At 42.8% G+C, this 286,661-nt stretch overlaps 11 protein-coding genes and 1 pseudogene across 16 annotated transcripts; 1 reads left to right on the top strand and 11 right to left on the bottom strand.

The window, feature by feature from the left end:
* Positions 1-40,789: 40,789 nt before the first annotated feature.
* LOC131192843 (zinc finger protein 420-like) lies at positions 40,790-75,173 on the top strand. Its single transcript, XM_058172394.1, has 9 exons — positions 40,790-40,902; positions 43,667-44,230; positions 44,386-44,506; positions 45,293-45,375; positions 48,241-48,370; positions 51,123-52,561; positions 66,214-66,217; positions 68,387-68,398; positions 72,627-75,173. The coding sequence occupies exons 2-9, from the start codon at positions 43,820-43,822 to the stop codon at positions 74,144-74,146; spliced, it is 3,720 nt and encodes a 1,239-aa protein (XP_058028377.1). The 5' UTR covers positions 40,790-40,902; positions 43,667-43,819; the 3' UTR covers positions 74,147-75,173.
* Positions 75,174-78,442: 3,269 nt separating this feature from the next.
* LOC131189494 (zinc finger protein 836-like) lies at positions 78,443-106,434 on the bottom strand. Its single transcript, XM_058165594.1, has 12 exons — positions 106,292-106,434; positions 104,197-104,800; positions 102,701-102,815; positions 102,509-102,576; positions 100,680-100,809; positions 96,873-98,227; positions 94,298-94,650; positions 86,699-87,170; positions 85,728-85,842; positions 85,529-85,623; positions 82,976-83,105; positions 78,443-82,272 (listed from the first exon to the last, which is right to left on the bottom strand). Exons 2-12 carry the CDS (start codon positions 104,761-104,763, stop codon positions 80,459-80,461), a joined length of 5,214 nt encoding a protein of 1,737 aa, XP_058021577.1. The 5' UTR covers positions 104,764-104,800; positions 106,292-106,434; the 3' UTR covers positions 78,443-80,458.
* A 487-nt stretch (positions 106,435-106,921) lies between these two features.
* LOC131192825 (zinc finger and SCAN domain-containing protein 16-like) lies at positions 106,922-108,845 on the bottom strand. Of its 2 annotated transcripts, none has more exons than XM_058172375.1 (2): positions 108,287-108,845; positions 106,922-106,983 (listed from the first exon to the last, which is right to left on the bottom strand). In XM_058172375.1, the coding sequence occupies exons 1-2, from the start codon at positions 108,812-108,814 to the stop codon at positions 106,957-106,959; spliced, it is 555 nt and encodes a 184-aa protein (XP_058028358.1). In that variant the 5' UTR covers positions 108,815-108,845; the 3' UTR covers positions 106,922-106,956. The 2 variants fall into 2 exon arrangements, with proteins under 2 accessions (XP_058028358.1, XP_058028359.1); XM_058172376.1 differs by having other exon boundaries at positions 106,967-107,023.
* A 7,709-nt stretch (positions 108,846-116,554) lies between these two features.
* LOC131192721 (zinc finger protein 566-like) lies at positions 116,555-124,382 on the bottom strand. The gene is made up of 5 exons (XM_058172149.1): positions 123,146-124,382; positions 122,562-122,673; positions 122,389-122,429; positions 119,755-119,884; positions 116,555-118,147 (listed from the first exon to the last, which is right to left on the bottom strand). Exons 1-5 carry the CDS (start codon positions 123,683-123,685, stop codon positions 116,919-116,921), a joined length of 2,052 nt encoding a protein of 683 aa, XP_058028132.1. The 5' UTR covers positions 123,686-124,382; the 3' UTR covers positions 116,555-116,918.
* Positions 124,042-139,811, bottom strand: LOC131189491 (zinc finger protein 160-like). The gene is made up of 5 exons (XM_058165583.1): positions 139,382-139,811; positions 138,768-139,004; positions 129,807-129,938; positions 124,338-124,567; positions 124,042-124,206 (listed from the first exon to the last, which is right to left on the bottom strand). The coding sequence occupies exons 1-5, from the start codon at positions 139,809-139,811 to the stop codon at positions 124,042-124,044; spliced, it is 1,194 nt and encodes a 397-aa protein (XP_058021566.1).
* A 6,016-nt stretch (positions 139,812-145,827) lies between these two features.
* LOC131192652 (zinc finger protein 493-like) lies at positions 145,828-158,335 on the bottom strand (annotated as a pseudogene).
* Positions 158,336-164,039: 5,704 nt separating this feature from the next.
* LOC131192672 (zinc finger protein 595-like) lies at positions 164,040-184,144 on the bottom strand. 3 transcript variants are annotated; one of them, XM_058172042.1, is made up of 5 exons: positions 183,471-184,144; positions 183,091-183,205; positions 182,898-182,971; positions 181,987-182,116; positions 164,040-169,024 (listed from the first exon to the last, which is right to left on the bottom strand). In XM_058172042.1, the coding sequence occupies exons 1-5, from the start codon at positions 183,888-183,890 to the stop codon at positions 167,124-167,126; spliced, it is 2,640 nt and encodes an 879-aa protein (XP_058028025.1). In that variant the 5' UTR covers positions 183,891-184,144; the 3' UTR covers positions 164,040-167,123. The 3 variants fall into 3 exon arrangements, with proteins under 3 accessions (XP_058028025.1, XP_058028027.1, XP_058028028.1); XM_058172044.1 differs by lacking the exon at positions 164,040-169,024 and adding an exon at positions 173,317-176,627; XM_058172045.1 differs by lacking the exon at positions 164,040-169,024 and adding an exon at positions 173,317-176,585.
* A 5,467-nt stretch (positions 184,145-189,611) lies between these two features.
* On the bottom strand, positions 189,612-195,244 carry LOC131192714 (zinc finger protein 436-like). Its single transcript, XM_058172134.1, has 6 exons — positions 194,959-195,244; positions 194,209-194,806; positions 193,848-193,962; positions 193,661-193,728; positions 192,754-192,883; positions 189,612-192,321 (listed from the first exon to the last, which is right to left on the bottom strand). The coding sequence occupies exons 2-6, from the start codon at positions 194,695-194,697 to the stop codon at positions 191,021-191,023; spliced, it is 2,103 nt and encodes a 700-aa protein (XP_058028117.1). The 5' UTR covers positions 194,698-194,806; positions 194,959-195,244; the 3' UTR covers positions 189,612-191,020.
* Positions 195,245-197,748: 2,504 nt separating this feature from the next.
* LOC131192726 (zinc finger protein 160-like) lies at positions 197,749-212,377 on the bottom strand. Of its 3 annotated transcripts, XM_058172164.1 has the most exons (6): positions 212,025-212,377; positions 210,850-210,964; positions 210,325-210,413; positions 208,897-209,026; positions 206,659-206,702; positions 201,835-202,027 (listed from the first exon to the last, which is right to left on the bottom strand). In XM_058172164.1, exons 1-6 carry the CDS (start codon positions 212,328-212,330, stop codon positions 201,980-201,982), a joined length of 732 nt encoding a protein of 243 aa, XP_058028147.1. In that variant the 5' UTR covers positions 212,331-212,377; the 3' UTR covers positions 201,835-201,979. The 3 variants fall into 3 exon arrangements, with proteins under 3 accessions (XP_058028146.1, XP_058028145.1, XP_058028147.1); XM_058172163.1 differs by lacking the exon at positions 206,659-206,702 and having other exon boundaries at positions 197,749-202,027; XM_058172162.1 differs by lacking the exons at positions 206,659-206,702; positions 208,897-209,026; positions 210,325-210,413; positions 210,850-210,964; positions 212,025-212,377 and adding an exon at positions 205,440-206,652 and having other exon boundaries at positions 197,749-202,027.
* Positions 212,378-215,795: 3,418 nt separating this feature from the next.
* Positions 215,796-239,740, bottom strand: LOC131189487 (zinc finger protein 91-like). The gene is made up of 12 exons (XM_058165576.1): positions 239,568-239,740; positions 237,154-237,749; positions 236,785-236,899; positions 236,568-236,650; positions 233,473-233,599; positions 230,898-232,095; positions 228,083-228,225; positions 225,812-226,296; positions 225,495-225,609; positions 225,285-225,367; positions 223,509-223,635; positions 215,796-220,728 (listed from the first exon to the last, which is right to left on the bottom strand). Exons 2-12 carry the CDS (start codon positions 237,679-237,681, stop codon positions 219,428-219,430), a joined length of 4,305 nt encoding a protein of 1,434 aa, XP_058021559.1. The 5' UTR covers positions 237,682-237,749; positions 239,568-239,740; the 3' UTR covers positions 215,796-219,427.
* Positions 239,741-242,350: 2,610 nt separating this feature from the next.
* Positions 242,351-257,268, bottom strand: LOC131192678 (zinc finger protein 331-like). The gene is made up of 8 exons (XM_058172057.1): positions 257,062-257,268; positions 253,939-254,032; positions 251,764-252,196; positions 250,111-250,225; positions 249,246-249,446; positions 248,799-248,866; positions 247,282-247,414; positions 242,351-244,775 (listed from the first exon to the last, which is right to left on the bottom strand). The coding sequence occupies exons 1-8, from the start codon at positions 257,117-257,119 to the stop codon at positions 243,379-243,381; spliced, it is 2,499 nt and encodes an 832-aa protein (XP_058028040.1). The 5' UTR covers positions 257,120-257,268; the 3' UTR covers positions 242,351-243,378.
* Positions 257,269-259,368: 2,100 nt separating this feature from the next.
* On the bottom strand, positions 259,369-286,372 carry LOC131192847 (zinc finger protein 420-like). The gene is made up of 8 exons (XM_058172398.1): positions 286,305-286,372; positions 283,208-283,791; positions 282,857-282,962; positions 282,624-282,691; positions 281,969-282,098; positions 277,024-278,523; positions 261,785-261,789; positions 259,369-260,620 (listed from the first exon to the last, which is right to left on the bottom strand). Exons 2-8 carry the CDS (start codon positions 283,622-283,624, stop codon positions 259,742-259,744), a joined length of 3,105 nt encoding a protein of 1,034 aa, XP_058028381.1. The 5' UTR covers positions 283,625-283,791; positions 286,305-286,372; the 3' UTR covers positions 259,369-259,741.
* Between the last annotated feature and the right edge of the window lie 289 nt (positions 286,373-286,661).

Raw genomic sequence — 286,661 nt, 5'->3', positions numbered from 1 at the left:
TGGTTATGGATTGGGATCCACAGTTGGGAGGAGGCCTAAACATTTACTCGAGCAAGACTTGAGCAGCTGGACACAATGTTAAATAGGGAACATTTAAGCAAAATGAACTGATTTGCATTTACAGTGCTCTAGAGGTAGAAGACATAGCACGTCTATTATCTGCATGACTATTTTATTAGAAAAGAGAAAGAGTAGTATCTTACACCCCAGATTAGACAAGTGGTTACATTCAATCTTGGTAGTGTTCTGAATTTTCTATTATTTATCTTGATATGGCTTAAGGGTTAAGAACAATTGAGTATTCTAATATGTTTGTGAGAACTAGACTGGATGTGTTAAAAGCTTACATTTTGGACTTGATCTGATCTAAACATAATTCCCAATTCTTCATTGCTTCTCCAGATCAGTTATGGAATTGTTTCGGAGGCTTTGAGTGATAAAAGTCAAATGCCTTTTTTCCATCAGATGCTCCCCAAAGAAGGGATCCAGTACCCAGGAATTGTAAAACTCCTCCTCCATTTCAGATGGATTTTGATTGGTCTCTTTTCAACAGACACAGAGGAGGGAGAGAATTTCATGAGAACTTTCACTCCTATGCTTGTGAGAAATGGAATTTGTGTTGTTATCTCACAACAGTTCTCAATGACTAGACATACAGAACCTCTCAGACGTGCCATTTCTAAGTGGAAACAAGTCAATGTCTTTGTTCACTTCATAGAATTTGTTTCCATTTGGGATCGTTTTCGCCACATCCATTTAACAATTGAAGGTTTGTCAGGACCCATTGAAGGGAAAGTCTGGATCACCACAATTGTGTCTCAAGTGACATTCAGAAAGCATAGACTTTTCAAATATATCCATAGCATTTGGACCTTTGCATTTCAAAAAAGAGAATGGCCAAATGATGACGCCTTTCAACCCAATCTTTTTAAGGATTCCAAATTTGAAGACCAGTCTTTTCGCTGTTCTTTTTCAAAGCATGTCCTTTCTGTCAAGGGCCGGAGACGATGCATCCAGATAGCACCACTGGACATGCAAGAGAAAAAGAATAGAATCGAGATAAAAAATGAGCACCGTTTTTATAGTGTTGTTAAGACTCTTGTGCATGTCTTGAATCTTGCATATTCCTCAATATCTAGGAGGAGAAAAAGGGAGAAGAAAGAGAGATTGGGGGTTGCAAGGCTAGAGCCATGGCAGGTATGGGGTCTTGGGAGAGCAGCGGATAGCGGCGGCCATTTTAGGGTTGGGGTTACTGTCCCGGACTGGCTTTTTGAGATCCCCAGCCGTGAGCAAATGCTGGCGGCAGTGTGGTGGGCCGTTCGGGCCGGAGTCTTGGAGGGCTCGAATATCAGCTGTTTCTCCCCCTCCCAGCTGACTTCTTGGGTATGTTTAGCCTTGGCCGCGACTTCCATCAGCGGCAGGATTTTGGAACCGCATTCTTTACCAACAGAGGGACAGCGGATGGCGGCGACCATTTCGGGGCGGGGCAGTCGTCCCGGGCAGGCCTTAGTTCGATCCCCTGGCCGCTTACAAGGTTGGCGGCAGGGTGGTGGGCCACTCGGGCTGGACTTTTGGAGGGCCCGAAGATCGGCTGTTTCTCCCCCCCCCCCCCAGTTGACTTTTCTGTCAGGTCTGGCCTTCGCTGAAATGTTCCTCAGCGGCATGATTTTGTGCCGCATTTTTCATCAGCGGCACATTGGCGGAGCGTCCTCAACTTCTATCTGCGGCACGCTGGAACATGAATCTAACATGGATCCAGCGCTATTAATGGCGGCCTCTGGAACGGCGGTGATTTTGGCGGCAATTGCGGTACTGGCGGCACTAGAGCGTGCGGTATTCCATCAGACCACGGAGCGGCAGGAACCCCTTTCCCAGGATGGAGAAATGCCAAGTTTCCGAGGGCCACTAGTTCATCTTAGTGGTCGGCAACCGAGGAGGATATTATTATAGGGAATATTTAAGGGTTGGGAGGGTAAGGTCAGGTAATGGGGGTAGCCCGTCGGGGGGGGGTTTAAAGAGGGGGAGGGTATTGCCAGTCCCAGTGCATGCTCACGGCACTATTTTATTGGGTCCGAAGACAGGGGGGGAGGGGGATGATCAGAGTGGAGTGTGCTATTCCATCTGTACGGTGAGTGGGAGAGGCAGATATGGTGGAGGCAAGGGGTCGTATCGTTCTCTGGGAGCACGTGCTCGATGTTTTAAAGTGATCACGTGCTCTGGCCCCTTAGTCCTTACTCGTTCCCCGGATGGTCAGGATCCTCAGAGCTTGGGTCTTAGGCTGATGCTCTGCAATGCCTGTTCCGTGGTTAATAAGGCTCCCTTGATTCATGATCTTATCCAGAGGGAGTCCGCGGACTTTATGGGCATTACGGAGACCTGGTTGGGCACAGAGGGGGGTGTTCCCCTGGTTGAGTTGTGCCCACCAGGTTTCCGTGCATTTCATCAGCCGAGGGCCCAAGGTAGGGGTGGGGGGGTGGCGGTTGTGATTAAGGAAAGCCTAGAGCCGAGGGAGTCCACTGTGTCTCAGATAGCTGGTTGTGAATCCCTCCTTGTGAAGTGGGGCCATAGGAATCAGATGGGTCTGTTGATCACGTACCTGGCTCCTTGCTGCGTGACTACAGCCCTACCTGAGCTGCTGGAGATGCTTGCCGAGGTGGCAGTTGAGATTCCCAGACTCTTGGTCATGGGAGATTTCAACTTGCCATCGGCCGGCTTGTCGTCGACGGCAGCGCAGGAGTTCCTGGCTTCCATGACAGCCATGGACCTGATTCAAGTAACTGATGGCCCTACACACACGGGGGGAGGCACACTAGACTTGATTTTTATCTCTGGACAGTGGATTAATGATCTAGAATTAGGAGATTTAGTGACAGAACCGGTGTCATGGTCAGATCATTTTCTCCTTCGCCTAGACTTTTGGACCGCCGCTCACCACCGCAGGGAGACAAAGCCAATGCGTTGGTTCCGTCCCAGGCACCTGATGGACCCGGAGAGGTTCCAGACGGAGCTTGGGCCGTTTCCTGAGGATCTTGCCCACGGCACGACTGAAGAACTAGTTGCGGCCTGGGAACGGGCCGCAGCTGGGGCTTTGGACCGTGTCGTGCCTTTGCGGCCTCTGACCCGGCGTAGATCTCACTTGGCTCCATGGTTCTCTGAGGAGCTGAGGGAGATGAAACGCCGGAGAAGACGCCTAGAGAGCACCTGGAGGTCTAGCCGTTCCGAGGCTGATCGGACACTAGTGAGGTCTTTACTAAGACCTATCTAGTGGCAATGAGGGACGCTTTACGTCTTCCTCCTCATTGCATCGGCAGATAACCACCCCAGCCGCCCTGTTCGGGTGACCCGCTCCTCCTTCGTCAGGAGGGGCGGGATGACCCCACAGGGACGGGCTGAGGAGTTTAACGGTTATCTATACGATAAAATCGTTCAGCTTCGGGATAGTTTAGACCAAAATTGCGATGATCCAGATGGGATGGAGGAGGCACGTCTTGTTGAGGTAGTTTGGGATGAGTTTGAGTCTGTGGCTCTCGAGGACGTGGACAGGTTGCTGGGAAGGTTACATGCAACCACATGTTTACTGGACCCGTGTTCTTCCTGGCTGGTGCTGGCTACTCAGGAAGTGACACGAGGCTGGCTCCAGGGAATTATAAATGCTTCATTGGGGTTTTTCCCGCTGCATTAAAAGAGGCGGTGGTGAGACCCCTCCTCAAGAAGCCTTCCCTGGACCCAGCTATTTTGGGTAACTATCGTCCAGTCTCCAATCTTCGCTTTGTGGCGAAGGTTGTAGAGAGTGTGTTTGCATGGCAGCTTCCCCAGTACCTGGATGAAGCCGTCTATCTAGACCCATTCCAGTCCGGCTTCCGGTCCAGTCACAGCACGGAGACAGCTTTGGTCGCGTTGGTGGATGACCTCTGGAGGGCCAGGGAAAGGGGGTGTTCCTCTGCCCTGGTCCTATTAGATCTCTCAGCGGCTTTCGATACCATCGACCATGGTATCCTGCTGCGCCGGTTGGAGGGGTTGGGAGTGGGAGGCACCGTTTATCGGTGGTTCTCCTCCTATCTCTCCGACCGGTCGCAGACGGTGTTGACAGGGGGGCAGAGGTCGACCGCGAGGCGCCTCACTTGTGGGGTGCCTCAGGGGTCGATTCTCTCGCCCCTCCTGTTCAACATCTATATGAAGCCGCTGGGGGAGATCATCAGTGGTTTTGGGGTGAGTTATCATCTGTACACTGATGATACTCAGCTGTACTTTTCCACCCGGACCACCCCAACGAAGCTGTCGAAGTGCTGTCCCGGTGTCTGGAAGCCGTACGGGTCTGGATGGGGAGAAACAGACTCAAGGGCAATCCCTCCAAGACGGAGTGGCTGTGGATGGCGGCACTGTTCAGCCAGCTGCAGCCGCAGCTGACTGTGCGATTATTGGCCCCAGAGGAGAGGTGCGCAACTTGGGTGTCCTCTCCTGGATGCGGCTGTCGTTGAAGATCATTTGGCGGCCGCTCCAGGAGGGCCTTCACCAGGTTCGCCTGGTGCGCCAGTTGCGCCTTCCTTGATGGGATGCCTTATGCACGGTCACTCATGCTCTGTTACCTCCCGCCTGGATTATTGCAATGCTCTCTACATGGGGCTCCTTGAGATGCACCCGAGGCTGCAGTTGTCCAGAATGCAGCTGCGCGGGTGATAGGGAGTCTCGTGCTCCCATGTGACACCTCTCCTGCGCAGACTGCACTGGCTTCCTGTTGCCTTCGGGTGCATTTCAAGGTTTTGGTTACCACCTTTAAAGCGCCCATGGCTTGGGACCCGGTACTTACGGGACCGCCTGCCTCCCACCGACCAGACGCTCACAGAGAGGGCCTTCTCAGGTGCCGTCTGCCAGACAATGTCGGCTGGCCCCCAGAGAAGATCCTTCTCTGACTCTTTGGAATGAACTTCCCCTGGTTTACATGCCTGATCTTCGGACCTTTCGCCATGAACTGAAAACACTTATTTATTCAAGCGGGACTGGCCTAAGATTTTAGTTAAAATTTTATTGGGTTATTTATATTTTAATATTTTATTTTAAATCTGGCCACTTTATAATATGTTTGTTTTAATTTCTTTTTTATTTTATGTACCGCCCTGAGTCCTTAGGGAGAAGCGTATAAAAATTAAATAAAATAAAATAAAATAAATAATAAATACCATTCAGACCATAGGTGCATGCCAAGAAGAGTTTTTTGGGATTTTTAAATAGGTTTTTAAGAGGGGTCTTTATGAGGGGAGGGATACGACGGGTGGGGGAATAACTCCGGGGAGGGGATTTAGCCCCATGCTTGTTCCATGCCATTGTACCCATCTGGTCCGGGCGGAGGGGATGGGTTCGTTCCAGGAGTGGAGAATCGCTCCATCTGTACGGTAAGTGGGAGAGGCAGATATGGCGGGCGGGCCATATCAAGTGTTGGGAGCACGTGCTCGCTGTCTCAAAACGATCACGTGCTCCAGCCCCTCAGTCTTTACCCATTCCCCGGGTGGCCATGGTCCTCAGAGCCTTGGTCTCCAATTGATGTTATGTAATGCCCGGTCCGTGGTCAATAAGGTCCCCCTGATTGGTGATCTTATTCAGGGTGCCGCGGATATTATCATTACGGAGACCTGGTTGGGCAATGAAGGGTGTACCCTGGTTGAGATGTGCCCACCAGGTTTCCGTGCATTCCATCAGCCGAGAGCCAGGCCACTGTACCTCAGATGGTGTGAATCCTCTTGTGAAGTGGGGCCATCGGGATCAGATGGGCTTGTTGATCACGTACCTGGATCCTTGCTGCGTGACCACAGCCTACCCGAGTTGTTGGAGGTGCTTGCGGGGTGGCGGTTGAGACCCCAGACTGATAGTCATGGGGACTTTAACCTGCCATCTGGGCTCGTCATCGACAGTAGCTCGGGAGTTCTTAACCTCCATGACGGCCTTGGACCTGATTCAGGTAATTGGGGTGGCACACTGGACTGATTTATATCTCTGGTCAGTGGCGAGATCTGGACTTAAAGGAAATAGTCAGAACCTTTGTGTCATGGTCAGATCATTTTCCTTCGCCTGACTTCTGACCACTACCCACCAAGCAGGGAGACGGAACCAATGCGTTGGTTCCATCCCAGGCGCCTGATGGACCCAGAGGTTCCTGACGGAGCTTGGGCCGTTTCGAGAATCTGGCCCACACACGACTGAAGAACTAGTCGGCCTGGGAACAGGCTGCGAGCTTTGGACCGTTGTGCCTTTGTGCCTCTGACCGGCGCCGGTCTCAACCAGCTCCTTGGTTTTCCGAGGAGCTGAGGAGATGAAATGCCGGAGAAGACGCCTAGAGAGTGCCTGGAGGTCCAGCTGCTCAGAGCTGATCACACTAGTTAGATCCTATTCTAGGACCTACCTAGTGGTTGGATGATTGAGGCGGTCTTGTGGAGGTTATATGGGATGAATTTGATCCTGTGACTCCGAGGACAAAGGTTGCAGATTGAATACCACCATGTTTACTGGACCCGTGCCTTCCTGGCTGGTGCTGGCCTCCCGGGAAGTGACACGAGGCTGGCTCCAGGGATTACTAACGCTTCTTTGTTGGAGGGGTTTTCCTGCTGCCTTGAAGGAGGCAGTGGTGAGACCCCTCCTCAAGAAGCCTTCCTGGACCCAGCTGTTTTAGGTAACTATCGTCAGTCTCCAACCTTTACTGCGAAGGTTGTAGAGAGTGCTGTGGCATCAGCTGACTGGAGGCTGTCTATCTAAAGGAGGGAGTCCGGCTTGGGTGTTCGCACTGGATGCACGGCTTTGGTTAGAAGATCATTTGGAGGGCCAGGAGGGCCTTTCACCAGGTTCGCCTGGTGTGCCAGTTGCCCTTCCTGATCGGGATGCCCTATGCACAGTCCTCATGCTTGTTACCTCCCGCCTGGATTATTGCAATGCTTTACATGGGGCTCCTCCTTGAGATGCACTCGGAGGCTTCAGTTGGTCCAGAATGCAGGGGGCAGAGGTGATAGAGGAGTCTCACGTGGGCTCCCATGTGACACCTCTCTCGCAGACTTCTGTTCCTGTTGCCTTCGGGTGCATCATCAGGTTCTGGTTATACCTTTAAAGCGCCCATGGCTTGGGACCTGGGTACTCACGGGACCGCCTTCTGTTACCCCAATGCCTCCCACCGATCCGTGCTGTCAGTGTCTGGAGAGGGCCTTCTCAGGGTCTGGATGCCAGACAATGTCGCTCAATCGGCCCCAGGAAGATCCTTCTGTGGGGCTACTTTGGTAGCCAGCTTCCCCTGGTTTACGTAAATACCTGACCTTGGCCTTCCGCGAACTGACAATTGGGCGTTCTCCTGGATGAGCGGCTGTCTTTCTTAAATTGTTTAGAAATTTTAAACTTCTCTCTGGTTTTAATTGGGGTTTAGATTCTTAACTATTTTAAGTCACTCACACTGTATAATAAGATTTTTTATTTTAACTGTACATTGTTTCTTTTATGGCTCTCCCTGAGTCCTTCGGAGAAGGGCTACAGTTAATAAAAATAAAAATAAAAAAAACCTAGTTCCTGTTTAGAAAAAAATCCTATGCCGATGTAGGGGAACCATTGCTCTTCAAAAAACCAACAGGTTTGGCCAAGTGGAGGCCAGATTTAGTTCACAAGATTATGTTCCAAAGAGCAGGCACTTTGACAATTATATTTTGATATTGTTGGCATGCTAAATCTAGGAGGCTTAGGGGATTTTTAACAAACTGTTTTAATCGTTTTTTAAGGGGGAGTTTTAATGGAATTTTAAGGGGGGGAGGGAAATTGATGGGTTTGGGTTGGGGGGGATGGGTGGGGGATGGGTTGGGGTGTTCGCGGCGGTGATTTAACAGGTCCAAAGGTGGCAGGGGAGGGTTTCGTTCCAGCTTATCAGGGTCGAGTTATCAATACGGTAAGTGGGAGAGGCATATATGATGGAATGGGGGGGGGCACATCAGGTTTCAGGGGTTCGCTCTCGCTGTTTAAGAGCAATTCTGGCCCCCAGTTTTTAATTTTATTTTAACTGTACATTGTTTCTTTTTATTTGGCTGATGTTATGTAATGCTAGGTCCGTGGGGAGAAGCTGATTTTTATCTAATAAATAAATAAATAAATAAATAAATAAATTATGGAAACCTGGTTGGGCACCGAAGGGGGGGTTCCCCTAGTGGAGATGTGCCCACCAGGTTTCTGAGCATTCCATCAGCCGAGGGCCCAGGGTAGGGGTGGGGGGGTGGCGGTTATTATTAAGGAGAGTCTTGAGCCGAGGGAGACCACTGTGCCTCAGATAGCTGGGTGTGAATCCCTCTACGTGAAGTGGGGTCGTAGGACTCAGGTGGGCTTGCTGATCACGTACCTGGCTCTTTGCTGCATGACAACAGCCCTGCCCGAGCTGTTGGAGTTGCTGGCCGGGTTGGCAGTTGAAACCCCTAGACTGTTGGTCATGGGGGATTTCAATCTGCCATCAACCGGCGCGGCATCCTCGGCGGCTCAGGAGTTCATGGCTTCCATGATGGCCATGGACCTGATTCAATTAATTGACAGCCCTACCCACGTCGGGGGAGACACCCTAGACTTGATTTTTATCTCTGGCCATTGGTTGAATGATCTGATTTTAAATGATTTAGTTGTTGAACCTCTGTCATGGTCAGATCATTTTCTCCTTCATCTGGACTTTCTGACCACTACCCACCACCGCAGGGAGACGGAACCAATGCGTTGGTTCCATCCCAGGCGCCTGATAGACCCAGAGAGGTTCCTGACAGAGCTTGGGCCGTTTCCCGAGAATCTGGCCCACGACACGACTGAAGAACTAGTCGCGGCCTGGGAACAGGCCGCGGCTAGAGCTTTGGACCTTGTTGTGCCTTTGCAGCCTCTGATCTGGCGTCGGTCTCAACCAGCTCCTTGGTTTTCCGAGGAGCTGAGGGAGATGAAACGCTGGAGAAGACGCCTAGAGAGTGTCTGGAGATCCAGCCGTTCTGAGGCTGACCGGACACTAGTTAGGTCCTATAGCAGGACCTACCTAGTGGCATTGAGGGATGCGAAACATTCCTACGTTTCCTCCCTCATTGCGTCGGCAGATAACCGCCCGGCCGCCCTGTTTTGGGTGACCCGCTCTCTTCTTCAACAGGAGAGGTGGGAGGACCCCTTACAAGGGCGAGCCGAGGAGTTTAATGGTTATTTATACGATAAAATCGTTCAGCTTCGGGACGGATTGGATCAAAATTGGGTAGATCCAGGTGAGAGTTCCGAGACCTGTCTTGTTGAGGTGGTTTGGGATAATTTTGACCCTGTGACTCCCGAGGACATGGACAGGTTGCTGGGTAGGTTGAATGCCACCACATGTTTACTGGATCCGTGCCCCTCCTGGCTGGTGCTGGCCACGCAGGAGGTGACACGAGGCTGGCTCCAGGGGATTACGAATGCTTCTTTGTGGGAGGGGGTCTTTCCCGCTGCCTTGAAAGAGGCGATGGTGAGACCTCTCCTCAAGAAGCCTTCCCTGGACCCAGCTGTTTTAGGAAATTACTGCCTAGTCTCCAATCTTCGCTTTACGGCGAAGGTTGTAGAGAGTGCGGTGGCATGTCAGCTACCCCAGTACCTGGATGAAACTGTCTATCCAGACCCGTTCCAGTCCGGCTTTCGGCCCGGATACAGTACGGAGACGGCTTTGGTCGCGTTGGTGGATGATCTCTGGAAGGCCAGGGATAAGGGTTATTCCTCTGCCCTGGTCCTATTAGACCTCTCAGCGGCTTTTGATAACCATTGACCATGGTATCCTGCTGCGCCGATTGGAGGGGTTGGGAGTGGGAGGCACCATTTATCAGTGGTTCTCCTCCTACCTCTTTGACCGGATGCAGACGGTGTTGCCAGGGGGGCAGAGATCGACTCTGAGGTGCCTCATGTGTGGAGTGCCGCAGGGATCGATTCTCTCATCCCTCCTGTTCAACATCTATATGAAGCCGTTGGGTGTGATCATCAGTGGTTTTGGGGTGAGATACCAACTGTATGCTGATGACACGCAGCTGTACTTTTCCACCCCAGGCCACCCCAGCGAAGCTATTGAAGTACTGTCCCGGTGTTTGGAAGCCGTACGGGTCTGGATGGGGAGGAACAGGCTCAAACTTAATCCCTCCAAGACGGAGTGGCTGTGGATGCCAGTACCCCGGTACAGTCAGCTGCAGATGAGTCGTTGGCCCCGATGGAGAGGGTGCGCAACTTGGGCGTGCTCCTGGATGGGCGGTTGTCTTTTGAAGAACATTTGACGACCGTCTCCAGGAGAGCTTTCTATCAGGTTCACCTGATCCACCAGTTGCGTCCCTTCCTGGACCGGGATGCCCTATGCATGGTCACTCATGCTCTCGTTACCTCTCGCTTGGACTACTGCAATGCTCTCTACATGGGGCTCCCCTTGAAGAGCACACAGAGACTCCAGCTACTCCAGAATGCGGCTGCGCGGGTTATTGAGGGAGCGGTTCGGAGCTCCCATGTAACACCTATCCTGCGCAGACTGCACTGGCTACCTGTTGTCTTCCGGGTGCGCTACAAGGTATTGGTTACCACCTTCAAAGCGCTCCATGGCTTAGGACCGGGATATTTACGGGACCATCTACTGCCGTCTTCTACCTCCCAGCGACCAGTGCATTCCCACAGAGAGGGACTCCTTAGGGTGCCGTCAGCCAAACAATGTCGATTGGCGGCCCCCAGGGGGAGGGCTTTCTCTGTGTGGGCTCCTACCCTGTGGAAGGAGCTTCCCCCTGGACTTCGACAATTACCTGACCTTAGGACCTTTCGCCGCAAACTTAAAACCTATTTATTTCGCATGGCTGGATTGGCTTGATCATTAAAATTTTAATTTAATTTAATGGGTTTTAAATTTCTGTAATTTTATAGGGTGTAATTTGTATTTTAAATTTTTTGGCCAATTGAGTAAGTTTTTTAAGGGTTGTTCTTAATATTGTATGTGTTTGTGGTTGTATTTTATTTGGTTGTTCACCGCCCTGAGTCCTTCGGGAGAAGGGCGGTATACAAATTAAAATATTATTATTACTATTACTATTATTATTATTATTATTATTATTATTATTATTATTATTATTATTATTATTATTATTATTATTATTATTATTATTATTATTATTATTATTATTATTATTATTATTATTATTATTATTATTATTATTATTATTATATTAAACACTGCTATTATTGAATTATTTAAAATGTATACATTGTAAATAAATTTTTGAACTTATGGGACTAATGGCTACTCAGTGTTTGTATTCAGCCGTAGTGGTGCACTGGTTACAATGCAAGTATTGCTGGCTAACTCATTGCTCACTGCCAAGAGTTTGATCCTGACCAGCTCAAGGTTGATTCAGCCTTTCATCCTTCAAAGGTTGATAAAACAGGAATGCAGATTGTTGGGGGAAATATGCTCATTCTATAAACCACTTACAAAGAACTGTAAAAGCACTGTGAAGTGGAATATAAGCCTAAGTGCTAATGCTATTCAGACAAATAGTGAAGAGGGGACTGAACATCTCTTATTCACTAGCTCAGCTTTAAAATTACTCCTCTTTTTAGAATGTTTCAAGTTGCTTTCAAAATTCCTGGATGTTTCAATTCTAGTTCCATCCCTTTCTGGAGAAGAATGAGTTTTGCAATTTTTCCTGGGAGAAACTGTACTTGGACCAAAGTGGAAATGTAGCAGCAGATCTGGATATCATAAGTTGGTTGCTTTTCCTCAAGGAGGATTCCATCAAAGAGAATCTGGGGAGTTTTGAAAGACAGAAGCTTATTATCAACCAAGATGCTCTTTCACGGCTAAAGTTGCTCAACAAGGTGGTTGAAAATATTGGTAACTTTTCTCTCTCTATGGTTGCTGTTAACATCCTCTGAAAGAGCAGCCTCAGGTATTTTTAAAGAGCTCATATCTGAGCAGAGTTATTCATGTCTCTGTTCCACCCCACTGAGATAGGCCTCCTCCTGCTAGGAAGGTAATCCAAGGTGTTCAGTCAAAATGGAACCATAGTGACTTGTCCGATATGAGATAATGCCTTAATCTAGAAAAATGAAAATGACTTTGACCCCGCCAAAAAAAACTTTCTTAACTCAAAGTAATGAGACAATGAGGGTCAATTTGTAATGAAATGGTATTTAGATCTGATCCTTGGCTTGTAATCCATCTAAATTTGAATTTTATTTTTCTGTTTAGTCTCTGCCTCAGTCCAAATGTGTGGATAATTGTCACCCTGGATTTGTAAAACGGGCTCGGAAAGAAGAACCAATTTGCTGCTATGATTGTATTCCTTGTCCGGAGGGGACCATCTCCACACAGGAAGGTGAGTGACACCAGAGGAAAGGGCTTTGGATTCAACCAGAACATTTTATCAAAGTGCATGTTAAAAGACACACGTGAACTTGACTGTTTTATTCTTCGTTGCTATTTTCAACATGTCCAATTTATTCTATAATGAGAGAAATAAGATCTTGAAGAATAAGGCAGGAAGGGATAGAAGAATGTAGTGGATGGGGCAGGATGAATTCTGCTATAGGAAGTATCTTTTCTACTTGTCAGCTTGGAAGTTTCCTTCTATGTTTACCATCTAAATTCTTTGAAACTTGAGGATTGGTTTCAGGTCAATGGGTTTTGCTCATCCAAACCAATTTTATCTTAAAGGCCAAAAGATATCTCAGTCAGTCAGTCAGTCAATATTTATTAAGATCATTATAATGAAGTGAATAATGAAATATAATAATGAAACCCATTATAATGGGTTTGTCAAAAACAGATCATGCCAGACTAATCTTATTGCATTCTTTGACAAAATGACAAAATTAGTAGACCAGAGGAATGCTGTCGATATAATTTACTTGGACTTCAGTAAAGCATTTGATAAAGTAGACCATAACCTACTACTAGATAAAGTAGAAAAATGTGGGTTAGACAGCACCACCACCAGATGGATTCGTAACTGGCTGACCAACCGCGCTCAACGTGTAGTCCTCAATGGAACTACATCCACATGGAGGGAAGTATGCAGTGGAGTACCCCAAGGCTCTGTTTTAGGCCCAGTACTCTTCAACATCTTCATCAATAACTTGGACGAGGGGATAGATGGGGAACTCATCAAATTTGCAGATGACACCAAGCTGGCAGGAATAGCCAACACTCCAGAAGATAGGCTCAAGTTACAGAAAGATCTTGACAGACTTGAACATTGGGCGCTATCTAACAAAATTAAATTCAACAGTGAAAAAAGTAAGGTTCTACATTTAGGCAAAAAAAAACAAAATGTACCGGTACCGTATATGTGGTACCTTGCTCAATAGTAGTACCTGTGAGAGGGATCTTGGAGTCCTAGTGAATAACCATCTAGATATGAGCCAGCCGTGTGCAGCAGCTGCCAAAAAAGGCAACATAATTCTGGGCTGCATAAACAGAAGGATAGAATCAAGATCATGTGAAGTGTTAGTGCCACTTTATAATGCCTTGGTAAGGCCACACTTGGAATATTGCATCCAGTTTTGGTCGCCACGATGTAAAAAAGATGTTGAGACTCTAGAAAGAGTGCAGAGAAGAGCAACAAAGATGATTAGGGGACTGGAGGCTAAAACATATGAAGAACGGTTGCAGGAACTGGGTATGTCTAGTTTAATAAAAAGAAGGACTAGGGGAGACATGATAGCTGTGTTCCAATATCTCAGGGGTTGCCACAAAGAAGAGGGAGTCGGGCTGTTCTCCAAAGCATCTGAGGGTAGAACAAGAAGCAATGGGTGGAAACTGATCAAAGAAAGAAGCAACTTAGAACTAAGGAGAAATTTCCTGACAGTTAGAACAATTAATAAGTGGAACGACTTGCCTGCAGAAGTTGTGAATTCTCCAACACTGGAAATTTTTAAGAAAATGTTGGATAACCATCTGACTGAGATGGTGTAGGGTTCCTGCCTAGGCAGGGGGTTGGACTAGAAGGCCTCCAAGGTCACTTCCAACTCTGTTGTTATGTTATGTTATGTTAAGTGATTACAACATTATATAGCCTCAGTGAAGGGTAGTTGTGCTCTCAATTATTTCTCTTTTGGGTTTTATTTATTGTTGTTGATATTTTGATAGTCATATATATTGTGTTTTTTTAACTGGACTGTAAGCTGCCTACATTTGGTTTAAGATGGGCAACCAGAAATTTTAAAAAATCTTTCTATGTCTATATATATATTTCAATTTACTGAAATATACTGAAATTACTATGGCTTTCTTGTCTCTCAGTATCAGCTGTCATCCAAAGAAGGTCTTTCTTGGAATGTGATTGGAGAGACTATAAAAATAATATTACTTACTGTTTTCTCAGATATTGAAAAATGCACCAAGTGCCCAGATGATAAATATCCAACTGAGGACAGAATCCAATGTATCCCCAAAAGAATAACCTTCATGTCCTATGAGGAACATCTGGGCATCATCTTGGTCTCCTCTGCTGTACTCCTGTTTCTAACAACAGGCCTTGTTTTAGTCATATTCCTTAAATACCAAGAAACTCCCATTGTCAAAGCTAACAACCGTGACCTGTCCTACATCCTCCTGATCTCCCTCCTGCTTTGCTTCTTGTCCTCCTTTTTCTTCATTGGCCGACCAAGGAAAGCCACCTGCCTTCTCCGACAAACAATGTTCACCATCATCTTCTCAGCAGCTGTGGCGTGTGTGCTAGCCAAAACAATCATGGTAGTGCTGGCCTTCCTGGCCACGAAACCAGGGAATAGGGTGAGGAGATGGTTGGGGAAGAGCTTGGCCAACTCCATCATCCTTTCTGGTTCTGCTGGAAACATTGTAATCTGTGCAATCTGGCTGGGAGTTTCTCCTCCATTTCCCGATTTTGATCTGCACTCCCAATCAGGAGTGATCATCCTTCAGTGCAATGAAGGCTCTGTGACCATGTTTTATGTTGTTCTCTGTTACATGGGTTTCCTTGCTGCCATTTGCTTCACAGTGGCTTTCCTGGCCAGGAACCTGCCTGGGGCCTTCAACGAAGCCAAACTGATCACCTTCAGCATGCTGGTCTTCTGCAGCGTCTGGATCTCCTTCCTGCCCACCTACTTGAGCACCAAAGGGAAATACATGGTGGCCGTGCAGGTTTTCTCCATCTTGGCTTCTGGGGCTGGCCTGCTGGGCTGCATCTTCTTCCCCAAGTGCTACATTATCATCCTGAGACCAGATCTAAATACTAAGGAACATTTAATGATAAAAGTCAGTATCTGATCATGAAGTAGTTTCTTAGGCTCATAATAATTATTTATTGATTGCAGTGATTTTTGAGTTTGTATGCTTGTTTTGACAATTAAGGTTATTTAAAATCAGAAGAAATAAACATACAAAGAATGTAAGACTAACTTAAGATAATTATCCAAGTGTAAAATAAATTAATTAATAATTTAAATTGTTATGAAACTAGGGAAGGAGAAGATAAGAAATGAGATTTTATTATTCTATACGATTGACTGACTGAATAAATAAACAGACATATGTTTGAAACAAGTTCATCAGTCAGTCGGTGGTATCCTCTTCAGTCCATTTAAAAAGAAAGAATGTCATATCTTTTCCACTTTGTAAAATCTTTATTGTTTGTAATCTTTTGTAATATACAACAAAGAGGTGATTTTAGAGTCGTTTTTGGATAACTTTCCCCAGCTGAAACTGGCTAAAGTCTAAAACTCTTTGGCCAGGTATTTAGAGCCATTAATTAACTGAGTCCCTGACATGCCAGGAATGAGCTCATCCTCCATTGAGCTGATCTCTGAGAAAGAATATGGAGAGTTGTCCAAGGGAGACATCATACAGCTCGCTGTTTGCTTAGTAAACAAAGACACTTCAAAGTATAAAGGTCTTGTGTCTTACGTGAATACTGAAGGGCAAGTATAAAGGGAAAAAAGTCTATCCCCAAAACGTATTTCATATTTACCCAATGATACAGTTGGCCAATTATCTATTTCCAGACCCTTTGTCTCAAATATCACCCCAAAGTTGATATTTCTAGGGCAAATGAAATTTCACTATCGGATGAGCAATTTTAAGATCCCTTCCAATTTGTGATTAATATATGGAGATCTAATAGAAAAGTAAATTACAAACAGATCCTATTCCTAACATTAAGCAGGGTTCACGGTTACAGATTTCTTCCTTAACATTAGAAGACAGGCAGTATTAGAATTAAGCATCATCAACCTAAATGTCAGGGTTCCAAGTAACACCCCCAACGAACGAAGTTTCCGAAGCTTGAATGTCCTCCAAATTCTGTTTTATTATCCATTTCATATTGGCAAACCTGGGAAAACCCGATTCTGAAAGTTTCCAGGTTTTCCCCACCCAAAGGAAAGTTCAAGTCCCTTCCCCCTGCACCCACATGTCCATCACATGATCCAATCAGGCACCATCCAAAACTGGAGACACCTCCCAGTCACCTCATTTCAGCTGAAGGGCAAGGTGGCCTTGACTTTCTGAGAAAAGAATGTTATTTTGACTACATATCACCCATACTCTATGCCAGAGGTCTCCAAACTTTTGGACCTCAGGGACCACCAAGTTCATAATTTTAAATCCCGTGGACACTAATAAGAATCCAGTGTGCCGCTTGCTTAAGTGCCTGGAGTCCCCGTGATGGGATGTGTTCCTTCAGGCACTTTCCCTCCTCTCTCATTCTCTCGCTCTCTCCCCTCTCTCTTTCTCTCTTTCTCTCTCTCTCCCCCTCTCTTTCTCTCTCTCCCACTCATTCTCTCTCATTCCTTCTCTGATTCCCTCTCTGCCTCTTTCTTTTTCTCTCTCTTTCATTCTCTGTCCCTTTCTTTTTCATTCTCTCTTTCTCTCTCTGTCATTCTCTCTGATTGTCTCTTTTTTCTCTGTCTCTTATCCTGTCCCTTTCTCTCTCATTCTCTTTCTCTCTCATTCTCTCTCTCATTTTCTCTCTGTCTCTTTCTTTCTTTCCCTCTCTCTCATTCTCTCTCTTTCATTCTGTCCCTTTCTCTCTTTTTCTCTTCCATTCTGTCTCTCGCTCTCTCTCATTCTGTCTCTTTCTTTCTTTCTCTCTCTCTCTCTCTCTCTCTCTCATTCTCTCTCTGTCTGTTTCTCTCTCTCTTTCATTCTCTCTTTTTCATTCTCTCTCTGATTCTCTCTTTCTGTCATTCTCTTTCTTTCTCTCTCTCATCTCATGGGCCAGCCAGTGTCCTGGGGCTGAGAGGAAGTCAAGCATCTCCCTGAGAAACTGAGGTGCGCGGAGCAACAACTAGGGCTGGAAGAAACAGCCACAAGATTCAGCAAGAGATAAAGCATATTCGCTCTGGAATATGGAGCGAATTTCCATCCCTGACCCTGCCCTTGCCAGGCAAGGAGTGACTGGGAAGGGAGATCAAAGGTCGGGGACAGGCACTGGTGGGTTCAGCCAACAGGAAGCCTCAGCAGAGGGAAGAAACAGCCCAGGGTTCCCGCCACCCATTGCTTCACCCCGCCTGCATCACCATCACCCCTTGCACCATTACCTCATACTGGCCAGTGAGGGCTGCACTACAAAGTTGTAAGTTGCATGAACCTCCCTCTACAGCAGAGATTGACAGCCCCACCATGAGCTGCCTGGCCAGTTCCATATTCCAGAGCTCTAGTCACAGGACTGGCCATTGCTCATCCCGGAGCTACTCTTCCACCTGGGTGCACCGCGGACCACCAACATTTTCTTCTTGGTGACCACTGCTCTATGCAATCCCCCCTCCCATTTTCCCACAGTAGAAAATTTGGCAGGCCTGAAGGCCCAAATTTAAAAGGTGGCTTCCAGGTCTGACACTAAGGTGGAACCAAACTCTATAGTTCTGGGTGCCCTTCCCCAGGAGTCTCTGGAGACAAGAGAGTACATTGAAGGACAACACCTAATTTCCTGAGTGTTGAACTATCTTTCTTCAGCATCACTTCCTAGACATGTCCAGAAAGGAAGGACCACAACTACTTCAGACTAGTGCCCTCTAGGGATATATCTATAATTTTTCACTATGCTTTTCTCCAGTTTCTCCTCTGCACATGGAGGCCCAGAATAGTTCAGGATCCCCAGAGGAGATGTTGCTTCTTACAGTAATTATTAAAATCCTGGTCTGTGAGATCTCTCCTGATATTTCTCCAGTGATCGCCTTTGATGTAAACATCAGACTGAAGCAACTTGAAAGGGATCTTACATGAGAAAAGGATAAATGTCTCAGGTCACACTCTGTGTGGCACAAATTTTGGGACATTCAGGGACTGCGCTTCTCGAATGTACCTTTTCTTTCTCTCCTTTCCAGGTGAAGTTCTGTTTATCACTCTCTCAGTCAAGAAAGTCGCTCTCATTTCCATCTTTGAATGCTGCTTTGAATTCTTTGAATGCTCTTGCTCTTCCTTAGAAACAGGAAGGTTGTTGATTCAGCCCCATGAATTATGGACCTCTTCCTTCTGCTGTTGCTGATGTCCCAGCCAGTCTCTGGGAAGCTAAGAATGAAGTGCCTGCTGACTTTGGAGGAACATGAGGGAAGAAAACTACAGAGCTATTACAGGACTGGAGACCACCTCATTAGTATAGTCTCCATTGCCACGATAATATCCCATATAACGCTGTCTTTCAACACAGCTCCTTATACTCAAGCTCATTCGTAAGTCATTCAGTGTGATGGAGTTGCATTCCTTCCATTTGCAGTCCTAACACGTCTCTCTTACGTCTTATTTTAAGAGACCCAAATCCAAAGTCAGGGCAAACCCACTCCCCAAAGTATAAATTATTTTCCCCTCTCGTACAATTCTGATTTAATCACAACTAGCTTATTGAAAAGTTTGTAGTTTTCTCTGCTCAACCTTTCTTTTTATAACCATTCACTGATATTCAATGCCTGACCCTAGTTTGGAATAGAGAATGGCTGGTTTTTAGAACTGCTTTTCTGGATCATTTATAAGTCCTCTTTGCTGATGATTCTATTTTAATGATTGAATGATTTTGAATCTTGGTCATTGCACAAATTAAAAATGAGCACTATTACAAATAATGATATATTTTAAATATTAAATCTCCATCCCACCTTCTCAACACTCATAACAATTAAATGGTGATGGGTGACTATAAATTTATTCTTATGTTGGACACTTTTGGCTTAAGACTGAATGGGCTTGTGGAGAGAGAGAGGAATAAATGAAAATATATTTTGTTGTTGTTGTTAGAGATGATGTTACCATGATCATTTTTCTACAATAGTTCATTTATTGATCCAGCAAGAATCTTACGCTTCATTTTTGCCATTCAACAAGTCAACAAGAAATCTCAGCTTTTGTACAATCTCACACTCGGCTACAACATCCATGACAATTATATGAACACCCTTGGCACTTCAGATGCCTTGCTGGACATGCTCTCAACTGGAGAAGCCAATATTCCCAACTACAGTTGTGGAAAGAAGGACAACCTCATGGCTGTTCTTGATGGATCTCTTGATGACATCTCCATTCAGATGTCAACATTAGTAGGCACCTACAAAGTCCCACAGGTTTGTTCTTATGTTTCTCTGTCTGGCAAAGTGAGCAGGTTGTTGGTGGGTGGGTAATAGATTCAATCATATCTTCTCTATGGAATACACGAGCTGCTTTTCCCCTTGGCCATTGTCCTGGTTAGGGATTGGGATCCACAGTGGGGAGGAGGCCTAAACATTTAATCGAGCAAGACTTGAGCAGCTGGACACATGGTTAAATATGGAACATTTAAGCAAAATGAACTGATTTGCATTTACAATGCTCTAGAGATAGAAGACATAGCACGTCTATTATCTGAATCTTGCTAATATTCTGCATTTTGTATTCTTTGTCTTGATCTGAGTATAACTCATAAAATCATCTGCTACAATGTCCTTCCGGTCAAAGGCTACTTCAGCTTCAATTTCAACAATACACGAGCACGCAACAGATTTAAACTTAAAGTGAACCGCTCCAATCTTGATTGTAGAAAATATGACTTCAGTAACAGAGTTGTTAATGCCTGGAATGCACTACCAGACTCTGTGGTCTCTTCCCAAAATCCCCAAAGCTTTAAACAAAGACTGTCTACTGTTGATCTCACCCCATTCCTAAGAGGTCTGTAAGGGGCGTGCATAAGAGCATAAACGTGCCTACCATTCCTGTCCTAATGTTCCCTTTGATTGTCTCCAATTCGTATGGTTATTTCATGCTTATACATATATACTGTTGTGTTTGACAAATAAATAAATAAATAAAAATAAAAATAAAAGGGTTAATAACAATAAACTATACTAATATGTCTGTGAGAACTACACTGGATGTGTTATAAGCTTACATTTGACTTGATCTGATCTAAGCAAAATACACCATTCTTCATTGCTTCACCAGATCAGTTATGGAATTGTTTCAGATGCTCTGAGTGATAAAAGTCAAATGCCGTTTTTCCATCAGATGCTCCCCAAAGAAGGGATTCAGTATCCTGGAATTGTCCAACTCCTCGTCCATTTCAGATGGACTTTGGTTGGTCTCTTTTCAACAGACACAGAGGAGGGAGAGAATTTCATGAGAACTTTCACTCCTATGCTTGTGAGAAATGGAATTTGTGTCATTATCTCGCAACACTTCTCAATGACTAGACATACAGAACCTCTCAGACGTGCAATTTCTAAGTGGAAACAAGTCAATGTCTTTGTTCACTTCATACAATTTGTTTCCCTTGTAAATAGAGTTCGACACATCCATTTAACAATTGAAGGTTTGTCAGGACCCATTGAAGGGAAAGTCTGGATCACCACAATTGTGGATAAAGCGACATTCAGAAGGCATAGACTTTTCAAATATATCCATAGCATTTGGGCCTTTGCTTTTCAGGAAAGAATATGGCCAAAAGAAGATGCCTTTCATCCCATTCTTTTTAAGGATTCCAAATTTGAAGACCAGTCTTTTCGCTGTTCTTTCTCAAAGCATGTCCTTTCTGTCAAGGGCCGGAGACGATGCACCCAGATAGCACCACTGGACATGCAGGAGAAAAAGAACAGAATTCAGATAAAAAATGATCACCGTTTTTATAGTGTTGTTAAGACTCTGGTCCATGTCTTGAATCTTGCATATTCTTCAATATCTAGGAGGAGAAAAATGAAGAAGAAAGAGAGATTGGGAGCTGCAAGGCTAGAGCCCTGGCAGGTATGGGGTCCTGACAAGGATCCATCAAAGCTAGTTCCTATTTAGAAAAAAATCCAATGCTGATGTAGGGGAACCATTGTTCTACAAAAAACCAACAGATTTGGCCAAGCTGTGGCCAGATTTAGTCCACAAGATTATGTTCCAAAGAGAAGGCACTGTGAAAATTATATTTTGATATTAAACACTGCTATTATTAAATTATTTAAAATTTATAGATTGTAAATAAATTCCTGGGAGCATTTAGCCCAACCCCTCTTCACTGCAGGAATCCAGTTAAAGCCTTTCAGACTGATGGCTACTCAGTCTTTGCATTTAGCTGTGACATTTACATTAACCCTAACCCTAACCCTAACCCTAATTCAACCCTAACCCTAACTCACTGCTCACTGCCAGGAGTTCGATCCTGACCAGGCTCAAGATTGACTCAACCTTCCATCTTTCCAAGATTGGTAAAATGGGGACACAGATTGTTGGGGGCAATATGCTGATTCTATAAACCACTTAGCGCTGTAAAAGCACTGTGGAGTGGCATATAAGTCTAAGTGCTATTGCTATTTAGGCAAATAATAAAGTGGAGACTGAAGATCTCTTATTCACTAGCTCAGCTTTAAAATTGTTTCTCCTTTTAGGATGTTTCAAGTTGCTTTCAAAATTCCTTGATGTTTCAATTCTAGTTCCATCCCTTTCTAGAGAAGAATGAGTTTTGCAATTTTTCCTGGGAGAAATTGTACTTGGACCAAAGTGGGAATGTAGCAGCAGATCTGGATATCATAAGTTGGTTGCTTTTCCCCAAGAAGGATTCCATCAAAGAGCAACTGGGGAGTTTTGAAAGACAGAAGCTTATTATCAACCAAGATGCTCTTTCACGGCTAAAGTTGCTCAACAAGGTGGTTGAAAATATTGATAACTTTTCTCTCTCTATAGTTGGTGTTAGTATCCCCTGAAAGAGCAGTCTCAGATATTTTTAAAGAGCCCATATCTGACCAGAATTATTCATCCCTCTGTTTCACCTCACTGGGATAGGCCTCCTGCTCCTAGAAACAAACAACCTACTCTCTAATAAACAATTTGATTTCAGAAAAAAATTATCATGTAACTTACAACTTCTCCACTGTAAAAGCATATGGACTACTAATCTTGATCAAGGCAAAGCAATAGATGCAATCTACATAGACTTCTGCAAAGCTTTTCACTCAGTAGTACATGATAAACTTTATTTATTTATTTATTTAATCAAATTTATATACCGCCCTATCTCCCGAAGGACTCAGGGCGGTTTACAGCCTGATAAAAACACAAGAATAAATACAAGATAAAAAACAATATTTAAAAAACTTATTGAATTAGGCCAGATTTAAAATTATAATTAAAATAGTAAAAAAAAACCATTTAAAAGCTAAATTTAAAAATTAAAACTCTAGGCCAGTTCTGCACGGATAAATAGATGTGTCTTAAGCTCACGGCGGAAGGTTCAAAGGTCAGGAAGTTGGCAGAGTCCTGGGGGAAGTTCATTCTAGAGGGTGGGAGCCCCCACAGAGAAGGCCCTTCCCCTGGGTGTCGCCAGTCGGCACTGCCTGACAGACGGCACCCTAAGGAGTCCCTCTCTGTGAGAGCGTACAGGTCGGTGGGAGGCAATCGGTGGCAGTAGACGGTCCCGTAAATAATCTGGCCCTATGCCATGGAGCGCTTTAAAGATAGTAACCAAAACCTTGAAGCGCACCCGAAAGACCAAAGGTAGCCACTGCAGCCTGCGCAGGAGTGGTGTCAAATGGGAGCCATGAGGGGCTCCCTCTATCACCCGCGCAGCTGCATTCTGAACTAACTGGAACCTCCGGATGCTCTTCAAGGGGAGCCCCATGTAGAGAACATTGCAGTAATCCAAGCGAGATGTCACGAGCGCATGAGTGACTGTGCATAGGGCATCCCAGTCTAGGAAGGGGCGCAACTGGCGGACCAGGCGAACCTGGTAAAAAGCTCTCCTGGAGACGGCCGTCAAATGGTCTTCAAAAGACAGCCATCCATCCAGGAGAACACCCAAGTTGCGCACCCTTTCCATTGAGGCCAATAACTCGCCCCCAACAGTCAGCCGCGGCTGCAGCTGACTATACCGGGGTGCCGGCATCCACAGCCACTCCATCTTGGAGGGATTGAGCTTGAGCCTGTTTCTCCCCATCCAGACCCATACGGCTTCCAGACACCGGGACAGCACTTCGATAGCTTCGTTGGGGTGGCTCGGGGTGGAAAAGTACAGCTGAGTATCATCAGCGTACAGTTGATACCTCGCCCCAAAACCACTGATGATCTCACCCAGCGGCTTCATATAGATGTTGAACAGGAGAGGCGAGAGAATTAACCCCTGCGACACCCCACAAGTGAGGTGCCTCGGGGTCGATCTCTGCCCCCCTGCCAACATCGTCTGCAACCGGTCAGAGAGATAGGAGGAGAACCACCGATAAACGGTGCCTCCTACTCTCAATCCCTCCAACCGGTGCAGCAGGATACCATGGTCGATGGTATCAAAAGCCGCTGAGAGGTCTAATAGGACCAGGGCAGAGGAATAACCCCTATCCCTGGCCCTCCAGAGATCATCAACCAACGTGACCAAAGCCGTCTCCGTGCTGTATCTGGGCCGATAGCTGGACTGGAACGGGTCTAGATAGACAGTTTCATCCAGGTACCGGGGTAATTGACATGCCACCACACTCTCTACAACCTTCACCACAAAGCGAAGGTTGGAGACCGGACGATAATTTCCTAAAACAGCCGGGTCCAGGGAAGGCTTCTTGAGGAGGGGTCTCACTATCGCCTCTTTCAAGGCGGCAGGGACAACCCCTTCCAGCAAAGAAGCATTTATAGTCCCCCAGAGCCAGCCTCGTGTCACCTCCTGTGTGGCCAGCACCAACCAGGAGGGGCACTTCTCCTAAAACTAAAATCCTACGGCATTTCAGGACCTCTTCACAATTGGATAAATGCCTTCCTGTCAAACAGACAAGAAGTGGTCAAAATTGGCAACGCTATATCAAATCCTGTTCCTGTCAAAAGTGGTGTTCCCCAAGGCAGCGTCCTTGGACCAACGCTCTTCATACTATACATAAATGATCTCTGTGATCTTATCTCAAGTTATTGTGTTCTGTTTGCTGACGATGTCTGTCGTGTCCCACTCCTCCGCTGACGGCCGGGTCGGGGAAGTCCATATCAGGCGTGCCCCTGCAGCTCTGTCAAAGTCCTAGCAAAGTTCTCAAGGCAGGCAGGAGACCAGGAAGTGACTTCAGCAATTCAAGGTAGACTTTGCCTGACTCAGAGAATGCCAGAAAGCAGATCCTTTATATAGACCATGGGGTGTGGCTCCATGACTCAGCACTTATCCAGGCCTGCCCCTCCCTTCCTTCTGCTGACGCCGCCTATCAATTCTCCTGAAGCGAGGATCTCTCCAGGCTCCAGCTGTTGGTAATTGACATTCCTCAGGCTCACATGCTGTGGGGGAGGGGGAGGGGTCTAGTTTCTCCGTTTGCCTGGGCATGGAGCCAGGGCTGGGGGCTGGAGGCACTTCAGGCCCTTTGTCTTGTTCGGCCTGTCTGGGCATGGTGCCAGGGCTGGGGCCTGGAGGCATGCCAAGACATTCCTCAGCGTTCGGAAGGAGATAAGAGGGGCCCGGCTGCGGGGAAAGCGAGCGAGATACAACAATGTCAAACTATTTAACACCACCAACAATACAGCTACCCTTCAAAAAGACCTTGATTTTGTATCCGATTGGTCTAAGACTTGGCAACTCCAAATCTCAACCAGCAAATGTTCAGTCTTACATTTTGGAAAAAAGAACCCTAACACTAAGTACAAGCTTGATGGACATTACCTTACAGACAACCCCCACCCTGTTAAAGACCTTGGAGTTTACATATCAAATGATCTAAGTGCCAAAGCCCACTGCAACTACAAAAAAGGCTCTAAGAGTTGTAAACCTAATTTTGCGTAGCTTCTTTTCCAAAAACTCTACACTACTAACCAGAGCATACAAAACATTTGCTAGACCTATTCTTGAATACAGCTCACCTGTCTGGAACCCTCAGACATCACCCATCTCTGATATTAATACAATTGAATGTGTCCAGAAATATTTTACAAGAAGAGTTCTCCACTCCTCTGAAAGCAACAAAATACCTTATACCACCAGATTTGAAATCCTGGAATTAGAAAACTTAGAACTCCGCCGACTCCAACAAGACCTGTGTTTAACACACAGAATCATCTATTGCAATGTCCTTCCTGTTAAAGACTACTTCAACTTCAATTGCAACAATACATAAGCAAACAATAGATTTAAGCTTAATGTTAACCGCTCCAATCTTGATTGCAGAAAATATGGTTTTTGTAACAGAGTTGTCAATGCTTGGAACACACTGCCTGACTCTGTGGTCTCTTCTCAAACTCCCAAAAGCTTTAACCAAAAACTGTCTACCATTGACCTCACCCTATTCCTAAGAGGACTATAAGGGGCATGCATAAGAGCACAAAAGTGCCTATCGTTCCTGTCCTAAAGTTTCCTTTTATTATATCAAATTAATACAATTATTACATACTTTTGCTCATATATATGCTTATATGATATTTTGCTGATTTATGTTGATGCTTGTGTATACTGTTGTAACAAAATAATTTTTTTTAAAAAAAGGTCATCCAAGGTGTTCAGTCAAAATGAAACCGCAATGACTTGTCCGATATGAGATAATGCCTTAATCTAGAAAAATGATAGACTGAAAATGACTTTGACCCTCCACCACAAAAAAACTTTCTTAACTCGAAATAATGAGAGAATGTGGGTCAATTTGTAATGAAACGGTACTTAGATTTGATCCTTGGCTTGTAATCCATCTAAATTTGAATTTTGTTTTTCTGCTTAGTCTCTGCCTCAGTCCAAATGTGTGGACAATTGTCACCCTGGATTTGTAAAACGGGCTCGGAAAGAAGAACCAATTTGCTGCTATGATTGTATTCCTTGTCCAGAGGGGACCATCTCCACACAGGAAGGTGAGTGACACCAGAGGAAAGGGCTTTGGATTCAACCAGAACATTTTATTAAAGTACATCTTAAAAGACACACGTGAACTTGACTGTTTTATTCTTCCTTGCTATTTTCAACATGTCCAATTTATTCCATAATGAGAGGAATAAGATCTTGAAGAATAAGGCAGGAAGGGATAGAAGAACGTAGTGGATGGGGCAAGTTGAATTCTGCTAAAGGAAGTATCTTTTCTACTTGTCAGCTTGGAAGTTTCCTTCTATGTTTACCATCTAAATTCTTTGAAACTTGAGGATTGGTTTCAGGTCAATGGGTTTTGCTCATCCAAACCAATTTTATCTTACAGGCCAAAAGATATCTCAGTCAGTCAGTCAGTCAATATTTATTAAGATCATTATAATGAAGTGATTACAACAAGTTATATAGCCTCAGTGAAAGATGGTTGTGGCCTCAATTATTTCTCTTGTGGGTTTTATTTATTGTTGTTGATATTTTGATAGTCATATATATTGTGTTTTTTTAACTGGACTGTAAGCTGCCTACATTTGGTTTAAGATGGGCAACCAGAAATTTTAAAAAATCTTTCTATGTCTATATCTATATTTCAATTTACTGAAATATACTGAAATTACTATGGCTTTCTTGTCTCTCAGCTGTCATCCAAAGAAGGTTTTCCTGGAATGTGATTGGAGAGACTATAAAAATAATATTACTTACTGTTTTCTCAGATACAGAAAAATGCACCAAATGCCCAGATGATAAATATCCAACTGAGGACAGAATCCAATGTATCCCCAAAAGAATAACCTTCCTGTCCTATGAGGAACATCTGGGCATCATCCTGGTCTCCTTTGCTGTACTCTTGTTTCTAACAACAGGCCTTGTTTTAGTCATATTCCTTAAATACCAAGAAACTCCCATTGTCAAAGCAAACAATCGTCATCTGTCCTACATCCTCCTGGTTTCCCTCTTGCTTTGCTTCTTGTCCTCCTTTTTCTTCATTGGCCGACCAAGGAAAGCCACCTGCCTTCTCCGACAAACAATGTTCACCATCATCTTCTCAGCAGCTGTGTCGTGTGTGCTAGCCAAAACAATCATGGTAGTGCTGGCCTTCCTGGCCACAAAACCAGGGAACAGGGTGAGGAGATGGTTGGGGAAGAGCTTGGCCAACTCCATCATCCTTTCTGGTTCTGCTGGAAACATTGTAATTTGTGCAATCTGGCTGGGAGTTTCTCCTCCATTTCCCGATTTTGATCTGCACTCCCAATCAGGAGTGATCATCCTTCAGTGCAATGAAGGCTCTGTGACCATGTTTTATGTTGTTCTCTGCTACATGGGTTTCCTTGCTGCCATTTGCTTCACAGTGGCTTTCCTGGCCAGGAACCTGCCTGGGGCCTTCAACGAAGCCAAACTGATCACCTTCAGCATGCTGGTCTTCTGCAGCGTCTGGATCTCCTTCCTGCCCACCTACTTGAGCACCAAAGGGAAATACATGGTGGCCGTGCAGGTTTTCTCCATCTTGGCTTCTGGTGCTGGCCTGCTGGGCTGCATCTTCTTCCCCAAGTGCTACATTATCATCCTGAGACCAGATCTAAATACTAAGGAACATTTAATGATAAAAGTTGGTATCTGATCATGAAGTAGTTTCTTAGGATCCTAACAATTATTTATTGCAGTGATTTTTGAGTTTGTATGCTTGTTTTGACAATTAAGGTTATTTAAAATCAAAAGAAATAAGCATACAAAGAATGTTAGACTAACTTAAGATAATCATCCAAGTGTAAAATAAATAAATTAATAATTTAAATTGTCATGAAACTAGGGAAGGAAAAGATAAGAAATGAGATTTATTATCGTATACAACTGACTAACTGAATAGACATATGTTTGAAACAAGTTTGCTAATCAGTCGGTGGGATCCTCTTCAGTCCATTTAAAAAGAAAGAACATCATATCTTTTCCACTTTGTAAAATCTTTATTTTTTGTAATCTTTTGTAATATACAACAAAGAGGTGATTTTAGAGTCATTTTTGGATAACTTTCCCCAGCTGAAACTGGGGAAAGTCTAAAACTCTTTTGGCCAGGTGTTCAGAGCCATTAATTAACTGAGTCCCTGACATGCCAGGAATGAGCTCATCCTCCCTTGAGCTGATCTCTGAGAAAGAATATGGAGAATTGTCCAAGGGAGACATCATACAGCTCGCTGTTTGCTTAATAAACAAAGACGCTTCAAAATACAAAGGCTCTCATGTCTTACTTGAATACTGAAGGGCAAGTATAAAGGAAAAAAAGGCTATCCCCATAACGTATTCCATTTTTACCCAATGATACAGTTGGCCAATTATCTATTTCCAGACCCTTTGTCTCAAATATCACCCCAAAGTTGATATTTCTAGAGCAAATGAAATTTCACTATCGGATGAGCAATTTTAAGATCACTTCCAATTTGTGATTAATATATGGAGATCTAATAGAAAAGTAAATTGCAAACAGATCCTATTCTTAACATTAGGCAGGGTTCACGGTTACTAATTTCTTCCTTAACATTAGAAGACAGGCAGTATTAGCATTAAGTGTCTTCAGTCTAAGTGTTAGGGTTCCAAGTAACACCTCCAATGAAAGAAGACACCGAAGCTTTAATTTCCTCAAAGTTCCATTTTATTAGAGATTTCATATTGGTACATCTGGGAAAACCCAAATCTGAAAGTTTCCAGGTTTTCCCCACTCAAAAGAAAGTTAAAATCCCTTTGCCCTGCACCCACATGTTCATCACATGATCCAATCAGGCACCATCCAAAACTGGAGATGCCTCATCTCAGCTGCAGGGCAAGGTGGCCTTGACTTTCTGAGAAAAGAATGTTATTTTGATTACATATCACTTACTTTGATTACATATCGACAACTCTGAGTGTGTAAAATGGAAGAACGTGCAGGTTTCCTATAATTTTCCTGAAACATGAGCTAAAAAGAGTTGAACTTTGCATTAATTTCCCTGGTTGATTCAGTTGACTCATGAGACATTTGGCCAGTCACTGTCACTCATTACAAGTTGTCTCACAGATCATGTTTGGCAAATCAGAAATATGCATTGTCTTGAACTCCTGAAAAACAGGAAACAAATCTAACAAATAAATACGTTTTTGGTTTTTTTTATTCAAAAAGTTTTACAAAATTTTTTTTCCCCTTTCCCCCCCTCCTCCCCCCTCCCTTCGCAACCCCCCTCCCCCCCCGACTTCCCGGAACGAGCACAAGGTATAGTTGAAAATAAAACAAACATATGCTAAAAAATTTTCGTCCCAACTTAATTATACCCCTACAATTATCAATTCCTAACTTCCCCCAAAAGCAATCAAAAATAATACATCATAATCATTCAAAAACAGTCTGATAACTCTTAGTCTGATATCTACATTGAATATAGTCAATCCATTTTTTCCATTCCTTTAAGTATCTTTCTTGCGTATTAGGGGCTCAGCGAAGAGGTGGAGCCACCCGGAAGTCACAAATAAATACGTTTTTGAATAGTTTGCTTTGTTTATAGCTAGTGTTAAGTTCGGGCAATGAAGGGGCAGGAGACGATACAAGTGACAACAGCTCTTTGGTTTATTGTGATCCCAGCAAAAACCAACAGGCAAAACCCCTCTTTAAATAGTATTTTGGCTGAGGCATCAGCCAATCAGCAACGTGCATTTTCCCGCCCAAATTTCCCTCCTAAAATTCAAATACATTACACTCCTCCCCTCCCAGAACACATTGTACCATATTTACATAGTTTTTTGCATAACATTTGCATGTTATTTTTCCACGTAGTCACACAGGTAGACAGGACGTCTCCTAACTCTTTCTGACCTGCACAATTCATTCCCTGGGAGTGAGTCGAGCTGGTCGGAGGGACTGTTTGTTCCTCCCAGCTCCTCCTCTGGGCCCTCCGGCCCTGGATTATTGGCAGAGTCGTCCCTGCTGTCCTCTGGAGGAGCCGGTTGGCGTCGCTGGACTTCTTCAGGCTCAGCTAAGTCCTCCAAACGCCTCGGGGTTGAGTTAGCTGTTGGTTCAAATATTGGGTAGTCAGGGTCTGGCTGTTTGGTTTCTGGATTGTTTTGTATTCTTTTTCGTAATTGATCTATGTGTCGTCTCCACACTCGGCCATCCCCCATGTCCACTATGTATGACTTTGGGCCTGTCACTCCTACAATTGTTCCCTTTAGCCACGCTGGGCCCTCACTATAGTTATGTGCCCATACCGGGTCACCTGTTGACATTTTTCTGGTTTTTCCCTTTGTGCTTTGGTACCCATCAAGGGAGTATGTTGGGTTTAACCGATCTAGGGGGCACCGGAGTCTTCTACCCATTAATAACTCCGATGGGCTGCGGCCAGTGGTCACACAGGGAGTTCTATGTTGGACTGCCAGGAAGGTATCAATTTTGGATTGCCAATCTCCTGGGCTAATTATAGATAGCGCTTCCTTGGCACTGCGTACAAAACGTTCTGCAAGTCCGTTCGTCACCAGGTGGAAAGGCGCCGAGAGGACATGTCGGATGCCCTCTTCTGCCAAGTACCCCTCAAACTGGGTGGCCGTGAATTGTGGGCCATTATCAGATACTAGAGTGTTGGGCAACCCGTGTGTCACAAATAGATGTCTCAATACTGTGATTACAGCTTCCGCTGTTGTGGTTTTCATGAGTAAAATTTCTAACCACTTCGAGTAGGCATCTACCACAATTAAGAAGGTCTGCCCATGGAACGGCCCGGCAAAATCTATATGTATCCTGGACCAAGGACCCTGGGGTTTCTCCCAATCTCTTATGGGGGCTGTTGGGGGTAGTGGTCTTGATTCTTGACATGCTTGGCATTTCCCTACCCGGTCGCTAATGTCTTTATCCATTTGTGGCCACCACACATAACTTCTCGCTAGGCTTTTCATCCTTACAATCCCCGGGTGGCCCACATGCAATAGTTCCAACACATGCCCTCGTAATTTCTCTGGAATAACAACTCTATCCCCCCGTAACAGACAACCCCCTTGTACTGACAGTTCCGAACGCTTTTTTGTAAACTCTTTGAAACGATCCCCCAGTGCAGTGGGCCATCCCCTCTGCACCCAACCGATCACAGTTCTTTTTTTGTTTGTTTGTTTACATTTATATCCCGCCCTTCTCCGAAGACTCAGGGCGGCTTACAGTGTATAAGGCAATAGTCTCATTCTATTTGTATATTTTTTACAAAGTCAACTTATTGCCCCCACAACAATCTAGGTCCTCATTTTACCTACCTTATAAAGGATGGAAGGCTGAGTCAACCTTGGGCCGGGCTTATGACAATGTCTTTGTAAGATGCCCTAGTCACTTCCGTAGATGTGACTGGGCCAGAGTCCAAAGAGTCAATTAACAAGACGGGCATCCCTGGGGTCGGGTCTTCAATAGTCTCTGGCAACGGGCATCTACTTAAAGCGTCCGCATGTCCCAAATCCTTGCCCGGTCGGTGAGACAGTTTGTACGAATATGCTGCCAGGAAAATAGTCCAGCGGGTCAGCCTGGGTGATAATGCAACCGGTGTTGGACAGTCCCCCGCCAAGAGTCCCAATAAAGGTCTGTGGTCTGTGATTATTTCAAATCGCCGCCCAAACAGGTACTTGTGAAATTTTTTAACCCCAGAAACTATAGCCAGGGCTTCCCGGTCTAGTTGGCTATAGTTCCTTTCCGCTGCGGACATCGTGCAGGAAAAATATGCGATAGGGGCTTCTGAACCGTTCGATAACCTGTGGCTGAGGACAGCCCTTACCCCGTAGGGTGATGCATCACAAACTAGTACTAATGGCAACGTCCCATTGTACTGAATTAGAAGGCTATCGCTGGACAAGAGATTCTTAACGCCTTCAAATGCTTTAGCCTTAACCCTGCCCCAAGTCCAAACAGATTTTTTCGCTAGCAGTTTATGTAGCGGTTCGGCTACCGTTGCCTTATTTTTTAAAAAATACCGCGTAGAAGTTTGCAAGCCCCAAAAATGCTTGTAATTCTGTTTTGCTTTTTGGGGTTGGAGCCTTTCTAATGGCTCGCACTTTGCTCTCAATTGGGTGGATGCCTTCCTTATCTATCCGGTAACCCAAGAATTCTACAGATTCAACTCCCATCTGGCATTTGTTGAGTTTAACCTTAAGCCCCGCAGACCTGAAAATGCCCAAAACCTTCCGCAATTTGACCTCTAATTCTTCCAGGTTTTCTGCTGATACCAGTACATCGTCGAAATATGGAACTACTCCCGGTAGACCTTGTAGGAGGATATATGGTTTCTCTTTTCAAAAAAGTTTTATTTTGACATTCTTATCCAATAACATATCCAATAACATATTTAATGTACCATCATATACAATTAATCGGGTCTGCCCCACCCCCTTCCTTTTCCTTTTACTCTCCTTCTCTACCTTCTTCTACTTTCCATAACCATCCTCCCCCTCTCTTATCTACATCCTCTCCTCTTTCCTCCCTACTCCTTTCTTCTCCCTCTTCCCCTCTTCCTTCCTTTCCTCCTCCTCCTCTTCTCTTTCCTCCTTCTCTCTTCTACTCCTTCTTTCCCTTCATTCTAAAGTAGTAGCCAGGCAGGTCCGATCTTACATTAATTATACATCTTCAATCATCTTTGTACATTAACTATCAATCCATTTTCTGCCCCCTCCCCCCCCCCTTCCCCTCCTCCCCCACCCCCAGGACTTCCGAGAACCGAGTACAGGGTATAAAACTAACAACAAAAATTAAAATCTAGCACAAATCATAATCCATAGTCATTCCTTAAAACCTCCACTCCCCTTCCAAAGACAAAGAAGATACTTTTCTTCCACTCCATTATATATCAGACCATTCCACTCCTAGAGTTCTCAGAAGTTTCCGATTGAGTTAGTGTTTATTCTTGAATAAAGTACATAGTTTTTAATATCCAACCTTCATCAATCAATATCAAAACAACGTTCCATCTTCCAATATTCACCAAGGGTTCTTCTAAAATGTCTTTGTTCCCTAAGCAGTCTCTCAAAAATAGTTCATATTTCCAACTTAGTTTCTTTAATTTTTCTGTCCAACCTTCCGGGTAAGCAATAGTCCATCTTTTCACATCTTTAACATTTATATATACAACAAATAATATTACAAATATCCAAAGTATCAATTGTAATAATTAAAATCTTCACTTTACCTTACTTATATCAAATAACATTGTTAAAATTACACCTATAACTTATCCAAAATATATCTATTATAACAATTACATTCTAATTAACATTACATCCATCTCTTAAATATAATATTTAATCCAAATTCCTAAATTTTACTATCTATCCTCCAAAATTAAACAATATTCCATCTTCCTATTCCTTTATACCTTTAATATATCATACAGTACCCCTAAAATTACACATTTATATCCACAATAAATCATTTACAAAATTAACCATAATCATATGTAATAAAGTTAAACATTCTCCTCCTTCTTCTATCTTACACATTTTCACCATCTATTCACCATTCAACTTAACATCTGTTAACAAAGAATTCCCAATCTTTAATACATTAGTATAAAAATCTCGTGCTTTACAAATTGTGTTGAGAAAATACTTTCTTCCTTTATAATTCAGTGTTAAACCTACTGGAACCTCCCATCTAAAATATATCTGATGTTTCTTAATTTCCTTCATCATTATTATATCTTGTCCTAATATTTGAAATTTATTTTTATAAAATGCTCGCAAAATTCCATACCTAATCCTCTTATTTGTAAAATAAATAACCACATCTCTCGGTAAACACTTCTGCCTTGCCCACCAGGAATTAACACGATAAATTTTTTCAATATTAACTTCAAAATCTTCTGGTTCCATTCCCTCTATCTGGGCAAAGGCCTGAATAAAAATCTCTTTCAAATTTTCCTCTTTAGATTCTCTTAAGCCCCTTACCCTTATAGCATATTCCATTAATTTATATTGTAATATAACCCTTTCTTCCTCTGCCTTATCAGCCTTAACCTGAATATCATCTATTTTATTTTCTAAATTCAAATTAATTTGAACTTCATCTATTTTCCTTTGCAAATCTAAATTAATTTGGTTAAATTCATTCAGTCTTTCTTCTGTCTGTGTACTAGATAACAATAATGGAGTAATTGATTCCTTTAATTTTTTCATCTCCTTACTCTGCTCTTCCACCAAATCTTTAAAATCCAGTATTTCTTTCTCCATTTCATTAAATTTTTGATCTATTTCTGAAAGATGAGCCTCCATAAGCTCCTGTAAAAAATTCCTTAGACTTTCTTTAATATCCTCTCTCAATTTCCGTACCTGAAGTGAAGATATTTCCAATATTTTAGAAGTGGTTAAATCTCTTTGCTTAAAAGCCATTTTTAAACTTAGTAATATCAAGAAGAAGAAAAAAAGGGGGGGGGGAATAAAAAGAAAAAAAAAACCCAATAAATTTTTCTTCTTAAACACTGTAAGAAAAAGATAATAAAAAAAAAGAATAGATTTTTTAAAAAAAGAATTCCATTTAGAAAAAAAAAATCTTGTTATTTTCTTCTTAGAGGTTCCACGCCAGCAATTGTAATCAGCATTTCCTTAGCTTTCACTTTCAAAACACAAAACGCCATCTTTCTTCATCTCCACTCTTCAAATAACTTCTCTGTCAGGGAGTTAAAATCATCTTACAAACGAATGCCAGCCCTCCTGCTTTCGATTCTTTCCGTGTTGACAATTTATCAGTAATCCTCTTCAGTCACGGAGATGGACGCTGCGTTTTGCTCTGCTTTTGCAGAGGCGTTCTGGATTCTGGAGCTTTTTGAACTATAGAAGGAGCGTCCCCATCAAACCACGAGAAATCATTCTGGGGCTTTTCTTGGGGGCTCTACTTCAGTTCAAATGCTCATCTCCCCCTCCTTGCCCGAGAGCAGAGATTTACGAGCTGTTGACAGTAGATTAACGCTGTCTAAACAGCTCTCACAGAATCACAAAGAACGGGCGGACTGAGGTTGTCCATTATGGAGCGCCACAAGATATATGGTTTCTGAGGTTTTCACTTTTTGTATGTAGGTCTTTTTGTTTGTTTGTAAAATTGAATGTCTTATACATTTATAAGTCTATTGATCTTCAGGCTCAGCTTTGTGCTCTGGGAAATGTTCATAGATATAAAAATGAATGTTTAGGTATTTTTATTTCAAATGAATGTTAGAATGATATCAAATTACAGGAATGGCAAATTAATAACTTGTATGGATTGAAAAACCAAGAATAAAATTAAAAATAATGCAGGATACAAGGGAAAGGGGGGGTCTTAAAATGCCTAACTTGAAATTGTATTATGAAGCAGTTGTTTTATCATTAATTACTGATTGGATTAATTTAACTGAGGAAAGAGTTTTGAATATAGAAGGGTATGGTTTGTTTCTTTGTATGGAAAAGGGGGAATTACAATTAAAATCTAGAGAAAAGATGGGGGAAGAAGGGAAAAATTATACATGGTTCCAATATGGACAATTACAAGCTAGATGGATATTAGATCAAAAAATAGGTGTTAAGCAAACTGAGGATAATTTGTTAAAACAAATGAGAGATCAAGGCCAACAGCATATTAAGAGGTTGTATAATGTATTAGTAGAAATAGACTCAGAGTCCGAACTAGTTAAGGATTGTATGATTAAGTGGGCACAAAATTTTCAGCAACCAATAATGTTGGAAACTTGGGAAAGAATTTGGGTGAGGAATGTTAAATTTACACAAGCGCAAAATATGAGAGAAAATTTTTATAAGATGTTTTATAGATGGCATTTAGACCCCAAAAAGTTGTCATGTATGTATCCTAATGTACAGGCTAAATGTTGGAGATGCGATTGTGAAGATGCCACTTATTACCATATATGGTGGACTTGTAAAAAGTTAAAGCATTTTGGATTAAAGTATGGTGGATCATGCAGAATATTTTGAAAAGAAGATTAAGTTTACTCCAGTTCTTTCTACTAGGAATAATTATGGATTGTACAGCTATAGAGACTAAATTGATTTTGAACTTAATAACAGCAAGACTTTTGATTGCTCAATATTGGAAGAAAGAAGAATTACCTACAATTGAAGAATGGACACTCAAAGTATCAAATCTGGCAGAGATGGCAAAATCTCCGCTTACTTGAAAGACTAGAAAATATATTTTAGAATGGAAAATGTGGATTGATTATATTCAAAATAAGTATCAGATAAAAAATATCGAATAGCATATGAGTAAATTTAGGAAATATTTTGTATTAGATATATTTTGAAGGAGAGGGAATTGAGAGTGTGACTAAGTGTGGTGTGACTAGAGATTATAATTTAGGAATTATTTTGGATTATGATTGTTAGTTTTGATACCCTGCATTTTGTTCTGGGAAGTCGGGGTGGGGGTGGGGGTAAGGGGAGGGAATTGGGGGTTTGGTAGAGATGGAGTGATGGTTAATGTACAGGGATTATTGAAGATGTATAAATATAATTAATGTAGGGTCGGGTCTGCCCAGTTACCATTTTAGAACGGTGGGGAGGGAGAAAAGAGAGAGTAGGAGGTAGGAAAGAGGAGAAGAGGAAGGAAGAGGGGTAGAAGAGGGAGAAGGAAGGTGTAGGGTGGAGGGAGGAGAGGATGTAGATAAGAGAAGGAGAGGAAGGTCTGGAAAGTAGAAGAAGGTAGAAGAGGGAAGAGTGTTAAAAAGGGGGGTGGTGACTGGGCAAGCCCGACTAATTGTATATAACTGTACATTGGATGAATTATTTGATATGATTGTAAAAATAAAACTTTTTATAAAAAAAAAGAAAAAAAAAGAATAGGTCTGGCAAATGTTTTGTATGCTCTAGTTAGTAGTGTAGAGTTTTTGGAAAAGAAGCTGCGTAAAATTAGGTTTACAACTCTTAGAGCCTTTTTTGCTATGTAGTTGTAGTGGGCTTTGGCATTAAGGTCATTTGATATGAGAACACCAAGATCTTTGACAGGGTGGGGGTCATCAGTAAGGTAATGACCATCAAGTTTGTACTTGATGTTAGGGTTCTTTTTTCCAATATGTAAGACTGAGCATTTACTGGTTGATATTTGGAGTTGCCAAATTTTAGACCAATCGGAAATTAAATCGAGGTCTTCTTCAAGAGTAGAAGTATTATTAGTGGTATTAAATAGTTTGACATCGTCAGCAAAGAGAACACAATAACTTGAGATGAGGTCGCAGAGATCATTTATGTATAGTATGAAGAGCGTTGGTCCAAGAACACTACCTTGGGGAACGCCACTTTTGACAGGAACAGGATTAGATATAGCGTTGTCAATTTTGACCACTTGTTGTCTGTTTGACAGGAAGGCATTAATCCAATTGTGAAGAGGTCCCGAAATGCCGTAGGATTTTAGTTTGAGGAGTAGTTTGTCATGTACTACTGAATCAAAAGCTTTGCAGAAGTCTATGTAGATTGCATCTATTGCTTTTCCTTGATCAAGGTTGGTAGTCCATTGCCTGTTCACCGTCCTGCATCCTTCGGGAGAAGGGCGGTATAAAAATTAAATTATTATTATTATTATTATTATTATTATTATTATTATTATTATTATTATTATTATTATTATTATTATTATTATTATTATTATTATATGTTTTTGCAGTGGATAAGTTGTAAATTACAAGACAATTTTTTCTGAAACCAAATTGTTTATTAGAGAGAAGGTTGTTTGTTTCAAGATGGAGTGTAATGGATTGGTTTATGATAGATTCCATTACTTTGCATGAGACACAACATAGAGAATAGGACTGTAATTTTCAACTAGGCTTGGATCTCCTTTTTTGAAGATAGGGATGACTGTGGCCAGAGACCAGAGTTTTGGAAGGGAACTAGTTTTGAAGGCTTTATTAAAGATTATGCTTAGGGGTTCAGCTATATTAATTGAAAGTTTTTTTAAAAAGTATGCACATAGTCCCATCTGGTCCAATAGATAATGATGGTTTCAGGTTGCGAAGGGCTTTTTCAACATTATCTTCTGTGAAGTCTATATGTGTTAGGTCGTTGTTATCTTCTGTGAAGTCTATATGTGTTAAGTCGTTGTTAACATTTTTGGTACGATTGAGGAATGTTGAATATGAGCCATCACTGTTTACAAAGACTGAGCCAAAGAATTTTCACGGCCCTCTTCTTGATTCGTGCAGTATACAGGTCCTCAATGAAAGGCAGGTTGGTAGCAATTATTTTTTCTGCAGTTCTAATTATCCTCTGAAGTCTGTGTTTTTCTTGTTGGGTTGCAGAACCGAACCAGACAGTTATAGAGGTGCAAATGACAGACTCAATAACTCCTCTGTAGAACTGAATCAGCAGCTCCTTGGGCAGTTTGAGCTTACTGAGTTGGCGCAGAAAGAACATTCTTTGTTGTCCTTTTTTAATGATGTTTTTGATGTTAGCTGTCCATTTTAGATCTTGCGATATGATAGAACCTAGAAATTTGAAGGTTTCTACTGTTGATACTGTGTTGTCAAGTATTGTGAGAGGTGGAAGTATGGAAGGGTTTCTCCTAAAGTCTACCACCATTTCTACGGTTTTGAGTGTGTTCAGTTCCAGATTGTTTTGGTTGCACCACAAGGCTAGTCGTTCGACCTCTCATCTATATGCGGATTCGTCATTGTCTCGAATGAGACCAATCACTGTTGTGTCATCTGCGAACTTCAGTAGCTTAACAGATGGATCGTTGGAGATGCAGTCATTGGTATACAGAGAGAAGAGAAGTGGGGAGAGCACACAGCCTTGGGGGGCCCCTGTGCTAATTGTACAGGTATCTGAAGTGATCCCGCTTAGCTTTACCTGCTGCTTCCTGTTTGTTAGGAAGCTTGTGATCCACTTACAAGTCTGTTCCGGTACCTGTAACTGGTTTAGCTTAGTTAGAAGAGTGTCTGGAATGATGGTATTGAATGCTGAACTAAAGTCTATAAAAAGGACCCTTGCATAGGTCTTTGGAGACTCAAGAAAATTAGGATGTAGTGCAGAGCCATATTAACAGCATCATCTGTTGATCTATTTGCTCGGTATGCAAATTGCAAGGGGTCTAACAGCGGATCCGTGATGGTTTTCAAGTAGGAAAGCACTAGCCTTTCAAAGGATTTCATGACTACAGATGTTAAAGCAACTGGTCTGTAGTTATTCAGTTCCTTGATGGTGGGCTTCTTCGGTACTGGGATGATGGTACAGCATTTGAAGCAAGAAGGAACATAGCACATCTCTAGTGATTTATTGAAAATATGGGTGAAGATGGGGGCCGATTGGTCAGCACAGACTTTTAAGCAAGAAGGGGTTATCTTGTCTGGGCCTGGAGCTTTTCTAAGTTACAACAGCACTGAAAAGAGTGACTTATGACTGTTGCAACATCCCTATGGTCATGTGATCCAAATTCAGAGGTTTGGCAACTGACTCATATTTATGACAGTTGCCGTGCCCCGAGGTCGTGTGATTACCTTTTGCAACCAGACAAGCAAAGTCAATGGGAAAGCCAGATTCACTTAACCATGTCACTAACTTAACTGCAGTGATTCACTTAACAACTGTGGTAAGAAAGGTCGTAAAGTGAGGCAAAACTCACTCTCACTTAGTGACAGAAATTTTGGGCTCAATCGTGGTCATAAATCAAGTACTAACTGTATCTTGTTATGCTCAAAATGTGAGCTAATCTAAAGAGGATAAACCCATTTTAGCTAGTGCAACACTACTACAAAACCCAACTGAGATGGTTGTAAATGGAAGAAACAGTTGTAGAGTTACTTTTTCAGCACTTTTTTGTGAAAAGGGCAACCGATAAGCAGGATTACTGTAAAAAAAGAAAGAGGGAAAAAGAATCTTCATGATGCTGAATTAAAAGAAGCAAGATTTAAGTCATATATTTTGCAGACAGTTCTTTCTTTTTATGCTGAGAAAGTGCTAGGAAGCGAAGCATACCACTATGGCACATAAGTGTGCATGAACTGTGACATATCTGAGGTAAAACTTTTGAAGTTGGGTCACTTGGGAGTCCTTTTCCCATTTCAAGGCTCTTTTCTTGAAATATTTGTTCGCCCTGGAGGGAATTTTAGCCTTCGTGGCCCTTCACGCGATTCTCCCTGTCACCGTCACCGTCACCAACACCATCTTGTTCCCCACTTGGCGCCACGAGGGCTCCTCAATAATCTGCTTTTTTAATCTGGGTCCATCCTTCTCTTTGACAAGATCCCCAAACGAAAGGGTTTTATGCATGAAAGAAAGAGTCTTTGAGGGTTCATGTTTATGATTTATTATTTCAATTCCTTCAGTCGGTCAATATATGTCCTAAGTCTCCACAGACCAGCATGGAGAAAGCAATCTACGTTTTATGAGGTAAAAAAAGCAAGTCCCTTTCTCCACTCCACCACGCCCCGTCTCGCGCGCTCTTAAGCACCGCCTGCATTCTGCACAGAGCCCACCAGGGGGCTCACTCTGCCCTCGTTATAAGGGCTGGCAGCCTCCCAGCGTCATACGGGAAACTGAGCATGCGCCTGCCCGTTTTGCACGGGAGAAGGGAAGATTCCTTTCTCCTATGGGTTTTCTGGGGAGGGAAGGATAAGAATGACGTCAGCGGACGTCCGGGCCTCTTTAGGATCCTGCATTCCTTCGCCTTGGAAGCTTGCACGGGAGCTTCCCCGCTTTGCAAGGAGAGCAATCCAGACGTGACTCAGCAGTGAGTTGGGGGGGGGAATCTTCCCGTGCAAAGGCATACAGGTGAAAACCTGCAAAGTCTTCATCCAGAGTCGGAGTCTTGGGAAGTGGGGAGGGGGAGCCCAAGGTCCCATGTTGCACTGCCGCTCCTTTGCATGCAAGGCAAGGCAGGGGGAGGAGGGAGGGTGAGAATCAACGCTCCAGATTATCTATGGTCCTCCCCAAGAATAAATTCAGGATCCCACCCAAAAAAAGGAAGGCAATCAAGGGAGTCATTTTTCCTCTATTTCCTGGGGAAAAACATTGCAGGGAGGGGAAGAGAGAGATTGCAAAATTCCAGCTGGAAATTCTATGACTAACTCATAGAATCATCTGTTGCAACGTCCTTCCTGTTGCAGGCTACTTCAGCTTCAATCACAACAATACACGAGCACACAATAAATTTAAGCTTAATGTGAACCGCTCCAATCTTGATTGCAGAAAATATGACTTCAGAAACTAGAGTTGTTAATGCCTGGAATGCACTACTTGACTCTGTGGTCTCTTCCCAAAATCCCCAAAGCTTCAACCAAAAACTATCTACTATTGACCTCACCCCATTCCTAAGAGGTCTGTAAGGGGCGTGCATAAGAGCACCAACGTGCCCACCATTCCTGTCCTAATGTTCCCTTTGATTGTATCCAATTTCATATAGTTATTACATACTTATGATTATATATATATGCTTATATATTGTATAGTTATTTCATGCTTATGCTTATATACAATGTTGTGACAAATAAACTAAATAAAAGGGAGGAATCTTTGCAGGAAAGCAGCTGCGGATGTGGCTGGGGTTGCATTGCATGAATTCACCTGTGGTGGTTTGTCGTCCTGTGTTTTGGTTTTAGTTGCATGATTTTTACCTGGGTATGTGTGTGTGAGAGAGAGAGAGAGAGAATGTCAATGTGTTCACGTAAAAAAAAGAAAGCTTCCTATCATCCTGGATCCAAAGAGGAAGACTTCCTAAAATTTCCCAACCTTGGCGACTTGACGACGTGTGGACTCCAACTCTCAGAATTCCCCAGTCAACATAGACGGGAGGGGAATTCTGGGAGATGAAGTCCACACGTCGTCAAGTCGCCAAGATTGAGAACACCATCCTCAATCTTCTTGTGGTGTTCCAAGGGTTTGATGAAGGTTGATCCTGAAGGTCTGTAGAAATTCTCAGTCATCCAGGTCATGGTTGTCCCAAAGGTGGTTTTTCGGGAGGCAACTGGACTTTCTTGTTTTTTCTTTTGACGACGTTTCGCTTCTCATCCAAGAAGCTTCTTCAGCTCTGACTCCTTCCGTTCCCCACTATCCTGTCAAGAGCTGAAGAAGCTTCTTGGATGAGAAGCGAAACGTCTTCAAAAGAAAAAGCAAGAAAGTCCAGTTGCCTCCTGAAAATGCACCGTTTGATCCTCAAGGTTTTGCATTCTGCTCTCCTCCCCAATCATCAGACAGAAGTGTCTGTGTAATGTGAGCTGCACTTTTTTATTCAAATATGAGTAAGAATCATTTCTTCTTTGACAGCGTTAGCTATCTGTAACCCTAAAATTTAGATGAATGACCTGGGAACCTGTTTTGCTTTTTTATTATCATCGATCAATCAGAGGGGCCTCTGTGGCTCAGGCTGCTAATGCAGTCTGTTATTAACAGCAGCTGCCTGCAATTACTGCAGGTTCTAGTCCCACCAGGCCCAAGGTTGACTCAGCCTTCCATCCTTTATAAGGTAGGTAAAATGAGGACCCAGATTGTTGGAGGCAATAAGTTGACTTTGTATATAAATATACAAATAGAATGAAGACTATTGCTAACATAGTGTAAGCCGCCCTGAGTCTTCGGAGAAGGGTGGGATATAAATGCAAAAAAAAAAAAGAATAGAGCTGGAAGGGACCTTGGAGGTCTTCTAGTCTAGCCCCCCGCTCAAGCAGGAGACCCTGTATCATTTCACACAGTGGCTGTCCAGTCTTTTCTTAAAACCTCCAGTGATGTAGCTCCCACAACTTCTGAAGGCAAACTGTTCTACTGCTTAATTGTCCTCACTTGTTAGGAAGTTTCTCTTTAATTCCAGGTTGCTTCCTTCCTTGATTAGTTTCCATCCGTTGTTTCTTGTCTTGCCTTCTGGTGCTTTGGAAAATAAGTTGACCCCCCCCCCTCTTCTTTGTGGTAGCCCCTCAAGTACTGGAATACTGCTATCATGTCATTCCTAATCCTTCTTTTCTCCTTTTCTTATTATGATTATTATTACCAGATTTTTCAGACTATAAGATGCACCGGAGTATAAGACACACCTTAGTTTTTGGGGAGGAAAATAAGAAAAAAGCTGATCGGAGGGTGGATCGGCCTCCCGGAATACCCCCAATCAGCTGTTCCCAGAGGTGAATTTTAGCAACAGGTTCCTTGGTTGTGAGCTCTGTGCCTTACTGTTTCAGAGGCTTTTTTTTCTGTCGTTTCAGAGGCTTTTTTTCAGAAGCTCCCTTTTGGAGGCTTTTTTTCTGAAGCTCCCTTTTAGTTTCAGAGGCTTTTTTCAGCCTCTGAAAACCCCGTTTGAGAGGCTGGGTGAGGCAACATTCAGAGTATAAGACGCACTCAGGTTTTCACCGTCTTTTTTTGGCGGGAAAGGTGTGTTTTATACTCCAAAAAATACGGTAGTCTGTTGTTTTGCTGGTACACTGAGAGCTTCTGCAATGAAGAAAAAATTCCTTATGTGTCTAATCATACTTGGCCAAATAAAGTATTCTATTCCATTTCTCCTCATACAGGTACCAAAATAACGTGTGAGCAAAGAGGGGGTGAAGAAGCTGTTGAGCCTTCTCCAGGGCTTCCGCACAATGTAGTTCCCTGGAATGAAAAGACCCTTGGAGAACCGCAAGACTACTTAGCTACATTTGAAGTTGTGCTAGAGGATAGAGAAAATGGAGGAATATCTGGCGTTTGATGCAGCTGAAAAAGGCCCTCTAGATGCTCCTTCTTGGACCTATAGGGATATTTGGGCAAAAACTGAGCAGAAGGTCCTAGAGGAGGACACTATCAGTTCAGAGGTCCAGCACAGGCTCTTCGGGAGTATCCAGTACCAAGATTCTAAGGGGCCCCGGGAAATTTGCAACCACCTTCACCACCTATGCCGTCAATGGCTACAACCAGAAAGACACACTAAAGCTCAGATGTTGGATCTGGTGATCCTGGAACAGCTCCTTGCCATCCTGCCCCCAGAAATTGAGAGTTGGATTCGGGAGTGTGGAGCAGAGACCAGTTCTCAGGCGGTGGCCCTGGCTGAAGGTTTCCTCCTGGGCCAGGTGGAAGAGCAGAAGAAGACAGAGATGCAGGTGAGAGACCTTCTTTTTTGAGACACGAAAGGGGAGTTAATATTACAAACAGTGTTTAAGTCCTTAAATATCTCCTCAACATAATATGAAGAGATGCCTAACAGTGGTTCTTGTGCTGCTTGCTCCTTTCTTTCTACCTGCTACTTCTCTTCCAGAAGTCATTCTTGGACATGGTCCCTGACGATTCCAAGAGAATGCAAGATCCATCAAATTCCTCTCCAAAGCATCTTTCTAGGAAATTCTCCAAGGAAATTCAACATGAGGACACTTCGCCGGGTAAGAATGTATTCCATCCAAGCGATGTGAAACTCCACAGAAAGATTGCAAGTACCTCTCATTGTCTGAATCTTCTTGTCGTGTCCCACCCCCACTCCGACGAACGAGTCAAGGAAGTCCATAACAAACTTGGCAACGAAGCCTCTGCAGCTTGCCAAGTTCCTTCGAGGAACTTTTATCAGGGCAGGCAGGAGTTTATCAGGGCAGGCAGGAGTCCAAGTTGTGACTTCAGCGATAGAGTCCAATATCAGCAAACTAGATAAGACTTTGCTTGACTCAAGGTTGGAATGCCAAAAGCAGGTCCTTTATATAGGCTGTGGGGTGTGGCTCCATGACTCAGCATTTATCCAGGCCTGCCCCACCCTTCCTTCTGCTGGCGTCGCCTCTCAGATCTCCGGAAGCGAGGGTCCTCCCACGCTGAATTGTCTTCAGCTGGATCTGCTGTCAGTGTCTGGGAAAGGGAGGGGTCAGAGGGAGTAGGCCCGGGTAATTCTACCACCTGGCTGGCTTCCTGCTCTGAAGGCTGTGCCAAAGGAACACATGCTGTATGAATGAGGTTTATTGAGCTTCTCCTTTCACTCCTTGAATCCTCTCCGGGCATGGGGCCAGGGCTGGGGGCTATGACAGGCCGTTCATCTTCATTATCAGACTCGGAGTCTGATAAAAGGCCCGGTTGGAGACGGGAGGGGCCCGGTTGAAGAGAGGAGGGAGGACGAGTCACAACACTTCTCATCCATTATTTAACTTTTAAGAACTCTTCTTCCATCATTTTTGTCTCCTTTGCAGAAGATAGAACAGTTCCACTGATATTTCTAGGATCCCCTCCTTGTACCGGTGGAGCTGAAAAAGTAACCGAACCAGCTGTTCAGGTAGGAGGAGGCACTTCAGAGAAGCTACTAAGAGCTGTTTTGAGGCCACCTGATACGTTGTGGGGTTGACGTATAATATTGTTGCTTCTACGCAATATGGAAAGAAGAAATGTGAATTCAGTACTTGACCAGTTACTCTCATCTTAGCTTAGCTGTCTGCTTGTCATAGTTCAATTGCCCAATTTTCTGTTGGGAAGCATGTCATCTACGTACTGACAGCATTCCACCAAACTCCTAGATCCCTATATCATCCCTTTATGCTGCCTGCGGAATTCTGAGAGTTGAAGTCCACACGACTTAAAGTTAAGCTCTGCTCTAGATGCTACCAAGGCAGTTTCAAGTTTTACAGAAAAATTTTTTCCCCTTTCCCCCACCTCCCCTCCCCCCTCCCTTCACAACCCCTCCCCGACTTCCCGGAGCAGGCACAAGGTATAGTTAAAAATAAAACAAACATATGCTAAAAAAATTTCGTCCCAACTTAATTATACCCCTACAATCATCAATTCCTAACTTCCCCCGAAAACAATAAAAAATAATACATCATAATCATTCAAAAACAGTCTGATAACTCTTAGTCTGATATCTACTTTGAATATAGTCAATCCATTTTTCCCATTCCTTTAAGTATCTTTCTTGCGTATTGTCTTTCAAAAAGGCTGATATCTTCGCCATCTCAGCCAAATTGGCAACTTTCAATATCCATTCTTCTATTGTAGGTACTTCTTTTTTCTTCCAGTATTGTCCTATTAGTAATCTTGCTGCTGTTATTAAATTTAAAATCAATTTAGTCTCAATTACTGTACAGTCCTTAATGAAATTCTTCATTTAATGTCTTTGATCTTGCACATTAATGGTTTTACATTGCTTTAATTTGGCTCCAAAATTTTTTGTGATAGTTTCTTTGTTCTGTTCTTACAGTATTTCCATCATTTCTGTACAGTTTATTCTATTTTCTGCTAGCTTTGGCGGCACAAATCACTTGATATTATATTGTAAAAGAGCAGTGTGGTAGCCTAGTGGTAAAGACACTTGCCTCCCACTTGTAAGGTTAAGAGTTCAATCCTAGATAGCAGCAGTTGTTTCTCTGTAAGGACACAAAGAAAAATATCTGCTGTGAACTCCATGTAGGGGTCAGAAAGGGGATCTGGCCAGTAAACACTCACTTCTACTCCAAATTAAATGTCTACGGTCATAAGAAAAAATAGAGTAGAAATGCTTGTTTATGACCATAATGGAGATTGATTTGATTTTTGATCTGCTATATAAAGGAGTGCTCTGAAGATGTTTTTTTCCTCAAAACCTAATCAGGATAGAGACTTTAGAATAAGTGTAAGAGCACCATATTCCTTTATTTTTCATTTGGTTTAAGCACATCTTTCCATTTGTCATCACCTAAAATGTCACACAGAAATCTTGCCGCGCATCCTTCAGTAACTCAAATTGTTGTAAACGGCCTCAGTGCATTTGAGATGGTTGTCTGCATAAATCAAAATAGTAAACAATCAGGAAAAGTGGAGCCAGTGAGAGGTGGTCAGTCTGGACTTGGGGGGGATCCAGAATAATATAATTATTTTTTCCCTGAAAGGTCACTGAAATTAGTTTTGTGTTTGGAAAAAATAGAATAGAATAGAATAGAATTTTTTATTGGCCAAGTGTGCATATGCTCTCAGTGTATATAAAAGAAAAGATACGTTCATCAAGGTACAACATTTACAACACAAATGTTGGTCAATATATCAATATAAATCATAAGGATTGCCAGCAACAAGTTATAGCCATACAGTCATAAGTGGAAAGAGATTGGTGATGGGAACGATGAGAAGATTAATAGTAGTGCAGATTTAGTAAATAATTTGACAGTGTTGAGGGAATTGTTTGTTTAGCAGAGTGATGGCCTTTGGCCTTTGTGTCTAGTTGTTCTGGTGTGCAGTGCTCTATAGCGTCGTTTTGAGGGTAGGAGTTGAAACAGTTTATGTCCTGGATGTGAGGGATCTGTAAATATTTTCACGGCCCTCTTCTTGATTCGTGCAGTATACAGGTCCTCAATGGAAGGCAGGTTGGTAGCAATTATTTTTTCTGCAGTTCTAATTATCCTCTGAAGTCTGTGTTTTTCTTGTTGGGTTGCAGAACCGAACCAGACAGTTATAGAGGTGCAATTGATTATCAATTGTGTTGTAAATGTTGTACCTTGATGAACGTATCTTTTCTTTTATGTACACTGAGAGCATATGCACCAAGACAAATTCCTTGTGTGTCCAATCACACTTGGCCAATAAAATTCTATTCTATTCTATTCTATTCTAAATGACAGACTCAATAATTCCTCTGTGGAACTGAATCAGCAGCTCCTTGGGCAGTTTGAGCTTACTGAGTTGGCGCAGAAAGAACATTCTTTGTTGTCCTTTTTGATGATGTTTTTGATGTTAGCTGTCCATTTTAGATCTTGCGATATGATAGAACCTAGAAATTTAAAGGTTTCTACTGTTGATACTGTGTTGTCTAGTATTGTGAGAGGTGGAAGTAGAAAAGCAGAACAGTTTTTTCTAACCATCCAAACCACAAATCAAATGCACTTTTTTTCCATGTTATACAAAAAACCAGGAATTTCCAGCCAACCATAAACATAGGGTTGTTTTTTTTACTCTAATTAAGCAAGTTAATTTAGCCGTCTTTACAAGTCCCATCATCTTCACCACAATAGCTTTTCATGCTACCCATACCATTTTCGCATACAATATTTTGCATCCTTCAGAAAAACCTACGTGCAGATCTCCACTTTAAAAAAATTGGTCGCCTAAAGGAGAGAACTAGCAGGTAATTCCTTGAACTGTTGGTTAATATGTCTCTGGTTTTTTCCGTGTTCAGGAGAGTCTTGTGTCGTTTGAGGAGGTGGCGGTGTATTTCTCTGAGGAGGAATGGTCTGAGCTGGATCCACACCAAAAAGCCCTCCACAGAGAAGTCATGCAGGAAAATTCCCAGAATGTGGCCTCTTTGGGTAAGGACCGACCTCTGCTGGGCCCTTAGAGAAGATATTTTGTGATGGGATGAAATTGGCTATTTCTGGTTAGAAGGCACTCCTACTTCTAGAGACTCTGGAAAGAGTGCACAAAAGAGCAACATAGATGACTGGGGACTGGAAGCGAAAACATATAAAGAACGGTTGCTGGAACTGGGCATGCCTAGTTTAATGAAAAGAAGGAATGGGTGTGATATGATAGCAGTGTTCCAATATCTCAGGGGTTGCCACAAAGAAGAGGGAGTCAAGCTGTTCTCCAAAGCACTTGAAGGCAGGAGAAGAAACAGTGGATGGAAACTAATCAAGGAGAGAAGCAGAACCTAGAACTAAGGAGAAATTTCCTGACAATTAGGACAATTAAACAGTGGAACAACTTGCCTCCGAAAGTTGTGAATGCTCCAACATTGGAAGTTTTTAAGAAGAAATTGGACAACCATTTGTCTGAAATGGTATAGGGTTTCTTGCCAGAGCAGAGGGTTGGACTAGAAGATCTCCAAGGTCCCTTCCAACTCTATTATTCTATTAGAAAGAAATGAGGTCAGTAGCTTAGGTTAGAGCAGGGGTCTGCAAACTTGGCTCTTTTAAGACTTGTGGACTTTAACTCTGGGAGTTGAAGTCCATAAGTCTTAAAAGAGCCAGGTTTGAAGACCCCTGGGTTAGAGTTATGGTTATGGCTACATCAATGTTTCTCAACCATGGCAATTTTAAGATGTATGGACTTCAATTCCCAAAATTTCCTTCAATTCTCGGAATTGTAGTCTAACATCTTAAAATTGCCACAGGTGAAAAAGATTGGTTTGGATGATGATGATGTAAGACTGTCCAGATAGAGCCCAAGGGAGGGGTCAAATGCATCATTAGTCTTGAGCCCCTTCGCACCCACAAGCCCTCCTTGAATTCCATTCACTCTTGTCTACCACTTATTTGTGTCCGCTATTAGTAGTACAGATTAATGTCGAACATGGGAAAATCAGGGAATCCAGGCCGTTCAAATGAATAAACCTTTATATTTAACCTTTAGCTGCTCTAAATGTTTAACCTCAATCTGTCCTGTAGAACAGGGGTCTCCAACCTTGGGAACTTTAAGACTTGTGGACTTCAATGCCTAGAGCAAAGCTGGCTGAGGAACTCTGGGAGTTGGAGTCCACAAGTCTTAAAGTTGCTAAGGTTGGAGACCCCTGCTGGCGAATATAGGAAGTCCTTGACTTACAACCAGTGGCTTAACTACCATTCAAAGTTACAAGGGCCTTCCCCAGAGCTACCTATGACCTGTTTTCAAGTTTATGATAGCTACACCCCCCCTCCCTTAGATTGCACTTGGACACTTTAAAACCATTTATAGACATTTGCAACATCCTGCAGTCACATGACTGCAAGTTGTGATGTTATTTTGCCTGTTCCAGTATTTACTGGAATAGGCGTTTATTTCCAGTAGGTTTCTGGCAAAAAAAAACATCCATGGGGGGGTGGGGGTGGGAATGGATTTGCTTAACAATCATCCTGTTCTCTTACAACTGTTGCAAAAACCGCTGGGGGGAAAAATGGGATGCAGTCATGTGATACCTCGACTTAAACTGCAGCAATTTACAGATATAACTCGAGAACTACCAGTAGTATTCTCCCAGAGAACTGGATGGTTGCGATCCTTCCTTCTTTCCAAAAGACTTTGAAGATCTAGCATCCACTTGGGCATTGCTTCAGATTTGTTTTGAACCAATCGTTCTAATATTTTTATATATGTTTAATTTTTTTTTCTTTCTGTAACCATGTCCGTGTGGTGAGAGAAGATTGAACAGCAAGTGACAGATAGTCCAGGAACAGAAGCAAAGGATAAGTCACCCTTACTTAGCCCTGCCATCTGCTTTCTGGATACCCATGATTCCTCAATCTTCCATATGAACTCTGCTGAGAACTGATTTGTTGTTGTTGTTTTTAGTTGCGAAGTCGTGTCCGACCCATCGCGACCCCATGGACAACATTCCTCCAGGCCTTCCTGTCCTCTACCATCCTCTGGAGTCCATTTAAACTCATGCCTACTGCTTCAGTGACTCCATCCAGCCACCTCGTTCTCTGTCATCCCCTTCTTTTTTTGCCCTCAATCTTTCCCAGCATTAGGCTCTTCTCCAGTGAGTCCTTCTTTCTCATTAGGTGGACAAAGGATTTGAGTTTCATCTTCAGGATCTGGCCTTCTAGAGAGCAGTCAGGGATAAGGGAGGAGAATTGATTAATGAAGGAAAAAAATGTGTAACAACACTGATATGATTTTGGTTAAGATCAATGGAACCATGGAGTTTTTGGTTGCTTTCTCAGCTTGGTGGTTTGGTTGCAGATGTTTCATTTTCCCACTAGGTAGCAACATCACAACTAGTTACCTAGTCAGGTAATAAAACATCTGCAACCAAACTGCTAAGCTCAGGGTGCACCCAGGGCTCCACAATTCAACCCTGTACTACATAGATTCCTTCTATTAAAATCAGTGGATCCTTTGAAGAATTCTATCTCTTATAAAAAAGAAATCATGCATTTCCACATTGTACATTTTCACTTATGAATTTGATCTGTATCAAAAATCGGAGTTCAGTAAATTTTAGGCTATCGTTTAGGTTGATGAACATGACCGAAGTTCAGAATGCTGTTTATGTCAACCTTCCATTTAGATGTTTAGAATCACTTATTCCTTGATCTTTATTTCTTTGTATTTCACCACATCTTACTTTTGTTTTCTTGTAAGGAGCCAATGAGCAGCGGAACGAGACTTGTGAGAAAATGCTCCAGACAGTTTGGCCTGGGAAGGGAGCAGAAAAAATGGCTGATCAGAAGGAAACAGAATGTTGCCAAAGGAATTTATCACAAATTGGAAATCAGGAAAGCTTAGTTTCCCAGCCTTTTTGGAGTATAAATGATTTTACTGCACAACAGAATCAAACCGGAATAAAAAATGAAGAGTATTTTGAGAACAGAGTGAAAACATTTGAAGAGAAATCAAATATAAAGAACTATTACCAAACTCATTCTGTAGAACAATATGGATACAAGGAGGGTGAAAAAGGTCACAGTGGGACCCTTATTCTTCCCCTACCTGGAAAGGAAAGTATGGGAAATAAACCCTATAAGTGCACAGAATGTGGAAAGAATTTCAAATGGAATTGTCTGCTTATTTCCCACAAACGGATCCACACAGGTGACAAACCATACAAATGCACGGAGTGTGGAAAAAGCTTCAACAAGAACTGTTTCCTTATATATCATAAAAGGATCCATACAGGAGAGAAACCCTACAAATGCACGGAGTGTGAGAAGGCCTTCAGTCGCAGGAGCACCCTTACTCTCCATAAGAAGATCCATACAGGAGAGGAAGGCTATAACTGCACAGAGTGTAAAATGATGTTCAGAAAGAGAAGCCAGCTTATTTCCCATAAAAGGATCCATACTGGGGAGAAACCATATAAATGCATAGAGTGTGGAAAAAGCTTCCAGCTAATTAAGTCCCTTACTTCCCATAAGAAGATCCACACAGGAGAGAAAACCTATAAATACACAGAGTGTGTAAAAAACTTTAGTCAAAGCAGTCAACTGATCTCCCATAAAAGGATTTACTCAGGGGAGAAACCGTATATATGTACAGAGTGTGGAAAGAGCTTCACTAAGCGGAGTCGTCTTGTTTGCCATAAAATAATTCACACGGGGGAGAAACCATTCCAATGCATGGAGTGCGGAAAAAGTTTCAGCCAGAACAGTTACCTTCGGTCCCATAAAAGGATCCATACAGGAGAGAAACCCTATAAATGCACGGAGTGTGAAAAGACCTTCAGTTGGAACTGTGACCTCATTTCCCATAAAAGGATCCACACAGGTGAGAAACCGTACAAATGCACAGATTGTGGGAAAAGCTTCAGCAAGAACAGTTCCCTTACATCCCATAAAAGGATCCATACGGGAGAGAAACCCTATAAATGCACCGAGTGTGAAAAGACCTTTAGTCGGAGCAGCAACCTTATTTCTCATAAAAGGATCCACACCGGAGAAAAACCCTATAAATGCATGGAGTGTGGGAAGAGCTTTAGCGAAAACAGGTCCCTTAAAATTCACATGAGGATCCATTCAGGAGAGAAGCCTTATAAATGCACCGAGCATGGAAACGCTTTTAGTCAAAGCTCTACACTAATTTCTGTCCCACAGAGTACAGAAAACTACATATGTTTTGAATATGGAAACAGTTTCTGGTGGAATAGTCATCTTGCATCCGATAAAAAAATCCACACAGGGGAGAAATCATATCAGTGTGGGGAATATGGGAGAATATTTCAACAAAGCAGCTCACTTATTTCCCACCAAAGTATCCACGCTGGAGAAATGTTTGGAATGTGGAAAGAATTTCAGGGGGAGCATTCAGCTTACTTTCCATAAAAGGATCCATTCTGGCATGCTGTACAAGAGCCTGGAGTGTAGAAAGAGCTGCAGTCAAGGAAGTAACCTCTTTTCTCATAAAACAACCCACATGGGAAAAGCGATATAACTGTCTGGAATGCTGAAAGACCTTCCGTGAAAACGGGACCCTTGCGTGTGGGATGAGCTTCGTGAATAGTAGTAATCTTAGTTCAGATACACGATCCACAAAAACTGTATAAGTGCATGAAGTGTGGAGAGAGATTCTGCCAGGAAATCACATAAAAAGATCCACTTGAGTACTAATCCATAGAAGTACTAGGTATATTTGCTTCATTTGTACATGCTCAAATCTTACAAACCTTGGAGGGTTTGTGCCTTAAATTTTTCCAATGCACAGGTGAATAAAGATTAAAGGGTTGAGTATGTTGGTATTTCAAATAATCAAGCAGGAAAAAAAGAGATATTTGGAAATCCATGGGGCCCAACATAAATAAAATAACATAAAATCAAGAAAAGCAGTCCTTCACTCCTAAATGATCGAGGAGTTTCTTCTGAACAAATAGACAATAAACTTGATATTGGCCACTGATTTTCAATATTTCTATAAAAGAAGGAAGCTTATGTCAGTTTTGCAGATAGGATGGGATGGGATAAGGTAACCTTTGTCACTTTTTTTGTGTGAGCACACTGGCACATTAAAAAATGAAATGCTGATGTCCATTCTCAAAAGAAAATTAAATATATAACCACACACGTGTACACACATATACATATGGTACATACACACACACACACACACACACACAAATGTATATTAATCACAGTCCATTTTGAATACATAGCAGAAAAATAGTCTTGAGAGTTAACAAGATTGGTACTATATGGTGGGAGGTCCCTATAGGATGGGTGTCCAACTTTGGCAACTTTAAGACTTGTGGACTTCAACTCACAGAATTTATCAGCCAGCATGGCTAAGAGTTAAAGTCTACAGGTCTTAAAATTTCCAAGATTGGACACTCTTGCTGTAAGACGAATAGTATTTGCAAAAGAATCTGGATAGATCAATGTTTCTCAGCCTTGACAACTTCAAAATATGTGGACTTCAACTCCCAGAATTGGTAACACTGGAATACACTAATAGGTTTCCCATAAAGTTGATCAGTAACCTCTTTTTCTTTCCTTTTCTCCTTTTTCTCTTCCTCTTTTTTTCCTTTGCTTTTCAACAAGACTTTCCTTTTGCATTCTTTGTTGCGCCAGCTAGAGCTAAATTTCACATTGAGTCAGACTGCTTTGAGCAGTTTCCATTCCAACTAAAAGTTGCCTTTGAAGATAACTCAGAAACTACTTCAGAGAGACTGTTTAACAGAATAGCAGAGTTGGAAGGGAGGTCTTTTAGTCCGACCCCCTGCTCAGGTAGAAAACCCTATACCATTTTAGACAAATGTGGTCCAATCTCTTCTTTAAAACTTTCTCAACCTTGGCTGCTTTAACATGTGGGAACAATTCCCAGCCAGCCCAGAATTCTGGGAGTTGTAGTTCACACACCTTAAAATGGCCAAGTTTGAGAAACACTTTGGCTAGATTGTTAGTACGTGAAACCAGCTTTTCTTGAATGATGAGGTTCGGGTAATGCTACATCAGGCCTGTCAAACTAGCAGCCCATGGGCTAGATACATCAAGTACAGGCCACACCCACCCCAGCTCTGCAAAGGCAAAAAACATGTCGGTGATGCAATCAAGTTTGACAACCCTGGTCTACAGGCTGTCCGGATTGATTTAAGGTGTAGTTTATTACCTATTGCCAATTCAAAATGATCTAAAATATGTCAGCCCACCTGTTAGGCCATTAAGAAAGGGCCTAGTTTGGGTATATGGGCAGAAAATGCATTTACAGTGGTGACCGTAACACTGGAACGTGAGTCCTTGGTGCTCTCAGAGTTTGGTTGTTATATTGCATCTCTCCTTGATTAGTTTCCATCCATTGCTTCTTGTCTTTCCTTTAGGTGAGTTGGAGAATAGGTTGACACACCTGCTTCTTTGTGTCAGTCCTCAAATATTGGAACTCTGCCATCATGTCACCCCTAGTCCTTTCCACACTAGACATACCCAATTCCTGCAACCATTGTATGTCTTAGCCTTAAATCCCCTAATACCTTCGTTGCTCTTCTCTACGCTCTTTAGAGTCTCAAAATCCTTTTTAGATTGTGGCAACCAATAACTGGATGCAATATTCCAAGTGCAGTATTACCAGGGCATTAGAAAGCAGTACAAACACTTCATGTGATCTTGATTCTATGCCTTGGTTTATACAATCAAGGGTTGTATTAGGTTTTTTGGCAACTGCCACACACCTGGCTCATATTTAAGTGATTGTCCACTAGGATTCCAGGATCCTTCTCAGGGTTACTGCTTTTGAGTCCGGTACCACCTATGCAATTGGTTTTTCATGCCTTGTTATTTCAATTTATCAATATATGTCTCCACAGACCAACACGGAGAAACCAAATTACGTATTATGAGGGAAAAGCTAGTCCCTTTCCTCCCTGCTCATTGAAGGACTGCCTGCATTCTGCAGAAAGACCGCCAGGGGGCTCCCTCTGCACCTACTGGAAGGTCTCGCAGCTTCCCAACTTCAGCGGGGAACTGAGCCTGCGCTCACCCGTTTTGCCCGAGAGGGAAGAAACTGAGCATGCGCCCTTCCGTTTTACCGGGAGAGATGAGATTCCCTTCTCCTGGGGTGGAGAAGGGGAGGAGTGACGTCACCCAAAGTCCTTCCTTCCTTTGTTTTTATCCCTAGATAGTGCTAGGAAATGAAGTGTGCTGCCATGGCAAATAAATTCTGCAAAAATTCTGACATTTCTGAGGTAAAACTTTTGGAGTCGAGTTGCTTGGAGTCCCGTTTCCCGTTTCCAGGCTCTTTTCTAGAAACATTCGTTCGCCGCTGTGGGAATTTTAGCCTTCCTGGCCCTTCTCCCTGTCACGGCCACCATCTTGTCCCCATGACGGCTCCTCAATAATCCGCCTTTTCAATCTGGGTCCATCCTTGTCTTTGACAAGATCCCCGAGTGAAGCGGGTTTGTGCGTGAAAAAAGGAGCCTTTGGTTGGTCCATATTTATGATCATTTCAGTTCCTTCCGTCGGTCGATATATGTTTTAATTCTCCACAGAGCAACATGGGAAAACCCAAGTTAACGTCTTATGAGGCGAAAGAGAATCCTCCTTGCCACTCCTTAACCGCCCCCGCCTCGTGCTCTTAGGCACCGCCTGCATTCTACAGAGGGAGCCCGCCCCTACTGAAAGGGCTGGCAGCCTCCCAGCTTCAGGGAGCAACTGAGCATGCGCCTGCCTGATTTGTAAAGGGAAAGGGAAAATTCTGAAGATTCTCCTGGTGCAAAAGGAAAAGAATGACATCACCGGAAGTGCGGCCTCTCTAGGATCTCCCAAGCCGAGTTGAAGGGGGGGGGGTGAGAATCAAAGCTCCAGACCAGTCGTGTTGCACCCCTCCCCCAGCTGGAAGGGACCTTGTAGATTTATTTATTTATTTTATTTATTTATTTAATTTTGTCATAACAATATACACAAGCATCACACAAAAAGATTATATAATATATAAACATATATGTACACTGAGAGCATATGCACCAAGACAAATTCCTTGTGTGTCCAATCACACTTAGCCAATAAAATTCTATTCTATTCTATTGTATTCTATATATATGGGGAGAAACAAGGAAGTATAAGCAGTGGTGGGATTCAGCCAGTTCGCACCACTTCGGGAGAACCGGTTGTTAACTTTCTGAGCAGTTTGGCAAACTGGTTGTTGGAAGAAATCATTAGGGCAGAGAACCAGTTGTTCAATTACTTGAATCCCACCATTGAGTATAAGAATATATATATATATATATATATATATATATATATATATATATATATATATATATATATATATATATATATATATATATATATAGGTCTTTAGTTATTCGGGTTTTCTCCGCGTAAAATTGGAAGTGTCTTGGCGGCGTTTCGAAGTCTCATTCGTCATCTTCAGGCTTCAACCGTGCTTCTGGGAGCAATGTGTGATTGCAGCTGTTTCTTCCTTTTAACTGCTAGTGGGGTTTGAACTGATTGGGTGGGAGCTTGGCTGTGCTCTGATTGGATGTGGGTTTTTGTGCTCTGATTGGCTGGGGTGTGTCCTGTTTGGGTGGGGGCTTGGTTGTGCTCAAATTAGTCTGAGTTGCAGGGGATCTGAGCTGGTGAGCTGCACTGCTGCTGTTTGGCTTCGTGTTCGTGGTGGTGCTACATCTTCATAGTGGGTGTCAGTCTGCTGCATGTATGGATTGGAGGGGTTTGAAATGGCTAATGTTGCAGCTGCGGTCTGGCTTCTGGTCCTTGGTCGTGCTTCCTGATCAGTGTGGGTTTGGGTGTGCTTCTGGGTGGATGTGTGGTGGTGACATCCTGTGTGGACCTCGTGAGTGTGGGTCTGGTGTCATTCCTCGTGTTAGGGACACGTTTGTCAATAAGGGCAGGTTTCCAAATGGCTGGTAGGCGGAGGTATCATCTCGTTTGTTCATGCTGTGTGGGCGTTTTCTATCTCGATGGCTTCTCTGATTATTCTGTTGTTAAAGTGTTCAGTTTTGGCGATAGTTCTGGTCTTTTTAAAGTCAATATCGTGTCCTGTGACTTTAAAGTGTTGGACCAGGGAAGAAGTTGGTTCCTCTTTTTTGAATGAGTTCTTGTGTTCTTCAATGCGCACTTATTCTTCTGTTGGTTTGTCCAATGTATGTGGTGGGGCAGGCGGTGCATGGGATTTCATATACTCCTTGATTTTCTAACTCAATTTTGTCTTTGGGGTTTCTTAGGATGGTGGATATTTTTTGGTTTGTGCAGAATGTTGTCTTGATGTTATGTTTGTGGAGGATCTTGCTGATTCTGTCTGTGGTGCCTTTTATATATGGGAGGAGGGCTGTGCCATTTTCTTGCTCTCTGTCTTGGGTTTTAGTGGGGGGTTCTTTTTGGATTAGTTTGGTAATCTTATTTCTCTGGAATCCATTGGATGTTAGTACGTTTGTGAGAGTGTGTAGTTCGGTTTTTAGGTGTTGTTCGTCAGCTAAGCATTTTGTTCTAGAGATGAGTGTCTGCCCTTATTGACAAACGTGTCCCTAGCACGAGGAATGACACCAGACCCACACTCACGAGGTCCACACAGGATGTCACCACCACACATCCACCCAGAAAGCACACCCAAACCCACACTGATCAGGAAGCACGACCAAGGACCAGAAGCCAGACCGCAGCTGCAACATTAGCCATTTCAAACCCCTCCAATCCATACATGCAGCAGACTGACACCCAGTACGAAGATGTAGCACGACCACGAACACGAAGCCAAACAGCAGCAGTGCAGCTCACCAGCTCAGATCCCCCTGCAACTCAGACTAATTTGAGCACAACCAAGCCCCCACCCAAACAGGACACACCCCAGCCAATCAGAGCACAAAACCCACATCCAATCAGAGCACAGCCAAGCTCCCACCCAATCAGTTCAAACCCCATTAGCAGTTAAAAGGAAGAAACAGCTGCAATCACACATTGCTCCCAGAAGCACGGTTGAAGCCTGAAGATGAGAATGAGACTTTGTTCGAAACGTCGCCAAGACACTTCCAATTTTACGGGAGAAAACCCGAATAACCAAAGACGTACATACAAACACCCGCGAAAACCTCAGAAAACATATATATATATATATATATATATATATATATATATATATATATATATATATATATATATATATATATATATATATATATATATATATATATATATATATATATATATATATATATATATATATATATATATATATATATATATAAAGAACAATAGGACAGGAACGGTAGGCACTCTTGTGCTCCTTATGCACGCCCCTTACAGACCTGGTGAGGTCAATAGTAGATAGTTTTTTGTTAAAGCTTTAGGGATTTTGGGAAGAGACCACAGAGTCAGGTAGTGTATTCCAGGCATTAACAACTCCGTTACTGAAGTCATATTTTCTGCAATCAAGATTGTAGCGGTTAACATTAAGCTTAAATCTATTGTGTGCTCGTGTATTGTTGCAATTGAAGCTGAAGTAGTCTTCGATAGGAAGGACATTGTAATAGATGATTCTATGAGTTAAACTCAGGTCATATCGAAGGCGGCGTAGTTCTAAATTTTTTAAACCCAGGATTTCAAGTCTGGTGGGATAAGGTATTTTGTTGTTTTCAGAGGAGTGAAGAACTCTTCTTGTAAAATATTTCTGGACACGTTCTATTGTATTGATGTCAGAAATGTGGTATGGGTTCCAGACAGGCGAGCTGTATTCAAGGATTGGCCTACAAATGTTTTATATGCTCTGGTTAGTAGTGTAGTGTTTTTGGAGAAGAAGCTACGCAAGATTAGGTTTACAACTTTTAAGGCCTTTTTTGCAATGTAGTTACAGTGGGCTTTGGCACTTAGATCATTTGATATGAAAACTCCAAGGTCTTTAACAGGGTGGGGGTCATCAGTAAGGCAATGCCCATCAACCTTTAACTTAGTGTTTAGGTTCTTTTTTCCAATATGTAAGACTGAGCATTTGCTGGTTGAGATTTGGATTTGCCAAGTTTTAGACCATTCAGATAAAAAGTCAACGTCTTTTTGGAGGATAGCTGTATTGTTGGTAGTGTTAAATAGTTTGACATCGTCAGCAAAGAGAACACAATTACTTGTAATACGGTCACAGAGATCATTAATGTATAATATGAAGAGTGTTGGTCTTTTTTTTTGGTCTACTCAGGAACTCAAACCATGTGATTCCTGTCCACCATTAAACTATCTTTCCAAGCAGTCTCCATGTTTTTATTGTCTTTTTCCCTTGGAACTGAGCCCAGAAGGATATTTCTTCCAACACTAGCTTGGTAACGAAACGTTCCGAAAGCAACCCGTGAGCTTGGAGAATGAACCTCCATCCTCAAATGCCAGTGTCTTCATCCCCTTAAAACAGGGGTCTCCAACCTTGGTCCCTTTAAGACTTGTGGACTTCAACTCCCAGAGTTCCTCAGCCAGCTTTGCTGGCTGAGGGATTCTGGGAATTGACGTCCACAAGTCTTAAAGGGACCAAGGTTGGAGACCCTTGCCTTAAAATGCGGTACAAATCAGAAAGTCTTTCCCCAGGAATGGGGTTAAGAGGCTTCCACACACACACCAGATCTCTTCCTTCTTGGCCATTCTGGGCCTTTTCTAGGTGAGTCTGGGTTTTGCTTCCCGCCCCTCAGGCATGAAAAGGGGCGGCAGTGCAACATGGGCCCCAGGCTACCCCCTTCCAGGACTCAGAAGATGGAATTTAGGATTTGGATTTTGCCTATCTGCGTTCCTATCCCAACACAAAGCTGCCCATTCAGACAAGCAGCGGCATGCCTGGCAGAGCCCTGTTGCCTGGCTTGAGCATGGAAAAAGGGTGGCAGGGGAACATGGGAACACGGGATTGCCCCACTCCCATCTTCTAGGGCAGGGGTCTGCAAACTTGGCTCCTTTTAAGACTTGTGAACTTCAACTCCCAGAGTTCCTCAGCCAAAAGCTGGCTGAGGAACTCTGGGAGTTGAAGTCCACAAGTCTTAAAGGAGCCAAGTTTGCAGACCTCTCTTCTAGGGGACTGAAGTCCCCAATCAGAAAGGCTCCCATTCAGCGACGGCCTTTTCGACTGACGTCATTTCCTGCCATCGTCCACTCGCAGGTCGCCCCGCGCATGCTCCGTCCCCTTCTGAAGCTCGGAGCGACGTCATCCAAAGCGTTGGCCACTCTAGGGAGTCTCCCCTCGCTCGTTTTAACCTCTTTTGTTCCGCCTGGGAGTTCTGCGGGGAAAGTTTTGCGAGGACGGAGGTTGCAGGCGGGAGGCGAGTTCGGTGAGTTGCTTTTCTCGCGTGGAGGGGATCCCGTGGAGCTCGAGAGACGTATGGAGGGAGGCGTGCAATCTCTCCCTCCAAAGTCCTGGGGAAGAGGGAGAGGGATGCGGCGGGAGGGAGAAGCCCGAGGTCCCATGTTCCCCTGCCGCCCCTTTTGCATGCGTGGGAAAAGCCTAGGTGGGGAGAGAAGGCGCTTGCATGGCAGAAATCCAGCAGGAAGACTGTTCGAGCAAAATGCAGGGGAGAAGCAAGGTAGCCAGAATGGAAGGATGGGATAGAAATAGGAGAGAGTCTAGAAAAGATATTTTCTAGACTAGAAAAGAGAATAAAGGATAGAATGGAATCTAGGTTAGGAATAGAATGGAATCCATAAAAAGAGACTAGACTAGAGAATAGATTAGAAAAGAGAATAGAGACTAAAATAAAATAGGATAGGAATAGGGTTGAACTAGAATAGAAATCTAGCAAAGAGAACAGAATGGGATAGGGATAGAATAGAATAGACTCTAGAAAAGAGACTAGGGAATAGAAAAGAGAATAGAAAATAAAATAGAATGGACTAGAGCAGTGGTTCCCAACCAGTGTGCCGCGGCACTAAGGGGTGCCGTGAGATCTTTTGAGGGTGCCGGGAACTTTTGAGCTACGGAGATTTTAAATATCTATTTCCTTATAAGGGTGCCGGGAACTTTTGAAAGGCTTTCCAAGGGTGCCTCAAACAAGAAAAGGTTGTGCCTCAAACAAGAAAAGGTTGGGAACCACTGGACTAGAGAATAGGATAAAATAGAGAATAGGCTAGGAATAGAATAGAATCTAGAAAACAGAATGGAAAAGAGAATAGAAAATAAAATGGAATGTAATAGAGAATAGAATAAAATAGGGAATAGGATAGGAATAGAATAGAATCTAGAAAACAGAATAGAAAAGAGAATAGAAAATAAAATAGAATGGAATAGAGAATAGAATAAAATAGAGAATAGGATAGGAATAGAATAGACTCTAGAAAACAGAATAGAAAATAAAATGGAATGGAATAGAGAATAGGATAGGAATAGAATAGAATCTAGAAGAGAGGAGAGAGGAGAGTTGGAAAGGACCTTGTGTGTCTTCTAGCCCATCCCCCTACTCAAGCAGGAGAACCTATATCAGTTAAATGTCTAGTGCAGGGGTAGTCAACGTTTTTATACCTACCGCCCACTTTTGTATCTGTTAGTAGTAAAATTTTCTAACCTCCCACCAGTTCCACAGTAATGCGCCATGTATCGTTGTCTGCGCATGCCTCTCGCGCATTGTGGATTGGGTTAGGGGGGGCGCCAGCTACCAGCTCTGCTTGTCCGCTGCAGCTGGGTGGTGTGGGGGGAGATGCGCGAGCTATTCTGGGACGAGGCTCTTTTGTTTGCGGTCGCACTATAGCGCAATTTAGTTTCACTTACATAACGTGAACTAAACTTATGCGCGGGCAATACAAATAGTATATTTTCAGAAATTTAAATTGTTACGGGGAATTTTATGAAAACCTAGTGAAAATGTTTTCAAATAATGCTATGAAATTTTTTTTAAAAGTCAATTAAATAAAAAAAAAAGGAAAGTGCTTCAGTATCGGACAAATTCCCTACCGCCCACCATGAAAGCTGGAACGCCCACTAGTGGGCGGTAGGAACCAGGTTGACTACCACTGGTCTAGTGTCTCTTCTTAAAAAAAACCAGTGATGGAGCACCCATGATTTCTGAAGGCAAGCTGTTCCGCTGGTCAATTGTCCTCATTCTTACTCTGATTCATTTGAGTGAAGATTCCAGTGCCTCATGTGGTACTAATCAATCCATCCATCAGAATCAAGCTGGAAGGGGACCGTGGAGGTCTTCTAGTCCGACCTTTTGCTCAGGCAGGAGACTACACCATTTCAAACAAGTAGCTGTCCAGTCTCTTCTTAAAAACTTCCAGTGATGAAAAGTACCCATAAGTTCTAAAGGCAAGCTGTTCCACTGGTTAATTATCCTCAGTGTTAGGAAGTTTCTAGAAGTTTCTCCTTAATTCCAAGAGCATCAGCGCAGTCCATTTGGCTTAGCAACCACTTCACTTAATGGCCAAAGTTACAACCCTCTAAGCAGTTTACAGTGTCACCATATTGCCCCCAACAATCTAGGTCCTCATTTTACCGACCCCGGAAGGATGGAAAGCTGAGTCAACCTTGAGCCTCATGAAATTCGAAACTGCCAAATTATGCAGTCCCTATGCCAGCTCAAAAGAATCCTTAGTCGGACATTTTAAAAGATTAAAATGTCACTTGTTACGTTCCCTGTGCTTTTCCGTTGCAGGTATATAGGCCCGAAGCATCTTGTCTCCTTGCCTAGACACAAAAATATCTCACAAACAGGGAGCGTGAAGAGATCTGTGGCCCCATTTAAAGCTGTGTTGGAGAACAAAGGAAGAATGGAGAGGCCACATTTAGCAAGTGAGGCAAGTGGAAAAGAACTTTCCACTATTCAGGTTGAGATCTGTGACAAGATCTGGCCAAGCACTGGGCAGAAGATCCTGGAAGAGGAAACCATCCGCTGTTCAGAAGTTCAGCCCTGGAATTTCAGGAGCTTCCAATACCAGGAGGCTGAGGGTCCCCGCGGACTTTGCAACCGATTCCACCAGCTTTGCCATGAATGGTTGCAGCCAGAAAGGAACACAAAGGCGCAGATGCTGGACTTGGTGATCTTAAAGCATTTCCTGGCCCTCCTGCCCCCTGAAATGGAAAGGTGGGTTCAGGAGTGTGGAGCAAAAACCAGCTCCCAGGCAGTGGCTCTGGCTGAAGGCTTCCTCATGAGCCAGGCGGAAGAAAAGCAGCAGAAAAATCTTCAGGTAGACACCTTCATTTTGAGGTCTTAGAATGGTTCCAGATAGAAGAAACAATATATAATAGTATAGTTTATATACGATAGTTTAAGAGATTAACAGAGTTGGAAGGGACCTTGTAGGTCATCTAGTCCAACCCCCAAAAGCAGGAGACCCTATACCATTTTCATTCTCTTCTTGAAAGCCTCTAGTGATGAAGCGGCCACAACTTCTGAAAGCAAGCTGCTCCATTGGTTGATTGTTCTCGCTGTCAGAAAATTCCTCCTTATATCTAGGTCAAATCTCTCCTTGATCAGTTTCCATACTGAAACATGCTTCGGAACGGGATAAGCACATGTATCGTCTGAGAGAAATAATTTAATAAATAGTCAAAGGGCAGACTCCATGTTCCACTAGGCCTTTTTCTGCCATTAGTTCTCTAGGTTTCAATAGTAGGGTGTCAACCATCCCAATATGGTAGCCAGCGAAAGAAACTCCTGTGACATTTATTTTTCCTCCAAGAGTACAATCTATTGAAAAATCAGAAGTGGAAAAGCCAGTTCTAACATTTCGCGCGCAAAAGCGTAAGACAGATTCCCCTTTTTTTCCCCTGGTCCTCCCATAGACTTAGACTTAGAATAACTTTATTGTCACTTTATTGTCACACGGTCCTTTGCCCACCAATCAGTTGAACCTGGGTTGTTTTGAGAACAATCGGTTTGCCTCGGATATTCTCAGAGTTGGTGACCTTGGTGTCAGGCATGGAAGCCGTCTTGGGCATTGGATCTTCAGACCTGCAACATTTAGTGCTGTGGGAAACTGGGAAGGGGGGATTGTATGGAGCTAGAGAGATATATAGTTATAATAACATTCCTTTCTCTGAGAGTCAAGGACATTCCGCCCTGTACTTGGAGGGGTGTGACTGGGAGGCATCTCCAGTTTGAACGGTGCCTTAATTGGACCACGTGAAAAACATGTGGGTGCTGGGGCAGGGACTTGGACTTTCTTTTGGGTGGGGAAAACCTGGAAGCTTTCAGATTCAGGTTTTCCCATGTTGGAAGAAATATCCTGGGTTCGGTTCCAAGTGGGGAAAAAGACACTGGAAACATGGAGATTGCTTGGAAAGATGGTTTAATGGTGGACAGGAATCACATGGTTTGAGTTCCTGAACAGAAAAGGCGATCACTTGCTTCAAGATGTTGGGTGAAGAACTAAAGAGGGGCCGAGATGCTGAGTGCCTGAGTTTATACTCTCTGTGGGGCCCCACCTTGGTGTTTCCTATTCCTGTATAAGAAATGTATCCTGATTGGTTGTCAGACTCCTTCGTGGTCTAGGGGTCTTAGCTAACTCTGTAGGTTGTCTCTCAAGCTTGCTTGAGCCTTACCATGTGCTGAGTTTCTGTTGTTGGATGGATCCTATTGTGTTGCAGATGATGGTCCATTGACAAAGGTGGGAGGGGGATGAGTTTCTGCCTCTGGCCCATTGTCAAAGGTGGGGGGAAGCAGGAAGCTGCAGGGAATTGCTTTGTCTTTAAAACATGTTTCTCTATTTCTCATCCAGGGAAATATAATATTCTGCCTTTTTAATGTTTCCTAAAATATTTCATTCTTCTAGGAGATGGGTGGGTGCTAACATCCAGATATGCCAATTTGACATCTCTAATAAAATGGAACTTTGAGGAACTTATTTTATTTATTTATTTATTTATTTATTTATTTTTTCTTTCTTTCTTTCTTTCTTTCTTTCTTTCTTTCTTTCTTTCTTTCTTTCTTTCTTTCTTTCTTTCTTTCTTTCTTTCTTTCTTTCTTTCTTTGATTTCTATACCGCCCTTCTCCCAAAGGACTCAGGGCGGTTTCCAGCCAGATAAAACACAGTTATACATATAATATAAAATTTAAAAAATATATTAAAAAATTAATTCAATTTGGCCGAATTTAAAACTTAAAGACAAAAATAAAACTATGATAAACCCCTATTAAAATTACTAATTATTTCAAGCCAGCCCTGCGCGGTAGAATAAATACGTCTTCAAACTTCAAGCCTCGGAGTCTTCTTTCATTGGGGGTGTTCAGTGGTGGGATTCCTCCGGTTCAGACCGGTTCAGGAGAACCGTTTGCTCCGACTTTCAGCCGTGAGCAAACCGATTCTCTCTCTCTTTGAAGTGGGCCTGCACGCCCTGCATTATGCTCACCTATATTTCTGCTTCCGAAGCCCAGCTGATCGGGGTGGCAGAGTGGATTGCCGCTCCTCAGCTATTTTCCTTGCTCTCAGCAATGCAGAAGTTCAATTTTCTTCAAAGTGTGCACGTGCCCGCAGTGCGTGTCTGGTGTGCGCTCAGCGAACCGGTTGTCAAAACGGTAGGATCCCACCACTAGGGTTGTTACTTGGAACCCCGACATTAACCCAGGGGTGAAACATAAAAATTTTCCCTACCGGTTCTGTGGGCATGGCTTAATTGGTGGGCGTGGCTTGGTGGTCAGGTGACTGAATGGGCTTGGCCAATAATAAATAATAAAAATAATAAAGTATACAAAACTTGGGAGCGCACCCGTCTACCTTCTTTAAAAATAGAGGCACCGGTCTACCAATTGCCTTTTTTGGGGAGGCACCGGTCTACCTTCTTTAAAAATAGAGGCACCGGTCTACTAGCCACCTAAAGCGCTGATCAGCTGTAGTGCAGCCCTTTGAAGCACCGTGGCAGTCTTTTAAGGCCATTTGCAGCTATATCACCACCGAGAGCTTCAGGGACAGAGAAGAGGAACAATGCAGCGTGGGCGGGGGGGGAGGGATTTTTGCTACCGGTTCTTCGAACTACCCACTCCCATCACAACCGGATTGCGCGATCCAGTCTGAACCGGGAGCATTTCACCCCTGCATTAACCCGAATTGACATTTGGGGATGGAACTCTCCGGCTTCCAAGTGGCACACTTGCATTCCAGAGTTTTCCTCCCAAGCTACCCTTACATTCCAAAGCCTTCCCTCCCCCCTCCCATTATTGTATGGTTGCAAGCAGGTTGCGTGGCAAGTCAACCATGGCATGGGGATTTCTGGCATTTTAACATTAAGAACACATTTGTTTCCCTTCTACTGTAAACTGCCACAAAAACTTCAGCTGATGGATTTTTCAAAAATAAAATAAATAAACTTGTAGCAGATCGTTCAGTTCCTTCCATATGGGGCAGGTGTTCCCTTCTTAGTTTCCACCTCCACTGATGGATATAAGGAACTGCAGCATTGTGGATTGAGAACTTATCCATTACTTCATCTCTGTTGGTCCATTCATCCTCTTCTCTTTTCTTTATTCCTTCCTTGCAGGAGGAGTCCCCCTCAGCTGCCATCCCTGAAGATCCGGATAGAGAAGATCCTTCTGAGAAGCTGCTTTTCAGCCACTTGTCCGAAGAAGATCCCTATCAGGGCAGCTCAGGAGGTAAACCCGTGATGGCGAACCTATGGCATGCGTGCCACAGGTGGCACGCCTAGTCATATCAGCGGGCATGCCGGCTCAGCTCCAGCGCGCATGCGCACGCCAGTCAGTTGATTTTCGGACCTTCTGGGCCCACCAGAAGTAGGGAAACAGGCTGTTTCCTGCCTGCAGGGGGTGGGGAAGGCCCATTTTTTTTTCTCACCTGGCTCCAGATCCTCTCTATGCATCTAGGGAGGGCAAAAACAGCCTTCCCCAGGCCCTCTGGAGGCCCAAAACGGCCCGTTTCCCAACTTCCAGTTGGACAAGAAGTGATGTTTTTTGCTGTCCCCAGCTTCCAGAGACTCCTAGAGCGGCTCTGGAGGCTGGGGACAGCAAAAAACGTCACTTCCTGTCCAACCGGAAATTGGGAAACGGGCCGTTTCAGGCCTACGGAGGGCTTCCGAGGGGGTGGGGAAGGCTGTTTTCGCCTTCCCCAGAGAGGACCTGGAGCCAGGTGAGAAAGAAAAACGGGCCTACCTGGCCATCACATGCCAGAAGTTTGGAGGGGGGAGGGTTGCATGCGCAGGGCGGGGCACATAGAATTATGGGTGTGGGCGCACGCATGCACGAATTTTCCCCCCACCCACCCCATCCTGGCACACGATGGTAAAAAGGTTAGCCATCACTGTTCTAAGCCAAGAGTCCTCAAACTTGGCAGCTTTAAGACTTGTGGACTTCAACTCCCAGAATTCAGCTATGCTGGCTGGAGAATTCTGGGAGTTGATGTCCACAAGTCTTAAAGCTGCCAAGTTTGAAGACCTCTGTTGTAAGCAGTGTGAATGTTCTGTCTCCCCTTGGATAGAATATCTTTCCGCATTTTATTTGTTTGGGGTTTTTTTTAATTATTCTTTTTTCGCTGTTGTCTCCTTCACAGGGAACAGAACCATCTCATTTGTATTCGTACCGCCATCTTGTTCTGGTGAAACTGAAGGCTTGGCTGAAGCTCCAGCTCAGGTAACAGAACAAATTTCAGAAAATGCAGGGAACCATATTCCAAAGGTGCTTTTCCAAAAGGTAACTGGACTTTCTTGGGTTTTTTTTTTTTCTTCTTGAAACCATTTCGCTTCTCATCCAAGAAGCTTCTTCGGTTCAGAACTGAACACAACATCACGTTTCCAAATCGATAAATAACATTTGCATTTTTTAAAAAAACCGTCATTTGAAATCTAGTTTGAGGAGGGTGACTAGATGGCTCAGTGGCTAAGACATTGAGCTTCTTGATCAGAAATTTGGGTAATTCGGCGGTTCGAATCCCTAATACAGGTCTCCTGCATGAGCAGTGGGTTGGACTAGATGACCTCCAAGGTGCCTTCCAACTGTTACTGTTGAGGGGGGAAAAAGAACTTCTGGTTTGAAGAACAGTGTAAAGTAAACCTGCAATTTAATATTTCTTTAGGAGATAGGCTTCATAGTAAATGGGATAAAAACATTGTATGAGACTTTAGAAAAGGATCCATTGAAGCTAATCAGATAGAAGAAGAATCTTGGGCTTGGAAGTTCGTACCACAAATATATTCCCTATAACAGTGTCGGCAAACTTTGGCGGTCCTGCGTGCCGGCCTGCGGGCCAGAAGTAGCACACAAACCTGTCCCGTAACAAATGTGCGGCCTCGCCAGCTCCTCTTCCTCAAAGTCCTGTGCTCCAATGCGCGCCAGTCAGCTGGCCGTCATGCGGGATAGTGGTGTACCCCGGAAGAGTGGCGGTCCATTGCGCATGCGCGAGCCGGCAGCCAGAAGGTCAGGTGTTGGCCTGCACATGTGTGCCAGAATGCCGCTCTTCTGGGGTCCACTGCTCCCATGCATGTGACAGCCAGCTGACGGGCGCGCATTGGAGCACAGGAAAACAGAAGAGGAGCCATCGAGGTCGTGCATTCAGCACAGGATGGAACGCCGCTCTTCTTGGGTCTGCCGTTCCTGCATGCGACGTCAGCTGGCTGTCACGCGCATGGGAGCAGTGGACCCCGGAAGAGTGGCGGTCCATCACACATGCGCAAGCCGGCACCCAGAAGGTCAAGTGCTGGCCTGCACGTATGCCAGATTGCCACTCTTCTGGGGTCCACCGCTCCCACAAGCGTGACAGCCAGCTGATAGGCGCGCATTGGAGCATAGTAAAACGGAAAAGGAGCCGGCAAGGTCATGCATTCGTCGCAGAACGGGTTCGTGTGCCACTTCCAGCATGCGTGCCATGGGTTCGCTGACACTGTCCTATAATCTGAAGAGCAGAAATTGTTCATCCTCAGGTTAATGGCCTTCACACAGATCCTAATATGAATTCTCCAGCACATTTGGGATGCTGTCCAGTCAGTGTAGAGATACAGTGGACATTAGCTAACATCCAATCTGGGTCGATCATCAGAATCAGAGGTTTCTTCTTCCGAGCTTTCGGATTTGTGCTGAAGCCCACCCTCAGTGAACTTCTCTCTACCGGAATGTTCTGGTAGAGTTCCCTGAGAATGGGGTACCAGCACAAATCAGAAAACTCGGAAGACAAAACCTCTGGTCCCGGTGACCGATTGAGATTGGATCCTGCAACATTAGCCTGGGAAACATACATTCACCTTCATTCATATTAGCTAACACGTTAGGAAGGACAGTGGTAGGTTGCTACCGGTTCGGGCAAACCAGTAGCAGTAGTGGCAGGAGGCTCCTCCCACCTGCTTGGACATCATCAAATATACTCTGCGCATGGGAGCGAACTGGTAGCAAAGGTAAGTGAAACCCACCACTGGAAGGACACCTCCCCCCATTACAGTTGTGTGTTTAAGGTCCAATTGCCAATTGATTCAGAAGTTAACTATTTTACTGAATGGGAAATTCCATCATGTAAGTTAAACTTGTCCCAGCTGTGCCTTTTGGTGAAAACCTATGAACTTGGCCCATTTTCCTATATAAGGTTTTACATCGGGGTAGTCAACCTTTTTATACCTACCGCCCACTTTTGTATCTCTGTTAGTAAAATTTTCTAACTGTCCACCGATTCCACAATAATGTGCCATGTATCGTCGTTTGCGCATGCCTCTTGCTCATCGTGGATTGGGTTGGGGGGACAGCTACCAGCTCTGCTTGTCTGTTACAGCTGGGTGGTGTGGGGAAAGATGCGCAAGCTATTCTGGGACGAGGCTTTTTTGTTTGCGGTTGCACTATAGCGCCATTTAGTTTCACTTACCTAACATGAACTAAACTTATGCGCGGGCGATACAAATAGTATATTTTCAGAAATTTAAATTGTCACGGGGAATTTTATGAAAATCTAATGAAAATGTTTTTAAATAATGCTATGAAAAAAAATTTAAAAGTCAATTAAAATTTTTTAAAAAAGGAAAGTGCTTCAGTATCGGACAAAACCCCTATCGCCCACCATGAAAGCTGGAATGCCCATTAGTGGGTGGTAAGGACCAGGTTGACTACCACTGTTTTACATCCTCATCCTTCACTTATTGCCCCTTACGTGATTTTTGAACTTCTAAATCCATCGTTGTCGGTTAATAGGGAAATTTGTTTCCTTGTTCAGGGTCCTGTGTCCTTTGAGGAAGTAGCGGTGTATTTTTCTGAGGAGGAGTGGTCTCAGATGGATGCCCACCAAAAAGCCCTCCACAAGGAAGTCATGCGGGAGAATTCTCAGAACGTGGCCTCTTTGGGTAAGAGTCCCCTGCTTGGCCTGCAAACATTTACAAGGTAGTCCGATTCAGCCCAACATTTATCTCCAACCAAATCTCATCTCCTGTATAAAGGAAGGAATTAATCCTACCTTCTGCCTCAAAACAAGGGAAGAAATTCACAGCTACTTCCTTAAATCCATCATGTTGTTACCTGTTATCTCATACTTCAGATGTTCCTGTCAGGAAATTATTATTTGACTAACTAGTTGGCCAGGCATTATATAAACTAACTATGTATGTTTGCAGTAAGAAAGGCATGATATTGCTTTAAGGCTGTGCTGCATCATGCAAGCATCCTGATTGGTTGAGCTCTGTAGCCAATGTATAAAAGGACTACTAAATTATGGCTTGTGGGGAATCTACAGGGACGCTACAGCATTGTAACCCAATGACATGCTGCAACTGTATATTTGAGCTTTATGATCGTTGCTTGATCATGGCTAGTTACTGATTCCTCAAGATACTGACTGTTGTGAATTGAACTGTGTTTTGCCAAATTGAAAGAAGACCTTGTTTGTTGTGCAAGTCTACGTTGGTAAGAAGACTTCATAACATCCCTGACTGGGTTTATATGTGTATGACCTGGAATTGTTTTTGGACTATGACTTTGTCTTTTCCCTAAAAGTAAAGGAATATCAAACCCCAGTTTGTCTGCAAGTGACTGTTATTGTATACAACCAGTCTCAGTCGTTTTCACGCGTAGGGTACTCTGCTCAACAGTCCATAATCTTGGTTGTGAACCCAGATTACCTTTAACAGTTCCCCTTCAAAGAAAATAAATAAATATATATATATATATATATTTGTTTTCTGAGGTTTTCGCGGGTGTTTGTATATAGGTCTTTGGTTATTCGGGTTTTCTCCCACGTAAAATTGGAAATGTCTTGGCGACGTTTCGACGAAGTCTCATTCGTCATCTTCAGGCTTCAGCTTTGTGCTTCTGGGAGCAATGACGAATGAGACTTCGTCAAAACGTCGCCAAGACACTTCCAATTTTACGCGGGAGAAAACCTGAATAACCAAAGACCTACACATACATACATACATACATACATATATATATAGGTCTTTGGTTGTTCGGGTTTTCTCCCGTGTAAAATTGGAAGTGTCTTGGCGACGTTTCGACGAAGTCTCATTCGTCATCTTCAGGCTTCAGCTTCGTGCTTCCAGAAGTGTATATATATATATATATATACACTTCTGTATATATATATATATACAGAAGTGTGTATATATATATATACACTTCCTCAGCGATTCATTTTAGATTATGGACCCAGTGATCTGAACTCTGACATTCAGCAGTGACTTCTTGTGTAGGACAAGGAGCTGCCTGCTTGTCCTAGGAACCACGTAAAATAGAAATGATTTACTTGAATTGGTTTGCTGTTTAATAGAAATTGACTTTTGAAGGGGTTCTTTAAATAGAAACTACATCTACATATTGACCATTGACCAATTTTATATTCCTGAATTTGTAATAATCCCATCAGATGTCCACAATGAATAAAGGTTGCATCAATGGGTTAGTTCTTATTGTAATAAGTCAACAAAATCTGGGGGGGGGGATTTATTTATATTTGATTTGATTCTTTTTCTTTCCCCTGGCTTCGTCCAATTTTTCTTCTCTCTTTTCTTCTCAAGGAGCTCCTGGGCAGGAGAACGACGGTTGCAAGGAACCATTTCAAGAGACCAATCAGAAAAAAGAAGAAAGACTTATAAAAAAGAAAAAACAGCCAAAAAAACAGGAGAGTAAAAAAATCAATCCTCACTGTGTTGGCGATCAAGATGCCCTTCAACAACAACCTTGGAAAGGAAGGAAAAAAGAAAAAAAGACGTTAGGGAAAAAAAGAGAAGGATTCAAAGACACATCAGTTGTAAATAAAAACAGCAGAACTTATACTAAAGGAGAAGGCTCTGAATTGTTGGACAATGGAAAATATAAGAAAAGAACCGTTTCTTTAGCTGAAAGAAGAAGAGCAGGGGAAAAGCCATATGAATGCCTGGAGTGTGGGAAACTCTTCAAATGGAGCGGTTATCTTACATCCCACAGAAGGATGCACGCAGGGGAGAAACCATACCAGTGCTTGGAGTGTGGGAAGAGCTTTGGTCAAAAAAGCCATCTTACTTCTCACAAAAGAACCCATAGTGGGGAAAAACCTTATAAATGCACCGAGTGCGGAAAGGACTTTTCCCAGAGTAGTCACCTTCATTATCATAGAAGGATCCACAACGGGGAGAAACCTTATGAATGCACGGAATGTGGTAAGACTTTCCGGAGACGATGTGACCTTAAATGCCATATAAGGATCCACACAGGAGAGAAGCCATACAAATGTCTGGAGTGCGGAAAGAGATTCAGTCAGAATTGTTCCCTTAGGTCTCATCAAAGGATCCACACAGAAGAGAAATCGTATAAATGCCCAGTGTGTGAAAAAAGCTTCCGATGGAAACATTGTCTGGTTTCCCATAAAAGGATCCACACAGGAGAGAAACCGTATCAATGCAGGGAGTGCAGAAAGAGCTTCAATTCGAGCAGCACTCTTGCTATCCACATGAGGATTCACTCGAACGAAAAAAGGCATAAGTGCACGCAGTGCGGAGTGAGTTTCAGTCAGAGGGCTTACCTAGTTTCTCATAAAAGGAGCCACAAGGGAGAGAAACCATACACGTGTGTGGAATGTGGGAAAGGGTTCCAGAAAAGCAGCTCCCTTGTATACCACAAAAGAATCCACATAGGAGAGAAAACGTATGAATGTATAGTGTGCGGGATGAAGTTCCCTGAAACGGGATCGCTTGTGCGCCACGAAAAGACGCACCACGGGGAGAAACCGTATAAATGCATGGAGTGCGGAAAGAGCTTTAACCACAGCGCTGCCCTTACGTGTCATAACAGAACTCACACTGGGGAAAAACCATTCAAGTGTACGGAGTGCGGAAAGAGGTTCGCTCAAAGTGGTCACCTCATTTCCCATAAAAGGGTTCATACGGGGGAAAAACCGTATAAATGCCTGGAATGTGGGAAAAGCTTCACTCAGCTTTCTTATCACAAAAGAGTCCATAAGACAGAGAAACCATATCAATGTACGGAGTGCGGGAAACGTTTTAAATGGAATAGTTCTCTTACTTCTCATAAAAGAACTCACACGGGGGAAAAGCCATATAAATGCGTCGAGTGTGGGAAAAGCTTTATCACGAGTGGGAAGCTTACTTTCCATAAAAGGAGCCATTCAGAAGAGAAACCCCATAAATGTACGGAATGTAGAAAGAGTTTTAGTCAGGCATGCGACCTAATTTCCCATGAAAAGATCCACTTAATACCAAAGCCATTTAAATGTACGGAATGCGGAAAGTGTTTTCGTTGCAGCAGTGCGCTTCGTTATCACAACAGGACCCACACTGGGGAGGAACCTTACAAATGCAAGGTGTGTGGGAAGACATTCAAAACAAGCAGTAACCTTACTTCACATAAAAGAAGGATCCACTTGAAAAAAAAGTAAGTGCCTGGAGTAGGGGAAAAGCTTTAGTTAAGAGGTTTGACCTAATTTCTCATCAATGAATCCACCCCAAAAAGTCCTATATAAGTGGAACGGAGAAGTAATTTGAATTGAGTGCCAAGAATTCATACGAAGGAATATTGTCCTAAAATACAGAGACGTCCTGTTGTCAGAGTCCAGCAGGGGGCTGGACTAGAAGACCTCCAAGGTCCCATTCCAGCTCTGTTCTGATTCTGATTTAAGTCCTTTGCTAGCCATAATGTGATGGACAGAAGAAAATCATGTGTGAAAGATTAGAGAATCTTCAGTCCTAACACGGAATGGACTTTTTCAGCGAACACTCATTTATATTGTTACTTCAGATTCCAACTGCAAAAGGATTATTTTTCCATGAGAGAGCTAGGGGTGGGATGTTTTAATGTTTCTTTGGCAGTTTATTAATGTAACTGATATTCATGGTCCTTTTATAGGAATTAAAGTTTATTTTTTTGCTTTAGTTTACAGACACTGGGTTTAATACTGTATGCCGCTCACAGCTGTCATAGAAATAAATAACTTTGCTAAAATGTTTGCTTGGATGTTCTATACCATGGGTGTCAAATTCTCCATGTCATGTGACATATCACAATGTTTTTCCCCTTGGTGGAGCTGGAGTGGCTGTGGCCTGCATGTGACGCTCCCAGCCCACGAGCCGCCAGTTTGACACCCGTTCTATACGAATGAGGCTACACTGCACATTAATGCAAAGAGGAAGAATTAAGTCAATGATACTCAGGGTATAGAAATAGGTCTGAAAAGAAGAATGCTACTTATATTAAAATACATTTCAAGAAGAATGTTATACCGTGTTTTCCTGAAAATAAGACCCTCTTATATTTTTTTGAACGCTGAAATAAGCGCTTGGCTTTATTGCCATGCACTCAAAAGCCCGATTGGGCTTATTATCAGGGGATGTCTTATTTTGTGGGAAACGGTATCTGGGATAAAAGATGTAGGTCACGTCTAGATGGCAGCAATAAATTAGGATATATTTTTTTTTAATCTTGTGCTAATGTGTCAAGAGTTTAGTATCCCAAATCTGGGAGTTCTAATTTAACCTCAAAGACTACTGAGCAGCAAGCAAGGATCCTGACTGGATGTTGGCCTCTTTATAAGGCAGTGGTAGTCAACCTGGTCCCTACCGCCCACTAGTGGGCGTTGCAGCTTTCATGGTGGGCGGTAGGGGTTTTGTCCGGTACTGAAGTACTTTCCTTTTTTAAAATTTAATTGACTTTTTAAAAAATTCTCATAGCATTATTTAAAAACATTTTCATTAGGTTTTCATAAAATTCCCCGTGACAATTTAAATTTCTGAAAATAAACTATTTGTATCGCCCGCGCATGTTCAGTTCACGTTACGTAAGTGAAACTAAATGGTGCTATAGTGTGACCGCAAACAAAAGAGCCTCGTCCCAGAATAGCTCGCGCATCTCCCCCCACACCACCCAGCTGTAACAGACAAGCAGAGCTGGTAGCTGGCACCCCCCCCCAACCTCAATCCACGATGCGTGAGAGGCATGCGCAGATGACGCTACACAGCGCAGTATTGTAGAACCAGTGGGCGGTTAGAAAATTTTACTAATAGAGATACAAAAGTGGGCGGTAGGTATAAAAAGGTTGACTACCCATTATAAGGTCTCATTTTAACTCATTGATGGTAACTCTTAAAACCGTGGGTATTCAAAAGTTCTTCAATGCAGAACAGAGTGCAGGATGGTTCAAGTTGCACCTCATCTTCCAAAGAATAAAGCAGTTGCCGTGAGAAGAAATCATCGATAAGCAATATGGATTGCTATCCGTATAAGGAGGATTGGGGGGATGTGCTAACTGCCTTCCAGTATTTGAGGGGCTGTCACAGAGAAGAGGGGACTGACTTATTCACCGTAACGCCTGAGGGCAGGACAAGAAGTAATGGGTGGGAAGCTCATTAAAGACAACCTAGAAGTAAGAAATTTCCCGACAATGACAATACTTAATGAAACAGCTTGTTTCCTGGAATTGTGGATTCTCCATCGCTACAGGTTTTCAAAAAACAAACTGGACATCTGTTTGACGGGGATGATATAAGGCAGGCAGGGGTGTCAAACTCGATTTCATTGAGGGCCACATTGGGGTTGTGCTTCACCTGGGTGGGGCGGAGTGGGTATGGCCAGCTCAATGTCATTTATTTATTTATTTATTTTATTTTATTTTATTTATATACCGCTATTCTCCCGAAGGACTCAGGGCGGTTTACAACCAGGGTAAAAAAACAACTCAGAAAAGTTAAAAAACATATAAAAACTACTTAAATTAAAAACTGAAGGAATATAAGACTATAATAAAACCCCAACAAAAACTTCATTAAGCCTGCCCTGCACAATAAAATAGAAAGGTCTTTAGATCGCGGCGAAAGGTCCGGAGATCAGGCAGTTGACGTATCCTCGGAGGCAGCTCATTCCAGAGGGCAGGAGCCCCCATAGAGAAGGCTCTCCCCCTGGGGGTCGCCAGTCTACATTGTTTGACCGATGGCACCCTGAGGAGACCCTCTCTATGGGAGCGCACGGGTCGATGGGAAGCTATTGGTAGCAGCAGGCAGTCTTGTAAATAACCCGGTCCTATGCCATGGAGCGCTTTAAAGGTGATAACCAACACCTTGAATTGCACCCGGTTGTCCTTTGAAGATCATGTGATGACCGTATCCAGGAGAGCTTTTTATCAGGTTTCCCTGATCCGCCAGTTGCGCCCCTTCCTTGACCGGGATACCTTATGCACGGTCACTCATGCTCTAGTTACCCCTCGCTTGGATTACTGCAATGCTCTCTACATGGGGCTCCCCTTGAAGAGTACCCGGAGGCTCCAGTTGGTTCAGAATGCGGCTGCGCGGGTGATAGAGGGAGCCCCTCGTGGCTCCCATGTGACACCACTCCTGCGCAGACTGCACTGGCTACCTGTGGTCTTCCGGGTGCACTTCAAGGTGCTGATTACTATCTTTAAAGCGCTTCATGGCTTAGGACCGGGTTACTTACGGGACCGCCTACTGTTACCTTATGCCTCTCACCGACCCGTGCGCTCCCACAGAGAGGGACTCCTTAGGGTGCCGTCCGCCAGACAATATCGGCTGGCGGCCCCCAGAAGTAGGGCCTTCTCTGTGGGGGCCCCCACCCTTTGGAATGAACTTCCCCCAGGACTTCGCCAACTCCCGGACCTTCGAACCTTCCGCCGTGAGCTGAAGACATACTTGTTCATCCGCGCAGGTCTGGCATAGGATTATAGTTTTTATTGGTTTTTAATTGATTGGGTTTTACTCTTAATTTTTAATATGGGCCAAATTGAATTAGTTTTTTAAATTGTATTTTATTCTGTATTTATTTTGTTTGGTGTTTTAGCTGGCTGTAAACTGCCCTGAGTCCTTTGGGAGAAGGGCGGTATAAAAATTTGATTAATAAATAAATAAATAAATAAATTTCGCTGGGGGTGTTCCTTGGAACCCTGACAGTTATTTTAAATTGTAAAATGCACACAAGTGAATACACAAAACATAATTTACACTATGTAAACTTAATTATAACACTTATAGTTTAAAGGACGAAATTCAATCATCGCTTGATTTAATGAATTCTTTTTTCCAGGGCTATAAGAATGCTAAAAATAAGGGGAAACAGTTAAGAGACCGACTTAGAATGCTATAAATATTGTTACTAGAGATTTCCCTATTTTGTAGTCTACCTTCAGGAGTCTTTGAATTTCTGAAAAATAAACCTCTTCCTTTCAAGTAGCATCTTTTCTTATGGAGCTTGAAATCCGGATCAGATTTACTTCTACAGCTTCAACTTAAGAGCCTCTGAAAAAATTTGTCCCCCATCCTAAATCCTCCAAATATTTTCATGCATTAGTAATTTTTGATGCAACCAAAGAGAAAAGGGGCTTAATACATGCCTGGAAAATAATCACATCACTGATATTTAATTTTATTTAAATAGATTTTTTTTCTTAGCTCTCATCACAGCACAGAAAGGCAAAATGGATCTTAATGCTTGAAAAATCTTTTGCACATGAATTTTGGGGACTTCTTGTCATTCTGGCTCCTTTTGGGACAGAATTCTTCCTCCTAAAGCTCTTTCTTCACTCTACATTGATACCTATGTTATTATTCTCTCACAGGCATCTAATCTTAACACATAATAACAGCCACAAGAATATCCTATGCACAGAACTGGAAAAATGAGACTATACCATCGGAGGAGGAAGTGGTAAGGAAAATTCTGGACTGTGCTGAGATAAAATAGAATTCTTTATTAGCCAAGTGTGATTGGACACACAAGGAATTTGTCTTTGGTGCATATGCTCTCAGTGTACATAAAAGATACATTCATCGAGAACCATAAGCTACAACACTTAATGATAGTCGTAGGGTACAAATAAGCAATGAAATCATATTAGGAAACAGTCAATATAAATTGTAAGGATACCAGGTTACAGTCATAAGTGGAAGAAGATGGGGGATGGGAACAATGAGAAGATTAATAATAGTGCAGATGTAGTAAATAGTGTGACCGTGTTGAGGGAATTATTTGTTTAGCAGAGTGATGGTGTTTCAAAAAAAAAACCTGTCCTTGTGTCTAGTTGTCCTGGTGTGCAGTGGTCTATAGCGTCATTTTGAGGGTAGGAGTTGAAACAGTTTATGTCCCGGATGCGAGGGGTCTGTAAATATTTTCACAGCCCTCTTTTTGATTCGTGCAGTATACAGGTCCTCAATGGAAGGCAGGTTGATAGTAATCGTTTTTTTAATTTTTTGGTATCTTCACATCTCACAAGAAGCTCCTATTCTCATTGTGTTTGATCAGGAAGAACTGGAGCAGTTTTCTGAAGTAGTTATTCTTAATTTCATATTATTTTGCCTTAAATGTCTTCCTTTTTGCTTGATCATTTGCAGTGTCAGCACACTGGAGTGGTTTTCAGTCTCCTGAATATTCCTAACTTGAGACAGGAAGGAAGGAAGGAAGGAAGGAAGGAAGGAAGGAAGGAAGGAAGGAAGGAAGGAAGGAAGGAAGGAAGGAAGGAAGGAAGGAAGGAAGGAAGGAAGGAATCAAAGCACATACCCTTTTAACTGTCACTTTTAATTCAATATCAAGATACTCTGGGACAATTCAATTTCACTTTCCATCTCTTTCCATTTACTTTGATGGAATTTGAGTTCCTTTTGGATTATAATATTGTTTCAGATCCCAGTATATCTCTGTTGCACCATTTCTTTTTGTGATGACACAGAAGTGTAAGGGCCTCTGATAAAATGTGAGTGTATTCAAGAGGAAAGGAAGTGGAAAATAATTGTAAAAAGATGAGACAAAAGAAGGAAAGTTTACACTATGGGAAGTTACTGAATTTCTACTTGCTTGTTTGCCATATTGGAAGAAAGACTAATAAACCTTTGTCTTAAAAAGATTCAGCTGCTTTTCCCACCTGGGGAAGAAACGCCTGTTAAATATCTGCCTCTTCATATCCCTCCCAGAACCAAGATCAGGTGGGAAGAACAAATGATTGGGTAACAAGAAGCTCACTTGTAAAAAAAAAATACCACAATAAATTTCTTCATAAATTTACATAGTCCAGAATCTGAAATACCTATAATGGCCATTTTCTTGGAATCGACACACAACTGGAAGCTACAATAAAGGCAAACTTAAGACAAAACGATCTTCTCTTATTGACATGTACAATTCTCGACCACGTAAAATGACAGTTGAACCTCAAAAATGCCATATTTAAAACATATTTATGACGGTTTGCAGTGTCCTGGGGTCACACGATCCCCTTTTGCAGCCTTCTGACAAGCAAAGTCAATGGGGAAACCAGATTCTCTTTAACAACCATGTTAATAATTTAACGACTGCCGTGATTCGCCGAACAAATGTGATAAGAAAAGTCGTAAAATGGGGTAAAACTCACTGTGGCGAATTTCTCACTTCGCAACATAAACAATTGGGCTCAATTGTGGTCATAAGTTGAGGACTATCTGCATGCTGAAGAAAATACTGGGGGGGGGGGAACGAGATCCAAATTGCTTCAGAAATTTTACCTCATAACTCAGAACCATTTTTTTCTATTGGTAAATTCATCCCTCTCAGGCTGTCAGTTGTGAGGGTCAGTAAAATCTTTCTTTCCTAGTTCAGCATACATAAAAAGGAAATCCATAGAATTAACCAATTAAATCTAAAGTTTACATGGATTCTCATCAAACGGATATGAAAAACTAGGTCATTTCTCCCCTTGGAGCTCTTTACACACTTCGCACATTTATACGGCTTCTCCATTGTGTGGAATCCTTTTATGTCTCATAAGGGACCGATTTTCCGAGAAGCCCTTTCCGCACTCCGTGCATTTATATGGTTTCTCCCCTGTGTGAATCCTTTTATGGCAAGCAAGAGCGCTAATTGCGCTAAAACTCTTTCCACATTCTACACACTGATGTGGCTTCTCCCCAGTGTGGATCCTTTTATGGGAAACAAGGTAACGCTTCTGAAGAAAGGCCTTTCCACACACCGTGCACTTAAAGGGCTTCTCCCCTGTGTGGATCTTTTTATGGGAACTAAAGGAACTGCTTTGACCGAAGCTCTTTCCACACTCCATGCATTTATATGGTTTTTCCCCTGTGTGTTTTCTTTGGTGGGAAATGAGATAACGGCTCTGAGTAAAAAATTTTCCACACTCCGTGCATTTATAGGGCTTCTCCCCGCTGTGGATCCTTATGTGGTAAGTAAGAGAGCAAATTGTGGTAAAACTCTTTTCACATTCCACACATTTATGTGGCTTCTCTCCTGTGTGGATCCTGTTATGGCAAGTAAGATGACTTTTCTGAGCAAAAGATTTTCCACACTCTCTGCATTTATATGGCTTCTCCCCTGTGTGGACTCTTTTATGACAAGTAAGAGAACTGGTCAGGTTAAAGCTCTTTCCACACTCCATGCATTTATATGGTTTTTCCCCTGTGTGTTTTCTTTGGTGGGAAATGAGATAACGGCTCTGAGTAAAAAATTTTCCACACTCCGTGCATTTATAGGGCTTCTCCCCGCTGTGGATCCTTATGTGGTAAGTAAGAGAGCAAATTGTGGTAAAACTCTTTTCACATTCCACACATTTATGTGGCTTCTCTCCTGTGTGGATCCTGTTATGGCAAGTAAGATGACTTTTCTGAGCAAAAGATTTTCCACACTCTCTGCATTTATATGGCTTCTCCCCTGTGTGGACTCTTTTATGACAAGTAAGAGAACTGGTCAGGTTAAAGCTCTTTCCACACTCCATACATTTATATGGTTTTTCCCCTGTGTGTTTCCTTAGGTGGGAAAGGAGATAACGGCTCTGAGTAAATTTTTTCCCACACTCCATGCATTTATAGGGCTTCGCCCCGCTGTGGATCCTTGTGTGGCAAGTAAGAGAACTAATTGTGGTAAAACTCTTTCCACATTTCACACATTTATGTGGCTTCTCTCCTGTGTGGATTCGTTTATGGGAAGTACATCGCTTCTTGAAGTCCCTTCTATATTCTGTGCGTTTATATGGCTTCTCCCCGGTGTGGATCCAGTTACGTGTCGCAAGTTGAGTACTTTTAGTAAAGCTCTTTCTATGTGCCAGATATTTAGAGGGCTTTTCCCTTGTGTGGCTTCTTTTATGGAAAATAAGTTGACTGCTTCTTGAGAAGCCCTTTCCACATTCCAAACATTTATATGGCTTCTCTTCTGTGTGGATTATTTTATGAGTTATGGGGGCCCTGTTTTTGTGAGAAAAAGGCAAAGTCCAATTGTAATTCTTTCCATTGTTTCTGCATATATAATCCTCTTTGGTTTGTGTTGGGTACTGTTCATTTACATCGGATTTGCGTTTGAATACTTTCACATTTTTCCCAGTATATTTGTCTTTTTTTTTTCCTTGTTGTGCATGGAAGTCTTGATTCTGCCTGTCAGTGGAAGATGAGCTTTTCCGATTCCAATTACATGATAGGTTTCTCTCATGCTTTTTTAGTTTCATTTGAATCGCAGGCTTCTCCATTCCATCTCCAGGACTGAAGATATGGAATGGTTCACTGGAATCTGTATTCTCCTGCACATGATTGCCTTCAAAGGAAAAGAGAAATGAAAACGATAGCAAAGTTAGAGGGGGGGAAAGATCACAAAATTAACAAACAATAGAAAATTTGAACATTAAAAAAAAAAAAGGCACACAGGTCTTCTTAGATTCAGAGAAGGTATCTGAGAATTTGAATTGGACTTCCGTGATTAAAAATTTGGAAGATTTTGAAAAGAATTTTATTAAAAAGCTGAAATCAATCTATACTTTGCAAAATAGCCAAATAATTGGAGATTTAACAATCCTTGTGAGACACACAAAGGGACAAGACAAGTATTCCCTTTGCTTCCCTGTTATGAGTATATGCTGAGGATTTGGTGGTGAATTTTGGAAGATCCTTTGGAGAACAGAAATAACTACAATGGAGGAATCGAGGTGAAGATGACAGAATTCAGAGAGATTGCTAAATTATGTAAAGGAGAAAAATATGATGTCATCTTAGCAAGAGAGGCTGAAACATAATTGTATTTATAATTGCTGTTAAGAAGATAAGAATCCACTTCATTATATTTTCTTTTTTTCTTTCTTCTTACTTTCTACTTATACATGTATAATTTTATTCCTCTTCAAAACATGTGCTGGTTTTACTCTCATAAATTTCTTTAATAGTAATTTAAAAAACAGCCCATGGCACCTAACTAACAAACTTGTCTTCCCAAACTCTCTGATCGGGGAGGAGTAAATTCTTACCGAGAGAGGCCACGTTCCTATAATTTTCCACCATGACTTCCCAATGCAGCGCTTTTTGGTCAGAATCCAGCTGAGACCATTCCTCCTCAGAGAAATGCACAGCCACGTCCTCGAAGGAAAAAAGCCGCTCCTGAACAAGAGGGAGGAAAAAGCAGAACAGACCCAGGAGGATTTACAAAATTTAAATGTTTAAATATTCCCAAGCAAAGATATACACTAAGCTAAATCGCTCTGCTTGGTAGGATTTCAAAATTTTAGATTGGACAGAGCCAAAAGTCTTTGACTGAAGAAATAGTTTGGGCAGGTTTTATTGAACTTCACTGATTCTACAATGCTTTCTGTGCCATTCATGAAAGTAATCTACTGGATTGATTGATTGATCGATATATCTGTCTGTCTATCTGTCTGTCTGTCTATCCATCTATCCCGGGGTGAAATGCTCCCGGTTCGGACCAGATCACCTGATCCGGTAGCGATGGTGGCAGGTGGTTCGGAGAACCGGTAGCAAAAAATCTCTCCCCCCTCATGCCCGGCTGAGCTGCGCGATCATCAGAGTTTTTTTGGTTTTTTTTTACTTTTAAAAGCATTTTTTCTTTGGCTGAAAAAATGCTTTTAAAAGTAAAAAAAAAGCCTCTGATGATCGCATGGCTCAGCTGGGATTGTCAGATCCTTTTAAAAGCATTTTTATCAACCTCTTTGGCTGAAAAGGTTGTAAAAAATGCTTTTAAAAGGCTCTGACGATCCCAGCTGAGTTGCCTGATCATCAGAGGCTTTTTTTTTTCTTTTAAAGGCAAAAAAAATGCTTTTTAAAAAAAAGCAAAAGCCTCTGACGATCAGGCAACTCAGCTGGGATCGTCAGAGCCTTTTAAAAGCATTTTTTTACAACCTCTTCGGCCGAAGAGGTTGTAGAAAAAATGCTTTTAAAAGTAAAAAAACGCCCACCCAGTCACATTACCCACCACCACCAAGCTATGCCCACAGAACCGCTAGTAACAAATTTTACGTTTCACCACTGATCTATCCCCAAAAGACTTTCAGCATAAAATTAATGGGCATTGGAATCCCCACCTCCTGTGGCTTCAACCCTTTCTGTGTTTCCAGAAGTAAAAGGGGAAGGGACATTTTTTCCAGCACAATAACAGAGTTGGACGGGACCTTGGAAGTCTTCTAGTCCAATCCCTGCTCAAGCACGGAAAATTCTATAACATTTCAGACAGATGGTTGTCCAATCTCTTCTTTAAAAAACTTCAGTGTTGGAGCATTCACAACTTCTGGAGGGAAGTTGATCCACTGATTAATTGTTCTATCTGTCAGGAAATTTCTCCTTAGTTCTAGGTTGCTTCTCTCCTTGATTAGTTTCCACCCTTTGCTTCTCGTCTTGCCCTCAAATGCTTTGGAGAATAGCTTGACCCCCTGTTCTTTGTGGCAACCCCTGAGATATTAGAACACTGCTATCATGTCACCCCTAAAGCTTCCTTTCATTAAACTAGACCAGTGGTCTGCAACCTTAAACACTCGAAGAGCCATTTGGATGCGTTTCCCACGGAAAAGAAAACACCGGGAGCCACAAAACCTGGGTGGGCATGGCCAACTCCACATCACTCACTTCCACCAATCAGATGACTCCCTCTCTGTATCTCTCTATGTCTCTCTCTCTCTCCCTCTCTGTCTCTGCCCCAGCTGCTTCTCCATCACCTGCTGTCGCTCTTTTCAGGAGTGACTGGGAAGGGAGAGCGAGGGGCAGGCCCAGCCAGTGGTGGGATCACCTGACAGGGAGCTATAGCAGAGGCCCAAAGAGCCGCATGCGGCTCTGGAGCCGCAGGTTGCTGACACCTGAGCTAGACACACCCAATTGCTGCAACCGCTCTTGCTCTTCATATATTTTAGTTTCCAGTCCCTAATCATCAAATCCAGGCACAAATCAGAGGATTACAAATTATTTTGCATACTAAATGTCCCTTGATTAAGTGCTCTTTCAGAAGCATTTTTTAATTACTGGTGGTTTTAACAATGGCAGTGCGCCAATGGCAGTACTTAGTTATCTTTCATTAGCCTTGCACAATTCCCAGTCAAAACGTTATAAAAGGTTTAACAATTCCAACTACTGTGACAATGTTATTCCCATTCTCTTGAATGAGTTTTTAAAAATCTAGTGATTGTATATATATATATATATATTTAATTTACATTTATATCCCGCCCTTCTCCGAAGACTCAGGGCGGCTTACAGTGTATAAGGCAATAGTCTCATTCTATTTGTATATTTACAAAGTCAACTTATTAATATATAACTTATATTAATAGTAGGAAAAGTAACAAGCAAATGGAGAGTTAAGTACTGATCGTAAAAATATCTATTAAGAATTTTGAGGTAATATTACAACCAATTTGACTCCAACAATGTACTTCAGAGAAGTTAAGATAACCGAGAGCATTTTGAACCTTCTATTGGCCGTTCTATGTTGTTCAGGCATTTATCCAACGGAAAAACGGGAGGAAAAATGGTCAGGAAAAGAGCTATGTATCCCTGCTTGAAGGGAGAATACAAATTACCGTAATAAATGAATTTGCTCCTCTTACTTGATTTGGAGAGTCAACCAGTTTTTCAGCTTTACCATAAAGATCAGAAAACTTCATTCTACGCCTCTCTGTGAGAAATACAGAATTTTAAAATGCATAATTAACAAAATAGGAGGAGGTATTCCATAGAAGAGAAGACACAGAGAAGGTAAGGGGGGGAATCTTTGATTACCTTCTGAAGCATCCTGACTTGGATCTTCCTCAGAGATCCTCCAGAAAAACAGCTCTTGAGAGACATCTGATGGATTCATCCTTCCCTCAAGATCTCTGATCTCCACAGGAAAGGGCTTGGAATATAAGCAGGAGAAGAAAAAAAAATAAAAAGACATCACACAACATGAAGTAGATAATTGTTCTATGAACACAACACAAGCCAAAAAAAGCCAACATAGTCCTAGGCTGCATAAACAGAGGGATAGAATCAAAATCATGTGAAGTGTTAATACCACTTTATAATGCCTTGGTAAAGCCACATTTGGAATACTGCACCCAGTTTTGGTTGCCACGATGTAAAAAAGATGTTGAGACTCTAGAAAGAGTGCAGAGAAGAGCAACAAAGATGATTAGGGGACTGGAGGCTAAAACATATGGAAAGCGGTTACAGGAACTGGGTATGTCTGGTTTAATGAAAAGAAGGACTAGGGGTGCACATGTTAGCAGTGTTCCAATATCTCAAGGTCTGCTACAAAGAAGAGGGAGTCAAACTATTCTCCAAAGCACCTGAGGGTAGAACAAGAAGCAATGGGTGGAAACTAATCAAGGAGAGAAGCAACTTAGAACTAAGGAGAAATTTCCTGGCTATTAGAACAATTCATCAATGAAACAACTTGCCTCCAGAAGTTGTGACTGCGCCAACACAGTTTTTAAGAAGAGATTAGACAACCATTTGTCTAAAATGTTATAGAGTTTTCCCTCCTTGAGCAGGGGTTGGACTAGAAGACCTCCAAGGTCCCTTCCAACTCTTGTTATTCTATTCTAACACCAAAGGCCAGAATCTCCATCAATAAGGTGGAGTGAGAAATGAATGGAACAAAGTCCTACAAGAATTAGTGAGACATTAGGAATGCCAGACAAATGTGAGAGGGAGAAGTGAAGAATTCAAACGTATTCTTCATTCCATTCAAGCGTCTTCTGGGCTCTCACCTGCAACTCAACCTGCTCTCTCTTCTCCTCCACTTGGCTCAGGAGGAAGCCTTCCGCCAGGGCCACTGCCTGGGAGCTGGTCTCTGCTCCACACTCCCGCACCCAGCTCTCCATCTCTGGGGGCAGAAGAGCCAGGAGCTGCTCCAGAAGAACCAGGTCCAGCATCTGGGCTTTGGTGTGCTTTTCTGGTCTCAACCATCGGCTGCAAAAGTTGTGGAGTCGGCTGCAAAGTCCTCGGGGACCCTCAGCCTCCTGGTATTGGAGGCTCCCGAAGTTCCCATGCCGAACATCTGAATAGATGGGTTGGTCTTTCGGGATCTTCTGCCCAGCTCTTGCCCATAGCTCTCCACAGCTCCCAGGCTGAACAGCAGAAGAGCCGTTCCCAGTTGTCAAAAGTTGTGTCTCCATTCTGTATCTGTTCTGTAAGGCAATTCCAAATTGGTCCGAGCAATCAGTATGGATCTCCGAACACCTTTTCGTTCATAGGATGGCTTCTGTTACCCCATCAGCAAGCCGTTCAGTCCTCTTTTGTCCAAGGGACAATTTTGTCTCTATGCAAATATGTACAAACGGCTTCCAGTTTGTCGATCCGACCTGGAAATTACATTCGGAGAATTAGAAACCTGCCAAGCATAAAACAGGTGAACCGTGAAAGATCAGTTCACAACCCATGAAATGCCAGGAAATGACCCCTTTTCCCTTCTTCAGGGTGGCCGAGTCAACCTCTGACACGCAGGCAGATTCGCACAACCTGCCCGGAGCCCAAATGGATCATCGAAACACAGAGCAGAGGTATCCTCTCTGAGCAGGGCCAGGAAGGAACAGCTTTCCTTCAGACATCGTGGGTGCTTCATCCCTGGACTTTTTTAAAGAAGAGACTGGACAGTCATGCCTCAAATGGTATAGGATCTCCTGCTTGAGCAAGGGGCTGGACTAGATGACCTCCAAGGTCCCTTCCAGCTCTATTCTGATTCAAGGAGATGGATGATTCAATCTATTCTAATCTAATCTATTAATATTAATTAATGTTAGTATTAATCTATTCTAATCTATTTTGATTCAAGGAGATGAATGTGGAGATGGATGATTCAATCTACTCTAATCTAATCTATTAATATTAATTAATTAATATTAATATTGATCTATTCTATTACAATTTATTCTATTAATATTAATTAATATTAATATTAATCTATTCTAATCTAATCTATTCTGATTCCAGATGAATCTGAAGATGGATGATTCAATTATAATCTAATCTAAACTATTAATATTAATATTAATTACTATTAATCTATTCTAATCTAACCTATTTTGATTCAAGATGACGACTCTGGAGATGGATGATTCTATTCTAATCTATTAATATTAATAAATAAATAAATAATTATTAATATTAATCTATTCTAATCTAACCTATTCTGATTCAAGGAGAGGAATCTGGAGATGGATGATTCAATCTATTCTAATCTAATCTATTAAAATTAATATTAATTAATTAATATTAATATTAATCTATTCTATTCTATTCTAACCTAGTCTGATTCAAGGAGATGAATCTGGAGATGGATGATTCAATCTATTCTAATCCAATGTATTAATATTAATTAATTAATATTAATATTGATCTATTATATTACAATTTATTCTATTAATATTAATATTAATATATATTAATATTAATCTATTCTAATCTAATCTATTCTGATTCCAGGAGATGAATCTGAAGATGGATGATTCAATTATAATCTAATCTAAACTATTAATATTAATATTAATTAATATTAATCTATTCTAATCTAACATATTTTGATTCAAGATGACGACTCTGGAGATGGATGATTCCATTCTAATCTATTAATATTAATAAATAAATAATTATTAATATTAATCTATTCTAATCTAACCTATTCTGATTCAAGGAGAGGAATCTGGAGATGGATGATTCTGTTCTAATCTAATCTATTAATATTAATTAATTAATTAATATTAATATTAATCTAGTCTGTTCTATTCTAATGTATTCTGATTCAAGGAGATGAATCTGGAGATGGATTATTCTATTCTATTCTAATCTATTAATATAAATAAATAAATAATTATTAATATTAATCTATTCTAATCTAACCTACTCTGATTTGAGATGAATCTGGAGATGGATGATTCAATCTATTATAATCTAATCTATTAATATTAATATTAATTAAAATTAATATTAATATTAATCTATTTTAACGTATTCTGATTCAAGGAGATGAATCTGGATATGGATGATTCTATTCTAATCTAATCTATTAATATTAATTAATATTAATATTAATCTATTCTGTTCTATTCTAATGTATTCTGATTCAAGGAGATGAATCTGGAGATGGATGATTCTATTCTAATCTAATCTATTAATATTAATTAATTAATATTAATATTAATCTATTCTGTTCTATTCTAATGTATTCTGATTCAAGGAGATGAACCTAGAGATGGGTGATTCAATCTATTCTAATCTAACCTATTAAAATTAATTAATATTAATATTAATCTATTCTAATCTAACCTATTCTGATTCAAGGAGATGAATCTGGAGATGGATGATTCTATTTTAATCTAATTTATTAATATTAATAAATAAATAATTATTAATATTAATCTATTCTAATCTAACCTATTCTGATTCAAGGAGATGAATCTGGAGATGGATGATTCTATTCTAATCTATTAATATTAATTAATTAATATTATTAATCTATTCTATGCTAATCTAACCTATTCTGATTCAAGGAGATGAATCTGGAGATGGATGATTCCATCTATTCTAATCTAACCTATTAATATTAATATTAATCTATTCTGTTCTATTCTAATGTATTCTGATTCAAGGAGATGAACCTAGAGATGGGTGATTCAATCTATTCTAATCTAACCTATTAAAATTAATTAATTAATTAATATTAATATTAATCTATTCTATTCTATTCTAACCTAGTCTGATTCAAGGAGATGAATCTGGAGATGGATGATTCAATCTATTCTAATCCAATGTATTAATATTAATTAATTAATATTAATATTGATCTATTATATTACAATTTATTCTATTAATATTAATATTAATATATTAATATTAATCTATTCTAATCTAATCTATTCTGATTCCAGGAGATGAATCTGAAGATGGATGATTCAATTATAATCTAATCTAAACTATTAATATTAATATTAATTAATATTAATCTATTCTAATCTAACATATTTTGATTCAAGATGACGACTCTGGAGATGGATGATTCCATTCTAATCTATTAATATTAATAAATAAATAATTATTAATATTAATCTATTCTAATCTAACCTATTCTGATTCAAGGAGAGGAATCTGGAGATGGATGATTCTGTTCTAATCTAATCTATTAATTAATTAATTAATTAATATTAATATTAATCTAGTCTGTTCTATTCTAATGTATTCTGATTCAAGGAGATGAATCTGGAGATGGATTATTCTATTCTATTCTAATCTATTAATATAAATAAATAAATAATTATTAATATTAATCTATTCTAATCTAACCTACTCTGATTTGAGATGAATCTGGAGATGGATGATTCAATCTATTATAATCTAATCTATTAATATTAATATTAATTAAAATTAATATTAATATTAATCTATTTTAACGTATTCTGATTCAAGGAGATGAATCTGGATATGGATGATTCTATTCTAATCTAATCTATTAATATTAATTAATATTAATATTAATCTATTCTGTTCTATTCTAATGTATTCTGATTCAAGGAGATGAATCTGGAGATGGATGATTCTATTCTAATCTAATCTATTAATATTAATTAATTAATATTAATATTAATCTATTCTGTTCTATTCTAATGTATTCTGATTCAAGGAGATGAACCTAGAGATGGGTGATTCAATCTATTCTAATCTAACCTATTAAAATTAATTAATATTAATATTAATCTATTCTAATCTAACCTATTCTGATTCAAGGAGATGAATCTGGAGATGGATGATTCTATTTTAATCTAATTTATTAATATTAATAAATAAATAATTATTAATATTAATCTATTCTAATCTAACCTATTCTGATTCAAGGAGATGAATCTGGAGATGGATGATTCTATTCTAATCTATTAATATTAATTAATTAATATTATTAATCTATTCTATGCTAATCTAACCTATTCTGATTCAAGGAGATGAATCTGGAGATGGATGATTCCATCTATTCTAATCTAACCTATTAATATTAATATTAATCTATTCTGTTCTATTCTAATGTATTCTGATTCAAGGAGATGAACCTAGAGATGGGTGATTCAATCTATTCTAATCTAACCTATTAAAATTAATTAATATTAATATTAATCTATTCTAATCTAACCTATTCTGATTCAAGGAGATGAATCTGGAGATGGATGATTCTATTTTAATCTAATTTATTATTAATAAATAAATAATTATTAATATTAATCTATTCTAATCTAACCTATTCTGATTCAAGGAGATGAATCTGGAGATGGATGATTCCATCTATTCTAATCTAACCTATTAATATTAATTTTAATCTATTCTAATCTATTCTGATTCAAGGAGATGTTATGTTATGTTATGAGATGTTATGAGATGAATCTGGAGATGCTCCCCTTCCCCCACTCGGGCTCTTCCAGGAAGGGAATCCCAGATCCCCGCCGCCTTCCAGGCGTCCCCGCTTCCCCCTGCATGGGGAGGGCGGCTGGGGAGCATGGGACCCGGGTTTGAAGCCGGAGGAGGGCCGGGCGAGCCCCCCAGCCCCCGCCTCACCCGGGACCCTCCTGGCTCTCCCCCCGCCAGACTCTCCCGCAGCCTCTTCCTCTCCTGGGTTAAGGTCCTAGAGCGGCAAGCGTTTATGTGACGTCACGCGTCCCTCTGGAAAGCCAGCTGCGTCGTTCGCCCTCCGGTGGGGAAGCGCCCGGCGTTTACCTTGCATTTGGCGAGAGGGCGGCCCCTGGAGGATTCTGCTTGCAATGCAACTGCTCATGTCAGGAATGGAACCGTTTTCCCATGGAGCTGGGAAGTGGGGGGCAGGAAGAAGGAAGTTGTTATGCCCCCACATCCCTCCCCTCCCAATCCACAATCTTCTCAAACCAGCTGCTTTGGAACAACTTTTGAATGTATCCATCCTTCCATTTTCAAGGAATCATAGACTTGTAAGCAGTGGTGGGAGTCAAGTAATTTAACAACCGGTTTATTTATTTATTTATTTATTTATTTATTTATTTATTTATTTATTTATTTATTTATTTATTTATTTATTTATTTATTTTATTTTATTTTATTTTATTTTATTTTATTTTATTTTGTCACAACAATATATGTAGGAATCATACAAAAGATTATATAGTATATAAACATATATGAGTAAATATAAGGAGGTATAAGCATATATATAGAAAGAAGAAAAGAAAAACAATAGGACAGGAACGGTAGGCACGTTTGTGCGCTTATGCACGCCCCTTATGGTCCTCTTAGGAATTTGGTGAGGTCAATAGTAGAAAGTTTTTGGATAAAGCTTTTAGGATTATGGGAAGAGTTATGGGAAGTTCTTTGCCCTAATGATTTATTCCAACAACCAGTCTGCCAAACTGCTCAGAAAGTTAACAACCGGTTCTCCCGAAGTGGTGCGAACCAGCTGAATCCCACCACTGCTTGTAAGGTTGGAAGGGATTAGAATTAGAATTAGAATTAGAATTAGAATTAGAATTAGAATTAGAATTAGAATTAGAATTAGAGTAGAGTAGAGTAGAGTAGAGTAGAGTAGAGTAGGAGTAGGAGTAGGAGTAGGAGTAGGAGTAGGAGTAGGAGTAGAGTAGAGTAGAGTAGAGTAGAGTAGAACAGAACAGAATTCTTTATTGGCCAAGTGTGATTGGACACACAAGGAATTTGTCTTTGGTGCATGCACTCTCGGTGTACCTAAAAGGACAGGATGAATCATAAGGTACAATCCTTAATGATAGTCATAGGGTACAAATAAGCAATCAGGAAACAATGTCAATATAAATCGTAAGGATACAAGCAACAAAGTTACAGTCATGCAGTCATAAATGGAACAAGATGGGTGATGGGAACGATGAGAAGATGAATGGTAGTGGAGCCTTAGTTAATATTTGACAGTGTTGAGGGAATTAGTTGTTTAGCAGAGTGATGGCCTTTGGGGAAAAACTGTTCTTGTGTCTACTTGTTCAGTGCTCTATAGCGTCATTTTGAGGGTAGGAGTTGAAACAATTTATGTCCAGGATGTAAATATTTTCACAGCCCTCTTTTTGTTTCGTGCAGTATACAGGTCCTCAATGGAAGGCAGATTGGTAGTAATTGTTTTTTCTGCAGTTCTAATCAGGGGTGGGTTCTACTTACCTTTACTACCAGTTTGCAAAGGAAGCCTGTGCGCTTCAGCGCATGCAAAGCCTCTGCGCATGTGCAGATTGTCCTTTATGACATTTGGGGGCAGGGGGTGGAACCACCCGCCATTTTTACTACCGATTCACAAAAACCAGACAAAACCAGGAGCAACCAACCACTGGTTCTAATGATTCTCTGAAGTCTGTGTCTATCTTGTTGGGTTGCAGAACCGAACCAGACAGTTATAGAGGTGCAGATGACAGACTCAATAATTCCTCTGTAGAACTGGATGAGCAGCTCCTGGGAGATCTTCTGGTCCAACCACCTGCCCCAGGCAAGAGACTTTATATACCATCCTGGACAAATGGTTGACGAGTCTTTTCGCAAAAGCCTCAGACAATGGAGGATCCATGACTCCAGGAGACAAGCTGTTCCACTGATTGTTATCGCTGTTGGGAAATTTCTCCTTATTTCCCTCTTGAATCTCTCTGACCGGCTTCCATCTATTGACAGCCCGTCAATTATTGGAAGACGGCTATCATGTCGCTCCCAAGCCTTCTTTTTAATAGGTTAGCTGTTCAGCCTCTTGTAGAAAGCCCCCATCCCCACGCCCGAGGAATGAAGTATTTTGGGAAATATTAAAAAAAAACAAAAAAAAACCTGGCAGGATAGAATATTTCCCCTAAAGGAGAAATGGGCAAAAGTCTTAAGGGAGATGGAAACCAGGACCAGTCTCCCTGCCCCCAAGCAAAAACTGAGGCGGCCAGTTTTTAGAAATGCGGATTTGGTAATCCAAATCTGGTACCCCCTTATTGGTATTATGATGATTATTACTCTGTTGCTTTGCACGTACACTGAGAGCTTCTGCATGGGAGACAAATTCGTTTGTGTATCTAATCACACTTGGCCAAATAAAGTATAAAGCTCCATCACCGAAGGCTTTTAAGAGACTGGACAGCCATTTGTATAGATATAAGGCAGTGATGGCTAACCTTTTTGTCGTTGTGTGCCAAAAGCGTGTGCGCGACAGTACACGTGTCCTGGCACCCATAATGCAATGCAGAGGCCCTCTGCACATGCGCACATGACCCCCACTCTCCCCGCACATGCCCTTTGCACCGCGCATACGCACATCCCCCACGCATGCGCCCCAGCCCCACCGCACCCCATTTTGGGTCTAGAAAGCCTCCTGCACCAACTTTTGCCAGCGCGATCGGCCTGCCGCCACAGCCTGTTTGCAGAGGAAGTCGTGGCTCCTCCTCCTGCCAGCCTCATGTTCCAGGCAGAGTCCAGCATGGCTGGCTGGCTGGACGCTGCCTGGAGCACGAGGCTGGCAGGTGCCACTGCTGCCTTTGCCGGCACAAACAGCGCGTCCAGCATGGCTGGCATGCAGGCCATTCACGCCGGCAGAAGCAGCTCCTCCTGCCAGCCTTGCCTGGCCTCCCCCAGCGGCAGCCCATGTGAATCCCGGGCAGCGCAGCTTCAGGGTCTTTCCTGGTGGTGGTGGCAAGGCAGGCGGGCGCAGGGGAGCAACTGGCGGCAGCGCTCCTGGCTGGCAAGGGGGTGGATGCCTGGGGTTGCATGCAAGCGTCGACAGCAAGGCCTGTGCACACGCATGCTAAGAGGAGCTGCCCAGTGAGCACGCGCGTGCTGGGAAATGAACTTCCGGTTTCCGGTGCACACATGCCAGCTAATTTTCTGGCTACTGGCGTGCATGTGTGCGCGATTATCAGCTAGCTGGCTGATCTTCTGGTTTCTGGCACTGCCGCACATGTGAAGACCAGCTGATCGTTGGGTGCGCATTGCGCCAGTAACCAGAAAACTAGCTGGCCGGTGCGCATGCGTGCACTGGAAACCTGGAAGAGGAATGGGTGATGCCACGCATGTCAGGCGACATGGCTCTGCATGCCACTTCCGGCACAAATGCCATAGGTTCGCCAGCACGGGTATAGGGTCTCCTGCTTGAGCAAGGGGTTGGACTAAAAGACCTCCGAAGTTCCTTCCCATTCTAATATTCTACATTCTATGAGAAAATGCACCTTTGGAATGAATACAAATCTATCTCTGTGGTTATAAACGATTTTTACATACATGATAGCTCATAAACAGTAGACCTTCGAAAAGATTGGGTAATAAGGCTAGCATTGTCCTGTTAAGGTTATTGTTGTGGTCCACCAGCAGCCTGCGGAGCTGGCAATGGAGTCAGACTGTTTGTTTTTACACTGACTGAGTTTCCTCCTACCTACTTGGGTCTGGGTCACAACAGTTATTATTTTTGGCATGCTTTTACGTATATCTTCTGTGTGTCTTATACTATTATCACATCTGTGTTTCTGACTCATCAAAACTGACTCTTGAATGCTTTGTGAGATAGTGTTGTGCCTCGCCCGCCCTCCTCTCCTCAGCCGGGTCGCTCCCATCTCCTGCTATCTGAGTCAGAGACTGATAGTGAAGAAGAATGGCCTGGCATGCCTCCAGCCCCCAGCCCTGGCACCATGCCCGGACAGACTGAGCAAACAAACCTCCCTATAGAGTGTGAGCACGAAGCCAGCCACGAGCTAGAATTGCCGGCAGCTGAGGACGAAAAGACACAGTGGACAGATCCCCGCTTCCGGAGAATGGAGAGGCGACTTCAGCAAAAGGGAGGGAGGGGCAGGCCTGGATAAGTGCCGAGTCATGGAGCCAAACCCCATGGCCTATATAAAGGATCTGCTTTTTGGCATTCCTTGAGTCAGGCAAAGTCTCATCTGGTTGCTGAAGTCACACCTTGGATTCCTACCTGCCCTGAGAACTCTGACAGGAATTTGGCAAAGCTGCAGAGGCTTCGTGGCCACGCTTGATACAGACTTCCCAGACCCGGCTGTCAGAGGAGTGGGACACGACAGATATTTGTCTTCCCGTACAAGAACTTTCTCTTGATGAAGCTGCTTGATTTATCCATTCCATGTGTGCTAGACACAGCTAAGAACAGATTCAATGGGGTGGATATTTCCACAACACTAGGAGCTACTGCTAAGCTGCCTTTAAAGTAAACGATTTCAACCAGGACTCCTAAAACCTCTCCAAAAGTAATCCAACAATTGTAGTTTTTAATTGCGTGCAAGGACAATAAAATACATGATACGAATGAAATCATAGTATATTTTGTTTAATCTAAGGTTACAGGTAAATGTTTTGTGGGTGTTTTATTACTTTAATGTCTTTTAAATGGTTTTAAAATGTTAGACTTCTAAGTTTCTCAATGTCACTAGGTTGAGTCAGGCAGCCAAACAAATTAAACAAAGAAAGAAAGAAATGCAATGCCTATTAGCTTTGGTCGTACCCTTGTCATTCCACAGCAAAAGTCACAATCAGCAATTGGGATTCCTCGTCTTGTTTGGACCGGAAAAGCAAAATATGCCTGTGTACTGAAGCAGATGTATCATTTATATGGATTATTGCCCAAGTAGATCCTTGCAAGTGATTTTAGACGTTTCTTCCAATTCAGTCTCTTCTCGCATCCTCTGCATTGATATGGCTTCCCCTGTGTGGTTCGTTTTATGGCAGGTAGTAATGCTCTTTGCACATGGCGTGAAATTATTTGATTTCGTCTATCTGGATCTCCTGTTGGGAAGTCAGATATCTGCTCCGAGCAAAGATCTTTCCACACTCCATGCGTTAAAAAGGCTTCTCCCCTTCCAAGCATCCTTTTAGGGAAAGTGAAATCGCTAATCCATCTAAAGCCCCTTTCACATTCCATGCAATTATGTGGTTCTTCCCGCGTGGATCTCGTTATGTGAAGTAAGAGTACTCCTCCGAGCAAAGCTCTTTCCAGACTGCGTGCATGTAGGTGGCTTTTCCCATGTGGATCCTGTTATGGGCAGTAAACTCACTGTACCATCTAAAGTCCCTTCCACATTCCATGCATTTATATGGTCTTTCCCCTGTGTGGATCCTGTTATGGGAATTCAGGGTACTGACCCGCGTAAAGGTCTTTCCACACTTCATGCACTTGTAGGGCTTTTCCCCTGTGTGTCTCCTCTTGTGGAAAATCAGATAACGGTTCTCCAGAAAGGTCTTTCCACACTCCATGCATTTAAAGGGCTTCTCCCCTGTGTGAATCTTCTTATGGGAAATAAAGGAACTGCGCTCACTAAAACACTTCCCGCACTCGATACATTTATACGGCTTCTCCCCTGTGTGTTTCCTTTTATGGGAAAGGAGGTAACGGCTCTGAACGAAGGTCATTCCGCACTCCATGCATTTATAGGGCTTCTCCCCACTGTGGATCCGCGTGTGGCAAATCAGGTAGCTGATCGTGCTGAAGCTCTTTCCGCACACCACGCATTTATGGGCCTTCTCGCGTACGTGCGTCTTAGTATGGGAAGCGAGGGAACCGCTTTGAGCGAAGGACTTTCCACACTGCCTGCAGTTGTACGGCTTCTCCCCTGTGTGGACTCTTTTGTGGCGAGTAAGAGAGCTGCTTGTCGTGAAACCGTTTCCGCACACCATGCATTTGTAGGGTTTTTCCCCCGTGTGGATCCGTTTGTGACTCGTAAGGTGGCTGCTCTGAGCAAAGGTCTCTCCACACTCCATGCATTTATATGGCTTTTCCCCTGTGTGGATCCTTTTATGGGAAATAAGCTCACGCTTTCCCCTAAAGTCCTTCCCACATTCCATGCATTTATATGGCTTCACCCCTGTGTGGATCTTCCTGTGGGAATTAAGATGGCCGCTTCTTCTGAAGCTCTTTCCACATATCAAACATTTATACGGCTTCTCTTCTGCGTGGTTCCATTTTTGCGATGGGAGGGACCCATTTTCAGAAGAAAGAGTGAAAGTCAAAATTTCTCCGTCATCTCTGAATATATCGTCTTCTCCTTTAATCGGATATTCTTCATTTACATCTAATAATCCTTCACTTAGCTTCACAGATTTCCCAATATATTCTTTATCTATTTTCTCTTCTTCGACAAGAACATTTTGCACCTGAGCATCGATGGAAGACGAGCTTTCCGGATTCCAATTTTCTGACTCGTTTCTCTCATGGTTTTCTAGTTGCATTTGAATTGCAGGCTCCTCAATTTCCTTTCCAGCATTGATCACTTGGAACAGTTCACAGAAATCTTCATTCTCCTGCCCGTTATTATCTTCAAAGGAAGAGGAAAAATGAAAAAGATAGCAAGGTTAGACAAAAAGGTCAAACTGTAGGATGTCGTATGAATTTCCTTCTGAATGTTGGCCAAATACCAATATACAGGTAATCCGCGACTTACAACACTTCGTTTAGTGAACGTTCAAAGTTACAACGGCGCTGATAAAATGGGCTTATGACTCTTTTTTCCACTTACATCCATTGTATGACATCTCCATGGTCACATGATCAAAATTCAGATGGTTGGCAACTGGTTCACATTTATGACCAGTTGTGGGGTCATGGGGCCATGGGAGCAGTTTTTGCAAACTTCTGACAAGCAGAGTGAATGGGAAATCCAGATTCACTTAACAGCTATGCTACTAAATTAACAAATGCAATGATTCACTTAACAGCTGTGGCAAGAAAAGTTGTAAAATGGGGCAAACTCACTTAACAGATGTTTCACTTAGCAGCGTAAGTCTTGGGTTCAATTGTGGTCATAACTTGAAGACCACCTGTAATCTGATTTACAGTTGAATTTATTTAACATGCAAAACAGTTAATACTGTATGATTATTCTCTGGGCATCATCCCCCAGCTCATGTGATCAAAATTCAGATGCTTCGCAATTGGTTCATATTTATGGCCATTGCTGTGCCCCAAGGTCATGCGATTATCTTTCACAACCTTCTCACAAGCAAAAGTCATTGGAGAAGCCAGATTCACTGAACAACCAATTTATCAACCGCAGGGATCCCCTTAACAACTGTGGCAAGGAAGGTTATAAAATGGGGCGAAACTCATTTAACAGCAGAAATTTTGGGCTCAATTGTGGTCATAAGTCAAGGACTACCTGTGTTGTATGATTGCAATGGTATAGTATAGAAATGATAATCGTAAGTCACAAGCCATAACATATTTGAAAGAACCTAAACCACATTTTCTTGACAATTATCCATAATGTCATCCAGAGTAAACTTTAGGAAGAATCAGGAGAAACATCCACTGAAGTATTTAGGAGAAAAACTAACATCAAGCAACGAATTAGCAAACACCTAGAGGCAAACAAATAATAACCAAAAGTCAACATGGGTTTGTCAAAAATAGATCATGCCAGACAAACATTACTGCATTCTTTGACAAAGTGACAAAATTAGTGGACCAGAGGAATGCTGTCGATATAATTTACTTGGACTTCAGTAAGGCATTTGATAAAGTAGACCATAACCTACTACTAGATAAAGTAGAAAAATGTGGGTTAGACAGCACCACCACCAGGTGGATTCGTAACTGGCTGACCAACCGCACTCAACATGTAGTCCTCAATGGAACTACATCCACATGGAGGGAAGTATGCAGTGGAGTACCCCAAGGCTCTGTTTTAGGCCCAGTACTCTTCAACATCTTCATCAATGACTTGGACGAGGGGATAGATGGGGAACTCATCAAATTTGCAGATGACACCAAGCTGGCAGGAATAGCCAACACTCCAGAAGATAGGCTCAAGATACAGAAGGATCTTGACAGACTTGAACATTGGGCGCTAACAAAATGAAATTCAACAATGAAAAAAGTAAGGTTCTACATTTAGGCCAAAAAAACAAAATGCACAGGTACTGGATATGTGGTACCTTGCTCAATAGTAGTACCTGTGAGAGGGATCTTGGAGTCCTAGTGGACAACCATTTAAATATGAGCCAGCAGTGTGTTGCAGTTGCCAAAAAAGCCAACACAGTCCTAGGCTGCATTAACAGAGGGATAGAATCAAGATCATGCGAAGTAATGCCTAAATCGCACAAGATTTTTGTTATTGAAGGAACATTTGGGGAGTGCTCTTACATAAACCCTGCAACCTCTGAAAAATACATGAATAGTATCAGATGCTCCAGAGGTCAAGAGAACCCAGTTCTCTCACTCAACTTCTGGAGACCGCATAAAAGCACGCCTCATTTTTCTCCGCCTCCAAAAAAAACATGCAAAAATTAGAGAAACATTTCAACAATAGTTGCTGGGTTATGTCAAATTCTGGCACGTTTCCCCATAATTTCATGGCATGTCGCCTTTGACATATATTTGCCATTACTGATTTAGACCTCCCAATCCCAAGGCTCAAGATACAAATGAAAAGGCGGAGAAGTGATCTACTGAAGAGCCTGAAGAAATGATAGTCCTTCTGTTGAGATGGAGAAGGATCCAGGCCCAAAAAGCTGAAATTGGTATGATACAATGCAGCAACTCATCAAGCCAAGAGGTTAGGTTGTCACTGATAGGTGAACTAGAAGTAGAGAAATACAGGTGGGAAAAGGCACAGGATGCATCTAAGCAAAGAGGCATTTCCCTTGTTGAAGTAGGAGAAGGCCAGATCGTTTCCTTCTTTCCAAGGAAATGACAGAAGAAGTAACTGACTTCACTTGATTTCAAACTATCTTCCCAAGCTCTCTGATTGGGGAGGAACAAATTCTTACCCAGAGAGGCCACGTTCCTATAATTTTCCAGCATGACTTCCCAATGCAGCGCTCTTTGGTCAGAATCCAGCTGAGACCATTCTTCCTTGGAGAAATGAACAGCCACCTCCTTGAAGGATACAAGAGCTTCCTGCATATGGGGGGAAAAAAGGAACAGAACAAACCCATGAAGATCTGAAAGATCGGTTCCGTTGTTCACAAATTCAATAAGTTAAAGGGCCGTGCTTGGTAAGATTCCAAGGTTTAGTTGAGAATGTGTCTTTAACTGCAGGCATTTTACAGCAGGTTTTATCAGCTTCCTTGATTCCGCAGGACTTTCAGTCCACTTCAAAGAAAGAAACCCCATGGACGGATGGATGGATAGACGCATATCTATCTATCTATCTTTCTATCTATCTATCTATTGTCTAATGTCTATCTATCTATTGTCTATCTATCATCTACCTATCATCTATCGTCTGTCTGTCTGTCTATCCCTATCTATCTATCTATCTTTCTATCTATCTATCTATCTATTCTATCTATCTACTATCTATCATCTATCTATCTACTATCTATTTATATCTATCATCTATCGTCTATCTATCTATCTACAGTATCTATCAGTTGATCAATCATCTACCAATCATCTATCTGTCTATATATCAACTATTATCTATCGTCTATCAATCTGTCAATCAGCTATCTATCTCTATCGATCGATCGATCTATCAGCTATCTATCATCTATCTGTCTATCTATCCTATCCTATCCTATCCTATCCTATCCTATCCTATCCTATCCTATCCTATCCTATCCTATCCATATTTCAGTAATCTGGCTGAATGGGTGACAAACAAGAGAAAAATCCCTGGGAAGGGCAATTCTAAATCTTTCCAAAACTGGATTGTTTGGCCTCCAAATCCAGGGACAAATCAGAGGATTGCAAATTATTTTGCAGACCAAAAGTGCCTTGATTACATGTACTTTCAGAACCATTGTTACTAAGAGTTCTCTACAGGCATTGCAGATTGCCTGCCTTGTTCTTTAATGCAAAAAGCTTATTTTTCTTGTCAATGATTGTGAAGAATGCCTTATAAAACAGTAATGTACCGATGTATTTAACTTTTTATCAGCCTTGCACAATTCTAAGTCAAAAATGACCAAAATAACTGGTCTCTGTTTAGCAATTGCTGCCATTGAAGTACTTATTCCCATTTCTTGAAGGAGTTCAAAAAGGTAAAGGTAAAGATTCCCCTCCCACATACATGCTAGTCGTTGCCGTCTCTAGGGGGTGATGCTCATCTCCGTTTCAAAGCCGAAGAGCCAGCGCTGTCTGAAGATGTCTCCGTGGTCATGTGGCTAGCATGACTCAACGCCAAAGGCGCACAGAACGCTGTTCCCTTCCCACCAAAGGTGGTCCCTATTTTTCTACTTGCATTTTTTTTACGTGTTTTTGAACTGCTAGGTTGGTAGAAGCTGGGACAAGTAATGGGAGCTCACCCTATTACGCGGCACTAGGGATTTGAACTGCTGACCTATCAATCAACAAGCTCAGTGTCTTAGCCACTGATCCACGAATAGCCAACCGAATGAGTTAATTCCTGGCTTAAAAAAACATAGTTTACACAGAATCTGGAAATTACTAACCAGCGTCCCAACAATAGTCTTTAGATGAAGCTAACCTGACCGAGAGAAACTTGAACCTACTATTCCCCTTTCTATGTTGCTCAGAAACATGAAAATAACCCAGCCCAAACAAAAGGGGAAAATGGAAGGAGAGAGAGCTTCACTTCTAGAAGGAAAAAAGAGAGTATACAAATCTGAAAAAATGTATTTCTCTTTCTTACTTGATTTGGAGGTCCAACCACAGTTTCAGCTCCATCATAAAGATCAGAAAAATTCATTCTGTGTTTCTCTGTGAGGGAAAGAAGAATTTTATAATGCATAATTAACATAATCGGAGGAGATATTCTAATGAAGACTTGGGAGAAGATAACTAAGCTGGGATCTCCCTGGAAAACAGGAGGACCTTTGATTACCTTCTGAGGTATCCTGGCTTGGATCTTCCTGAGAGGCCGTCCTGAAAAACAGCTCCTGTGAAGGATTTGATGGATTTCTTCTTTCATCAGGATCTGTGATCTCCCTACTGAAGGACTGTGTTGCAGTAGGAGGAAAGAAGCAGAATTCATGAATATCACACAACACGAAGTGGATTATTGTTCACTGAAAACAACCTCAAAGATCCCACTATCCATCAGTGAGGCTTAATGAGAAATGAATGGAACAATGTCCTACAAGATTAACAGAGTTGGAAGGAGCCTTATAGGTCATCTAATCCAACCTCCCCCCTCAAGGAGGAAACCCTACATTTCTGACAAATGTCAGTCCAATCTTTTCTTGAAAGTCTCAAGTGATGAAGCTCCCACAACTTCTGAAGGCAAGTTGTTCCATTGGTTGACTGTTCTCACTGTCGGAAAGTTCCTCATTTATTTCTCCTTAGTCAGTTTCCATCCATTATTCCTGAAGAGAAGGACCAGGGAAGACATGATAACAGTCTTCCAATATTTGAGGGGCTGTCACAGAGAGGAATGGGGGGGAGGAGTTAACCTCTTTTCCAAAGCACCTGAAGGCCCGACAAGGAATAATGGATGGAAACTGATCAAGGAGAGGTTTAGGTTTAGGTTTAGGTTTAGGTTTATTAGATTTCTATACCGCCCTTCTCCCAAAGGACTCAGGGCGGTTCACAGCCAACATAAAAACAGAATTCACAATAGTCATAAATAAATTAAAAACAATATAAAAATCTAATTAAATTTTGGCTAACAATTAAGAATCTTTAAAATCAAATAATAAAACCCCAATTAAAAAACAACACATCACACATTAGGCCAGCCCTGCACGATGAAACAATAGAGTCTTGAGCTCGCGTCGGAAGGTCCGGAGGTCGGGGAGTGATCGTAACCCCGGAGGAAGCTCGTTCCAGAGGGTAGGAGCCCCCAAAGAGAAAGCTCCCCCTGGGGGTCGCCAGCCAACATTGTTTGGCTGACGGCACCCTGAGGAGACCCTCCCTGTGGGAGCGCACAGGTCAATGGGAGGCTACCGGTGGCAGCAGGTGGTCCCGTAAGTACCCCGATCCTAAGCCATGGAGCGCTTTAAAGGTGGTTACCAACACCTTGAATTGCACCCGGAATACCACCGGCAATTCAACCTAGAAATAAGGAGAAATTTTCTGACAGTGATAACAACCAACAACCAAGAACAACCAACCCATGGGACAGAAGTTGCCTTCGGAAGTTGTGGGTGCTTCATCATTGGCTTTCAAGAGACTGGACTGCCATCTGTCAGAAATGGTGTAGGGTCTCCTGCTTGGGTGGGAGATTGGACTAGATGGGCAGCAAGGTCCCTTCCAACTCTGTTATTCTATGTTCTGTGCTTTAGTATGACATCTCCATAAGTGCCAGAGAAGTCTGTGAAGCAGGGTAAAGAATTCACATTTTTTATTCCCTTTTGAGCTCCCTAAATTAAAGTCTCTCACCTGCAACTCGACTTGCTCCTTCTGCTCCTCCGCCTGGCTCAAGAGAAGACCTTCCACCAGGGCCACCGCCTGGGAGCTGGTCTCTGCTCCACACTCCCGTACCCAGCTCTCCATCTCTGGGGGCAGAAGGGCTAAGAACTGCTCCAGAACAACCAAGTCCAGCATCTGCGCTTTGGTGTGATTTTCCCTTTTCAGCCATTGCCTAGAAAAGTCATGGAGTTGACTAAAAAGTCCTCGGGGACCCTCAGCTTCCTGGACGCTCCTGAAGTTGCGGGGCTGAACTTCTGAATGGATGGTGCTTTCTTCCTCCACGATCTCCTGCCCAGTGCTTGCCGAGATCTCCCCAGGGCTTCCATCCTGAACAGCAGAAGGACCTTTTTCCGTTGTCTCACTTGCTAAAAGTTGTGTCTCCATTCTCTCTCGGTCCCGTATGGCAACTCCAAACGGGTCCAAATAATCCTGCGGCGCTCCAGTTGCCTTTTCATTCATAAGATCGTTTCTATTCCCGAAGGACCGGCCACAGCAAGCCATCAAGCCCTCTTTGTCCAAGCCATGATCTTTGTCCATTCGCGTAAATCATACCAACGGCTTCCAGTCGGTGTATCTGAGACGGAAAACAAACAAATAAATTTCTCAGAATGAGAAAGCGGCAGTTCAACCAATTGACTAAGCACCCATCCTTTCTATTTTGGGGTGTGGGAGAGGCACATTTTGTTTGAGATGGTCAGGGATTTCCGTGGCATCGATCAGAGGCCCTCCTCATGTGCATGTGTGTATGCGTGTGTGTATGTGTGGGTGGGTGGGTGGGTGTAGAATGGGGGGGGCGAGTTGGATTGCACACGAAACGCATTTTGGAGTATTTCCCATAACTTCTTACCCATAACTATAAATATTTCCCATAACTTCTTACCCATAACTATATTTTCCATAACTTCTTACCCATAACTATAAGTATTTCCCGTAATTTCTTACCCATAACTATAAGTATTTCCCATAACTTCTTACCCATAACTATAAATATTTCCCATAACTTCTTATCCATAACTATATTTTCTATAACTTCTTACCCATAACTATAAGTATTTCCCGTAACTTCTTACCCATAACTATAAGTATTTCCCATAACTTCTTACCCATAACCAGTGGTGGGATTCAGCCAGTTCGCACCACTTCCGGAGAACCGGTTGTTAACTTTCTCAGCAGTTTGGCAAACTGGTTGTTGGAATAAATCATTAGGGCAGAGAACCCGGTTGTTAAATTACTTGAATCCCACCACTGCTTATAACTATATTTCCCATAACTTCTTACCCATAACTATAAGTATTTCCCATAACTTCTTACCCGTAACTATAGTTTCCATAACTTCTTTCCCATAACTATAAGTATTTCCCGTAACTTCTTACCCATAACTATAAATATTTCCCATAACTTCTTACCCATAACTATAAGTATTTCCCATAACTTTTTACCCATAACTATATTTTCCATAACTTCTTACCCATAACTGTAAGTATTTCCCGTAACTTCTTACCCATAAGTATTTCCCATAACTTACTAGGGAAAGGTTTTTCTTTCTTTCTTTTTTTTAAATTAGACTGAACGTTCACCTCCTAGTGAATCCTAGGTTTTACACCACCTCCTAGGTTTACACAACCCGCCTAACCCGAAACAAGTGAACAAACCATGGAAGCTCAATTCGCATGGAACGAAACGCCAGAAAATGATCCTGGCTGAGGATTGCCCTCATTGTTTTTGTCCATGGTGTCTTTTGGACTTGCAAGGGGGTCTCCAACCTTGGCAACTTTTAAGACTTCAACTCCCAGAGTTCCTCAGCCAGCTTTGCTCAGCTTTGCTGGCTGAGGACTTCTGGGAGTTGAAGTCCACAAGTCTTAAAAGTTGCCAGGGTCGGAGACCCACCCACCCCTGCTTTGGAGTCTCCCTCTGACACGCAAGCACGTTCACACAACCTGCCTGGAGCCCGAAACGTGTCAGCCAAAGAGCTGTAAGGTTTCCACCCAAGCAGGGCTAGGAAGGAGGCAGCTGGAGATGCTGCCCTGGTTACTGTGTCTCCACCCACCCCCGCCCCAACCCCCACCTCCGAGGACAGGACGGACTGCGGTCCCTGGTGCGAATCCTGCGCCTCCTCGCCCGGCTTCTCTCCTCTCCTTGCTGGGCGTCTTCAAGGCCGGATACCTTCCTCTCCCACAAAGCTCGGGCTCTTCTGGGAAAGAGCCGCCCCTCCCCACTCCCCTCCCCGCCCTCACCCGGGGCACGTCTAGATCTCCACCCACCCGCCAGCCAGACTCTCCCGCAAGCCTCCTGGATTAAAGCAGGCGAGCGAGCGAGCGAGCGCGACGTCCTAGAGGGGCATGGCTTGTGATGTCATTTCCTCCTCCCTGGTCTCCTCTGCAAAGGCACCTTCGCCCCCCAGTGGCCCGATGGGAGAAGCGCAGGGGGTTTCCTGGTGGAGTCTGTGTGCAACGCAGGAGGCGCTTATAGCAATATCCCTTACACTTATCTATCTATCTATCTATCTATCTATCTATCTATCTATCTATCTATCTATCTATCTATCTATCTATCTTATTTATTGAGTACGTATTAGATAATATATATAAGTATAAGCATGAATTGAATACATAAAATGAATACAATTAAAGCAAGAATTAAATACATAAAATGAATACAATTACAATTAAATTTTGTTAAAACAACAAAATACCTTATTCCACCAGACTTAAAATCCTGGGATTAGAAAACTTAGAACTCCGCCGACTCCGACAAGACCTGTGTTTAACACAGAGAATCATCTATTGCAATGTCCTTCCTGTAAAAGACTACTTCAGCTTCAATCGCAATAATACAAGGGCAAACAATAGATTCAAACTTAATGTTAACTGCTCCAATCTTGATTGCAGAAAATATGACTTCAGTAACAGAGTTGTTAATGCCTGGAATGCACTACCTGACTCTGTGGTTTCTTCCCAAAATCCCCAAAGTTTTAACCAAAAACTATCTACTATTGACCTCACCCCATTCCTAAGAGGTCTGTAAGAGGCGTACATAAGAGCACCAATGTGTCTACCGTTCCTGTCCTACTGTTCCCTTTGATTATATCAAATTCGTATAGTTATTCCTTGCTTATGCTTATATATACTGTTGTGACAAATAAATAAATAAAAAATAAAATATTGGCTTGTCTTTAGAAGTTGTTGGGCGCTCCATCACTGGAGGTTTTTAAGAGACTGCACAGCCACTTGTCTGAAATGATATAGGGTCCCCTGCTTGAGCTGGAGGTTGGACTAGATGGCCTCTAAGGTCCCTTCCCAATGTTCTGTTAAAAGCACTGCTCCCTCCCCTCCTGCTGCTTGCATGGAAAGGACAGGTTGGAAAAATGGGATCCACAATTGAACTGAGATCAGGGCTTAGTGCATGTCTCTCCTTCTACCACGTATCTCACCTTAGCGTCCCCTTAGCCAGGGCACCTGTGGATCCCACTCCCTGCAAGACCTCCTTCCCATCACCCACCACCCCAACTCTTCCAACTCTGTTAATTCTGTTAATTAATAACTGGCTAAAATCAATTCCTTTATTTATTAATACGCTAATAAGCCACCAGACTCTCAAACTGGTGAGAGGGCGGTTATCGTTCGAAGAAAGTAGATGACAAATTCTACCCAACGGTGATAACTGCAGGTTATCCCATCTTATTAAATCTTTTTTAATGTCATTCAAGAGAGGTACATAATTGTTTTGGAACAGTTTTGTCTTTGTTAACGTAACCCTCAAATATTTCACCTGAAGTGATTACGTTCACTGAATACAACCTCAAAGTTGTATTCCCACTATCCCACTATCCATCAGTGAGGCTGAATGAGAAATGAATGGAACAATGTCCTACAAGAAGTAGTGCGTGTCCATCAGTGAGGCTAGAAAGAAGAAAGGAACGGCTGCCTCAAATCTAGAAGGCACAACGGATTTAGTATGACATCTCCATATATTATGAGTGTCAGAAAAGTCTGGGTAGCAGGGGTGAAGCATTCAAAAGGGAATTATTCCCTTTTGGACTCCCTGGATGAAAGTCTCTCACCTGCAACTCGACCTGCTCCTTCTGCTCCTCCACCTGGCTCAGGAGGCCTTCCACCAGGGCCACTGCCTGGGAGCAGGTCTCTGCTCCACACTCCCGCACCCAGCTCTCCATTTCTGGGGGCAGAAGGGCTAAGAACTGCTCCAAAACAACCAAGTCCAGCATCTGCGCTTTGGTGTGATTTTCCCTTTTCAGCCATTGCCTAGAAAAGTCATGGAGTTGACTGCAAAGTCCTCCGGGACCCACAGCCTCCTGGACGCTCCTGAAGTTCCAGGGCTGAACTTCTGAATGGATGATGGTTTCCTCCTCCAGGATCTCCTGCCCAGTGGTTTCCCAGTTTTCCCCACAGTTCCCAGACTGAATAGCAGGAGGGCCTTTTCCAGTTCCCTCACTTGCTGAAAGTTGTGTCTCCATTCTCTCCCGATCCCGTATGGCAACTCCAAACGGGTCCAAGCAATCTTGTGGATGTCCAAATGCCTTTTCATTCATAGGATCATTTCTGTTACCGAAGGACTGATCACAGCAAGCCATTCAGTCCTTTTTGTCCAAAGATTTTTGTCTTTGGGAAAGTCATACAAATATGACTCTGGTGGCTCAACGGACTAAGTCTGTCTGTTATTAACACAGCTGCTTTCAATTACTGCAAGTTCAAGTCCCACCAGGCCCAAGGTTGACTCAGCCTTCCATCCTTTATAAGGTAGGTAAAATGAGGACCCAGATTGTTGGGGGCAATTAAGTTGACTTTGTATATAATATACAAATGGATGAAGACTATTGCTTAACACATTGTAAGCCGCCCGGAGTCTTTGGAGAAGAATAGAATAGAATAGAATAGAATTTTATTGGCCAAGTGTGATTGGACACATAAGGAATTTGTCTTGGTGCATATGCTCTCAGTGTACATAAAAGAAAAGATACGTTCATCAAGGTACAACATTTACAACACAATTGATGATCAATATATCAATATAAATCATAAGGATTGCCAGCAACAAGTTATAGTCATACAGTCATAAGTGGAAAGAGATTGGTGATGGGAACTATGAAACGATTAATAGTAGTGCAGATTCAGTAAATAGTCTGACAGTGTTGAGGGAATTATTTGTTTAGCAGAGTGATGGCCTTCGGGAAAAAACTGTTCTTGTGTCTAGTTGTTCTGGTGTGCAGTGCTCTATAGCGTCGTTTTGAGGGTAGGAGTTGAAACAGTTTATGTCCAGGATGCGAGGGATCTGCAAATATTTTCATGGCCCTCTTCTTGATTCGTGCAGTATACAGGTCCTCAATGGAAGGCAAGTTGGTAGCAATTAGGGCGAGATATAAATTCAAATTTTTAAAAAATGGTTTCCAGTTTGTGTATCTGAGATAGAAAACAAAGAAATTAAAACAAATATCCAGAATTACAAAGTGGACAGTTCAACCACTGAGCAGCATTCATCCCTATGGAGTGGGGGAGAGAGGTACATTTTTTGAGATGGTCATAGATTTCAGTGGCATAGGACCTCCTTGTGTGAGTGTGTTGAGGCCCACAATATAGGACTGAGTTGGAACGCACAATAAATGCATTTTGGAGTATTTTCCATAACTTGTTACTAGGAAGGTTTTTCTTTTTAAAAATTAGACTTAACATTCACCTCTTAGAAAGGTTTACACAACCAGCCTAAACCCAAACTGGGGAACAAGGACCGACCACGACAAGCCGTTGAGTCCTCTTTGTCCAAAGCAATGATTTTTTGTCTGTTTGCAAAAGTCATATCCCGTTTGTGTATCTGAGCTGGAAAACAAACAAATAAAAATAATTCTCAGAATCAGAAAAGCGGCAGTTCAACCACTGAGCAGCATTCATCCTTATTGGTTTGGTGGGGGGGGTGTTACATGAGATGGTATGGGATCTCAGTGGCATTGATCGGATAGGTTGTCCTTGGGATGCTACCCTGCTTCTCTCCCCCTCCGGAGACAGTCTGGGAGGATGTGGCCCCTGGTGCAAATCCTGCGCCTCCTCGCCCGGCTTCTCTCCTGCTGGGCCACCGCAAGGCTGACCCTCCTCTCCCCCCACTTGGGCTCTTCTGGAAAGGGATCTCCAGATCCCTAGATCCCTGCCATCTTCCTGAGATCCCAGGTTCTTCTTCTTCTACTACTGGAGCTCCCTGCCCCCTGCACGGAGAGGGCAGCTGGGGAGCATGGGACCTGGGGTTCAACCCGGAGGAGGGCCGGACGCGGGTCTTTAACCTCCTCCTCCCCCCTTTGCATGGGAAACCACCCACCCACTTCACGCCTGGATCTCCCCCCCCCCTCCGCGCCAGGCTCTCCGCCTCCTGCGGAGCCACAAGGGTTAAGGAGAGAGCGTGCAAGATCCTAGAGCGGCACGCGTTTGTGATGTCACGCCCCCTCTGGAAAGCCAGCTGTGACGTTCGCCCTCCAGTGGACCAATGGGAAAGCGTCTGTCCGTTCTATTCTCGTGGCCGAGGCCGCCCCCTGGAGGAGCACGCGCGAATTGGCAGGAGACCCTGCAAAAGGCGGGGAAGAGGAGCGCGCACCTGGAGGAGAGGAGGAGGACAGGGATGATGGGCATGGGAGTAGGAGGGGGAAAAAATATCTCTCACCAAGGTTGCCTGTCTGACAAAGATGGTGGTGTCGCCTGACGGGGAGGGGGGGGGGAATTCCAGTCGGGAAAATCCGGGTTTTTCTTTCTTTAGTTCAACATAGGCAGTTTTCTCAAATTCTTGCGTCTGGGTGCCTGAGGAGAATTGGCAAGACCGAATGGCAAATATTGGCAAAGGAAATGATGCTGAAGAAAAAAAAAGGAATATTGAAAAGTTCAAAAATGGGGGAGAGGAAGCTCACACCGGTGGACGTTCCAGAAATTTTACCTCACAGGGAGGCTCTTTGGTGGAGAAATGAAGGAGGAAACGGCGTCTCCTCTTTTTGAGGGGGGGAAAGCTTGGCATTTCGGAAGGAAGGAAGGAAGATAGTGAAAAAGGAAATGGCGTCTCATCTGTGAAAACTGGAGAAAAGGTGGAATTGCAAAATGAAGTCAAAATAATAAAATGTCAAATCGACAAAAGTGGGGGGAAATGAACAAAAAAATTTCAATTCAAGAACAAAAATCTACTTAAGGGTTGAGCAGGGAATTTACCTCATAGAGAAACATGAGTAGAAAATATCTTCAAAAAAGATATTTTTTAATATATTTTTTATATATTTTTATATATTTTATAAAAATATCTTATCAAAAATAAGATATTTTTGAAGATATTATCTTCAAAAAAGGAGATCCAAGCCTTGTTGAAAATTACAGACCTATCTCTCTATGTTGTGTCTCATGCAAAGTAATGGAATCCATCATAAACCAATCCATTACACTCCATCTCAAAACAAACAACCTTCTCTCTAATAAACAATTTGGTTTCAGAAAAAAATTGTCTTGTAACCTACAACTCCTCCACTGCAAAAACATATGGACTACCAACCTTGATCAAGGAAAAACAATAGATGCAATCTATATAGACTTCTGCAAAGCTTTTGATTCAGTAGTACATGATAAACTACTCCTCAAACTAAAATCCTACGGCATTTTGGGACCTCTTCACAATTGGATAAATGCCTTCCTGTCAAATAGACAACAAGTGGTCAAAATTGGCAACGCTATATCAAATCCTGTTCCTATCAAAAGTGGCGTTCCCCAAGGTAGTGTTCTTGGATCAACACTCTTCATACTATACATAAATAATCTCTGTGACCTCATCTCAAGCTATTGTGTTCTCTTTGCTGATGATGTCAAACTATTTAATACCACTAATAATACTTCTACCCTTCAAGAAGATCTTGACTTAATTTCCGATTGGTCTAAAACTTGGCAACTCCAAATCTCAACCAGCAAATGCTCAGTCTTACGTATTGGAAAAAAGAACCCTAACATCAAGTACAAACTTAATGGACATTACCTAACTGACAACCCCCACCCTGTCAAAGATCTTGGAGTTCTCATATCAAATGACCTTAATGCCAAAGCCCACTGCAACTACATAGCAAAAAAGGCCCTAAGAGTTGTAAACCTAATTTTACGCAGCTTCTTTTCTAAAAACTCTACACTACTAACTAGAGCATACAAAACATTTGCCAGACCTATTCTTGAATACAGCTCATCCGTCTGGAACCCATACCACATCTCTGACATAAATACAATAGAATGCATCCAGAAATATTTCACTAGAAGAGTTCTTCACTCCACCAAAAACAACAAAATACCTTATACCAACAGACTTGAAATCCTGGGATTAGAAAACTTAGAACTCCGTCGACTTCGACATGACCTGTGTTTAACACACAAAATCATCTATTGCAATATCCTTCCTATAAAAGACTACTTCAGCTTCAATCGCAATATTACAAGAGCAAAAAATAGATTCAAGCTAAACGTCAACCGCTTCAAACTTGATTGCAGAAAATATGACTTCTGTAACAGAGTTGTTAATGCTTGGAACTCATTACCTGACTCCATAGTCTCTATTCAAAATCCCAAAATCTTCAACCAAAAACTGTCTACTATTGACCTTACCCCATTCCTAAGAGGACTATAAGGGGCATGCATAAGAGCACAATAGTGCCTACTGTTTCTGTCCTATTGTTCCCTTCATTATATCAAATTAATATAGTTGATGCATATTTTTTACTTATATATTTTCTTAAAGACATGTTGTTTTATCTATGACAATTGTTTGTGTATACTGTTGTGACAAAAGAAATAAAAGAAAGAAAGAAAAAGAAAACCAAAGGCCTCTATAGAATTTAAGGCAACCAGAAGCATCCGATATTCCTTTTTCTTGGCGCCCCCTGGTGGATGCTTGTGTGCAATGCAGGTGCCCATGCAGAGAAAGTGAGCGTTTTTTGCAGATCCAGGAAAATGGAAGTTGTTCTGTCCCCTAAAAAGGTGTCTTGTTACCCTCCTGTTTTATGGAGTCTTTGTCTGCCTTTTTCTGTTCGTTGCTTGAAACGTGTGTGTGTGTTTCATGCCGTATTGAACAGCCTCTTCTCTGCCACCAGAAAAGCCTGTGTGAAACCAATGAGAAACACTCCTCTCTGATGCTCATGGCTATTTGTCTGATTTCCCAGCTGCATGGGACTGCATTGTATATACTCAGTGGAGTTGGCTTTCTCTATATACTTCTTTCCTTCTCCTTTTTTAATTGAATATTGTAAATGAGGAAAACCACAGGAATAGCATTAATGACTGCAATAGACATTTGTGCGGGGCTTAGAAGTATGTTGGCCAAGAGTGCCCCGCTGATGGGGAGTGTTTTTTGCAGATCTAGGAACATGGAGGCAGTCCTGTCCCCTAAAACGATATCATTACCCATCTGTTTTGTGGAGTCTGTTTGTTGACTGCCTTTTGTTGCTCATTGTTTGAAGTGGGCGGGTGGGTTTTCATGCCATATTGAACAACTCTTCCCTGCCACCTACAAAAACCTGTGTGAAACCAATGAGAACCTCTCCTCTGTGCTGCACAGGACTGTTTGTCTGATTTCCCAGCTGCATGGGACAAATTGCATATGCCCAGTGGAGTTGGCTTTCTTTGTAATCTAGTATTCTATCTTCTTTCTTTCTCCTCCTTTTTTATTGAATATTGTAAATGAGGAAAACCACAGGAATAGCATTAATGACTGCAATAGACATTTGTGCGGGGCTTAGAAGTATGTTGGCCAAGAGTGCCCCGCTGATGGGGAGTGTTTTTTGCAGATCTAGGAACATGGAGGCAGTCCTGTCCCCTAAAACGATATCATTACCCATCTGTTTTGTGGAGTCTGTTTGTTGACTGCCTTTTGTTGCTCATTGTTTGAAGTGGGCGGGTGGGTTTTCATGCCATATCTTCTCTGCCACCTTCAAAAACCAGTGTGAAACCAATGAGAAACTCTCCCCTCTGCTGCTCAGGGCTGTTTGTCTGTTTCTGTTGCTCCCGTCTGGGAGGAGATTTCAAAGTATTTATAGCAGGCCTACTAGGTTTTGCAATAGCTTTGTTCCTTATGCCATCCGTCGTGTAAATTCGCAGAATTTTTTTTTTGCCATATATATGTGCACATTCAAACTAGACTGATGTTTCTGTGTTATGTGTCTATATGTGGAAATATGCATAATGGTTATGCTTTGAGAGCTGAATGCAACAAAATTTCATTTTAATGTAGGCTGTTAGTGTACATTTAAAATGACAAAAGTTATTCTATTTCTATTCTTTCTTCTATTTCCATTCTATTTTTCTTCTCTTTCTATATTCCTATTCCTATTCTATTCTATTCCTGAGACTTGCTTCTTGCTTTGGAAATCTTCCGTTCATCACATCCAATCTCCTGAGTTTGCACCAAGATCTCCCCGAGTATCTCTGCCTGTGCCGATGCAAAATGATGAGATTGAGGGTCATTGATTTGGTACTAAAGCTGCGGCTTCTCCACTGACTGTGAATTTAAGAATAACATACTTGAAATTACAAGTATTGAAAGGAGGGTCTGGGACAACTTGCCACAGCCAACTTGTTGCAGGACTTGTGACAGACAACTCGCCACAGGACAGCTTGCCCTGGGACAAGAGTTATACTAATTGTCGTGTCCCACTCCTCCGCTGACGGCCGGGTCAGGGAAATCCGAATCAGGCTTGCCTCTGCAGCTCTGCCCAAAGTCCTAGCAAAGTCCTCAGAGCAGGCAGGAGACCAGAAAGTGACTTCAGCAAGATAAGTTCGCCTTTGCCTGACTCAGAGACTGCCAGAAAGCAGATCCTTTATATAGGCCATGGGGTGTGGCTCCATGACTCAGCACTCATTAAGGCCTGCCCCTCCCTTCCTTCTGTTGCCTCCGCCTATCCAGTCTTCTGATGCGAGGGTCACTCCAATCAGCAGCTGTTGGAAATAAACTTTCCTCAGGCTCACATGCTGTGGAGGAGGGGGAGGGGTCTAGCTGCTCCGTTTGCCTGGGCATGGAGCCAGGGCTGGGGCCGGGGGGTGCTCCCTCCTCTGCAGCCTGCTTGGGCATGGAGCCAGGGCTGGGACCGGGAGGTGCCCCCTCCTCTTCAGCTTGTCTGGGCATGGAGCCAGGACTGAGGCCGGGAGGCATACATTCTTCCGTGTTCGGGAGCAGATAAGAAGGCCCCGGCTGCTGTGAGAGCGGGCAAGACACAACACTAATATTGAAGAAATGGTGGAATAGACTCATTAAAGAAAAGATGCTAAAGGGGGGATAAAATGAAATGTGAACGACAAAAATGATTATTTTTTAATTCTTTTAAATAATTGTTGAATTGTTCCATGGCAAGTTGTCCTGCAGCAAGTTGGCTGTGGTGAGCTGTCCCATTCCACTGAAAAAAATGGTATAGGGGAAAAATGGACATTAACTATGATTTTTTTTTATTTATTTACATTTATATCCCGCCCTTCTCCGAAGACTCAGGGCGGCTTACAGTGTGTAAGGCAATAGTCTCATTCTATTTGTATATTTACAAAGTCAACTTATTGCCCCCCCCCAACAATCTGGGTCCTCATTTTACCTACCTTATAAAGGATGGAAGGCTGAGTCAACCTTGGGCCGGGCTTGAACCTGCAGTAATTGCAGGCTGCTGTGTTCTAATAACAGGCTTCTTACCAGCCTGAGCTACCACGGCCCTATGATCAATCCATTGTCTATCAAATGTGCCTTTCTTTTACCTCAAGACTTTGTAAGTGATGATTAATGACTACCGAGAGGTCTTTGACTGAAAAAGATTGTGTACTTCTACAAGTTTGATTTTATACATACCCACATACACGGTGCATTCCTTCCGACCTGAGGGGCTCATCTTCCAGCGTCATATATTTTTGCCTTTTGGTACTGTCCATGTGGTTTTCATGGCAAAGATACTGGAATGGGTTGTCATTTCCTTCTCCAGTGGATCACGTTGGTAGAGCTCTCTACTATGACCTATCCATCTTGGGTGGCCCTGCACGGCATAGCTCATAGCTTCATTGAGCTACGCAAGCCCGTTCGCCACAACAAGGCAGTAATCCATGAAGGAGACACTGAATGTAGATTAATTTTTTAAAAGATGAATTAAAACTATAAAATCAGGCTGCAGCATACAAAATTGGCAAAAGTTAATGGGATCTGAATACTTTCTGAATGCACTGTACATATATATGTATGTGTATGCATTTATACACACACACACATACATATTCATATTCCAGAGTCAGCGCCTGTTCTTTCTGTGTGTTTGGTCAAGAGCAACTGTGGTAATGTTTTGAAGTACAGATTCTGCTCAATTTACAACCATTTATTTAACATTTGTTCAAATTAAAGGCACTCCCCCTCCCCAAAAGAGAATTTCAGCTGCATCTCAAAATTATGTGACCTGCAATGATGTGATCAACATTCGGCTACTTTGGAATTTCTGGATCTTCTTATGTAAAATAAGGTCATCATTTGCAGTAAAGCCTTTTCAACATGCCATGCATTTGTATGATTTCTTCCCTGTGTGGATTCTATTATGGCAACTAATTTGATGGTTCCAAGCAAAGCTCTTTTCAGACTCCATGCATTTATATGGCTTTCCCCCTGTGTGGGTCCTTTTATGTTTTATAAGCAATGCATATTCACAGAAATCCATTCTACAGTCTGTGCGTTCATATGGTTTCTCCCCTGTGTGGTTCATCGTATGGGAAGTAAGTTGACTGTTCCGAGCAAAAGTCTTCCCACACTCCATGCATGTATATGGCTTCTCTCGTGTGGATCCTTTTATGTAAAGTAAGAGAACTGTTCCGAGCAAAGTTCTTTCCACACTCCATGCATGTATATGGCTTCTGCCCTGTATGGATCCAGTTGTGTAAAGTACGTTGATGATTTGACCTAAAGCTCTTTCCGCACTCCATGCATTGATAGGGTTTTTCCCCTGTGTGGATTCTTTTATGGGAAGTAAGATAACTGATTGCCTTGAAGCTCTTACCACACTCTCTGCATTTATATGGCTTCTCATTTTTGTGAACTATTTCATGTGTAGTAAGTTTACTGGGATAAGCAAAGGTTTTTCCACATTCTCTGCATTTATATGGTTTCTGCCCTGTGTGGATCCAGTTATGTAAAGTAAGTTGTTGCCGCAACCTAAAGTTCTTTCCACACTCTGTGCATTGATAGGGTTTTTCTCCCGTATGGATTCTTTTATGGGAAGTGAAACACCTGCTTGTCTTGAAGCTCTTACCACACTCTCGGCATTTATATGGCTTCTCCTTTTTGTGAACTATTTCATGCGTAATAAGTTTACTGGGATAAGGAAAAGTCTTCCCACACTCCATGCATTTATGTGGATTCTGCTCTGTGTGGATCCTTTTATGAGAACTAAGATTACTGTATTTTCTGAAGCACTTGCCACACTCTCTGCATTTATATGGCTTCTCACCTGTGTGGATCCAGTTATGGGAAGTAAGTTGACTGCCTTTTCTAAATGTCTGTCCATGTTCCCAATTTTTAGATTCTTTCTCTTCTGCGTGGGCCCTATTTTGAGATGAAAGGGACCTATTTCCATGAGAAGGAGTGAATGTCCAGTTATAATCTTTTCCATTGTCGCTGAATATATTACCTTCTCCATTAGTTTGGTCTGGATATTGTCCATTTGCATCTAATTTGTCTTTGATATGCTTCACACTTTTCCCAATATATTCCTTTATTTTCCCTTGTTGGACCACAAAGTCTTGCACTAGAGCATCAGTGGAAGATGAGCTTTCCTGATTCCAATTATCAGACTGGTTTTTCTCATATGTTTCTACTTCAATTCCAATTGCAGATGTCTCCATTCTCTCTCCAACAGTTATCCCTTGTAATAGTTCATAGGAATATTTATTCTCCTGCCCATCTTCGGCTGTAAAAAAGATGGAAAAATGAAAATGACATCAAAGTTAGGGAAAAGATTGAACTATAGAAAGTACTATGAATTTCCCTCTGAATTCTGGTCAAATTCCAATAGATTACATGTTTGCACACTTACACTGGCATGGACAGAAATGATAATTCCTAAATAATATTTAACACAGCACAGTACTTAAGCAAAATGGTTCAGTTGAGATCTGCATATGTGGGCTTGATCGGGGTAGATTGCAGGGGTGACACCGAAATATAATTTTATTATACTTTATCTATATCTTAAATTATTGTATTCTATTCCAATTTCATTTTAGACTGTATTTTATTCCAATTTCATTTTAAATTGTATTTTATCTAATACCATTTTAAATTGCTTTTATCAAATTTTAGTAACAATTTGTTTCTGGAACTTTGCACTTTGATATGGCCCAAGGGCTATTCAATAACAATAACAATAACAATAACAATAATAATATCAGGCAGGAAACCCTACACCATTTCAGACAAATGGCTATCCAACATTTTCTTAAAAATTTCCAGTGTTGGAGCATTCACAACTTCTGTAGGCAAGTTGTTCCACCGATAAATTCTAACATTTATAAACAATAAACATTTATAAACAATAAAGACTCACATAAAGGGCATGAGCTATAAAAGGGGCCTCTGTGGCTCAGACTGCTAATGCAGTCTGTTATTAACAGCAGCTGCTTGCAATTACTGCAGGTTCTAGTCCCACCAGGCCCAAGGTTGACTCAGCCTTCCATCCTTTATAAGGTGGGTAAAATGAGGACCCAGATTGTGGGGGCAATAAGTTGACTTTGTATATAAATATACAAATAGGATGAAGACTATTGCTAACATAGTGTTTAAGCCGCCCTGAGTCTTCAGAGAAGGGCGGGATATAAATGCAAATTTAAAAAAAAAGCTATTAAAAGTTCTAAAACATCTTGTTTCGCCACTACTCGCCACTATTGCAAACATCTTGCACTTTAGAATTATTCTGATTCCACTTAGGGAAGAATCAGGGGAAACAAAATGTCCAAGAAGGAATTAGAAGAAAACTGAACATTTATTGGAAAGTGCCAATTCCAGGAAAGACCTGTAACAACTAAATCAATTTTGAAACTTCTTTTTCTTCCCATACAAACTATCTTCCCTTTATTAATCATTTTCTTCCACCAAAATTATATGGTTGCAGGAGGGAAAACCAAGAGTTTTAAGTCTCAAAAGCATGACTGCAATTGGAAGACGGCACTGTTTAGCACAGAGATAGCAAAAAGTTTGGACTCAGCATATCCTAAGTTTAAAAGACGCTTAACTTGACTTACCTGGCATCACACACATACATGGAACAAAAGATAAACGATTCTCTATCTCTCCCCCATACAGACAACTCTGAACAGTGGCCCTCAGCAGTAGAGCCAAGGCTGGGCTTGAGGTAGCTGCCTGGGAATTAACATGAGCCCTAGTACCACTGCTTCCACTCAAAAAGACTGCCTTGCACTTCTCTACAAGATGCGCATAATTGCCCCACAGCACAGCTGATGGCATCTGACTACAGAATGATTTCCTAAGCAATCTGACTGCAGGGTAGCAAACTCTTACCCAAAGAGGCCACGTTCCTATGATTTTCCAGCATGACTTCCCAATACAGCGCTTTTTGGTCAGGATCCAGCTGAGACCACTCCTCCTCAGAGAAATATACAGACACCTCCTTGAAGGACACAGGACCTTCCTGAATATATGGGGGGAAAAGAACAAAGAAGACCAGAACGATTTGCAAGATCTTCTCCATTGTTCACAAATTCCAAATCCAAAGATATGTGCTAACTTACATGGCTGTGCTTGGTAGGATTCCAAGGTTTAGCTGAGAAAATGTATGAAGCCAAAAACTTTTGCCTGAGGAAATATTTTAGCCATGTGTATCAACTTCATTTATTCTTCAGTACTTTCAGTGCCATTCAGTAACACTAACCCATTGACCTATCATCTACCTTTTATCATTTCCCCTATCATTTCTTTGTTCAGAGTTCGCTCATTCGCTCACAGTTGGATAGCAAACATGGTGCAAATCCTATGCAGATGCCCAGGGAACAGACTCGCCTAGTTATCTGGGAATGGTTTCAGTGGTGGGTTCTAATCAATGTTACCACCTGTTCGCTTCGCGCACACACTTTGCGCGCAATTGGTGCACGCGTGCTCGCTTTGCTTTCACGCAAAGTGCATTAATTTTCTGAACAGCTGAGGCAGTGCAATCCGCTCTGCCATGGCTTTCAGCTAGGCTAAAAAAGGAGGAATAAAGGTAGGTATAGCGCAGGGGCAGGCAGGAGGGCCCAGATGACAGTCAGAGAGAACCGGTTTGCTGTCACTTCAACATCTCCGCTACCGGCTCTCCCGAACCAGGGATAGGGTCCTGTAGAATGGAAACACCATTACCCGTGTATTAGATGCATGCCCTATTGGATTGTAACAGGTCCCACAGGAGGTGGTATGTGAGTCAGTCCAACCCCTGATGGATTCATCCTTGTTGGATGGGGATTTCCGGCTCCTTTTAAAGAGGCTCTGCTGTGCTCTCTACCTAATAAGTCATTGCTGGACCCTACAATGATGGACAATTCTCATCCAATTTTCTACCTTCTCTTTCTAGGAAAAGTTGTTAAGTGGTGGCATTGCAATTCCATAGGACCTTGAAGGATGGATCCTCTAAACCAGGGGTCTCCAACCTTGGCAACTTTAAGACTTGTGGACTTCAACTCCCAGAATTCCTCAGCCAGAAAAGCTGGCTGAGGAATTCTGGGAGTTGAAGTCCACAAGTCTTAAAGTTGCCAAGGTTGAAGACCCCTGCTCTAAACCTTTTCAGTCTGGTTTCAGGCCCAGATATTGGACTGAAACTGCATTGATTACACTCACGGATGATCTCCGGTAAGAGCAGGATGAAGGTGGTGTATCAATCCTTGCTTTTCTCATCCTCTCGGCACCTTTCAATACCATTGACCACGAGATGCTTTTGGGCCAACATATGGAACTGAGGGTGGGTAACACATTTCTGTACTGATTCACCTCCTTCCTCCAAGGCCAGTCCTAATCGGTGTTATTAGGAAGATTACAGCTCTGGTGTGGGTTGCCTCAGGGCTTGATTCCCCCTCGTTTTTACATTAAACTGCTGGGAAAATAATCCATCAACACGGGACAAGGTATCACCAATACACTGATGATACCCGGCTACATACAGTATCTCCATCCTGTTGAAGTGAGTGAGGCAGTGGACATCCTCTTGTGGTACCTGGAGGCTGTTGGGGGTTTGGAGGGGGAACAACAGACTTCAACAGAACCCTGGTAAGATAGAGTGGGCCCCTCTGTATCCGGGATATTATCTTTAGTCCTGAATGGGATTGCACTACCCCAGACAGATCCGGTGTATAATTTGGGGTTCCTCTTGGACACACGGCTCCTACTCAAAGGGAAAGTGGCAGCCGCGGCCAGGAGGATCTTTGTCCACCTACACATTGTATGCCAGTTATGCTCCTTACTGGACAGAAAGTGGAGAAAATTCCCTAGGAAGGAAAATTCTCAGCATTTGCGAATCTATCTAGTTTGGCCTCCCAATTCCAGCTACAAATCAGAGGATTAGAAATTACTTTGCAGGCCAAAAGTGCCTTGATTGTATGCTCTTTCAGAACCATTTTAAGTTCAAGTCTATTCTATATTGCTCCCATCATTGGATTTTAATTATCTCCCTTTTCTTTTAATGTAATGGGCTGATTTTTCTTATCACTAGTGGTACATAAGTCTTTATAAAAGTTTTAACATCCTAATGTGATTATTTCATTATTTTTTTATCCACTTTGTACAATCCAGTCAAAAATTACAAAAAGAACTGGTCTATATTTAGCACTTGCTGCCACTGTTTATTCATATTTATTGAAGGAGTTTTTCGATAATTAGTTATTATAAACTCATAGTAGTTAACAGTACTCATCAGAATGAATTATCGTCTTTTAAAAAAGCCTTTCTTAAACAGAATCTGACAATGGAAATAACAATCCACTGTGCCCCAACAACAGTCTTCAGAGGAAGCTAAGCTAGCTGAGAGCAACTTGATTATGCTATTCCCATTTCCACACTGCTCAAGAACACAAAAATAACCCAGTCCAAACAGGAAGGAAAATGGAAGTAGAGAGTGATCTTCCTGAAGGAAAGGGAGAATACAAATCTAATAAACTAATTTCTCCTACTTACTTGATTTGGGGGTCTAACCACTCCATCCCCACCACAAAGACCTGTTGGGGATACAGAAGTTTAAAACACATAATTAGCAAATTAGGAGGAGAATCCATAGAATATGGAAGAGAAGACATGGAGAACATGAGATAGCTGAGATTTCTCTGGGGAATGTGAGGACCTTTGATTACCTCCTGAGGTGTCCTGACTTGGATCTTCCTGAGAGAACCTCCGGAAAAACAGTTCTGGAGAGGGATTTTTTGGATTCCTCCTTTCCTCAAGATCCCCGATCTCCACAACGGACTAAAAATATGAGGCAGGATAAAAAAAAAATAGAACAATTAATGAATATCATACAATATCAACTAAATTCTGACAACACATTGTCAGAACCCCAAATATCCACCAGTAACTGGGTAAGAAAGGAAAGATTTGTTTCAAATCTACAATGAATAATGGTACAATGTCCTACAAGAATTGATGTGCCATCTTCACATATTATGAATACCAGAGAAATCTGGAAAGGAAGGATGAAGAATTCAAACACATTCTTCCAAATCCCTTCTGGACTTCCAAGAAAAAGTTCCCTCACCTGAAACTCAACCTGTTCCTTCTCCTCCTTTGCTCAGGAGGAAGCCTCAAATCTACAACGCATAATGGATTTAGTCTGACATCTCCATATATTATGAATGGCAAAGAAGTCTGGGAAGGAGGGGTGAAGAATTCAAACACATTTCTTATTCCCTTCTGAGCTCCCTAGATAAAAATGCCTCACCTGCAACTCCTGCTCCTCCACCTGACTCAGGAGGAGGCCTTCCACCAGGGCCACCGCCTGGGAGCTGGTCTCTGCTCCACACTCCCGTACCCAGCTCTCCATCTCTGGGGGCAGAAGGGCTAAGAACTGCTCGAGAACAACCAAGTCCAGCATCTGCGCTTTGGTGTGATTTTCCCTTTTCAGCCATTGCCTAGAAAATTCATGGAGTTGACTAAAAAGTCCTCGGGGACCCTCAGCCTCCTGGACACTCCTGAAGTTGTGGGGCTGAACTTCTGAATGGATGGTGGTTTCCTCCTCCAGGATCTCCTGCCCAGTGCTTGCCGAGATCTCCCCAGGGCTTCCATCCTGAACAGCAGAAGGACCTTTTTCCGTTGTCTCACTTGCTAAAAGTTGTGTATCTCCACAGCTCCCATCCTGAACAGCCGGAGAATCTTTTTCCGTTGTCTCACTTGTTAAAAGTTGTGTCTCCCCACAGCTTCCATCCTGAACAGCGGAAGAATCTTTTTCCGTTGTCTCACTTGCTAAAAGTTGTGTCTCCATCCTGTCACTGTCTATAGACGAACTCCAAGGAATGTTTTAGATGTCGAAATCCCTTTTCATTCAGAAGATGGGTTCTGTTACAGAATAGTCTGTTTCATATTCTGCTAAACTTTGGAATATTTTATATTTTTACTTGCAAGAAAGGGCTTCCTTTCTAAAACCTAGATCTACATTTAGGTCCCAAGTAGGGTTCACACCACCTGCCAAACGCAAAAACAGGCGAACAAACCACGAAAGCTCAGTTCCAGTTAAATGAAATGCCAGGAAATGACCCTGGTTGAAGATGACCCCTTTCCTTCTTCAGGGTGGCCTTTGGAGACCCGAGTCTCCCTCTGACAGCAGACAGGCTCACGTAATCATGCCTCTCCCGGCTTCTCTCCTGGTGGGCCTCCGCAAGACCGGCCCTCCTCACCCCCACTCGGGCTCTTCACCGGACACGAGCCGGGAAAGGACCCCCGGATCCCCGCCGCCTTACTGGCATCCCCGGTTCTTTTCCTGCTCCTCTGGAGCTCTGCTTCCCCCTGCATGGAGAGGGGGAAGCATGGGATCCGGGGCTGAACCCGGAGGAGGGCCGGCCGCTGGTCTCTCCTTCCTCCGCCTCCCTTTGCACGGAAAGAGACCCCCTTTCACCCGGGGCACGTCTGGATCTCACCCCACTCCCGCCAGACTTTCCCCGCAGCCTCTCCGCCTCCTGCGGAGCCACAAGGGTTAAGACGGGCGAGTGCGGAGTCCTAGAGCGGCAAGAGTTTGTGATGCCACGCCTCCTCTGGAAAGCCAGCTGTGACGTTCGCCCTCCAGTCGACCAATGGGGAAGCGCCTGGGGGTTCTCTTCTCTTGGCAGAGGGCGCCCCCTGGAGGATTCTGCGCAATGTGACAGGGACGCTGCAAGGGCGGGAAGGAGAAGCGCCTCTTGAGGGGAGGCTGAGGGGGCAGGGATGATGGGCATCAGAGTAGCTGAGTAAAGAGACTTCTAATTGGTTGCCTGTCAGAAAAAGGTGGCGAAGTCTTCTGAGGGAGGGAAAAATTTTCCTGTCAGGAAAATTGACATTTCTATAGGTTTTTATTTCTTTAGTTCTGTAGGAATTTAGCACCCACCCCCCTCCTAGAAGAATGAAATATTTTAGAAAATATTTAAAAAAGGCAGAATATATTTCCCTGGATGAGAAATGGAGAAACATGTTTTAAAGACAAAGCAGCTCCCTGCAACTTCCTGACTCTCCCCCCCCCCTTTGTCAATGGGCAATTAAGGCTTCAGCCAAGCTCACTCAATCCCCCCACCTTTGTCAATGACCGTCATTTGCAACACAATAAAACAGAAACTCACCACATGGCAAGGCTCAAGCAAGCTTGAGACAACCTACAACATTAGCTAAGACCCTAGACCACCTGGGAGTCTGACAACCAATCAGGATACTCTTCCTGTGTCCCAGAAAGTTCAAAGCTCAGAAAAAGCATAAAACCAGGGAGCACAGGATCTCAGCCCTTTCTGTTCAGGATCTCAAGCCATGTGATCCTGGTCACCATTAAACCATCTTTCCAAGCAGTCTCCATGTTTCCAGTGTCTTTGTCCCACTTGGAACTGAACCCAGATGGATATTTCTTCCAACAGTTCAATATACAGTGCTGCCCTTTTCCAATTCTCAGTTCTGGGTGCCTAAGAATAATAGAAAAATACCAGATGGAAGCTTCTGACAAAGGAAATAATGCTGAAGAAAAAGAAATATCGAAAGAAAACCGGCTCCAAATTAAAGAAAAAACTCAAACTGGTGATTGTTGGAGAAATTTTACCTCACAACAAGGATCTTTGGTGGAGAAATGAAGAGGGGAAAATGGTGTCTCATCTCTGACCTGGAGAAAAAGTGGAATTGCTAAATCGAGGAAGTCAAATAGTAAAAAAGGAATATAAATGTCAAATTCGTGAGGGGAGAAATGAACAAAAATCTACTGAGTAGGAATTTAGCACCCACCCCTCCTAGAAGAATGAAATATTTTAGAAAATATTTAAAAAAGGCAGAATATATTTCCCTGGATGAGAAATGGAGAAACATGTTTTAAAGACAAAGCAGCTCCCTGCAACTTCCTGACTCTCCCCTTTGTCAATGGGCAATTAAGGCTTCAGCCAAGCTCACTCAATCCCCCCACCTTTGTCAATGACCGTCATTTGCAACACAATAAAACAGAAACTCACCACATGGCAAGGCTCAAGCAAGCTTGAGAGACAACCTACAACATTAGCTAAGACCCCTAGACCACCTGGGAGTCTGACAACCAATCAGGATACTCTTCCTGTGTCCCAGAAAGTTCAAAGCTCAGAAAAAGCATAAAACCAGGGAGCACACAGGATCTCAGCCCTTTCTGTTCAGGATCTCAAGCCATGTGATCCTGGTCACCATTAAACCATCTTTCCAAGCAGTCTCCATGTTTCCAGTGTCTTTGTCCCCACTTGGAACTGAACCCAGATGGATATTTCTTCCAACAGTTCAATATACAGTGCTGCCCTTTTCCAATTCTCAGTTCTGGGCGCCTAAGAATAATAGAAAAAGACCAGATGGCAGCTTTTGACAAAGGAAATAATGCTGAAGAAAAAGAAATATCGAAAGAAAACCAGCTCCAAATTAAAGAAAAAACTTAAACTGGTGATTGTTGGAGAAATTTTACCTCACAAGGTGGAGAAATGAAGAGGGGGAAATGGCGTCTCCGCTGTGACCTGGAGAAAAAGTGGAATTGCAAAATGAAGTCAAAAGTAACAAAGGAATATAAATATCATGTTTGTGAGGGGGGAAATGAACGAAAATTTACCTAAGGGTTGAGCAAGAAACTAACCTCACACCAGTGAGGTATCTATAAAATTTAAGGCAACCAGAAGGATCTGATAGAATAGATTAGAATTTTATTGGCCAAGTGTGATCTGACATACAAGGAATTTGTCTGATGCATATGCTCTCAGTGTACATAAAAGAAATAGTCCCTTGTCTTGGCCAAGTGCTGCCCTTGATGGATGCTTGTGTGCAATGCAAGTGCCCATGCAGAGAAAGGGAGCCTTTTTCACGAGATCGAGGGACTGTTGTGTCCCCTAAAGTGTCTTGTTACCCTCCTGTTTTGTGGAGTCTTTTTATTGTCTGCCTTTTGCTGTTCAGCTTGATGTAAGTATATGTTGTTTTTAATACCATAAAAACTCCTCCAACCTTATTTGATTGTCCAAACCTTATTTCTAATTGACCCAAACTTATTTCTGGTTCCAGATTTTCAAAACTCCCTTTTCTTTTTTTAAATTCAAAATTTTTATTAGTTGATCAGAATATAAAATACAAAGGAAAATAAAAATTGGAACCAAGGGATGGGAAATTGGAAAAGAGTAGAAAAGGAACAAGAAAAATACATGTTGACTTCCAACTCTCCTTAGTACAGTAGAAAATATTACAACCTGAACTTTTCTTTTTTATACAATATACAATTATATTGATATATTGACCATCAATCGTGTTGTAAATGTTGTACCTTGATGAACGTATATTTTCTTTTATGTACACTGAGAGCATATGCACCAAGACAAATTCCTTGTGTGTCCAATCACACTTGGCCAATAAAAAATTCTATTCTATTCTAATAATACATACTATGGTAGCCATTTTTGTAATAACAAATCTAATCAGCACAAAGTAAAATTTTATTTTTCCATCACAAGCACAAAAGCCAGAAGCAGTTTCCTAATAAAAACAAAATTAGATACCATATATTAATTTATTTGAATAAAGAAATCATTGTAAGTATCTGTACTTTTTTTCTTTGATGTGGAAAATATGTTTCTATTTGTACATATTGTTCTTTATAGAATATCATCATTTATATTAGCAAAATTCACTGTACTCTTTCAGATTCTTTAACTTGGCAATGAGGGAGACGAAGCGTTCCTACGTTTCCTCCCTCATTGCATCGGCAGATAACCGCCCAGCCGCCCTGTTCCGGGTGACCCGTTCCCTCCTTCGCCAGGAGGGGCGGGATGACCCCCTGCAGGGACGGGCTGAGGAGTTTAACGGTTATCTATACGATAAAATCGTTCAACGGGATAGTTTAGACCAAAATTGCAATGGTCCAGATGGGATGGAGGAGGCACGTCTTGTTGAGGTAGTTTGGGATGAGTTTGAGTCTGTGGCTCTCGAGGACGTGGACAGGTTGCTGGGAAGGTTACATGCGACCACATGTTTACTGGACCCGTGTCCTTCCTGGCTGGTGCTGGCTACTCAGGAAGTGACACGAGGCTGGCTCCAGGGAATTATAAATGCTTCGTTGATGGAAGGGGTCTTCCCTGCCGCCTTGAAAGAGGCGGTCGTGAGACCCCTCCTCAAGAAGCCTTCCCTGGACCCAGCTATTTTGGGTAACTATCGTCCAGTCTCCCACCTTCGCTTTCTGGCCAAGGTTGTAGAAAAGTGGTTGCGTGGCAGCTTCCCAGTACCTGGATGAAGCTGTCTATCTAGACCCGTTCAGTCCGGCTTCCGGTCCGGTCACAGCACGGAGACAGCTTTGGTCGCGTTGGTGGATGACCTCTGGAGGGCCAGGGACAGGGGGTGTTCCTCTGCCTTGGTCCTATTAGATCTCTCAGCGGCTTTCGATACCATCGATCATGGTATCCTGCTGCGCGGTTGGAGGGATTGGGAGTGGGAGGCACCGTTTATCGGTGGTTCTCCTCCTATCTCTCCGACGATGCAGTGTTGACAGGGGCAGAGGTGGGCCGCGGGCGCCTCACCTGTGGGGTGCCTCAGGGGTCGATTCTCGCCCTTCTGTTCAACATCTATGTAAACCGCTGGGCGAGGTCATCAGTGGTTTTGGGGTGAGTTATCATCTGTGCGCTGACGATCGCGGCTGTACTTTTCACGGACCACCCCAGCGAAGCTGTCGAAGTGCTGTCCCGGTGTTTGGAAGCCGTGCGGGTCTGGATGGGGAGAAACAGACTCAAGCTCAATCCCTCCAAGGCGGAGTGGCTGTGGATGCGGCACCCGGTTCAGTCAGCTGCAGCTGCAGCTGGCTGTGAAGCGGTTATTAGCCCCAACGGAGGTGCGCAACTTGGGAGTCCTCTTGGATGGGCGGCTGTCGTTTGTGATCATTTGGCGGCCGTCTCCAAGAGGGCCTTCCACCAAGTTAAGCTTAGTGCGCCAGTTCGCCCTTCCTTGACCGGGATGCCTTATGCACGGTCACTCATGCCCTCGTAACTTCCGCCTGGATTATTGCAATGCTCTCTACATGGGGCTGCCTTGAAGTGCACCAGAGGCTGCAGTTAGTCAGAATGCAGCTGCGCGGGTAATAGTGGGAGCAACTCGTTGCTCCCATGTAACACCACTCCTGCGCAGTCTGCACTGGCTTCCTGTGGTCTTCCGGGTGCGCTTTAAGATTTTGGTCACCACCTTTAAAGCGCTCCATGGCTTAGGACCCGGGTACTTACGGGACCGCCTGCTGTTACCGTTTGCCTCCCACCGACCCGTACGCTCTCACAGAGAGGGCCTTCTCAGGGTGCCGTCCGCCAAACAATGTCGGCTGGCGGCCCCCAGGAGTAGGGCCTTCTCTGTGGGAGCTCCCACGCTCTGGAATGAGCTTCCCCCTGGTTTACGTCAAGTACCTGATCTTCGGACCTTTCGCCGTGAGCTGAAAACGCACTTATTTATTCAAGCGGGACTGGCTTAAAATTTTATTGGGTTAAAATTTTATTGGGTTATTTATATTTTAATATTTTAATTCGTTTTAAATTTGGCCATTTTATAATATGCTTGTTTTAATTTCTTTTAATATTGATATTATGATTTTTTACTTGGCTGTACACCGCCCTGAGTCCTTCGGGAGAAGGGCGGTATAGAAATTGAATAAAATAAATAAATAAATAAAATAAACTTAGCTGCAGTACATACTCCATGTAATTATACGGTTTTGCCCATGAGAATCTTCTGATGGAAAGTAACATATCTGCTCTGAGCAAAGATAACTCCTCACTCTTTGCATTTCTGTGGCTTCTCCCCTGCATGCATTCTTTTATACAAAGTAAAAACATTATTCCATCTAAAATCCCTTCCACATTCCATGCATTTATATGGCTTTTCCCCTGTGTGGATCTTGTTATGTGAACTAAACTGACCACTCCGAGCAAAGCTCTTTCCACACTCCATGCACTTATATGGCTTCTCCCTTGTGTGGATTCTGATATGGCCAGTAAGTCCGACTGATGTAAAGGACCTACTACATTCCATGCATTTATAGGGTTTTCCCCCTGTGTGGACCCATTTATGAATTATAATAGAACTGCTATGAGCAAAGGTCTTTCCACACTCCATGCATTTATATGGTTTCTCCCCTGTGTGGATCCTGTTATGGGCAGTAAGCTCATATTTTGACTTAAAGTCCCTTCCACACTCTATGCATCTGTAGGGTTTTTCCCCTGTGTAGGATGTCATATTAATTTATTTCTGAATTTGTGCCAAATTTCAATATATTGCATGTTTACATGTTTATAACAGCATAGTAGAGAAACAATAAAATCTGTATTCATTAGACATAAAAGCTTTAAAAAGATTTAACTTTTTTTGTTGACAATTGTCTGTACATATTGAAATCTCATCCTAGTTTGAGTTAAGGAAAAATCGGAAACATCCAAGGAGTTATTAGTAGGAAACCTATCATTTAATAGACAGAGTCGATTCTAGCAGAGACTGTGAGAAATAAATCAATTTTGAAACAAGTCCCACCCAAACTAACTTCCCTTTATTATTCATTTTCTCATGTCAAAGTTAGATGATTGCAAAGAAGAAAAAATACAGGAGTTCTGTTAAGTCTCAACAGCATGTTTGCAAAGGAAAAAGTTTACCATTTACCGTCATTTACCCAGTGATGGCAAAAAGTTTGTGCTCAGTATATCAGAAATTTCAGGAAATGTCTATTTTTACTCTGCTGGTATGTCACAAAACCCACCCCTGATCAAAATAGAAACAATCTCTTCCATATTTAGGACATCCTGAACAGTGGTATTCCACAGCAGCCCCATGGCTGGGTTGAAAATATAGACCTCTGCTTCAATTGCAGCCCTAGTGCCCCTTTTCCACTCAAAAAAGCCGAGTATGCAAGCTTTAGAGAATCATGCAATTGACCCATAAGACGCACTCCTCAGGACCTACTGCACTCTCCCCTTATCTTCAGGTAACGTTTCTTTTCTGTTGACATGCCTGAGGCTGGGAATGCTCTTACTGTTGTGGTCTGCCAGCAGCCTGCAGAGCTGGCAACGGAGTTGGACAATGAGGAGGCTGGGGAAAAACCTCTCCTTATATACAGTTTAACCGGCGGCTTCAACCAATCAGCAACGTGCTTGTTTCCCGCCAAAATATTTAAAGATACATTACACTCCTCCCCTCCCAGAAAACACTTTACCAACATTTACATGATATTTACATATTATTTTTCGACGTAGTCACGCAAATAACTTGGTCGTCTCCTGACTCTTTCGGACCTGCGCAGTTCAGTCCCTGGGAGTGGGTTGAGCTGGTCGGAGGGGCTGTTTGCTCCTCCCAGCTCTTTTTCTAGGCCATCCGGCCCTGGATTACTTGCAGAGTCGTCCCTGCTGTTTTCTAAGGGAACCTGATGGCGTCGCTGGACCTCCGGGGACTCAGATAAGTTTTGCGCTTCTCCCGGGTTTATATCAGCTGTGGGTTCAAATAATGTATGGTCAGGGTCTGTTTCATTTAACTCGGAATGTTCGGCTATTCGTCTTCTTATTTGATCTATGTGGTGCCTCCATACTCGGCTGTCTTTTAACTCTACCAAGTACGATTTTGGACCGGTTACTTTTAGGATTTGCCCTGCTATCCAACTTGGGCCGTCCCCATAGTTGCGTGCCCACACTCGGTCGCCTATTTCCATCCCTCTTGTTTTTTCAAGTTTCCCCTTGTAACCCTCTGGTGTGTAGTTGGGATTTAAACGGTCTAGTGGACACCGGAGCTTCCGGCCCATTAATAATTCTGCTGGGCTTCTGCCGGTTGTGGTGCAGGGGGTTCTATGCTGGACGGCTAGAAAAATATCTATCTTTGTTTGCCAGTCGCCTGGCTTGAGTCTTGACAATGCCTCTTTTGCGCTCCGGAGGGAACGCTCTGCAAGGCCATTCGTCGCAGGGTGGAAAGGCGCCGAGAGGGCATGCCGGATGCCCTCATCTGCCAAGTATTCCTCAAACTGGGTTGCCGTGAATTGCGGGCCGTTATCTGATACTAGCGTGTCGGGCAACCCATGGGTTGCAAACAGGTGCCGTGGGACTGAGATCTGACCTCGGCTGTCATGGATTTCATGAGAATGATTTCCAGCCATTTGGAGAAAGCGTCGACTACCACTAGGAAGGTTTGGCCGTGGAAAGGGCCGGCAAAGTCGATGTGGATTCTTGACCAGGGACCTTGGGGTTTTTCCCATTCCCTAACTGGGGCCATTGGGGGTAGTGGTCTGGATTCCTGGCAGGCTAGGCATTTCCCTACCCTTTCAGCAATTTCTGAGTCCATTAAGGGCCACCAAACATAGCTTCTCGCTAGCCCCTTCATCCTTACAATCCCTGGGTGACCCTCGTGAAGGAGATCCAATACCTTTTCCCTCAATTTCTCCGGGATCACCACTCGATCCCCCCATAGCAGGCACCCCCCTTGAGCCGACAGTTCCCCATGCTTCTTTACAAACTCCTTAAACCGCTCGCCCGGCGCAGCGGGCCACCCTCTTTGTACCCAACCGAGTACAGTTCTCAAGATAATGTCCCGGTAAGACGCCCGAGCCACCTCCTTAGATGTGACTGGGCCAGAGTCCAGAGAGTCAATTAACAGTACGGGCGTCCCCGGAGTGGGGTCCTCGATTGCCCCTGGTAGTGGGCATCTGCTTAATGCGTCCGCATGCCCCAACTCTTTTCCGGGTCGATGCTGCAGTTTGTAGGAATAGGCGGCCAAGAAGATAGTCCATCGGGTCAATCGTGGCGAAAGTGCCACAGGCGTTGGACGGTCGCCAGCCAGTATCCCTAACAGTGGTCTATGTCAAAGTTAGATGATTGCAAAGAAGAAAAATACAGGAGTTCTGTTAAGTCTCAACAGCATGTTTGCAAAGGAAAAAGTTTACCATTTACCGTCATTTACCCAGTGATGGCAAAAAGTTTGTGCTCAGTATATCAGAAATTTCAGGAAATGTCTATTTTTACTCTGCTGGTATGTCACAAAACCCACCCCTGATCAAAATAGAAACAATCTCTTCCATATTTAGGACATCCTGAACAGTGGTATTCCACAGCAGCCCCATGGCTGGGTTGAAAATATAGACCTCTGCTTCAATTGCAGCCCTAGTGCCCCTTTTCCACTCAAAAAAGCTGAGTATGCAAGCTTTAGAGACTCATGCAATTGACCCATAAGACGCACTCCTCAGGACCTACTGCACTCTCCCCTTATCTTCAGGTAACGTTTCTTTTCTGTTGACATGCCTGAGGCTGGGAATGCTCTTACTGTTGTGGTCTGCCAGCAGCCTGCAGAGCTGGCAACGGAGTTGGACAATGAGGAGGCTGGGGAAGGGCTCTATGTCGGAGGCTGAGGTGGGGCCATGGCCATCAGGGAGTGAGGTGCAGACTTCAGAGCCTCCAGAGACTGATAGTAGTGAGGCAGAGGAACAGGAGGAGCCTGTTCCTAATGCACGTATGAGAAGAGCTGCTAGAAGGCAAGAGCAGCTCAAGCAAAGAGGACGACTCTGGAGTAGGGCCAAGAGATGATTGGCCCCTCCCATAAGGCTTAAAATGGACCAGCAACAGCGTTTGGGCTTTGCCAGAAAACAATGTTGATAGCTTCGTCTTCTTGCATTTATTTTGTATTGGTGTCTTCTTAACTTTTGCCAAGAAAGGCCTTTGGCAGTTTGCCTAATTGGACCAAGGTTGGTAATAGGACTGAGGAATTTGTGTTGGAAGGAATTTGCTTTAATTTAGTTGAACTACGCTGAGAATGAAGTAATTCTCAGCTGTTCGAATAAAGTTTGTTTGTTTTTTCACTGACCGAGTTTCCTACTACCTACTTGGGCCTGGGTCCTGCACCAACACACAAAAGGCCCCAACAGTGCTAAGGAAGCATTATACAGTGTGGTGGTGATGGAGTCTTCTCTTAATCAGTACACTATTTAGGGTGTGGAATGTCCTCCTTGGGACCCCTGGCCACTCAATAGAGCCAGGCTTTAAGGTACTTCTGGAAGGCCAAGAGGATAGGAGCAGATCTCACCTTGAGGGGCAGGATGCTCCAGAGGGCAGGAAGCACTGCAGAAAGTACTCTTCTCCCGGATCCTGCCAGCCAAAATTCTTTGACCAACAAGGTCTACAGCATGCCCCTTCTGCCTTCACAACTGTGAGGGCCAACGTCACTGTCCTTTATGTCAGGGGTGAAATGCTCCTGGTTCAGACCGGATCGCCGAAGAGCTTGTAGAAAACATGCTTTTAAAGGGTTCTGGCGATCAGGCAACTCAGCTGGGATAGTCAGAACCTTTTAAAAGCTTTTTTCCCTCTGGCTATCCCAGATGAGCTGCCTGATCATCACAGGCTTTAAAAGCATTTTTACAACCTCTTTGGCAGAAGGATTGTAGAAAAATGCTTTTAAAAAGTAAAAAGGTACCCACACCCACCTAGTCACATTACACCCCCCCACCAAGCCACACCCACAGAACCGGTAGTAACAAATTTTACATCTCACCCCTGCTTTATGTCCTGTGCTCAGTGGTCAAATCCAATTTTTTTACTACCAGTTATGTGGGTGTGGCTTGGTGGGTGTGGTGTGGCTTGGTGGGCGTGACAGGGGAAGGATACTGCAAAATCCCCATTCCCTCTCCACTCCTGGGGAAAGGATATTGCAAAATCTCCATTCCCTCCCCACTCTGGGGCCAGCCAGAGGTGGTATTTGCCGTTTCTCTGAATTACTCAAAATTTCCACTACTGGTTCTCCAGAACCTGCTGGATTTCACCCCTGCCTGTGTTATATTTATTGTTTGAATAAATAGCCCTGTATTTGGTCCTCTGCTTGCTGCTGAAAAATACAGACAAAAGTCGTTAGAATATATTATTTTGCATATTGCTACTACATCTCTCTCCTTTTTGTTTTGCTTCTCTTAACGGTTATTGTTAGCAGCAAGTGGAAATATATTTATATTTTCTTACACCAATTGTGTATTATTCACTTTGCATTTATGCCAATGATTTCTTTGTGTGAGGGAAAAGGACTGAGCCATGCAGATGGCAGAAGCATAACCTTCACAGAGGTGCAAGACGCATTGGAAGGACCAAGAGATGCGGGCACGGAGGAGAAGAAGAGGAAGAGCTTTTCTGTAAGGCTTTGTTTAACGTCGCCTTGTAGTCAGCGCAGATTCTAACTGACCCATCTGGTTTCACTGGGGTGACGATTGGCGTCTCCCACTTTGTGTGATCGACTGGCACCAGAATCCCCTGATTGATGAGCTTGTCTATCTCCTTGTCAATCTTGGGTTTAAGGGCAAAAGGGACTCTCCTTGCCTTTAACCTAATGGGGGCTACCTGGGGGTCTAAATTGAAGGAAATAGGGGTCCCTTGTACTTGCCCAGGCAGTCCTTGAAGACATCTTGAATTCGTTCATGAGTGTGTCTTTTAGGTTACAGTCACTTCTGTAGATGCCAGTCACTCCCATGCCCAATGCGGAACCAGTCTAGTCCCAACAGACTTGGCAGGGTCCCTTCGACTATCATGATGGGCAGGGTCTTCTTGTGTGGTCCGTACTCGACGTGGACGGAGGTGGTCCCTCGAACAGGGATGCGATTCCCTTGGTAGTCGTGCACTCGTAGCCGTTGTGTTTGCAGTTTGCGTTTGGCGGTTTTCGGCAGCTTTTGCAAAGTGTCCCAGGACATGATTGTGATCGCTGACCCTGTGTCCACTTCTAGTCGGCACGGCACTCCTTCGATTTTGGTTTGGTGAAGATTTTCTTCTCGGCGGGTTGCTGCGCGGCCTATTATCACGTCGTTGATTTGAATTCGCGCCTTTTGTTTTGACCAATCGCGGGTCGCCTTGCCGATCCTGCGCTCTGATTGGTTGGTTTGAATTTTCGGCGGGAAGGTTGGGGTGCTCGACAGACTTGAGCCAGGTGCCCTTCTTCTCGCACCGCCGACATGTAGCGTCCTTGAACTTGCATCGTTGGCGCTGGTGTTGCCCTCCGCAACTTCCGCATTCATCGGTCTTCTTTGCCCTTCTCTCGGTGAGGCAAACTCCTTCCTCATCCTCGCCGTCTGATTCGGTCTGGATTTCTTCGTGTGGACGGGGTTGATTTCCTCGTTGGCGTGGTAGCTTTGCAGGGTTTCCGCCGCTTGGGTGGACATCTCGTGAGCTCTGGCTTCGTCCAGAGCGTTTGCCAGCGTTAGATTGCTTTTTGATAGCAGCCGCCTCCGCAAACGAATGTCTCTGACCCCACGGATGAGTTGCTCTAACAGCTCCTCGTCCAAGTCTCGGTACCCACAATCCTTGGAGGCTTTCCTCAGGGCGGCCATGTACTCGCTGATGGATTCGCCCTCTTGCTGTCTGCGCTCTCCAAATTCAAAACGCCGTACGTACTTGGACGGTGTAGGCGCGAAATGGTTCTTCAGTAGGTTTTGAAGAGTTTGCCACGATACCGATTGTACCGGTGTTGGCTCTGCCAGGGCTTCCGCGATGTCGATGACCTCAGGACCGCAGTGGCTCAGGAAATATGCCCTTTTGTGGTTATCTGGAACTCCTTGCAGCTCGTTTGCCTCTAGGAAGCTCTCGAAACGGGTCATGTACGTCCCCCATTTCTCCCTGGATGGGTCAAACGGCGCGGGCGGAGTGTAGCTGGCCATCGCTGCGATTCTGCCCTGAGCTTTGCTGGGTTCGGTTCTTTCGTGCGTTCAGCTCGTTCCTGGTGCTCTTAACCTCGAGATCCCACCTTCGTCGCCAGTGTTAAGTTCGGGAAGTAACGAGGCTGGAGACCAGGGTAGTGACAACAGCTCTTTAATATATGGTGAACCCAGCAACCAGGCTGGGGAAAAACCTCTCCTTATATACAGTTTAACCGGCGGCTTCAACCAATCAGCAACGTGCTTGTTTCCCGCCAAAATATTTAAAGATACATTACACTAACTCTATCCTATCCCTATTCCTAAGATTTGTTCCTTGTTTTGGAAGTCTTCTACTCATTGTATCCAATCTCCTGAGTTTGCACCAAGATTTCCCTGAGTATCTCTACCTGTGCAGAGGGCAAAATGATGAGACTGAGAGTCTTTGGCTTGATACCAGAGCTGCTGCTTCCCCATTGACTGTAAACTCAAGAATAACATACTTGAAATTACAAATATTGAAACTTGCTCAGGGATAAGAGTTATATTAAAATCAAAGAAATTGTGAAATAACATTATTAAAGAAAGGATGCTAAAGAGGGGACAAAATGAAATGTGAACGACAATTACCTTTTAATTCTTTTAAATAATTTACCATACTTTTTGGAGTATAAGACGCACTTTCTACCTCACCCATCCCTAAAGAGGGTGAAAATGTTGGTGTGTCTTATATACCGAATACAGCCATTTTTTACCTCCCAAAACCCCGCCCTGCGCATCCCATTTTTGCCAAAAGCGGGGCCTGCAGAGGGTTTGGGAGGTCTGCAGAGTGCTCCTAGGGGCTGGGAAGGACAAAAACTTGATGCGTGGTGGGTTTGTGAGACCAAAAACGGGCCTGTTTTCACAAAAACTTTGTTTTTGCCCTCCCCAGCCCCCAGGAGCACTCTGCAGGCCTCCCAAACACACTGTGTGTCCCATTTTTATGAAAAACGGCCCATTTTTGCAAAAAAACGGGCCCGTTTTTGGCCTCCTAAACCCCCCCATGTGTCACATTTTTGGCCTCCCCAGCCCCCAGCAGCACTTTGCAGGCCTCCCAAACCCTCTGCAGGCCCCTTTGTTGCGAAAAACAGGCCCGTTTTTGCCCTCCCAAACTCCCCACGCATCGCATTTTTGCCTTCCCAAGCTCCCAGGAGCACTCTGCAGGCCTCCCAAACCCTCTGCGCATCCTGGATTTTTTTGCAAAAACAGGACACCCAGACAGTTTGGGAGGTCTGCAGAGGGCCTGGGGGCCGGGAAGGGCAAAAACTTTTTTTCTTGTTTACTCTTCAAAATCTTGGTGTGTCTTATACTCCAGTATGTCTTATAGTCCAAAAGATACGGTAATTATTGAATTGTCGCATGGCACGTTTTCCTGCAGTGAGTTGTCCCATTCCATTGACAAAACTGATGTAGGGGGAAAATGGACATTAAAAACAATGATTAATCCATTGTCTATAAAGTGTGCCTTTCTTTTACCTCAAGATTTTGTAAGTGATGATTAATGAGTAACGAGAGGCCTTTGACTAAATAAGGTTATAACTTCTTCAAGTCCAATTTTATTACACACACACACAGTGCTTTCAGAAAGTATAATAGACACTGAATGTAGATTAATGAGGAAAAAAATGAATTACAACAACTGTAGAATCAGGTTGCAGCATGACAAAAGTGAAGGGATCTGAATACTTTCTGAATGCACAGTATATATGTATATATGTGTGTATATATGTGTGTATACACACACACATTCCAGAGGCAACTTCCATTCTTTCTGTGTGTTTGATCAAGAACAACTGTGCCACTTTTCTGAAGTACAGGTTCTGCTCAATTAAAAACATTTATTTAATATCTGTTCAAATTAAAGGCACTTCTCCCAAAGTAGAATTTCAACTGCATCTGAAAGTTATGGCCTTCTAGAACAATGTGATCAATATTCGGCCAATTTGGAATTTGATGATCTTCTTGTGGAAAGTAAGATCATCATTTTCAGTAAAGCCTTTTCAACATGCCATGCATTTGTACGGTTTTTCCACTGTGTGGATTTTTTTATGGCGACTAAGTTGATGGCTCCGAGCAAAGTTCTTTCCACACACTTTGCATGTATATGGTTTCTCTCCTGTGTGGATCCTGTTATGGCAAGTAAGTTGACTCCTCTGAGCAAAGCTCTTTCCACACTCCATGCATTTAAATGGTTTCTCCCCTGTGTGGATCCTACTATGGAAAGTAAGAGTGCTTCTCTGAGCAAAGTTCTTTCCACAGTCTATGCATTTATATGGTTTCTCTCCTGTGTGAATCCTGTTATGGCAAGTAAGTTGATTCCTCTGAGCAAAGCTCTTTCCACACTCCATGCATTTATAAGGTTTCTCCCCTGAATGGATCCTCTTATGGAAAGTAAGAGTATTTCTCCGAGAAAAAGTATTTTCACACTCCAAGCATTTATATGGCTTTGTCCCTAGGTGGATTCTTTCATGGTTCCCAAGAGATTTTTGTGACATGAAACCCCTTTCACATTCCATGCATTTATGTGGTTTCTCCCCTGTGTGGATCATTTTATGGATCTTAAAATGACTATGTGATGTAAAGACCCTTCCGCATTCAATGCATCTATATGGTTTCTCCCCTGTGTGGATCCTTTTATGGGTCTGAAGACCACCATTTGACATAAAGCATCTTCCACATTCCATGCACTTATATGATTTTTCCTGTGTGTGTATCTTATTATGGGAAAATAGATAACTCTTCTGAGCAAAGGTCTTTCCACACTCCATGCATTTATATGGCTTTTCCCCTGTGTGATCCTTTTATGTTTTATAAGGGATGCATTTTCACAGAAACCCTTTCCACAGTCTGTGCATTTATATGGTGTCTCCCCTGAGTGGATCTTTTTATGGAAATTAAGATCACCGTTTGACTTAAAGCCTTTTCCACATTCCATGCATTTATATGGTTTCTCCCCTGTGTGGTTCATCTTATGCAAAGTTAGTTGACTGTTCCGAGCAAAAGTCTTCCCACGCTCCATGCATGTATATGGCTTCTCCCCTGTGTGGATCCTTTTATGTAAAGTAAGAGAACTGTTCCAAGCAAAGGTCTTTCCACATTCCATGCATTTATATGGCTTCTGACCGGTATGGATCCAGTTATGTGAAGTACGTTGATGACTTGACCTAAAGCTCTTCCCACACTCCATGCATTGATAGGGTTTTTCCCCCGTGTGGATTCTTTTATGAGAAGTAACATAACTGCTTTTCTTGAAGTTCATACCACATTCTCTGCATTCATATGGCTTCTCCTTTGTGTGGATTATTTTATGGGAAGCCAGTTGACTATGATAAATAAAAGTCTTTCCACAATCCCTGCATTGATTATGCTTCACCCCTTAGTACAGTAGAAAATATTACAACCTGAACTTTTCTCCTTTATACAATATACAATTATATTGATATATTGACCATCAATTGTGTTGTAAATGTTGTACCTTGATGAGCGTATCTTTTCTTTTATGTACACTGAGAGCATATGCACCAAGACAAATTCCTTGTGTGTCCAATCACACTTGGCCAATAAAAAATTCTATTCTATTCTAATAATACATACTATGGTAGCCATTTTTAACAAATCTATCTAATCAGCACAAAGTAAAATTTTATTTTTCCATCACAAACACAAAAGCCAGAAGCAGTTTCCTAATTAAAAAAAAATTAGATACCATATATTAATTTATTTGAATAAAGAAATCATTGTAACTATCTGTACTTTTTTTCTTTGATGTGGAAAATATGTTTCTATTTGTACATATTGTTCTTTATAGAATAGCATCATTTATATTAGCAAAATTCACTGTACTCTTTCAGATTCTTTAACTTAGCCGCAGTACATACTCCATGTAATTATACGGTTTTGCCCATGAGAATCTTTTATGCAAAGTAAAAACATTATTCCATCTAAAATCCCTTCCACATTCCATGCATTTATATGGCTTTTCCCCTGTGTGGATCTTGTTATGTGAACTAAATTGACCACTCCGAGCAAAGCTCTTTCCACACTCCATGCATTTATATGGCTTCTCCCTTGTGTGGATTCTGATATGGCCAGTAAGTCCGATTGATGTAAAGGACCTACTACATTCCATGCATTTATAGGGTTTTCCCCCTGTGTGGAGCCATTTATGAATTATAATAGAACTGCTATGAGCAAAGGTCTTTCCACACTCCATGCATTTATATGGTTTCTCCCCTGTGTGGATCCTGTTATGGGCAGTAAGCTCATATTTTGACTTAAAGTCCCTTCCACACTCCATGCATCTGTAGGGTTTTTCCCCTGTGTAGGATGTCATATTAATTTATTTCTGAATTTGTGCCAAATTTCAATATATTGCATGTTTACATGTTTATAACAGCATAGTAGAGAAACAATAAAATCTGTATTCATTAGACATAAAAGCTTGAATAGAATAGAATAGAATAGAATTTTTATTGGCCAAGTGTGATTGGACACACAAGGAATTTGTCTTGGTGCATATGCTCTCAGTGTACATAAAAGAAAAGATACGTTCATCAAGATCTAACACTCTTTTTGTTGACAATTGTCTGTACATATTGAAATCTCATTCTAGTTTGAGTTAAGGAAAAATCGGAAACATCCAAGGAGTTATTAGTAGGAAACCTATCATTTAATAGACAGAGTCAATTCTAGCAGAGACACTGAGAAATAAATCAATTTTGAAACAAGTCCCACCCAAACTAACTTCCCTTTATTATTCATTTTCTCATGTCAAAATTAGATGATTGCAAAGAAGAAAAAATACAAGAGTTCTGTTAAGTCTCAACAGCATGTTTGCAAAGGAAAAAGTTTACCATTTACTGTCATTTACCCAGTGATGGCAAAAAGTTTGTGCTCAGTATATCAGAAATTTCAGGAAATGTCTATTTTTACTCTGCTGGTATGTCACAAAACCCACCCCTGATCAAAATAGAAACAATCTCTTCCATATTTAGGACATCCTGAACAGTGGTATTCCACAGCAGCCCCATGGCTGGGTTGAAAATATAGACCTCTGCTTCAATTGCAGCCCTAGTGCCCCTTTTCCACTCAAAAAAGCTGAGTATGCAAGCTTTGGAGAATCATGCAATTGACCCATAAGAAGCACTCCCCAGGACCTACTGCACTCTCCCCTTATCTTCAGGTAATGTTTCCTTTCTGTTGACATGCCTGAGGCTGGGAACGCTCTTACTGTTGTGGTCTTTCAGCAGCCTGCAGAGCTGGCAACGGAGTCGGACAGTGAGGAGGCTGGGGAAGGGCTCTACGTCGGAGGCTGAGGTGGGGCCATGGCCATCAGGGAGTGAGGTGCAGACTTCAGAGCCTCCAGAGACTGATAGTAGTAAGGCAGAGGAACAGGAGGAGCCTGTTCCTAATGCACGCATGAGAAGAGCTGCCAGAAGGCAAGAGCAGCTCAAGCAAAGAGGACGACTCTGGAGCAGGGCCAAGAGATGATTGGCCCCTCCCATAAGGCTTAAAATGGACCAGCAACGGCGTTTGGGCTTTGCCAGAAAACAACGTTGATAGCTTCGTCTTCTTGCATTTATTTTGTATTGGTGTCTTCTGAACTTTTGCCAAGAAAGGCCTTTGGCAGTTTGCCTAATTGGACCAAGGTTGGTAATAGGACTGAGGAATTTGTGTTGGAAGGAATTTGCTTTAATTTAGTTGAACTACGCTGAGAATGAAGTAATTCTCAGCTGTTCGAATAAAGTTTGTTTGTTTTTTCACTGACCGAGTTTCCTACTACCTACTTGGGCCTGGGTCACAACACCAACACACAAAAGGCCCCAACAGTGCTAAGGAAGCATTATACAGTGTGGTGGTGATGGAGTCTTCTCTTAATCAGTACACTATTTAGGGTGTGGAATGTCCTCCTTGGGACCCCTGGCCACTCAATAGAGCCAGGCTTTAAGGTACTTCTGGAAGGCCAAGAGGATAGGAGCAGATCTCACCTTGAGGGGCAGGATGCTCCAGAGGGCAGGAAGCACTGCAGAAAGTACTCTTCTCCCGGATCCTGCCAGCCAAAATTCTTTGACCAACAAGGTCTACAGCATGCCCCTTCTGCCTTCACAACTGTGAGGGCCAACGTCACTGTCCTTTATGTCAGGGGTGAAATGCTCCTGGTTCAGACCGGATCGCCGAAGAGCTTGTAGAAAACATGCTTTTAAAGGGTTCTGGCGATCAGGCAACTCAGCTGGGATAGTCAGAACCTTTTAAAAGCTTTTTTCCCTCTGGCTATCCCAGATGAGCTGCCTGATCATCACAGGCTTTTAAAAGCATTTTTTTACAACCTCTTTGGCAGAAGGGATTGTAGAAAAAATGCTTTTAAAAGTAAAAAAAAGAAAGGTGGCCACACCCACCCAGTCACATTAAACCCCCCCACCAAGCCACACCCACAGAACCGGTAGTAACAAATTTTACATTTCACCCCTGCTTTATGTCCTGTGCTCAGTGGTCAATTCCAATTTTTTTACTACCAGTTATGTGGGTGTGGCTTGGTGGGTGTGGTGTGGCTTGGTGGGCGTGACAGGGGAAGGATACTGCAAAATCCCCATTCCCTCTCCACTCCTGGGGAAAGGATATTGCAAAATCTCCATTCCCTCCCCACTCTGGGGCCAGCCAGAGGTGGTATTTGCCGTTTCTCTGAATTACTCAAAATTTCCACTACTGGTTCTCCAGAACCTGCTGGATTTCACCCCTGCCTGTGTTATATTTATTGTTTGAATAAATAGCCCTGTATTTGGTCCTCTGCTTGCTGCTGAAAAATACAGACAAAAGTCGTTGGGAATATATTATTTTGCATATTGCTACTACATCTCTCTCCCTTTTTTGTTTTGCTTCTCTTAACGGTTATTGGCAACGAAGTGGAAATATATTTTATATTTTCTTACACCAATTGTGTATTATTCACTTTGCATTTATGCCAATGATTTCTTTGTGTGAGGGAAAAGGACTGAGCCATGCAGATGGCAGAAGCATAACCTTCACAGAGGTGCAAGACGCATTGGAAGGACCAAGAGATGCGGGCACGGAGGAGAAGAAGAGGAAGAGCCTTCAAGCTGTCTTGGGTCATTCCTAAGTGCTTCCATTCAAATCCAAATGTACTCAGATGACACAGCCCAGATCCTTTTGGCAGTCAATTTGGAAGAGAGCACTTTGGAAGATGCCCCAAAGCTAGTCAACCTTGACACATTCATGCAAGACCTGCAGGAGCAGTTCAAGGATTCCATGGCGGCCAGCGGAAGCCTGCATCTGTGCCCTGAAACAAGGGAAGTAACCGGTGACACTACATTCAAGATTTCTGCCGCCTAGCCAGTCTCTTGGGAAACTGACCTGAACACTTGCTGGTCTACCACTTCCACAAAGAATAGAATAGAATAGAATAGAATAGAATAGAATAGAATAGAATAGAATAGAATAGAATAGAATAGAATAGAATAGAATAGAATAGAATAGAATTTTATTGGCCAAGTGTGATTGGACACACAAGGAATTTGTCTTGGTGCATATGCTCTCAGTGTACATAAAAGAAAAGATACGTTCATCAAGGTACAACATTTACAACACAATTGATGATCAATATATCAATGTAAATCATAAGGATTGCCAGCAACAAGTTATAGTCATACAGTCATAAGTGGAAAGAGATTGGTGATGGGAACTATGAAACGATTAATAGTAGTGCAGATTCAGTAAATAGTCTGACAGTGTTGAGGGAATTATTTGTTTAGCAGAGTGATGGCCTTGGAAAAAACTGTTCTTGTGTCTAGTTGTTCTGGTGTGCAGTGCTCTATAGCGTCGTTTTGAGGGTAGGAGTTGAAACAGTTTATGTCCAGGATGCGAGGATCTGCAAATATTTTCACGGCCCTCTTCTTGATTCTGCAGTATACAGGTCCTCAATGGAAGGCAGGTTGGTAGCAATTATTTTTCTGCAGTTCTAATTATCCTCTGAAGTCTGTGTTTTTCTTGTTATTTATATGTTGGAAGAAACTTTTTTGTTATCTTTGACTTTTGTTGAAAGTCTTCGCTCACTCCGAGTCTTTGCTTTCCTGACTTCATCTTTGCAGATTCTGGCTATCTGCTGATATCCTGCCTTAATTATGTGTCCCTTTCCATTTTTTGTACTATGTCTATTTTTATACTAGGTCTAACTATTTCCTGTAGTTTCAGTATAATTAAAGAATAGATAACTCACTCCCTCATTGTCACAGGTCACATTATCCAATTAGATGTTCTGGCGTCTCACTGGCAACTCCCCTCAGTCTCTGGCCAGCACCTGTTGAGATGATCTTGGTTCTGGCATGGGGACAAACTCCACCCCATGACTATTTTGAATGGGGTAAGCTCCATACTGCTGTGTACCGCATTATTGTATGCAACCTCAGCAAACAACAGGAGATCTGCCCAATTAGACTGCTGGTAGTTGACGTAGATAACAAAAAAAAGTACTGCTCTATCATTGTGTTTTCTCATTCAGTGGCTCCGTTCGTACTTGGATGAAATGCACAGCTAAGCCCTTGGGAGGATTCTATCAGCTTTATGATCTCCCTCCAAAACTCGGCAGTGAATTGGACCCTAAATCCCGAGACAAATTCTTTTTGGCTCCCTGTGCAGTCAATAGATGTGCTGCAGGAATAGCATGGCCAGCCTCTAGACAAATGGACCGCTTTGGCAGGCTACAAAGTGGGCTTGTTTAGAAAAGTGGCTTATTACTGTCCAAATGAGTGTTCCCCCCACTTTCAGGTAGCTAAACTATGAAATCCATCACGATTTACTCCCAGGGCTGGGTCACTTGACACCTGCAACAGCCCTAGGCCATAAGATGACTTTTCTGAGAAATGGCAGTCCAGTCTTTTCTTGAAAATCTCAAGTTATGAAGCTCCCACAAATTCTGAAGGCAAGCTGTTCCATTGGTTGATTGCTCTCACTGCCAGAAAGTTCCTCTTCATTTCCAGGTTAAATCTCTCCTTGGTCAGTTTCCATCCATTATTCCTTGTCTGGCCTTCAGGTGCTTTGGAAAATAGCTTGACCCCCTCCTCTCTAGGGCAGCCCCTCAAATATTGGAACACTGCTATCAAGTCTCCCCTGGTCCTTCTCTTCACTAGACTAGCCATGCCCAGTTCCTGTAACTGTTTTTCATGTTTTAGTTCTGAGATGACATCTGCCAGCTCCTTTAGAACTCTGGGATGCAATCCATCAGGTCCTGGTGATTTGCATTCATCAAGATCAGACAGGTGCTCTCTTACTATTTTTTTGTTTATTTTAACTTTTATTTCCAGTCTGGTTTTTACAGTTATGTTTCTGGTAGTTTGGGCTATAGTTGTTTTTTTGCATGAAGACCGATGCAAAAAATAAGTTAAGCAGCTCTGCTTTCTCTCTGTTCCGTTACTTCCTTGGGATCTTCTCTCTTTAGTGGATTGTTTCCTTGATTTTTTTTCTTGTTATTTATATGTTGGAAGAAACTTTTTTTTGTTATCTTTGACTTTTGTTGAAAGTCTTCGTTCACTCCGAGTCTTTGCTTTCCTGACTTCATCTTTGCAGATTCTGGCTATCTGCTGATATCCTGCCTTAATTATGTGTCCCTTTCCATTTTTTGTACTATGTCTATTTTTATACTAGGTCTAACTATTTCCTGTAGTTTCAGTATAATTAAAGAATAGATAACTCACTCCCTCATTGTCACAGGTCACATTATCCAATTAGATGTTCTGGCGTCTCACTGGCAACTCCCCTCAGTCTCTGGCCAGCACCTGTTGAGATGATCTTGGTTCTGGCATGGGGACAAACTCCACCCCATGACTATTTTGAATGGGGTAAGCTCCATACTGCTGTGTACCGCATTATTGTATGCAACCTCAGCAAACAGCAGGAGATCTGCCCAATTAGACTGCTGGTAGTTGACGTAGATAACAAAAAAAAGTACTGCTCTATCATTGTGTTTTCTCATTCAGTGGCTCCGTTCGTACTTGGATGAAATGCACAGCTAAGCCCTTGGGAGGATTCTATCAGCTTTATGATCTCCCTCCAAAACTCGGCAGTGAATTGGACCCTAAATCCCGAGACAAATTCTTTTTGGCTCCCTGTGCAGTCAATAGATGTGCTGCAGGAATAGCATGGCCAGCCTCTAGACAAATGGACCGCTTTGGCAGGCTACAAAGTGGGCTTGTTTAGAAAAGTGGCTTATTACTGTCCAAATGAGTGTTCCCCCCACTTTCAGGTAGCTAAACTATGAAATCCATCACGATTTACTCCCAGGGCTGGGTCACTTCTGACACCTGCAACAGCCCTAGGCCATAAGATGACTTTTCTGAGAAAAGGTCTTTCCACACTCTATGCATTTATGAGGTTTCTCTCCTGTGTGGATCATGTTATGGGGAGTAAAGTGACTGCTATGGGCAAATGTCTCCACAGTCCATGCATTTAAATATTTTTTCCTGTGTGAACCCTTTTATGAACCTTAAGATGACTCTTTTGAGAAAATGTCTTTCCACACTCCATGCATTTATATGGCTTCTCCCCCGTATGGATCCTTTTATGGGAAATAAGACCGCCACTTTGAGCAAAGGCCTTTCCACACTCCAGACATTTATATGGCTTCTCCCCTGTGTGGATCCTATTATGTTTATTAAGTTGACTTCTATGAGCAAAGGCTTTTCCACACACCATACATTCATGTAGCTTCTTCCCTATGTGGATCATGCCATGGGAAGTAAGATTACTCCTCTCTGCAAACGTTTTCCCACACTCCGTGCATTTGTATGGCTTCTCCCCCGTGTGGATCCTTTTATGGATCACAAGTTTACTCCTGTGAGCAAAAGCCTTCCCACACTCTATGCATTTATGTGGTTTTATGTGGATCATGTTATGGGAGGTAAGGTCACTACTTTGAGCAAAAGTCTTTCCACACTCCACGCATTTATATAGTCTTTCCCTTGTGTGAACTATTTTATGGACTGTAAGATGACTCTTCTGGGAAAAGGTCTTTCCACATTCCATGCATTTATATGGCTTCTCCCCTGTGTGGATCCTTTTATGGGAAACAAGACCGCCACTTTGAACAAAAGCCTTTCCACACTCCAGACATTTATATGGCTTCTCCCCTGTGTGAATCCTATTATGTTTAGTAAGTTGACTTCTATGAGCAAAGGTCTTTCCACATTCCATGCATTTATATGGCTTTTCCCCTGTGTGGTTCCTTTTATGGATTGCAAGTTTACTCCTGTGAGCAAAAGCCTTCCCACACTCTATGCATTTATGCGGTTTCTCTCCTCTGTGGATCGTATTATGGGAAGGGGGAAGACTGCTCTGAGCAAAGGCCTTTCCACTCGCCATGCATTCATACAGCTTCTTCCCTATGTGGATCATGTTATGGGAAGTAAGATGACTCCTCTCTGCAAATGTTTTTCCACACTCCGTGCATTTGTATGGCTTCTCCCCCGTGTGGATCCTTTTATGGATCACAAGTTTACTCCTGTGAGCAAAAGCCTTCCCACACTCTATGCATTTATGTGGTTTTATGTGGATCATGTTATGGGAGGTAAGGTCACTACTTTGAGCAAAAGTCTTTCCACACTCCACGCATTTATATAGTCTTTCCCTTGTGTGAACTATTTTATGGACTGTAAGATGACTCTTCTGGGAAAAGGTCTTTCCACATTCCATGCATTTATATGGCTTCTCCCCTGTGTGGATCCTTTTATGGGAAACAAGACCGCCACTTTGAACAAAAGCCTTTCCACATTCCATGCATTTATATGGCTTTTCCCCTGTGTGGTTCCTTTTATGGATTGCAAGTTTACTCCTTTGAGCAAAAGCCTTCCCACACTCTATGCATTTATGCGGTTTCTCTCCTCTGTGGATCGTATTATGGGAAGGGGGAAGACTGCTCTGAGTAAAGGCCTTTCCACTCGCCATGCATTCATACAGCTTCTTCCCTATGTGGATCATGTTATGGGAAGTAAGATGACTCCTCTCTGCAAATGTTTTTCCACACTCCGTGCATTTGTATGGCTTTTCCCCTGTGTGGATCATGTTATGGGAAGTAAGGTCACTGCTTCGAGAAAAGGTTTTTCCGCACTTCGTGCATTTATATAGTCTTTCCCCCGTGTGGACTCTTTTATGGACTGCAAGATGACTCTTCTGAGAAAAGGCCTTTCCGCATTCCATGCATTTATGTGGTTTTTCTCCTGTGTGGATCATGTTATGAGAAGTAAGGTCACTCCTTTGAGCAAAGGTCTTTTCACATTCCATGCATTTATATAGTCTTTCGCCTGTGTGAACTCTTTTATGGACTGTAAGATGACTCTTCTGAGAAAAAGCCTTTCCACACTCTGTGCATTTATGTGGTTTCTCTCCTGTATGGATCCTTGTATGGATCACAAGTTTACTCCTGTGAGTAAAGGCCTTCCCACACTCTATGCATTTATGTGGTTTTTCTCCTTTGTGGATCTTCTTATGGGAAGTAAGGTCACTCCTCCGATCAAAGGTCTTTCCACACTTCATGCATTTATATAGTTTTCCCCCTGCGTGGATCCTTTTATGGTAAAAAAGACCGCCCGACGACCTAAAGCCTCTTCCACATTCCACACATTTATATGGCTTCTGCCCTGTGTGGAACATTTTATGGAAAGTAAGTTGACTGCTTGTTGTGAAGCTTTTTCCACATTCCACACATTCATAACGCTTCTCTTCTATGTGGATTTCTTTTGGCGATATAAGGCATCTATTTCCAGGAGAAAAAGTCCCAGTGTAATTTTTTCCATTGTGCCTGCTTATAGTATCTTGTTTGTTTTGGATTTGATTGTTTTCATTTATATGTAATTTAGCTTGGACTGGTTTTACACTTTTCCTAATATATTTCTTTTTTCCCCGTTCTTGGGCAAGAAAGTCTTGCATCAAATCATCAATGGAAGACGAGCTTTCTTCATTCCAATTATTTAACGCATTTCTTTCATGACTTTCTACTTTCTTTTGAATTGCTGACTTCTCCATTCCATCTCCAGCATTGATCACTTGGAATAGTTCACAGGAATCTTGATTCTCCTGCCCATTATTACCTTCAAAGAAAAAGAAAAATGGCTAGTGAAAATCATCAAACTGTAAGAAAATATGAATTTTCTTCTTAATTTTTGTGAAATCCCAATATATTGCATGTTTCCATGCTTACAATGACATGCTATAGAAATTATAATTTCTACATTCATAAGCCATAAAAGTTTTAGAAATATCTAGAAAATACCTCTGCCTCTACAATTATCCATAGGTACTCAAATCTCATCCAGACTCGGTTCTCACTTAAGGAATAATCAGGGGGAACATCCAGGCAGGTAAGGAGATAGCCTAACATTTATTGGAGCGGGTTCATTTCAACAGTGAAAACTAAAGCTATTTTGAAACAAGTCCTTTTTTTCCTATCCAAACTACCTTCTCTTTACTATTCATTTTCTCTTGCCGAAATTACATAGCCGCAGAGAAGAAAAAAAATCAGGAATTCAGCTGTCTGAAAGTGATTTGGCTGAAGCACAGCTGCAGCAGGACAGCCCTGAGGCTTCAGGTGGGGAAAGCATGCAGCTGCATCTGGTCAGTGAGGAGGAACCGCCTTCTACACCTGATCCAAGAACAGGTAGGGCAGAGAAAAGCAGAAGCAGGGAAGGTCAGCCAGATAACTCAATGAGGAGAAAGCCTCGCCATCTTGATGAGTTGTATCAGAAGCTGGCTTATTTTGCAAAGCAGGAAGATGGAGATGATGCTGGGAACGTGTTCGTTTCCTACTGTGCATTTTCTGGTCATTGCGATTCTTGCCTGGCTTTGGATTGACACCGTATCTTGATTTGGATAGTGACTTGTGAACTCTGGATTTTTCTTGCCTTGTGAACCTTCTTATTGTGAAACCCTAATTTCTCATGTCCCAAAGGTGCTTTTTCAAGAGGCCACCAGAGACGACTATGCAGGCAAAATGTCTGCTCTTTCTAAAATAAAACACTGCACAGACAACTCTCTGGGGAAAAAAATCTGATTAAGTCTCTCAGTGACATTCCAGACTTACAACAAGCAAAGACTGGACAACTTGAGAGAAACTAGTGGCCACACATAAAGCATCCAGATTTTTAATTGACCTGATTTTACCAACTACCCAAGACAGCTGTCAGCGCATTGAGAAAAGATGTGTCAGAATGGTGGCCCATTCCTCTGACCAGGGGAATCCAGATCCCCATACCATCAACATAGGGTACCTTGGAGCAGATTCAAACCCTCTACCCTGCCCCATGTCAAAGTACTACAACATGCAGAAACTTCTAAGAATAATAAACCAAATGCTGCTTATATACAAGAGGACAGCTTTGACTGCTTAGAGCCTTGGGAATTACAATCTGAGCCAGGCAGTGACCTGCTCCAGAAACATAACATAAGACTTTTGTGACTTAATACATCCCATATGGGGAATTACAAGAGGGCTGGAAAAGTGTTGATGTAGTTTCCATCTTCAAAAAAGGGGGAAAAATCGATCCAGGATATTACAAACCTATCAGCCTGACCTCAATAACTGGGAAGATTCTGGAAAAGATAATCAAGCAACGAATATGTGAACAACTAGAGGCAAACAAAATCATAACCAAAAGCCAATATTAATTTATAAAAAACAGATTATGCCAGGCAAATCTTATTGTATTCTTTGACAAAGTGACAAAATTAGTGACCAGAGAGAGGAATGCTGTGGATATCATTTACTTGGACTTCAGTAAGGCATTTGATGAAATAGATCATGTCCTACTATTTGATAAGATAGAAAAATGTAGGTTAGACAGCATCATCACCAGATGGATTCGTAACTGGCTGACCAACCACACTCAACGTGTAGCCCTCAATAGAACTGCATCTATATGGAGGGAAGTATGCACTTCTCAGTTCTACCCAAAAACATCTTCTTGAGCCACTCTGCATACCCTCTCCAAGTAGCCAGATATCTCAGTCATACAACAGTCCCCAAAATTCAGAAGGGCCCTTCCTTTAGCCAGATTCAAGGCCCTTTCAACAGCTGTTACTGAAGAAAGATACCAATAAATTCCCTTCGAACAAAGATTGTATCCATGCAGTGGTGGAATAACTGAATCGTTGGAACACATTAAGCTCTATTGTCCACTCTATGCAGCAGCGTAGCAGGAGTTATTATTTCCATTTAAAATAAATGGAAATAAAATTATTTATTTTATTAAACACTCTGGTCAGTCTGATTTATTTTCTCTTGATGTGCTATTATCAGATCAACCTGACTCCATCTCTTTCTCCAGAGCCAAGCACCTTCATTTCTTTCCATCTTGGAGCAGCAGAAGGCCAGATATTTTCTTTCGCTATTTGCAGAAATGGCATCTGACTGGAGATTTTTTACTTAAGAAATAACCGATGGCATCTAATTATAGAATATCTTCCCGAACACTCTTATTGGAGAGTATCAAACTCTTACCCAGAGAGGCCAGGTTCCTATGATTTTCCAGCATGACTTCCCAATACAGTGCTTTTTGGTCAGGGTCCAGCTGAGACCATTCCTCCTCGGAGAAATACACAGCCACATCCTCAAAGGACACAAGGCCCTCCTGAACAAGGAAAAACAGAAAGACCAAGGAGGATTTGCAGGGTTTGTTCCATTGTTCACAAATTCCCAAAGCAAAGATATTTGATAATTTAAACAGCTGTGCTTCAGTGGTGGGATTCCAATTTTTTTTACTACCGGTTCTGTGGGTGTGGCTTGCTGGGCGTGGCTTGGTGGACGTGGCAGAGGAAGGATACTGTAAAATCTCCATTCCCACTCCACTCCAGGGGAAGTACTGCAAAATCCCCATTTCCTCCCGATCAGCTGGGACTCAGGAGGCAGAGAATAGATGGGGGGAGGGGCAGGGCAGTCAGAGATGATATTTACCAGTTCTCCAAACTACTCAAAATTTCTGCTACCGGTTCTCCAGAACTGGTCAGAACCTTCTGAAACCCACCTCTGCTGTGCTTGATATGATTCCAAGGTTTAAGGGAGAGGGGAGAAGACAAAACAGAGAAAATTCCCCAGGAAGGACATTCCTCAGCCTTTCAAGAGCTGGATTGTTTTGTGTCCAAATCCTGACACAAATCAGAGGATCGGAAACTACTTTGCAGGCCAAAACTGCCTTGATTATATGTTCCTTCTTTATTTAGAAACTTTTTCCATCTGGCCACTGTCATTGGATTTTAATAATCAGCCTTATCTTTTAATCTGATGATCTTATTTTTTTTAATCACTGGTTACAAACAAGACTTTTAAAAAATTGTAATGCTACAATGTGACCGTTTAGTTATTTTTTAGTAGGCTTGTACAATTCCAGGTCAAAGAATAATAAAAAGCTTGGATCTGCTTACCAGTTGCTGCCACTGTGATGCGTTTATTCCTATATTTCTATTTCTTGAAGGATTTTTTTTAAAATTACTTCTTGTAAACTGATAGTAGGAAGAGTACCCTGCAGTGGAAGTTAACTAGCAGTCTTTAAAAAAAACATTTCCTAAATAAAATCTGAGGGTAGAAATGACCAACCATTGTGTCCCAACCACAGTCTTCAGAGAAGCTAACCTGCTGAGACCAACTTGAACCTGCTATTCTCCTTTCCACGTTGCTCAGAAATATGAAAATAACACAGCCCAAATGGGGTGTCGGTGAGGGGATGGGAGTGTTTTGTACACCAGCTTGACTTCCTGAAGAAATGGCAGAATACTAGTCTATCTTACCTTTACTTGATTTGGAGGTTCAACCGCTGTTTCAGCTCCACCATAAAGACCAGAAAACTTCATTCTATGATTCCCTGTGAAGGAGACAGAATTTTAAAATGAATAAATAACAAAATAGGAGAAGGTATTCTACCGAAGGGAAGACAAAGGGAAGGCGAGAAAGCTGGGATCACTCTGTATAATGGGGGGACCTTCAATTACCTCCCAAGGTGTACTGACTTGGATCTTCCTGTGGGATCCTCCAGAAAAACAGCTCCTGAGGGGGATTTGATGGAATCCTCTTTCCCTCAGGATTGCTAATCACCGCACGGAAGGACTTCAAATAGACGGAAGAAAAAAATAAGAATGAACACACATCACTCAATATGAAGTGGTTTCTTGTTCTCGGAACGCAACCTCAAAGCCCCCAATATTGATTATTATATATTATTATTATTATTATATATTATTATACATATATATATATATATATGTTTTCTGAGGTTTTCACGGGTGTTTGTATATAGGTCTTTGGTTGTTCGGGTTTTCTCCCGTGTAAAATTGGAAGTGTCTTGGCGACGTTTCGACGAAGTCTCATTCGTCATCTTCAGGCTTCAGCTTCGTGCTCCCAGAAGCAGTCACACATTGCTCCCAGAAGCACGAAGCTGAAGCCTGGAGATGGCGAATGGTTTCGTCGAAACGTCGCCAAGACACTTCCAATTTTACGCGGGAGAAAACCCGAATAACCAAAGATATATATATATATATATATTTGTTTTCTGAGGTTTTCGCAGGTGTTTGTATGTAGGTCTTTAATTATTCGGGTTTTCTCCCACATAAAATTGGAAGTGTCTTGGAGACCTTTCAACGAAGTCTCATTCATCATCTTCAGGCTGGTGTTATCAGCTTCGTGCTTCTAGGAGCAATGTGTGATCGCAGCTGTTTCTTCCTTTTAACTGCTAGTGGGGGTTTGAACTGATTGGTGGGAGTTTTGGCTGTGCTCTAATTGGATGGTGGGGTTGGCTATGCTCTGATTGGATGGGGAGGTGTTCTGTTTGGGGGGGCTTGGTTGTGTTCAGGTTAGTCTGAGTTGCAGGGGGATTTGATGAGCTGCATTGCTGTTGTTTGGCTTCACGTTCGTGGTCGTGCTACATCTTCATGGTGGGTGTCAGTCTGCTGCATGTATGGATTGGAGGGGTTTGAAATGGCTAATGTATGGATTGGAGGGGTTTGAAATGGCTAATGATAGCCTGAAGATGACGAATGAGACTTCTTCGAAACGTCGCCAAGACACTTCCAATTTTACACGGGAGAAAACCCGAATAACCAAAGACCTACACACACACACACACACACACACACACACATTATATTATTATATATAATTATTATTATTATAAATAACTACTGACCTTACCCCATTTCTAAGAGGTCTGTAAGGGGCATGCATAAGAGCACAAACGTGCCTACCATTCCTGTCCTATTGTTTCCTTTCGTTATATCCAATTAATATAGTTATTACATACTCATACTGATATATATATGCTTATATATTGTATAGTAATTTCATACTTATGCTTATATATACTGTGTGACAAAAATAAATAAATAAAATAAAAATCTATCAGTGACATGGAGTGAGAACCAATGGAACAATGTCCTACAAGCATTAATTAAACATCTCAGGATTCAAAAAGATCTCGACAAACAATGGACCCTATCCAACAAAATGAATTTCAATGTGGAGAAAAGCAAAGTTTACATTTAGGCAGGAAAAATTGAAGGTATAAGTACAGATTAGGCGAGACCTGGCTCAAAAATAGTGAGAGGACCTTGGAGTCCTGATGGATGATCACTGCCGCCAGCAGGGTGCAGCAGCAGCCAAAAAAGCTAATACAGTCCTGGGTTATATAAACAAAAGGCATAGAATCAAGATCATGTGAAGTTCTAGTACATAAGACCACACCTGGAATACTGCAACCAATTTTGGTCACCATACCACAAAAAAGTTGCTGAGACTTTGGAAAACGTTCAGAGAAGAGCAACTAAGATAATCAAAGGCCCAGAGACTACAACATACAAAAAATGGCTGCAGGATTTGGTTTTGGCTAATCTAAAGGAAAGAAGAATTAGGGGTGATGTGAAAGCAGTATTCCAGTATTTGAAGGGCTTGCCACAAAGAGGGGGTCAAATTATTCTCCAAAGCACCAGAGAGCAGGAAAAGAAACAACGGTTGGAAACTAATCAAAGAGAGAAGCAACCTGTAATAGGAGACACTTATTAACAGTGAGAACAATTAACCAGTGGAACATCTTGCCTGCAGAAATCCTGGGCACTCCATCACTGGATGTTTTTAAGAAGAGTCTAGACAGTCACTTATCTAAAATGGTATAGGTTCTCCTGCTTGAGCAGGAGGCTGGATTAGAAGATCTCCAAGGTCCCTTCCAGCTCATTCTGTTCTATTCTATATTCACATATTATGACTAGAGAAAGCTGATAGGGAGAGGTGAAGTATTTAGACCCACTCTTTATTCCCTAAAACTATCCTGGAGTTATCATGGATAAAGGCCTCTTACCTGCAACTCGACCTGTTCCTTCAGCTCATCTGCCTGGCTCAGGAGGAAGCCTTCAGCCAGGGCCACCGCCTGGGAGCTGGTCTCTGCTCCACACTCCCGCACCCAGCTCTCCATCTCTGGGGGCAGAAGAGCCAGGAACTGCTCCAGAACCACCAGGTCCAGCATCTGGGCTTTGGTGTGCTTTTCTGGTCTCAGCCATCGCCTACAAAAGTTATGGAGTTGACTGCAAAGTCCTCGGGGACCCTCAGCCTCCTGGTAGCTCCTGAAGTTCCAGGGCTGAACTTCTGAATGGATGATAGTTTCCTCCTTCAGGATTTTCTGCCCAGCTGTTGCCCAGATCTCCCCACAGTTCCCAGGCTGAATGGTAGAAGGACATTTTTCAGTTCCCACTCTTGGTAAATGTTGTGTCTCCATTCTTTCTCTATCCGCTGAGGCAACTCCCAAAGGGGCCAAGGAATCTTTGTGGATCTCCAAATGCCTTTTCATTCACAAGATCATTTCTGTTACCATAGGAGTGACAACAACAGCCATTCATTCGGTCCACTTGAAGCTGAAATATAATTTCTGGCTTTATCTGAAGATATGCAAATACCTTCCAGTTTATGTATCTGAAATGGAAAATTATAGTATAATATAGTATAGCATAGTATATGATATAATATATAGTATGGTATATTAGTAATAGTAATAGTATAGTATGGTAGTGTATAGTAGTGTATAGTATAGTAGAGTATAGAATAGTATAGTATAGTACAGTATAGTACAATACACTATAGTATAGTATAGTATAGTATAGAATAGAATAGAATAGAATAGAATAGAATAGAATAGAATAGAATAGAATAGAATAGAATAGAATAGAACAGAATTTTTTATTGGCCAAGTGTGATTGGACACACAAGGAATTTGTCTTGGTGCATATGCTCTCAGTGTACATAAAAGAAAAGATACGTTCATCAAGGTACAACACTTACAACACTTAATGATAGTCATAGGGTACAAATAAGCAATCACGAAATAATGTTTAATCTTAATCTTGCGTAGCTTCTTCTCTGGAAACACTACACTATTAACCAAAGCACATAAACATTTGCTAGACCAATTCTTGAATACAGCTCGCCTGTCTGGAACCCATACTTCATTTCGGACATTAATACAATTGAGCGTGTCCAGAAATATTTTACAAGAGTTCTCCACTCCTCTGATTACAAAATACCTTATGCCACCAGACTTGAAATCCTGGGTTTAGAAAATTTAGAACTCCGCCGCCTTCAACATGACCTGAGCTTAATCCATAGAATCATCTGTTATAACGTCCTTCCTGTTGAAGACTACTTCAGCTTCAATCACAACAATACACAAGCACACAATAGATTTAAGCTTAATGTGAACCGCTCCAATCTTGATTGCAGAAAAAAATGACTTCAGAGTTGTTAACGCCTGGAATGCACTACCAGACTCTGTGGTCTCTTCCCAAAATCCCCAAAGCTTTAACCAAAAACTATCTACTCTTGACCTCACCCCATTCCTAAGAGGTTTGTAAGTGCCTACCGTTCCTGTCCTAATGTTTCCTTTGATTGTATCCAATTTCATATAGTTATTACATACTTAGGATTATATATATGCTTATATATAGTATAGTTATTTCATGCTTATGCTTATATATACTGTTGTGACAAATAAATAAAATAAAATAAATGTATATATTATCTCAGTAAATGGTATATAGTTAGCATATTGAATTAGTATGTTGGGTAGCATAGAATAAATACAATATAATGCAAGAATTTAGAAACCTGCCAAACCCTAAAAAGATGAACAAACCATGAAATACAGTATCACTTCACATCCAATGAAATGCCAGGAAATGACCCTGGCGGAGGATGCCCCCTTTCCCTTTTTCAGGCTGTTCTTTGGAGACCAGAGTCTCCCTCTGACACGCAGGCAGGTTCACACAACCCTGCCCGGAGCCCAAAGTTGGCTATAAGGTTCCTCCCAAGCAGGGCTAGAAAGGAGGCAGCTGGAGATGCTGCCCTGCTTCTCTCCTCCCCTCCCCTCCTCTCTGCCTCCACTCCTGCTGGGCCCCCGCAAGGCCGACTCTCATCACCCCTCACCACCACTCGGACTCTTCCCCAGACATGGGGCGGGAAGGAAACCCCAGATCCCCACCGCTTTCCTGGGATCCCTGCTTCTTCCGCTTCCCCCTGCATGGAGAGGGCGGCTGGGGAGCATGGGACCCGGGGTTGAAGCCGCAGGAAGGCCGGGTGGGGGTCTCTCCCTCCTTCGCCTCCTCCCTTTGCTTGGGGAGAGCCCCCCCTTTCACCCGGGGCACGTCTGGATCTCCACCGCGCCCCCCCCGACTCTCCCGCAGCCTCTCCGCCTCCTGCGGAGCCACAAGGGTTAAGGAGAGCGAGTGCGGCGTCCTAGAGCGGCAAGCCTTTGTGACGTCACGCCTCCTCTGGAAAGCCAGCTGTGACGTTCGCCCTCCAGCGGACCAATAGAGAAGCGCCTGACGTTACCGCGTCTTGGCGGAGGGTTGCCCCCTGGTGGATTCTGCGTGCCACAATAGCATTGCCCAGAAAGGGCGGGAAAGAGGAGTGCGCCTGAGGGGAAGCCAGAGAGCAGGGATGATGGGGATGGGAGTAGGAGGGAAGGGCCCTCTCATTGGTTGCCCGTCAAAAAAATTCCTGTCCAAACAGGCCAGTTGGGCCTCTTGGTCAGCCTGGACTCCAGCCAGCCTCTTGGCTGCCTCTTCTGAAGGGGCTCAACTCACCTGAATAACAACCTGATACATTTAAGGGATGGTTCTTAATCCTCTATATGGCCATAGAAATCATTAGAATAAATAACTTGGATATAGACATTCAAATTTTAAATGTATTTCTGTGGTATTTTGAGTCCTTGATAGAATAGCAGAATAACAGTTGGAAAGGGCCTTGGAGGTCCTTTCCAACCCCCTGCAATGGCAGGAAACCCTATACCAGGGGTCTCTAGCCCTCGGTCCTCAGCATGCCAAAAACTGGTCTGTGCAAACAAGCAAAGCCCCATCTGCAGGATGCAGGCAGCATATGAAACCATGCCCCCTCCAGTCCATGGAAAAACCTCTCTAAATGGAACCGGAACCAGGTACCCAAAAGGTTGGGGGCAGTGGCTTCCCATTTTGACTCCCCACACCCTGCTATTACCTCTGCGCCAGCGGTGAAATCCGACCGAATTTATCCGGCTCGCATGAACCGGTAGTGACAGGAGGCCCACCCACCGGGATGTTATTACGTCCCATTTTTGACCTGCGCATGCGCAGAAGGCTGGACCTGTGCAAAAGAGGAGCGTGAGAGTGTAACGAGTGTACGCATGTGCTTACATTCTTGAACCGGTAGAGAAGGTAAGTGCATTTCACTGCTGCTCTGTGCCATTGCCTCCCACTCCTCTCTCTGCCCATTGTCACCCTCTTCTGACAGCTTGCTCACTCACCTGACTCTCCATCCAACACCTGCAGTGGGTTATCTCCACAGCAAATTTCCAGAGTTGAGATGTCCTGCAAAGAGATGGCAGCAGTGGGTTGTCAGAGGGCACTTGGTGGTGGCAAGTGCTCTCTGGCCACATCAAGTTAGAGCGAAGCCATTATAGATCTTTGCAGACTAACTTTGTTCACTGCCAAGGGTTTGATTCTGACTGATTCAAAGTTAACTCAGCCTTCCATCCTTCCGTGGTTGGTAAAATGAGGAACCAGATTGTTGGGGACAATATGCTGACTGTGAGGGGGTCAAACTATTTTCCAAAGCACCAAAAGGCAAGACAAGAAACAATTGATAGAAACTAACTATGGAGAAAAGCAAGCTAAAACTAAGGAGAAATTATTAACAGTGAGAGCAATCAACCAACAGAATACTTTGCCTTCAGAAGTTGAGAGTGCTCCATCACTGGAGGCTTTCAAAAAGAGATCCGACAGTCATTTGTCTGAAATGCTTTAAGTAGGATCTCCTGCTAGACCACCTAGATTTCTTCCAAGTCTATTATTCTAGGATTCAATCTCAGAGACCACCAAGCACAATATGGAAGGAGAGCTAGTTTTTAGATGACTTATTACCCAAATAGACCCTTTGATTAGATTTTTGATTACTTTTCCGGCTGAGGATCTTCCCAGACTTCCTGCACGGTTATGGCTGCGGTTGGGTAGTTCCATTTATACATTTACTCAGTTTCTCCTGTGCTGATCCTTTCAGGGTAAATAAGACCACCCTTCAACCTAAAGTACCTTTCTCATTCTATGCATTTATCTGGTTTCTCTGGTGTGGATCTTTTTACAGATGGTAATATCACAATTCCTCCGATAACCCTTACTGCACTGCACACATTTAAATAACTTCTGCCTTGTGTGGATCATTTCATGGACAATAAGGGAACATTTTGTATTGAGCCTTTTTCAACACTCCTTGCAACCATGTGGCTTCTCCCATGTGGCTATTATGTTTAGTAATAGGCCCCCGCCCTGATGGATGAAGATCTAGTCACCCGAAAAAAGGGTGACTTGGCGCTGCGCGACTCCGAGGGGCGTTGGGAGGAGCCCCGGAGTTGCGGTGCTCTGACGGTGATCCTGGCGGCCTGCCGAGGCCTGCCGAGCCGCCGCCAGCCTTTTTGGCGTTTTGGCGGCGGCGGCGGCGGTGGGGGGGGCGTTGATATCACGGACCCCCTGGACTCCTGCCTTGAAGACTCAAGCATTTAGAAGATGGGTGATTTGGAGCTGGGTGTCTCCGGGGGTGATGGGAGGAGCCCCGGAGGGGCTGCGCCCCAATGAAGATCTGGAGGGCCACCCGGGCTCCGTCGGCCTCTTTGAACTCTCGGTGGCGGCGGCGGCGGCCTGGTTTTCTCCGTTGGGCGTTGGCGCCGGTGGAACCCCGGGACTGCTGGCGGGACTTGACGACTGGTGTCCCTTCCCGGATGGTGGGGATTTCGGTGGCCTTCTTGCGGCGGCGATGGGGCTTTTCCGGCGGCGATGGCCAGGCGGAGGCGGTAGGCGGCGGCGGCCTGCCCCGGTGCTTTGAGGCGGCAGATGGCCCGGTAGGCCCAAAGTGGTTGTGGCCTTGCCCTAGTGGTGTGGATATCTGGTGGTGCCTTGAGGAAGGCCCACGGGCCCAGCGGATACCCCTCCATTATTTAACATCTTTAAATAACATCTTTATCATCGTTCCTCCCCCCCTTCTTCCATAGTCCACCCCTGGTTGCTTGTATGGGGTGGTAAATTGACTGAGTTAGCGGTTTGGCCATCTACCGCACAAGGATTACCACTAACTGTTTCCCATCAGGATAGACTGGTCATGGTCATTTTACCATCTGCTTTGTCATCTGCTATCATCTTGACCAGCCCAGGATGGGCCTTTTGCCGGACCTTCTCTGTGATGCGAACATTTACTGCGGCTGACCTACTTGCCCTGCGAGATGCCCCTCTCTCGCGGGTTTGGCCCTCCAGATTATCGAGGGCCCACCTTGAGGACGGGCTTTGGAGCCCCGAGAGGTGGCATGCGAAAAATAGGAGGCTTAGGGGTTTTTTAATTAGTTGTTTTAATAGATTTTTTAAGGGGAGTTTTAGAGGGGATTTTAAGGGTTGGGAGGGGGGGAGGGATTTGACGGGTAGGGGAGAGAACCCGTCGGGGAGGGATCCAGCCCCTGTGCTTGTTCGCGACGTTATTACATCTGGTCTGAAGGCAGGGGGGGAGGGTTCTGTTCCAGGATTAGAGGGCTGTTCAATCTGTACGGTAAGTGGGAGAGGCAGATATGGCGGAGGGGGGGGCCGTATCGAGTGTTGGGAGCACGTGCTCGATGTTTGAAGGTGATCACGTGCTCCGGCCCCTCAGTCCCTACCCGTTCCTCAGGCGGCCATGATCCTCAGAGCCTGGATCTTCGCTTGATGTTATGTAATGCCCGGTCTGTGGCTAATAAAGCCCCCCTGATTTGCAATCTTATTCAGGGGGAGTCCGCGGACCTTATGGGCATTACAGAGACCTGGTTGGGGCCGGAGGGGGGGGTTCCCCTCGTTGAGCTGTGCCCTCCAGGTTTCCGAGCATTTCATCAGCCGAGGGCCCAAGGTAGGGGTGGGGGGGTGGCGGTTGTCATTAAGGAAGATCTAGAGCCGAGGGAGGCCACTGTTCCTCAGATTGCCGGTTGTGAATCCCTCTATGTGAGGTGGGGCCATAGGAATCAGTTGGGCTTGTTGATCGCGTACCTGGCTCCTTGCTGCGTGACCACAGCCCTGCCCGAGCTGTTGGAGGTACTTGCCTCTGTGGCGGTTGAAACCCCCAGACTCATAGTCATGGGGGATTTCAACTTGCCATTGGCTGGCTTGCTATCGACTGCAGCTTGGGAGTTCCAGGCTTCCATGATGGCCTTGGACCTGATTCAGGTAAATGATGGCCCCACGCATCACACTATTTTGGGTAATTATCGTCCAGTCTCCAACCTTCGCTTTGTTGCGAAGGTTGTAGAGAGTGCTGTTGCGCGACAGCTACCCCAATACCTGGATGAAGCCGTCTATCTAGACCCGTTCCAGTCCGGCTTCCGACCCGGGTACAGCACGGAGACAGCTTTGGTCGCATTGGTGGATGATCTCTGGAGGGCCAGGGACAGGGGTTATTCCTCTGCCCTGGTCCTATTAGACCTCTCAGCGGCTTTTGATACCATCGACCATGGTATCTTGCTGCGCCGGTTGGGGGGATTGGGAGTGGGAGGCACCGTGTATCGGTGGTTCTCCTCCTATGTCTCTGACCGGTCGCAGACGGTGTTGACGGGGGCAGAGGTCGACCGCGAGGGACCTCACTTGTGGGGTGCCGCAGGGGTCGATTCTCTCGCCCCTTCTGTTCAACATCTATATGAAGCCGTTGGGTGAGATCATCAGTGGCTTTGGGGTGAGATACCAGCTGTACGCTGATGACACCCAGCTGTACTTTTCCACCCCAGGCCACCCCAATGAAGCTGTTGAAGTGCTGTCCCGGTGCGTGGAAGCCGACGGGTCTGGATGGGGAGAAACAGGCTCAAGCTTAATCCTCCAAGACGGAGTGGCTGTGGATGCCGGCACCCCGATTCAGTCAGCTGCAGCCGCGCCTGACTGCTGGAGGCGGGTTATTGGCCCCAAAGGATAGGGTGCGCAACTTAAGTGTCCTCCTGGATGAACGGCTGTCGCTTGAAGATCATTTGACGGCCGCTCCAGGGGGCCTTCCACCAGGTTCGCCTGGTTCGCAGTTGCGCCTTCCTTGATCGGGATGCCTTGTGCACGGTCACTCATGCGCTCGTTACCTCTCGCTTGGATTATTGTAATGCTCTCTACATGGGGCTCCCCTTGAAGTGCACTCGGAGGCTTCAGTTAGTCCAGAATGCAGCTGCGCGGGTGATAGAGGGAGCTCCGCGTAGCTCCCATATAACACTGCTCCTGCGCAGACTGCACTGGCTACCTGTGGCCTTTCAAGTGCACTTTAAGGTTCTGGTCACTACCTTTAAAGCGCTCCATGGCTTAGGGCCTGGGTACTTACGGGACCGCCTGCTGTTACCACATGCCTCCCACCGACCCGTACGCTCTCACAGAGAGGGATTTCTCAGGGTGCCGTCCGCCAAGCAATGTCGGCTGGCGGCCCCCAGGGGAAGGTCCTTCTCTGTGGGGGCTCCCACACTCTGGAACGAACTTCCCCCCAGGTTTACGCCAAATACCTGACCTTCGGACATTCCGTCGCGAACTGAAGACACATCTTTTTATTCGCGCGGGGCTGGCTTAAATTGAATTTTATTAAATTTTAAATTCTTATTAACTAATTTTAAATGGGGTTTTTAGTTCATTGTATACTTTTCAGGCCAATTTTAAAATAAGTTTTTTAATTGCATTTTAAATTGTATATTGTACTATCTGTTTTATTTTGCCTGTACACCGCCCTGAGTCCTTCGGGATAAGGGCAGTATAAAAATCAAATAATAAATAAATAAATAAATAAATAAATAAATAAATAAATAAATAAATAAATAAATAAATAAATAAATAAATAAATAAATAAATAAATAAATAAATAAATAAATAAATAAATATAAATAAATAGTAAGTTGACCTCTATAAGCAAAACTCCATGCATTTATATGACTCCATGCATTTATATGGCTTCTCCCCATGTGGATTCGTTTATGGATTGTAAATTCACTCTTCTCAACAAAGGCCTTCCCATACTCCATGCATTCATATGGCTTCTCTCCCCTGTATAGATCCTTTTATGGGAATTAAGATGACTGCTCCAAGAAAAATTCTTTCCACAATCCATGCATTTATATGGCTTCTCTCCTGTGTGGATCCTTTTATGGATCACAAGTTTATTCCTGTGAGCAAAGGTCTTTCCACACTCCATGCATTTATATGGTTTCTCCCCAGTGTGGATCCTTCCATGGGGAGTAAGACTGTTGCTCTGAGTGTTAAGTTCTGGGTGAGAATGGAAGCGAGTCCAGAGTGATTTCAGCAAAGCTCTTTTTATTCAGTTCATGCGAACTACAATAACTGCCTGGCTGACAGAGCTCCTTTTATAGCCAGTCAACCAATCAGATTAAAGTATATTTTCCTGCTTCAATAGCAGACCTGAGTGAGAACTTCAGCAACTAGTTTCAATGACTCATTTCAATACAAAACACCACTCCCCACCAAGACAGAACATTATCTATTAAAATTTTATGCATTTTAACATTCGAAGTCACATAGATAGGTGAGGCAACAGGGCAGCCATCCCAACCTGTCCAGTTCAGTTAGTCCGTCGTTTGGAGTAGGTGGCGCAGCAGCTGCTGTTACAGGATCCACCCTCGGCAACCTTGGAGGCTCGGTCGTGATGGGAACCAGTTCTACAGGAACTTTGCCCTGACTGTCCCCCAGTTTGACAGGTACCTGTATTTTGCAATCTTCTTGCTGGGTTTCTTTCTCTATTCGTGGCAGAGCTTCAGAGTCTGTGCTTGGGTTTGTTTCTGGCTGAATCCATTCCAGTTGGCAGCCAACAGAGGTGCCCAAGCAGCCAAGCAGAGGTGCAGTTGGTTGATGTGGCGGTGCCATACACAGCCATCCTCCAGTTCTACTCGGTAGAAGCACAGTCCAGTGATGGCTATAATCCAGGCAGGAATCCAGAGGACACCCCTGCATAGTTGTGTGCATATACAAGGTCCCCCATAGCAAATGACTGGATCTTGCTGGTCAAGTCAGTGGGTGTCTCAGCAGAATAGTCTGGATGTAGTCGGTCCAGATCAGTTTTTAGGTGGCGACCCATTAGAAGTTCAGCTGGACTCTGATTAGTTGTGGCACTGGGTGTGACATACTGGGTTAGCAGGTATTTTGATACTCCTCTCTGCCAGTCCCCTGGGCCCATTCGTACCAGCGCCTCTTTTGCTGACTGCACCATTCTCTCTGCCTGCCCATTGCTAGCAGGATGGAAGGTGCAACCAAGGCATGACGGAGGCCATGGCCTGCCATGGAACAGTTCGAAATGGTTAGATGTGAGCTGTGGCCCGTTGTCTGACACTGGTAATCCGTGGGTTGCAAACAGTTTCTGTAGATGATGGCGTCTGAGATGGTTGATGGCATTAGTACCATCTCCAGCCATCTGGAGTATGATTCAATGACCACCATGAATGTCTGGTCTTGGAATGGCCCCACAAAATCGATGTGGACTCTTGACCAGAGTGTTTTGGGCATTTCCCACTCGCATGCTATAGTGGAGGTGGGTGCTGGTCTCAACTCTTGGCACGGTTGGTACGAGGCAACCTATTCCACGATGGCTTTGTCCAGTTTGGGCCACCAAACGTAACTGCAGATAAGTGCCTTCATTCTTACGATGCCTGGGTGGCCTACATGCAAGGTTTCCAGGACTGGTTGCCACAGCTTCTACGGAACTATCACTCGATTGGAAAGTCTCAGTACCAGCTTTTTAATGGTTATGGACAACCCAGTATCTACTTCCATGTGACAAGGGGACCCCTTGATCACGACACTGACATAGATTTTTTTTGAATAAGCGAGACTAGTTTGCCCAAAATCTGTTTCTGCCCAGCAGGTGCCTTTGGAGACAGTGAAGCATTCTTTTCCATGATTTTGTTGTTTGTATTGTGCTCTTCTGGGACCCGTTTGGCTTGTAGGCTGACTAACACGACAAACTTTAGCTAAATGTTCCTTTTTGTCGCAGATGGCGTTCTTAAATTTACACACCGCTCTCAGATGGTTGCCGCCACAACCCACACATGCTTTTTGTTTCTTCTCCGTTGCTGTACCTTGTTTCTTTGATGATTTTGAGTCAACAGACATCCCCATAATCCTCACTTGACTCTCCGTGATCCACATTGTCATGGTGCACAGCAATTGTTTTGTGCAATGAGGGTGGACTAATCGATTTCTGGATCAGCTGTTGATTGATTTGATGTTTTGGCGGCTTGTGCCTCGTCGAGAGCCATATGGAAGTTGAAGTATGGTTTTGCGAGTAGAGGCTGTAAGTCTCTGAACTTGCAATACAATACTGCTTTTCGAAGGGCAGCAACGTACTGGTTGATCAATTTGCCCTCTGCCTGATTGCAATGTTGGAAAGCATGTCGGTGAGCAATTTGCATGGTTTGGGCAGTGTGTCCCATGGTACTGTCTGGACAGCCACTGGAACGAGGAGACCCCTGGCCATTTCAAAAATGTCTGGGTTGCAGCAGCTTAGAAACAATGCCCTTTTTCTGTTGCCTGAGGTTCCGTTAAGTTCATTGGCTTTGAGGAAACACTCAAAGCGAATGATGTATGAGTCCCGTGTTTCAGAGGCTAAGTTGTAGTGGCTAAATGGTGGTAGTGCAGCCATTCTGGTAGACCGATGTTAGCCCAGGCAATTGGGCGATGCGTTTATGGTTGATGAATGGTGCTGCAGCGAACGGCAGATCACCTCCGGTGCTTAGCTCTGAGTGGGTCCATGATCAGCTCTTTTTGTCAGCCTTAAATTTCCATTCGATTCCCACCTTCATTGCCAGTGTTAAGTTCTGGGTGAAAATAGAAGCAAGGCCAGAGTGATTTGAGCAAAGCTCTTTTATTTAGTTCATACAAACAACAACTGCCTGGTTACAGAGCTCCTTTTTATAGGAGTCTGTCAGCGGGTCAACCAATCAGATTAAAGTATCTTCAATAACAGACCTGAGTGAGAACTTCAGCAACTAGTTTCAATGACTCATTTCAATAGGTAACACTGAGCAAAGTTCTTTCCACACTCCATTCACTTATAGGGCTTCTCCCCTGTGTGGATCCTATTATGTCTAATAAGTTCACTTCTATAAGCAAAGTTCTTTCCACACTCTATGCATTTATGTGGTTCCTCCCCTGTGTGGATCCTTTTATGGATCAAAAGTTTACTCCTGTAAGGAAAGGCCATCCCACATTCCATGCATGTATACGGTTTCCCTCCTGTGTGGATCTTTTTATGGGAAGTAAGTTGACTGCTCCGTGCAAAGTTCTTTCCACACTCCATGCATTTATATGGCTTCTCCCCTGTATGGATCCTTTTATGGATGGTAAGTTTACTCTTCTCAATAAAGGCCTTCCCACACTCCACGCATTTATAGGGCTTCTCCCCGGTATGGATCCTTTTATGGATCACAAGTTTACTCCTATCAGAAAAGGTCTTTTCACACTCCGTGCATTTATGTGGTTCCTCCCCTGTGTGGATCCTTTTATGGATCAAAAGTTTACTCCTGTAAATAAAGGCCTTCCCACATTCCATGCATGTATACGGTTTCTCTCCTGTGTGGATCCTTTTATGGTATGTAAGTCTGTAGTTTTGAGCAAAGTTCTTTCCACACTCCATGCATTTATAGGGCTTCTCCCCTGTGTGGATCCATTTATGGGAAGTAAGATGGCTCTGTTGGCTGAATCCCTTTCCACACTCCATGCATTTATAGGGCTTCTCCCCTGTGTGGATCCTTCTATGGGAAATAAGACCACCAGACTGAGCAAAGGTCTTTCCACACTCCATGCATTTATAGGGCTTCTCCCCTGTGTGGATCCTTTTATGGATGGTAAGTTCAAAATTCCTTCGAAAGCCCTTTCCACATTGCACACAATTAAATGCCTTCTGCCTTATATTGATCATTTCATGGAGAATAAGGGAACATTTTGTACTGGGCTGCTTTTCAACCTCCTTGCAATTCTGTGGCTTCTCTGTGTGGTTCCTAATATGTTTAGTAAATTGACTTTGCGTATAAAAGGTCTTTCCACACTCCATGCATTTATATGACTTCTCCCCTGTGTGGAACCTTTTATGGATCAAAAGTTTACTCCTATAAGGAAAGGCTTTCCCACCTTCCATTAACATATACGGTTTCTCTCCTGTGTGGATCCTTTTATGGGAAGTAAGTTGACTGCTCCGAGCAAAGTTCTTTCCACACTCCATGCATTTATAAGGCTTCTCCCCTGTGTGGATCCTTTTATGGACTGTAAGTTTACCCTTCTCAATAAAGGCCTTCCCACACTCCATGCATTTATAGGGCTTCTCCCCTGTATGGATCCTTTTATGGATCACAAGTTTACTCCTGTGAGTAAAAGTCTTTCCACACTCCATGCATTTATGTGGTTTCTCCCCTTTGTGTATCTTTTTATGGTAAAGAAGATCACCATTCAACTTAAAGCCCTTTCCACTTTTCATGCATTTAAATGGCTCCTGTCCTGTGTGGATCATTTTATGGAAATTAAGTTGACTGCTTGTTCTGAATCTTTTCCCACAATCCACACATTCATTAGGTTTCTCTTCTATTTGGATCCCTTTTTGAGATATAAGGGACCTATTTCCAAGAGAAAGAGTGTAAGTCCCAGTGCAATTTTTTCCATTGTGTCTGCTTATAGCATCTTGTTTGCTTTGGATTGGATAGTGTTCATTTACATGCAATTTAGCTTTGATTAGTTTCACACTTTTCCTAATATATTTCTTTTTCCCCCCTTCTTGGGCAAGAAAGTCTTGCATCAAATCATCAATGGAAGATGAGCTTTCTTGATTCCAGTTTTTTAATGGGTTTCTTTCATGTCTTTCTACTTCCTTTCGAATTGCTGATTTCTCCATTCCATCTCCAGTATTGATCAGTTGGAACAGTTCACAGGAATCTTGATTCTCCTGCGCATTATTACCTTCAAAGGAAAAGAAAAATGCTAGTGAAAAACATCAAACTGTAGGAAGTCATATGAATCATCTTAATTTTTATGAAATTCCAATATATTGCACGTTTGCATGCTTTCCATGACATGGTATAGAAATTATAACTTCTATATTCATAAGCCATAAAACCTTTGGAAATATCTAGAAAATATCTCTTTCTCTACAGTTATCAATATGTATTCAAATCCCATCCAGACTTAGCTCTCACTTAAGCAATAATCAGACAAAACATCCAGGGAGGTAATTAGGAGATAGCCTAACATTTATTCGAGTCAGTTAATTTCAGCAGAGATCTGTGCGAGCTAAAACAATTTTGAAACAAGTCCTTGTTTTTTCTATCCAAACTGCCTTCTCTTTACTATTTATTTTCTCTTGCCAAATTCACGTAGGCACAGAGAAAAAAAATCATCTACTTCTATTATCTTTCAACGTTGCAATGGAAAAACATCATTTAACCCAATGGTGGTGAAACATATGGGTTTGGTACAGTGGTGGGTTTCAAATTTTTTTACTACCGATTCTGTGAGTGTGGCTTGCTGGGCGTGGCATGGCTTGCTGGGCGTGGCTTGGTGGGTGTGGCAGGGGAAAGATACTGTAAAATCTCCATTCCCATCAGGGGTGAAATCCAGCAGGTTCTGACAGGTTCTGGAGAACCAGTAGCAGAAATTTTGAACAGTTCAAAGAACCGGCAGTTACCACCTCTGGGTTGCCCCAGAGTGGGGTGGGAATGGAGATTTTGCAATATCCTTCACCCAGGAGTGGGGAGGGAATGGGATTTTGCAGTATCCTTCCCCTGCCACCCCCACCAAGCCACACCACACCCACCAAGCCACGCCCACAGAACTGGTAGTAAAAAAATTTGAATTTCACCACTGATTCCCACTCTATTCTAGGGGAAGGATACTATAAAATGTCCATTCCCTCCCCAATCCAGGGGAAGGTTACTGCAAAATCCCCATTTCCTCCCGATCAGCTGGAACTTGGGAGGCAGAGAATAGATGGGGTGGGGTCAGTCAGAATTTTTACTAGTGGTTCTCCGAACTACTCAAAATTTCTGCTACCGGTTCTCCAGAACTGGACAGAACCCGCTGAAACCCACCTCTGATTTGGTATGTCCAAAAGGCCTAACCTGAGACTACTGGTGCTAACATACATTCCCTTCCACCCCGCCATCAAAAGAGAAATACTTTTATCTCTTCTCCATCTAGGCCACCCTAAACAGTGGTACTCAGCAGCAGTACAAAAGTGAGCTTGAAGTAGATGCTCATGCTTCAACTTCACCCCTAGCTCTGATGCTTCCCCTCAAACGCACAGTGATTGCTGCACAGCCCAGGGCTCCCCGGGGTCTGCTGCACCTTGTTTTATTTTCAGGTAGCATTCACTATTTATTGACACTTGTTCTGTGTGGACTGTCCAAGACCATTTTGAGTCATACTCCAAGGCCTTCGTTCTTGAACTGGATTCAGAGAACGCTCTTCCATCGCTTCTGCAGCCTCCAAAACTGCATGAAAGGAAGTCCTGTTCTCGCACAATTTTTGGAGGCTCCAAAGGCCACATGAGAATATGGCTCTTTCACACGACCTTCAAATAGTACATGAGAGCCCTGCTCATTCTTCTTATCTTTCAAAAAACATGTAAGAATTGGGTGTGCTTTTGAAAATAGTTCAGGTTAGGCTTTGGTGAAAGCTGGTGTGTACTCCAAACTTCATGGAATGTCATCTTTCACGTGTGTGTCATAAGTTCACTGCAGGGGTGAAATCTACTTACCTTCCTTACTGTTTTGGAAGTGCAGGCATTGCATGCGTGCTCGATTTGCTCCCCTGTGTGCGCATCACATGCACGCATGGACCTTCTGCGCATGCGCAGAAGGTAAAAAACACATTACTTCCTGGTTAAAACCAGGAAGTAATGGCACCTGGGTGAGTGGGCGAAGCTTTGCTCCGCCATCGCTACCGGATCGCCGAACTACCAGCCACGATCACATTTCACCCCTGGTTCACTGTCACTGATTTAGCCCCAAAGCTCAGGATAAAAATGAAAAGGAAATCACTAACCCAAGAGGCTGAAGAAACGGCAATCATTCCTAAGATAGATAGGAAAGCACTTCGGTCCAAAAAGTTGAAATCAGTGACAATACTCCAGAAAATGGCATGCCAAATGGCAGGATGATTTTTTTTCCCTTGCCTACAAACAGTTAACTTTGCTGCCAAAGCTGATTCTTTGGTGGCACACTCCCCACATTTGAATGGGAGCAACTAGGAGTCACCCAAGACAACCCGTGAATTTTTCCCCTTTTGACTTATGTCTTTAATTAATTGTCTGATAAAACACTCATTTACCTTATAACCCATTGCTAGACTGTAAACCTTTTACCTTTTCTTACTGCTTGACTTCGAAGTTATGAAACACTTTCACTTTTGCCAGATGGAAATTGACCGAAAGACTTTCTCCCTGGGAGTAAAAGTGACCTGATTTGATTTATATTTACAGTGAATTTGTGATACAAAGATTTTCTACTTGTTTCCTCGAAAATAAGATCGGGTCTTATTTTCTTTTGGGCCCCAAATTAAGAACTAGGGCTTATTTGGGGGGGGGGTCTTATTTTTTTTTCCATGTATGGGAGACCCATTTCTTCTGCTTGCTCGTGGCTGGGCAGGAGGCTGCACAGCACACCAATGCTGCCGCTGCGAGGTGGGGGGGGGTGCCCCACACATCCTGCACCAGCTTACCCCAGGGTGCCTGCAGCCAGACCACCCATGCCCCAACACCTGCCTCGACTCACGGCCGCAGCACTGATGCACTACTCCACCTCCTGCTCCATTGTGGCTATGAGCAAGTAGAAGTGGGCCGGCAGCCATGTGGGCACCTGCAACACATGGCTGCTGGTGCTACTGTCACTAGGCAGGTGTCAGGGCATGGATGGCCTGGCTGCAGGGGTCCTGAGGTAAGCCGGAGCCGGGGCGGGGCAGCTCCACTACTCCTTGCCTCGCTTCCTGGCTGCAGTACCATGAGCAACCAGATGGAATGGGCAGCTGCACAGGTTCTTAAGTAGGGCTTATTTTGGGGGCAGGGCTTATATTAGGCACAGACGTAAAAACATACTAAGGCTTATTTTCAGGACAGGTCTTATTTTCAGGGAAACAGTATTTTACTAGCTTTTAAAAGAACTTTGTTGTTTTATTTTTCTTTTGTTTAGCAGGCCATCACTCTGCTAAACAAATAATTCCCTCAACACTGTCAGACTATTTACTGAATCTGCACTACTATTAATCGTTTCATAGTTCCCAACGCCAATCTCTTTCCACTTATGACTGTATGACTATAACTTGTTGCTGGCAATCCTTATGATTTATATTGATATATTGATCATCAATTGTGTTGTAAATGTTGTACCTTGATGAACGTATCTTTTCTTTTATGTACACTGAGAGCATATGCACCAAGACAAATTCCTTGTGTGTCCAATCACACTTGGCCAATAAAATTCTATTCTATTCTATTCTATTCTATTCTATATACTTTTGGTCTTTTTTCTTCCTCTCTCTAAATAGATGGGAATTTTCCCTTTTCTATATACTCTCTATCATGGGAAATATTTTTTTCTTTCAGCCATTTTGTTATACGACATCTTTCGTCATTGACAGGAATTACCAAAGTTGTTGTCAAAGCCTTGCTATAAAGGAAATCTGGATTAGAAATTAGAAACAGCAATAATAAAGCCAGATCAACTTAATGGCAAAGCCTTCTTGGAATCTTCTAGAAAAAAAATGCTTTTCAACTTACAACCTCTGAATGAAAATTTAGCTGAAAGGTTTGATGATTTAACAACAGTCATAAATCAACCTGTGGGTGATACTCAGCTACAGGTAATAGCAACTAAAAGTCAGATTTGCAATTGGGCAGATTGGAAGTCAATTTATTGCTGACAGAATTGAAGGAGCTTCTTTTGAAAATTGCAGGCTTGCTGGAGAAGGCTGAAATTATTTTATTTATTTATTTTATTATTCATATTTATATACCGCCCTATCTCCCAAAGGACTCAGGGCGGTTTACAGGCATTTAAAAAACAGATAAATACAGTCTAAAAACAATTAAAAAACTTATTCTAAAAGCCTAATAATTAAAAATATAAGAATAAAACCCAATTTAAAACCCGTAAATTAAAATCTAGCTCAGTCCTGCGCAATTAAATAAGTATGTTTTAAGCTCGCGGCGGAAGGTCCGAAGGTCCGGAAGCTGACGAAGTCCTGGGGGCAGTTCGTTCCAGAGGGTGGGAGCCCCCACAGAGAAGGCCCTTCCCCTGGGCGTCGCCAGACGACATTGCCTCGCTGACGGCACCCTGAGGAGTCCCTCTCTATGAGAGCGCACGGGTCGGTGAGAGGTATTCGGTAGCAGTAGGCGGTCCCGTAGATAACCCGGCACCTATGAAATGGTGTGTGTATGTAGCCAAGATGGCAAAAAGGCAGCATTTGAAGGACTTTTATTTTCATCACTGTACTTTTAATCCTTTGTTTTAAATATCTCCCTCCCCTCGCTGTTTTATTGGCGACCCCATATTCAAAAAGAGCTGGGAAAGAATTGAGAACACGGGAAGATAAAGCAACACATGTTGTGTACAATCAGCAACACAAGGCAGTTCCAAGCCCACGAAACAATTGAAAGTTGAGAGTTACCTAATGAGCAGACTGAATGAGGTGGCTGGATGGAGTCACTGAAGCAGTAGGCATGAGCTTAAATGGACTCCAGAGGATGGTAGAGGATAGGAAGGTCTGGAGGAACGTTGTCCATGGGGTCGTGATGAGTCGGACACGATTTCGCAACTAACCACAACAAGTGAGCAGACAGGTAACCCCTGTAAGTACGGGTAGTCCTCCACTTACAACAGTTCATTTAGTGACTGTTCAGTTACGACAATGAAAATGTGACTTATCACCATTTTTCACAGTTACGACTTTTGCAGCATCCCCATGATCAAAATTCAGACACTTGGCAACTGGTTCATATTTATGACTGGTGCAGTGTCCTGGAGTCAGGTGATCCCCTTTTGTGACCTTTTGACAAGCAAAGTCAATGGGGAAGACAGATTCACTTAACAACCGGGTTACTAACTTATCAACTGCAGTGATTCACGTAACAACTGTGACAAGAAAGTTGCCCCTTTGTAAAATGGGGCAAAACTCATTTAACGAATTTTTCATTTAACAACAGAAATTTGGGCAGAGGTGAAATGCTCCCGGATCAGACCAGATTGTGCAATTAGGTAGTTCGGCAATCTGGTAGCAATGGCAGCGCAAAGCTCAGCCCACCCGCCCGGGGCATCATTACTTCCTGGTTTTAACCAGGAAATAACGTGGTTTTTACGCATGTGCAGAAGGTCTGCGGGTGCATATGTTGCACGCAGGCAGCGCATGCACTTCCAAACTGGTAAGGAAGGTAAGTAGATTTCACCCCTGAATTTGGGGCTCAGTTGTGGTTGTAAGTTGAGGACTACTTGTACCTGAACCTTCTCCCTCCTTTAAACCAAATTACCTGCACCTTACACACTTCTCCCCTCTGTTTCTCTTCAAAGAAATGAACATTATTAACATTACTGTATGTATAAAATATTTTAATAACAATAATTAGTACATAAATACATAGTCTTCAATAAATGAAAAATAAAGTACAAAATATTGAAATAGTAAAAGTGAAAGCATTAGTGCAGTGAAAAATCAAAATTAGTCCTCTTTGCTAGGTCTGAAAAGGGTAGAACAGCTGGTTAAGGGCCGAGGCTCATCCAGGATTGTTGAGGTAGATGGGGATGAAAGTGCTGTGGTTTTCTGGAGGAACCCTACAAGAGTTGTTTGCACTGTTGTTGTTGCTTTTGTTTAGCTTCATATATTTCTCGGTAACATTTCAAAATGTTATTGATTTCTCTTTGGATTCTACCCACACGTTCTTCTTTGGGATCAATGTCACTCAAAAAAGATAACACATGGTTCATTTTGGAGAAAAACTCTGCCAGTTCTTTTAATGTTAACATTTTAGGAACACTAACTCCTCCTCCTCTTCCATCTTCTGGTTCCTCCTCCTCCTCTTCATCTTCTCCTGCCTCCACCTCCCCTTGTCCTTCTAACTGATTTTGTAGTTGTATTAATTCTTCATTAGCAAGCTCCCCCTCAGTGTATGCAATCAAATCTTCCACATCCCGAGCATCAATATCTAAATCAAGGGATTTGGCCAATGTTACAATGTCCTGACTGATGACTTGTAAACTTTCCTTTTGGTCAAAACCTTCCCAATTTTCTACCATTACAGCGAAACGTTTTAAACATTTCTTCCAAATCTCTTGCATGCATTCTGTAGTGACATCCTGCCAGGCTGCTCCAATGTTTTGGACGCAGTGAAGGATATTGTAACGTTTCCAAAAGTCGCGCAATGTTATTTCCTCTTTTTCCATTGCAGCAGTGGCTTTGGCCAATGTAGCCCTTAAGTAGTGTGCCTTAAAAGTTGCAATCGCGCCCTGATCCATAGGTTGTAGGAGAGGGGTCGTGTTTTTGGGGAGATAGACTACTTTCACATGAGGGTGGAGATTGCCAAGATGTGGGGGATGTCCAGGGGCATCATCCAGAAGTAGGAGTACTCTGAAAGGAATGTTGTTCTCTAAGCAGTAGGTCCTTACTTGGGGTACAAAGCAGGTCATAAACCAATCCTCAAAGATTACTTGTGTCACCCACGCCTTCTTATTGGATCTGTAATATACTGGGAGAGCATGCTTATTTATGTTTCTGAAGGCAAGAGGATTCTCTGATCTATGGATCAGCAATGGCTTCAGCTTGAACCCAGAGACATTTCCGCCCAACAACAAAGTTATTTTGTCCTTCGATGCTTTAGATCCAGGCACTGTTTTGGCCTCTCTACGGATGTTAGTCTGCTCTGGCATTTTCTTCCAATACAGCCCAGTTTCATCCACGTTGAAAATCTGCTGTGGTGAATAGTTGCCCTCTACTACAATTTCATCCAGTTTGTCTGGAAAGTGTTGGGCAGCTTCTTCATCAGTACTCACAGCTTCCCCTGTGGTTCGTATGTTATAGTAATTATATCGTTTCTGAAATCTCACAAACCAGCCCCGGCTGGCTCCAAATGTCTCACGACACTCCTCCCCTGCTCCTTGCTTTAGCGTTTCAAAAACGCTGCGTGCCTTTGCCTGAATCCGATGAAGACTGATGGGAATTCTTTTTTGGATCTGATCATTGATCCAAAGCACAAGGAGCTGTTCTGTTTTTGATAGGAGGCCTGTCCTATTTCTCGTGATTACGGCATCTGTTCTTGGAGCAGATTTAATCGCCTCTTTTATCTTTTCTTTATCCTTAAGGATCGTGCATACGGTGGAACAGGCCAATCCTTCTTCTTCTCCTATGGTTTTTACCTTCTTCCCCTCCTCATGGGCTTTAATGATTTTCATTTTCAAGTCCAAATTGATTCTCTTCCTTTGTTTCTTGCCTCCGTGTTGAGCTGAAGTAGAGCCTGGTCTCTCTTCTTGGGAAGACATTTCTAGCCAAAGAAAGAGTTGATGGAAAAGTACATTATCTTGCCCTGTAAACAGATATATATATATAGAGAGAGACTGGTTCAGAACTGTTTACAGAAAGTTCAATATTATGGTGGGGAAGGGCAGTAATGTAACGCAAGAATGTGTTTTCCTTCTCTATCAAAAATTTCTTTCCCTTGACAAAAGCAAAGGAATGGTCACTCTAGCAGCAACATACTGTCCAGTATTTGAAAGTCTTTTATTTATGATACTGTCATTAAACATTGGTTTATATGCTCCATCTTTGTTCTTAACTGTTCCATTTAAAGTTATTTTTTTTTCCTTCACGCACACAATGAATCTGATTCTTAACCAATGGCAGAGAGTGAACTGTGAAGGCGAAGTTCCCCATACAGTTCACTTGGGAGGAAAGGCCAGGCTTCATAGAAAAGGATTTTAAAAAACAAATGGCTTGTAAATTTGAAAACCAGCAGTTTAGAGAAGAAATACAACACCAAGGAGAAAAAAAGAAACATGCTGGAGGAGTTTATGTGCGTTATTTTTTAAACAATTCTTTTGCGCTATGCTTTTCTTTCTCTTTAGAAGAAGAATACTGTAAAAGAGAAGGAGCGATGGGAGCCTTCAACACGCTCCCATCTGCTTTCTGCCTTTTTTAACAATAGTACAGGACCAAATACAGGGCTATTATATTTGTGGGTGGTTGGGTGGGGGAAGAATAAATGCTATACAGTATACAGTTCTATAGTTGTTCCTCTACTGCTGTGGAAAATACAGAGAAAGTAGATAGGAATGTGTTTAAGGCTCCAGGCAATCCCAGGACACAAATTCAGGTTACAATACTTTATTGTATACTACTAGATTGTTTAAATAAAAACAAAATAAATAAGTATAAATATAAAATGAATTAGAATAAAATTAACCTCCTGGATCAGGGGTGTCAAACTGGCAGCCTGCAGGTCAGATGCATCATGCGCAGGCCACTCCCACCCCAGCTCCGTGAAGGGGAAAACCGTCACGTGATGGCAACGTGCTGCCGCGAGTTTGACACCCGTCTCCTAGATCAACAACAGTCACCAAGATTAAGACAGTACAATACATACAGCAAATAAGATGCTTATCTTACAGAAGCACTGCAGCGCATCATACTTGCAGAAAAATTTCTATGTATCCCTTCTCTTCTTTTTCATTGTAATTGCCTTTTGCGAACTTCAGCTCATTCTGGAGGTTTTTGTCAGCAGTTATTTGCAATTTGAAAATAGGAAATTGAGCAATGCCATGTTTCCCAAAAAATGTAGTAGTCCTACAAACTATCTACAGCAGGGGTGTCAAATTCAAGGCCTGCAGGCCGAATCCGGCCTGTGAGGTGCTTTGATCAGGCCCACAGGACTGCCTTGGAAACAGCAAAGAACCAGCCTGCAGTGCCTCTGCCAGTGAAATAGAGCTGGAGAGGGCTGGGTACAGCCCCTGCAAGCTCTATTTTGCCTGACAAAGGGTTGCAGGAGGCTGTCATAGCCAGAAACAGAGCTTGTGAGGCCAGTGGTGAGCTCCATTTTTGCTGGCAGAGGATTGCAGGAGGTCATCGCAGCTGGAAGCGGAGCTCGGGAGCCCGTTTTCACTGGCAGAGCGCTCGGGTCACCACAGGTGACCCCGACATGAGTGACGTTGAGCTGGCCATGCCCACCCCAGCCCCCAAAGTCAAAGTCAACCCTGATTTGGCCCTCAGTGAAATCGAGTTTGACACCCTTGATCTGCAGTAATATACACTAATCTCCAAAATAAAAGCAAGGAAACACAACATTATAGAATACTTTGTGTAGACGCTGGCTAGCATTTCTACAAGCAGTATCAAGGCAAATGCAAGCAAACTTTTTTATCTTTTCAAAGTACTGTAGTTATAAACACAATCGTTTGCAAAGAAAGGTACATAAAAGGAAGCAGAGCAGTTTGCAAAGTGCTTACAAACAAACAGTATAGTACTATAAAGTAACAAAAAGGAATATTTTAAAGTTCAGTACTTACAGAAGCAATTCTAGTATTCCAGTCCTCCAGGCGCCAGCAGCAGCAATAGAGCCTCCACTCAGCACCAAAAAACCAAAACAAAAACAAACTCGCGCCGACTGCAGAAATCACCGGGTCTTGTTTGGCCATGCTACCAGGGACAAAAAAACCAAAAACCCTGCCGGCTTTAGGAAATTGTATGTCATAACCCTGAACCGCACAGGCAAGTCACAGAGTTAAAAATGGTTGTCGCTGCAGCAGTGATTGAATCCAAGTCACATGGCTACAGAGGCATGTTTTTGGTCGCAGTTTTGAATTTTCTAAACGTACATACCCTTTCTGAATATATTCAGTGTTGTGAAAATTCACTAAATTTTTAACACTCCAGAAGATAGGCTCAAGATACAGAAGAATCTTGACAAACTTGAACATTGGGCGCTATCTAACAAAATGAAATTCAACAGTGAAAAAAGTAAGGTTCTACATTTAGGCGAAAAAACAACAACACAATGCACAGGTACCGTATATGTGCTACCTTGCTCATAGTAGTAACTGTGAGAGGGATCTTGGAGTCTTAGTGGATAACCATTTAGATATGAGCCAGCAGTGTGCAGCAGCTGCCAAAAAAGCCCACACAGTTCTGGGCTGCATAAACAGAGGGATAGAATCAAGATCACGTGAAGTGTTAATACCACTTTATAATGCCTTGGTAAGGCCACACTTGGAATATTGCATTCAATTTTGGTCGCCACAATGTAAAAAAGATGTTGAGACTCTAGAAAGAGTGCAGAGAAGAGCAACAAAGATGATTAGGGGACTGGAAGCTAAAACATACGAAGAATGGTTGCAGGAACTCGGTATGTCTAGTTTAATGAAAAGAAAGACTAGGGGAGACATGATAGCAGTGTTCCAATATCTCAGGGGCTGCCACAAAGAAGAGGGAGTCAAACTATTCTCCAAAGCACCTGAGGTAGAACAAGAAGCAATGGGTGGAAACTAATCAAGGAGAGAAGCAACTTAGAACTAAGGAAAAATTTCCTGACAGTTTGAACAATCAATAAGTGGAACAACTTGCCTGCAGAAGTTGTGAATGCACCAATACTGGAAATTTTTAAGAAAATGTTGGATAACCATTTGTCTGAGATGATGTAGGGTTTCCTGCCTGGGCAGCGGGTTGGACTAGAAGACCTCCAAGGTCTCTTCCAACTCTGTTATTATATTATGTTATGTTAAATGAAAGGTTGTACCTGGGGGTATTATTTGTATCTCTTCTCCCACAACTCCCCTTGCTGGATATGTCCCAAATATGCTTTTTCAAGAGGCAACTGGACTTTCTGGTTTTTCTCTGAAGACGTTTCACTTCTCATCCAAGAAGCTTCTTGAACTCTAACTAAGATGGTGGGGAATGGAAGGACCATCCAGTCAGAGCTGAAGAAGGTTCTTGGATAAGAAGCAAAACGTCTTCAAAGAAAAAACAGAAAGTCCCGTTGTCTCTTGAAAAAACACCTTTGGGACAACCATGACATGGATGACTGAGAATTTCCATAAACAATTTGCTTTATATGATGCTTTAGAGGCAGATCTGCAAGTAGAGGTCGAAAGTCAACAGTTCATAGATCCCTCCCTCCTCCTCCGAAAACACTGCTACAATCTGTTCTGCAGCCGCACAGCTAACAAAGAAGGAGCGTGAGAATATTGATCTAATAAACCTAAAGAATGGAAACTGACTTTCTAGCCAGCCAGTCTGCTGAAAACACAAACAATCCTCTCCATCTTTGACCTGCTATCTGCAACTATAGTCAAGGTGGACACTTTAAAAGAGATCTTTATAAAAACATTTTATCAACAAGCCAAATGACAAGTATCCTGAAATGCAGACCTCCTGCACCGAGGGTACCACAAATACAACTAGTAGGGAAGCCAAAGGCAACCTTACCCCCTACATTAAGAAAAAGAGTAATAACCACAGAGCTGCCCATCTTCATGGGAAAGAGTGAGAAACAAGTTTCTAGTGGGCACATAACCAAGAGAGAGAGATTTTCAAATCATAAATATCATATATGAGCCAACAGTGTGCAGTGACAGCCAAAAAAGCCAATGCAATCCTAAGCTGCATTAACAGAGGGATTCAATCAAGATCACATGAGGTACTAATACCACTCTATAAAGCCTTAGTAAGACCACACCTAGAATATTGCTTCCAGTTTTGGTCCTCACGCTATAAAAAAGATGTTGAGACTCAGTCTAGAAAGTGTGCAGAGAAGAGCAACAAAGATGATTAAGGGACTAGAGGCTAAAACATATGAAGAACAGTTATAGGAACTGGGCATGGGTAGTCTAGTGAAGAGAAGGACCAGGGGAAACATGATAGCAGTGTTCCAATACTTGAGGGGTTTCACAGAAAGGAGGGGGCTAACCACCAAGTCATATTGACATGAAACAACAATCTCCTAATATCCACCACATTAAGTGAAAACCACCATCAAAGTTATTTGACTCCTTATAGCAGCATAAAATGGCAAAGGAGGCCAAACAATAACTGGTGTGTCTTCCTAGACACTGAAGGGATTTTGGATTTCATTTCGGCCCAAGTGTGACTGCATGGGTCATATCAGCCACCCATAAACCTCACCACACTGCCAGCTACCACCTCAGTCAACAAATAAGAAAGCTCCACTAGAATCACTATGCTTGGTTTTCTGGAAGATTGCTGGATGGGTAGCCAGACACAGAGCATCTGCCTTCAGAAGCAACATCTCTCAAGTCAACCATGTCTTATGTTCCATGAGACATGATCAACAACCAACCTCTTTATCGAGAGATATAAGTCATAAAGTTCGCCTTCTCAAAAAATTGAAACACCGGCCTGGATTTCCATCTTCTCCCGTTTCTTAAAATCCTTTCTTTCCAGTTGGTTCGGCTCTTCTAAACATGACCAACAACTTTCGGTACTCTAGAAGCCAGGCAATACATGCCAAATTACAACTCTATGACTTTTCATAGCTAACCCATCACTTCGATGGGCTACGAACATGTTATAACTGATAGTGCGCTATTGATTTAGAACTGCAAGTTGGCTACTCAAACCCACCGAAATACATAAAACATAAAATAAAAGTATAAAATAACATACAAACATAAAATAAAGGGAAATAAAATTTTATTATTTTATTCAATACTCTGGTCATTCTGATTTGGTTTCTCTTAATATGTTATTATCACATCAATCTGACTCCATCTCTTTTTCTAGAGCCAAGTCTTGGAGCAGGAGAAGACCAGATGTTTTCCTTCTCTATCTGAGGAGATGACATCTGGTTGGAGACTTTTTTAAATAAGAAGTAACTGATGGCATCTACCTACAGAATGTCTTCCCAAACACTATCTTGGAGAGTAGCAAACTCTTACCCAAAGAGGCCACGTTCCTTTGATTTTCCAGCATGACTTCCCAATAGAGTGTTTTTTGATCAGGATCCAGCTGAGACAACTGTTCCTCAGAGAAATGCACAGCCACCTCCTCGAAGGTCACAAGGCCCTCCTGAACAAGGAAAAACAGAAAAGGCCAAGGGGGATTTGCATGGTTTGTTCCATTGTTCAAAAATTCCCAAAGCAAAGCTACTTGCTAACTTAAATGGCTGTGCTTGATATGAATCCAAGGTTTAAGGGAGACGGGAGAAGACAGATGAAGAGACAATTCCCCAGGAAGGACATTCTTCAGCCTTTCAAGAGCTGGATTGTTTGGTGCCCAAATCCTGGCACAAATCAGACGATCAGAAATTTCTTTGCAGGCCAAAACTGCCTTGATTATATGCTCCTTTAAAACCATTTTTTTTACTTAAGAGACTTTTCCATCTGGCCACTGTCATTGGATTTTAATAATCTGCCTTATCTTTTAATCTGATGGACTTATTTTTGAATCACTGGTTACAAACAAGGTTTTTAAAAAATTGCAATACTACAATGTGGCCATTTAGTTATTTTTGATTAGGCTTGTACAATTCCAGGTCAAAGAATAAGAAGTTTACTTCTGGTAAATTAATAGTAGGAAGAGTACCCAGCACAGCAACTTAACTAGTGGTCTTTAAAAAGCATTTCCTAAACAGAGTCTGAAGTTAGAAACGACAAACCATTGTGTCCCAACAAGAGTCTTCAGAGGAAACAAACCTGCTGAGATCAACTTGAACATCCTAGTCTCTTTCCCACATTGCTCAGAAACATGAAAATAACACAACTCAAACAAGGGGAGGGGGGAGATAGATGAATGGAATGAACTGTAACCAACTTGACTGAAGGCAAGAGACAACACGAATCTAGCTTACCTTTACTTGATTAGGAGGTTCAACCACGGTTTCAGCTCCAGCAGAAAAACCAGAAAACTTCATTCTATGTTTCTCTGTGAGGAAGACATTCATGATTAATAACAAAACAGAAGGACATATTCTACATAAGAGAAGACATAGACAAGGTAAGGTAGCTGGGATCTCTCTGGGGAATTGAAGGACCTTCGATTACCTTCCAAGGTGTCCTGACTTGACTCTTCCTGAAGTAGCCTCCTGAAAAACAGATCCTCAGGGGGATTTGATGGATTCCTCCTTCCTTCAGGATCTCTAATCTCCACAGTGAAGGACTTGAAATAGGAGGAAAGGGAAAAGAAGAATTTATGGGCATCACCCAACATGAAGTGGATTCTGGTTCGCAGAACACACCCTCAAAGCGCCCAATATCCATCAAGGAGCTGAGAGGGAAATGAATGGAACAATGTCCTACAAGAATTAGTGAAACACCTCCATGTAGTACGAATGCCAGAGGAGTCTGGAAGGGAGGGGGTGAAGAATTCAAACTCTTTATTCCCTTCAAAGCCCTTCTAGACTCCAGAGACAAAGGTCTCTCACCTCAGACTGGACCCGCTCCTTCTGGTCCTCTGCCTGGCTCAGGAGGAAGCCTTCCGCCAGAGCCACCGCCTGGGAGCTGGTCTCTGCTCCACACTCCTGCACCCAGCTCTCCATCTCTGGGGGCAGGATGGCCAGGAGCTGCTCCAGAACCACCAGGTCCAGCATCTGGGCTTTGGTGTGCTTTTCTGGTCTCAGCCATCGCCTACAAAAGTTGTGGAGTCGGCTGCAAAGTTCTCGGGGACCCTCAGCCTCCTGGTATTGGAGGCTCCTGAAGTTGCAAGGCTGAGCTTCCGAAGGGAGGATGGTTTCCTCCTCCAGGATCTTCTGCCCAGCTCTTGCCCGGACCTCGCCACAGCTCTCAGGCCGAAGAGCACAAGGGCCTTTTGGAGTGGCTTCACTTGCTAAAAGTGGTTTCTCCATTCTGTCTCTGGTCTGCAAGGCAACACCAAATGGGTACCAGGAATCTTCTGGATCTCCAATCGCTTTTCATTAATAGGATGGTTTCTGTTTTTGCAGGGCAGACCACAGCAGGTTATTCTGCCCGGATTGAACCCGCAGGAGAGCCGGTCGCGGGTCTCTCCCTCCTCCGCCTCCCTTTGCACGGGAAGAGCCCCCACCCCCGCGCCTTGGAGAAGTGTGAATCTTTCCCACCCGCAGCCTCTTCGTCTCCTGCGGAGCTCCAGCGGTTAAGAAAAGCGAGTGCGGCGTCCCAGAGCGGCAACTGCTCTGCGACGTCACTCCCTTCAAAGCCAACCGGTGACCTTCGCCCTCCAGCGGTCCAATGGGGAAGCGCCTGACGTTACTTTCTCTTGGCCCCCTGGAGGATTTTGCCTAAAATTACAGGATCCACTCTAAGGGCGGGAAAGACTCGGAGGGAAGCACAAAATAAATGGGGCGTCCCCAAACAACAGCCAATAGGATTGTGGGGGCGGAGATTTGATTGGAGGCGCTTTTTTCCCACCTCAGAAAGGTTTCCTTGCTATTCACTTTCCAAGGATTCCCTTTTCTCTCCCGCTGATTTCACCACCGTCTTCTGAGGTAAATTTTACCTCAGACTTAACGACGTCTCTGAACCGTTCCTGCCTCAGGAGTCTGCTTTGCATCTTGTGTGCTGAGCCTGTGCAGCGTCACAAAGGAGGGCCTGGCCAAGGGCCCCTTTTAAGATGCCCCTGCTGGATTTTGCGTAACGTTACAGGATTCCCCGTAAGGGCGAAGGAAGGAGGCGGCTGGAGAGGCCGCCCTGCTTGTCTTCACCTCCGGAGACGGGGAGCCTGGTGCGAATCCCGCCTCCTCCTTGCCCGGCTTCTCTCCTCTCCTGCTGGGCCTCCGCATGACTGACCTTCCCCTCCCCCCCACTCGGGCTCTTCCTCAGATCCCCGCCGCCTTCCAGACATCCCCGCTTCCCGGTGCATGGAGAGGGCGGCTGGGGAACATGGGACCCAGGGTTGAAGCCGGAGGAGGGCCCGGCACGGGTCTCTCCCTCCTCCGCCTTCATTTTCACGGGAAGAGCTCCCCCCCTCACATCTTTTTTTTTTGCATTTATATCCCGCCCTTCTCCGAAGACTCAGGGCGGCTTACACTATGGGGAACATCTGGTTTTTCCCCCGCCAGACTCTCCCGCAGCCTCTCCGCCTCCTGCGGAGCCCCACGGGTTAAGGAGAGCGAGTGCAGCGCCCTAGAGCGGCAAGGCTTTGTGATGTCATTTCCTTCGCAGCCTCCTCTGGAAAGGCAGGCGTGTCTTTCGCCCTCCAGTGGCCCAATGGGGGAATCTCCTGGAGTGCCCTTCTCTTGGTAGAAGGCGCCCCCCAACGGATTTTGGGTAACTTTACAGGCTTCCCTGCAAAGCGCGGGAAAGAGGAGCGCATCTGAGGAAAGGGCAGGGATGATGGGCATGGGAGTAGGAGGAAAGGCCCCTCTCAATGCCTCCCTGCCCAAGGAAAGCCTTGTAGGCTCCAGAGGAAGCAATTTCTCCATCTTCCTCTCCTTCCTGTCGAGGAACCGGCTGCGGAGATAGAGAAAATCTCTTTAGGATTTGAACTCGCCTCCCTCTAGAACAGCCACCCTGAAGGCTAAGCAGAGATTGGAGAAGGCCTCAAAAGGAGCCAAATCCTGTCAGAAACAGCTGAAGGTCAGAAGAGGAGGACCAGGAGAATCTCTGGGAAACATAGCTCGTGTCTTGTGGTTGTTGAGAACTGCAGCCTGAAGGGGAGAAAGATGGACACAGGCAGGAAAGCCACAATGAGGAAAATGATTGTTTTTTATTTCTTTAATTCAATACAGCTGCCCATGTGAAATCATTCCCTTAGCCTCACAGTGAAGGAGGGAAGCAGAAAGGGCACAGACCCCTCCAGCCTCTTCTGAGGAACCCCCCAGGTGCCTGACTCTTGTGCCCGCAGAAGACTGTGAAGAAAAAGAAAAACCAGTTCCACAATGCAGGAAAAGCTGAAACCGATGGAGATTCCAGAAATTTTGCCTCATAACAAGGCTCCTTAATTGAGAAATGAAGAGGGGAAATGGTATTTCATCTCTGACTGGAGGAAAGGCGGAATTACAAAACTTAAGAAGTGAAGATCGTGAAAAAGGAATATAAAGCTAAACTATGATGAAGATGGGTGGATGGAAGTCCTCCCCACTCAAGCAGCAGCAGGGTCTGCAACACAGCACCGCCTGACCTACTCCCTGCCTGGCCAGCCAGCACAAAGCGTCGTGTTTCTCCTCCTCGTCCTCCCCCCTCAAGCTGCAGCGGGATAGGGTCTTATTTCTGCCCCAACACAGCAAAATCCACTGGGCTGGATGCGGGTGTGAAGGGCCTGACCCTGCAGTGCTTCCTCACTCAGTTGAAGGCTTCGTTTAGCCTTCAAACAGTAAGGCTGGCGCATGTAAGCAAGCAGCACACCAGGGCCACGGACAGTGTTGGTTCCTGCACCTGGGCGATTCCAGTTCCATGGCCGGCATTACTGTTTGAAAAACTTTAAAAAGATATTGATAAGATTGTGGGAATTCACAGATGGGAAACATGCGGGAAGGCAAGGAAAGATCACCACAAAATTAGGACAAAGAGCTCATGAGATGCATTTTCTAATTCAGCCTCACTATAACCCCGTTCTCCTTATGGTTTTCTTTCTCATTTATTACTTGCATTACATAATGTGAAGCAGAGTGGAAAGGCAAATTTCAACAACATTAAACAAAGTAAGAAAAGCTGAAACAATAGTAAGGGATTCAGGACTAAAGCTTTTATGTCTGCAACTCTGATCTAGTGGATATATCCATCAGAGGAAGTTTCTTGAAATGATTGGGGAATCTCCACCACTGAAATATTGGTAGCTACACATCACTTTAAGGCCAAATGCTAACAATCTCCATTGATGCTAATGCTTGCTTTAAAACCTTCTACTTAGCAAACAAGCACAAGAAAGATTGTGGATTCAGAATCAGAATAGAGCTGGAAAGGAACTTGGAGCTGTTTTAGTCCAGCCCCCTGCTCAAGCAGGAGATCCTATACCATTTCAGATACGTGACTATCCAGTCTCTTCTTAAAAACATCCAGTGATGAAGCATCCATAATATCTGAAGGAGAGCTGTTCCATTGGTTAATTGTCTCCAATGTAAGAAAGATTCTTGTTAATTCCAGGTTTCTTTTCTCCTTGATTAGTTTACATTCATTGTTTCTTGTGTCCTCTGGTGCTTTGGAAAATATATTGACCCCCTCCTCTTTGTGGCAGCCTCTCAAATACTGGAATTCTGCTATCATGTCATTCCTAATCCTTCTTTTCTCTAGAATAGCCAAACCCAAATCCTTCTTCATATGTTTTAATCTTCAGGCCTTTAATCATCTTAGCTGCTCTTCTTTGCACTTTTTTCCAAAGTCTAAACATATTTTTTGAAATGTAATGAGCAAAACTGGATGCAGTATTCCAAGTGTGGACTTACTAAGGCTTTATAAAGCGGTACTAATACTTCACATGATTTTGATTCTATGCCCATTTATACAACCAAGGATTGTATTAGCTTTTTTGACTGCAGTTGCACACAGCTAACCCATGTTTAAGTAATCATCCATTAGGACTCCAAGGTCCCTCTCAAAGTTACTGTTTTTGAGCCAGGTTTGTAATCTCTTTTTCCTGCCCATGTGTAAAATCTTACTTTTCTCTACATTAAATTTCATTTTGTTGGATTCAACCTTGTCTCATTTGGATCAGAAAAGCACAATATGCGTACACATAAAAATATATAGGGACATGGTAGGTCAGTGGTTAGAATCCAGTGTTACAGGCTAATTACCCAAGCTAAGAATTTGATCCCGACCAGCTCACTGTTAATTCATCCTTTCATCCTTCTGAGGTCAATAAAATGAGGACCCAGATTCCTGGGGACAATATGCTGACTTTGTAAACCGCTCAGAGAGTGCTGTGGAGTGGTATATAAGTTTAAGTGGAATTGCTGTTGCTATATAGTTTCTCCCCAGCGTGGAATCTTTTATGAGAAGATAGATTACCATTCTGATCAAAGCCCTTTCCGCATTCCATGCATTTATGTGGTTTTTCTCCTTTGTGGATCATCTTATGGGAAGTAAGGTCACTGCTCCTTTAGAGGTGCTAAAGAGATGTTACTTCAAGCAGGCAAAGGCAAAATGAATAATTTTGGCTGAAGTTAATTCAAAACTTACAAAATCCTCTAATATTTATTCATAAGTGAACCTGATCCTCAAACTGGAAGGGTGTTGTGACTCCAGCCCCCGAACCTGGCCCCATGCCCGACAGTGACTCCGAGAGTGAGAGGGAAGGGCGGGTAAGGCTTACCTCGGGAGCACCGTTTCCTTTGGCTCGTCTCCAGGAGCCAGAACCAGACCAGTCGGAGGATGTAATGAGGCCGTCATCCCGATTCCTCCCTTCCCCAGGCTACGCCTTCAGACCCAGCTGATAATAATAATCAAGCTTGGATTGACCCGCGCTTCAGAAGATTAGAGAGGCGTCGTCATCAAAAGGAAGGATATATAAGGAGCTTTAGGACTGCTCTCACTCCACGGGAAGCAAAAGTTTAGCTGAACCGTTTCAAAGAGAGCTGAAAGTCTTGCTGTGTGAGTCATTTGTTTGAACTTTGGCAGGCAGCTGCAATTTCTCTGCCAGGACTGATAAGAGCCATGAATCTACTGGCTGAAGGCCAGCTCGTGGATCTAAAGTGGGGAAGGAGACAGAACATCGGGTGTCATAACTTTGAAGTAAAAACCAGGGAAATTTTTACTCATCCTTAACCCGCTTGCACAGGGAAAAGGCTCTAATGCTAGGACGTTAGGCAACCAGCAGCAAGCTGGAGGGACATAAGTACCATGGTGAAAAGTACACTATTGGCATTGCTAAAGGAACAGCTGAGGCACAGATCCTCCTGAAGGAAATCTGTCTATCTGCTTACAAAACGTTGACTGCAAGCCTCACAAACCAGATGTCTCCCACACATCCCTGGAGTGCTTATCCTAACTATATCGTGAGGGTTTGTCCCTTTTTTTAACCTTCCCTAGATCATTACACACACACAGGAAATGCAAAAGAGTTAACCAAGAAAGTCTATATGGATTCTCATCCAAATCTCTTTCTCTCTCTCTCTCAGGGGTTGCCACAAAGAAGGGGGAGTCAGGCTGTTCTCCAAAGCATCTGAGGGTAGAACAAGAAGCAATGGGTGGAAACTGGTCAAGGAAAGAAGCAATTTAGAGCTAAGGAGAAATTTCCTGACAGAACAATTAATAAGTGGAACGATTTGCCTGCAGAAGTTGTGAATGCTCCAACACTGGAAATTTTTAAGAAAATGTTGGATAACCATCTGTCTGAGATGGTGTAGGGTTTCCTGCCTGGGCAGGGGGTTGGACTAGAAGGCCTCCAAGGTCCCTTCCAATTCTGTTGTTGTTGTTATTATTGAAAAAATAAGTCATTACTATTCCTGAAGCTCTTTCCAATTTACTCATAATTTCATCTGCCCTCCCCACCCCGAACAAGACTGGCCAAAATGTTTAGCAATATGTTCCTAAACTGTTGGAAATGTAAACCTGGCACATACTACCACATGTGGTGGACTTGTATAAAGGCAAGGAAATTTTAGATACAAATTCATATGTGGTTAGAAAAAGTGATCAGATAACATATATACTTTAAGTCAGAATTATTTTTATTAAGCATTATATCAGATGGTTATGATAAAGGGACAATATTAACTAATATTACCCATCTTGACCGCAGCAAGAATTGTGTATGTGCAGCAATGGAAGAGGGAAAACACCCCTTCAGAGGAGACAATAAGGAAGATGCTAGTCTGTGCGGAAATGGACAGACTAACACTAAAAATAAAAGATACAGAATACTATGCTACATGGAATAGATTCTATCAATGGTTAGAGGTAGAAGTTGGAATTCTAAATAATCAGGTTAGGTGGACATGGAGAGGTACTATGTATTAGAATGTATTAGAATGATACGATAAATTGACATTCTAGAATATGACAGAAATAACTGTACAACACTAGCACTATTTAAAATAGTATATATGGTATTTTGTTTTTACCTTTGTTTCATGGCAAGTGGAATGCCAGGACAATTACACTGTATTCAATATATCTATATGTAAACAATAAAAATATATTTAAAAGCTAAAAAAATAAAATTAGGTCATTACTTTTCCTGAAGCTTTTTCCAAGTTACTCATATAATTTCTGTTTTGTATAGATCATTTTATGATAGGTAAGGGAACTACTATGACTGGAGCCCTTTCCACACTCCATACATTTTTTATACCTTCTCCCATGTGGATCCTTGTATGAGAAGCAGTGGTGAAATACTCCTCAGATCGCCACTGGTTCGCTGCCAGCGCATGCATGATCCACCCCACTACACGCGCACAAGCACAGCACATCCCAAAAGCACACTGCGCATGTATGTGCACTGCACACCAAACATGTGCTTTGCATAGAAAAAGACGTCACTAGGTAAGTAGAACAGCAAGTGGGGGGGAAACAGCTGTGCTGCGCAAATTAGCTTTGCTAGAAAGCAGAAAACTAAACCACTTGGCACAGCTGATCATTGGAAATATCGGTTCAGATGAAGTCGTAGCTTTTTAAAACTACCAATTCTACCGAACCGGTAGTTTTTATCACTACTGGTTTGCCCAAACCGGAGCGAACCAGTCGCATTTCACCTCTGATGAGAAGACTGGTCTGAATAAAGTTTTTTCCAAACTCCATGCTTCTATAAAGCTTTTCTACTGTGTGGGTCCTTTTATGTAACATAAGTAATCAATTTTTGAAAGAAACCAGTCAAGCCCCATATATTTCTACTGTGACATTGGCATTCTGTTGGGAGGATTGGAAAGATCTCTATATGAAGTTTATGTTTATGTTGCCTACATTGCTGTACTGTTTTTAAGTGGGAAGATTTAGTTTCTGCCAAGACCTCTTGCTATCATAAGTCTTTCAATAAAAGCTCCTTTTAGAATTTTAAGAGCCCTGCTTTCTTGGGTAGACTGGAGAGGCAAGACCTTACAAGCCCTTTGCACATTCCACGAATTTATATGGCATGGCCCGTGTGAATTCTTTTATGAGAAGTAAGACAATCACTCCGACTGAAGCTCTTTCCACACTCCAGGCATTTATAGGGCTTCTCCCTTGTGTGGATCCTTTTATGGGAAGTAAGACAATCATTCCGACTGAAGCTCTTTCCACACTCCAGGCATTTATAGGGCTTCTCCCCTGTGTGAATCCTGTTATGAGAAGTAAGACAATCACTCCGACTGAAGCTCTTTCCGCATTCCATGCATTTATATGGCTTCTCCCCTGTGTGGATCCTTTTATGGGAAATAAGACCACCGGTCTGAGCAAAGGTCTTTCCACACTCCACGCATTTATAGGGCTTCTCCCCTGTGTGGATCCTTTTATGGATCGCAAGTTTATTCCTGTGAGCAAAGGCTTTCCCACACTCCATGCATTTATATGGCTTCTCCCCTGTGTGGATCCGTTTATGCATGGTAAGATCACAATTTCTCCTAAAGCACTTTCCGCACTGCACACATTTGAATACCTTCTGTCTTGTGTGGATCATTTCATGGAGAACAAGGGAACATATTGTTCTGAACCAGTTTCCATAATCCTTGCAACTATGTGGCTTATCCTCTTTGTGGGTCCTATTATGTTTAGTAAGTTGACTCCTGTGAGCAAAGGTCTTTCCACACTCCATGCATTTTTGTGGTTTCTCCTCTTTGTGGATCTTTTTATGATAAAGAAAACCACCATTTGACATAAAGTCCTTTCCACATTCCATGCATTCATATGGTTTCTTCATTGTGTGAATCATTTTATGTAAAGTAAGATCATGAAAGTTATTTCCATAGTTCATGCATGTATTTGGCTTCTGTCCTGTATGGATCGTTTCAGGAAAACTAAGTTGACTGCCTGTTCTGAAGCTTTTTCCACATTCCACACAGTCATTAGGTTTCTCTTCTCTGTGGATACCATTTTGAGATATAAGGGACCTATTCCCAAGAGAAGGGGGGGAAGTCCCATTGTAATTTTTTCCATAGTGTTTGTTAATAGCATCTTGTTTGTTTTGGATTGGAAAGAGTTCATTTACATGTAAGTTAGCTTTGATTAGTTTCACACTTTTCCAAATATATTTCTTTATATTCCCTTCTTGGGCAAAAAACTCTTCCATCGAAGCATCAATAGAAGATGAGCTTTCCTGATTCCAGTTATTTAACTTGTTTCTTTCATGTCTTTCTACTTCCTTTTGAATAGCAGAGTTCTCGGTTCCATCTCCAGCACTGATCACTTGGAACAGTTCAAACGAATCTTGATTCTCCTGCCCATTATTACCTTCAAAGGAAAAGAATAATCGCTGGTGAAAAACATCAATCGGTAGGAAATCTTAATTCTTAATTTCTATGAATTACCAGTATATTGCATGCTTCCATGCTTTCAATGACATGGTATAGAAATTACAATTTCTATATTCATAAGCTGTAGAACTTGAAAATATCTATAAAATCTCTCTTTCTTTACAATTATCCATATATATTCAAATCTAATCCAGACTTAGCTCACACTTAAGCAATGATCAGAGGAAACATCAAGAGAGGTATTAATTTCAGCAGAGACTTGTGAGAGCTAAAACAATTTTGAAATTGTTTTTTCTATCCAAACTGCCTTCTCCTTACTATTCATTTTCTCTTGCCAAAAATTACATAGCTGCAGAGAAAAAATTTCTATTCACTCTCAGCACCAGAGTTAGGAATAGCAAACTCTTACCCAGAGAGGCCAAGTTCCTATGATTTTCCAGCATGACTTCCCAATGCAGCTCTTTTTGGTCAGGGTCCAGCTGAGACCACTCCTCCTCGGAGAAATGCACAGCCACCTCCTCAAAGGACACAGGACCCACCTGAACAAGGAAAAACATAAAAGGCCAAGAAGGATTTAGGGGGTTTCTTCCATTGTTCACAAATTCCCACAGCACAACTATTTGCTAAATTAAATAGTTATGCTTGATACGATTTAAAGGAGACAGGAGATGACAAAACAAAAAATTGTGTTTATTCCTTCATTCCTATTTCTTGAAGGGATTTTTTTTTTAAATTACTTCTTATAAACTAATAGTAGGAAGAATACCCAGCACAGCAAGTTAAGTAGTGGTCTTTTAAAAAACATTTCCTAAACAGAATCTGAGGGTAGAAATGACAAAACGTATCCCAACAACAATCTTTTTTTTTTATTTGCATTTATATCCCGCCCTTCTCCGAAGACTCAGGGCGGTTTACACTATGCCAAGCAATAGTCTTCATCCATTTGTATATTATATACCAAGTCAACTTATTGCCCCCAACAATCTGGGTCCTCATTTTACCTACCTTATAAAGGATGGAAGGCTGAGTCAACCTTGGGCCTGGTGGGATTTGAACCTGCAGTAATTGCAAGCAGCTGCTGTTAATAACAGACTGTCTTAGCAGTCTGAGCCACAGAGGCCTTATCTTAAGAGGAAACCAACCTGCTGAAAGCAACTTGAACCTGCTGCTATTATCCTTTCCACATTACTCAGAAACAGGAAAATAACCCAGCCCAAACAAGAGACGGGGAAATAGAAGAATGGAGTGCACTGTACACCAGCTTGACTTCCTGAAGACAAGAGACAATACAAACATAGCTTATGCTCTCCACTTACTTGATTTGGAGGCTCAACCACTGTTTCAGGTCCGCCATAAAGACCAGAAAACTTCATTCTATGTTTCCCTGTGAGGAAGACATGCATGATTAATAACAAAATAGAAGGACATGTTCTATAGAAGAGAAGACATAGGCAAGGTAAGATAGCTGGGATCTCTTTGGGGAATTGAACGAACTTCGGTTACCTCCCAAGGTGTCCTGACTTGACTCTTCCTGAGATATCGTCCTGAAAAACAGATCCTCAGGGGGATTTGATGGATTCCTCCTTCCTTCAGGATCTCTGATCTCCACAGTGAAGGACTTGAAATAGGAGGAAGGAGAAAAGAAGAATAATTTATGGACATCACCCAACATTGAAGTGGATTCTTCTTCTCCAAACACAACCTCAAAGCGCCCAATATCCATCAAGAAGCTGAGAGAGGAATGAATGTCCTACAAGAATTAGTGGTATCAATGCCAGAAGAATCTAGAAGGGAGGGGGTGAAGAATTCAAACTCTTCGTTCCCTTCAAAGCTCTGCAAGACTCTGGAGACAAAGGTCTCTCACCTCCAACTCTACCTGCTCCTTCTGGTCCTCTGCCTGGCTCAGGAGGAAGCCTTCCGCCAGGGCCACCGCCTGGGAGCTGGTCTCTGCTCCACATTCCCTCACCCAGGTCTCCATCTCTGGGGGCAGAAGAGCCAGGAGCTGCTCCAGAACCACCAGGTCCAGCATCTGGGCTTTGGTGTGCTTTTCTGGTCTCAGCCATTGCCTGCAAAAGTTGTGGAGTCGGCTGCAAAGTCCTCGGGGACCCTCAGCCTCCTGGTATTGGAGGCTCCTGAAGTTGCAGGGCTGAACTTCTGAAGGGGGGATGGTTTCCTCCTCCAGGATCTTCTGCCCAGCTCTTGCCCAGATCTCCCCACAGCTCTCAGGCCGAAGAGGGCCTTTTGGAGTGGCTTCACTTGCTAAAAGTGGTGTCTCCATTCTATCTCTGGTCTGCAAGAGAACTCCAAACGGGTCCCAAGAACCTTGTGGATCTCCCAATGCCTTTTCATTCATAGGATGGTTTCTGTTGTTGCAGGACTGGCCACCGCAGGTTACTCTGCTCTCTTTGCCCAAGAGATCATTTTGCCTCGCAAACACTAGAAACGGCTTTGAGCTTCTGTATCTGAGATGGAAAGAAAAATAAATGCCAAGAATTAGAAAGTGGAATGTAGCCACTGAGCAACCTTCACCCAACCTGCCTGGAGCCCCAAGCGGCTCATCCAAGCGCAGGGCCGGGAAGGAGGCAGCTGGAGAGGCCGCCCTGCTTTTCTTCACCTCCCGAGACAGGGAGCCTGATGCGAATCCTGCCTCCTCCTCGCCCGGCTTCTCTCCTCTCCTGCTGAGCCTCCGCAAGGCCGATCCTCCCCTCCCCCCACTCGGGCTCTTCCCCGGACACGGGGCAAGAAGGGACTCCACAGATCCCCACCGCCTTCCCGGCATCTCCGCTTCCCCCTGCATGAAGAAAGCGGCTGGGGAGCATGGGACCCGGGGTTCAACCCGTAGGAGGGCCGGGCGCGGGTCTCTCTCTCCTCCGCCTCTTTTTGCCCGGGAAGAGCCCCCAACTCACCAGGGGCACGTCTGGATCTCGCCCCCCCCCCCGCGACTCTCCCGCAGCCTCTCCACCTCCTGCGGAGCCCCAGGGGTTAAGGCGAGCGAGTGCGGCGTCCTAGAGGGGCAAGGGTTTGTGACGTCACTTCCTTCGCAGCATCCTCTGAAAAGGCAGCCGTGACGCCAGTGGCCCAATGGGGAAGCGCCTGGAGCTCCCTTCTCTTGACAGAAGGCGCCCCCCAGTGGATTTTGCGTAAATTTACAAGATTCCCTGAAAAGCGCGGGAAAGAGCGCATCTGAGGGAAGGGCAGGGATGATGGTCATGGGAGTGGGGGAGGGGGATTCCCTCTCAATGCCTCCCTGCCCAAGAAAAGCGTTGTGGTCTCCAGAGGCGGCACTTTTTCCATCTTCCTCTCCTTTCCTGTACAGGAACAAGGAGCGAGTATGGCCTCCTAGAGCGGCAAGCCTTTGTGACGTCATCTCCCTACGCAGGGTCCCCTGGAAAGCCAGCTGTGACGTTCACCTTCCAGCGGTCCAATGGGGAAGCGCCAGGTGTTATTTCTCTTGGCCGAGAGCGGCCCCTGGTGGATTGTGCCTAACATTACAGGATTCCCCCATAATTTGTGGGGCGGTTTGATGATTGGAGGTGCTCCCCCCCCCGCGCCGCCTCTGAAAGGTTTCCCTGCTATTCCCTTTCCAAGAATTCCCCTTTCTCTCCGGCTAAAGAGAAGCCATCCCGGCCCTGATTTCACCAACATCTTCTGAGGTAAAATTTACCTCAGACTTCATTTCTTTGAACCTTTCCTGCCTAAGAGTTCTTAAGTTCATAAGAGTTCTTATGTTCATCGTTAAGAACATAAGAACTCAGTCAGAAAAGTGGAACCAACTTCTTCCCTGGTCCAACACCTTAAAGCCACAGGACATAAAATTGACTTTAAAAATATCAGAGCCATTGCCCAAACTGAACACTTTAACAACAGAATAATCAGAGAAGCCATCGAGATAGAAAAACGCCCACACAGCATGAATAAACGAGATGATACCTCCCGCCTACCAGCCATTTGGAAACCCGCCCTTATTGACAAACGAGTCCCTAACATGAAGAATGACGCAAGACCCACACTCACGAGTGCCACACAGCATGTCACCATCACACATCTACATGGAAAGCAGACTCAAACCCACACTGATGATGAAGCACGACCACGGACCAGAAGCCAGACCGCAGCTGCATCATTAGCCATTTCAAACCCCTCCAATCCATATATGCAGCAGACTGACACCCACCATGAAGATGTAGCACGACCACGAACATGAAGCCAAACAACAGCTATGCAGCTCACCAATTCAAATCCCCCTGCAACTCACACTAACCTGAGCACAACCAAACCCCCCCCAAACAGAACACACCCCCAGCCAATCAGAGCACAAAAAAAATCCCATCCAATCAGAGCACAGCCAAGCTCCCACCCAATCAGTTCAAACCCCCAATAGCAGTTAAAAAGGAAGAAACAGCTGCAATCACGCATTGCTCCCAGAAGCACGAAGCTGAAGCCTGAAGATGACGAATGAGACTTCGTTGAAACGTCACCAAGACACTTCCAATTTTACGCGGGAGAAAACCCGAATAACCAAAGACCTACATATATATATGCTATTGTTTCAAGAATCCAAACGTTCTTATAAAGAGTTCTGGAGATAAGAAAATAAAGGAGTCAATAAATATATTACGAGGCCAATTTAATATGGTGGCAGATCAGGTGGCAACTAATTTACAATATGCTAAACACAATACATTTAATAATGCTAATAAATCTGGTAGGTGGTTAGCTTATATATTAAGGAAAAAACAGAAATTACATACTATTGGTAAGGTAGAACATAGAGGCAAAGAAGTATATCAACAGAACTTGATTCAAAAAGTTTTGGAATTTTATACAAAGTTATATCATAGAGATTTAATTAAAGAAATAGATATAGATAGATATCTACAAGAGGAAGGTATTTATGAAAATACATTAGAACAAAGGGAGGAATTGAATCAACTTATAACAACAGAGGAAATAACTTTAGCAATTAAACAGTTGAAAATGTGTAAAGCTCCAGGTACAGATGGTCTAACGGCTGCTTATTATAAAAATTTACAAGAGGAAATGGTAGAGCCGCTTAAGGACTTATTTAACAGAATTCAATCTGGAGGAGGAGTGCCTCCATCATGAAGAACGGCTTTTATTTCGTTGATACTGAAGGAAGAACAAGATTGTAGTAAACCAGAAAATTACAGGCCAATATCGCTTTTAAATATTGATTACAAGATTTTTGCTAAGATATTAGCAAATAGATTAATGTCAGTTATGTGTCAAATGATCCATACTGATCAATCAGGGTTTATCAAAGGGAGACAAATGAGATATGAGACAGATTGTAGATATATTGGAATATTTGGAAAGGAATAGCCAAGTCCCCGCAGCGTTCTTCTTTTTGGATGCTGAGAAAGCATTTGACAGATTGAACTGGCTATTTTTATTTAAAGTTATAGAAAAGATGCAGTTTGGAGATTATTTTATACAAGCAATTAAAGCAATATATCAGAGGCAAACAGCACAGATAATAATTAATGATAGATTAACAGAATCTTTTAGAATTGAAAAAGGAACGAGACAAGGATGTCCCTTGTCTCCATTACTGTTTATATTAACTTTAGAAATTTTATTAAATAAAATACAGGGTTCAAATCAAATAATGGGAATAAAAATTAAACAGCAAGATTATAGATTAAGAGCATTTGCGGATGACCTGGTTGTTACCTTATCTCAACCTACTCAGTCAGCTATATATTTGAAAGATATAATTGATCAATATGGTAAGGTATCTGGCTTTAAAGTTAACAAAAGACAAAGACGATAACTAAAAATATGAATATACAACAAAAAGAAGAATTAGAAAGAGTTACTGGATATGAAATAGTTTAAAAAGTTAAGTATTTAGGAGTATATATTACAGCCTCAAATATGAAATTATATAACAACAATTATGAGGTGTTATGGCAGAAGGTACAGAAGAAAATGGAGAACTGGAAGAAATTACAATTATCTTTGCTGGGGAGAATAGCAGCAATAAAAATGAATGTTTTGCCTAGGTTTTTATTTTTGTTCCAGATGATACCAGTACTTAAAAAGGATGTAAATTTGCAGGAGTGGCAGAGGGATTAGCAACTTTATTTGGATGGGTAAAAAACCGAGAATAAAGTTAAAAATAATGCAGGATATTCGTGAAAGAGGGGGTTTAAAAATGCCTAATTTGAAATTATATTATGAAGCAGTTATTTTGTCATTGATTAGTGATTGGTTTAATTTAACAGAAGAAAGAATTTTGAATATAGAAGGTCATGATTTGTTATATGGATGGCATGCTTATCTAGTATATGATAAGAAAATAGATAATATTTTTAAAAGCCATATTCTCAGGAATGCTTTGTTAAGGGTCTGGAAAAAGTATCAATATAAGTTAGATAATAAAATACCTATATGGGCAATCCCTAGACATGCGATAGAGAATATAAATATAGAACAAAAACAAGAGAGAATTGCTTATAAAGAGCTACTTCTTGTAGAAAAGGGTAAATTACAATTGAAATCTTTGAATACATTGAAACAAGAAGGGAAAAATTATACATGGTTTCAGTATGGACAATTGCAATCTAGATGGAGTATTGATCAGAAAATTGGTATTGCGCTGAGGAAAATTTGGTAAAACAAATTAGAGATCAAGGTCAAATGCATATTAGAAGGTTATACAATGTATTGATAGAAATAGATTCAGAAACGGAATTAGTCAAGGATTGTATGATAAAATGGGCACAAAATATTCAACAACCTATAATGATGGAAACGTGGGAGAAAATTTGGGTTAGGAATGTTAAATTTACTCAAGCACAAAATCTAAGAGAAAATTTTTATAAAATGTTTTACAGATGGCATTTAGACCCTAAAAAGTTGGCATGTATGTATCCAAATATATAACCTAAATGTTGGAGATGTGATAGTGATGATGCTACTTATTATCATATATGGTGGATTTGTAAAAAAATCAAACCGTATTGGATTAAAATATGGTGGATTATGCAGAATATCTTGAAAAAGAAGATAAAGTTTACTCCACAATTGTTTTTATTAGGTATAATTACGGATTGTACAGTAATAGAGACTAAATTAATATTGAACTTAATATCAGCAGCAAGACAATATTGAAAGAAAGAAGAATTGCCTATAATTGAAGAATGGACACTCAAAGTTTCAAATTTGGCAGAAATGGCAAAAATTTCTGCGTATCTGAAGGATTATTCACAAGAATGATATATAGTAGAAGGGAGAAAATGGATTGAATATATTCAAAATAAGTATCAGACTAGAAAGTATCAAATAGCTTGTGAGTGATTGTGGGAAAAGTATGGTATCTGTGTATTTGTTTAAAAGGGAAAGGGGAGTTAAGGGAGCAATGGGGGAGATGTAGTATTTTAGTATTGTAGTATTTAGTATTGTAGTATTTTAGCGTGTTTGTTAGATGCTATACCCTGTATTTTGCTCTGGGAAGTCTCCTGGGGGGGGGGAAGGGAGGGTGGAGGGTGGAAGATAATTGTTAAAAAAAATTTATTGTAAAACTTTTTTAATAAAAAAAAAGAATCCAAACGTTCTTGATTTGGGGAGTAGAGGCAGGACCTTGCACTCTACATGTATTTATCTATCTATGTATCATCTATCTCTAGCCATGTATTTGTTGATCTATCAGTATTTATATATGCATCATCTATCCCTATCCAGGTATTTGTCTGTCTTGTCTATCTATTGATCTATCTAGCCATCAACTCTATCAATCTATCATCTATCAGTCTACCTATTGTCTATCATCTAATATATCAATCCATATTTGTCTATGTATCATTATTATGTATATCTATGTAACTATCCATCCTATGTAATCTATCTCTATCATCTGTATCATGTATCTATCAATCTGTCTTTATATCTGTCTCTGTTTCTCACTCTGTCTCTCTTACACACACACTTTAGAAACTACCCATCTCTCTCACCAATGGACTCTGGGTGGTGTTAGACAGAATGTTAAAAACATAAAAGTTAAAACATATTTAAAATAGAAGCAAGGATCATTAAAATTTGACAATAAACAATTAAAAGGTAGGAGAGGGCCTTTGGAGCCCTAACCAACCTCCTGGCTACTCACTCCTCTAAAAAACCCAAGCAAGATTGCAGAATATCACTTGAGAGGGTTTGGCTCTTTTTTAAAAACCTTCCCTAAATCATTATTTATTTATTTTTTTATTTATTTTATTTATTTAATTAAACTTTTATACCGCCCTTCTCCCGAAGGACTCAGGGTGGTGTACAGCCTTCATTTAAAACAATTAATATACATATTAAAATAACAATTAAAAAGCTTATTCAATAAAAGGCCGAAATTAAAACCGTCCAATTGACCATATAAAATACCCAGTAAAATTACAATTAAAAATTAAAAATTTAGAATTTAAAAATCAGGCCAGTCCCGCTTGGATAAATAAATAAGTTTTCAGTTCCCGGCGAAAGGTCCGACGGTCAGGCAATTGGCGTAAACCGGGGGGAAGTTCGTTCCATTACATACATATATGAAAGTGTATATGGATTCTCACCCAAATATATGTTTATTGAAAAATTAGGTCATTACTTTCCTCAAGCTCTTTCCAAGTTACTCATATAATTTCTGTTTTGTATAGACCCTTTTACGATATATAAGGGAACTATTATGGCTGAAGCCCTTTCTACATGCTATACATTTTTACACCTTCTCCCATGTGGATCCTTGTGTGGGAAGTAAGATGGCTGTCTTGGGTAAAAGTCTTTCTAAACTCCATGCTTTTATAAGGCTCTTCTACTGTGTGGATCCTTTTATGGAACACAAGTGATCGATTTTTGTAGAAACCCTTTCCACATTCAACGAATTTATATGGCATGTCCCGTGTGAATCCTTTTATGAGAAGTAAGACAATCACTCCGACTGAAGCTCTTTCCACACTCCATGCATTTGTAAGGCTTCTCCCCAGTGTGGATTTTGTTATGGCGAGTAAGATTACTTTTACGAGCAAAGCCCTTTCCACACTCCACACATTTATGTGGCTTCTCCCCTGTGTGGATCCAATAATGAGAAGTAAAACTACTTTTAACAGCAAAGTTCTTTCCACACTCCAGACATTTATATGGTTTCTCCCCTGCGTGGATTCTTTTATGGATGGCAAGATCACAATTCATTTGAAAGCTCTTTCCACATTGTGTACATTTAAATGCCTTCTGCTTTGTATCAATCATTTCATGGAGTTGGTTAATATTTCTAAAGTTCTTTTCACATTCTACACGTTTATAAAGCTTCTCTTCTGCTTGGATCCCTTTTTGAGATGTAAGGGACCTATTTCCAGGAGAAAGCATGGAAGTGTAATTTTTTCTGTTATGTCTTCTTATAACATCTTCTCCTTTGTTTTGGATTGGACAGTGTTCATTTCCATGTAATTTAGCTTTGATTTGCTTCATACTTTTCCCAAAATCTTTTTTCCTTGTTTTCACTTTTGGAGCAAGAAAGTCTTCCGTTACAGCATCAATGGAAGATGAGCTTTCCTGACTCTGATTATTTGATTGCTTTCTCTCCTGGCTTTCTGCTTCCATTTGAATTGCAGACTTCTCCATTCCTTCTCCAGCATCGATCACTTGAAACAGTTCACAGGAATCTTGACTTTCTTGCTTATTATCATCTTCAAAGGAAAAGAAAAATGAAAATGGCAGTAGTATTAATAAAAAAGATCAAATTGTAGGAATACATGCACACAAACACACATACATAGAGTATGTCACAGGATTACACCCCCTCACATTTTGTAAATATTTAAGTCTATCTTTTCATGTGACAACATGAAGAAATGACACTTGGCTACAATATAAAGTAGTGATTATACAGCTTGTATAACAGTGTAAATGTGCTGTCCACTCAAAATAATGCAACATACAGCCATTAAATATTTACAGATCCCTCACATCCAGGACATAAACTGTTTCAACTCCTACCCTCAAAACGACGCTATAGAGCACTGCACACCAGAACAACTAGACACAAGAACAGTTTTTTCCCGAAGGCCATCACTCTGCTAAACAAATAATTCCCTCAACACTGTCAAACTATTTAATAAATCTGCACTACTATTAATCTTGTCATCGTTCCCATCACCAATCTCTTTCCACTTATGACTGTATGACTGTAACTTTGTTGCGGCAATCCTTATGATTTATATTGATATATTGACCATCAGTTGTGTTGTAAATGTTGTACCTTGATGAACGTATCTTTTCTTTTATGTACACTGAGAGCATATGCACCAAGACAAATTCCTTGTGTGTCCAATCACACTTGGCCAATAAAATTCTATTCTATTCTATTCTATTCTATTCTATTCTATTCTATTCTATTCTATTCTATTCTATTCTATTAATGTCTAAACTGCTGGCAACAAAATGAGTACACCCCGAAGTGATAATGTACAAATGGGGCCCAAGCAACCGTTTTCCCTCCCTGATGACATGTGACACATTAGTGTTACAAGGTCTCAGGTGTGAAGGGGGAGCAGGTGTGTTAAATTTGGTGTTGTCACTCTTACTCTCTCATACTGGTCAGTGGAAGTTCAACACGGCACCTCATGGCAATGAACTCTCTTGAGGATCTGAAAAAACGAATTGTTGCTCTACATAAAGATGGTCTAAGCTAGAAGAAGATTGCCAAGACCCTGAAACTGAGCTGCAGCATGGTGGCCAAGACCATACAGCGGTTTAACAGGACAGGTTCCACTCACAACAGGCCTCACCATGGTTGACCAAAGAAGTTGAGTGCCTGTACTCAGCAGAGGCTGGCTTTGGGAAATAGATGTATGAGTGCTGCCAGCTGAAGGGGTGGGGGATCAGCCTGTCAGTGCTCAGACCATACACCGCACGCTGCATCAAATCCGTCTGCAGGGCTGTCGTCCCAGAAGAAAGCCTCTTCTAAAGACGATGCACAAGAAAGCCTGCAAATGTTGCAAACAAGCAGACTTAGAACATGGATTCCTGGAACCATGTCCTGTGGTCCAATGAGACCAAGATAAACTTATTTGGTTCAGATGGTGTCAAGCATGTGTGGCGTCAACCAGGTGAGGAGTACAAAAACAAGTGTGTATTGCCTACAGTCAAGCATGGTGGTGGGAATGTCATGTTCTGGGGCTGCACGAGTGCTGCCGGCACTGGGGAGTTACAGTTCATTGAGGGAACCATGAGTGCCAACATGTACTGTGACGTATTGAAGCAGAGCACGATTCCCTCCCTTTGGAGACTGGGCCGCAGGGCTGTATTCCAACATAATAACGACTCCAAACACACCTCCAAAATGACCACTGCCTCGCTAAAGAAGCTGTGGGTAAAGGTGATGGACTGGCCAAGCATATCTCCAGACCTAAACCCTATGAAAGGTGGAGGTGAGCAAGGTCTCTAACATCCACCAGCTCTGTGACGTCATCATGGAGTAGAAGAGGATTCCAGGGGCAACCTGTAAAGCTGTTGTGCCTCGCTCGCCCCCGCCCCCCTGCCGCAGCCGGGCCCCTCTTATCTCCTGCCGGACGCTGATAGTGCTGAAGAATGTCCTGGCATGCCTCCAGCCCCCAGCCCTGGCACTATGCCCGGACAAACCAAACAAACAAACCTCCCTCCGATAGCATGTGCGTCTGAAGCCACCCACAAGCTGGGATTACCAACAGCTGGAGACGAAACGAGGCAATGGATAGATCCACGCTTCCGGAGAATGGAGAGGCGACGTTAGCAAAAGGAAGGGAGGGGCAGGCCTGGATAAGTGGTGAGTCATGGAGCCACACCCCATGGCCTATATAAAGGATCTGCTTTCTGGCATTCTGAGTCAGGCAAAGTCTAATCTGGATTGCTGAAGTCACACCTTGGATTCCTGCCTGCTCTGAGGACTCTGATAGGACTTTGGCAGAGCTGCAGAGGCACGCTTGATACGGACTTCCCTGACCCGGCCGTCAGAGGAGGAGTGGGACACGACAGAAGCTCTGGTGAACTCTATGCCCAAGAGCTAAGGCAGTCCTGGGAAATAATGGTGGCCACACAAAATATTGACACTTTGGGTCCCATTTGGACATGATCACTTAGGGGTGTACTCATTTTTGTTGCCAGCACTTTAGACATTAACGGCTGTGTGTTGCATTATTTTGAGGGGACAGCACATTTACACTGTTATAAAAACTGTATACTCACACTTTACATTGTAGCTAAGTGTCATTTCTTCAGTGTTGTCACAGGAAAACCTATGAGAATTGAAAGTCCTTTTTCTCCCTATCCAAACGAATTTCCCTTTACTATTCATTTTCTCTTGCTAAAATCACACAGCTGCAGAGACACAAAAAACAGGGGTCCTTCTATTAACCCTCAACACAATGCTTCTAATAGAAATGTAGCATCATTTAGGGTGAAATATTTGGGTTTTGCATGTGAAAAATTCAGAAAATGCTTGAAGGCCTGATTTAAGTAACATGTATCCCCTCCCACCCATCCGCGTCAAGAGAAAAAATATATCTCCCCCATCTAGGCTACCCTGAACAGTAGTACTCAATAGCAGCACCAAGGCTGGGCTTGAAGTAGATGCCCAGGCCTCAACTTTAGCCCTAGCGCTACCATTTTCATTCAAAAATGCTGCCTTGCATCATTCCACAATGTGTTCGATGCTTGGGGAGTGGTGTGATCGCCCCACAGCCTGATGCTCCTTGGATGGGCAACATGTCCCCAAAATTTTGTGCAGTGTCATCTTTGACACGAGTCACTTATTTGCCACTCTCTCTATGTTTGGCTTCTTCCTTGTGTATATCCAATTATAAGTTGACGTCTATCAATAAAGTCTTTTCAACACCGCACACATTTTATATTGTTTCTCTCCGATGTGGATTCTTTTATGTGAAATAAGATGATGGCACGGAGTGAGGAATTTCCCACACTTCATGCATTTATAAAGCTTTTCTCCTGTGTGGGTCTTTTTATGTAACATAACTGGTCCATTTTCATGGAAATTCTTTCCACATTCCATACATTTGCATGGCTTCTCCCCCTTGTGGATCTTGTTATGATGAGTAAGATTACTTTTAATAGCAAAGCTCTTTCCACACTCCAGATATTCTTGTGGCTTCTTCCCTGCGTGGATCTTTAAATGGCAAGTAAGACGACGTCTATCAATAAAGCTCTTTCCACATTCCAGATATTTATATGATTTCTCTCCCGTGTGGATTCTTTTATGGGAAGTAAGACAACGGCGCAGAGTAAAGGACTTTCCACACTCCATGCATTTATGTGGTTTTTCTCCTGTGTGGGTTTTTTTATGTAACATAAGTGATCCATTTTCATGGAAACTCTTTCCACATTCTCTGCATTTGTATAGCTTCTCCCCAGTGTGCCTCCTGTTATGGCGAGTAAGATTACTTTTATTAGCAAAATTCTTTCCACACTCCAGACATTTATGTGGTTTTTCTCCTGTGTGGGTCCTTTTATGCAACATAAGTGATCCATTTTCATGGAAACTCTTCCCACATTCTCTGCATTTGTATGGCTTCTCCCCAGTGTGCATCCTGTTATGGCGAGTAAGATTACTTTTAATAGCAAAATTCTTTCCACACTCCAGACATTTATATGGCTTCTCTCCTGTGTGGATCCTTTTATGCACATCAAGATTACTTTTACGAATAAAGTCCTTTCCACACTCCACACATTTATGTGGCTTCTCCCCTGTGTGGATCCAGTAATGGGAAGCAAGAGAATTACTATAAGTGAAGCTCTTTCCGCACTCCATGCATTTATAGGGCTTCTCTCCTATGTGGATCTTTATATGAGAAATAAGATTGCTACATCCTCTGAACCTCTTTCCACATTCTCTGCATTTGTATGGCTTCTCCTCTGTGTGAATCCTTTTATGGGAAGTAAATTGGCCATTATTTTTAAAACTCTTTCCACATTCCACATATTTATAAGGCTTCTTTTCTGCATGGATCCCTTTTTGAGATGTAAGGGATCCATTTCCAGGAGAAAGCATGAAAGTGTAATTTTTTCCATTATGTCTTCTTATAGCATCTTCTCTTGTGTTTTGGACTGGATAGTGTTCATTACCATTTAATTTAGCTTTGATTTCCTTCATACTTTTTCCAAAATCTTTTTTCCTTGTTTTCACTTTTGGGGCAAGAAAGTCTTGCGTTACAGCATCAATAGAAGATGAGCTTTTCTGACTCTGATCATTTGATTGCTTTCTCTCCTGGCTTTCTGCTTCCATTTGAAATACAGACTTCTCCATTCCTTCTCTAGCACTGATCACCTGGAACAGTTCACAGGAATCTTGACTTTCCTGCCCATTATCATCTTCAAAGGAAAAGAAAAATGAAAATGGTAGCAATATTAGTCAAAAAGATTAATCTGTAGGAAGTCATTCATATATATATAACTCAAAGCCAGTTTTGAGTTAAGGAATAATCCATATGAGGTAACCAAAGATACATTGGAGCAGATTAATTGTAGCAGATTCCTATGAGAATTGAAAATCCATTTTTCCCCCTATCCAAATGAATTTCCCAGTACTATTCCTTTTCTCTTGTCAAAATCTCATAGCTACAGAGAAACAAGACACAGGAATCGTTCTATTAACCTTCAACACATTGTTTCCAATGGAAAAATAGCTTCATTTAGCTCTGTGAGGATGAAATATTTGGACTTGTTGAAGCTACAGAAACCTGGGGGGTGGGTGATCATGCAATATTGGAATTCAACTTTATACAAGCACAAAGTCAAACTAGAGTCTTGGACTTTAAGAGAGCTAGTTTCAATAAATTTAGAGAGAGCTTGGAAAAGATTCCATGGATGAGAATCCTCAGGGGGAAAACAACTCAAGAAGCTTGGGAAATTTTGAAAAGTGAGATTATAAAAGCCCAGTCTAGCACACTACCAATGAAGAAGAAAAATAACAGCTCTCAAAAAAACCCAGCATAGCTGCATAAAAAGCTCTCTGACGAATTGAAAGACAAAAAGAACAAGTATAAAAAGTGGAAAGAGGGGCACATAACTAAGGCAGAATATCAGCAAACAGCCTGAGCCTGCAAAGATGAAGTGAGAAAAGCTAAGGCTCACAATGAACAAAGGCTTGCGACAAAAGTAAAAAATAACAAAAAAAAGCTTCTTCCAACATGTTAAAAACAAGAAAAAAGTCAAGGAAACAATTGGTCCATTGCTGGGAGAAAGTGGTAAGAACTTGTTTTTTGCATCTGTCTTACACAAAGGATAAAAACAGTCCAACCTATCAAAAACAGTACCAAAAAAAAAAAAAAAGATTAGGAACACAAGTTAAAATAGGGAAGAAAATGGTAAGTGACTGTGATTCTGGAAAAGATAATCAAGCAACAAATCAGCGATTTGGATCGATCCGGAGCTTTCATCGGCTACAGAAGGCTTTCCGGAAGGCATCTGAAAGCAAAACAGAATCCAGGAGGTTCTGCGTGCATCATTCCGGAGCTCGTTTCTCAGCTGTAGAGAGCTTTCCGGAAGGCCCTGACGGCAAAAAAAAAGAAGGACTAGGGGAGACATGATAGCTGTGTTCCAATATCTCAGGGGTTGCCACAAAGAAGAGGGAGTCGGGCTGTTCTCCAAAGCACCTGAGGGTAGAACAAGAAGCAATGGGTGGAAACTGATCAAAGAAAGAAGCAACTTAGAACTAAGGAGAAATTTCCTGACAGTTAGAACAATTAATAAGTGGAACGACTTGCCTGCAGAAGTTGTGAATGCTCCAACACTGGAAATTTGTAAGAAAATGTTGGATAACCATCTGACTGAGATGGTGTAGGGTTCCTGCCTAGGCAGGGGGTTGGACTAGAAGGCCTCCAAGGTCCCTTCCAACTCTGTTGTTATGTTATGTTATGTTAAAACAGAGGCCGGGGGGGCAATGAACATGTCAATCCAGACCTTGTTTCTTGGCTGCGAGGGCTTTCCAGAAGGCTTTGACAATGAAATGGAGGCCAGGAGCTGATGGAGCTTTTTAATAATTTGGCCTTTTAGAATAAGTTTTTTAATTGTTATTTTAATTTGTATTTATATGTTTTTACTTGCCTGTGAACTGCCCTGAGTCCTTCGGGAGATAGGGCGGTATATAAATTTGATTAATAAATAAAATAAATAAAATAAATAAAGGTTAGGTTGAGCATCTCTTCAAGTCAAGAAGTTAATTGTCACTGCTAAATTGAAATAAAAATGGAAAAATACAGATAAGAAATTGCACAGGAAGCCACCGGTGTCAAACTTGATGTGTCACGTTGCCATCACGATGTTTTTCCCCTTTGCGGAGCTGCGGTGGGCGTGGCCTGCGTGATGCATCCCGCCCATGGGCTGCCAGTTTGACACCCCTGATCTAAGTAAAGAACAATTGAATATTTTCCTTCCTCAGACGAGGCCAGATGTTTTACTTCCCTATCTATGACACCTGGTTGGAGATTTTTTTTAATAAGAAATAATGGATGGCATCTAACTATAGAACATCTTCCCATTCTGAGTGGACAGTAGCAACCCTTACCCAGAGAGGCCAGGTTTCTATGATTTTCCAGCATGACTTCACAATGCAGCGATTTTTGGTCAGGATCCAACTGAGACCACTCCTCCTCGGAAAAAATCACAGCCACCTCCTTGAACGTCACAAGGCCACCCTGAACATGGGAAAAGAAGGACAGAAAAGGCCAAGGAGTATTTGCTAGACGTGTTCCATTTGTTCACAAATTCCCAAAGTAAATTATGTACCAAGTTGAATGGCTGTTCTTGGTTGCATTCCAAGGTTTAGGTGAGAAAATAAACAGAACTGAAAACCTTTGATGGAAGGAATATTTGGGGCAATGTTATCAACTTGACTGATTCTGCAGAACTTGCTGTGCCTTTCAGTAAAGTAATCCCATTTTTTCTCTCAGTAGCTGAACGGGAGAAAAAAAAGAAAAAATTCCATGGAAAGGGCATTTCTCAGCCTTTGCAAAGCTAGATTGTTTTGTATTCAAATTTAGGTGCAAATCAGAAGATTAGAAATTACTTTGCCGGCCAAAAGTGCCTTGATTATGTGCTTCTTCTGGCCACTCATTTTGGATTATAGTAGTCTGGTTTATCTTTTAGTCTGATTCACTTTTTTTAACCACTGGTTATAAACAAGGCTCTTTAAAAATGGTAACATGGCAATGTGAGTTTTAATTATTTTTTATTAAGGTAAAGGTAAAGGTTCCCCTCACACATATGTGCTGGTCATTCCCGGTGCTCATATCAGTTTCAAAGCCGAAGAGCCAGCACTGTCCGAAGACGTCTCTGTGGTCATGTGGCCAGCATGACTAAATGCCAAAGGCGCATGGAACGCTATTACCTTCCCACCAAAGGTGATCCCTATTTTTCTATTTGCATTTTTTACATGCTTTCAAACTGCTAGGTTGGCAGAAGCTGGGACAAGTCACGGGAGCTCACCCCGTTACGCAGCACTAGGGATTCAAACCGCTGAACTGCCAACCTTTCGATTGACAAGCTCAGTGCCTTAGGCACTGAGCCACTGCGTCCCTTTATTTTATTTTTTTATTACCCTTGCACAATTCCAAGTAAAAAATAATTAAAAATAAAGGGTCTTTGTTTAGGTATTGCTGCCACGGAGTATATTTATTCCTATTTCTTGAAGGACTTTTTTTTCTCTAAAAAAATTACTTCTTATAAACTCATATTTGGAAGCATACCCAGCAGACCATGTGAACTAGTCATCTTTAAAAAATATTCACTAAACAGATTCTGAGGGTAGAAAAGATAAAACCAAATGCAGTCTTCAGGGGAAGCTAACCTAGCTGAAAGCAACCCACTATTCTCTTTTCCACGTTGCTTAAGAACATAAAATAATCTAACACAAACAAGGGAGGAAAAATTGAAGGGGAGAGTGCTTTGCATACCAATGACATCTTCTAAAGGAAAGGCAGAATACAAGACTTACTTGCTTACTTCCCCAACTTGCTTGATTTGAAGGTTCAACCACAATCCCAGCTCCATCATACAGACCAGAAAACTTTGTTCTATGTTTTCCTGTGAGGAAGACAGAATTTTAAAATTGAATTGAATTGAATTTTTTTATTGGCCAAGGGTGATTGGCCACACAAGGAATTTGTCTTGGTGCATAGGCTCTCAATGTACATAAAAGAAAAGATACCTTCATCAAGGTACAACACTTACAACACTTAATGATAGTCCTAGGGTACAAATAAGCAATCAGGAAACAATATCAATATAAATCGTAAGGATACAAGCAACAAAGTTACAGTCATACAGTCGTAAGTGGAAAGAGATGGGTGATGGGAACAATGAGAAGATTAATAGTAGTGCAGATTTAGTAAATAGTTTGACAGTGTAGAGGGAATTATTTGTTTAGCAGAGTGATGCATAATTAACAAAATAAGAGGAGGTATTTCACAGAAGAGAGAGCATTGGGATCTCTCTGGGTAATGGGAGAACCTTCAGTTACCTCCTGAGATGTCCTGACTTTGATCTTCTTGAGGGATCCTCCAGAAAAACAGCTCCAGAGGGGGATTTAATGGAATCCTCTTTCCCACAGGATCTCTGACATCCACAGGGGAGTACTTGAAATAGAAGAAAAAAGAACCGACAGACATCACACAACGTAAAATGGATTATTTTTTCTCTGAACACCACTTCAAAGCTCCCAATATCCATCAGTGACATGAAGGCTACCTGTGGCCTTCCGGGTGCGCTTCAAGGTTTTGGTAACCACCTTTAAAGCGCTCCATGGCATAGGGCCGGGTTACTTACGGGACCACCTACTGCTACCGAATACCTCTCACCGACCCATGCGCTCTCACAGAGAGGGACTCCTCAGGGTGCTGTCAGCTAGGCAGTGTCGTCTGGCGACACCCAGGGGAAGGGCCTTCTCTGTGGGGGCTCCCACCCTCTGGAACGAACTCCCCCCAGGACGCCGTCAACTTCCGGACCTCCGAACCTTCCGTCGCGAGCTTAAAACACATTTATTCATCCGCGCAGGACTGGATTAGATTTTAAATTTATATTGGTTTTTAATGGGTTTTATTATTTATACTGTTTTTTAATAATTCGGCCTTTTAGAATAAGTTTTTTAATTGTTATTTTAATTTGTATTTATATGTTTTTACTTGCCTGTGAACCGCCCTGAGTCCTTCGGGAGATAGGGCGGTATATAAATGTGATTAATAAATAAATAAATAAATAAATAAATAAATAAATAAGGGCCTCTGTGGCTCAGACTGCTAATGCAGTCTGTTATTAACAGCAGCTGCTTGCAATTACTGCAGGTTCTAGTCCCACCAGGCCCAAGGTTGACTCAGCCTTCCATCCTTTATAAGGTAGGTAAAATGAGGACCCAGATTGTTGGGGGCAATAAGTTGACTTTGTATATAAATATACAAATAAGACTATTGCTAACATAGTGTAAGCCGCCCTGAGTCTTCGGAGAAGGGTGGGATATAAATGCAAATTTTTTTTAAAAAGTGAGAAACCAATGGAACCATGTCCTTAAAAAAATTAAGTTGTTAGACTCCAACACCCAAAATTCTGGGAGTTGAAGTCCACAAGTCTTAAAGCTGCAAAGTTTGAAGACCTCTGTCCTAAAACCATCCGGAGATGAAGGTCTCCCATCTGCAACTTAACCTGCTCTCTCTTCTCCTCCACTTGGCTCAGGAGGAAACCTTCAGCCAGGGCCACCGCCTGGGAGCTGGTCTCTGCTCCACACTCCTGCACCCAGCTCTTCATATCTGGGGGCAGAAGGAACAGGAGCTGCTCCAGAACCACCAGGTCCAGCATCTGGGCTTTGGTGTGCTTTTCTGGTCTCAGCCATCGCCTACAGAAGTTGTGGAGCCGGCTGCAAAGTCCTCGGGGACCTTCAGCCTCTTGGTATCGGAGGCTCCTGAAGTTCCAGGCTTGAATTTTTGTGGGCACGGTGGTTTCCTCCATCATGCATGCGATCCGGGATTCAACCCGGAGGACGGCTGGGCACGTGTCTCTCTCTTCTCCTCCACTTGGCTCAGGAGGAAACCTTCAGCCAGGGCCACCGCCTGGGAGCTGGTCTCTGCTCCACACTCCTGCACCCAGCTCTTCATATCTGGGGGCAGAAGGAACAGGAGCTGCTCCAGAACCACCAGGTCCAGCATCTGGGCTTTGGTGTGCTTTTCTGGTCTCAGCCATCGCCTACAGAAGTTGTGGAGCCGGCTGCAAAGTCCTCGGGGACCTTCAGCCTCTTGGTATCGGAGGCTCCTGAAGTTCCAGGCTTGAATTTTTGTGGGCACGGTGGTTTCCTCCATCATGCATGCGATCCGGGATTCAACCCGGAGGACGGCTGGGCACGTGTCTCTCTCTTTCTCCTCGGCTTCTCTTTGCATGGGAAGAGCCCCCGCCCACCATCACGTCCGGGTCTCTCCTTGCAAATCCCTCCTGCAGCCTTTTCACTGCCTGCGGGCTTCCAAACGGTTTTAAGGAGAGCGAGTGCCGTGTTCTAGAGTGGCAACGCTCAGGGATGTCCCTCCCTTCGCAGCGTCCTCTGGAAAGCCAGCAGAGAACGTCGCCTTCTAGTGGCCCAAAGAGGAAGCGCCTGATGTTCCTTTCTCACATCCGAGGGCGCCCCCTGGTGCGATCTGAATCATTTGGAATCGGAATAGAAGTTGGGAGGGTAGAAAGGGAGCTTTTTCAATGGGGGGAAAGGAAGAAGGAGGCTGTACTGTCTCCTCCTTTTCTTTTTTCTTAATGTTTTTTATTATTATTATTATTTTTGTCACAACAGTATACACAAACATCGTCATAAATAAAAACAAGGTATCATGAAAGAAATATATGTATATATAAGTAAAAACATGCAACAACTACGTTAATTTGATATAATGAAGGGAACAATAGGACAGGAACGGTAGGCACTTTTGTGCTCTTATGCACGCCCCTTATAGTCCTCTTAGGAATGGGGTGAGGTCAATAGTAGACAGTTTTTGGTTGAAGATTTTGGGATTTTGAAGAGACTATGGAGTCAGGTAATGAGTTCCAAGCATTAACAACTCTGTTACAGAAGTCATATTTTCTGCAATCAAGTTTGAAGCAGTTGACATTAAGTTTAAATATATTATTTACTTTTTTATTATTGCGATTGAAGCTGAAGTAGTCTTTAACAGGAAGGATATTGCAGTAGATGATTTTGTGTGTTAAACACAGGTCATGTCGAAGCTCATCTCGCTTAAAGGACTCCTCTGGGAGGTCCCATTCCCGTTCTAGAATTATAGAATAGAATAAAAGCTGAAAGGGAGATCTTTTAGTCCAGGGGTCTCCAACCTTGGCAACTTTAAAAGCTGAAAGGGAGATCTTTTAGTCCAGGGGTCTCCAACCTTGGCAACTTTAAGCCTGGAGGACTTCAACTCCCAGAATTTCCCAGCCAGCAAAGCTTCTCTGGTGCAGAAAGTCTTGATGATGGATGGATCCAGAAGGAAGCTGGGGTTACTTTCACTAAATGGCACTGAAAATTTATATCTGTACTTGCAGTGATTTAAACCAGGGGTCTCCAACCTTGGCAACTTTAAGACTGGCGGACTTCAACTCCCAGAAAGTTGATGTCCTCCAGGCTTAAAGTTGCCAAGGTTGGAGACCCCTGTTCTAGTCCAACCCACTGCTCAAGCAAGAGACCATTTCAGATAAGTTGCTATCCAGTCTCTTCCAGTTTGTGTATCTGAGATGGAAATAAAACCCAAGAATTATAAGGTGATGGATGTAATCATTGAACAAGATCCGCAAGAAGAGAGAGATTTTTTTTCTGAGGTTCTATAGGAGTGCGGAGGTATTGAGCAAATGGATCATCCATCTCACTCTCTCTCTTTCTGTGTGAGTTATGTCATAATAACAGAGTTGGAAGGGACCTTGAAGGTCTTCTAGTCCAATCCCCTGCCCAGGCAGGAAACCCTACACCATTTCAGACAAATGGTTATCCAACATTTTCTTTAAAATTTCCAGTGTTAGAGCATTCACAACTTCTGCAGGCAAGTTGTTCCACTTTTTGATTGTTCTGTCAGGAAATTTCTCCTTAGTTCTAAGTTGCTTCTCTCCTTGATTAGTTTCCACCCATTGCTTCTTGTTCTACCCTGAGGTGCTTTGGAGAATAGTTTGACTCCCTCTTCTTTGTGTTTGTGTGTGTGTATTGCAGTATATGGGTTAGTGACTTCAATCAAGGATTTGCGGTACCCAAGAAAAGCATTTTTAGAGCACTTTTTTCCCCACAAGGAAAGGCTTCCTTTTTAAAAAAACCAAGATGTACTTTTACTTCCAAGCTGGATAGACACAACCTGCCAAACCCCCTAATAATAATAAATCAGGAAACTTCAGTTCCCATTAAAAGAGATCCCTTGTCAGGGTTTTCCTTTGGAAAGAACGTCTCCCTCTGACACACAGACAGTCATCCAAGGGCTGAGCAAAGGCTCCCCCAATGTGGGCCTGGAAGGAGGCAGCTGGAGGGGTGGGAAAGGACCCCCAGATCCCCGACGCCTTCCTGGCATCCCTGCTTCTTCTGCTGCTGCTCTGGAGCTCCGCTTCCCCCTGCATGGAGTGAGCGGCTGGGAAGCATGGGACCCAGGCAGGGGTGAAATCCAGCAGGTTCTGGAGATTTATTTATTTATTTATTTATTTATTTATTTATTTATTTATTTCGATTTTTATACCGCCCTTCTCCCGGAGGACTCAGAGCGGTGTACAGCCAAGTAAAAATTCAATATATAAACATTTAAAAGAAGTTAAAAGAAATATTATAATGTGGCCGAAATTTTAAAACCATTTAAAATCTTAAAACATAAATACCCCAATAAAATTTCAATCCAGTCCCGCTTGAATAAATAGGTGCGTTTTCAGCTCACGCCGAAAGGTCCGAAGATCAGGCAATTGACGTAAACCGGGGGGAAGTTCATTCCAGAGCGTAGGAGCTCCAACAGAGAAGGCCCTTCCCCTGGGGGCCGCCAGCCGACATTGCTTGGCGGACGGCACCCTGAGAAGGCCCTCTCTGTGTGAGCGTACAGGTCGGTGGGAGGCACAAGGTAACAGCAGGCGGTCCCGTAAGTACCCGGGTCCTAAGCCATGGAGCGCTTTAAAGGTGGTAACCAAAATCTTGAAGCGCACCCGAAAGACCACAGGAAGCCAGTGCAAGCTGCGCAGGATTGGTGTTACATGGGAGCAACGAGTTGCCCCCACTATTACCCGCGCAGCTGCATTCTGGACTAGCTGCAGCCTCCGGGTGCACTTCAAGGGCAGCCCCATGTTGAGAGCATTGCAATAGTCCAAACGGGAAGTGACAAGGGCATGAGTGACCGTGTATAAGGCATCCTGGTCAAGAAAGGGGCGCACCAAGCGCACTTCGTGGAAGGCCCTCTTGGAGACGGCCACCAAATGATCGTCAAACGACAGTCGCCCATCCAAGAGGACACCCAAGTTGCGCACCCTCTCCGTTGGGGCCAATAACTCGCCCCCCACAGCCAGCTGCGGCTGCAGCTGACTGTACCGGGGTGCCGGCATCCACAGCCACTCCGTCTTGGAGGGATTGAGCTTGAGTCTGTTTCTCCCCATCCAGACCCGTACAGCTTCCAGACACCGGTAGATGTCTGGATCCGGTAGCGGAAATTTTGAGTTCGGAGAACCAGCAAATACCACTTCTGGCTGGCCCTAGAGTGGGATGGGAATGGAGATTTTGCAGTATCCTTCCCCTGCCACGCCCACCAAGCCGCACCACGCCCACATAGCCACACCCACAGAACTGGCAGTAAAAAAAATGGATTTCACCACTGGACCCAGGGTTGAAGCCAGAGGAGGGCCGGGCGCGGGTGTCCTCCCCTCCTTTTGCACAGGAAAAGCCCCCACCCCCCTCATCCGAGACACGTCTGAACCTCCGCCCGCCACCCTCTGTTTCTTGCGGAGCCCCAGGGGTTAAGGAGACCGAGTGCGGCGTCCTAGAGCGGCAAGTGTTTGTGATGTCACTCCTCCTCTGAAAAGCCAGCTGTGACGTTCGCCCTCCATTGGACCAATGGGGAAGCGTCTGGTGTTCCCTTCTTGGCGGAGGGCGCCCTCTGTAGGATGCTGCGCGCAATACCAGAATTCCCCCCCAAAGGGCGGGAAAGAGGACATCATCTTTGGAGATGGTGAGGGCAGGGATGATGGACATGGGAGTAGGAGGAAAGGAAAGGACCCTCAATGGCAGCTTTCTCAAGAGAAAGATGGCAGCATCTCCTGAGAGAAGAAAAATTTTCCTGTCAGGAAAACGGAGATTTCTATCGGTTTTTATTTCTTCAATTCAATATTAATTCAGTACAGCTGTTGTTCTCATCAAGGCTCTGGGTGCCAAAGAATAACAGAGTGGCAGCTTTTTTTTTTTTTTTTATATCCCGCCCTTCTCCGAAGACTCAGGGCGGCTTACACTATGTCAAGCAATAGTCTTCATCCATTTTTATATTATATACAAAGTCAACTTTATTGCCCCCAACAATCTGGGTCCTCTTTTTACCTACCTTATAAAGGATGGAAGGCTGAGTCAACCTTGGGCCTGGTGGGACTTGAACCTGCAGTAATTGCAAGCAGCTACTGTTAATAACAGACTGTCTTACCAGTCTGAGCCACAGAGGCCCTCACAAGCCCTCAGCTTGTGACATCGGAAGTAATGCTGGGGGGGGGAAAAAGAAATATCGAAAGAAAACCTTTCCGAAAATGGAGGAAAAAGCTCAAACTGGTGGAGCTTCCAAAAATTTTACCTCACAACGAGGCTCATTGATGGAGAAACGAGGCAGGGGAAAATGGCCCCTCATCTGTGACTGGAGAAAATTGGGAATTATAAAATAAAGGGAAGAAAATAGAGGATTTTTTTAAAAAGAATATTCATTTCACCAAAGGAAGTCAGTTAAGCATATTTATATAAATCCAAGATAGGTATAGAGAAAAACAAAAAACAAGTATTAAAAATACCAAGATCTATTTCAGTGTCAATAGAGATAGGTACTATAGACTTGAAAATCTTCAATATATAGAATATAGAGATTATAATCCATTACTGAGACAAACCATAAAATCAATCCAAGTTTGATAAAAAATTATGGTTCCTTCCATCTGTAACTGGAGAAAATGCAGAATTATAAAATAAAGGGAGGAAAATAGGGGATTTTTAAAAGAATATTACTGTAGTTTCACCACAGAAAATCAGTTAAGCAAATTTACATAAATTGAAGAGGCTTTATTAACCCACAATGCAGAGGCAAGTGGTCTTAATTTAGTAATCAATTCTTTATTAGTGAATAATAGATAAGAATAGAATTAGATTAAAGAGTATTTATAAACATACTGAATAAAAGGAGATAGTTGGAGGAATTGGAAACAGATCACTTTTCTCCTCAAATTATCTTTGTCAAACAAAAATACTATGAACATAAAGTAATAAATTCCAGATTACTGGTAATCAAATTTAAAAACCAGCTAAGGGCAAACAATCAGTGCAATGAAAGACAGCAATGATCTATCTTTCACCAAAAGTATAAGTCAAGAATTCATTTTCAACAGTTATATTTTTGAAATGTCACATCAAATTTTTCTTATGGTCAAAGATCAGCATAATGGTGGAGCACAGAAAAGCATAAAAAATTACATCATTTATCTTTTATTCAAAAAGAATTAAAAAGAATTGAAACGTCATCATTCACAAAACAGCACTCTAGAATGATGAACTAGGTGCTCACTCAAACCAGTTTATAGCACAGGTGATATTGTGACCAATTTTAAGTGCTGCTGTGCAGAACCAGGCAAGATAATATGCTTTAGCTTTGAAATTGCAGTAAAATTATCATCAAGGGAAAGCTGGAAGTAAAGAGGACAACTGGGAAGAAGTGGATAAACCCAGTTGAGTGCATAACTGGAGATGCTGAAGGACCAAGTTAGGAAGAAGTCCTCCATCATAAAATTTGTCTTGTGTTGTTGCAAAGATTTGATACAGGCCTATCAGAAAATCTGTTGTGTGTGGTTGCAGAGTTCAGCCACCTTGATCTCACATAATCAATTTACTACTTAACTACTTACTTTCAATAAGTCTGGATAACATTGTCTTTTTATGTCTATTCTCATTTTTGTCAGGATTTCCCATGTGTGCTACTTGTCATGTATTATTATCACATCTGTATATATTACACATCTAGGTTTCTCTTGGATGCTTAGCTAGATATTCATCTTCCCTACAAGAATTTTCTCTTAATAAGACTACTTGTTTTAACTGCTCCATATACAGAAGTGGCTAGAAGCAGATTCAAAGGGGTGGGTATTTTCACAAAACTAGGAACTACTTCTAAGCCACTTTTATGTAAATGATTTCAACCTGACATGAAACTCTAAAATCCTTAAGTACGGACCTCCAAAAATAATCTGTTTGTAATTGTGCCCGAAGATCATTAACAATATCACACACAAGCCCATAGCAACTGCATTTAATTTAATGACATTTCCAAGGTAAATATAATAGAACCTGTTTTAGTTTTTGGCAGCCCATTGTCATGCCACAGCAAAGCAGACTTTTGGCATCTTCACAGACAAAAAGTCTTTGCTGTGCATTTATAGCCTTCTCACTATAGAAAGAAATGCAATGAGTTGTATTTTCTAATTCAGGCTGTATTTTCTAACTCTTTGCTCCTTATGGTTTTCTTTCTCAGGTATTACTTGCATTACATAATGATAAGCAAAGGTGGAAAGGCAGACTGTAACTATATTTAAGCAAATGAAGAAATTGTGAAATCATAACAAGTAACAGAGGATTGACTGGATATCTAATCCAATCAATTGGATATCTAATCCAATGCAACTCTGCTCTAGTGGAAATATTCATCAGAAAGAAATCCTAGGAATCTGCACTTCTTAAGTACTGGGCTAGACACAATTAAGAGGGCAATGAATGCCTGTTATCTCCATTCATCCTGACTTTTTGCCTTGGAATGTACTTAGCAAAAATCACAGCTAGGACTGTGGAGTCTGCGTTGGACTGGAAAGACAAAATATTCTCACATATTTGTATAGGTCTAGTATTTATATGAAGTGTTACCCAAGTGGACCCTTTCATGAGATTTTAGATTACTATTTCTGTTGAAACTTTTCCCACACTCCTTGCACTGATATGGTTTCTCTCCTGAGTGGATCTTTTTATGGCAAGTAAGAAGGCTACTCCTTCTAAAGCTCTTTCCACACTCGATACATTGATATGGCTTCTCCCCTGTATGTATCCTTTTATGGGCAGTAAGATAACTGTTGGTACTAAAATTCTTCCCACATTCCATGCATTTATATGGTTTCTCCCCTGTGTGGATTCTTTTATGGGAAGAAAGATGACTGCTCCAAGCAAAGGTTTTTCCGCATTCCATGCATTTATAGGGACTTTCTCCCCTGTGATTCTTTTGATGGCTCCTAAGAGAATAATTATCAGGGAAAATCTTTCCACACTCCAAGCAGGTATGCGGTTTCTCTTCTGAATGGGTCATTTCATGGGAAATGAGGTGATCGGATAGAGAAAAGCCCTTTCCACAGTCCATGCATTTATATGGTTTCTCCGCCATGTGGATCCTTTCATGTTCCGTAAGAGACGTGTTTTCAGAGAAGCCCATTCCACATTCTCTGCATTTATATGTCTTTCGCCCTTTGTGAATTCTTTGATGGGAAGTAAGATTACTGCTCTGAGTAAATGTCTTTCCACACTCCATGCATTTATATGGTTTCTCCCCTGTGTGGATGAACTTATGAGAAGTTAGATGGCTACCCTGAGTAAAGCTCTTGCCACATTCCATGCATTTATATGGCTTCTCCCCTGTGTGGATCCTTTTATGGGAGGTAAGATCAGCATTCCTCCTAAAGCCCTTTCCGCATTGTAAACATTTATGTGGCTTCTCCCCTGTGTGGATTCTTTTATGGGAAGCAAGATTACCACTTTGAGTAAAAGTCTTTCCACACTCCAGGCATTTATAGGGCCTTTCTCCATTGTGATTCCTCTGGTGACTTCTGAGAGCGCAATTATCACGGAAGGCCTTTCCACACTGGACACAGATATACGGTTTCTCTTTTGAATGTGTCGTTTTATGGGAAATGAGGTGACTGGATTTAGAAAAGTTTTTTCCACACTCCAGGCATTTATAGGGTCTTTCTTCTGTATGGATCTTTCTATGATAAGTAAGTCGACTGATCCAAGAAAAGCTTTTTTTAATTCCACTCTGTGATCGGTTTCTCTCATCACGTTTTGGTTGCAGCTGATCGGCAAACTTCCCTTTTTCCTCTTTTGGATGGATTGTTTGGCACTGTTCTTCGTAATTCTTATCCTCCTGGACATTATTTTCTTCAAAAAGAAACATGAGAAATTGTAGCAAGATTAGGGACATGTTTAAAAATAATTTTTTCATGAAATTTTGCCGAAGAATATAATTTGGGTGTTTTGCTGACTGATACAAAAGAATCTGATCTAAGCTTCTACCAGAGATGAATTTCCAGGTAGGATACTACCAAGTTCATATACGCACATCAAATCAGATTACAATATTCCTCAGAGTAAACCCTGATCTAACCTTTGACAATCAATGTATGCAAGGCCCTTGATGACATGGGTCAGTTCCATGTTGCCAAGAAATTCTGTGCTGCATTATACGCTGTACCACCTTGGGCGAAATTAAATCCCTAATAACTATATAATTTTGAACCAAAGACAAGATATAGAAGGATGAAAGAAACAATGCAATCTACAGAATCAACTGTAACCATTGCAATTCTACGTGGGACAAACATCACATCAATTAAAAACCAGGATCCATGAACACCGGCTGGCATTCAAATGCCACAATCCCAAATCCTTAATCTCTACCCACACTGACACTAAACAGCACAAGATTTTCATGTTTTCATGTCATTTCAAGTTTTCATGTCAAATGATCTAAGTGCCAAAGCCCACTGCAACTACATAGCAAAAAAAGCTCTAAGAGTTATAAACCTAATCTTGCGTAGCTTCTTTTCCAAAAACACCACACTACTAACCAGAGCATATAAAACATTTGCTAGACCAATTCTAGAATACAGCTCGCCTGTTTGGAACCCTCACCACATCTCTGACATCAATACAATTGAATGTGTCCAGAAATATTTTACAAGAAGAGTTCTCCATTCCTCTGAAAACAATAAAATACCTTATCCCACCAGACTTGAAATCCTAGGCTTAGAAAACTTGGAACTCCATTGCCTTCGACAAGACCTAAGTTTATCTCACAGAATCATCTATTGTAATGTCCTTTCTGTTAAAGACTACTTCAGCTTTAATTGCAATAATACAAGAGCAACCAATAGATTTAAACATAATGTCAACCGCTTTAATCTAGATTGCAGAAAATATGACTTCTGTAACCGAATCATCAGTGCTTGGAATACTTTACCTGACTCTGTGGTCTCTTCCCATAATCCTAAAAACTTTATCCTAAAACTTTCTACTATTGACCTCACCCCATTCCTAAGAGGACCATAAGGGGCGTGCATAAGCGCACAAACGTGCCTACCATTCCTGTCCTATTGTTTTTCTTTTCTTCTTCATATATATATATATATATATATATATATATATATGTTTTCTGAGGTTTTCACGGGTGTTTGTATATAGGTCTTTGGTTGTTCGGGTTTTCTCCCGTGTAAAATTGGAAGTGTCTTGGCGACGTTTCGACGAAGTCTCATTCGTCATCTTCAGGCTTCAGCTTCGTGCTTCTGGCAGCAATGTGTGATCGCAGCTGTTTCTTCCTTTTAACTGCTAGTGGGGTTTGAACTGATTGGGTGGGAGCTTGGCTGTGCTCTGATTGGATGGGGTTTTCTGTGCTCTGATTGGCTGGGGGTGTGTCCTGTGTTGGTGGGGGCTTGGTTGTGCTCAGTCTAGTCTGTGCTGCAGGGGGATTTGAGCTGGTGAGCTGCATAGCTGTTGTTTGGCTTTGTGGTCGTGCTACATCTTCATAGTGGGTGTCAGTCTGCTGCATGAATGGATTGGAGGGGTTTGAAATGGCTAATGTTGCAGCTGCGGTCTGGCTTCTGGTCCTTGGTCGTGCTTCATGATCAGTGTGGGTTTGGGTCTGCTTTCTGGGTGGATGTGCGGTGGTGACATCCTGTGTGGACCTTGTGAGTGTGGGTCTGGTGTCATTCCTCGTGTTAGGGACTCGTTTGTCAATAAGGGCGGGTCTGAAGGCCTGAAGATGACGAATGAGACTTCGTCGAAACGTCGCCAAGACACTTCCAATTTTACACGGGAGAAAACCCGAACAACCAAAGACATATATATATATATATATATATATATATATATATATATATATATATATATATATATATATATATATGTATATATATATATATATATATATGCTTATACCTCCTTATATTTACTCATATATGTGTTTATATACTATATAATCTTTTTGTATGATACCTACATATATTGTTGTGACAAAATAAAATAAATAAATAAAAATAAAATAAATAAATAAAGATTGATTGGAGCAACACAAAAATCATCTGCCACTCTCATGAGTTCATTGAAGCCTGGCACTCTACAAGCAATTCCATCAACAGAAACACTGACCTACAATCAGCCTATGAACCCTCAGAATCCAATCAACCACACAAACATCCAGAGACAGCACTGACCCTCAGCCAATCCATGCAAGCCCCCTTCCCCCCCAGCAGTTCACTTTCCAATGACACTCACCTGATGTAATCTCCCCAAGACCCATCACAATACTCTCACTGATGACTCATGTCTGGCCCATTACAAGACCCTCACTTGACATACCTGCACCCGAAGCCCTTATGAAGAGAAGGACACTGACACTGACATCCCCTAAACTCCGCTGAAGATGTTACCTAGCCTGGTAACAAAATGTTCAGAAACAAACCCACAAGTTCGGAGAATGAACCTTCACCCTCATCCTACCTTAACTACAGATATTCACCACTATTGCAAAATCATACACATCTAAGGAGGAAGCTATTAATTTTCTTCTTCAATAAAACAGGGATATTTTTATCAGAGTAGATGATTACATCTAACCTCTAAATGTCTTCTCTTAGTTTCTGACCACAGACAGAGGTTCTTACCCAGAGAAGCCAGATTCCTGGAATTCTCCAGCATGACCTCCCCATGGAGAGCTTTTTGATCACGATCCAGCTGAGACCATTCCTCCTCAGAGAAATACACAGCCACTTCCTCAAAAGACACAAGAGCCTAAGCAAGGAAAAAAAAATTATCCATTAACAGACAAGAATTTAAGACTTCTCTTCCATCAATTCCAGGAGAGATTTGTAATGAATAAAATGGGCAACTGCTGCAAATTCAAAAAAAAGATTGCACAACTTTTAGCCGATGGCATTACGTGAAAGATACTTTATCAGGTTTACTCCAGGACTTTTAATGGCTTTCAGTGTAGCCAACTAAGATAGTCTTAGCAGTATCTATAAAGTATCAGAAGGAAACACTGGAGAAACCCATCTGACATTTTGGCCAATCGCCTGCTTTTTCCACTTAGGGACCATCATGCTCACACTCTGCACCACAATAAAAGTGTTGAGAGAGCTTGTAATGGTATATGGGATTAATCCTGGAAGACAGGAAGAAGACCTTAGCTGAGACAATGGTCTGCTCAATGAAATTTGAATTTTAGGAGGGACTGCTCCCCAAGATGGCTGCTAAATGGTAAGAGACTTTTTCTCTCTTGCCAAGGATGTGCTGATTTTGCTGCCAAAGCTGGTATTGGCAGTGCTTCTGTCTGGATTTGAATGGGAGCACTTAATAATGACCCAAGGCAGCTTTTGGATAGTAGTGGACCTATTTAGCTAGAATGCATTAAAGTTACAGGAACCTTGAGATTCCTCTAATATTGAAATTCAGTATTATGTAAGCATAAACAATAGAACAAAGTCAAACTAGACTCTTGGACTTCAAGGCATCTGATTTCAATAAACTTAGAGCTTGAGAAGGATTCCAATCTAAGAAGTTTGGGAAGTAAGAAGTTTGGGAAGTAAGAAGCCCAGTCTAGCACAATTCCAGTGAAGAAAAGTAAGAGATCTCAAAAGAAAGCAGTATGGCTACCCATAGAACTCTCTGAAAAAATGAAAGACGAAAAAGACAAGTATAAAAAGGACAAATATAACAAGTGGAAAAGAGGCACATAATTAAGGCAGAATATCAGCAAATAGTCTGAACCTGCAAAGATGAAGTCAAGAAAGCTAAGGCTCAAAATGAACTAAGGCTTGCAACAAAAGTAAAAAATAACCCAAAAAAAAAGATTCTTTCAACATGGTGGCATATAAATTTAATAGATAAAAATAAAAAACATCTTGCCCTTGAGATGACATCGGCCTTCTAGGATGGCCTTAAAACCTGGCTCTGCCAGTTGGGTTGGAGTCCTGATAGGAGTGTGCTATGCTGGAGGTGGCAGACTGAATAAGAGACAAAAGTCCATCCAGAACACATGCTTTTGATTTTTAACCTTCATTTGTTAATTTTAATGCTTTCATATGTATGCTTTTATGCCATTGTAAGCCACTCAGTCACTCTGGATCAGTGGTGTCAAACTCACGTCATCACATGATGTATCGGGATTTTTTTTCCCCTTGCTAAACCAGGCGTGGGTGTGGCCAGCATGTATCTGGCCTGCACCTGGGAATTTGACAGCCCTGCTCTAGATAGTGAGCAGGAGGCATATAAATTTAATAAATTTTAAATAAATTTTATTTATTTATTTAAGATAATTTATATGGCTGCCGAAATTGCTCTCATTGACTTGACATGGCTTACAAAATATATTACTTTGAATTTCAGAACAAAATGAAACCCATCCAAGATTCATGGATTTTTTCCAAAGTTTCTCCTACCTGAGGCAGAGGTTCAGTCACTCTTTCAGCTATATCATGAAGAGGAGTTGACTCTAAAAATACCAAGGACTGGTTTTGGTTCTCTATGAGAGGAAAAAAAAGTGTGAAAGCAGATTTGATTAAAAAAATAGAGATTCCACCTAAGAGGGGCAAAAGAATCAGTCAGCTGGATGTCCAATCCTTGTATCACATAGGCGGCACTTCCATTACCTGACATGGTATCCTGATTTTCATTTTTCTGGAAGATCTCCTCGAGCTGTTCTTGAGAGTGTTTGGATGATTCTTTCCATCCCTTGGCATATTCAGTGACTGCTTCCAAGGATATCTGGACGTTTCCCAGGAGAAACAAGGAAGAGCAGAGGGAAAGTAATGAATTCCCATATTGCACCCCCAACTTAGGAGACCCCAGTGTTCATCACCGAAGCTGGAAAGTGGGAATGGATGAATTCCCCCACATAAATTCTGTAAAAAAAGAATGGAACAACTCTAAACTCCTCTTTAGAGTTGCCATGGCTATATTCTCACACCTGCAACTCTTTTTGCATCTTTTCCTCCTCCTGGCTCAGCAGGAATCCTTCGGTGAGGGCCACCGCCTGGGAACTCGTCTCTGCTCCACACTCCCGCACCCATTTCTCCATCTCTGGGGGAAGGACAGCCAGGAACTGCTCCAGGAGTACCAAATCCAGCATCTGAGCCTTCGTGTGTCTTTCTGGCTGCAGCCACTGAAGACAAAGGCGGTGAAGGTGACTGCAAACATCTCGGGGCCCAGTCACCTTCTCAAACTGTACTTTTCTGAAGTGACAGCACTGGATCTCTAAAGTATTAGTTCCTACTTCCTGGATCTTCTGCCTAAGACTTGACCCATTCTTTCCACAACTCCAAGGCTGAGCAGCAAGAGGGCCTTTTCCAGTTTCTGCATTTGCCAGATGTTGTCCTTCCATTTTCTCTTTTTTCTCTAATCCGGTTGCAAAATTGGTCAATAGATCTCCAGTGGTCTTCCTATTCACAAGACCTGGATTTCACGAAGAGATCCTGGTCAAGTTTCCCAAGGACACTTACAAAATGCTTTCATCTTCAGGTGTAGCAGAAATGGTTTCCACTTAACGTATCTGAAATAGAAAACAACAGAAATTTCCAATAATTACTGGGTGACTAATTTAACTACTGAGGTTCCTTTTCCAAAACAAACATAAAAAGGTATCAAATGAATCTACTAATGTTTGGAAAAAGGAAGGAGTATTTTATTAAGTAGGTTGATTTATCTGGTGGAAATAAAGGACATTTCTGGATCAACTTTTTGCAATGATTTAAAATACTAGAGAAGCACATAAAATGTGGATTTCTATTTCTGAGGTTCCTGTTAAAGTGATTTCTGTGGCTGTGAATAGAGATAAGAGAAACTCTTAAAACAATCTGACTCACAAATGTCTTCAGTCACAAAGAAAAATTAAAATGAGTGCTATATAAGGTAAAGGTTCCCCTCGCACATATGTGCTAGTCGTTCCCGACTCTAGGGGGCGGTGCTCATATCCGTTTGAAAGCCGAAGAGCCAGCGCTGTCTGAATACGTCTCCATGGTCATGTGGCCAGCATGACTGAATGCTGAAGGCGCACGGAATGCTGTTACCTTCCCACCAAAGGTGGTCCCTGTTTTTCTATTTGCATTTTTTATGTGCTTTTGAACTGCTAGATTGGCAGAAGCTGGGACAAGTAACGGGAGCTCACCCCGTTATGCGGCACTAGGGATTCGAACCACTGAACTGCCGACCTTTCGATCAACAAGCTCAGAATCTTAGCCACTGAGTCCCTTATGTGCTATATAAATCGATTTAATAAATTAAATCAACATTTGAACATATAATAAAAACAGCAGAACCCCATTAACCTCCTGGCAGAAATACCCTTGCGGGACTTCAAGAAGCCTGAATTAACAAACCACCATCCAATACATATATAGGGCTAAAACTCAAATAAATAAGCCAGCTACAAGTTAACACGACGGTCGGTTTTCATGCAATTCGTAGAAACTAAAAAGTCCCCACTTTTTAGCTTAATCCAGTCTTTTCCCAACTTCAACACTCAAGAGTGTAAGGCTGCCAACTTTTGACAAACACTGGTGTCATCGGGCAGATGGTGCGAACGCCGCATCTCAGCCCCCCTTGCATCTCTGCCTCTGCAGCGTCTCCCTTTTCTGTCTTGCCGTCAGAGCCCCTTTGCGGTCGTATGGAAAGACTGGGAAGCAGCATCCCAGTTCCAGTCCTCGCACACCCGTCCTTGCCCCCAGAGCCAACAGGAGGACTTCGAGCCTGCCTCTACTCCTCCAATAAATAGAATAGAATAGAATAGAATAGAATTTTTTATTGGCCAAGTGTGATTGGACACACAAGGAATTTGTCTTGGTGCATAGGCTCTCAGTGTACATAAAAGAAAAGATACGTTCATCAAGGTACAACATGGGGAGTTGTAAATGGGGAGAAACGGCCCCTCTCTTCTGGCGACCCCATTTCTCTCCTTTGCTTCCCCCCTCCGGCCAGGCTCATGCATGGGAAAGGGTGGCAGGGAAGCATGGGACCCCTGACTCCGACCCCGGAGGAAGACTTGGCCCGTCTCCGCGCACCCCTCCAGCGCGGGACCCCTTTGCACGGGCTGAGCCTCCACTCACGGAACTCGGGCATCTCGTCGGGATCCGCGCCCTCCAAAAGGTTTCCCGGCAGCCTCTGAGCCTCCCGTAAATGCTTCGCCTCTCACTCACAGCGGAGGGAGGGGAGGGGACAGAAAGAGCAGATGCTTCCTACGAACGCCCCGGGCAACACGTGTCTTGTATTAGCGGAAGAGCCCGGCGCATGCTCAGTTCCCTCCTGAAGCTGAGTGCGTGCGCCCTCTGGTGGACTCTCCGCAAAGTGCCAGGATTCCCCGAAACGGCGGGAGAGTGGAGAGCGTCTCTGAGGGGAAGGGGAGGGCAGGGATGATGGGCATGGGAGTAGGAGGGAAAAATTCCCTGTCCGAGAAAGGCTTCGTCGTCTCCGGAGGTGGCAGCTTCTCCATCGCTCTCTCCTTTTTGCCCAGGAACCGTCTGTGGAGATGGAGAAAAATCTTCGAACTCGCTTCCCTTCGAACTCGCCATGAAACAACTGGTCTGCCAGAAGATGAGGACCCAAGAGCCTTTGTGGGAAACAGATTTCTTTTGGGGTTTTATATATATATATATATTTTCAGCTTAAAAAGGCGAAATTTTTGAGGGCAAAAGAAGAAGGGGACGACAGAGAACGAGGTGGCTGGATGGAGTCACTGAAGCAGTAGGCATGAGTTTAAATGGACTCCAGAGGATGGTAGAGGACAGGAAGGCCTGGAGGAATGTTGTCCATGGGGTCGCGATGGGTCGGACACAACTTCACAACTAATAACAACAACAATATATATCTTTAGTTCCATATGTACAGCTTCCGTTTTCAAATTCTTGGCTCTGGGTGCCTTAAGAATAATTGGAAAGACCGAGTGGTAACTCTTGTGCCAAAGGAAATAATGCTGAAGAAAAACAAGTATAAAAAGAAAACCAGTTCCAAAATGGGTGAAAAGCTGAAACGTGTGGATGTTCCAGAAATTTTACCTCACAATGAGGCTCTTTGGTGGAGAAATAAAGAGAGGGAAACATGGCATCTCATCTGTGACTGGAGAAAAAGCGGTATTGTAAATTGAAGGAAAGAAAATATTGAATAGGGTTTTTTTATGAAAAAATACTAATTTCACCAAACAAAATCAGTTAAGTACAGGTAGTCCTCGACTTACAACAGTTCATTTTGTGACTGCTCAAGTTAGGAAGAAGTCTTCCGTCACAAAATTTGTATTGTGTGGTTGCAAATATTTAACACAGTCCTCCCATCAGAAAATGTTTGTGTGAGAAAATGTTTGCAGAGTTGAGCCAATTGGACGACACATAATCAATTTACTTTCAATAAGGCTGGATAACAATACCGGCATTGTCCTTTTATGTCTATTGTCATTTTTGTCACAATTTTCTATGTGTGCTACTTATGTATTATTATCACATCTGTATTTATGACACATCTAGATTCCTGTTGGATGCTTGGCTAGATATCCATCTTCCCTACAAGAACTTTTTCTTCTTAAAGCTACTTGATTTATCCGCTCCATATACGGAAACCACTAGAAACAGATTCAAAGGTGTGGATGTCTCAACACTAGGAACAACTGCTTTCAACACGAGACTCTAAAACCCTCAAGTACGGACCCTCCCAAAAGAATGTTTGTAATGTTCAATGTGCCCAAAGATCATTAACCATATGACAGAAAAAAATCATACGAACTGTATTTAATTTAATCTAATTTTAAAGATAAATGTGATACAATCCATTTTAGCTTTTGCCAACCCCATGTCACTCCACAGCAAACTGACTCTTAGCACTTTCACAGCAGACTCTTAGCACCTTCATAGAAAAGCCTTTGCATGTGCATTTGTAGGAAGGAAGGGCCGGATAGCTCAGGCTGGTAAGGCCTGTTATTAAGACCTGTTATTAAGAACACAAAGCCTGCAATTACTGCAGGTTCAAGCCCGGCCCAAGGTTGACTCAGCCTTCCATCCTTTATAAGGTAGGTAAAATGAGGACCCAGATTGTTGGGGGGGCAATAAGTTGACTTTGTAAAAATATATACAAATAGAATGAGACTATTGCCCTATACACTGTAAGCCGCCCTGAGTCTTCGGAGAAGGGCGGGGTATAAATGTAAACAACAACAAAAAAAGTTTAACACCATTGTTGCTCTTTTGATAAAGGATCTCTCCCTTTGAAGCTTTTTCCATACAATGCACATTTACATGAGATTATGTGGCGGATTCAGTGTCACAAAGGCACTTTTGACTGAATAGTGCTTTCTCATTCCTATTACAAGTCCCCATGTCCTGATTTCACATATCAGAAAACAAATCTGACTTTGTTATTTTCATATCCAAGAGACAGTGACTCCTTTGTGAATTGAGAGATGTCTCCCATATATTTCTGGCATGGTTTGTGATGCTAGGACACACAAACTCTTTTGCTATTTTAACTTTGCAATTAAGAAAACAAAAATCACCACAAAGTTAGGACACAAAGCCAACAAGCTGTATGTTGAAATTCAGATTATATTTTCTAACCCTATACTCCTTGTGGTTTTCTTTCTCAGCTATTACTTTGCATTATACAATGGGAAGCAAAGATGGAAAAGCAGATTATAACAAGATAAAGCAAATGAAGAAATAGTGCAATCATAATAAGGAATTAAGGGTTGCTTATCTACCTGCAATTCTACTCAAGAGGATAGTCATCAAAAGGAATTTCTAAAAGTTGACATGTCTCAAATGTGTTGGACACCATCAATGCCCTTCATCTCTACTTATTTTTTGCACTTGAAACCACCCACTTAGCAAAAATTAGAATCAGGATTAAGGATTCATCCTATCTGTTTTGGACTGGAAAGGCAAAATGTTGACATATGGGTCTATAGGCGGTATATATATGCTATATTTATATGCGGTATTGCCCAAGAGGAGCCTTTCATGACATTTTAGATTACTATTCGCTAAGTCTTCCCACACTCCTTACACTGATATGCCTACTCTCCCGTGTGGATTTTTTTATGACAAGTAAGAAGATTACTCCTTCTAAAGCTCTTTCCACACTCGATACATCTATACGGCTTCTCCCCTGTGTGGATCCTTTTATGGGCAGTAAGGTAACTGTTGGTACTAAAACCCTTCCCACATTCCACACATTTATATGGCTTCTCCCCTGTGTGAGTCCTTTTATGGTAAGAAAGGTTACTGCTCCAAGCAAAGGTCTTTCCGCACTCCATGCACTTATAGGGTCTTTCTCCCCTGTGATTCCTTTGATGGCTCCTAAGAGAATAATTATCAGGGAAAACCTTTCCACACTCCAAGCAGATATGTGGTTTCTCTTCTGAATGGGTCATTTCATCGGAAATGAGGGGATCGAATAGAGAAAAGCCTTTTCCACAGTCTATGTGTTTATATTGTTTTTCCCCTATGTGGATCCTTCCATGTTCCATAAGAGATGGGTTTTCACAGAAACCCATTCCACGTTCTCTGCGTTTATATGGCTTATTCCTGGTGTGGATTCTTTTATGGGAAGTAAGATTACTGTTTTGACTGAACGTCTTTCCACACTCCATGCATTTATATGGTTTCTCCCCCGTGTGGATGAACTTATGAGAAATAAGACGACTGCCCTGAGCAAAGCTCTTTCCACACTCCATACACTTATACGGTTTCTGCCCTGTGTGGATGAATTTATGAGAAGTAAGATGACTGCCCTGAGTAAAGCTCTTTCCACATTCCATACATTTATACGGTTTCTCCCCTGTGTGGATTCTTTTATGGGTAGCAAGAGCACCGCTTTGAGTAAAAGCTTTCCCACACTCCAGGCATTTATAGGGCCTTTCTCCATTGTGATTCCTCTGGTGGCTTCTAAGAGAGCAATTATCACGGAAGGCCTTTCCACATTGGATACAGGTATACGGTTTCTCTTTTGAATGTGTCGTTTTATGGCGAATGAGGTGACTGGATTTAGAAAAGCTCTTGCCGCACTCCAGGCATTTATAGGGTCTTTCTTCTGTGTGGATCTTTCCATGATAAGTAGGTCGACTGATCCAAGAAAAGCTTTTTTTAATTCCACGTTGTGATAGGTTTCTCTCATCACTTTTTGGTTCCAGCTGATCAGCCAACTTCCCTTTTTCCTTTTTTCGGTGGATTGCTTGGCGTTGTTCCATGTAATTCTTATCCTCATGGACATGATTTTCTTCAAAAAGAAACATGAGAAATTGTAGCAAGATTAGGAACATGTTTAAAGTTCAATATTCCCCCCTGAAATTTTGCCAAAGTAACATCAATATAATTTGGGTGTTTTGCTGGCTGATACAAAATAATCTTTATCTTCTACTAAAGATGAATTTCCAGATGGGCTACTACCAAGTTCATATATGCACATCAAATCAGATTACAACTGCCCTCAGACAGAGAAAACTCTGATGTAATCTTCGACAACTAGCACATGCAAGGCCCTTGATGACATAGATCAGTTCCATGTTGCCATGAACTCCTGTATTGCATCGTATGCTCTATGACCTTGAGCCAAATTAAATCCCCAATAACTATCAACCTGGGGCACTCATTGATCGACCACAATCAGGAATGGCAAATTAACCACTAAGTGGAAAATCACATGACTGTGCTTACAATTTAATCTCAGTTTTCCTTTTTCGTACTCATCTGTCCTTTGGAATTCTCATCCTAGTGCTGGGATAATTAGCAAAAAGGGAATCAAACCTGATTCCCAATAGCAGTAACTGTGAGAGGGATCTTGGAGTAATAGTGGCCACGATGGCATAGCGGTATGTGACAGCAGCTTAAAAAGTCAATGCAATCCTGGCCTATTTTCAACCTAGCCAGCCTATTTTCCAAAGCACCAGAAAACAAGGCAAGAAATAATGGATAGAAACTAATCAAGGAGAGTAACAACCTAGAACTAAGAACTTTCCTAACAGTAAGAACAATTAACTAGTAGAAAAGCTTGCCTTCAGAAGCTGGGAGTGCTCAATCACTGGAGGCTTTAAACAAGCCACTTATTTGAAATGGTATAGGATCTCCTGCTTGAACAGGGGTTCGGACTGGTCCCTTCCAACTCTGTTATTCTGTTATTACTTGTCAATTCCTAGTCGTCCTTCTCAGGAATGGGACAATCCACCACGGCCAACTCACTGCGGGACAATTCAACGCGTGATAAAACAGTGATAATTCACTGTTTTTCCAACATTATTTTAATTTTTGTCATTCACATTTCATTTGGTCCCTCCTTTAGTGATTACTTTAATGATTCTATTCCACCATTTCTTTGATATTAGTGTAATTCTTCTTCTGTGGCGAGTTTGGCTGCAGCAAGTTAGAATAGAATAGAATAGAATAGAATAGAATAGAATAGAATAGAATAGAATAGAATAGAATAGAATAGAATAGAATAGAATAGAATAGAATAGAATTTTTATTGGCCAAGTGTGATTGGACACACAAGGAATTTGTCTTGGTGCATATGCGCTCAGTGTACATAAAAGAAAAGATACCTTCATCAAGGTACAACATTTACAACAGTTAGAGAAGAGCCACGGACAGAGATTCTTACCCAGAGAAGCCAGATTCCTGGAGTTCTCCAGCATGACCTCCCCATGAAGAGCTTTTTGGTCAGGATCCAGCTGAGACCACTCCTCCTCGGAGAAATACACAGCCACTTCCTCAAAAGACACAAGATCCTGAACAAGGAAACAAGTTTCCGTGTTAAAAAACAACCCCGAGAAGAATTTGAGACTTCTCTTCCATCAATTCCAAGGGAGATTTGCAATGAATGATATGGGCATCTGCTGCAGAATTCAAAATAAGATCTCAGAAATTTTGGCAGATGGCACAACAAAAGGACATTTACTGCAGGACTTTCAATGGCTTTCACTGAAGCCAACTAAAAGTCTTAGCAGTAGCTCCAACTCTTTCTATGTGGGCAGAAGGTAATACTGGAGAAACCCATCTGCCATTTTTGTCAACTGTCTGCTATATCCACCTAGGGACCATCATGCTCACGCTCCCCACAGTAAAAGTGCTAAAAGAGCTTATAATTGCACATCCTGACCCTGGGAGACAGGAAGAAGAGCCTTAGCCAAGACAATGGTCTGCTCAGTAAAATCTGAATTTCAGAATAGAAAAACAAGAAATTGGGAGTGGGGTTCTTTCAGACTTGCAACATTAAATTAAGTAGAGCTAGGATTCATTGTCATGGTTCTTGTCTGGACTACCTTGAAAAGCTAACAGAACTCATCCAGGGATCTGTGTGAGGTCCAGGTGTGGGCTGCTGGGGGTTCACAGGGGTTCGGGAGAACCTCTAAGGTTCTGTGCAGTTCGGAGAACCCCCAAATCCCACTCCTTGCTGGCCCCGCCCACCCCGTCCCTCCCAGGAGTCCCCACACGGCCCATTTTGGATGCAGGTAAGTGCAGGCCACGCATGGAGGCTCAGGAAGGGTGGAAAACGGGCCTACCAGAAGTTCGGGAAGGCCTCCAGAACCTGGGGAGGCCGTTTTCGCTCTTCCAGAGGCTCGAGGAAAGCCTCCACAGCCCAGGGAGGCAAAAACATGCCCCCCGCCATGGTGCAGGAGGCCGACTAGGCCACGCCCACCCAGCACCCGGGCAGAGAACCCCTTGCTAAAATGTTTGAAGCCCATCCCTGATGAGGACTACCAAAACGTGGGTGAGATGCAGCCAAAGGTCTGGTTCTCCTCAGTTTCTGAGGAAGCTGCTCACCTTCTGAACCAGAGCAGTGAAGAACAAGTCCTTAGAAGACATTTCTCAGATTTTGCGAAGCTGAAGCATCCAGGCACTCAGGTTTTTAGAAATTCCTCACCAAGTTCTAAGTGCTTTGATTAGGAGCTGCTTGGGCATACTTTTTATTTACAGATATTTTATTTGGCCATTTTATTAAACCTTTTTTTTTTAGTCTGGTATACATCCATTCATTTTTATACAGCAATATAATATATTTAGGAAGGTAAGGTTGAATCCTTCCAAGGGAATGAAGATGAGAATAGAGGCTCCTTTTAACCGTTGCTATCTCTCTAATCACTTGAAATACTTTTTATCTTAATTACAGTTTTTTTTTTAATGTTCTACAATGGGTGGGGAGGATTACAGTAGATTTTCTTTCTTGGGTCTCCAAACCACTCTTGAGAGGTAGGCCAAACTGGATGCGAATGTTCAATACTAAATTTAAATCTAAATTTTCCCATTTCGTGTTGCTTTGAAACAACAATATTGTGCTCTTTTTTCTGGATTGTGAGGTTCTGAGCTGAATCATTCATGCCCCGGTCATCTTTTTTTTTTTTTTGCATTTATATCCCGCCCTTCTCCGAAGACTCAGGGCGGCTTACACTATGTTAGCAATAGTCTTCATTCTATTTGTATATTTATATACAAAGTCAACTTATTGCCCCCAACAATCTGGGTCCTCATTTTACCTACCTTATAAAGGATGGAAGGCTGAGTCAACCTTGGGCCTGGTAGGATTAGAACCTACAATAACTGCAGGCAGCTGCTGTTAATAACAGACTGCATTAGCAGCTTTTGTTTGGATTACTGCAATATGCTGTTTTTGGGGTTCCTGTTGAAAAGTATTTGGAAACTACAGCTGGTATGAAACACAGCAGCATGGACAATTCTGCAGGCACTGTTACGTCCAGCTGCAATGGTTGCTGGTTTGCTTCCAGATCCAATTCAAGCTGTTGGTTATCACCTCTAAAGCCCATCGTGGTATGGGATCTGGTTATCTGAAGAACCGTCTTGCCCCAATTGGGTTGGCCCAACCCACTTGTTCAGACACACACCCCATTGACGAAGTAATTTTGGCTAGTTGGTCAAGGAGAACAGCCTTTCCTGCTGTCACCCCTACCATTTATAACATGGGACTCCTCAACGTGAAAACCGCCTCACCCTTTCTAGCTTTCCTTAAAACTTGTCTCTGTTGTTTGGCCTGGCGCCTGAATGGGGACGTGTCATCCTGGAGGTTACTGGATTAAAAAGAAGATCCCACATCCATTCCTTCAAAAAAAATCCCTCTCCCTCTCTGTGAATTTTAATGCTGCATCTATTGTTGCTTTAATCTTTCATATTGTTTTAGCAGATTGCATGCTGCCCAGAGTCACATGTCAGTGAAATGAGTGTAAATATAAATATAATAGACAAAAATAACATTTTGTCACTGGGCATAACATCTCCCTCCACTCTTCTGGCTGTTCAGAAAACCTTGAAAACCTACCTCTGCCAGTTGGCTTGGGGCCTGATCGGGGTGCGCTATGCTGGATGTAATTGACTGAGTAAGAGACAATAGTCCACCCACAAATGGTCCAGGCACTTAGCTTTAACCTTCATTTTCATTATTGTTAATTTTAATGGTTTCATATTTATGTTTTTATGCCTTTCTAAGCCACCCAGAGTCACACTGGATACTGAGATAAGAGGCATATAAATTTATAAATTTAATAAACTTTAGATGACGAGTGAGACCTCGTCGAAACGTCGCCAAGATACTCTCAACCTTACATGGGAAAAGACTCGAGTACGCCAAGACCTACATACCTATACCCGTGAAAACCTACGAAAACAGACACACACATATATATCAGTATATATATATATATATATCACCCAAGATTCATAGATCTTTTCCAACATTTCTCCTACCTGAGGCAGAGGTTCGGTCACTCTTTCAGCTACATCACAAAGAAGAGGCGACTCGAAAAATACCAAGGACTGCTTTTGATTCTCTGTGAAAGACAGAAAAAATGTGAAAGCAGCTTCGTTAAAAAAAATTGAGAAATTCCGCTCAAGAGGAGCAAAAAAAATCATCCAGTTAGCTGGATGTCCAAACCTCACATCACACAGAGGCAGCTTCCATTACCTGACAAGGTATCCTGATTTTGATCTTTCTGAAAAATCTCCCAAACCAGTAGCTCTTGAGAGAGTTTGGATTCTTTCCTTCCCTTGACATACTCAGTGGCTGCTTCCAAGGATATCTGGACATGATGTCCCAGTAGAAACAAGGAAGAGCAGAGAGAAAGAAATGAATTCTCATACTGCACCCTCAAGCTAGGAGACCCCAATGTATATCACTGAAGATGGAAAATGAGGGTGGAAGACTTCCCCAAATACATCTTCTAACAGAAGAATGAAACAACTGGCCTTAGCAGCTCATAATCCCAAAAAACTGTCAGAGAGACATTGACAAATAAGAGAAATCATTAGACCTGCCGTGGCTATATTCTCGCACCTGCAACTCTTCTTGCATCTTTTCCTCTTCCTGGCTCAGCAGGAACCCTTCAGCCACGGCCACCGCCTGGGAACTCGTCTCTGCTCCACACTCCCGCACCCATTTCTCCATATCTGGAGGAAGGACATCCAGGAACTGCTCCAGGAGCACCAGATCCAGCATCTGAGCCTTTGTGTGTCTTTCTGGCTGCAGCCACCGAAGACAAAGGCGGTGAAGGTGACTGCAAACATCTCGGGGCCCAGCCTCCTTCTCGAACTGTACTTTTCTGAAGGGATAGCATTGGATCTCTAAAGTGTTAGTTTCCACTTCCTGGATCTTCTGCTTAAGACTTGACTCATTCTTCTCACAGCTCCAAGGCTGAGCAGCAAGAGGGAGTTTTCCAGTTCCTGCATCTGCTGGGTCTTGTCTCTCCATCTTCTCTTTTTTCTCTAATCCAGTTGCAAAATGGGTCAATGGATCTCCAGTGGATCTCCAGTATTTACAAGATCTGGATTCCACGAAGAGATTCTGGTCCATTCCCAAGAACATTTGGCCCTCCACACTTACAAGATGCTTTTGTCTTCTGATGAAGCAGGAAAGGTTTCCACTTTACATATCTGAAATGAAAAAGAGAAATTTCCAGTAATTATAGCATAACTAATTTAACTACTGGGCATCCTTCTCCAAAGTAAAATAAAAAGACTAATGAACCTACAAAAGTCTGGAAAGAAGGAGGAGAATCTTATTAGGTAAGTTGATTTATCTGGGTCTGGGGGAAATGCAGGAGGACCTTTCTGAACCAACTTTTTGCAACGATTCAAAATACTGGAGAAATACATAAAATAAGTTTTGGATTCCTATTTCTTTTAATTTACTCTTTAAATCGTGAATGTCACAGGTCACAAACAAAAATTGAGATGAGTGCTATACAAACCTATTTATTAAGTAAACAAATCAATATTTGAATGTATAATAAAAGCAACAGAAGGCCATCTGGCCCAACTCCCTTTGGGAACTTGAGACGCCTGAATTAACAAGCCATCATCCAACGCATATATTTATTTATTTTGTCACACAGTATATATGAGCATAAGCATGAAATAACTATACAATATATAAGTATATATATAAGTATGAGTATGTAAGAACTAAATTAATTGAATATAAAGAAAGGAAACAATAGGACAGGAACAGTAGGCACTCTTGTGCTCTTATGCACGCCCCTTAAAGACCTCTTAGTAGTGGGGTGAGGTCAATAGTAGACATTTTGGTTGAAGATTTGGGGATTTTGGGAAGAGACCATAAAGTCAGGTAGTGCATTCCAGGCATTAACAACTCTGTTACTGAAGTCATATTTTCTGCAATCAAGATTGGAGCGGTTAACATTAAGCTTAAATCTATTGTGTGCTCATGTATTGTTGCAATTGAAGTTGAAGTAGTCTTTGACAGGAAGGACATTGTAATAGATGATTCTATGAGTTAAACTCAAGTCATGTCGAAGACGGCGTAGTTCTAAATTTTCTAAACCCAGGATTTCAAGATAGCTGAACAACCCAGACTAAAAATTTAACAAGATCTTCGGATTCACGCAATTCTTACAAATACATCCCCCCCCACTTCTTAACTCAACGCAGTCTTTTTCCAACTTCCACTTCAAACTCCCTGACAAACATTGGTGTCATCGGGCACGGTGCGAATGCTGCAACTCAGCCCCACCAGCACCTCCCGTCCCTGCAACGTTTCCCTTTTTTATTTCTTTTTGTCACAACAGTATACACAAACAATTGTCATAGATAAAACAACATATCTTGAAGAAAATATATATATATATAAGTAAAAAAAATATGCATCAACTATATTAATTTGCTATAATGAAGGGAACAATAGGAGAGGAACAGTAGGCACTTTTGTGCTCTTATGCACGCCCCTTATAGTCCTCTTAGGAATGGGGTGAGGTCAATAGTAGACAGTTTTTGGTTGAAGATTTTGGGATTTTGAGTAGAGACTATGGAGTCAGGTAATGAGTTCCAAGTATTAACAACTCTGTTACATAAGTCATATTTTCTGCAATCAAGTTTGAAGCGGTTGACATTTAGCTTGAATCTATTTTTTGCTCTTGTAATATTGCGATTGAAGCTGAAGTAGTCTTTTATAGGAAGGATATTGCTGTCTGTCTGCCGGCAGACAGACATTCTTTTTATAGGAAGGATATTACTGTCTGTCTGCCGGCAGAGCCCCTTTGCGGTCGTGGGGAAAAGGCTGGGAAGCAGCACCCCAGTTCCAGTCCTCGCCCTCCCGCTGGCTCCTGCATGGGAAAGGGTGGCAGGGGAACATGGGACCCCGGATTCCGACCCCGAGTCTAAGTGGAGACTTAGCCTGTCTCCACGCATGCCTCCAATGCGGGACCCTTTTGCATGGGCAGAGCTGCAACTCACAGAACTCGGGAGTCTCGTCTGGATCCGCATCCCTCCAAGGCTTCCCAGCAGTCTCTGGGTCTCCCGCAACGGCCCCGCCCTAGGCTCCCAGGGGGTGGACGGTGATGGGGAGGTTTAGACGCGCCTTTAGCGTCTTCCAACTAAAGACCCGGGAATCACGTCCCTCGTACTAGAGGAAGGGGCCAGCGCATGCTCAGTTGAGTCCTGAAGCTGAGCGCTCCCCCTAGTGGACTCTGCGCAAAGTGGCAGGATTCACCCGCAAGGGCGGGAAAGAGGAGAGCGTCTGAGGGGAGGAGGAAGGCAGGGATGATGGGCATGGGAGTATTTATTTATTTATATTTATTTATTTATTTTGTCACAACATCATATAAAAAGATTTTATAGTATAAAATAGTAGGAGTAGGAGTAGGAGGAATGGCCCTCTCAGTGCCTCCTTGCCTGAGACAGGCGCTTCGGCACCTCCAGGGACGGCACAATCTCCATCTTCCTGTCAAGGAACTGTCTGTGGAGATGGAGAAAAATCTCTCTGGAGGATTTCAACTTGCTTCCCCCAAGAACAGCCGCCCTGAAGGCTGGCCAGAGATTGGAACAGGCCTCAAGGGGGCCAAATCCTGTCAGAAGACGAGGACCAGGAGCCTCTCCGAGGAGCACAGCTTGTTGTGAACTTCGGCCTGAAGTGGAGGAAGATGGGACACAGGCAGGGAAGCCACAATGAGGAAAACGGAGATTTCTGTCAGTTTTTATTTCTGTAGTTTAGGCTCCGGGTGCCTCCAAATAACTGGAAAGACCGAGCGGCTGCTTATGCTAAAGGAAATAATGCTGAAGAAAAAAATATATGAGAAAACCAACTCCAAAATGGAGGAAAGGCTGAAACTTGTGGATGTTTGAGATTTTACTTCGCATGGGGGCTCCTGGGTGGAGAATTGAAGAGGTGGGAAATGGAGTCTTATACGTGATGAGGTAAAGAAAAAGGAACTGTTGTATGGAGACTGGCAACTATTTCAGGTAGGCAAGAGGGATGTTGGTCAACTGCCAGAGCCAGAAGTTAAGATGAGCAGCGTATCTCCGTGGATTCTTGCCTGGACACTGGGCCACCATCAGAAAAGCATTGAAGCAGCCCTTCATCCCAAACATTGTGAAGGTGGTACGGTACCCTATTGACCAGTGATGGCTAACCTTTTCCGGACCAAGTGCATTTGCGCGCATGGCCCCTGCGCATGCACCCTGGCCCTCGTACATATGTGTATGCGGGGGCCCTGCACGCGACCTGTGCATGCGTGGCAGAGACCCAATTTCCAGGTGGCTGGCAGGAGGCGAGTGTACATGTACAGCAGAGCTGAACTGGGGCAACGGCTCACGTTGCCATCTGTGGCACGTGTGCCATAGGTTCACCATCACGGCTATAGACTTTGGGACTTTTTTGTTGGGACTGAGTATAAAACACCTAATTATGTGACAATAACAACTTGCATCATCTGTAAAGATGGAATCAACCCAGAGCAATAGCCTGTTGTTGAAGGGTTGTGCCAAAATAAATCATTGCCTACAGATCTGCTGTGCTGTGGTATATCCAGTCCTGGAAAACAAAACCCCCTCACTTTACCCATCTGATTTCCACGTGTGTAATGAGAAATGACAGCTTTCCCTCCCTTTCTTTATTAACAGTCTCCAGTGAAGGGGAGATTGAGGCTGTTGTTAACCTGCTCCCATGCCACACCAAAACTCTGCACCCAAATAGGAAAAATGCCTACACACTCTCAGGTGCTTATTTCAATACAGTGAAAATTAAAGGATTTCATATATCACTGGAAAGTAACCACACCAATGATATTTAGTTAATTTTAACTAGATTTTAAATCTAACTGAAAACTTTTCTTAGGCCTTGTGACAGAAAAGGTATAATATGACCTCGATACTTGAAAAGTCTTTTGCACACATATTTGAGATGCTTATCTTTTTGATTCCCTTTTTGTAAGAGAATACTACATCCTGAAGAAAAGATTTTCATTACTGATATAAAATAGTGTTGGCCACCTTCAAATGACAGTAACATCAAAAATCCACAATTCAGAATTAAAACATTAGTGCTCATTGTTTGTGTTTCTACTATCTCAAGTCTCCATTTGAGAGTGCAGATTCTGCAAAACTCTTCCTAGTTCAGTATACACAAATAGATTTCACCAACTAAATCTGGAATATAAATGGATTTGCACCAAAATGGAAAATTAGGTCATTTTTCCAATCCACAAATTTATATGACTTTTCCCCTGAATGGATTCTTTTATGTCTCATAAGGGATGAAATTTGACAGAAGCCCCTTCCACACTCCATGCACTTGAACAACTCTTCTCTGTGTGTGATCAGTGGTAAAAAGGAGAAGAGGCTACCCTATTATGTACTGGGTGAGTATTATGAAATGACAAGGGAATGACTACGGCAGATCTAAAGGAAGCATTGCAAGACAGAGTAGCATAAGGAGCGGGGGAATCTATAGAGCAGCCAAAGGTGTGACACAACTGAATGATTGCCAATAACAATTCATAACAAAACTTCAGTAACATAAAACATATTTCTGTAATTCATATTTAGCTGTAATTTCTGAAAGTCTTTCCAGATTTAAGCCTTCTCCCATAATATGCCTGGAGTTAGTTTGGTACCTAAGCTCTATGCTTGCTCTCAAAAAGTAAACTTTTATTGATTTTTTTATTTGCAGATTTGGGCCTTCCCTATCATGATCAGATGGAAAATAGGATAAATAGAATAGAATAGAATAGAATTTTTTATTGGCCAAGTGTGATTGGACACACAAGGAATTTGTCTTGGTGCATATGCTCAGTGTACATAAAAGAAAAGATACCTCCATCAAGGTACAACATTTACAGCACAATTGATGGTCAATATATCAATGTAAATCATAAGGATTGCCAGCAACAAAGTTACAGTCATACAGTCATAAGTGGAAAGAGACTGGTGATGGGAACGATGAGACGATTAATAATAGTGCAGATTCAGTAAATAGTTTGACAGTGTTGATGGAATTGTTTGTTTAGCAGAGTGATGGCCTTCGGGAAAAAACTGTTCTTGTATCTAGTTGTTCTGGTGTGCAGTGCTCTATAGCGTCGTTTTGAGGGTAGGAATTGAAACAGTTTATGTCCAGGATGCGAGGGGTCTGTAAATATTTTCACGGCCCTCTTCTTGATTCGTGCAGTATACAGGTCCTTAATGGAAGGCATTGTGAATGTGAAGAAATGTGAAGAAAAAAGTATTTCCTCTTATTCAGGTGAAATAAAAGTGGTGAAGATCAAATAACAGTAACTTCAAATATCCACTTTTCATAATTAAAACACCACATGACGATTGTTTGCTTGCTGTTGGTAAAATAAGCTCTCGTGGGCTGACATTTTTGAAGGTTCGACTTTAAAAAAACTTCCTTTCCAAATTAAGTCTATCAAAGTAAAAAATACTTGTATTTCAACAACTAAGCCTATAAATTGCATGGATTGTTCTTCAAATGAATGCGTATATGAAAAATTCAGTCATTGTTCCTCCTGAAGCATTTTTTTTTCAAATTTCAAAGATTTATAAGGCTTTTTCATGTGGATCTTGTTATATGAATTAAGATAATTGCTCTAACAATAAGTATTTCGATATTCTATACAGTTATAGGGCTTCTCCCATGTGGGTCCTTCAATGGGATATAAGGTTTTTGTTCTTAGTGAAACTCTTTCCACACTCAAATTTATAATGCTTTTCCCATGTGGATCCTTTTGTGGGAGTTAAGACAACTATTGGTGATAAAATCCTTCCCACACTACATGCATTTATACGGCTTCTCCCCTGTATGAACCTTACTATGGCAGGTAAGTTGACTTTTCCTAATAAAACTCTTTCCACACTCCATGCATGTATATGGCTTCTCCCCTGTATGAATTCTACTATGGCAAGTAAGTTGACTTTTCCGAGTAAAACTCTTTCCACACTCCATGCATATATATGGCTTCTCCCCTGTATGAATCCTACTATGATAAATAAGTTGACTATTCTTAGTAAAGCTCTTTCCACACTCGGTGCACTTATATGGCCGCTCCCCTGTATGAATCCCGCTATGGTAAATAAGTTCACTGTTCTTACTAAAGCTCTTTTCACATTCGGTGCACTTATACGGCTTCTCCCCTGTATGAATCCCACTATGGTAAATAAGTTCACTGTTCTTACGAAAGCTCTTTTCACATTCAGTGCATTTATAACGTTTCACCCCTATGTGGATCCTTTTGTGGGAGTTAAGATTACTATTTGTAGTAAACCCCACACCACACTCCTTGCATGTATATAGCTTCTCCCCTGTATGACTCTTACTATGATAAATAAGTTGATTTTTCCTGGCAAAATTCTTTCCACACTCAGTGCACTTATGTGGCTTCTCCCCTGTGTGGATCATTTTATGGCTGGTAAGAGACCACCCTTTAGTGAAGCTCTTTCCACATTCCATGCAGCTATAGGGCTTCTCCCCTGTGTGGATCCTTTTGTGGGAGCTAAGATAACTGTTTCTAGTAAAAGCTTTGCCACACTCCCTGCACTTATATGGCTTCTCCCCTGTATGAATCCTACTGTGGCAAATAAGTTGACTGTTCGTCCTAAAACTCTTTCCACACTCCATGCACTTATAGGGCTTCTCCCCTGTGTGGATCTTCTTATGACTTGTAAGTTCACTATCCTTAGTAAAGCTTTTCCTACATTCTGTGCATTTATATGTCTTCTTTCCTCCGCAGATCCTTTGATGGGAAATAAGTTGGCTGCTCTGAGCAAAAGTCTTTCCACAATCCATCCATGGGCTTTCTCCTGTGTGGATCCTTTTAAGGGATGCATCTCTATGAGGAAGTGGCAACGTCCTTTTGAAATTTTCTCCATTCTTTGTACATATATAATTTTCTTCTTTGATTTGGGTTTGATAGCGTTTATTTACATCTAATTTATCTTTGAATAGTTTTATACATTTTCCAATATATTTGTTCTTTATTTTTTGTTGTCCAGCCACAGAGTCTTTCATTGGTGCTTGAGTGGAAGATGAACTTTCCTGATTCCAATTCTTTGACTGGTTGCTCCCATGGCTTTTGACTTCCATTTGAATTGCAGGCTTCTTTGTACTGTATTTACGACTCATCGTTTGGAATAGATCCTCGGTATCTTCATTTTCCTCCCCATTATTACCTTCACAGGAAACAAAAAATGAAAATAACTTTAGGGAAAAACAGCAGACTGCAGGAACTTTGAATATAATGAAAAACAAGCTGCTTCAATCTACTTGGATGCAAAGAACTTCTTTCTGGATTAAAATTTTGGAAGACAAATCTAGTTTTGTATGGCAAGGGAAAAACCATAGGATAAATATAAAATTCTCCAAGATTCAAAGGAAAGGAAAGGATTTGGTCTGCCTGATTTAAAATTGGATTTTCTAGTCTGCTCTATGGTTTGGATGAAAAATGGGAATAAATTTAGTTTTAAAATTAAAGAATTTTAGAACTAAAAGAGCATAGATGTTTGGATGTTATGGGTATTTGTGGTACAATAAAATTAGGATTAAACTAAATTTTAAAAACAATGTTAGAAATGCCAGATTGAGAATATGAAACAGATAGAAGACAAATGAAAGTGAATATATGTGTCCCAGGAAAAACAGAAAGAAACCCAGATTGTGCTCAGATATAACTTCATGGCTCTCAGTACAAGAAGCATCTTATAGAAGAGAAGCTTGAAGGCAAAGTAACATGTTCGGAGTGATCAGAACTTCACCAAGGCAAATACCAAATGAAATCAAAAGCAACTGATGGTAGAAGGATATAGTTCTCGATCGTTTTCACATTGTTATCGGAAAGATTCAAGATGGGGAAAAAGGACCTAAGCTATTGAACATAAAACGGTATTTGAATCTTAGTGATGTGGAAAGAATGAATATGTAATAGTTAAAAATTATAAGTAGGCTAAAATGTATGATAAAAAAAGGCAAAAATGTTTTGTCATCTTGTATATAGATGTAAGGGTGGGAAAATACGTGATTTAATGGACTAATGTTTACATGATGTTATAATCTAAAAGGGAATCTAAAAGGGAAGTCATATACTATTGGTAAAAAGGTAAAAGTAAAGGTTCCCCTCGCACATACGTGCTAGTCATTCCCGACTCTAGGGGGTGGTGCTCATCTCTGTTTCAAAGCCGAAGAGCCAGCGCTGTCAGAAGACGTCTCCGTGGTCATGTGGCCAGCATGTCTCAACACCAAAGGTGCACGGAACGCTGTTACCTTCCCACTAAAGGTGGTCCCTATTTTTCTACTTTCATTTTTTTTATGTGCTTTCAAACTGCTAGGTTGGCAGAAGCTGGGACAAGTCATGGGAGCTCACCCCGTCTTACCCACTAAGCCACCGTGTCCCATTGGTACAGAATACCAGAAAAATGTTCAAAAATGCATAAAGGTAACTCAAATGTATACTGGAAATGTGCACCAACCTAAAAGCTCATTTTGTTTTGGATTCAAAGACATACAGTGATACAGAGAACATCAATATCCAACTGAAATCAGAAAACACAAAGGAACTGGTAAACAGTCATAGAAGATTGTTTCTAAGTATGATAGCCACAATGAGACCATGATACACACAAAGCTGGAAGGGCTCTATGATAACTAGGATGGTGGAATGATTAGTTGATGACTGAATTGACTTCTTCGATTAGAGAAAGGATAGTATCTATATTTATTACTGATCGAAAACCCGAGATGGAGTTTTTTTGAAAAAAGAAAAAAATTGTAAACTATGTATTTTGAAGTTTAGAAAGGATAAATTATGTCAAAGAGAAAGCTATGGTTTAACCTTACAGGGTAAATTATAACTTCTTTATAGCTTTGTCTTTTTTTCTTTTTTATGTTGGGACAAATGAACAGATTGCTGGAAAAGAGTCAAGATTGTTTCTGAGTATGATAATCACAGTGATATTATTATCACCCCAAAGTTGGAAGGGTTTTACAATAATAGTAGAATGGTTGGTGAAGGGCAGAGAATTCTCAAAGATGACTTACTTCTTTGATTAGAGAAAGAATAGTATCTATATTGATTAGTGATTGAAATCCCTGATGGGTTTTTTACTGAAAAAAGAAATTGATTTATGTATTTAAGTAAAAAGAATAATGAGACTGAGGTAATCTTAGAAAGAGAAGTTAAATTAAACTTCTTTATTAGTCCTTTTTTCTCCTCTTTTAAAATTTTATTATAAAGGTAAAGATTTCCCCTGTCCAGTAGTGTCAGATACTAGGGAACACTGCTCATCTCCACATCTTAGCAAAGGGAGTAGGACTGTCGGAAGAAATTTCCATGGTCATATAGCCAACATGACTATAAGCTGAAGCACACAGACTGCTGTTACCATCCCACCGAAGTGATACCTATTTATCTACTCACATTTGCATTTCAAACTCCTAGACGGGCAAGAGCTGGGACAAGTCATGGGAGATCACCCCGTCACCTACCGCTAGAGCTTTCCAGCTGAGAAGCCAGGTGTCTTTTGCCACTCCCTTAATATTAGTATTTTTTATTATACTTTTTTCTTATTCATTTATCACCTAACTGAATCTTCTTTATTTCCACTTCAAAAACAGAAAGGGCCGATATATTTAATTACAAAATGTCTTCCCAAACATTCTGCCCAGGGAGAAGCAAACTCTTACCCAAAGAGGCCACGTTCCTATGATTTTCCAGCATGACTTCCCAATGCAGCACTTTTTGCTCAGCATCCAGCTGAGACCACTCCTCTTTAGAAAAAGACACAGCCACTTCCTCAAAGAACACAAGACCCACCTCCTCAAAGAACACAAAAGGGGGGGAAAAAAACAGAACAGAAAAAGTGAGGACAATTTACAAAGTCTACCCTATTAAGTCATCCCAAGCCAAGATACACACTTTCAGTGCTATTTAGTGAAAAGAACCCAAGTTTCCATGTCTGTCTGTCTCTGTACGTAATCTCCATGCATTAATGCATAATCAACACTTGCAACATTTGAAGAAAATCAACTTGGCGGATGGACCTTGGGAATGCCACCACTGAGCTGTGGTGGCACAGTGTACAGAATAAATTCTGCAGGCTATAACTTCTGATTGGCAGATTAATCCAGATCGTTTTAAAATTGACTCAGCCTTCCATTCTTCCAAAGTCAGTAGAATGAAGATCCAGATTGTTGTGAGCAATATGCTGACCAGTTAACTGTGTGCTGTAAATCACTATAAAGTACTATATTAGCCAAATGCAATTGCTATAACTGACTCCAATACATCCTGGGTTTGCAGGAAAAAAAAAATTAGAGTTGGTTTTGCATTTAATCATGCCAACATGATGTATCCAATAAAGAAGTTCTTTGAAGAAGATTCTAGCCTAGGAATTCTGATTTGCTTGGTTTGTTAGTCGGAACCTTGATACCTATCCATGGTAAACACCTTCATAAAAATGCTGAGAGGCAGCCAGGAATTTAAGTGGACTGTCATAATATCCAGGGACAGATAATCCTGTTTCTGCTTCTCCTCAGATTACAAGGAAGCTTCTACTTGTAGCCCAACCCATTGGTTGAAGAAGAAAAAACTGCCTGGGAAGAGCATTTTTCTCCTATCCATTCATTTGGCCCCACAAGCCAGGCAGAAGTCAGAGAATTAGAAATTATTTTGCAGGCCAAAAGTGGCTTGATATGGCCCTCTATGTATTTTTACAGTCTGGTTTATCTTTAATTTTCTGGTTATTTTGTGTTTATTTTATTTTATTTATTTTATTTGCATTTATATCCCACCCTTCTCCGAAGACTCAGGGCGGCTTACACTATGTTAGCAATAGTCTTCATCCATTTGTATATTATATACAAAGTCAACTTATTGCCCCCAACAATCTGGGTCCTCATTTTACCTACCTTATAAAGGATGGAAGGCTGAGTCAACCTTGGGCCTGGTGGGACTTGAACTTGCAGTAATTGCAAGCAGCTGTGTTAATAACAGACTGTCTTAGCAGTCTGAGCCACCAGAGGCCCACTGTGATTGCTTTTCCTATCAATGGTTATAAACAAAACTCTTTTAAAGTGGCAACATGATTCTTTTACTGATTGTTCAGCAGGGTTGCACAATTCCATGTCAAAAATTATTAATAGGATGATTCTTTACCAGATGCTAATACTGTGATATTTATTTTTTATTATCCTTTTCTTACTTTAGTTTTGGATTCAGCTACCGTTTCGGCTCCATCATAAGTCGGAGTCAACTTTCTTCCATTCTTCCCTGTGAGGGAGACAGAATTTGTAAATGGATAATTAATAAAATACCATGTTTCCCCAAACATAAGCCTCGGTCTTATATTTTTGGGGACTCCAAAAGATGCATTAGTGCTTCTTTTGGGGGAAATATGGCATCAGGATGATCAGCCCGGGTAGGTGTCCCACCTCCCAGCAAGCACACAAAAGACAATTTATATCGCTGAAGGAAGTCATCCAGCCAGTGTTATGATGTTCTGAATTCTTGTGGGGACATTTTGAACCGTGGTGCCATTGCAAGGGAAATGTTTGAATATCAGCCCTGCGCTCAACCAAAGCCTTTGCTCTCCTGTCATCAATACAATCACAGACAGTGTCTTCCGGTTCAGGAAATAATGTTTGCTGACCTGATCCACACTTCAGCTTCTTAGCAATTCCCTTGTCCACCTGTTGACGGAGGTTATCATACTCTGCTCGCCATTTTTGGACCATTCGGAGATCCAACTTCTTCTCTTTGCAGAAAGCCGTAAGATTCTTGCCCCAAGAGTCCTCCACAATTCTTTTCCTGAACTGGATGGAATAGGTCTTTCTTTTTGCAGTCATCTTGTCTGGGGATCAAAATAATATTCCCTTTAAACCTACCATTCAATCTACCATTAAAGTGGCGTATCCTGCATTCCCCCTGTGCCTCTGCCTGTTGATGGTCCCATGGTTGTGAAGACGAGCCTCCCACGTTCGGCCGGTTACTGTCCCATCTCTCTGCTTGCCCATGGCCTTGATGGGGAAGGCGGATGCATGGCACATCCGGATCGTCTTCCTCCCCACAACTCCTCTGCTCGGAAGGTGAACCCTGTGGTCGCAGTGCTCAGACTCATCTGCACTGTGAGGGCTGTGGCTGCTGCCAGACGCCGTCGGCCCCTGGGCGCTCACCACCTCCTTTTCTGGACAACCACCCTGCTGCCTACCGGGCTGAGAACTGTCTTAACTGGGGTTTATTTTTGGAGTAGGGCTTAGATTAAGACCATGCTAAAAATCATGCTAGGGCATATTTTCTGATTAGGTCTTATTTTAGGGGGAAAACAGTAACAGCAGGTATTCTACAGAAGGGAAGACATAATGTCAGATAGCTGGGACCTGTCTTGGAAATAATAATAATAATAATAATAATAATAATAATAATAATAATAATAATAATAATAATAATAATAATAATAATAATAATAATAATAATTTAATTTGTATACCGCCCTAAATAGAAGGACCCCCGATTACCTCTTGAGGTATCCTGACTTGGATCTTCCTGAGAGTTCCCACTGAAAAACAAGTCCTGAAGGGGTTTTGACGAATTCCTCTGTGCCTTGGGGTCTATGATCTCCACAGTGAAGGACTTCAAATAGGAAGCAGGAGAAAGAAGAAAAATTAAATTTCTTTTCTAACCATATTTCTTTTCATAAGTAATATGAATAAAAGATTAGAGATTAATAAATTAGGTAGGGTAAAAGGAAATGAGAGAGAAGTCAAAAAAGAAATAGAAACCCAGATGACACCTGTGTAAATGGAAAAGGGGGAAAGGAGGGGGGAAAAGAAAAAATCATTACTAGATAAATGTACATTTATGATGATATGTGTGAAATCAGTAAAATAGAAAAGAAATTGAAAAGAAAGAGTATATAAATAGAAAATCGGAGTTGCTCGAATACCACTTTGGAAAATATTGAATTGAAAATGAATACAACAATGGAGAGAGAATGGAAAGAGGAGTAGAGGAATAGATAGGAGTGCAGAAGAGAGGAAGGAGAGAGAGGAACAGAAGAAAGGGAAAAAGAGGAAGAAAGGGAGGGGAAGAAGGGAGGAGTGGGGGAAAGGAAGGGGAAGGAGAGGAGAAAAGAAAGTAGAAGAGGATAGAAGAAGGGAGGGAACGGAAAGAGAGAATAAGGATTGTTGTAAAATAAGGGAGATGGAATGGTAGAAGAGCAACCCCGAGTATACTCAATTTTTTTTAGGATGAAGAATGATCTAATATGACAGTTAAAAGAGAATAAGCATGATTAACAATAGATAAGAGACAATACATTTAACACATGTTTATGAGAAATAAAGATTTTTTAAAATTTCCAAAAAAAAAAAGAAAAGAAAAATTAACAGATATCACACAACATGAAGTTGGTTCATGTTCTCTGAACATAACTTCCATGTCCCAAATATCCATCAGGGATCCTGGAATATAACAAAGAAAAAGCTGTCTCCAATTTCTCTTCGAGAATGGTTAATGGAACAATGTCCTACTAGAATTAGGGAAACATCTCTGTGAAGACAGAAGAAGTCCAGAATGGAGGGGTGAAGATTGAAAACACATTTGTTCTGTCCTCCTCCGCCTCCATCTGAATGATGGCTTAATTAGCCGGCACTATCAGCTCTGGCGGCAAAAGAGCCAGCGCCTGCCAAGAGCCCTCGTTATCTTCCACGACGCTGGTGAGTCACAAACTTCAGCTCTCGTCAATCAGTGGATTTGCCTGTTACAAAGAGACACACCAGCTCTTGCTGCCTTTTATAACCTGTGGGGTGTGGCTCCATGACTCAGCACTTCCTAGGCCTGCCCCACCCTTGCTTCTGTTGTTCCCTCCTCTCCTGCCTACGAAACCTAGGATTCAACCAAGGATTGTTGTCAGCTGGGTCTGCAGGCGTGGCCTGGGTGGGGAAAGAGTCAGGGGATGGAGGCCTCATTATTTCTTCCACCTGACCTGCTTCTGGCTCCTGGAGCTGAGCCAGGGGAGCCGGTGCTCCTGAGGTAAGTCCTGACAGCCCTTCCCCCTCACTTTCCAAGTCACTTTCTGGCAGCAGGGCCGGCACAGGGGGTGCAGACACAACAATATTCTTTATACATTCTTTATTCCCCTCTGGACTCCCAAGACAAAGACCTCTTACTTGCAACTCAACCTGCTCCTTCTGCTCCTCGGCCTGGCTTAGGAGGAAGCCTTCCGCCAGGGCCACCGCCTGGGAACTGGTCTCTGCTCCACACTCCCGCACCCAGCTTTCCATCTCTGGAGGCAGAAGGGCCAGAAGCTGCTCCAGAACAACCAGATCCAGCATCTGCGCCTTGGTGTGCTTTTCTGGTCTCAACCATTGCGTACAAAAGTTGTGGAGTCGACTGCAAAGTCCTCGGGGACCTTCGGCCTCTTGGTATTGGAGATTTCGGAACTTCCAGGGCTGAACTTCGGAACGGATGATGGTTTCTTTTTCCAAGATCTTCTGACCAGTTCTTGCCCAGATCTTCCCACAGCTGCCAGACTCAACAGCCGAAGGACCTTTTCCCATTCCTTCATGTGGTAAAGGTTGTTCCTGCATTCCTTCCTCTGTCCTGTAATGCAATTCCAAACAGGTTTGAGGAATCTTGTGGCTCTCCAAACACCTTTCAAATCATAGGATCGTTTTGATAGCAATACCAATAGGGAGCCCTCTCAACTCCAGGCTATAGGCAGAGTTTGCCTGCAATACTGCATTCTAACCACTGTGCCACCAGGGCTCCTATAGCAGCAGACCTAACCACAGAAGTCTATCCAGCCCTCTTGGCACAAGAGGTAACTTTTTGGTATTACGAAGGTTGTTCAAAGCTTTGCTGGCTAAGGAACTCTGGGAGTTGAAGTCCACAAGTCTTAAAAGTTGCCAAGGTTGGAGACCCATGGTTCAAACTACTCTGGTTTGTAGTTTGTAAATGAGATTAAAAAGAAAATAAACTTGAAGAATGTGAAGGTGGTGGATTTAATCACTGAATCACACTTATCCCCATGGAAGGAAATATCTTCCTGAACTGGTGAAGGATCGCAGTGAAATTGAGCAGATGGATCCTCTGGGTGTTTCTGTGACTATTTCTTGGTGTGGAGCAAAATATGTTCCCAAATTTGGAATATAAAAAAAATGAGCTTTGGAGCATTTTCTATTTCTTTATTCTCCCAAGAGAAACCTAGCTTTTAAAAAATTTAAGATCTACCTTTAATCTATAATCATCTTTCCTACAATGTGCGAAACCCCCTAAAAGGTTAACAAACCGATGGAATGCAGAATATTTATATACCTTCCTTCTGCTTAATATTGAGATATTTAGGTGTTCTTCTAGAATCTGCCTAACCCTTTCTGTGTTTCTTGGCGTTGATAGATATGTATCTCAAGCCATGGAGGAGAGATAAGGAGGAAATTTCAAAATTGCTTCTCCACAAAAAAAGAAGTTTGTCTTTGTGAGGGGCTTCACTTATAAAAGGAAGGAGACACCCCAATATGGAATAATACTGAGTGAAAAGAATCTAGAAAGAACAACATTCTAACAGTGCTATGAAGGCTGACTTCAAATCAAATGACAATTGTTAAGGTAATCTGGGTTCACAACCAAGGCTGTGGACTGTTGAGCAGAGTACCCTACACATGAAAACAACTGAGACTGGTTGTATACAATAACAGTCACTAGCAGACAAACTGGGGTTTGATATTCCTTTACTTTTAGGGAAAAGGCAAAGTCATAGTCCAAAAACAATTCCAGGTCATACACATATAAAGCCAGTCAGTCAGTCTTCTTACCAATGTAGACTTGTAAAACAAACAAGGTCTTCTTTCAGTTTAGCAAAACACAGTTCAATTCACAACAGTCAGTATCTTGAGGAATCAGTAACTAGCCATGATCAAGCAACGATCATAAAGCTCAAATATACAGTCGCAGCATGTCATCAGATTACAATACTGTAGCGTCCCTGTAGATTCCCCACAAGCCATAATTTAGTAGTCCTTTTATACATTGGCTACAAAGCTCAACCAATCAGGATGCTTGCATGATGCAGCACAGCCTTAAAGCAATATCATGCCTTTCTATAAACATACATAGTTAGTTTATATATTGCCTGGCCAACTAGTTAGGCAAATAATAATTTCCTGACAACAATCCAAGGAAATGACCCTGGCTTAAGATGCTCCATTTCCCGTTTTTAGGGTTTGATTTTTAGACAAAGTCACACTATTACATGAACTTTGTTTCAGATGATTTGCCCTGAACCCAAAGTGGCAAACCAATCCCAAAGGCCAAGTTCACATAAAACAAACAGCTTGAAAATGTACCTTAAGATGATGTCTGCTTCAGTCTCCCACATAAGACCGGTTGAATTGTGAAAGACGTGATCTGGCTTTGTCTCCAGAGGGATTTCCTGCTTACCTATATAAAATGGAAAACCAAAGAACTTTCCAGAAACACAAGGGGACTGACTAGTTTAACTACTGAGAATCAATCCTTCTTCAAAGAAGAAAAAGAAAATGTTCCCTGCCACTGGGGGAAATTCAGGAGAGTCCTTCTAGAATCTAGATCAATGGTGACCAAGCAGTGGTCCGCGGACCACTGGTGGTCCGCAAGAAAATTTTGGTGGTCCGCAGAGAAATTGTTGCATTTCTCTCGAGGAGCCCAGCCAAGGTTTCCTGTACCACTCGCGCTTCAGTGCTTTGACTCCCAGAGACAGGATGGGGTCCTTCAGACAGTTAGCTTGGCCGCCTGTTAGCAGAAAAAAAGCAGTTGGAATCAATCCTGGCTTTGCTATCCGTTGCAGACGCTAGATCGGCCCCCTGCAAACTCTCGTCTCTCGAGGAATGCTGGCTGAAGCGGCACGGGAAACTTTGGCCGGGCTCCTCGAGAGACGAGTTTGCAGGGGGCCGATCTAGCATCTGCAACGGACAGCAAAGCCAGGGTTTACTCTGGTTGCTTCTCTCTGCTGTAGTGCTTCCTGGCCACTGTTTATCACTCCAAACCCTAAGCACTCCAAGCCCCAAGTGCCCCCTCATCAGTCCCGCGCAGCAGTTCCCCTCCAGCCGGCAGGCTGAGCCAGCGCTGGCTTTTGTATGCCAAGCTGAGGCCTTCATCTACTTCAAGCCATCCCCCATCAGGGGGACCTCACAAAGCCCTCGCCGCCCCTTCCATCCTTCTGCCCCCAACCAGCCTTTTGGATGAGGTGGAAATACTGGATTTTCAGAGGTTGGGTGGCTACGGCCAGGAAGAAAAGGAAGAAGAGCAGCAGCTCTTCCAGGAGGAGGAGGAGGAGGAGGAGGAGGAAACGTCCTCCCCCTTCTCCTCCTGGAGATATCTTTGAGGCTCTTTCCCCTTCTTTCCCTGTGGTTCTTTCTGGGGAAAAAAAGATCCTTTCCTTTTTTTGTACCCAGCTGGCGCTTTCCAGTGTTAGCTGCCCAAATCCTCTTCGACTGTGATTTTTTAAAATTATAATTATTTACATCAGCCATTCCGTTTTTCTCATTGATCCCCCCCCCCGCAACCATTACTTTCCCAAGTCCTCCATTTGCTTGCAACCTGCTTTTTTTTTGCCTGTGAGATTTAAAAACAAAGATTTAGGAACATAAGGCTTTGAAGACTTCCCTTTGTATTGTATTGGTGGATAAATCCCAGGCATGAATATGCCGATACGTTTAAAATGGGAATGAGTAGAAATTCTTTTTAAAAAAATTAGCATGAAGCAGGGGAACTGAGATTTGTTAGCTTTGCTTTCTTTGCTGCATTGCCTTGATTATGTTGTGGAAAAAATAATAATGGTGCGCCGGTTAAAATTCTAGGTTGATGCTGAATTAAATTTAAAATAGGACAGTTATGAACTGTGTACTGTAATGTAGGGAAGAAATGATAAAATGGAAAAAAGCTGCTTGGGCTCCCCGCCCCCTCTGTAACAGCACCATTATCTCATTCTGGCCAGCAAGGGCTGTGCTCCTTTTTGCATGTTGCACCACCTGCAAAGTTGCACATTGCACATGTCACCCCCTATGGTGGAGATTTCCAGCCCCACCATGGCCCAGTCCCATATTCCAGAGCTGTGGTAGTCCCAGGACTAGCCCTTTGGTCATCCTGGAGCAGCTCCTCCACCCGAGTGCAGCGGTTTGCCGGGGAGCAGGTAACTCCCCTGCAGGCCAGTGCACCCAGGTGGAGGAGATGGTCCGGGATGACCAAAGAGCTAGTCCTGGGACTACCACAGCTCTGGAATATGGGACCGAATTTCCCACCAACGTCAGCAAGCCACAGCCAGTTTGCCCGTCTTTGTTTGGCTTCACTCAGATTGACCAAGTTTCTTGAAAGAAGGTACACAAAAGAGGTTTCCAGGCTGTGTGCCTGGGCCAGGCACTTTCTCTCAGGCCTCCCACCTGAAGGCCTTGCAGAAACAGATAGGTAGGCCCGAAAGGCGGCTGAGCCTTCCCCCCCGCAGTGGTCCATGGAATTTAAAATTATGAGTTTGGTGGTCCCTGAGGTCCAAAAGGTTGGAGACCCCTGTTCTAGACCACCTTTTATAAAAGATACTATAGAAATACATTTAATATACATTTTGGATTTCTATTTTCTAATTATTTATTCTGTTGAATCTCTATGTCCAGGTAGAAATTTTAAATGCCTCAGGTGACAAACAGCCATTGAGATGAGTGCTAAATAAATCTATTTCATAAGTAAATATAATCAACATTTGAACTTATAGGAAGACTTTGGCCAGCAGAAACCCATTGTCCTCCTGGCCCCAAACTCTGGAAACCCAAATTAACAAACCATCATCCGATATATGTATGTATGTATGTGTATATATGTGTGTGTGTGTGTTTGTAGGTTTTCACGAGTATAGGTATGTAGGTCTAGGCGTATTCGGGTCTTTTCCCATGTAAGGTTGAGAGTATGTTGGCGACGTTTCGATGAGGTCTCACTCGTCATCTTCAGAAGCACAAGCACGAAGCCATAAGCACCAACCTGAACATGATTACATCTTACCCGTGTATTACCCTACACGGGAAAAGACCCGAATACGCCAAGACATACATACATATATAAAAAATACCTGAACAAATAAACCAGCTGCAGCTTCATGCAATTCTTAGAAGCAGAGTGCCCATGTTTATAGCCTAATCCTGTCTTTTTCCAACTTCAAGTACCAGACTTTAAAGTAGCCAATATGAAAAACAGGATGAGGCACACAGTGCGAATGCCCCACTTTTGCACCTCCATCCCTGCAACCTTTCCCTTCTTGGTCTGCCGGCTTTGCAGTTGTGGGGAAAGGCTGGGAACCATCACCCCAGGTCCAGTCCTCGCACAGGGGACCCCGTCCTTGCATCCAGAGCCAGCAGGAGGACTTTGGGCCAGCCTGCCCCTCCCCCCCCATGCAGAGGCTCCCCCAGGAAATGGGGGGAAACGACCCTCCTCTTCGGGCGACCCACATTTCTCTCCTTTGCTTCCCACTTGGCCCCTGCATGGGAAAAGGCGGCAGGGGAACATGAGATCCCGGACTCCGAGCCCGCAGGAAGACTTGGACCGGCTCCATGCACCCCTCCAGCGCGGGACCCCTTTGCACAGGCAGAGCCGCCACTCACGCAACTCGGGAGTCTCGTCGGGATCAGCGTCTCAGAAAGGGACTCCCAGCAGCCCCTGCGCTCCCGCAAAAGCCCAGCCCCGCCCCGCCTCCAGTCTCTTCCGACGAACGCCTTGACCAACACGTGCCTTGTGCCCGCTGGAGAATCCGGCGCATGCTCAGTTCCTTCCTGAAGCTGATTGCGCCCCCTGGTGGATTCTTGCGCGTAAGGAGAACCCTTCAAGGGCTGGAAAGAGAAGAGAGTCTGAGGGGATCGTGAGAGGGGTGATGGGCAAGGGAGTAGGAACAATTTATTTCATTTTGTTTATTTATTTTGTCACAACAGTATATATAAGCATAAGGATGAAAGTAACTATATAATATATAAACATATATATAAGCGTAAGTATGTAGTAACTATATTAATTGGATATAATGAAAGGAAACAATAGGACAGGAACGGTAGGCACGCTTGTGCTCTTATGCACGCCCCTTAATGGCTCTCTGTCAGAAGAAACAGACTTCGTTGTCTCCAAAGGCAGCACATTCTCCATCTTCCTGTCCAAGAACCGACTGTGGAGATGGAGAAAAATCTCTCAGGAGCATCCGAACTCGCTTCCCTCAAGAACAGCGGCCTGAAAGGCTCCGCAGAAATTGGAGGAGGCCTCAAAAGGGGCCGAATCCTGTCAGAAGATGAGGACCAGGAGCCTCTCCGGGGAGCACAGCTTGTTGTGAACTTCGGCCTGAAGATGGGACACAGGCAGGGAAGCCACAACAAGGAAAACGGAAATTTCTGTCAAGTTTCTCTCTCTACTTCTGTATACACACAGCTGCCCTTCTCAAATTTTTGGCTTTGGGTGCCTACAAATAACTGGAAAGACCGAGTGACTGTTTGTGATAAAGGAAATAATGCTGAAGAGAAAAAAAATATGAAGAGAAAACCAATTCCAAAATGGAGGAAAAGCTGAAACTTGTGGATGTTCTATAGATTTTACCTCACAATGAGGCTCCTGGGTGGAGAAATGTAGAGGGGTGTGTGTGAAAATGGTGTCTCATCTGTGACTGGAGAAAAGATGGAATTACCAAACGAAGGAAGAAAAAAATTGAAAGGGAATATAAAGCTTAAATACCATGAAGGGAAAAAGAAGAGAAAAAGTGTATCAGGGAATTTGCCTTGAGAAGAGCCTAATGCTGGGAAAGATTGAGGGCAAAAGAAGAATGGGACGACAGAGAACGAGGTGGCTGATGGAGTCACTGAAGCAGTAGGCATGAGTTTAAATGGACTCCAGAGGATGGTAGAGGACAGGAAGGCCTGGAGGAATGTTGTCCATGGGGTCGTGATTTCTTGCTTTCTAGCAATTATAAATTGGGCTGAACAGCTGATCATCAGAAAAACTGGCTCAGATGAACCAGTAGGTTTTTTTTACTACTGATTAGGGCGAACTGGTAGTTTTCATCACTACCCATTTGCCCAAACCGGTAGAAACCCGTAGGATTTCACTGCTGCCCACTGCACTCCTTAGCTCAGACAAGCAGGTATGAAGACAAGTGGCTAAGTGCATATGAGAAGAGGAGATCACAAAACTGCAAGCAGAAAGGAACTATTGTATGGAGATTGGCAACTATTTCAGGTAGGCAAGAGGAATGTTGGTCCACTGCCAGAACCAGAAGCTACGATGAGCAGCGTATCTCTGTGGATTTTTGCCTGGAGCTGGGCCCCAATCGGAAAAGCATTGAAGCAGCTCTTCATCTCAACCGGTGTAAGGGTGGTATGGTACCTTATAGACTTTGAGACTTTTGTTGGGACACCTAATTACTTGGCAATAACGTGCAAGATCGGGAAAGATGATAATCCAGAGCAGTAGACTTTTTGTTGAAGGATTGTGCCACAACAAATCATTGCATATAGCTCTGCTGTGCTGTGGTATATCCAATCTTGGAAAGCAAACCCCCCTCACGTTACCTATCTGATATCCATATGTGTAATGCAAAATGACAGCTTTCCCTCCCTTTCTTTATTAAGTCTCCAGTAAAGGGGAGACTGAGGCCGTTGTAACCCTCCTCCCATGCAGCACCAAAACTCTGCATTCCACTAGGAAAATTGCCTACTCACTTTCAGGTGCTTATTTTAATACAGTGAAGGGAAAAAGGACTCACTGGAAAGTAACCAAACTAATGATATTTAATTAATTTTATTTAAATTGAACTTTTAAACTTTTTCTTAGCCCTTGTGACACAATAGAAAGGTATAGTATGGCCCAGATGTTTGAAAGGTCTTTTGCACAAGCATTTGAGAGGCTTATGTTTTTAATTCCATTTTTGTGAGAGAATTCGACATCCTGAATCTTTTTGCCGTGTATGTGAGGATTTGATTTTTTTCCAAATTTCAAACATTTATAAGGCTTTTTGCATGTGGATCTTGTTATACGAATTAAGATGATTGCTCCAAGAAAAGGTCTTTCCACATTCCATGCCTTTATATGGCTTCTCGCATGTGGATCCTTTTCTTAGTAAATCATTTTCCTAAATCGATGTGCTTATAATGCTTTTCACATGTGGATCCTTTTGTGGGAGTTAAGACAACTGTTTGTTATAAAATCCTTACCACACTCCATGCATTTATATGGCTTCTCCCCTGTATGAACCTTACTATGGCAAGTAAGGTGACTGTTCTTAATAAAGCTCTTTCCACACACTGTGCACGTATATGGCTTCTCGCCTGTGTGGATCCTTTTGTGGTAGTTAAGATAACTATTTCTAATAAAAGCTTTACCACACATCATGCACTTATATGGCCTCTCCCCTGTATGAACCCTACTATGGTAAGTAAGTTCACTATTCTTACTAAAGCTCTTTCCACATTCGGTGCATTTATAACGCTTTTCCCCTGTGTGGATAATTTTGTGGGAGTTAAGATAACTATTTGTAATAAAACCCTTACCACACTCCATGCATCTATATGGCTTCTCCCCTGTATGAATCCTACTATGATCAATAAGTCGACTATTCTTAGTAAAGCTCTTTCCACACTCGGTGCACTTATACGGCTTCTCCCCTGTATGAATCCCGCTATGGTAAACAAGTTCACTGTTCTTACTAAAGCTCTTTCCACACTCAGTGCATTTATAACTCTTCTCCCCTGTGTGGATCATTTTATGAATGGTAAGAGACCACCCTTTAGTGAAGCTCTTTCCACATTCCATGCAGCTATAGGGCTTCTCCCCTGTGTGGATCCTTTTGTGGGAGCTAAGATAACTGTTTCTAATAAAAGCTTTACCACACTCCCTGCACTTGTATGGCTTCTCCCCTGTATGAATCCTACTGTGGCAAATAAATTGACTGTTCATCCTAAAACTCTTTCCACACTCCAGGCACTTATAGGGCTTCTCCCCTGTGTGGATCCTCTTATGACTTGTAAGTTGACTATCCTTAGTAAAGGTTTTCCTACATTCTATGCATTTATGTGTCTTCTTTCCTCCGCGGATCCTTTGATGGGAAATAAGTTGGCTGCTCTGAGCAAAGGTCTTTTCACAATCCATCCATGGGCTTTCTCCTGTGTGGATCCTTTTAAGGGATGCATCTCTATGAGGAAGTGGCAACGTCCTTTTGAAATTTTCTCCATTCTTTGTACATATATAATTTTCTTCTTTGATTTGGGTTTGATAGTGTTCATTTACATCTAATTTGTCTTTGAATGGTTTTACACATTTTGCAATATATTTGTTATTTATTTTTTGTTGTCCGGCCACAGAGTCTTTCATTGGTGCCTGAATGGAAGATGAACTTTCCCGATTCCAATTCTTTGACTGGTTGCTCCCATGGCTTTCGACTTCCATTTGAATTGCAGGGTTCTTTGTACTGTATTTACGACTCATCGTTTGGAACAGCTCCTCGGAATCTTCACTTTTCTCCCCATTATTACCTTCACGGGAAACAAAAAATGAAAATAACTTTAGGGAAAAACAGCAGACTGCAGGAACTTTGAATATAATAAAAAACAAGCTGCTTCAATCTACTTGGATGCAAAGAAGGACTTTCTGGATTAAAATTTTGGAAGACAAATCTAGTTTTGTATGGCAAGGGAAAAACCATAGGATAAATATAAAATTCTCCAAGATTCAAAGGAAGGAAAGGATTTGGTCTGCCTGATTTAAAATTGGATTTTCTAGTCTGCTCTATGGTTTGGATGAAAAATTAAAGAATTTTAGAACTAAAAGGGCATAGACGTTTGGATGTTATGGGTATTTGTGGCACAATAAATTTAGGATTAAACTAAAATTTAAAAACAATGTTAGAAATGCCAGATTGAGATATGAAACAGATACAAGACAAGTGAAGGCGAATATATGTGTCCCACAATAATGTTGTAAAAACAGAAAGAAACCTAGTTTGTGCTCAGATATAACTCAATGGCTCTCAGTACAAGAAGCATCTTATAGAAGAGAAGCAGAAGGCAAAGACAATGGGTAACATGTTCAAAGCGATCAGAACTTCACCAAGGGGAATACAAAATGAAATCAAAAGCAGCTGATGGTAGAAGGATAATTGTTTTCACATTGTTATCGGAAAGATTCAAGATGGGGAAAAAGGACCCAAGCTACTGAACATAAAACGGTATTTGAATCTTAATGATGTGGAAAAAATGAATATATAATAGCTAAAAATTATAAATAGACTAAAATGTATGATAAAAAAGGCAAAAATGTTTTGTCATATTATATATAGATGTAAGAGTGGGGAAATATGTGACTGAATGGACTAATGTTTACATGATGTTATAATCTAAAAGGGAACTTTAGTCATATACCATTGGTAAAAAGGTAAAAGTAAAGGTTCCCCTCGCACATACGTGCTAGTCGTTTCCGACTCTAGGGGGTGGTGCTCATCTCCGTTTCAAAGCCGAAGAGCCAGCGCTGTCAGAAGATCTCCGTGGTCATGTGGCCGGCATGACTCAACGCCAAAGGTGCACGGAACGCTGTTACCTTCCCACCAAAGGTGGTCCCTATTTTTCTACTTTCATTTTTTTTTATGTGCTTTCAAACTGCTAGGTTGGCAGAAACTGGGACAAGTCATGGGAGCTCACCCCATTACGCGGCACTAGGGATTCTAACCGTGAACTGCTGACCTTTCAATCGACAAGCTCAGCGTCTTACCCACTAAGCCACCGCGTCCCATTATACCATTGGTACAGAATACCAGAAAAATGTTCAAAAATGCATAAAGGTAACTCAAATGTATACTGGAAATGTGCACCAACCTGAAAGCTCATTTTGTTTTGGATTCAAAGACATACAGTGATACAGAGAACTATCCAACTGAAATCAGAAAAAACAAAGGAACTGGTAAAGATTGTTTCTAAGTATGATAGCCACAATGAGACCATGATACACACAAAGCTGGAAGGGCTCTACGATAACTAGGATGGTGGAATGGTTGGTGGAATGTTTAGTTGATGACTGAATTGACTTCTTTGATTAGAGAAAGGATAGTATCTATATTTATTAGTGATCAAAAACCCGAGATGGAGTTTTTTTTAAAAAAAGAAAAAATTGTAAACTAAGTATTTTGAAGTTTAGAAAGGAAAAATTATGTCAAGGAGAAAACTATGGTCTAACTTTAGAGACCTTTAGAGAGGGTAAAATATAACTCTTTATAGCTTTGTCATTTTTTCTTTTTTACGTTGGGACAAACGAACAGATTACTGGAAAAGAGTCAAGATTGTTTCTGAGTATGATAATCACAGTGATATTATTATAACCCCAAAGTTGGAAGGGTTCTACAATAATAGTGGAATGGTTGGTGAAGGGCAGAGAATTCTCAAAGATGACTGACTTCTTTGATTAGAGAAAGAATAGTATCTATATTGATTAGTAATTGAAATCATTGATGGTTTTTTTGCTGAAAAAAGAAAAAAATGATCTTTGATTTATGTATTTAAGTAAAAAGAATAATGAGACTGAGGTAATCTTAGAAAGAGAAGTTAAATTAAACTTCTTTATTAGTCTTTTTTCCTCATCTTTTAAAATTTTATTATAAAGGTAAATATTTCCCCTGTCCAGTAGTGTCATATACTAGGGAACACTGCTCATCTCCACATCTTAGCAAAGGGAGTAGGACTGTCGGAAGAAATTTCCATGGTCATGTAGCCAACATGACTATAAGCTGAAGCACACAGACTGCTGTTACCATCCCACCAAAGTGGTACCTATTTATCTACTCACATTTGCATTTCAAATTCCTAGACGGGCAAGAGCTGGGAGAAGTCATGGGAGATCACCCCGTCACCTACCGCTAGAGCTTTCCGGCTGAGAAGCCAGGTAGGTGTCTTTTGCCACTCCCTTAATATTAGTATTTTTTATTATACTTTTTTCTTATTCATTTATCACCTAACTGAATCTTCTTTATTTCCACTTCAAAACTTGTATTGTTTTTAATGTGATAAAATGTATTTAATAAAATAATAAAAACAGAAAGGGCTGATATATTTAATTACAAAATGTCTTCCCAAACATTCTGCCCAGGGAGAAGCAAACCCTTACCCAAAGAGGCCACGTTCCTATGATTTTCCAGCATGACTTCCCAATGCAGCACTTTTTGCTGAGTATCCAGCTGAGACCACTCCTCTTTAGAAAAAGACACAGCCACCTCCTCAAAGAACACAAGACCCACCTCCTCAAAGAACACAAAAGGGCAAAAAAAAACAGAATAGAAAAAGTGAGGACAATTTACAAAGTCTACCCTATTAAGTCATCCCAAGCCAAGATACACACTTTCAGTGCTATTTAGTGAAAAGAACCCAAGTTTCCATGTCTGCCTGTCTCTGTACATAATCTCCATGCATTAATGCATAATCAACACTTTCAACATTTGAAGAAAATCAACTTGGCGGATGGATCCTGGGAATGCCACCACTGAGCTGTGATAGCACAGTGCTTAGAATGCATTATTGCAGAGTGACTCTGCTGATGGGCAGGAGTTCAATCCTAATCAGTTTAAGGTTGACTCAGCCTTCCATTCTTCCAAAGTCAGTAAAATGAGGATCCAGATTGTTGGGAGCAATATGCTGACACTATAAACCTGTTAAGTTTGTGATATAAATCACTATAAAGTAGTATATAAGCCAAATGCGATTGCTATAACTAACTCCAATACATCCCTAGGTTTTCAGAAAAAAAATATATTTAGAGTTGGTTTTGCATTTAATCATGCCAACATGATGTATCCAATAAAGAAGTTCTTTGAAGAAGATTCTAGCCTCAGAATTTTGATTTGCTTGATTTGTTAGTCGGAACCTTGATACCTATCCATGGTAAACACCTTCATAAAAATGCTGAGAGGCAGCCAGGAATTTAAGTGGACTGTCACAATATCCAGAGACAGATAATCCTGTTTCTGCTTCTCCTCAGATTACAAGGAAGCTTCTACTTGTAGCCCAACCCATTGGTTGAAGAAGAAAAAACTGCCTGGGAAGAGCATTTTTCTCCTATCCAGAACTGGATCGTTTGGCCCCACAAGCCAGGCAGAAATCAGTGAACTAGAAATTATTTTGCAGGCCAAAAGTGGCTTGATATGGCCCTCTATGTATTTTTACAGTCTGGTTTATCTTTAATTTTCTGTGATTGCTTTTCCTATCACTGGTTATAAACAAAGCTCCTTTAAAGTGGCAATGTGATTCTTTTACTGATTATTCAGCAGGGTTGCACAATTCCATGTCAAAAATTATTAATAGGATGATTTTTTTACCAGATGCTAATACTGTGATACTTATTTTTTATTATCTTTTTCTTACTTTACTTTCAGATTCAACTACCGTTTCAGCTCCATCATAAGTAGGAGTCAACTTTCTTCCATTCTTCCCTGTGAGAGAGACAGAATTTTTAAATGGGTAATTAATAAAATACTGTGTTTCCCCAAACATAAACCTTGGTCTTATTTTTTGGGACACCAAAAAATGCATTAGTGCTTCTTTTGGTATCAGGATGATCAGCCCGGCTACGTATCCCACCTCTCAGCACGCACACAAGAGACATTATATCGCTGAAGGAAGTTATCCAGCCAGTGTTATGATGCTCTGAATTCTTGTGGGGATATTTTGAATCGTGGTACCATTGCAAGGGAAATGCTTGAATACCAGCCCTCCTCTCGGCTAGCTAGTTGTGTCAGATGCTGTGAGAAGAAACAAACCAACTTGGTTTTCTTTCCAATAGTGACTTCGTTTATTGGGTCCGTTACAAACCGGGTCTCAGTTATTAGTCGAGGTCTCCCTTTACAAAGTCAGCGCTGAGAGCTTCTGCCTCACAGCCCCTTTTTAAACATCCTGCACTGCTCATGCCCCACCCCATGGCTGAACTGCTTCATTGATTGGACGCCCGGCCGCTCTCTCCCTCCTCGACTGACAGCCTCAACTGCCACATCATCTGCTAAATCCCAGAACTAAAGCAGCTCTTCATAACGCCCAGCCCTCATCTCCCTCTATCCCGGCCACCAGTGTGCTGATTCCCTTCCCATGCATCCCAAACACAGATCTCTGCACCCGTCAAACAAGTCATCGATATGTCATCCCTTTGGATCTTTGATTAGGGGCAGCTCCCATGATCCGGATCCCTATAGTGTCATTTGTCGAGCCGGAGCTGGGCTCGACAGCTGCGCACAACCAAAGCCATTGCTCTCATGTCAGCAATACATTCACAGATGATGTCTTCTAGTTCAGGAAATAATGGTTGCTGACCTGATACACACTTGAGCTTCTTAGCAATTCCTTCATCCACCTGTTCATGGAGGTTATCATACTTTGCTCGCCATTTTCGAACCATTCGGAGACCCAACTTCTTCTCTTTGCAGAAAGCCGTAAGATTCTTGCCCCAAGATTCCTCCACAATTCCTTTCCTGAAATTGACGGAATAGTTCTTTCTTTTTGCAGTCATCTTGTCTGGGGATCAAAATATTATTCCCTTTAAATTTACCATTAAAGTGGCATATCTGGATCACCTGCATCCCCCCAATTTCTCTGCCTTCGCCTGCTGTCATTGCTACAGCTGCTAGGACGAACCTACCACGGCCGACCAGTCACTCCATCCTGTCTCTCTGCTTGCCCATGGCCTTGATATAACAACAGAGTTGGAAGGGACCTTGGAGGCCTTCTAGTCCAACCCCCTGCCCAGGCAGGAAACCCTACACCATCTCAGACAGATGGTTATCTGATGGAGAAGGCAGCTGCATGGCACGTCCAGATCATCTGCCTCCCCCCAACTTCTCTGCTTGAAAGGCCAACCTGGTGGCTGCAGTGCTCAGACTCACCTGCACTATGACGGCTGCAGCTTCTGCCAGACACCGTCGGCCCCTGGGTGCTCACCACCTCCTTTGCTGGACAAACCCTTCCCCCCACTGGGCTGATAACTGTCTTAACTGGGGCTTTTTGTTTTGGAGTAGGGTTTAGATTAGGATCATGCTAAAAATCATGCTAGGGCATTTTTTCTGCTTGGGGTTATTTTAGAAGGAAAACAGTAGCAGGTGGCATTAAACACAAGAAAAGACAGTGAAAGTAAGATAGCTGGGATCTCTCTTGGAAATAGATTACCTCTTGAGGTATCCTGACTTGGTTCTTCCTGAGAGTTCCCCCTCAAAAACAGCTCCTGAAGGAGTTTTGACGGATTCCTCTGTGCCTTGGGATCTGTGATCTCCACAGTGAAGGACTTGAAATAGGAAGCAGGAGAAAGAAAAGTTAACATATATCATACAACATGAAGTTGGTTCATGTTCTCTAAACACAACTTCGATGCCCCCAATATCCATCAGAGATCCTGGAATATAACAAAGAAAAACTGTCTCCAATTACTCTTCGAGAATGGTTAATGGAACAATGTCCTACTAGAATTAGGGAAACATCTCCGTGGAGACAGGAGAAGTCCTGAATGGAGGGGTGAAGATTGAAAACACATTTGTTCTGTCCTCCTCCGCCTCCGTCTGAATGATGGCTTAATTAGCCGGCACTATTTCTCTTTTTTTTCTTCTTCTACGCTTTTCTTCTTCTACGCATGCGCAGGATGGCGGCGTTCTAAGAGTCATGCTGACAGCAGGTCGGGTTTTTTCCCGGCCGTGATGTCGCGGAGGTGGATGCCGAGCTGCCCGGACCCACTGCCCCGTAGATCATCCTCCTGACAGCCGGAGGGAGAACTTTGGGTCCTGTCAGACCCTTGGCTGCTGGGAACGGGGCTGGAATGTCGGGCGGATGGCGGTGGCCATTTTGGCTGGGCGCGGCGTGGAGCGGCGCCCGCTGAGAAGGGCCGGGCCGGATTGCGGTTCGCTACCAGGCGGCCGCATAGGTCATCAGCGGCCGGTTACCCGACGTGTTGGTCACCGGCGGAAGCGTCCAGCGGCAATGATACCACCAGCGGCCTTGATACCACCAGCGGCCGTTACCATTGGCGACGAATGGCGACGAACGGCGACGGCCATTTTGGAGGGGCACGGATTGGTGCACGCTAGAAATGGCCGGGCCGGATCGTGGTTTGCTGCAGCCGGCCATCATGACATCAGCGGCTGGGAGTGGGCCGCTGACCTTTTTAGTGGCTCTGTTTAGCAGCACTGACACCAACGACCCTTTGGACGGCAGATGGCGGGGGCCATTCTGGAGGGGCGCGGAGTGGTAAGGAGTGGCGCCCACTGGAAAGGCTGGGCCGGACTGCGGTTTTACTGCTTGACCGTTTGCCGTTTTGTCATCATCATTGTACCATCGGTAACATCTGGATCGTTGGGTCGCACTATGGCCCCGCTATGACCGCATTTGTCATCACTGGCGGGCGGCTGGACGGTTTGCCGCATTTTCTCTAGCGGCATTGTCACCGCTGCTGTTAGACACGGACAGCTCTGGCAGGCGGAACTTTGACTTTAGCTGACGGGCGGCATTATGGGCAGAATCCATCAGCCCAACTTCCATCTTCTATTCCATCTGACTGTTGCCCTACCAGCCTTTTGGCCATGGTTTGTGACTGTCCTGGTTCTGCCCGCCGTTCGCGATACCATCTAGCGACCTGGGAATTCCTTTTTCCCCGCTGTTATTTATATCTTTATGCATGAAATATACGTCTGCTGAACTTCTTCAACTGCGAGGTTCCCCCGCCTCGCAGGAATGGCCCTCTGGATTATCAAGGGCCGGCCTTAACGAGGGGTCTTGGGACCCGGAGAGGTGGCATGCGAGGAAGAAGAATTTATGGGGTTTTGTACATAGGTTTTTTAATAAGGGTTTTTTAAAGGGGGGGAGGGAAGTGACGGGTGGGGGGAAGAACCCATCGGGGAGGGTAGGTCCAGTCCCAGGATTTGTTCATGGCGCTTTTTCACCTGATCCGAGGGAGGGGGGTGAGGGGTACATTCCAGATGTGGAAGTTGGTTCCATCTGTACGGTAAGTGGGAGGGGCAGATATGGTGGAAGGGGCCGTATCGTTTTTTGGGAGCACGTGTTCGCTGTTTAAAAGCGATCACGTGCTCCGGCCCCCCAGTCTTTTCCCATTCCCCGGAAGGTCAGGATCCTCAGAGCCCGGGCCTCCGATTGATGTTGTGTAATGCCCGGTCCGTGGTTAATAAGGCCCCCCTGATTTGTGACCTTATCCAAGGGGAGTCCACGAACTTTATGGGCATTACGGAGACCTGGCTGGGCGCAGAAGAGGGGGGTGCCCCTAGTTGAACTGTGCCCTCCAGGTTTCCGAGCATTCCATCAACCGAGGGCCCAGGGTAGGGGTGGAGGTTGTAATGAAAGAGGGTCTGGAGCCGAGAGAGACCACTGTTCCTCAGATAGCCGGCTGTGAATCCCTTCTTGTGAAGTGGGGCCATAAGAATCAGATGGGTCTGTTGATCGCGTACCTGGCTCCTTGCTACGTGACTACAGCCCTGCCTGAGCTGCTGGAGGTGCTTGCCAGGGTGGCTGTTGAGATCCCCAGACTTTTGGTCATGGGTGATTTCAACTTGCCATCGGCCGGCTTGTCGTCAACAGTGGTTCAGGAGTTCCAGGCTTCCATGACGGCCTTGGACCTGATTCAAGTAACTGATGGCCCTACTCACACGGGGGGATCCGCACTGGACCTGATTTATATCTCTGGACAGTGGTTTAATGATCTGTAGTAAGAGATTTAGTGACGATACCGGTGTCATGGTCAGATCATTTTCTCCTCCGCCTAGACTTTCAGACTGCTACCCACCACCGCAGGGAGACGGAACCAATGCGTTGGTTCCGTCCCAGGCGCCTGATGGACCCCGAGAGGTTCCAGACGGAGCTTGGGCCGTTCCCTGAGGATCTTGCCCACGGCACGACCGAAGAACTAGTGGCGGCCTGGGAACAGGCCGCGACTGGGGCTTTGGACCGTGTCGTGCCTTTGCGGCCTCATACCCGGCGCAGATCTCAATTAGCTCCTTGGTTCTCTGAGGAGCTGAGAGAGATGAAACGCCGGAGAAGATGCCTAGAGAGTGCCTGGAGGTCCAGCCGTTCCGAAGCTGATCGGACACTAGTTAGGTCTTTTTCAAAGACCTACCTAGTGGCACCGAGGGTGGCGAAGCGTTCCTACGCTTCCTCCCTCATTGCGTCAGCAGATAACCGCCCGGCCGCCCTGTTTCGGGTGACCCGTTCCCTCCTACACCAGGGGGGATGGGATGACCCCTTACAGGGACGCGCCGAGGAGTTTAGCGGTTATCTATTAGATAAAATCGCTCAGCTCCGGGATAGCTTGGACCAAGATTGCGATGATCCGGATGAGATGACTGAGGCGCGTCTTGTTGATGTTGTTTGGGATGAGTTTGATTCTGTGGCTCTCGAAGACGTGGACAGGTTGCTGGGGAGGCTGCATGCCACTACATGTTTACTGGACCCGTGCCCCTCCTGGCTGGTGCTGGCCACTCAGGAGGTGACACGAGGCTGGCTCCGGGGAATTATAAATGCTTCTCTGATGGAGGGGATCTTTCCCGCCGCCTTGAAAGAGGCGGTGGTGAGACCCCTCCTCAAGAAGCCTTCCCTGGACGCAGCTATTTTGGGTAACTACCATCCAGTCTCCAACCTTCGCTTTGTGGCGAAGGTTGTAGAGAGTGTGTGGAAGTTCCCCCAGTACCTGGAGGAAGCTGTCTATTTAGACCCGTTCCAGTCCGGCTTCCGGTCCGGGTATAGCATGGAGACAGCTTTGGTCGCGTTGGTGGATGACCTCTGGAGGGCCAGGGATAGGGGTTGCTCCTCTGCCCTGGTCCTGTTAGATCTCTCATCGGCTTTTGATACCATCGACCATGGTATCCTGCTGCGCCGGTTGGAGGGGTTGGGAGTGGGAGGCACCGTTTATCGGTGGTTCTCCTCCTACCTCTCCGACCGGTCGCAGACGGTGTTGACAGGGGGGCAGAGATCGGCCGCGAGGCGCCTCACTTGTGGGGTGCCTCAGGGGTCGATTCTCTCGCCTCTCCTGTTCAACATCTACATGAAGCCGTTGGGCGAGGTCATCAGTGGCTTTGGGGTGAGTTATCAACTGTACGCTGATGATACTCAGCTGTACTTTTCCACCCCGGGCCACCCCAACGAAGCTGTCGAAGTGCTGTCCCGTTGCCTGGAGGCCGTACGGGTCTGGATGGGGAGAAACAGACTCAGACTCAATCCATCCAAGACGGAGTGGCTGTGGATGCCGGCATCCCGGTACAGTCAGCTGCAACCGCGGCTGATTGTTGGGGGCGAGTCACTGGCCCCAACGGAAAGGGTGCGCAACTTGGGCGTTCTCCTGGATGGACGGCTGTCGTTTGAAGATCATCTGGCGGCCGTCTCCAGGAGAGCTTTTTACCAGGTTCGCCTGGTCCGCCAGTTGCGCCCCTTTCTTGACCGGGATGCCTTATGCAGGGTCACTCATGCTCTCGTCACTTCTCGTCTGGATTATTGCAATGCTCTCTACATGGGGCTACCGCTGAAGTGCACTCGGAGACTCCAGCTAGTCCAGAATGCAGCTGCGCGGGTGATTGAGGGAGCACCACGTTGCTCCCGAGTAACACCACTCCTGCGCAGTCTGCACTGGCTACCTGTGGTCTTCCGGGTGCGCTTCAAGGTTTTGGTTACCACCTTCAAAGCGCTCCATGGCTTAGGGCCCGGGTACTTACAGGACCGCCTGCTGTTACCACATACCTCCCACCGACCCGTGCGCTCTCACAGAGAGGGTCTTCTCAGGGTGCCCTCCGCCAAGCAGTGTCGGCTGGCGGCTCCCAGGGGAAGGGCCTTCTCTGTGGGAGCACCTACTCTCTGGAACGAACTTCCCCCCGGTTTACGCCAATTGCCCGACCTTCGGACCTTTCGCCAGGAACTGAAAACTTATTTATTTATCCAAGCGGGACTCGCCTGACTTTTAAATTTTAAAATTTAAAATTTTAAAATTTTAATTTTATTGGGTATTTTATATGGTCAATTGGACGGTTTTAATTTCGGCCTTTATTGAATAAGTTTTTTAATTGTTATTTTAGTGTGTATATTAATTGTTTTAATGTAGGCTGTACACCGCCCTGAGTCCTTCGGGAGAAGGCCGGTATAAAAGTTTAATTAAATAAATAATAAATAAATAAATACTATCAGCTCTGGCGGCAAAAGAGCCAGCATCTGCCAAGAGCCCTCGTTATCTTCCACGATGCTGATGAGTCACAAATTTCAGCTCTCGTCAATCAGTGGATTTGCCTGTTACAAAGAGACACACCAGCTCTTGCTGCTTTTTATAACCTGTGGGGTGTGGCTCCATGACTCAGCACTTCCTAGGCCTGCCCCACCCTTGCTTCTGTTGTTCCCTCCTCTCCTGCCTACGAAACCTAGGATTCAACCAAGCCTGACTGTTGTCAGGTGGGTCTGCAGGCATGGCCTGGGTGGGGAAAGAGTCAGGGGATGGAGGCCTCATTATTTCTTCCACCTGACCTGCTTCTGGCTCCTGGAGCTGAGCCAGGGGAGCCAGTGCTCCTGAGGTAAGTCCTGACAGCCCTTCCCCCTACTTTCCAAGTCCCTTTCTGGCAGCAGGGCCGGCTCGGGGGGTGCAGACACAACAACGTTCTTTATACATTCTTTATTCTCCTCTGAACTCCCAAGACAAAGACCTCTTACTTGCAATTCAACCTGCTCCTTCTGTTCCTCGGCCTGGCTTAGGAGGAAGCCTTCCGCCAGGGCCACTGCCTGGGAACTGGTCTCTGCTCCACAATCCAGCACCCAGCTTTTCATCTCTGGAGGCAGAAGGGCCAGGAACTGCTCCAGAACAACCAGATCCAGCATCTGCGCCTTGGTGTGCTTTTCTGGTCTCAGCCATTGTGTACAAAAGTTGTGGAGTCGACTGCAAAGTCCTCGGGGACTCTCAGTCTCTTTGTATTGGAGGTTTCGGAACTTCCAGGGCTGAACCTCGGAACGGATGATGGTTTCTTTTTCTAGGATCTTCTGACCAGTTCTTGCCCAGATCTTCTCACAGCTGCCAGACTCAACATCTGAAGGACCTTTTCCCATTCCTTCACATGGTAAAGGTTGTTCCTGCATTCCTTCCTCTGTCCTGTAATGCAATTCCAAACACCTTTCAATTCATAGGATCGTGTTTTGTTTTGTTTTTGTTTTGTTTACATTTATACCCCGCCCTTCTCCGAAGACTCAGGGCGGCTTACAATGTATAAGGCAATAGTCTCATTCTATTTGTATATTTTTTACAAAGTCAACTTATTGCCCCCCCAACAATCTGGGTCCTCATTTTACCTACCTTATAAAGGGTGGAAGGCTGAGTCAACCTTGGGCCGGGCTCGAACCTGCAATAATTGCAGGCTCTGTGTTCTAATAACAGGCTTCTTTACTGACTGAGCTATCCTGGCCCCTGGGTATTGTTTTGATAGCAATACCAATAGCACTTAGACTTATGTACCACCTCATAGCACTTTACAGCACTATTTGGTTTACAATGTCAACATATTACCCCAGCAATCTGGGATCCTCATTTTACTGACCTCAGACGGATGAAAAACTGAGGCAATAAGGAGCCCTCTCAGGAGCAAACTCCAGGCTATGGGCAGAGTTTGCCTGCAATACTGCATTGTAATCACTGTGTCACCAGAGCTCCTATAGCAGCAGGCCTGACCACAGAAGGCTATCCAGCCTGCTTGGCAGAAGAGGTAACTTTTTGGTATTACAAAGGTTGTTCAAATGACTCTGGTTTTTGTAAATGAGATGAAAAAGAAAATAAACTTGAAGAACGTCAAGGTGGTGGATTTAATCACTGAATCACACTTATCCCCAAGTAAATATAATCAGCATTTGAACTTATAGTAAGACTTTGGCCAGCATAAACCCATTGTCCTCCTGGCCCCAAACTCTAGAAACCCAAATTAACAAACCATCATCCTATATATCATTGTATGTATGTGTATATGTGTGTGTGTGTGTGTGTGTATGTTTTTGTAGGTTTTCACAAGTATAGGTATGTAGGTCTTGGCGTACTCGGGTCTTTTCCTGTGTAAGGTTAAGAGTATGTTGGCGACATTTCGATGAAGTCCCACTCGCCATCTTCAGCAGCACAAGCATGAAGCCATAAGCACCAGCCTGAAGAGCACCAGCCTGAATGTCGCCAAGATACTCTCAACCTTACACGGGAAAAGACCCGAATACGCCAAGACATACATACATACATACATACATACATGTGTGTGTGTGTATATATATGTGTGTATATGTATATGTATATATACACATACGTACATATATATATAAAAAATACCTGAATAAATAAACCAGCTGCAGCTTCATGCAATTCTTAGAAGCAGAGTGCCCATGTTTATAGCATCATCCTGTCTTTTTCCAACTTCAAGTCCCAGACTTTAAAGTAGCCAATATGAAAAACACTATGAGGCACACAATGCGAATGCTGCGTCTCAGTCCCACTTTTGCACCTCCATCCCTGCAACTTTTTCCTTCTTTATCTGCCAGCTTTGCGGTGGTGGGGAAAGGCTGGGAAGCATCACCCCAGTTCCAGTCCTCGCACCCGGGGCATCATCCTTGCACCCAGGGCCAGCAGGAGGACTTCAGGATAGTCGGCTCATTCCCCACCCCCCATGCAGAGGCTCCCCCATGAAATGGGGGGAAACGACCCTCCACTTCGGGCGACCCCCATTACTCTCCTTTGCTTCCCTCTCCCACGGGGCTCCTGCATGGGACTGGGTGATAGGGCAACATGGGGCCTCGGACTCCGAGCCCGCAAGAAGACTTAGTCCCTCTCCAATGCAACCCTCCAGCGCAGGACTCCTTTGCATGGGCAGAGCCTACACTCACACAACTCGGGAGTCCCGTCGGGATCCGCGTCTCAGAAAAGGACTCCCAGCAGCCTCTGCGCCTCCATAAAGGCCCCGCCCAGCCTCACAGCGGGGTTTCGGGGAGGGCAGAAAGAGCAGAGTCGCCTCCAGTCTCTTCCGACGAACGACCCGGGCAACACTTGCCTTGTGCCTGCTGAAGAATCCCGCGCATGCTCAGTTCCCTCCTGAAGCTGAGCGCGCCCCCTGGTGGATTCTTGCCCGTAACGAGAATCCTTCAAGGGCGGGAAATTTACCTCACGAGGATTCTCCTGGGTGGAGAAATGAAGAGGAGGGAAATGGGGTCTCATCTGTGACTGGAGAAAAGATGGAATTACCAGACGAAGGAAGAAACAAAAACTGAAAGGGGATATAAAGGGAATATACTTTAGAATTTTTGATGAACGTATCTTTTCTTTTATGTACACTGAGAGCAGATGCACCAAGACAAATTCCTTGTGTGTCCAATCACACTTAGCCAATAAAAAAATTATATTTATTCTAAAGCTCAAATACCATGAAGGAAAAAGAAGAGGAAAAAACATGTGTTTTGCGTCAGGGAATTTGCCTTGGGATAACTAAAGAATTGAAATGGTGGAAGAAAAGTGGTGAAAAAGCTATTTCAAAGCAATGTTCTCTTCAGCCAGTTTCTTTCCCTGTCCAGATTCCGTCAAATTGCTGTCTAATTTTGGAGCTCTGCCTGTGAGGAAGTGGAGCAGGTGTTGGTGCCTGCGCTTGGGGAGAGCCTGTTCAACCAGGCAGCACCACTTTTGCACCCAGAGCCCCTGAGCTCCGCACAGCCACTGCTTTTCCCCAAAGCGCTGCGCATGTTTCCAGCCCCAGAAACCAGAGAGATCAGCTCTGGTACTGTTTGCTCATAAATATTCACACGGATGTTCCACTTGCCTGGTGACTTCAATCACAGCTGTCAAAAGTCCAGAGGCTGCTATACCCACCCTGCTCCTTATCTCAGACAAGCAGGTACCAAGACGGCTAAGTGTGTATGAGAAAAGGAGATCAGAAAATGGCAATAAAAAAAGGAACTGTTGTATGGAGATTGGCAAATATTTCACGTAGACAAGAGGGATGTTGCTCCACTGCCAGAACCAGAAGCTACTATGAGCAGCGTATCTCAGAGGATTCTTGCCTGGAGCTGGGCCACAATCGGAAAAGCATTGAAGCAGCCCCTCATCCCGACCAGTGTTGGGACTGAGTATTAAACACCTTGGCAATACCAACTTGCATGATCTGGAAAGATGATAACCCAGAGCAGGAGACTTTTTGTTGAAGGATTGTGCCACAACAAATCATTGCATATAGCTCTGCTGTGCTGTTGTATATCCAATCCTGGAAAGCAAAATCCCCTCACGTTATCCATCTGATTTCTATGTGTGTAATGAGAAATGATAGCTTTCCCTCCCTTTGAGTCACCCGTGAATAACCCTCCTCCCACGCAGCACCAAAACTCTGCATCCAAATAGGAAAAATGCCTACTCACTTTCAGATGCTTATTTTAATACAATGAAGGGAAAAATGATTTAATATATCACTGGAAAGTAACCACGCCAATGATATTTAATTAATTTTATTTAAATCTAATTTAAACTTTTTCTTAGCCCTTGTGACACTTATAGAAAGGTATAATATGGACCCGATGCTTGAAAGGTCTTTTGCACAAGCATTTGAGAGGCTTCTTATCTTTTTTATTCCTTTTTTGTGACAGAATTCGACATCCTGAATCTCTTTCCACAGTCTACATCACCATGTATGTGAGGATTCGATTCTCCGCATGGTCATTTGGGAGGACAAAGAAATGTCTGTCCGCTGATAAACTGCGAGCATATTAAGGAATGAGAAAGGACGGGGAAAGACTAGGTAAAAATTCAAATTATGGGAAGTTGCTATCGATCAGGTGATCATCCATCTGTATGCCTGCATAGTGGAAGGAAGACTAAAGCATTTTGAAGAAGTACCTCGGGGATTTTACTGCTTTTATTGCTGGGGAGAGCATATGTGTAAAATGTCTACCTGCTGATAACCTTCCCACAATGAGGATCAAGTAGAAATAACAATTTATGTAAAGTTTCCTTGTGAGACCACAATACTGACAGCTTATTATAAAATTGCATAGTCCAGAATCTGAGACATTTTCTTGGAATTGACCCCAATTGGAAACTAGATAAACTTAAAGAAAAAAAATTCATTGTTGATATAAAATAGTGTTGGCCAATTTCAAATTGACACTAACATCAAAAATCCACACCAGTATTGAAACAGCTGTGTCCATTGTTTGTGTTTCCATTGGTAATATTATCTCTAGGGTTTCCAGTTGTGAACACAGACTCAAACCCTCCCCACTTCCTATACATAAATAGGAAATGCATAGATTTCACCAACTAAATCTGGAATTTAAATGGATTTGCACCAAAATGGATCTGTGTATGGAAAATGAGGTCATTTTCCCACTCCAGACATTTATATGGCTTTTCCCCTGAATGGATTCTTTTATGTCTCATAAGGGATGCAATTTGACAGAAGCCCTTTCCACACTCCATGCACTTGAACAGCTCCTCTCCTGTGTGGATCCTTTTATGAGAGTTGAGATAACTGCTTGTAGTAAAGTCCTTTCCACACTCTGCACATTTATACGGCTTCTCCCCTGTGTGGATCCTTTTATGGGAAGTAAAGGAGCTCCTTTGAGTGAATCCCTTTCCACACTCCATGCATTTGTATGGCTTCTCCCCTGTGTGGATCCTTTTATGGGAAGTAAAAGAACTATTATGACTAAAGCTCTTTCCACACTCCATGCATTGATATGGTTTCTCCCCTGTGTGTTTCCTTTTATGTGAAGTAAGTTGACTGCTCTGAATAAAGGTCTTTCCACACTCCATACATTGATATGGTTTCTCTCCTGTGTGGATCATTTCATGAGATGTAAGGGAGCGGCTCTCTCTGAAACTCTTTCCACACTCCGTGCACTTATATGGCTTCTCCTCTGTGTGGATTCTCTTATGGGAGGTAAGATGACTGCTCTTAATAAAGCCCTTTCCACACTCAAGGCATTTATATGGCTTCTCCCCTGTGTGGATCCAGTTATGTGAAATAAAGGAACTCCTTTGACTGAAGCCCTTTCCACACTCCATACAGTTATACGGCTTCTCCCCTGTGTGGATCCATTTATGGGAAGTAAGATGACTGCTTTGAATGAAGGTCTTTCCACATTCCATGCATTGATATGGCTTCTCTCCTGTGTGGATCCTTTTATGAGATGTAAGGGAGCGGCTCTCTCTGAAACTTTTTCCACATTCCATGCACTTATATGGCTTCTCCTCTGTGTGGATCCGTGCATGGGACGTAAGATGGCTGTTCTTAATAAAGGCTTTTCCACACTCCACGCATTTATAAGGCTTCTCCCCTGTGTGGATCCAGTTATGGTAAGTAAGATGACTGCTTGTTCTGAAGCTCTTTCCACATTCCAAGCACTTATATGGCTTTTCCCCTGTGTGGATCCTTTTATGAACAGTAAGAGAGATGTTTTCACAGAAGCCCTTCCCACACTCCAGACATTTATAAGGCTTCTCCCCTATGTGGATCCAGTTATGGGAAGTAAGATGACTGCTTCTTCTGAAGCTCTTTCCACATTCCAAACATGTATATGGCTTCTCTCCTACCTGGATGCTTTTCTGATATTTACGGGACCCATTTTCACACGAAAGAGTGGAATTTTTTTCATTGTCTCTGCATATTTTCCTTTCTCCTTTGGTTTGGGGTGGATAGTGTTCATTCACAACAAATTTATCTTTGAATAGTTTTACGTTTTTTGTAATGTATTTTTTCTTTATTTTTCCTTGTTGAGCAAAAAAGTCTTGCATTGGAACTTCAATGGAAGATGAACTTTCCTGATTCCAATTATTTGACTGGTTTATCTCATGCGTCTCTACTTCCATTTGACTTGCGGGGTTCTCAAGTCTGTCTTTATGAGTGATCACTCGGAATGGTTTTGTGGAATTTTCATTTTCCTGTCCATTATTACCTTCAAAAAAAAAAAGGAGAAATAAAAATGATTTTTGTATATGACAAAGATCAAACTGCAGGAAGTTTGAACATAATAAAAAACAAGCCGCACCACATCTTCTTAAACGCAGAGCTTTGAGAATTTGAACTGGACATTGTTGATTTAAATTTTTGGAAGTCATGAACTTTGAAGAGAATTTCCTTAAATGGGTAAAATCGATCTAATCTTTGCATAAAGCACAACTAACTGGAAACTTTAACAATCCTTGTACAATACAAAAAGAGAAGATAAGGATGCCCTCTGTTTTTTCTTGCTGAGTTTTGAATTTGGGAGATCTTCTGGAGGGAATAGAAATACCAATGTGGAGAAATTTAAGGAATTTGGCATTTTAATGAGCTTTAATAATTTAAAGACGCTGTTGATAAAAAATAGAAAAATGGAAGATAAAATATAATTGATGGGAAAATTGGTTTCAAAACTGAGATTAAAAATAAAGAACTTCAGTATTATTTATGACCAATATGAACTGATAAAGGAGAATATTTGTAGCCCAATGTTGTAACACTGGTGCTGATGATGTTACGTAATATGGATAATGAAGCTTCTGCAAGAAAATAACCAAGCTCAGAGAGCATCAAGCCCCCCCTCCCCATGAACTCTATATTATTTCAAAACAATTCTTTTAAAACATGGAATAAAAGAAGGATATGGTAAGCTAGAAGAAAATATTTAACGTTGTCCTAGAATGATGTTTTTGTTTCAAACAATATCTTTTTAGACAACTGATTTACCATTTATACCAGATGTGTCCAACCTGCGCCTCGCAGGCCACATGTGTGGCCACGGACAGCTAGCAATTCGGCCGCATAAGATATAAAAATATTTTTAAAAATAAAATAAGTTTGCTATTTATATACATTGATTATATATTATATTATGCTTATATAATAAAGCTAAGGATAATGTAGGTTTTTAAAATGATGATTTTAGATGTGCCATATTGAGAATTTATTTATTTATTTATTTATTTATTTATTAAATTTCTAGACCGCCCTTCTCCCGAAGGACTCAGGGCGGTGTACAGCCTTATTAAAATACATAGATAGACAATAAATTTAAAATAATTTTAAAATGAAATATTTAACCGGCCAATTTAACTAAAAATAACAAAACCAATTAAAATCAATACAAAATTTAAAATTTAAAATTTAAAAAACTAAAAAATCTAATCCAGTCCTGCGCACCTGAATAAGTGTGTTTTAAGTTCACGACGGAAGGTTCTAAGGTCCGAGAGTTGGCGAAGTCCTGGGGGGAGCTCGTTCCAGAGGGCGGGAGCTCCCGCAGAGAAGGCCCTTCCCCTGGGTGTCGCCAGACGACACTGCCTAGCTGATGGCACCCTGAGGAGTCCCTCTCTGTGAGAGCGCACGGGTCGGTGAGAGGTATTCGGTAGCAGAAGGCGGTCCCGTAAATATGCAACAGATGGCCAATAAAAATTCTATTCTATTCTATTCTATAAAAACCCAGACTGTGATTACAGCTCTCAACATAATAAGCATTTTACAAAAGAGAAATAGCTTACAAAGACAATGAATAACATGTCAAGAGCCATTAGAACTTGAGCAAGAGGAATATCAAACGAAATCAAGAGAGTAATTGATGGCAGAAGAATATAGTTGTCACAGGTTTTCATACTCTCATCAAAAAGATTCAAGGTAGATAAAAGAACCTATGATATTCAACAACACAAGATTGAATTTGAATCTTGATTGTGTGGAAAAGATGATGAATATGTAATTGCTTAAAGCTATAAACAGGTTAAAGAATGTATGATAAAATCGGCTAAGGTTTTCATAATATACAGATATAATAAAATATGTAGTTGAAAGGAGTGAGTTTTACATTATGCTATAATCTAAAAGCAGCAGTGGGATTCAGCCAGTTCGCACCACTTCGGGAGAACCGGTTGTTAACTTTTTGAGCTGTTTGGCAAACTGGTTGTTGGAAGAAATCATTAAGGCAGAGAACCGGTTGTTAAATTACTTGAATCCCATCACTGTCCAAAAAGCAACTTTTATTAACTGACACAAATTTTCAGAAGTATAAAGGTAAAACTTATACTGGAAATGTGGACAACATCAAGACTGTCACGTTTTGGTGGACAGGTAAAAAAGGTAGAAAAATTTGGATTTAATACATAAATACAGAGAATTTTAAAAATAAATATCCAACTGGAATCAGAACACTTTACATTGGCACTAATGAACAGACAGCTGGAAAAGAGTCATTGACAATTGTTTCTGACTTCATATGATAACTGCAGTGGGACTATTATACTTGCAAAGCTGGAAGAGTTGTACTATTAATACAGTGGTGGAATGGTTGATGAAGATGACAGAATTATCAAAGATGATTTGATAAAAGAGAGTTTAGAAAGAGTGCAGAGAAGAGCAACAAAGATGATTAGGGGGCTGGAGGCTAAAATATATGAGGAACGGTTGCAGGAACTAAGTATGTCTAGTTTGATGACAAGGACTAGGGGTGACATAGCAGTGTTCAGATATCTCAGGGGTTGCCACAAAGAAAAGGGAGTCAAGCTACTCTCCAAAGCACCTGAGAGCAGGACAAGAAGCAACGGATGGAAACTAATCAAGGAGAGAAGCAACCTAGAACTAGGAAGAAATTTCCTGACAGTTAGAACAATTAACCAGTGGAACAACTTGCCTCCAGAAGTTGTGAATGCTCCAACATTGGAAGTTTTTAAGAAGATTGGACAACCATTTTTCTGAAATGGTATATAGGGTTTCCTGCTTAAGCAGGGGGCTGGACTAGAAGACCTCCAAGGTCCCTTCCAACTCTGTTGTTCTGTTGTATTCTGTTCTACTAAATGACTTATTTGATTAGAGGAAACACAGTATATTGATTGGTGATTGGAAATCCCTGTTGGAATTTTGCTAAAAAAAATAGAAAAAAGGAACTTGTGATTTGTAGGTTTGAAGGTTAGAAAGAATCCATTACATGAAAGAGAAAACTATTGTGTAATAGTAGAGAAAGAAGCTAAATTTTAATATTTAATGCGGTTTCTATTCTTCTGTTTCCTTTTTTCATTTGATTATACTTTTTTCTCATTCAAATGGTTTTTTTTATTATTTTAATTATAATTGTAAATTTGACCTAATTTAGTAAGTTTTTTAAATATTGTTTTTATCCTGTATTTATTCTTGTTCTATTTTATCTGGCTGTAAACCGCCCTGAGTCCTTCGGGAGATAGGGCGGTATAAAAATTTGATTAAATAAATAAATAAATTTATCACCTTACTCTAACTTCACTTCCTCTTCAAAACTTAAATTGGTTTTATTCGGATTAAAGTGCTTTAATAATATTACAATAAAAAAGATATAGTTGATACCATTTAATTACAGAATGTCTTCCCAAACATTCTGCTTGGGAGAAGCAAACTCTTACCCAGAGAGACCACGTTCCTATGGTTTTCCAGCATGACTTCCGAATGCAGTGCTTTCTGATGAGGATCCAGCTGTGACCACTCCTCCTCAGAAAAATACACAGCCACCTCCTCAAAGGTCACAAGGCCCTCCTGAACAAGGAAAAACACAACAGAATAAAACCAGGGGAATTTACATGATCTGTCCTATTGTTTAAATCAGGGGTCTCCTGCTTTGCTGGCTGGGGCTTTCTGGGAGTTGAAGTCCGCCAGGCTTAAAGTTGCCAAGGTTGGAGACCCCTGATTTAAATCTGCAAGCAGATATAAATTTTCAGTGCCATTTAGTGAAAGTAACCCCAGCTTCCTTCTGGATCTATCCATCCGTCCATCCATCCATCATCAAGACTTTCTGCACCAGAGAATCAACTCTCAGTGACCCCATCCTGTGTTTGCAGAAGAAAATGAGGAATGAGATTCTTTTTAGCATTTTATTAAAAAGCTAGAAAGTAAGGCCTTTTAAAAATGGTTATGTGCCCAATGTGATTATTTCAGTTATTACTGAGCAGTCTTGCACAAATGTACGTCAAAAGAAATCACTCAAAGGATGTCAAAGCATTGCTCTCTACTTAACAGATGCTAACACTGCGATAGCCTTATTTTTTATTATGCTTCTCTTACTTCAGTTGTAGGTCCAACGATTGTTTCAGTTCCATCACAAGCAGGCATTATCTTCATCCTATTCTTCACTGAGTGGGAGACAGAATTTTAATATCCATAATTAACAAAATAGGACTAGGGATTCTACAGAAGAGAGAAGATAAAAGGGAAAATGAGATAGCTGGGACTTCTTGGGGAGTCGGGAAATGGGACAACCTAGGATTTCTCTGGGGAATGGGAGAATTTTCAATTACCTCCTGAGATGGTTGGATCTTCCTGAGAGATCCTCCTCCAAAACACCTCCTGAAAGGGATCTGATGGATTTCTCCATCTATCAGGATCTCTGATCTTCACAACAGACTTGAAATAGGAGAAAAGAAGAAGAGTTAATGAACACTCCAGAACATTTAGGTTGATTCTTGTTCTCTAAACACAAACCTGAAAACCCCCAATATCCATCAGTGAGGCTGAATGAGAAACAAATGGAACAATATCCCACAAGGATTAGGAAAAGGTCTCTGTATCTTGAATGCCAGATAAGTCCTGGAGGGAGGGCTGCAGAATTCAAACACATTCTTTATTCCTTAAATGAAGGTCTCTCTCACCTGCAACTCAACCTGCTCCTTTTGCTCCTCCGCCTGACTCAGGAGGAAACCTTCAGCCAGGGCCACCACTTGGGAGCTCGTCTCTGCTCCACATTCCCGCACCCAGTTCTCCATCTCTAGGGGCAGAAGGATCAGGAGCTGCTCCAGAACAACCAGGTCCAGCATCTGGGCTTTGGTGTGCTTTTCTGGTCTCAGCCATCGCCGACAAAAGTTGTGGAGTCGGCTGCAAAGTCCTCGGGGACCCTCAGCCTCCTGGTATTGGAGGCTCCTGAAGTTCCAGGGCTGAACTTCTGAATGGAGGGTTTCCTCCTCCAGGATCTTCTGCCCAGTTCTTGCCCAGATCTCCCCACAGCTGCCAGGCTGAACAGCAAAAGGGCCTTTTCCATTCCTCTCACTTCCTAAAAGTTGTGTCTCCATCCTGTCTCTGTCCCGTAAGGCAACTTCAATTGGGTACAAGGAATCTTCTCAATCTCCTAAAGACAGGTCCGTTTCTTGAAATTCTGGGGTTTTTGCCGCCTGTCTTTAGTTAAGAAAATAATTCTGCCTGCATGCAATGATGTAGAAGTTACTTCCAATTGGTGTACCTGAGATGGAAAAGAAAAGAAATTCCAAGAATTAAACAGTGGAGAAGTTAAACATTGAACAAGAAGTCATCCCCAATGGAACAGGGGTCTCCAACCTTGGCAACTTTACAACTTGTGGACTTCAACTCCTAGAATTGTCCACAAGTCTTATAGTTGCCAAGGTTGGAGACCCCTGTTCCATGGAAGGAATGGTTTTTCCGAGCTGGTCAATGATCGCAATGGCATTCAGCAAATAGAATTTCCTCTTCTGGGGGAAATTTCATATTTTTAAAAATTATTTATTTATTTATTTATTTATCAAACACAACAGTATATATAAGTATAAGCATGAAATAACTATACGAATTGGATACAATCAAAGGGAACATTAGGAACAGGAAAGGCACGCTGGTGCTCTTATGCACGCCCCTTACAGACCTCTTAGGAATGGGGTGAGGTCAATAGTAGATAGTCTTTGGTTAGTTCCCATCACCAATCTCTTTCCACTTATGACTGTATGACTGTAACTTTGTTGCTGGCAATCCTTATGATTTATATTGATATATTGACCATCAATTGTGTTGTAAATGTTGTACCTTGATGAACGTATCTTTTCTTTTATGTACACGGACAGCATATGCACCAAGACAAATTCCTTGTGTGTCCAATCACACTTGGCCAATAAAAAATTCTATTCTATTCTACTCTAGTCTTTGGTTAAAGCTTTGGGGATTTTGGGAAGAGACCACCGAGTCAGGTAGTGCATTCCAGGCATTAACTACTCTGTTACTGAAGTCATATTTTCTACAATCAAGATTGGAGCAGTTCACTTTAAGTTCAAATCTGCTGTGTGCTCGTGTATTGTTGCGATTGAAGCTGAAGTAGTCTTCGACAGGAAGGACATTGTAGCAGATGATTCTATGAGTTAAACTCAGGTCATGTCGAAGGCGGCGGAGTTCTAACTTTTCTAAACCAAGGATTTCAAGTCTGGTGGCATAAGGTATTTTGTTGTATTCAGAGGAGTGGAGAACTCTTCTTGTGAAATATTTCTGGACATATTTCTTTTGGTCAGAAGGAAAAGCTTCCTTTTAAAAACCTGCCATCTTTACAGTCCCCTCTAAGGATTCACACAACCTGCCAAAAAACACAACCAGGACTGGCATAGAATTATTATTATTATTCTTAATTTTAAATGGGGTTTTATGGTTTTAATGTATTTTAACTAGGGGCCAAATTTAATAAGTTTTTTACTATTGGTTTTATTTGTATTGTATCTTTTTATTGTTGGTTTTTATCTGGCTGTAAACCGCCCTGAGTCCTTTGGGAGAAGGGCGGTATAGAAATTAAATAATAACAACAACAACAACAACAACAACAACAACGCTCTCACAGAGAGGGACTCCTTAGGGTGCCGTCCGCCAGGCAGTGCCGGCTGGCGACACCCAGAGGAAGGGCCTTCTCTGTGGGGGCTCCCCCTCTCTGGAACGAGCTCCCCCCAGGGCTGCGCCAACTTCCCGACCTCCGAACCTTCCGCCGCGAGCTTAAGACACATCTATTTATTTGCGCAGGGCTAGCCTAGGGTTTTAGTTTTAAATTTAGTTTTAATGGGGTTTTATATTATTTTAGCGATGTTTTAATTTCGGCCTATGTAATAAGTTTTTTAATTGTTGTTTTTACTTGTATTTTTCTATGTTTTTATTTGGCTGTACACCGCCCTGAGTCCTTTGGGAGATACGGCGGTATAAAAATTCGAATAAATAAATAAATAAATAAATAATAACAACAACAACAACAACAACAACAACAACGCTCTCACAGAGAGGGACTCCTTAGGGTGCCGTCCGCCAGGCAGTGCCGGCTGGCGACACCCAGAGGAAGGGCCTTCTCTGTGGGGGCTCCCCCTCTCTGGAACGAGCTCCCCCCAGGGCTGCGCCAACTTCCCGACCTCCGAACCTTCCGCCGCGAGCTTAAGACACATCTATTTATTTGCGCAGGGCTAGCCTAGGGTTTTAGTTTTAAATTTAGTTTTAATGGGGTTTTATATTATTTTAGCGATGTTTTAATTTCGGCCTATGTAATAAGTTTTTTAATTGTTGTTTTTACTTGTATTTTTCTATGTTTTTATTTGGCTGTACACCGCCCTGAGTCCTTTGGGAGATACGGCGGTATAAAAATTCGAATAAATAAATAAATAAATAAATAAATAAATTATTATTATTATTATTATTATTATTATTATTATTATTATTATTATTATTATTATTATTATTATTAATTATTATTAAAAACCCAAAACTGGGGAACAAACCAGGTAAGTTTAGATCACATCCAATAAAATGCCAGGAAATGATCCTGGTTGAGGATACCCCATTTCCATTCTTCAGGTTCGCCTTTGGAGAATCGAGTCTCCCTCTGACACGCAGGCAGATTCACACAACTTGCCCGTAGCCTCACACAATGGGACCCAGAGGAGGGCCAGGCGCGGGTCTCTCCCTCCTCCGCTTCTCTTTGCCCGGGAAGAGCCCCCAACTCACCCGGGGAACGTCTGGATCTCCCCCCGCCAGACTCTCCCGCAGCCTCTCCGCCTCCTGCGGAACCCCAGGGGTTAAGGAGAGCGAGTTGTCTAAAGAGGCACGGATGTGACGTCACTTCCTTCGCAGCCTCCTCTGGGAAGCCCGCAGTAATCTTCGCCCTCCAGTGGCTCAATGGGGAAGCGCTCGATGTTCCCTTTCTTTGCTAGAGGGCGCCACCTGGAGGAGTATGTGAAATGCAGCTGCTCATGCTTATTTTATTTATTTATTTATTTTGTCACAACATCATATAAAAAGATTTTATAGTATATAAACATATATATGAGTAAATATTGGGAGGTATAAGCATATATATATATA

Source organism: Ahaetulla prasina, chromosome 2 (assembly GCF_028640845.1).
Source record: "Ahaetulla prasina isolate Xishuangbanna chromosome 2, ASM2864084v1, whole genome shotgun sequence".
Classification (NCBI taxonomy): Eukaryota; Metazoa; Chordata; class Lepidosauria; order Squamata; family Colubridae; genus Ahaetulla; species Ahaetulla prasina.
The sequence above is the reverse complement of the archived record's forward strand: the minus strand, read 5'-3'. Positions and strand labels throughout refer to the sequence as shown.

Excerpts from the sequence above, each read along its gene's own strand:
- LOC131192726 (XM_058172162.1), bottom strand. The coding sequence starts at position 206,637 with ATGGAGAAGTCTGTATTTCAAATGGAAGCAGAAAGCCAGGAGAGAAAG. Across the intron at positions 202,028-205,439 it reads AAAGAGCTTTGCTATTAAAA|ATGATAATAAGCAAGAAAGT; the intron begins GTAATCTTACTC and ends TTTCCTTTGAAG.
- LOC131192714 (XM_058172134.1), bottom strand. The coding sequence starts at position 194,697 with ATGAATGAAAAGGCATTGGGAGATCCACAAGGTTCTTGGGACCCGTTT. Across the intron at positions 192,884-193,660 it reads TGGTTGAGCCTCCAAATCAA|GTGGGTCCTGTGTCCTTTGA; the intron begins GTAAGTGGAGAG and ends TTCCTTGTTCAG. Across the intron at positions 192,322-192,753 it reads TAGGAACTTGGCCTCTCTGG|GTAATAATGGGCAGGAGAAT; the intron begins GTAAGAGTTTGC and ends TTTCCTTTGAAG.
- LOC131189494 (XM_058165594.1), bottom strand. The coding sequence starts at position 104,763 with ATGGACAAAGATCATGGCTTGGACAAAGAGGGCTTGATGGCTTGCTGT. Across the intron at positions 100,810-102,508 it reads TGGTTGGACCTCCAAATCAA|GAAGCTCTTGTATCCTTCAA; the intron begins GTAAGAAAGAGA and ends CCCCATATGCAG. Across the intron at positions 87,171-94,297 it reads GGCCGATCGCGCTGGCAAAA|GTGTTCGGAGATCCATACTG; the intron begins GTTGGTGCAGGA and ends ATGAACGAAAAG.
- LOC131189491 (XM_058165583.1), bottom strand. The coding sequence starts at position 139,811 with ATGAACTTCAAGAAAAGCAGTTATGTTACTTCTCATAAAAGAATCCAC. Across the intron at positions 129,939-138,767 it reads AAGCACTCTTACTTTCCATA|GGGGAAAACCCTATAAATGC; the intron begins GTAGGATCCACA and ends GGGTCCACACAG. Across the intron at positions 124,568-129,806 it reads AAAGAGCTTTGCTCGGAGTG|CGTCCCTGTCACATTGCGCA; the intron begins GTCAGTTTAGTT and ends CCGCCCTTGCAG.
- LOC131192847 (XM_058172398.1), bottom strand. The coding sequence starts at position 283,624 with ATGGAGACACAACTTTTAGGAAGTGAGAGGAATGGAAAAGGCCCTTTT. Across the intron at positions 282,692-282,856 it reads AGATCCAACCATCTCAGGAG|TGAAGAATAGGATGAAGATA; the intron begins GTAATTGAAAAT and ends TCTCCCACTCAG. Across the intron at positions 278,524-281,968 it reads TAGGAACGTGGTCTCTCTGG|GTAATAATGGACAGGAAAAT; the intron begins GTAAGAGTTTGC and ends TTTTTTTTGAAG.
- LOC131192678 (XM_058172057.1), bottom strand. The coding sequence starts at position 257,119 with ATGTTCCCCTGCCGCCTTTTCCCATGCAGGGGCCAAGTGGGAAGCAAA. Across the intron at positions 254,033-257,061 it reads GGGAAGCAAAGGAGAGAAAT|GTAAGCAGGAAATCCCTCTG; the intron begins GTGGGTCGCCCG and ends CATTTTATATAG. Across the intron at positions 249,447-250,110 it reads AAGTCAGGATACCTCAAGAG|ACAAGATGACTGCAAAAAGA; the intron begins GTAATCGGGGGT and ends TTTGATCCCCAG.
- LOC131189487 (XM_058165576.1), bottom strand. The coding sequence starts at position 237,681 with ATGTTCTTGGGAATGGACCAGAATCTCTTCGTGGAATCCAGATCTTGT. Across the intron at positions 233,600-236,567 it reads TGACCGAACCTCTGCCTCAG|GATCTTGTGTCTTTTGAGGA; the intron begins GTAGGAGAAATG and ends TTCCTTGTTCAG. Across the intron at positions 226,297-228,082 it reads AGACACGTGTTGCCCGGGGC|GTCTTGTGAATAGGAAGACC; the intron begins GTTCGTAGGAAG and ends CGTGAAATCCAG.
- LOC131192721 (XM_058172149.1), bottom strand. The coding sequence starts at position 123,685 with ATGGAGACACAACTTTTAGCAAGTGAGACAACGGAAAAAGATTCTTCC. Across the intron at positions 122,430-122,561 it reads AAGTCAGGACACCTCAGGAG|GTCTTTGTGGTGGGGATGGA; the intron begins GTAATCAAAGGT and ends TATCCCCAACAG. Across the intron at positions 118,148-119,754 it reads TAGGAACGTGGCCTCTTTGG|CCGAAGATGGGCAGGAGAAT; the intron begins GTAAGAGTTTGC and ends TCTTTTTTACAG.
- LOC131192825 (XM_058172375.1), bottom strand. The coding sequence starts at position 108,814 with ATGGCTTGCTGTGATCAGTCCTTCGGTAACAGAAATGATCCTATGAAT. Across the intron at positions 106,984-108,286 it reads AGGAGCAGGTCGAGTTGCAG|GTCTTGTCGGAGTCGGCGGA; the intron begins GTGAGAGACTTT and ends TGTTAAACACAG.
- LOC131192672 (XM_058172042.1), bottom strand. The coding sequence starts at position 183,890 with ATGGAGAAACCACTTTTAGCAAGTGAAGCCACTCCAAAAGGCCCTTGT. Across the intron at positions 182,972-183,090 it reads AAGTCAGGACACCTTGGAAG|AGAAACATAGAATGAAGTTT; the intron begins GTAATCGAAGGT and ends TCTTCCTCACAG. Across the intron at positions 169,025-181,986 it reads AAGGAACGTGGCCTCTTTGG|GTAATAATGCGCAGGAGAAT; the intron begins GTAAGAGTTTGC and ends TTTCCTTTGAAG.
- LOC131192843 (XM_058172394.1), top strand. The coding sequence starts at position 43,820 with ATGGAGGAATATCTGGCGTTTGATGCAGCTGAAAAAGGCCCTCTAGAT. Across the intron at positions 44,507-45,292 it reads ACATGAGGACACTTCGCCGG|AAGATAGAACAGTTCCACTG; the intron begins GTAAGAATGTAT and ends TCTCCTTTGCAG. Across the intron at positions 45,376-48,240 it reads TAACCGAACCAGCTGTTCAG|GAGAGTCTTGTGTCGTTTGA; the intron begins GTAGGAGGAGGC and ends TTCCGTGTTCAG.